Source organism: Rhinopithecus roxellana, chromosome 6 (assembly GCF_007565055.1).
Source record: "Rhinopithecus roxellana isolate Shanxi Qingling chromosome 6, ASM756505v1, whole genome shotgun sequence".
Classification (NCBI taxonomy): Eukaryota; Metazoa; Chordata; class Mammalia; order Primates; family Cercopithecidae; genus Rhinopithecus; species Rhinopithecus roxellana.
Window position 1 is genome coordinate 51374141 of NC_044554.1, and position 288358 is coordinate 51662498.

At 42.2% G+C, this 288358-nt stretch overlaps 3 protein-coding genes and 1 long non-coding RNA gene across 6 annotated transcripts in view; 2 read left to right on the forward strand and 2 right to left on the reverse strand.

Moving 5' to 3' along the window:
- The first annotated feature begins 845 nt into the window (after positions 1–845).
- On the forward strand, positions 846–48610 carry DENND11 (DENN domain containing 11). Of its 2 annotated transcripts, XR_747622.2 has the most exons (11): positions 846–1119; positions 15354–15453; positions 16389–16547; positions 27230–27383; positions 34977–35115; positions 36078–36209; positions 36342–36492; positions 37197–37265; positions 38584–40449; positions 44282–44448; positions 48103–48610. XR_747622.2 is itself a non-coding variant. In XM_010359818.2 (9 exons), exons 1-9 carry the CDS (start codon positions 852–854, stop codon positions 38777–38779), a joined length of 1368 nt encoding a protein of 455 aa, XP_010358120.2. In that variant the 5' UTR covers positions 846–851; the 3' UTR covers positions 38780–44267. The 2 variants fall into 2 exon arrangements, 1 of the variants encoding a protein (XP_010358120.2); XM_010359818.2 differs by lacking the exons at positions 44282–44448; positions 48103–48610 and having other exon boundaries at positions 38584–44267.
- On the reverse strand, positions 45756–149019 carry AGK (acylglycerol kinase). 2 transcript variants are annotated; one of them, XM_010359816.2, is made up of 16 exons: positions 148868–149019; positions 144372–144486; positions 111600–111639; positions 108311–108390; positions 103680–103755; positions 94941–95033; positions 91038–91070; positions 89656–89750; positions 78083–78152; positions 65868–65947; positions 62835–62892; positions 58413–58563; positions 57900–57997; positions 51674–51744; positions 49386–49470; positions 45756–48199 (listed from the first exon to the last, which is right to left on the reverse strand). In XM_010359816.2, exons 2-16 carry the CDS (start codon positions 144470–144472, stop codon positions 48062–48064), a joined length of 1269 nt encoding a protein of 422 aa, XP_010358118.1. In that variant the 5' UTR covers positions 144473–144486; positions 148868–149019; the 3' UTR covers positions 45756–48061. The 2 variants fall into 2 exon arrangements, with proteins under 2 accessions (XP_010358118.1, XP_010358119.1); XM_010359817.2 differs by lacking the exon at positions 148868–149019 and adding an exon at positions 144617–145459 and having other exon boundaries at positions 47011–48199.
- An 84081-nt stretch (positions 149020–233100) lies between these two features.
- TMEM178B (transmembrane protein 178B) overlaps positions 233101–288358 on the reverse strand; it is a 395175-nt gene continuing 339917 nt past the window's right edge. The window contains exons 3-4 of the mRNA XM_010359815.1: positions 266651–266788; positions 233101–233351 (exon numbers count right to left, since the gene is read on the reverse strand). Coding sequence (XP_010358117.1) covers positions 233101–233351; positions 266651–266788 — 389 coding nt within the window. The remainder of the gene's footprint in view (positions 233352–266650; positions 266789–288358) is intronic.
- Positions 286342–288358, forward strand: part of LOC104659703 — a 3462-nt gene continuing 1445 nt past the window's right edge. The window contains exons 1-2 of the long non-coding RNA XR_747621.1: positions 286342–286726; positions 287292–288358. The exon at positions 287292–288358 is cut by the window's right edge and continues 1445 nt beyond it. This is a non-coding gene — a long non-coding RNA (uncharacterized LOC104659703). The remainder of the gene's footprint in view (positions 286727–287291) is intronic.

Below are 288358 nucleotides of genomic sequence, written 5' to 3' on the forward strand. Positions count from 1 at the left end.
CTTTCCATTTTAATAGCTCTTCCTATTTTTATACACAGGTCCTCTTGAAGAGTTGCTTAGCTGCTAGATTTACCTCACGGATTGAGGCATTTAAAATTTATTTTTAAATATAAAATGGGGGTTCATAGAAAACCCCTAATCAATTTCCAAAGCCATCAGCTTTAGAGCTGACTTTCCTCTTTTTCCCCTGAGCAACCTTTTCCTGATCTTCTGAGGGAATATCCCTCGCCCCACAAACGCTCCAGCATCTCCTAATTCCCTCAAGTTGTATATATACCGGGAAATAAACTCACACTCTATCCTAATCAGTTTGCAATATAAAAGGAAGAGCAAAATTCCCAAACCTTAACCCTATGGCCTTTTCAGTGTTGATTGATGGCTATATTGCAAACACCTGGGTAGCCAGGGCGCCTCTGCCTCACTCCGCTGCTTAGAAGCAGATTCTGCCACACATCCAGGATTATGTAATACATATCTGTCACGGTCCACAGGACCAGGGGACTTTAAAAAATAATGATGACATAAAAACTCACAGTGGTAGCTATACCACGGAACCCTAGGTGAGAAGGCACCGCCACCCGCACACAGGTGCATGCACGCAAGGATGAGTGTTCCGGCCGCACGCGTCCCACACACGGACGCGCACACCTGTGCCTCCGAACTGGCTCTCGGTTCCCGAAGCCGGTTCCGCGGATGCCTGCTCCGGCTCCGTGGGAAAGGCGCTTACGCGGCGGGGCCCCGGGCAGCGCCAGACCCGGCGGGCGGCGGCGGCGTTGGCGCGGCCAGGCGAGGGGGGTTCCCGCAGCCAGCCCGCCCCGCCCCTCGCGCCCGCGGCTCCGCCTCGCCTCGCCATGGTGGAGCAGGGAGACGCGGCGCCGCTGCTGCGCTGGGCCGAGGGCCCCGCCGTCTCCCTGCCGCAGGCCCCGGAACCGCAGGCGGGAGGCTGGGGCCGGGGCGGCGGCGGGGGCGCCCGGCCGGCCGCGGAGCCGCCCCGGAGGCGGGAGCCCGAGGAGCCGGCCGCCCCGGAGGTGCTGCTGCAGCCCGGGCGCCTGGAGCTGGGCGATGTGGAGGAGGACCAGGTGGTGGCCGTGTTCGTGGTCACCTTCGACCCCCGCTCGGGTGAGGGCCGCGCCAGGGCCGGGGGCTCGGGGAGGGTCGGGGTGTCCCCGGGCTTTGGGGGCGCGGGGGAGGGGCTCGGTGCGCGCGCACCTGCCCTCCCGGCCCCGCACCCCGCACCAGCGGCGGCCCGGGGCTCGGGGAAGGACGGGGGTCGGAGCGTCCCCAGCTCCCTGCCTCGGGGCGCAGCCGGGTGCTGGCGCGCGGCCTCTCGGAGCGGCCCCGAGGGCTTTGTTTCAGCCCCGCCGACCTCCTCTCCCCTCCCCTCCTCTCTTCTGAGTCCCAGCCCCACAGTGGTGTTCGCGCCTCTCCAGTGACAGGAGATCCGGTTTGTGGCCGCGTTGGATTTTGTTTTCTTTTCTTGCGGGCTAGAAGGTTTTTCACGTTGAGCGGAGGAAACCCCCCCAGGCGAGCAACCTGAGCTCTCCGGCCTCCTCCTCCCCCCGCCCTGCTCGCTCTAGCTCCCGGTAGCTTCCTCCTGGGTAACTTTCCTAGCGGCCAAGTTCACTTTCTCTGACTGCATTATTTTGAGGAATTAACGCCGGGAGCATTAAGGGATGGGGCTGAGGGATTCTGCTGAAGGCTGATTAAAGGAGAAGCCTCCCCGGATAGGCTGTCTTTCGGAGATGCTTGGAGAATTAAAGTCTTATCCTACATAATCTTAGTCTAGCCACCGGGCAGGGAGGTGTGCATTTTCCGGGTGAGAGTCCGCGGGGGATAGAAAGTGGAAGAATGACCCTGCGCGCGCAGGAAGCCTTGGAGGGTCAGCTAGGGACTTCTGACTCTGAGAGCGACTGTGCTGTTCGGTGTTGGGGGAAGGAAGTGTCATCGCAGGAGTTGTGGTGTCAGGGCTTAAGGAAACCCAGGTGTGACTGTCAATGTCTCCAGGGCAGCTGCTGGAGTGTGGAGTGCCTGTTCGTGCAGGAAAATATTGGCTGCTTTCTGGGATGAGGTGGGATGGAGTGGGGAAAAAAGGGGTTAGGATCTGGAGAAGGGGAATCCAGTGTGGCAGCTGAGGATGGGTTCCAGGCCGGTAGCTTTGGGGTTTTCAGCTGTGGGACACAGGAAGAATGTGAGATTCACTGTGGAGCTCCATTTGTAGGGACAGAGTTTGGGGGGAGAATTCAGGCCTTTGTGACTTCTGCTTGTTCCTTTGCCCCATTTCCATGGCTTTCAAACTTTTTTGACTGACCTATCATGTGAAATTAATTTTACATCACAACCAATATGCTCACATACATACGGTATTACGTAACTGAAACAGACATTTCATGAAGTAGTGCTGACTCCTTCTACATGTAATGCATTCTTTTTTTTTTTTTTTTTTTTTTTTTTGAGGCAGTCTCCCTCTGTCGCCCAGGCTGGAATACGCAGTGGCTCTTTTTTCTTAAGTGTTCATCAGACATGCTGATTGACTCGCATTTGAGATTCCTAGATACCAGTAGTTTGAAAAATATTGGTCTTTTTTGACCAAAGTAACCCGTAATACTAGACAAAAACCAATACTTTGTAACTAATCATATTCCTTATGCCATACCCCATCATTTACAGGTGAACAGCTACCAGCATATGACTTACCCTGGGAAGTATTTCAGAGTAGCTAGAAGGAATGGAAAGGGCACATTCACACGGTCTGATTTAATATTGGTAGCTCCAGTGGTAGAGTCTTAGGGAAGGGAAAGAGAAAAGAAAGTCTTACACTAATCACAGAGTGATAGTTGATAATCTGGTAATTGATCAGTTATTGATATTGGCCAATTGATATTTGATATTATTACACCAAAAGGCTAGTACCTGCCCCCATTCCTTGTCAGTCACAGGCAGTGAGCATGGCTTTGTGAATTTGTGTATACGGAATGTGTGTGTGTGTGTGATGGTTTTCAGACTAAGGCTGCTGTGCAAAGAAGGGATTGTAACAGATACTTAGACACTTTGTGCAGGCATTTTACTATATGCTGTTTGATTTATTCTGATCACTGCTCTGTAATTTGAGGATCATTTATGCTCAATTTATAAATGAGGGAACATACCAGGGATGCTTAGGTAATTTGGGAATATTAAGTAGCCAATAAATACTTGACTGTAAGTCCCATTGTCTTTCTAGTATACTATGCTGCCTGAACCCCTGGCATCTGATCCTTATCCAGGGATGGATGAGGAGGGAGGGAGAAAGAGCGCAGCCTCAGAGGGAGCACTTGTAACTTTTTTTTTTTTTTTTTGGTGGGCGGAAAGCAATCCTTTCCTGCCCATAAATGTGTTTGTCTCTTGTCATCTATCCTAGTCCTAAATGGCACTTTGCATCCTGTAAAAATACTCTGATAGACCTTGTACCATATAATTTTATTTTGTATATATCTTAAAAGTAGATGTAGTGAATGAATGCTACGGAGCTTCTGAGAGCCTCAAGGTTAGCACTAGGATAGGGCCCTCAGAGAGTGTGGGATGTACCCCTTGTGTGATGGTTCCGGTGGAGTGAGGCCCATAGTGGCACAGGGAACTGGAGGCATCACTGGCCCAGCATCTTCCCCTCTCTACTGCTGAGGCAGATCTGCTGTTTGTTCCTATTTAATATTGGCCCACCCAGACTTTTGCCCCTCCTTCACCTGTGTGCGCAGTAAAGTGCATATTGACTTCTTTACCAAAATTAGCGTATTGTTGAAGTTCTTACACAGGTGTGATTTGTCTGCCATCTAGTTTCTCTCGCTGACCTGCCTGCTTAGCCACTTCCCCATGTCTCTCCCACCTGTGTCCTCAGTTTCCACTCCTAGGAGATCCTTCCTCCCCCCACCCCACACCCACCTCAGCCCTCCCCACCCCGTCACTTACTGCCCAGGCCATGGTATTTTGTGCATCTTCCCATGTAATGTGGATAACTGTTGGCATGTGTCCAAATCAGTGTGTGTGCATGAGAGAGAGGGAGAGAGTGAAAGAGGGAGAAGAGAATTCATAGCTGTGGTGCATTCATTAGGAAGTAGAGTAAGAAGGAAAAGGAGAGGTGGATCCTTGTTAGAAGGGGTGTGTGTGTGCGTTTGAGCAGGAATATATGCAGTGATTCTCTGACTGAGGTGTGGAAATAAGAGTAATCCTTTTGCACTTTCAGATACAAGTTTTGGAAAGCTGGGCAGGCCATCTGTGGGAAGAATCAGAGAAAGTCTTAAAGCTTATTTCCATCAGATTCATGGATTGAAAATTATGGTTGTTGAGTCTACAAATGACTTAAGAACAGGGGCTTCAGGTTCAAAGCGAGGCTTACACGTACATTCAGTCCTTATCTGGAGCAGGGGGCCTTAGGGTGGTGGTGCTGATCATCTGGGCCACAAAGCGGCTATTGAAACCAGACCCAGATGCTAACTCTGCAAGCTGGGTGGAAGATGTTGGAAGCCAGATATTGCTTTTTCATTTTGTTCAACCCCATGAGTTAGAGCCTTGATTTTAATTTTACTTTTGTTATTTGGGTTTCTAGTAACATTTTCTCAGTCTGCTTGATTAAAGGAAAGGATATTGTCACACTTGGGGAACACCCCTGCCCCCAGATGGTGGCAAGAGCGGTTTCATCGTGTGGCTGAGGACGTGTGTGTGGGCAGGATGGAGGCCGATGAAGCTTTGAACATACAATGTCTGGGCATCTGTGCATCTGCCTCATTAGACTGTTTCTTTATAAGAGATTAACTTTACACTGCTGTGTTTAGAGTTTTATTGTGGGTGTCTGGGAGAAATTCCTGTGCTCTGTGTGTTTGTATTGGGGCAGTTTGCAAGAGGAGGGGTAAGGTGAGAGGCAGATCACCCGCTGAGGTTTTCAAGATGTTTCTCCCTTCTTCTTGGGAATGAATTTCTACCTGTTCCTCCCTCAGCCCCTAGCCAGTGCCCAGATTACATCTAAACACCTATTTAATGTATCTAAGCGCTTCTATGTTTATGTCAGGTGAGTATATTTAAAATCACACACGCTAATTTTAATCTCTATAGATTCCCTGTATAGTCTATGAAACACAAGCATTTTTTTTTTTTTTTTAAACAATGGAGATGATGGAGGCCCAGTGAGATTAGGGCTAGGTCTGGTGTCTGAGGCACGACTTGGAGCGCTGCCCAGGTCATCTGACTCGTGGCAAATAATAAATGGCTCCAGCAATGGGTGGGAAAGTGACAAAGTAGAATGCGAATGGAAAATTTGGAGGACAATTTTAAGATGCAAAGAACAGTCGTAAGCATGAACAGCTCAAATGCAGGCAAAGAAAAAGCCAGTTCTGATACCTGGCCAGAAAGTCTCGCAGGAAGAGAAACTGTCATGTCGCGATTCTTCTCCTGTATTTACACCAGATGCCAGTGGAATACAATTGTGGTTCATTTGCTTAATCCCTCCATGGCAGAATCTTTCCCAGGTGGTTGGTGATTCACCTGCTTGTGGTTTTCAGGGAGAAATCAGTTTGTAGCCATCTGCTGTGAAGTTAGTTTCTTCTCTTGAAAATTGAGGAGGGGAAAATAAAAATGGTAATTGTAATACCCACCACCTCCTGAGTGCCTACTGTGTGCCAAGGACTGTGCCACATGTTTCAACAACCTGCCCCTGATCCTCCCAACGGGCTTCACCATAATCATGAGAAAAACAGGTGCACCGAGCCATTAAGTTGTCTAAAGTTAGGGCCAGAGCCCAAGTCTACCTGCACCCCTTATCCACACCACACTACCACCCAGTGGAGAATGATATGGGATCTGTGAAATGGAAGGTCTTTCTTTGTAAAGTGAATGCATTGGAATTCAGCCATGGATTGGCATATAGCTGACTTTAAATCACTAGGATTAGCTTCTTCCTGACTCAGCATTCTTTATCCTGATGCTTTTCTCTTTGCCTTGTATGTGCTCTCAGCCTAGGTGGTTTAAAGACTGTTTCAAACCATGTAAGACCCAAAGTCAACTCACGTGGGTTATTTACTTTTCTGGTGTTAGGGTCTGAACCAAATACTCTTTGGAGGTTTCCATCTGTGGGATCTGGTGGCCCCTTTAGGTGGTTATGTGAAGGGAATGTGTTGTTGGGACCTGGAATACTCTTGGTTGCATGTCTTTATTCCTGAAACAGGATTTGTTTTGACTTCCTGATTAGAATCTGTATACACAGATGGGAAGATGCCTGTGGAAAGAGTAGAAGCCCAGGCACGTGCTGGGGTGGGAGTTCCACTCCTCAGGTCAGAGGAGCTGGAAGAGGATCTCCAGCTGAGGCAGTCTCTGGCTAGGAAATGCAGAGCTCAGGAGGAAATGCTCGCTTGGGGGGTCATCTAACAGAGGAAAAAGAAATGGACATATTTCCTATTAAAGAGAGATTGTTTTGGTTCAAGATCATTGCTTTCTCTATTTTAAATATTTTGAGGTGAACTTTCTAGCAGACCACAGTTGCTGCAGTTAATGTCCGTTATCCCTAGGAAATAGTGATGAATTTTAAGACATCTGGGGGTTTGGTCATTTCTCATTTAAACAAGTAGTTTTGGAAGTCAGAGGCAATTGTCAACCTAGATAGGACAGCCTACATCTGGCCTAGCCCGTGGACTTATAAAACCCCAGCTCTGGGAGGCCCTGGTGCACAGAGCTGTCAGGCTGACCTTCGGAGCTGTGGAGTGGCAGGGCTCAGACCATCTGTACATCCTCAGCCAGGCGCGACACTGGCCTTCTGTCTTTCCCTGGGTAACTGAGCTGCCAGCCTCATAGTCTGTTAGTCCAAGTTCCTTTAAACACAGACATATTTGCCTTTGTATGAGCTCAGCACCTGGCAGGCACCATGCTGCCAGGTTGTGCCCCACCAATATTTGTTCAGTGACCAGCTGAATGTCCACAATGCATATTGCTCCATTTGTGCCTCCCGTGGTCGTTGTGTGAATCCCTCCTCAGAAGTTGTCTTTGCAGTAGAGGCTAGGAAGTGCCTATAAGTACCTGTAATAGGCCCAAGTCATGGTGCAAGATGAGAAAGGACACGGAGATGGAAGGAGAGCAAGTTAGGGGAGAAAAGGGCACTTGTCAGTGGCGACTCCTCTCTTTGATGGACTAGCCATGAGATGACCTCTTTTGTTGAATCTTCCAGGCCCCAGCTCCCTGGCTGAGTTCTTAATACAGTGAGGATATTTGGAAAACCTAGAAACTTGGAATGTGAAGACTGAGCCTGGCATAAGTAGCAGTCAGGATGAGTTTCTTTCTGGTATTAAAAGACATCCCATAAGGATTGCTAATTATGCAAAATCACTTTACATTAAGCCTCCTCAAATTCCATATGTAAGCTGGTTTTCATTTGTAATGTTTCTGTAGGATAGCCTCAAGCCCTGATAGCTCTTCATTCCCTATTATCTGTGGTACATTGCCTCAATTATTTTTGGCTCTTGCAAAGTCCTTTAGGCTCTCCTTATGTTTTTACACATTGCTATTATTTCAATTATTTTCCCCAGTTTGTAAGTTGAAATGGTTTGAGAAGTTGAAAGAATAGTACAGTGAAAACCTGTATGTCTTTCACTTAGAGTCCCCGTTTATTGACATTTTGCCCCATTTGCTTTATTCTTATCTAGTCACTCCCCGTATAACATGAAATATGTGTTCCAAAAATCACTGTGCGGCAAAAAAAATCATGAACTAAAAATCTTAGGGCTTCTGAGAAAAACTTCGTCAGTGGCACTTTTTTTTTTTTAAAGATAGAAACCTACCAAAAACTATAGGACAGTTTTGCATATGATAAATGGTTAAGAAATACATAAATACTCAGTAAACATGGAACTGAACCTTTAAAAGACCTGGTGTTTGTATCTGGAGGTGAGTGCTGAAAGGATTGAGCCTGTGAATTACTATGTGTGGTGGGAGGAGGGTTGTCTGAAATCAGAGGCAAAACTGTGACGCTAGAGGTGCATGGCATGGCTCAGAACAAGGTGACCTGAGGTAGCAGGTAGATGCTTAAGGTGGATGTGTTTTGTAGATTCCGACACGGCTTGATTCAGCTGGGTGTAGTTTTTTCCACATTCACTTTGTGTTTTTCATGATTGAAATCACGCATAAACAAACGTCAAATTCCCTAATACATCGATTGCTTTGGAACAGATTCAACAAGCATTATAGCAGAACTGGTTGTAGAGATATAAATAGACTTTTATTTTTTTGCTGAACTATTTGAAAGTAAGTTGTGGATGTCATGGCATTCATTTCTAAATTCTTCAGTATGGGCTGGGCATGAATATGTATACCAATGCCTGTAATAACACTTTGGAAGACCGAGGTGGAAGGATTTCTTGAGGCCAGGAGTTCAAGACCACCCTGGGCAACATGGCGAGACCTCGTCTCCACAAAAAATGAAAAAATTAGCCAGGTGTGGTGGCGCATGCCTGTAGTCCCAGCTGTTTGGGAGGTTGAAATGGGAGGATCATTTGAGCCCTGGAGTTAGAGGTTATAGTGAGCTATGATTGGGCCACTGCACTCCAGCCTGGGCAACCCTGTCTCTTAAAAAAAATAAAATACAATACAATACTTCAGTATAAATCTCCTAAGAATGAGGCTGTTTTTCTACATCACCATAGTATCATTGCCACTCTTAGAGTAGTTAATTTAGGTTAATTCATCAATTAGGGTTTTTTCCATAACTAATATATTTTATTTTTTTAGAGCAATTTTAATTTTACAGAAAAATTGAGCAGACAGTACAGAGTTCCCTTATACTATCTCCCCCTCGCTGTTACACAAATAATTTCCCTTTATTAACATCTTGCATTAGTGTGGTGTATTTGTTATAATTGAACTAATATTGATACATTATTGTTTATTTAGATCCACAGTTTGCCTTAAGGTTCACTGTTGTACAGTTCAATGGGTTTTGAAAAATGCACGATGTTACATATCCACCATAACAGTATCATACAGAATAGTTTCACTGCCCTAAAGATCTGTGCTCGACCTATTCATCCCTCCTTTCCTGTTGATCTTTTTATTGTGTCTATAATTTTGCCTCTCCCAGAATGTGACACAGTTGAAATCATACAGTATGTAGCCTTTTCAGACTGGCTTCTTTTACTTAGCGACGTGCATTTAAAGTTCCTCCATGTCTCTTCATGGCTTGATAGCTCATTTTTCTGTATTGCTAAAAAGTATTTCATTGTATGGATGTCTCATGTTTTGTTTATCCTTTCACCTGTGAAGGACATCGTGGTTGTTTTCCAGTTTTGGGCCATTGTGAATAAAGCTGCTGCAAACATCTTTGTGCAGGTTTTGTGTGAATGTAAGTTTTCAGCTCATTTGGATAAATACAAAGGTGCATGGTTGCTGGGTCATATGATAATATGTTAGTTTTGTGAGAAACTGCCAAACTGTCTTTCAAAGTGGTTGTGCCATTTTATATTCCCACCAGCAATGAATTCCTGTTGTCCCACATCCTCATCAGCATTTGGTGTTTTTGGTGTTTTGAATGTTAGCCGTTCTGATATGTGTGTCATGCTATCTCATTGTTATTTTAATTTGCAATTGCCTAATGAGCGTATGAAAAAATATTCAACATCATATGTCATTTGCCATCTGTGTATCTTCTTTGATCAGGTGTCAGTTCAGATCTTTTATCCTTTTAAAAAGTTGGATTGTTTTCTTATTGTTGAGTTTTATGAGTTCTTTGTATAATTTAGATAACAGTCCTTTATCAGATATGTGTTTTGCAAATATCTTCTCTCAGTCTGTGGCTTGTCTTTTCATTCCCTTAATAGTGTCTTTCATAGATCAGAAGTTTTACATTTTAATGAAGTCCAGTGTATCCATTTTTCCTTCATGAATTGTGCTGTTAGTGTTATATCCGGAAACTCATTGCTAAACCCAAAGTCACCTAGATTTTTCTCATGTGTTATCTTTTAGAAGTTTTATAATTCTGCGTTTTACGTTTTGGTTTACTATCCATATTTTTAAAAATTATTATTATTTTAGAGACAGGGTCTCACTCTGTTGCCCGGGCTGGGATGCAGTGGAGTGAGCATAGCTCCTTGCAGCCTTGAACTCCACTTGAGCTCAAGTGATCCTCCCACTCCACTCTCCCAAGTAGCTAGGACTACAGGCTCATACCACCATGCCTGGCTATCTTTTTTAAATTTTTTGTAGATACAGGGTCTCGCTATGTTTCCTAGGCTAGCTGCTTTCCACATTGAATAAATTTTTGTGAAAGAGGTAAAGTAGGTGTCTAGTTTTACATCTTTGCATGTAGATGTCCACTTGTTTCAGCACCATTTATCGTAAAGACTGTCTTTTCTCCATTGTGTTACCTTTGTTCCTTTGGCAAAGATTACGTCATTTATTTGTGTAGGTCTGTTTCAAGCCTCTGTATTCTGTTCCATTAATCTATTTGTCTGATATTTCACCAATACCTACTCTCTTGATTAATTTTATAATAAGTCTTGAAGTTGGGTGCACTGTTTATCTTCTAATTTTATTTTTCTTCAGTATTATGTTGGCTATTTGGGGTCTTTTGCCTTTCCATGTAAGCTTTGGAATTAACTTGTCAATATCCACAGAATAATTTGCTGGGATTTTGATCAGGATTGCATTGAGTCTATAGCATAAGTGAATATGAAATTCCCTTTGCTCAAATTGCTCTCAAGTACATCTGTTGCATTGACACAAATCCAGTAAGTGATAAAAGTAGAACTGACTATATACAGATCTGGATATGCCTTTTTTTCCTGAACCATTTGAAAGTAAGTCACAGATATGATAATATGTGACTCCTAAATGTTTGAGTATAAACCTTCTAAGGATAAGAACATTTTCCTATATAACTACAATATTATTACTATTTCTAGGGTAATTAACACCAATTCATCAGTTTTTTTTTAAACACATGCATGCCCTTAATAAATCTGTTAATATATATATAATATATATAATATAATATATAAATCTGTTAATATATAATAAATGTAAGAAGGGAAGAGTGGATATTGAAGGACAGCTTGCACACTTGATATACCTAGATTTCTTTTTTTAAAAAAATGCCTTCTATAAAATTAGTCTCTTAAGATACTCCTTTAAAAAATTTAAGATACTCTTTTAAAAAGGAGAATTTGGGGAAACATTAAGCACTGTATTGATCTCATGGAGATTCACGATGCAGAGTGGCATATTAAAGGCTCTGAGAAGTTCTGCAATAGAGGAATGTGTCTAGCTTTGTTTAAGCTGAGATAACTTGGCCAAAAAAACACACATTTCACAAAATTTTGTTTTCTTTTTTTGCAGAAGCCCTATTAACATAAGCTTGGGAAATATTACTTTGGGAATCATTGAGAGTGTCTTAGTTTGCAGTTATGCAAACATTCTTAAAGCAATTCTAGTCCTAGGGATGTAGTAGAAATGTGCATATTGTGATAGTCAAAGTTCAATCAAAGAAACAGAAAAACTAGGAGATACATAAAGGAGTTTGTTGCAGGGATTTGGTTTTATGCAACTGTGGGAGCTGTTAGACAATCTATATAAGGCTGTTATTTGTGTCTGCTGTTGGAGTTTGAAGTCTACTGGGCAGACAGTTATGAAGGAAGAGAGTAAATCTGTGAAGAAGAAGAGGAGGAAGAGGAGGAAGAGGAAGAATAAGAAGCTGAAACTCATGAAGATAGATGGGAACTTGGATCAGGCTGTTACTGTATCCAGCTTTGGTGATGTGGGTGTCTCCTAAGGAGAAGCTGATGCCCTTTATTATGGAACTAAACACACACCTGGCTTAGGAGTCGGAGAAGTTGAAGGAAGATCAAGGGATGGTGGCTGCAGCATCATCAGGGCTGGCTGCTGCCCCTCACCACTGTGGTAAGCCTACAGAGAAGCAGCTATGCAGTGCACCTTCTGCACTGACCTTACAGATGCAAACATAACGTGGCTATTGATTCACTTCCAAATCTCAGCTGGAAGCATACAAAGAAGGGAAATTCTGGGGAGGATAGTTCAGCCCAACCAGGTCAATGCATTACAATGCCACTTTACGCTATTTCAGCACATGGCAAATACAGGATTGTTTACAGCAGTGCCTGTTGCTGTAACTTCACATTGGAAGTAACCTGAATGTGCATCACCAGTTAAGCAGGTAAACTGCTACATGCATATGAGAGAAGTAATAAATGAACAAACTATTGCTACACACATCAGCATGGATGACATAAAAGACATAAAAGAATATAAACTATAATTACATTTGTAGAAACTCAGAAGAGGCTAAGCTAATTCATGAGAGAGGGTTAATGACTTGGAGGCTCTATGAGGGAGGGTTCTGATGTACAAATAATGTTCTTTCAGCTTCTTGATCTGGGTGCTACTTACACAAATATGTTTACTTTGGGAAAATCCATTGAGTTGTACTTTGTGCACTTTTCCTTTTTTAAAATTTTAAGTTCCAGGATAAATGTGCAGATGTGCAGGTTTGTTACATAGGTAAATGTGTGCCATGGTGGTTTGCTCCACCTCTCAACCCCTCACCTAGGTATTAAGCCCTTCATGCGTTAGCTATTTATTCTGATGCTTTTTCTTCCCCTTCCCCACCGACAGGCCTTGGTATGTGATGTTCCCCTCCCTGTGTCCATGTGTTCTCACTGTTCAGCTCCCACTTATGAGTGAGAACATGCAGTGTTTGGATTTCTGTTCCCATGTTAGTTTGCTGAGGATAATGGCTTCCAGCTCCATCCATGTCCCTGCAAAGGACGTGATCTCGTTCCGTTTTATGGCTGCATAGTATTCTGTGGTGTGCATACCACGTTTTCTTCATCCAGTCTACCGTCGATGGCTGCATAGTATTCTGTGGTGTGTAACCACGTTTTCTTCATCCAATCTACCGTCGGTGGCTGCATGGTATTCTGTGGTGTGTAACCACGTTTTCTTCATCCAGTCTACTGTCGGTGGGCATTTGGGTTGGTTGCTTGCCTTTGCTATTGTGAATAGTGCTGCAATGAACATCTTGGCACTTTTCTATACTTATGCTATACTTCAATATAACATTTGGGTAAATAAAGTTTTAAGACACTGAGTAGTCATGAGTGGGCTGGGTTAGAGGAAAGAAGCCAAGTTTGAGCTAGCTGAACCCAGTGATGTGTGGCGTGTGGGTAAACAAGGCAGTGAGTATTAGAAGAAGCAGGTTGGTTGACAGAGCCTATCGAGGTTCATTGTAGCTCTGTCCCAGACTGTCCTGTCCCTTTCCTCTGCTGAGCATATCCTGCCACTGTGGAGGGTGAGGAGCATGTACACAGAGGCCCAAGCAGGGGCTGTTATCTCTGCCGTGCATCAGCAGAATCACCCTGTGGCAGGGCAGGGAAGATGGTGATTCTGTAGACCTAGGGTAGCCCCTGGCACCTTTTAAAGCTTGTTAGCTGTCCTGATGCATGCCACAGGGAAAAAATCCACTGGACTGTGGAGGTAATAGACATGGATGGTAGGGGAAAATATAAGAAAGCATGGGGGAACTTGGTGCTTAAAAAACTCATCTTATGCCCAAGGTCACCCCTCTTTCTGAGTGCTTTTTCTTATCTTTGACCCTGACAAACATAACATTTTCAAAGCTTTCTGTTTTATGAACTCTTAATTCCTTTTTCATGCTTTTCACTTTAGTGAATTGACTAAATGATCGGAATCATTCCTCTTGAAAATAAACTATTTGAACGTGCCTTGGGCTGCTGAGTGTGGGATTCGACAGTGCTCTATGATAACTACCATGTCCTGAGACTAGATTGTATATTCCCTGATGCCCTGAACAATTATCTGAAAGCGCTGTTTGACTGGGATTATTGATGGTTTTTCTAATGCCTAGCAAATTAGGATTTGGAGTGTTAATAAGAAGTTTGTTCTGAAATGAAATCTCACAAGTAGCTTAGTGTTTTGCTTTAAACCCTTTTGAATATGCATGAAAACAACAGGGAGTATTCTATAGTATTCTCTCAAGACTCCAGATAACACTGCTATTGTGTAGTTCCCTGATTCCCGCAGCCTGAGGCATGCTTGTACTTTTAAAATCCTACTTTGGCCTGGGGTGGTGGCTCACGCCTGTAATCCCAACACTTTGGGAGGCTGAGGCAGGTGATTCACCTGAGGTCAGGAGTTGGAGACCAGCCTGGGCAACATGGTGAAACCCCGTCTCTACTAAAAATACAAAAATTAGCCAGGCGAGGTGGCAGGCACCTGTAGTCCCAGCTACTGGGGAGGCTGAGGCGGGAGAATGGCGTGAACCCAGGAGACGGAGCTTGCGGTGAGCCGAGATCCTGCCACTGCACTCCAGCCTGGGTGACAGAGCGAGACTCTGTCTCAAACAACAACAACAACAACAACAAAATCAGCTGGGTGTGGTGGTACACGCCTATAGTCTCAGCTACTCGGGAGGCTGAGGCAGGAGAATCGCCTTGAACTTGGGAGGTGGAGCTTGTAGTGACCTGAGATCGCGCCACTGCACTCCAGCCTGGGTGACAAAGTGAGACTCCGTCTCAAAAAAAAAAAGAAAAGAAAAGAAAAAAGAAATCGCACCTTATCCTCTGTCCTAATACTGATCCCCCCGCACTGTAAGTGCTCATCTCCTCTAGATCTCCTCATTTCTCTCCGGAATCTAATCTCACTGAGGTCAGGGACTTTGTATCTCCAGGTTCTGGCTCAGGAGAAACCAAATAATTAATGATGAGTGAATGAGTCCCAGGATTCTGGAAGCAAGTATCATTGGCCCTTGAAGAAGGACCTCACTTAGAGAGGAGAGAGAGAGGGAGGGAAACAGAGTTACATTGGTCAAAGAGGTAGGAAAAGCACTAAAATAGTATTCTATCATGGAAATCTAGGAAAAAGAGGAGAAATGTTTGAGGAATTAGCAAATCCTACCTAGAGGTGAATGAGAATTTAAAACATGTTTTGGGATTTTTCCCAGTCATTAGTGTCTATAGATAGAATCAAGATCTCAAGGGATTAAGCAGAGAACACAAGATAAGGAAATGAGGGCATAAGGTTAAAAAAACATGCAGAGAAGTGAGGCCACGAAAGGCAGATTTGGAAGTGGTGGAGCAGAAGGACAGAATCAAAGGCAGCATCAGTGTTTGAGGGCAGAGATGGGAGGTTCCTTCAGTGTCCATCTCTGGGTCCTCTGGTGTCACCCCTGCCGGTGATGGAGGAGCTGAGCTCTGAGCATCTCACTGGGTTTGTGTCAGGCTGAGTCAGCAGTCGGTTTATTGAGAAGCCATGTGTGCTAAGCCCTGTACTAACCCATTTTCTTTGAATGATGTTGCATCTTCCTTTTCCTACAGGGAACATGGTAGAATGGTGCTTACCTCAAGATATTGACCTCGAAGGTGTTGAGTTCAAATCTATGGCCAGTGGGTCCCATAAAATCCAATCTGATTTCATGTAAGTACTTCTGAACTGGAGTCTTCTTCGTACCATTCTCCCCATCTCCACACTTTCCCCAAAGCAGAAGGGCTCTTATTAGGAGGTCTTCATGTGCTGTGTGTAAATGCCTTGAAAATACATGGATAGTTTTGTGTTGACATCATTTTTCTAGCGAGATGTCTAGCTTTCATCAGGTTCTCAATGGGCTTCATGACCTACAAATCTTAAGAATCCCTACCTGTAGAGGTTCTCTCACTTTCTGAGAAATTACATGGACCTCACCTGAGGTTTGGTTTTAATGAAAGTGCACAGTTTCAGCCCCGTGTGAGTTAACTGAGGACATCTATGTGTTCAACCTTGAAATACCAGCTTTAAGTCAGGCCATTTTTTTAGTCCTGTGTAGTGGCGCATTCAGAGAGTTTTGTGAGAAGGAACAATGGAAAGACCTTAAGGGTAATGAAGTGGCTTTAATCTCCTCATGGGGCTGAATTCATGACTGATACAAGTGTGAGAAAGAGGAGAAAATAAAACGGCAGCTCAATGAAAAATATCAGAGCCTCAGGAAGTAAGGGAAGAATCAACGTGGTTTATGCTACAAAAGAGAGTCCTAGTTCCAGAGGAGCCTGAAGAGGAATGTTGGTTCTGCTTCTCGCGTCCAAGTCATTAGTTGTGGTGCAGGAGAGAAGAGATGTGTCCCGTGATCGCGGGCAGCTGAGCAGCAGACTTGCCAGGGACCAACTCCCGGCTCCAGCCAGGTGACCCTTGGCAAGTTCTGTAATCTCTTCAAGCCTTGCTCGTCTCGTCGGTGAGGTCAAGTGGCTTGGCCTACTCGTTTCTTTGAGGCTGAGCTTTGTCATTGACAGCCTCGGACACAGTTAATTTGTTTTGTTTAGGATCGCATCTCAGAATTCCTCTCTGATCTTGAGCCACGCTACGTATTTGGTCTCTTCTAGCTATTTCCGAAAGGGGCCCTTCTTCGGCCTGGCCTGCTTTGCCAACATGCCAGTGGAGAGCGAGCTGGAACGTGGCGCGCGGATGAAGTCTGTGGGCATCCTCTCTCCCTCCTACACGCTGCTTTACCGCTACATGCACTTCTTGGAGAACCAGGTTCGGTACGTGGCTTCCGTACATGTGCAGGGAGGCAGCAGGATCCACCAGCTGGTGCATATGGCACGAGCCCTCGGAGATAGCACTTGCGTGCCAGAGCAGCAGATGTCTTTCCAAGAACATCCATGGTGATGTTTCACGCCTCGGGTAGTGTCCTTTCATTTCAGCCAACGTCCTGCATGATGAGTCTTCACTCTATAATGAAAGCCGGGGTATATTCTGCCTTCAGTTTGGATTTAATACTGCCATCACTTTTTTAAATTAAGTCATTTGTTGACAGGTACATGATCTTTGTTTATTCAAAGCCACAATAGTTACCTCCTCGCCCCAAGTTGGCAAAGAAATCCTAAACTTTTTAAAAGCCTACTCTTTTTATTATTGGGATTCTTACTATGATTGGGATAATAGGAAGAGAACTTAAAAAAAAATTTTTTTTTTGGTAGAGACAGGCTCTTACTATATTGCCCAGGTTGGTCTTGAACTCCTGGAGTCAAGTGATCCTCCTGCCTCAGCCCGCCAAAGAGCTGGGATTATAGGCGTGAGCCAAGTTGCCTGGGATAGGAAGATAATTTTTAACAGAAGCAGCAAAACTATTAGTTCCTTTACATTTTTTTCATCATGCAAGTAACCTAATTACATTTCAGATTTTGAGGGGAAAATTTATCCCTAATCCCTGAAGCACTGACAAAATGTTACCACTTCTTTTCTGTGTATGTGTGTACGTTTAAAATACATATTTGAGTATATACAATATATATATTCTTTTATAGTCTATACTTTTAAAATTTATCACTATTTAAACATTTTTATGCAACATAATTGTGATCTTCAGCTTTGAAAGTGTGAACTTTGTTGTTTGTGGAAAAAACATGTTTATTATTTAAAAATTTACATGAAAGTACAAAGGAATTTTAAAAATCCTCTCAAATAGTAACACTCACAGATATCCATTGACAATATTCCATGAATGTGATTGTAGAATACAAATGTCTTTACAAAAATAGGATTAATATTTTATAGATTTAATTTTCTCAAATAGACCGTGTTAATGACATATATTAAACATAATTTTACTTATAACTTCAAGTAAATATTTTTTCACAGTAACATATACTAGACATTGAAATATTCCTCCAAAATTAAGAAGAAAGATTATGAAAAATGTGACAATATGTGACAAAATGTAACAATTGTTTACTGAGAAACAATATATAAACATTAAAATTGATCAGGAATGGTGGCTTATGCCTGTAATCCCAGCACTTTAGGAGGACAAGGAGGATCAATTTAGGAGGATCAGTTGAAGCCAGGAATTCAAGACCAGCCTGGGCAACAAAGCAAGATTCCAACTCTACAAAAACAAAAAAATTTAACCAGGCATGGTGGTGTGCACCTGTAGTCCTAGCGACTTAGGAGGCTGAGGTGAGACGATGGCTTGAGCCCAGAAGTTCTGAGCTATGATTGCGCCATTGCACTGCAGCCTGAGTAACAGAGCAAGACCCTGTCTAAAACATACAAGTAAATAAAAAAATAAAATTCTTGAATGGTTGAATTTTACCATCACTTACTTTTCTTTCTTTGAAGGGATCTTGCATGATCAGTACTGTTGGCCTGTTCCCTTTATCCTCAGCTGGTTGTACAGTTCTTGAATGCTTTCTTCTTCCCCTCAGGATGCTATAGATATTGTTCTACTTTTATCTGAAATTAGTCATTTTGGAGAAGTTTCTCCATCCAGATGCTTGTAGAGTTTATCTTTGTCTGTGCTGTTTCTGAAATTGCCAAATGTTTTGTTTTGTTGTTTGTTTTTGTTTTTTGAGACGGAGTCTCGCTCTGTCACCCAGGCTGGATTGCAGTGGTATGATCTTGGCTCACTGCAACCTCTGCCTCCTGGGTGCAAGTGATTCTCCTGCCTCAGCCCCCTGAGTAGCTGGGACTACAGGGGCCCGCCACCATGCCTGGCTAATTTTTTTTTTTTTTTTTTTTAAGTAGAGACGGGATTTCATCATGTTGATCAGGCTGATCTCGAACTCCTGACCTCGTGATCTGCCCGCCTCGGCCTCCCAAAGCTCTGAGATTACAGGTGTGAGCCACCGCGCCCGGCCTGAACTTGCCAAATGTTTATTAGTTCATATCAGAATGTTCTGGGATAGTTTGTCCCCTTTGCTCAATAGATAGGTCTTTTATTTTTAATTTTAGGAACTTTTTCTTCTGTAACAAAATATTTAACTTTTGCGTTCTGGTTTTTCCTTCTCCAGGAATGCCTGTCGTGCATATATTTTCTCCCGCATTGTCTTCTATGTTTGTCATTTCGATGATTCTTTTAATAGCTCTTTATTGCTGGAGATGTCCCATACATTTACTTGGTTATTCTCTGTGGCTGAACATGCAGCATGTTTCTATTAACTGTTTATTTTTTTTTTTTTTAGCTGCTCCTCTACCTTTTGGAGCTGTGGAAAATACATTTGCACATATATCTTTTTCTGTATTCAAAATACTTCCTCAGTTTTTTCTTTTTTGTCTCAGAAGTAATATTATGAAGCTCTAAAAAAGACCATTTTATTGGGGTTTTGACAGTTTTAAAACAATATTATTCCTTTTAAAAAGCTAATTTTCCAAGTAGGCAATACAGTCTCATGGTTCAAAATCCAAAGATTTTAAGGTGTTATTTTATTAGTTAGGGTCCTGGCTAAAAGGCAAGAACAGAGGCCCAAAATTACTATGGCCCGATTAAGATAAAAGATTATTGCTCATGTCATAGCATAGGGGTAGGCAGGTGGTCAAGTTAGGTAGCCTGCTCTGTTCCATACAATTGTTCAGGGACCCATATTCATCTCTTGTTATTCTACCATATCCTAAGAATGGTTTTGTATTGCAAGGTGCTCTTTCCCAAATGTTGAAAGCTGCTCACTGCTATTATGTTTGCATTTCAGCTCATAGGGAAGAGGGAAAGACTAGAATTTACATATCTCACTTCTCATATTCCATTGTCAAGTTCTCAATCACAGAGACACACCCAACAGCAAAGCAGACTGGGAAGCATCACTACTAGGTGGGTGACCCTGTGACCAGTTAGAACTCTGGGGCATTGGTTACAGACAGGAAGAAGGGAAGGCTTGACTTTGAGAAAAAGTCAACAGCTTCTGCCTCAGTTTGCCCCTCTGTCCACTCCGGTATCCATATGTACTCTTCTTCCCACTTGTAAAGGCCATTCCTCCCACCCCAAAGGAGACGTCATAGAGTCTCATTCAGTTCATACTCCCAGTCTAAAATCTAGGATTTCTCTGTGGTGTGCAGTAGTTCTTTACATTATAAAATAATAGACAAGTCCCTCTAGTCCCTACCTCCCAAATGCAATAAAGGAGGTAAGGTAGGAAGCACAATACAAACTCCTGTTTGGAAAAGGAAAGAATGAGAAATATGGATGGTCACTAGTTCATAACAACAGTGAAATTCTGCTGAGCAGGAATTGCAGAGTCAGTATGCTGTTGGTTCAACTTTGGTTCTGTTGTGTAGAATCACCTGTCCATTTTCCTCCATGGTACTTGGCTTTGTCTTCTAGAAGATTCTTTCTTCATTTTCCTCCATAACCACATCTGCAGTGGGCATTGGAGAACATGCCCTTCTTGAGGCTGTATAGCTTTAGAACACCTTTCCTGCTGGTATAGATTTGGAGGTCAAGAAGTCATAGGCTTTTATAAGCCAAGCATGTGACAATACATGTCCCTCAAAAACTAAATTGACTTCTGGTTTGCTTCCAGTCAGTTCCAGGTAAAAGTATCCATGGCCAAAGATCTTCTTTGGGTCATGGATTTTAATTAGCAGACTGAATTATAGTTACTGGCTTTTCTTTTTGGCCCATCCCTTTCTCTCTCATTTTCATAATGACTTCCTTGAGGTGATTCCCTAAATCTGATCTTTGTAAATAAGCGGACTCCCTTGTCTGCCCAAGAATACTAAACTGCAGACGTTCATAGATGCCCTGAGAGAGACTCCTGTCTCCTGCTTTTAGGGTACAGTAGCATTGACTTTTCCAGCCCTATGGGGTCCCAAATTGTTGAAATCTCAATAGATTTATATTGCCAAATTTAGAACACATGACCCTTAGTAGGCTGTATTTTATTCCATTTTTCCTTGCAATCCAGCCAGTTCTTCCTTGTTTTTATCTTACTCTTGCAGTAGCTCGCTAAAAGCATACAAGGGGCAGTCAGCACACACCAGCATTCTATTTCCAACTGCTTCCCCTTGAAGCTACAAATTCAGAGGACACAGGGTCTAAAGTTCTTGAAGTTTTAGCAGATGTTTTGCTACAAGTGTAACAAGGGTTGCCAGCTTTCTAGTCTGCAATATCTATTTTCTCACCACCCTCCCCTTCCAACAACAAAGCCAGTGTCTCCATATGGTTTTTGATACTGTAGTAACTCATTTCCAGGTATCATTTTTGGCTTTTAGAGTATAGGCTACGTTGCTATAATGAAGAAGAGACCCCCAATACCGTGACACAGTAAGATAGAATTATAGCTTTTCCAGCATGGCAGTCATAGTAGTTCATTGTGGGTAGGTGGTTCTGTTCCACTGGTCATTCTTGGACCCGAGTCATTCAGTCTTACCGTATGTCATTTTCTAGAGTGTTGTCTTATCCACATGGTAGAAGCTGTCTGCCCATTACATTGTCATTTTCCAGCCTATAGGAAGAGGGAAAGACCTTGGCTCCATGGAATGTGAGCAGAGGTGGTATGTTCAACTTCCGGGATCTGGAACTTCCGGGATCTGGAACTTCCGGGATCTGGAACTTCCGGGATCTGGAACTTCCGGGATCTGGAACTTCCGGGATCTGGAAGTTGAACACACCACCTCTGCTCACATTCCATTGACCAGTTCTTGGTTACTAGACACACATAAGTAGCAAGGGAATCTGGGAAATGTGGTCTTTAGCTGGGCATCCATGTGTCCATCTAAAATTTGGAAGGTTCTGTTACTAAAAGAAGAGTGTGGCAGACTACCACTCACATAAAGTGAAAAATCTTCACCCAGTTCCCATATCCGTCCAAATCTCGGTAATCATAATTCATTTCTCATGTATTATCTCAAAGTGTGTGTGTGTGTGTATATACAAATACAAACGTATATTCATACTGTCTCCCTTTTCTTGCAAAAGATAGCATGTTATTCGTGTTGTTTTGCACCTAGCCTTTTTCATTCAACAGTATGAAAGATCTCATCAGTACGTTGAGAGTTTCTTCCTTGTTTTCAGCTGTGTCATATGCCTTGTATAGAATAGCATTTATCAAGTTCATTATTGATAGACATTTGGTTGTTTCCAGTCCATTTCCTGCTACAAATGATGCTGCATTGAATATCATGCATTTCACACGTGAGGGGTAGATTTGTATATTAAATTTTCCGAAATGAAATTGATAGCTTAAAGGATATATGTATATATCATCTTAATAGATCCTGTCAAATTGCTTCCCATAGAGGTTGTACCATTTGCATGCCCAGTAGTAATACAAGAGAATGTCTGTTTCATCACAACATTGCCAACACAAAAATGAAAGTTTGGGAGTTTGGACATTCTAACCTGATGGATAAAATAACCGTGCATCAGTATAGTTTTAATTTTTATTTTTCTTATAAGTGAGGTTGAGCACCTTTATATATGTTTGAGTCATTTGTATTTCTTTTTCTGTGAACCATTTCTAGCCTTTGCTACATTTTGTTGTTTAGCTTTTCTTAATTTTTTTTTTTTTTTTTTTTGAGATGGAGTTTGGCTCTCGTTGCCCAGACTGGAGTGCAATGGTGTGATCTCGGCTCACTGCAACCTCCGCCTCCCGGGTTCAAGCGATTCTCCTGCCTCCGCCTCCCGAGTAGCTGGGATTACAGGCATGTGCCACCACGCCTGGCAAATTCTGTATTTTTAGTAGAGATGGGGTTTCTCCATGTTGGTCAGGGTGGTCTCTTAACTCCCAGCCTCATGTGATCTACCCATCTCGGCCTCCCAAAGTGCTGGGATTACAGGCATGAACCACTGCGCCCGGCCTTTTCTTATTAATTTCTAGGAGTTTGTTATGATAGGGAAATTTTTTCTTTGTTATATAAATTGAAAACTTACATAACACTTTATCATTTGTCTTTTAACATTACCTTCTTGTCATATAGGTGTTTTTCTTTGAATTCATTCGTCTTTTTATGGCTTCTAGATTTTGAGTCATAGCTAGAAAGGTTTTACGGCTTGGTGATTAAAGATGGCTATAGGTAACAGAAGAGACTTGTATGACAGTATGAGGAAAAGAAGGAAGCACAGTTAGATAAGCTCAGGTCTAGGTTAGGATAATACTTGAATATGGCAGCCGCTTTTACATGAATTCACTAGTCTTCATTTCTGCAGCACTTAATCTGTGTTTCGTATTTCTTCTGACTTCTGATGTTCCAAACCTATTTTTGCCCTCAGTATCTCTAAAGAGTCTTTTAACGATTATTTCTTGTGAATCAGAAGATATCGGAGAACTATTTCATAATTTTAAAAATTAAATTAGAAAAGGCAAGAGGGACTGTTGTTGAATAAACGGGCCTATGACTCATAACCACATTTTACCTTGCTCAGATCTTGATCCAAATCAACTGTGAAATAGCGTTTGGGGGACAGTGGCTATATTTTGAATGTGGACTGGATATTTATATTAAGGCATTATTATTGTTAGGTGAGATAATGGCATGGCGATTATGTGTTAGTTATTTAAACAGATTTTATCAGTTAGAGATGCCTTACAAATCATTTATCAACAAAATGTTATGAGGTGGGATTTTCTTTAAGACATTCTAGGAAAAAAGTGGTGATGGTAGGGTATAGGGTATAGGTATAACCAGATGGATCAAATATTATTGAAGCTAGATGATAAATACATCCGGAGGTGGAGGTTGCAGTGAGCTGAGATCGCGCCACTGCACTCCAGCCTGGGCAACACAGCGAGACTCCGTCTCCAAAAGGGAAAGGAAAAAAAAAGGATTATTGAGGTCATTATGTAAATTTTGTAACTTGGTAAATTAACCTTTCCAGTGTATCATGAATTATAGTCCTCAATATTATTGTGGTTTCACAGCATTTCAATATATAGATACATCACAATTTATTTAACTGTTTCACTGTTATTGGGGTTTTAGGGTGTTCCTTATTTTTTTCACCACGGTGCACATCAGCATCCTTATGAGTAAATGACTGTTCACATCTAGAAATAGTTCTTTAGGCCACAATCCGAGAAGGGGAATCATTGGATCAGAGGATATATACAATGTACAATTTAATACAAGCTGTAAGTTACGCTTCATAAGGTGGTGCCATTGTATCCCTGCACCAGCAGTAGAAAATGGGGGTGCTTATTTTTCTGCATTTGCAAAGCCAGGAACTAGGAGGCCATTTGTTCAGACAGATACATACATATACACACACACACACATATACACATATATACACATACGTAAATACACACACACACACACACACACACACACATACACATATATATATATTTTGAGACAGTCTTGCTCTGCCACCCAGGCTGGATGCAGTGGTGTGATCTTGGTTCACTGAAACCTTCACCTCCTGGGTTCAAGCAATTCTTGTGCCTCAACTCCCCAGTAGCTGGGATTTTTAATAGAGACAGGTTTCACCATGTTGGCCAGGCTGGTCTGGAACTTCCGGCCCCAAGCGATCCGCCCACCTCACCCTCCCAAAGTGCTGGGATTATAGGCATGAGCCACCACGCCCGGCCTGTTCAGACCAATAATTAACACACCAGAGTGATGAAGTGTAATTGTCGCACGAAGGCATCTCTGATTCTGATTGTGGATGAATTACTGGCGGTGTGGTAGGGACAGGCAGGGTCAGTATCATTGGGCATCTGCATGGCCACATATGGCTGTGTTTTATCAGTGAAGGAGCTGTGGGCTTAAGGAGAATCCCAGTGTCTCTGGCCCAGCAGCCTATGGCTTCAGATTAATAATACATATTGAGGTTGTTCTCTAGTTTTTACAGTGTCACGGCTCTTGGATGGTTTCCATAGGTGGTTTGGCATACATTTCAGTGTGGTGGTTTCTCAATTTCTGCATTCTTGTAGGTAAGTTCACCAGGAGGGGCTCCTTTGACATCATCTTTGAAGACTAACTTTTCCAGCACTCTGAGTCTTGTTTCAGTACTTTTCGGTCTTTCTTGATACTGTGGTTTGACAATCTTGTTTGTTGCAAAATCTGTAGTGTGTTTAAATTTTAAGGCTTTCATACAACAGTTGCTTAACATTCATCCAGGAACTGCCAATTTATGTTTGTGTCTATGTTCAGATTCCATATTATTGCCTTGTTCGGTCCCATCAGTCAGTAATATCTGAGTAAAAGGACAGAATCCTCATATTAGTTCATTGTCTAAAGGACTCTAATTTTTGTACCGAACTTTTCTTTAGAATCGTGATTCAAGTATACAGTTTAATGTAGTCAAACAGAAAAGGCAATTGAGCAGCAAATCAGCAAACAATAAACCTAGAAAATGAAAAAATATTACCTTGACACAGCCCCCTTTAACACAGAAAATGTAGTATTAAAAATATAATGAAATGATTCTCAGTATTTTTAGGGAAATTTGATCCTAATGAAATACCTTTGAATGAAAAAATATAAATTACCCCTGACACAGCCCCCTTTAACACAGAAAAATATAGTATTAAAATATAATAAAATATTCTCAGTGTTCTTTTTAGGGAAATTCCATCCTAATAAAAACACCTTTGAACATAATTGCCTTTGTGTGATTTTTCTGTGAATCAAACTTTGATCAGTTTGACCAACATCCCTAAAAAGTATCTGAAATTGCCATCTTTTCAGAATAGTCAGACACAGCTTAGACCATGGGTTTCCTGTCTAGCTCATGAACATTTGTAAAAGTGAGCTAAATGATTATAAGCACCCTCCTCCCAACTAGTTATTTGTTATAGGAGGACTACCTCCTTGTCAAAACTTAAAATGCATAGAAGCCCTGAAATTGGAGCTATCATCCATCTTATATTAGTAATCATTTTATGAATATAGTGATGATTTTTTTTCCTTTTTAAAATATAAATTTGTCTGAAGGTCTGTTGTCATCACTTTGACATAAGAGCTGTAAGTCACTCTGGAGTGGAGATGGTTGGAGAATGGAAGGCTATAGTTGGTTGATGAAATCTTGACTCTGAACAGTTTGTGTCATAGTTTGGGGTAAGCCACTGTGGCAGTTTGCAGAGGCAGTGTGGCAGCGGGGAATGCCTATTTTTAATCACCGCTGTTCCAGGGCCAACCATAATTAGGGATGTTTCCCTTGCTCAGTGAAGCTGTATTTTGCTTTTTGTTCATTGATTGATGGAAATTGTAGGACACTGAGAAAATAACGATGGGCTAAGAGGGTTTTGGTGCCTTTTATTCCTCCCTCAATTAGGGCTTTTCCGGGCCTGCATAACAAAGTGCCAAAAACTGGGTGGCTTAAAACAGCAGAAACAGCAGAAACATACTGTCTCACAGTTCTAGAGGCTGGAAGTCCAAAGTCAAGGTCTCAGCAGTGTGAGTTCCCTTTGGGGCTATGAGGGGGAATCCGTTCCAGTCCTCTCCCCTAGCTGCTGGTGGACGCTGGCAATCTTTGGGGTTCCTTGGCTTGTAGATGCATCATCCCAGTCTCTTGTCTTCATGTTCACCCGCTGTTTGCTGTGTGTGTGTGTCTCTGTGTCCAAAAGTCCCCTTTCTATAAGGACAGCATTCATACTGGACCAGGGCCGGCTCCAGTAACTTCATTTTAACTCCATTACCTATGTAAAGATGCTATCCAAATAAGTTCCCATTCTGAGTGAGGTGCTGGGGCCCCATCTTTTTTGTGGGGACAAAATTCAACTTATAACACCCCCATTAAACATAGTGACAAACAGTCCTCACAGTGCTCCTGAGCTCCACTGGGGGGCAGGATTCTCCACTGTCCAAATGGCCCAGGGTGCTGCTTTCTGGGGTCTGGGGTCTGGGGTCAGCCAGCAGGGCCAGCCACAACCAGGCTCTGCGACCCGAGCCAGTGGGGCGGGCAGAGAAGAGATTCTGATGCTTTTTATTTCTTTATTATTATACTTAATGCAGAAATTATGAGCCCTGGTGATATCCAGTAATAATTGTTTTCTCTTATTTGAGACATTGGGGGTAAGCTTCTCCGTATTCTTCCATAACAACAAAGCAAGCAGGCAAGCGTGAGTTCTCTAAACAAAGAGCGGCTTTAAGCAGGGAATTTTAGGCTTCCAAGCTGGCCCTTCACACAGGAAGCAGCCATTCTCTGGGAAGTGGCACCCAGTCTCCAGCGTACCTTGCTCAAGAACAATAGACATTAGTCATAGTCTGTTAATTCTGCCTGTTTCCCATGAGAAAAAGAATGTGTTCCATGGTGCTGTCAGGGAGTTTCAGGCCCATGTTTGAACTTTTCCTAAGGATCTTCTGTAGCATCAAAGGAGGTGACCTGAGCAGCCTCCAAATGGGGATCTTTGGAGTATGTCAGGGCCTTTGCCCCTGAGCGTTACAGCCCTTGATGTGGGCGGGGGGTAGGAGTGGTAGCAGAGCTATGACCAGGGCTGTTCTCACTGTCTGTGTGTGTGTGTGTGTGTGTGTGCATGCATGTATGCATGTGTGTGTTTTTCCGCAGGCACCAGCTGGAGATGCCAGGACATTACTCTCATCTGGCCGCCTTCTATGAGGACAAAAAAGGGGTGCTCCATGCTGGTCCCGGCAGAGGCAGCAGCCTGCCCCCTGTCTACTGGCTGCCTTCCATCCACCGATACATGTACCCTGAGATGAAGGTGAGGTTGGCCCTCCTTTTCTTACGTGATACTGGATCTGTATCTGGGAATGGTAGCTGTTGATTAATTTTTAATGAATAAAAAATTTATGTCTTTGGATCATACAAAATACTTTTCATAGAGCAGAGTTGCAACATAAGCATTTGGTTTGTTTAAAACATAAAGCAAGTTATCTTAAACAATATGCTTTCTAGACACTTCTGTAATCATAGTATAAAGGCATGATAGGCCAGTTGTGAAAAGATGGATTTAATTCTGTTGATTGCTTCTGATATTTTAACACCAGACATTTGAACTAGAGATGAAGAGTTCGATGAATATAAGTACGACATTTCTTAGTGAATATACTTTTGATGTTACTTCATTTTGTATTTGTTTCTGAAGTACTTTGGCTTTGGTACTAGAATATGCCTATTTACAGTTAGCAAAGCACCCAGAGAAGCGTTAGGTGTTGGAACGGTGCAAATATGACTAAGAACATGAATCTCCTCTTTCTCTTTCTTCTCTGTCCCCTGTGGTTGGCCGCAGGGTGTTTCCATGGAAACCTAGGGCTCCCCTGGTAAAGAAATTATGCCAAGAGTCCAAGGGAGAACTCTGGGAAGATGCCTTAGGAGAGAGGATGCAGTCCCTGAGTATTTGGCTAGGTGGAAAGTGAGGAATGCTGATTCCAGAACCAGGAAAGGTGTGAGCAGCAGTGAGAACCATGGTCTGTCACTTTCTTAGCACCTTCTGGGAGTTACGCATTGTGCCAGCTATTTATCTATACCTGTTGCAGCATTCTCTAAAATAAAAGTAAATGTTTTTTTAATCCTTGTTTTCCAGCGAAAGCAACTGAAACTTATAAAGGGCTAGTGACTTGCTTTAGGTCTTATAGCTAATAGGAGTTAGAGCCAAGGTTTAAACAGAGGTCTAGTGCCACAGCCAGTGCATGTGTCCTGCCCCACTTTATTGTCTTTGCAGAGATGTGGACACGGAAAAATGCAAGACAAGTTCATGGGACATGAGCAAACTAGTCTGGCTGGGATTAAGTCAACTGGCATGAGGGAAATGATTGGAGAACTAGGCTGAAATTAGATTGTAGAGAGCCTTAAATAGTAGACCTTGGAACTTGAATCCTAATAAGTACCAATTAGGGACTTACCGGGAAAAGAGACCATGCTAGGTATTTCAAACTAATTTAATACAGGAAATCAGTAATATAGGAGTTGGAAGGCTGAAGGAGTAAAAAAGGAATAGGTAACCAATATATTAGTAATCATAGACAATAGCCTAAAGCCCTGTATTAGTCATCTATTGCTGTGGAACAAATTATCCCCAAATTAATGTTTTAAAACAGTACATATTTATTATTTCACAGCTTCTGTAAGTCAGGAATCCCAGCATGGCTTAACCAGATTCTCTATGTCATGATCTCTAATGAGATGGTATCAGCCAGGGTTAGGGGATCATCTGAAAGTTTGATTGGGGAGGTGTCCACCTCTAAGATCATGTGGGTGTTGGCAGGATTGAATTTCTTGAGGACTGTTTTGAACTGAAGGCCTCAGTACCTTGCTAGCTGTTAGCTGGGGGCTCCCTTCAGTTCTTAGCCATGTGGGTCTCTCCACTATGCGAGCTTGCTTTATCTAAGCCAGTAGGAGAGTGTACTAGCAGGATGGAAGTCAGAACCCTTTGTAACCTAATCATGGAAGTGACAGCCCTGCAATGTCACCATATTTTCTTAGAAGCAAATTAAGAGGACGAAGGGATCGCATAAGGCCGTAAATACCAAGAGGTGGGTATCACTGGGGACTGTCTTAGAGGCTGCCTTCCACCCTCCCCTAGGGCTGGGGTAACAAAGCAAGAGAAGCAGAATGATCAAAACCGTGGGAGCCTGCAGGAGGGGTCCCTGCACAGCCAGTACTTAGATCACTGAAGGAGGCACTGCGCATCTATGCTGGGACCTCTCAGGAGGTGTGGCTGCACCTGTGCTGTGCATGCTGAGGAAAGCTGGAGACTGGAGTCATGGGTGTCTTCTGCTGCTGGAGAAATACTAGCTGGAGCAAGAAGCTGAAGAGATTTCCTTCTGCCTTTCAATCTACAATCCTTGTTCTCCATTGAGGAACTCTAACAGGAAGCCAATTGGCGTGTGAGTTTAGGAATTGTCCTTACAGGTTTCCCAAGCCCACGGTATAGGCTGAGAGACAATCATTAAGAAATGGTCAGAGGGCCATTGGAGGTACTCTGGGCTTGCACTGACCTGAGTCCTGTTCTCTTTCTGTCTGCTCATAACTGAGACCCATTTTTTTCCTTCAGAGTCAAATTTCTCTTGGAATTATCTCCAAATCTACAGGGAGGTGACCTGCATGTGACCTAACTGCACTCATATTCCTCCCCATAAGAGTTCAGAGATGAGGGACTAAGGGAGAAAAAAGAAAACTGCCCATGCTTTTGAGGACAGCTCATTAACATAACTGTTAGACCCTAGGAGATACGGGGAAGAGGGTACCGTCATGTTTGCAGATACAAATGTGGAGTGTCTTCTTTTTACAAAACAGTGTGTCAGCACATCAAAATAAAAAACATGGCCAGGCACGGTGGCTCACGCCTGTAATCCCAGCACTTACGGAGGCCAAGGCGGGCAGCTCACTTGAGGTCAAGAGTTCGAGACCAGCCTGGCCAACATGGTGAAATCCTGTCTCTACTAAAAATACAAAAATTAGCCAGGCTTGGTGGTGGGCACCTGTAATCCCACATACTCGGGAGGCTGAGGCAGGAGAATTGCTTGAACCTGGGAGGCAGAAGTTGCAGCGAGCCAACATCGCACCACTGCACTCCAGCCTGGACGACAGAGTGAGACTTCTCTAAATAAATAAACAAATAAAACATACGTGGCTTTTGTTTCAGCACCCTTACTCCTCAGGATCTATATACCAGAATGATGTATGTGTAACAATATTTAATTCAACATTGTTCACAGTGGTAGAAATCTAGAAGGCCTATGTATTGAAAGCTGTGGTGAATAGTGAATTAGAGCATAAGAAGATGACATGGAAGGACCACCAGATCTCATTTGTGTGAGAATAGCAAGGTGCAGAAAACTCATCATCTCTTGGTATCTGCAGGGCCTTGGTTCTAGGCGACCTGCCTCAGATACCCAAATCTGCAGATGCTCAAGTCCCCATATAGTAGGGTGTAGTCTGTGCATATAACTTATGCACATCCTCCCATATACAGATACTCCTCAACTTACTGTGGGTTTACACCCCACTAAGCCCATTGTTAAGTTGAAAACATTGTAAGTCAAAAGTGCATTTAATGCTGGCAACGCAGCTGACAGTCCCTGACTTACAATGGGTCCACTTAATGTATGATTTTTCGACTTTATGATGGTGTGGAAGCAATGCGCATTCAGTAGAAACCATAATCCCATCAAAGTCTTAAGGAGCTTCTTGACTTACCATGGGGCTACCTCCTAATAAACCCATCATACAATTGAAAACTTGGTAAGTTGAATCATGGTAAATCAGGGACCTTCTGTGCTTTAAATCATCTCTAGATTACTTATAATACCTCATACAATGGAAATGCTATGCACATAGTTGTTATGCTATGTTGATTTTTACATATATTTATTATTATTTATTTTTCCAAATATTTTTTATCTGCACGCAGTTGGTTGAATCTGAGGATATGGTATCGGGATACAGAGGGCCGGCTGACTGTACATGTGATACAATTACACTGTTGTTAAACAGTCACAGTCTCTGTCTAGATAGACACACACACACACCCAGACATAAACATGGAAAGTATTGATGGGTGTATACAAGCTTATTAAGATATGTATTCCCTGGGATGAGGTAAAGTATGGGATGGGGTAGGGCAAGGCTTACATGTATAAAAAAGGCAGGGCCAGGAAAAAACAAATGACGACACTTAAATAGCATGTATGTCCCAGCACTTTGGGAGGCCGAGGCAGGCGGATCATAAGGTCAGGAGATCGAGACCATCCTGGCTAACAGTGAAACCCTGTCTCTACTAAAAAAGACACAAATATTAGCCGGGCGTGGTGGTGGGTGCCTGTAGTCCCAGCTACTCGGGAGGCTGAGGCAGGAGAATGGTGTGAACCCTGGAGGCAGAGCTTGCAGTGAGCCGAGATCGCGCCACTGCATTCCAGCCTGGGCAACAGAGCGAGACTCCGTCTCAAAAAAAAAAAAAAAAAAAAAATAGCATGTATGATATAATACTTGTCATGGATGGAAAATAATGTAATATATCTTTCAGTTTTTATTGAAATATAACATTTTATAGGAATAAGTTCAAAAATAGTATATATGATTATCATGTATGGAAAATAATGTATATATATCATTAAGCTTTTTATTGAAATATAAAACTTTATAGAAGTAAGTTCAAAAATCTTATGTATATAATTCAATGAATTTTTACAACATGAACACACGTATAAAGAAAAACTTTGGTCTGGGCACAGTGGCTCATGCCTATAATCCCAGCACTTTGGGAGACCAAGGCGGGTGGATCGTGAGATCAGGAATTCGAAACCAGCCTAGCCAACATGGTGAAACCCCGTCTCTACTAAAAATGCAAAAATTAGCTAGGCATGGTGGCGCACGCCTGTAATTCCAGCTACTTGGGAGGATGAGGCAGGATAATTGCTTGAACCCGGGAGGCAGAGGTTGCAGTGAGCCGAGATAGCGCCACTGCACTCCAGCCTGGGCCACAGGGCAAGACTCCCTCTCAAAAAAAAAAAAAAAAAGCTTTAAAGAAGTAGACTTTTAACGTAGGAGTCAGATATAGGACTGTTTCAGAGGGAAAGAAAATAAACTGGAAAGGAAGCAGAGGGAAGAGGAAGACCTCTCTGAGAGATCCAGATGTGCCTGCTAAATGCTCCCCTTAGGAACGTGGGGGAGTGGGAGAGGGATATAGGGGAGGAGGGTTGGGCCCCAGGAGTGGAGGGCTTCCCTAGTGGCAGGCATGGGTCTTATCAGAGCCTGCTATGGAGACTGAGCTGACAGAGGTTAGGGAGTAAAAAGAAATTAGAGTGAAAAGAGGATGGAGTATGGACTTGAAAGGTTGGAGGGAAAACATGAAGGTACACACTGGAGACATCAAGGAAAGAGATCTCTGTAAAAGCTACAGAGAAACAAGGCTGGAAAAAGGGAAAGAGATGTCAATGAAAGCAGGAGAAATTTCTGTTGCATGTGCAGTGAGCCTGGTAAAGTGAGGAGGGGTGAGAAGTCTCTAGAGCTGACTCTTTTAGAAGAGAAGAGGTGGTCCTATGGGCAGTGCTTCCTGGCATGGGCCTGGGCACAGGACCTGAACTACTTGCAGGTCCCAAGAAGGGCCATGTTCCCTCTTACCTGCAGGCCTTTGTATGTAAACACCTTCCCTCAGATTCATGTGTTTGTTTAGTTTGTTTTGTTTGTTTTGAGACGGAGTCTTGCATTGTCGCCCAGGCTGGAGTGCAGTGGCACAATCTCAACTGACTGCAACCTCTGCCTCCCAGGTTCCAGCGATTCTTCTGCCTCAGCCTCCCAAGTAGCTGGGATTACAGGCACGTGACACCACACCTAGCTAATTTTTTGTATTTTTAGTAGAGATGGGGTTTCACCATGTTAACCAGGCTGGTCTTGAACTCCTGACCTTGTGATCTGCCCACCTCGGCCTCCCAAAGTGCTGGGATTCAGGCGTGAGCCACAGCGCCCAGCCTCAGATATCATCTTTATGTCAAAGCTTCAACATCACTTCCTCCAGGAAGTCTTTTCTGTCTCTCCTAGAGTGGGGTGAGGCACCCTCTGGTTTGCTCCGCCAACTCCCATTCTTCTCCTATCACGGCTCCCATCAGGCTATATTTTAAATGCTTGTTTACCTGTTTCTCCCACTAACCTATAAAATATACGCTGGGCGAGCCCTGCCTGGCCTCCATGTGGTGGAAGAACAAGTTGGACGCTTGAAGATAACCAGTGGGAAAGCTGGGAGGAACCGGGGCGTGCTTTGGCGCCCTTTCCTATCTGGTTGCTGTTAAGACTTTGATGAGAGATAGTGATTGGAGGGATGCAACCAGCCTTGGTCACTTGGTGCCTCTCCTCCTCATGATTTGGGATGTGGTGGCAGAGGAGTAGGCAATGGTGGCAAATGGCATGCTCAGCACAGGGTTGCCTTTATCCTGGCATGGGGTAGGGGATGGCATCAGTGCAGGAGCGATGCCTTGTAAAGGGATACCCTCTCCGGGTACTGCAGATGCAGCTTTGGAGGGCCCAAGACAGCCCTGACCTGGACAGGCAGAGTGCAGAGGCCGCCCTGAGGCTCGGGTGTAGGTGCCCCCGAAGGCTGGTGGTTGTTAAACCCTAGCAGGCAGCCTGGGAGTCGGTGCCTCTCTCAGAAGTGCTCTTGCCTGCCTCCCTGATGGGTGATGAGCTCTTACTTCTGGCACTTTGGCTTGGAAGTGACCTTTCACAAAGCTTACAAGGCCTGGGGTTTGAAGCCTTTCTGTTCTAAAAATAGCCTTGGTTGTTTTTATGTGCTATTTCATGTTTTGTCTCAGGTGGTCCTTATAACCCTACAAGGTAGGTGATGATTCCGTAGTTCATAGTTAAAGATAGTGAACTGAAAACATTAGCTAACTTTCCCCAGATCTCCCTGTTAGTAAATGGCAAGGGTCAGGATTGGAATTCAGCTCTTCCTGGGATCAGAGCTTATGCTCTTAACCCCTATGATACTCCTTGGCTCAGGGTTCCCAGAAGGCAATTCAGGGGTTGCCAGTTAGTGTCAGGAGGAAGAGTGGGGCTAGTCGTGGTGGCTCACGCCTGTAATCTCAGCACTTTGGGAGGCCAAGGTGGGTGAATCACTTGAGGTCAGGAGTTCAAAGCCAGCTTGGCCAATGTGGTGAAACCCTGTTTGTACTAAAAATACAAAAATTAGCCAGGCTTGGCGGTGCATGCCTGTAATCCCAGCTACTTGGGAGGCTAAGGTAGAAAAATCAAATCCAGGAGGGTGGAGGTTGCAGTGAGCCAAGATCATGCCACAGCACTCCAACCTGGGTGACAGAGTAAGTGAGACTCCATCTCAAAAAAAGAAGGAAGAGTGGTCAGAGGTGAAGTGTAGCAGGGATTATGCCAGGGGCTCCTTCCTACCTGTGACTTCTGCAGACACCTCACTTTGCACAGTAGTAGTCCTGTAGATTTGGGATCTGACTGGGGACTGTTTGCTCACTGTGTTATTACTTACAGTGCTTAGTAATGTTTTTGAGTTGAGTTTTCTTATTGAAGCAGAATGTGTCTTCAGAGATGCTTTTATTCTAATTTTTTAAAATTTAAATTTAGCTTTGTTTTCTTTGCATTGTTCTCCTGAGTAAAAGAATGATCTCTAAACTCAAACATCAGTGTATCAGGGACCTGTTGTATTATAGAAATCCAGTTTAAAAGTAAGACTTTTAAAGTGAAAAACAACATTTTGTGTGGAAATAAGCATCCTTTAATGTATCTGTTTGGATGGACTTCAGAATTTCGGAGGCAAGGATTAGATACCTTTTGCTATATTTCTAACAAGCTGTTCCTCACACTTTCTCCTCCCTATTCCCCTCAATTTTTTCAGATCACACACCCAGCTGGCTGCATGTCTCAGTTTATAAAGTTCTTTGGAGAACAGATCCTCATCCTCTGGAAATTTGCCTTACTTCGAAAGCGCATTTTGATATTTTCTCCCCCGCCTGTGGGCGTGGTGTGCTATAGAGGTAACCAGAAGCCAGAGTGAGGGGTGCTGCTTAAATCCCTGGAGCAGAAACTGCTTGAGTCTTTCTGTCACTGATCAAGTTTGGAAGAGTTTGGGCCACTTCAAGGGGATGGGGTTTTAAGCCCAGGAGTGACCTGATTGGCTGTGAACGCTGGTGACAATGTAGAAGATGGGTTGGAGGACACATCAGTGGCCTGGCCAAAGATTAGGGTCTGGATTAAAGCAGAGAAGATGCATTCTAGATGTATTTTAGAGAAACTAGACCAAACTTGTCAGATTGGATTGTAAAGGTTCTGATGTGTGTGAGGCTACAATGGAAGAGTCTAGGATAACAAGGATGGTGGGGCCACCAGATGGGGGACTGAGGAGCAGCCGGGGGCTGGCTTGAAAAGGTTAGTGTGGGATGTGATGAGGGTGTGCTGCCTTGACACCTTCACAGCAGGGGTGTCTGCCCACCCTGCATAGCTGGGTCAGGACCTGTGGGCATTTGAGCTGGAGATAAAGATTTGAGGGAGATAGATTATTTCTGCACTCATATCTGAGAGGGACAGCATTACCTGGGGAAAGTACAAGTGTGGAGGGGTGTTCCAGACACAGGAGGTGGACCAGAAAGGTGGAAGGACAGAAAGTACTGGCGAGGGACAGGCAGAAGGGGGAACCAGAAGACACAAGGGTTATAGAGGCCGGAGTTCTGGCAAGGTCCAATTCTAAGCAACACCAGCTAGACAGAGACTGAGAAATGTTTATTGGGTTTGGGAAGCATGTTGCTGACGTCACCTTGAGGGATCAGTTTCTCCTGTGGGACCTAAAGAGGCTTGCTACCTTCAGTCTCCTCAGAATGCCAGGACCACCTGGCTCCTGAGGCACCAGATAGCCTAGAGCAGAGGTGTTGAGCTGCAGGCTCCAAGGGAGGAAGGGGGTGGAGGGGCAGACTCTCCCCGCTCACCTCCTCTGTCCCCACAGTGTACTGCTGCTGCTGCTTGGCCAACGTTTCACTGCCTGGCATCGGGGGCACCATTCCTGAGTCCAAGCCTTTCTTCTACGTGAACGTGGCCGACATCGAGAGCCTGGAGGTAGAGGTGTCCTATGTGGCCTGTGAGTACGGGGCCTTCCCCTCATCTTGCCCTCAGGTCCCAGCCCTGCTCCTCCCAGACACGGGGCTCCTGGGCGCCTTGCTTCCCAGTGGGGTCGGGTGGGTTCCCACCTCTCTAACCCCGGGTTCCACAGGCACCACAGAGAAGATATTTGAGGAGAAGCGGGAGCTGTATGATGTCTACGTGGATAACCAGAATGTGAAGACACACCACGACCACCTGCAGCCGCTGCTGAAGATCAACAGCGCTGACAGGGAGAAGTACCGCCGGCTCAATGAGCAGAGGTAGCGGCAGCCAAGGGAACAACCAGGGGCTCCACCCTCCTCAGGGCAGCTCCAGCGTGGGGGTCTCTGCAAAACCTGTCTTCTGCCCCTTCCCTTGACACATTTCTGCCAGTCTCCCTGCTGCCTGGGATGGAGATGGAAACGAAGGGAAGCCCTGCAGTGGAAGAGGCCAGGCTCTCTGTATGCTGCCCTGATAGGAGGGGAGTAGATCCACGGTGCTGGTTTCTTTCTTCTCATGGACTTTGGAACCCGTGGACATTACCTTAGCTGCCAGATGCTCTCCACGTGACCTTTAGATGTACCTGTGTGTGCGGCTTAGAAGCACCTTGACTGAGCACCTTCATTGTGTTGGTCGCTGTATTAGAAGCTTGCTTATATGTATCTGATGTCATTCTCAATAATCAGGTGATCCTATGAAATAATGGGGTGATCATTCTCAATAATCAGGTGATCCTATGAAATAATGTTATCATCATCCCCCACTGATAGACAACTAGGAAAGATTGTTACTTGCCTAAGATGACCAGGGGCAGAACTGGCCCTGGACCCCAGGGATTTTGAGTCCAAACCCTGTTGATCCCTTTCCTGGCTGGTGCTGCTTCCTGGGAGCTGGTGGCCCATTGAAGATGCCTGACTGAGGCCTCACCTGTGACTGGGGTCCTGGCACCTGCACCAGAGTCTCATGGTTATCTCCTTCCCAACAGGCAGATGCTGTTGTACTCCCAGGAAGTAGAAGAAGACTACAACCCTTGTGAAGAGGACCTCTTCGTGCTGTGAGTCCTGGGGCCATAGGCGTGGGGTCTCCCTGAGGATCCCTTCAGCACTAACTGAGGGACCTGCATCCCTCCCATGTCACTCACTGCAGACCAGGGATGCCCTTCATTGCTGCCAAGGGCACTTAGAGCCAGGCTCCTTACAGAGGCAAACCTGAGCCCTGAAATGCCATTGGGGGAACTTCTTTCCAGAGGACTTACGGAAAGAAGCAGGGCCCTTAAGAGAAAACAGGAGTCTTAAGTGTTTCTTTTCTTGTTGGGCTTTTACATCAAGGATGTCCACTGCATAGAAGTTGTTTGTCCCTCAGGATTCAGGGACTTCTCATTTCCATTGCCTCCTTTGAATAGAGTAGTTCCTTGCACTGAGTATTATGGGATAATCTGAAATTTTAATTCTTGAATCAAATGAAATCTCTTTGCCCCGTAGGTGTAGGAACCAGGGCCTTTCCACCTCACAGCACTGATTGCATTCCTAGACAGCTGGGTGAAGTAGCCTTCTGTGGTGTGAACTGAATTCTCCCAGCTTCCTGTTTGGTCTTCCAGGGGTGAGGTTGTGGTTTGATGTTGAAAACTTAATGTGGGCATTTCTACAAAGGTGCAGCACCGTGATTCTAATAGTGGACTTCCTAAAACCTACATCCTGTTTCGGTGGAAAGTATCTGAGACTTGAGCACAGCCACTGTCTCATCCAGTATGACCTGTGCCACTGTGTCTGAAATTCCTGAGCACCCAGGGCCACTTCAGGCACCGGACACTTTGCAGACCTGAGAGCTATATGGGGCTGGAGTGTCTAGTCTAACTAGACAGTGAGCACTGTCCTGAACAGGGCTTGTTTGTTCATAAAGCACTCTAAAGCAGTGACTTTTAAATCTTGATCTGTGCATCTCACTCCTCCCAAAGAGTCATCAAGGGAGAGCAAACACCCAAGGGTAATGTTGGCTCATGTTCATTTTGTTGTTGTTGTTGAATTTTTGCTTCCTCCTATGACTAAGCAGAAAGAGAAAAGCAGTGTGTGGGGGGCTCTTCTCAGGCTGTGTTTAAACCCCGGTCACTTCCCTCAACAGGAAAATGGATTTTGACAGGCCATCTTGTTTAGAGATTTCCCTAATCACACCATAATTAATGCCAAATGGTTTCTTTGCTAACTTTAATAGCACTTGAATAATTGTTTAACTTTTACTCTTTTCTTGTTTTAAGATACCTGCGAATCCACTGAAAAGTACATTAAACAACAGTATAGTTTTGGTTCCCCATATGTGGATTATCTAGTGAGTTTTTTTTACCCCTTCCTTTCCTGTGTCTTGTCTTCTAAATGCAGATTTTTCCTAGAACAAAACAACCGGATATTTCAGACTTTGTTGGAGGTGTCTGCCAGTCAAGATAAAACTCTGACAGCAGAGCATGCCCGGGGCATGGGCCTAGACCCCCAAGGAGACCGGAGCTTTCTCCTGGACCTGCTGGAGGCCTATGGCATTGATGTCATGCTAGTCATCGACAACCCCTGTTGCCCGTAGGAGGAGCCAACAGGACCGGGAGCCGCTTCATGTGGGATGTCAGCAGCCTGGAGTTCACCCCAGGACCCCAGAGGGCCTCATTTTTTATTAAGTTGACACGAAGGAATACTGTTTATACTTTCCAACAAACATAATTTTTGCAATTTCCTTTCTGCCCTTTTCCCTAGAGATAAGGTGAGATCGCCTTGGTTTAGTGTCCTGCCATGTTAGGATATTGAAATCCGCCACTTTCTCCCAGAGCTGCTGGTCCTTTGGGCTTGGTCATAGGAGTTGTATCACTAGGAGTGGGCTGAGCTCTGGAAATATTGGGATGGACTGTTCAGAAAGTTTGTGCGGTCTTTGTCCCTTGATGTATTTGAGAATAAGACAACCATCTGTTCCCTGTGGCCTTAAGATGTTCATCTGCCTAAAGGCAGAAACTAGACCGGATGATCTTTTAAAGTTTTTAGTAGCTCTAGGAGTCTTGGGATCAAATCCCTTTTCTTGTTCATTGGGGCAACTTTATGTCTTCTCTGTTTACTTGAGTAGGGACCACAAAGAAGGAAAAAAGGATGTTTCTGACACCAAATGTGAGCTTATCTTATGGTCAGAATGACAGAAGTTGCTTATCAGTGAGCTTAAAACTAAAATTGTAGATTGAAGCCTTGAAACCTTCCTCAAAGTAACTTCATGGTGGCCATGCAATGTAATGTTCCTCTTTCTCCAAACCCCTCCTCTTGGGATGAATTGGTGAACTGTTAAGGGCCAGTGCTGGCCTTGGAGCTTGCAAGCAAATTAATTTTCCAATTTAGTCTCTTAAGGGTTCAATATGCTCTTGGAGTAAGGGGTATTTTTAAAGGCTGAAGTTTGGGCTACTGGAGGATAGAGCAGTTGAAGTTCGAACAGGATGGAGAAGTCACTCTAAGTCTCTTCATCTGGACACGAGTTCTCTGGAGGCATTAGCAGCAGCAACTCTGGATCAACACAGATTTACTGGATTCCGAAATCTAGCAAGGATCTGAGCTGGTTAACTCAGAGGGTGAAGCATGATGCTAACAAGACCGCTCATCATTTTGGACCCCTCACAAACACACTTCTCTTTAGCAGAGGTGACATTCCTTAGGCTAAATCATTGGATCCAGGGACATAACAGATTTGCTGAGAGAAAACGTGGCAGTGCCTTCACCCAGGACAGTGGTCAGGAAGCCCCGAGCATCACTGATGGATTTATTCATTCTCTTCTGAAGTGCTCTGCTCTAGGCTGGGTCCCATTTTCACCTGCCTGTCCTCTGATTGGCTTTTGCAGGAGGGCAGCTTACGTGTTTGTCAACCAGTTAGAAAGCCAGTTCCTGTGGGTTGAGTTTAGGCCTTCTTGGCCATTATTGAGAATTTTGACTTGGGATACTGGGTTGCTGGTGACAAATAATGTCTTCCTCTTCCCCCTTCCCGCCTGGCTCGATTATGGGAATAGCCGTCAGTGCATCTATGTCTGTGACCAAGACCCAGCCAGACTAACGTACACAGCAGAGAGAAATAAGATTCAAATGGTGGGTCACACATCTCATCTCAAGATAAGGTTCTTAGGGTTCACTGCTTTATTCAAAAGTATTTTCACTGTAGCTCCTTCATATGGAATATCAAAACTGAAGAAATTCACACGTGGACATGCAAACAGACATTGATTAATCAAGGTAACATCTTTATGTAAATATATAAATAAGTTTGGGCATTGAAATGTAAACTGTACAGCTAATACACTTCTCCTCTGCAGTACTGGTTGCTGTCATTTCAGTAATGTGGATGTTTACAAAAGAAAAAACATCTGTGTTTCGAGGTTGAAGACTCACCTTTTTTTCTCCTTTACACACAACCTCTCCTCTTGCCTCTCAAGGGTTGAGGCATCCTTTCTAACTTAAGGCTAATGGTTACTTTTCGTGGTATCCTGAGGTTCAGGGTGTTTTAAGCTGGGCGTAGGTGGTTAGAGGCAGGAGCAGGAGTGAAAGGAAAGGTCTGATTCTCCTAGAGGACACAGGAAGACCTTTTTCTGGAATTACGGAATCTGCCAGGAGGAGCTGTTTTAGGCATTTCTGCTCCGAGCCTTCTATATGCAAACACTCTGCGGGTTTAACTGCAAGCTCAGAAGTGCTGGTGTAAACGTAGCAGGGTGAGAATGAAGTTCCTGTATTTTCCTTTGAATGGTGAGTCAGGGCTTCTGGGTTCCCTTAACTTTGTGCTTTTCTTGGTACCTTTCTGTCTCAGTCCACCCTCCCGCTCATGCAGAGGGCCAGGGTATGGGTGGCCACAAAGGAGAATGTGCCAGTGAGGCAGTGAAATATTTTCTGAGAAACCATCTGCTTTTGTTTAGAAGAAAGTGCTGAACATCATTCACAGACTTCTAGGTCTGTAAGCTCTTTAGGGGTGGGCATTATGATTACCATTGGCCTCCTGGAGGAGGGTTGGAAACTTGTGGTGTGATATCTTCTGCCACTATCTCCTGCTGGGCCTCAGCCCTCGCCTGCCTGAGCAGGCCTAGTTCTCCTGTGACGCTTTCAGCCTGATCTCATGCCATACTGTGAAACGAAACATGCCAGTTTAGAAATAATTGCTGACCTGAGACGCTGGCTGGGCTGCCCTGTTGTTCCTGAGTAAGTCAGAAGAAATTCCAGGTGGGAGGAGAATTCAGGTTTGGGGCTTGTTGGTGTCCATGTAAAATATGACAAAGGCCTGTTCAAGGGGGTGTTTTCAATTCTGTGGGCTCAGCAGATACTACTACTCAGCCTTTGGGAAAATGTCCAGTTGACTCCTGGCTTAGGACTCTCCACAAGGAGTTCCAAATGGTAGGGCTTATCCCCTACCAGAATAAAAGTATGGCCCAAATTATGTGTTTAGAATGTGCTTGGGCTTTAAACATGAAACATTCCCTATGCCTGGTAGAGACAATTCCAGTGTCAGTGTCCCACCTGGGACCTTTACAGTCCTCAGTAAATTATGATTGCAATGAATTAGAAGGCTTTTGTCTTCCATATCCATCATCCATTATAGCATCTGTGCCTCCATCTGATTAGGGGGAGGGAAGCTGAAATCATTGATGTATCAATAGAAGTAGTTTAGTTTAGGAACTTGCATCTATAACTTACCTTGTTTTCTTCCACTTTAAAGTCAAGACAGGAAAGTTAAGCTAGCACACAGGTGCACATGCTTCCAGATGCCACATGTGAACATTTGTTGATCATGTAACTACCGATGATACTTTAGCTAGAAGATAAATTAAATCTTGGCTAAATCATTGTTTTTCATTCTGGTGGCTATAAGGATGAATTTGCTCTCAGTCTTGATACATTGAAAGCCCTTCAAACACAATAAAAGATGAAATCACTCACCTTTAAACTGAGGCCTTCAGGGAAGCTTTTGTAAAGGGCAGTAATGAATTAGGCTTTCAGTTGTAGGACATCAACCCTCTGAGAAGAGGCAGAGACCCGAGGGACCATTTATTTCCCTTTGAAACTGCACAGCCCGGGGAATGGATGGAGATGCTTTCTCTAGTCCCTGTATAGGTCATCCTTGCAGAGGTAGAGGAGGAGTGGGCAGGTGGATGAATAAAACAGGATAATGCTCAGCTTGGCAGTGAACTTGCCTTAGTGTGATGACAGTTCTAACATGGGCAAGAAAATTAGATTGGGGACCAATATGCCAGGCATAGGTTTTTATCTCCCTAATAGATCCCAAGCTAGTGGGCTCGGATTCTGCCAAATGGCCATCCCTCCTGTCTTCTCCCCTGTACCTTGTAGTTATACGGAGGTGAGAATCCTGCTGACCCCAGTCCCGTCCCCCCTCATTTCAGGAAAACCCTTTTCTGATTCAGGTAGGGGGAGAGGAGGAGTTAAGGGCTCCGTTTACTCCCAAGTCATGGATTTTTAATATTCCATTTTTATTACTAATATACCTCTGTTCCTAGAAGCTACTGGAGTCTTGAGTGTTGTGGGAAAAGGCTAACTGTGAATTAAGTTAATGTTTTTCTTATAAGAAATGGAAGTTTATTTTTTTATTGATATTACTATGTGATGAACTGAGTATGCATATACTGAAATGGAAGGAAATTTTAAAACTATTATTCTAGAAGAAATGGGCAGTTTTGTAATCTGGTGGTGGCTGAGACCCCATAGAAGTTTTACTTTGTAAATAATTTGGAGAGTGAATAAGGAGATTGTGCTATGAAATCTTGACATGCTCTTTAGGAGGTAGACTTGACAGTCCTAGGAAGGTTGACATAAAAATACCAACCTTAAGTAAAGCTCTAGTACAAAAAAGGGTAAATGTCATCATTCTTATTTTTAGGCCTCTTGAGAGAGGTGGGAGTGGGAGGTAGTGTTATAACTGGCACTTTAATTCGTTTTTGGAACTAGAATTTAGGGGCAGTTGGATGAAATTGCAAATTTTGAAGGGGAATAAGAATTTTCTAGTGCTCTATAAAGAAATGATGGAGAAAAAAGCCTTGCTTTCATCTTTTTAGAATTTATTCTTGATTTTTAGCATACTGTGGGGCTTTTAGAGCTAATATGATCTAAATTCAGAAAATTTAATTTTCATAGCAGGCCAGGTGTGAATTACTTATGTTTGCTGTAGAATGCTTATTTAGACTAATAAATTTACTTGGCTGTCTAAGGCCAGTCAGAGAATGTGGGGATGAGGCAGGATGTTTTAAATTAGCCAGAGATGATCCACAAAGTGAACAGTCCACGCAGAGGTCATTGAGTTGGATGGTTGCAAATATATTGACATTAGAGTGAAAACTCCTTCCTTTGGGTAAACTAAAGAAAGATACAGTATGTTGAAAAATTTTAAGATGGTGTTATACAAAAAAAAAAATTTGGGTCTAACGTGTCCATGAAGGCTGTCAAGTGAAGAATGGTGGAGATTCTTGGCGTTTGAGCAGCCAACCTGGATGAGTGACTTCAGGGACAGAGAGCAGAGGAAAGCAAAATGAATTTCCTTTATTTACCCAAAGCTTGTTGACTGAATTTTTGTATAGGTCTGGGAAAATAAGCCTAAACAAATAGTTGTAGCCTTAGAAAAACTGTTTTCTCATTTCTTTCTGAGTTAGAATCAGCATAGCCTCCCTGTCGCCTTAAATGTAAAAATCCTATTTTGATTAATACCCCAGCCTAAGAGTTATAGCAATACAAGAGACTGAATCTATTTTTGTTTCGGGTCTTTACCTCATATTATGAAATTAGTAAGACACTTCATAAATTTTGCCCTGAATACTGGTGTGCCCAGGTATGCCGTGCTCTCTGTTTCCAGTGGTGGTAATTTTAAGGCCTAAAGAAAGCTGGGGTTAATCCTGAAGCTAAGAGTAAATGTTTCTTGCATTGATTTTGTTCTGTGGTACAAATAACATCTATGAATATCATATCTGTATATATATGAACCAAGTTGTGTGCAGAGAGGTTGATATAACTATATTTACAGAAAATGATTTTTACAATTAAAGTTCACATTTTAACATGAACGTGTGTGCTGCAGTCCCTTCTCCAGTCCGAGAAAAGTGGTTTGTGGTAGGAAGGAATGGTGGCCCACCCCATGAGCAGAGCCCATGGGGGCTGAACCTGACTTCACTCACAGTGACGATGGAGGAGACTGGGGAGCTGCTACCTGTCCTGGAAGCCACGGTCTGGACAGACTTTCTCCAGGTAATGGGAAACAAAGTTGGGAATAACTATGCCACCCAGAAGAGACAGGGCTGTGTACCCTTAATTACATCAGGAAACTTCTGGAATCCCACAGAGACCACCACCCTTTTACTTTACAAACTCTCTTATCAAAGTTCAGTTTAAAATTTTGTGTGTGTGTATATATATATAATGTTTGGTGTATGTATATTCTAAACTTTTGTTTCATTTTTAACCTTTTGGGGAGTTAGAGTATATATTTAGAACCAGTATAGGGTACGTTGCTATCACTGACTCTGTAAATCAAATGGCCTGGATTCAAAGCCAGGTTCCTATTTTCTGAGCTATGTAACCATATATTATTACAGGCTGAGTATCCCTTATTTGAAATGCTTGGGACTTAGAAGTATTTTCAGATTTCAGATGTTTTAGGATTTTAGAATCTTTGCATTATAAATCCAAACCCCAAAATGTTCCACTGGGCACTTCCTTTAAGCATCATGGTGGCAGTCAAAAAGTTTTGGATTTTGGAGGATTTCAGATTTCACCTTTTCAGATTAGGGATGCTCAACCTGTACCTACTTCCTAGGGTGGTTGTGAGAACCGATGCATCAGTTACATATGTGAAGCACTGGCACTTAGGAAATATAACTGCATCCAAATACGTGCAAAGCAGCTGTGAGGGAAAGGAAAAAAGCTTTATCAACTTTATCTTAAACTCTATCTTACAGAAAGCAACTATGGTATTTTTTTTTTTTTTTTTTTTTTTTTTTTGAGATGGAGTCTTGCTCTGTCACTCAGGCTGGAGTGCAGTGGTGTGATCCGGCTCACTGCAACCTCTGCCTCCCGGGTTCAAGTGATTCTCCTGCCTCAGCCTCCAGAGTAGCTGGGACTATAGGCGGCTGCCACCACACCCAGCTAATTTTTGCATTTTTAGTAGAGATGGGATTTCACCATGTTGGCGAGGCTGGTCTCGAACTCCTGACCTCAGGTGATCCACCCGCCTTGGCCTCCTAAAGTGCTGGGATTAATCTTTGCATCTGAGTGAAATTAATCTGTCAAAAAGTTTGTACTAAATGGAATCACCTGGGAAGGGTGGCCGACTTCCCGATGCAGATTCCTGGGCTCCATCCCCAAATTGGGTTATTAGGTTCTCCTCTAGATAGCTCAGCATTCCAGCTTTGGCTGACAAGCCTCACTCAGGTCACTCTCTTTTAGTTGCACTGTTAAATGTCTTCCATGCAGGCTTTATAGGGAAGGACAAGGCAAAGAACAAAGCAGTCAACAATAAGGAAGCCAGGCCCTCACAGGAAAGAGCCTGAATCAAGGAAACAAGGCATATTTATATTTAAAACTGAATAAGATTCTAAAGTGGCTTCCATACCCTTCCTTAATTATATGTACCATTATGATTAGAACCATAAAATGAACACACACACACACACACACACACTGGTAGCCTATCAATTAGAGAAGAAAGCCAGATTCTGCACTGGTCCTTGAAACTGTTACAGAACCATGATATGCTAAACGCTCTCGGCTCAGGTGACAACTTTTATTTTCATATACCACAGTATCCTTCCTTCTTACCTGTGGGTGGTATGGGATGAGTGATCTTTATGCTGATGTTTGGAACCATCTGTTATGTTTTTGCTAAAAGCAGAACTTTTACCACCCTAAAGAATACAGTGTGAAATAAGAAAGCCTTCCTTTTTGTGATCTTCATTCATGGACTTTTCATAGCTATTCTATAATCTACTAAAGCATTGGTCTCTCTCCTATCTATCTCCATGGGATGTGGGGGCATGGTGTATGTCCTCTATCTTAAAAGGGATCTGCCTGAGAGTGAGCCTGCAGCTAAGGCCTGCCAGCTCTGCTTCCTCCCCTTCCCCCTCACAATCCTCCCTCATTGATCTTCCTGTGGTGCACTGCCCCCTAGAGTGTGAGAACCTCAGGGGCACTGAACAAAGGAAAATGTCTGCGGTAGTAAAAATGGTGCTAATGACTGGCTGGCAAAGCCCTGGCAAATCAGGTGGATTTTAGTTCTCTGCTTTCAACAGACTAAAGGAGAATCTAATCAAGTTGTTAGTTGACAGATCATCATTAATAATTCTTGATGATAGAGCACTGTGATCTTTGTCGAAATTCCAAAGGAATTCCAAGAACGGTACAACATTGCTAACAATTCTGTTCCACAGATTTTATGTGCTTACATCTATAAAGAAATGAAACAAGGACTACAGCTGAGGTTTAACCCCATCTCAGCTGTAAACCACATTCATGTATTCTTGGATAAATGAACTAATTAGGATCAAGAACATTCTAATGAAACAACTTTTAATCATCAAAGAATTATATTAATACCGTTTTCATTATATACCAATAATTATGATAACATTTAATTATGATAACATTTGTTCTGGACTGAGATAAAGCAAGAACTAAAAAAACTTATTTCCATTTATATTTTTTGTTGACAAGATAATGGGGTGAATGATTAAAAGATGGCAGGCATAATAGATTACATTCTGATAGGATTCTTGGCTGAAAAGTAGTATAGAAATACAGAAGGAGAAAAGCCAATTTGAAATGTTCAACTACTAAAGAACTAGCTCATTTATTTTTATAAATGAATGAAGGGTGTCAAATTGTTATGATATTTAAATTGTACTGGATATGTTTAAAATAGTGATGTAACAGTTTTTATTTTAGAATACCAATATTTACACGACACCAGCAAATACATACTTTGTCAACTATTTAACTTCCCATGAAAAATTTTAGATGTCAGCTTAGATGGATGAGGGGATACATGATTTTTCAAAATACTTCTGGGGGGCACGTGAGCAGAATACTTTGTGGACCACTGCTTTAAAACACTTTCTCCAAGTACGGTTGAGGGACAACCTACAGAATCACCTGGGAAGGGTTGCTGACTTTTTAAAAATGCATATTCCTGGACCCCATTCCCAAATTGGGTTATTAGGTTTGGGGTGGACCCCAAATAAATCAATTTTCAGCATGTACCCCAGGTGGCTCTCATGCAAACCATTTAGGAAGCACTACTTAAAAAAATAAAAACTAGCAATTTACAGTATTGTAGCCATGGCTGGAGAGGGAAACAACCTCGCCTACATTTCTGGACTGAGGATAGAAATGAAATAAAAGCTAAACAGGAGCCGGAGCTCACAAAACAGCAGCACCCGTGAAGGAGCCTAGAAATAGGAAAAGGTCGCCAGGGAAGGAATGTACTTTCCTGGAATTCCTAGCACGGTCAAAGAACAGAAATGGAGGGGCGCAGGCAGGCTCAGCCCACTGTGGGCTCTCCACCGTGGTTGCACTTTGGAAGAAAACAGAAGAAAGTCCTTTTCCATCTTGAGCCAGCCTGAGGAAAGTCCGTGTTTAGGAGCGCCGACCATCACACCGAAATAAAACATGCACTAATGGAAGCTGATCGCAAAGCAGGTGACAGAGCACACTTTGGGAAGCACTGTTGGAGTGGGGGCAGAGGGGTACTTGCCATGAAAATGCCCTGGGGACCCTCTGACGACACTGTTGGGATGGTTGAGGCACCTGTTCTTTTGGTCCCACCGGTGGCCTAAAGTGTGGTCTCAGAGCGCTTGTCTTCTGCTGCTCACTGGGTGGGGCTTGCGAGCATCTGTTCTCTCTTCCTAGGATCACAGAAGAACTGCAGCTTCCTGGGGAGCAGTTTCACCTCCACAGGCATCGCTTCATACTCCTCACTGTCAATGCTAAAAGAGCCCCCTGCTCCCTGGGGAGAAGAGAATATTCAGAACAGCTCAAACCCACATCAGTGGCCTACTGGCGTTGGGGTCTCACAACAGCACCAGAACAAGTTCATTACGGAAAACAACATCCTCTCTTGAGGAGTTCCCCTGACGTTCTTTTACAAAAAACATTCAGTGCCTACTCTATGATGGCACAGTGCTGGTTCTAGAGACATCCTAATTCTACCATCCATGAAAAAGGATTTCTTTTCTTTTTTTAGCCCCATCTCCTCCCAGAGTATTCTGGGATTTGAACAACATGGTTATAATTTTGAAATATGTATTAAAAGGCAAGGGTCCTGCAACGTCTTTAAGGAACTCATAAACATAGTCCTTCTATATTATGCTAATCCTTCTCAAATAAAAATAGAGAAAGACAGCTAATTCTCTTATGACAAGCTATTATATCTGCTGGATCATTTTCATTATTCTCTAAGACTTGCTTAGCTTGATATACCTAAGGTATACGAACATTAATATCATTACAGAGTTTATGAAACCCTTCCATAACTCATGCATTTAATTCAATATTTATATCGAAACTGTGATGCCAGTCACTATGGAGATACCTTCTCTTTACCTATAGTCTTGTCTGAATACAGTAATATAATGGCCACATGTCTTCAAAGGCTATCTGAAGAGCCTCCTTTTTTCCGTGTTGCCAGTTGAATAACCTCCCAATTCCAGATTCTATTTCCATTTTTTTCACACTTAATATGGGTTGTTCTAAGCATGGCATTTCATAATACAGAACAATTCAGTGTTGAACTGAAAACTGCTTCCAGATCCTTTATATAAAATGTTAAAGTAAAAGCAACTGTTAACATTTGCCAGCTAGACAATTCTCTGTCTTAATGTAGTCACCTTCTGCGTTATTTACGTATGGAAAAATAAAAGGAGACCTAAAAACCACTTTAGGGAAGAACCTTGGCTTGAAAACGATGGGAGTCTTCAAGAGTCCAACTCTAAATCCATGACTCCGAAGGGGATTCTGCCATCCTTTTCAGCTCCCCACTAATATGACCCAGAGCCTGGCAAAATGCTTGGCACACAATACGTGCCTAAGTGTGTGGGGTAGCTAACAGAGAGGAAGGATGGGACACAGCAGAGGGGCAGGCCGACGACGAACGAATCAAATGCTGTGGGTCTACCGACCCCTTCCCCACTCACCTCGGGGACAAGCAAGGTGCACCGGCTGGCTTGGAGACACTCCGTGCCCTCGGCGTGCAGCTTGGGGTTTCTCACCTTTCGACTTCTGTGGGCACAGGAAAAAGCAAGCTTAAGACCAGTGATGGCAACTGCATTAGGTGGCAACAATGTAGCAACTTCTTTCCCCCTTTTTATGAGGTTACATAAGTAGACAGATGGTCTATTAAGCCATAGAGTTCTGTAAATAATTTTTCCACAGTGATTCTTTCTTAGCATTGTGATACATTCTAGACTGAATGTAGAGAACTGTGCATGAAGTTATGACTTTCTCCGAAATGCTCTTAATTTGATTTAAAAATTGATTTAAAAATAATCATTCCACATGTAACTAATTCTTAGATTGTTAGTCTCAAATTTAAAAATTAGAATGAAATTCAATTCTTTAGGAAAAGTACTAAACTTCTGGCATTGGGTACTTCTTGTGATTTATTACTTGAAGGAGAAAATATTTTTACTTTAATGTAGATATTTTTATGTATATGAACAACTAGTCTTAGAAGTTCTCTGATAACCCTTCCTATCTGTGGGTCCCACTCCTGTGGATTCAAGCAACCGAGGATAGAAAATACCTATTTTTGCAACTGTACTGAATATGTACAGACTCTTATCCCCTAGAGAATACAGTACAGCAACTATCCACATAGCATTTACATTGTATTGGGTATTATAAGTAATCTAGAGATGATTTAATGTACATAGGGAGGATGTGCATACGTCTATGCAAATACCATGCCACTATATAGAAGGGACTTGAGAATCTGGATTTTGGTATCTGAGGGAGGTCCTGGAACCAATCCCCCAAGGATACTGTGGGATGACTCTATTTATAACACAGTCTATTTGGCATACAATATCTACCTTGACTAAGTGACTATGGAGTAAAATTTCCAGCGCATATTCAGACACACACTCCACCTCATGCAGATATGTCCTTTAGGCAGTGGAAATACAGTAAAAGCTAATCCAGGTAAACTAGTCCATTATTTATCATTCATTAACAACAGTAATTCTACGAAATGGTATCAGAGTTTTCTAATGCAACTTCACAGTGTTCTCTTCAGATGTCCAGAGGAAACAGACATTCCTTGATTTCACTTCCTGTAGAGAACAGAAGGACACTGTGGCTGCCACTGGTGCTAACAGTGCAGAACATAGTGGCTTCGCCTAACCTTAGCAATAGAATTGGGGTCTCTATTTCTGGATCCCTGTATCATAAAGGAAATTTGAATATTGCTGGTCTCGCTGGCCAAACTGTCAATGAAGATTGTGTGATTTCTGGACATTCTGTAGAAGGAACAGGATTTTCCCTTTTCCTATAGATACAGCAAGAAAATCAAAGGCTGCAGAATCAGCTATTCAGTCTCTGAAGAATTTATGCCAAAGGCAAGAACAACAAACTTATGTGCCTGTGTAGATAATGAAGTAGCCATGGAGACCAGGCCGCTGCAACAGAAATGTGTGATCCCTAAGTGGGCACGAGAGGGAGCTCTGAGACAAAGCACAGAAAAGCAGAGCTGAGCAAATTACCAGTTGGCATGGGAACACACCAGCTCCTCAGATGCTCTGAAGGAGGATTGATTTATAGTGTTCTTAACCAATACAATTCTGGCAGAGGTAGGACTTAACAAATCACAGGACTTGGAAGGGTATTCTGTGTTGGAAAGGGAAAAAGGCCTGGGAAATGCCCAAAGTACTCAATACCTTTTCCAGTTTTCCATGAAGGCCCTGGGAATAGGAGGACATGGTGAACTGACATAAACAGTAATGGATACTGTGAAGTGCTTCACAATATAAAAAGACTTGACACACATTCTCTTACTCAAGGTTGAACGCCGGTCCTGAGATCGGCAGAGACGATTGTGTTATTTCATTCTGTAGACGGGGAAAGGATTCAGATGCTAAATGATCCGAGTCATGACGTCGGGTAAGTGGCAGAATCAAAATTTGCATTCAGCTCTTTGACCCTGAAACCAAAGTTCTTGACGCTGTGTCATGCTCCATTGAATTCTTTGGTTTCAATTGAAAAACAAAGACTGCTCTTACATTCTGATCCCCACAAAATGAACAGTGACAGCCAGCACAGGAGAGGGGCACTATACATGTCAGCCCCTAGGAAAGAACGAACATCGAAATTCCCAAACAAGACAAGGCTTTGGCTGGATCTCTGTCTTAGACTTCATGGGGCACTGTGAATAGTAAAATCTGAGAAAACCACAAGCCTCATTTCTTACGAACCCCAGTCCACTTACCCTATAGTTATAAAGTCTCCTTTGCTGATGGTGTCAGGTTCAATGCAGATATTCAGAAAATCTTCTTTGCTCTAAAAAGGTTAAGAACACTAACGTCATTACTCTTAAAATTTGGCTAATGCAGCCTGTTGTCATCCTCAGCTTTGATAGTTCATAGTTTGAAGCTATGTACAGATAGGGGACTCTACTTGTAGTGATTTAATTCTGAACCTATTCTCAGTCTTTTTCTTTTTTTCCACTAAGAGCTTTACTGAGGTATAATTTACAGAAAATTCATCTCCATTGCTTGGCTTTTTTTTACTACATAAGCAAACAGAAAACTCAGAGTGGGAGGTTCTGGACATTCTGTCACTCACTAGTAATTATTAACTGTTGTAGTCTCTAGGATTACTTCCCTTGCAGGCCAAGCTTTCAGCCCATCCCAGCAATCTCAGTGTTCACTGTACATCAGCTTCACATCACAGCATGGAATCAGCTGCTTGGTGTGGAGAGCCCAGGTGCCTGTGCTGCTTTAAATGCTCTACATACAAATTTGATATGCAACCAGAGTTGAAAAACAGCAATCCTTCTGGCTTCATTTCAATAGGATCACTCTGGCTGCCGTGTTGAGAATTAAGACAGGAGTAGTACTGGAGAGGGAGACAGTGGGCTAGGAATTAATATTATAGATAAATGTGTAAGAATGGCCCAGGGTTCAGGAGCTCCCAGGAGCAATGATCTGCTCTGACAATAAGACACTGAGAGATGGGGCTGGGGGGAGAGTTAGAGAGGAGAAGGAAGAATGGGTTAAAGCAGTGACGAGACAGGAGGACAACCACCAGTCACCAGGCCCAGCATACAAGGGGAGGAAAAGAAAGAAAACACAGCTACTGCTTAAAGGCTGTGGGAAAGGCAGAGCCCAGGGGAGAGCCACGCTTCAGCTAGAACAGGGTCAGGAAACATTTTCGGTAAAGAGCCAGAGAGTGAACACTGAAGCCTTGCAGACCATGAGGTCTCTCTCAGCTATTCAACCCAGCCATGGTGGCTGAAAGCAGCCAGAGACTGCACTCAAATGAATTAGCGTGCTTGTGTTCCAGTAAAATTTGACTTACAGACACTGAAATTTGAAGACAATTTCCACACGTAACAGAAAAATACTCTTGATTTTTTTCAATGATTTAAAAATGTAAAAAATATTGTTAGCTTCAAGGCTGTATAAATACAGGCAGCAGGATATTCGGGCCTGTGGGCTGTCCTTTGCTGACCCCTGTTCTAAAGCTTTGTTCTGGAAGCACAATTAAGTTACCTATAAAGAAACTGTGGTTCTTTGGAGGTGAGCCTTTAGCTTTGTTTTTTTTTTGTTTTGTTTTGTTTTTTGTTTTTGAGACGGAGTCTCGCTCTGTCCCCAGGCTGGAGTGCAGTGGTCAGATCTCAGCTCACTGCAACCTCCGCCTCCCAGGTTCACGCCATTCTCCTGCCTCAGCCTCCCGAGTAGCTGGGGCTATAGGCGCCCGCCACCTCGCCCGGCTAGTATTTTGTATTTTTTAGTAGAGACGGGGTTTCACCGTGTTAGCCAGGATAGTCTCGATCTCCTGACCCAGTGATCCGTCCGTCTCGGCCTCCCAAAGTGCTGGGATTACAGGCTTGAACCACCGCGCCCAGCCAACCTTTAGCTTTGTTAACCGGGAACAGGGCAGCCTTTAGTCTAGAATTAATTTTGACTCACTAGTGAGGCGATACCTTTCTGAGGACATTACCCAATGCCCCATGTCTGAAGAGGATTTTCTACTTGGTTCGAACACGAGCTATTCCTGGCTTTGTGAAAGGACTGACGCTCCCGAGACTGTCCCGCCTGCTCATTGCTAACTCAACTTCCATCTCAGGTGGTAGTTTCTCACATGCATGCACCTGTCAGTACTCAGCTGAAGATTCCAGAGGAAACCTCCATAAACTTCTAGCTTGGTTCTGGGTGCGGCTCTCCTCTCCATGTGGCTTTCTTGTATCCTTCCTTGCAATTCTAGCTGCCTTGATTTCTCAGAATTCTCAAAGGCCCCTCAACTGAGGGGGGCCATGGGCTGTGTGGGCTCCCTCTCCACAGGCAGTGGCCTCTCTCCAGCAGTCAGCTGGGGCAAGCGTCAGGCTCACTGTGTTCGATTCCCTGCTCTCTCTCCCTGTCCTATGCTGCTTGTCTCATACCAATGTCTCATACAGTTGTTTCATAGATTTTGTCTACTGTTTAAGGTGTTTAAGATATAAAGCTGGTGCTTTTTGCTCCATCTTGGCCAAAAGTCTCACATTAGCATTCAAAAATCAATTCATTTTATTGCTTTGACAGATTAAATGAGGAAACTTTATTATCTCAATAGATGCTGGGAGAGTACTTGATAAAATTAAATATCTAAGATATTTAACATGAAAGATAAAAATGGTTAGCAAACTGGGAATAGAAAGGAACTTCCTTAATCTGATAAAGGGTATCTATAAAAAAAGAAAACACATTAAATACAAGAATGAAGCAATGAAGACTTTCTCTCTAAATCAGAAATAAGAAAGACGATGGGGACTCCTGTTACTGCTACTTCTACTCAACCATGTACTGAGGTCCTAGCCAGTGATCTAAGTAAAATGAAGGATTGTAAGGATAAATATTTGAAGAGAGAAAACAAAACTTGCACTATTTGCATTGGCCATGACTAAATCTATAGAAAATTTGAAAGAATTCACTGAAAGAAAGTTAGAATAATTAATAATAATTTAATTAGGTTGCTGATTCAGCACTGATGTAAAAAGTCAATTATATGTCCATCTACTAAATCAGAAAATGAAATTTTAAGATTATTTAGAATAGCATAAAAATTAAGATAACTGGGAATATATCCAGCAAAAGACAGGATATTCTAGAGAAAACTATAAAACTTCATTGAAAGACATTGAAGACCTAAACAAATGAAGAGATACACCCCGTTCATATGCGAGAGGAGTCAATATTGTAGAAATGTCATTTCTCTCCAAATTGATCTATGGGTACAATGCAGTGAGATCAATATTATAACATTTCTATGTGGAATTTAATAAACATTCTAAAATATTCATAGAACTCAAATGAGCTAAGAATAGCCAGGAGACTGTTTAAAAAAAAAGAAAAACATGGAACTTATTATAAAACTGTAATAATTAAGAGAAGCAGAGTATTAATATAAGTATGAGAAAATGGAACAATAGAAGAAAGAGACTAGAAACATTTACATGTATATAGACATGATGTATGGCAGAGATCTATTGAAGATTAGTGGGGGAAAATGGAGATTTCAATAAATGGTGCTTGGACAACTGGCACCAACTTTCTATTTGGAAAGAACATAAAATTGGAGCTTTACCACCATCATTCACAAAACTCACTTATAAGTGGGGGTATTTCCTTTTGAAAGAAAAATGGAACTATGTTGCAAATCTTTTCACCTTTTTCCCATGTCAATAGATAGAAAATAATACATATATAAAATAGACATGATTTTTAATAAATGTACCAAAATTTATTCAGTCTGATTAGTTCATTACAAATATTTTACTATTATAAATACAGTGAGCATAGTTGTATAAGAGATCCTAATTTTCACACATTCTACACTCCTACAGCTTCTTTCATACACTGAATGTACTGGTTTTAATAAGTGAACATTTTGAGCTATTACATGGCAGCTACATTGCCTTTATTGTATTGTATTTGCTTTTATTTTTATAAAGAATTGTGCAAAAAAGAAATGAATTTGCCACTACTAGTGATAAGCAGCACAGTATCGTATACTTTTATAATAGGCACAAAGATAAAAAGCACTTGGCACTGTGAGTGTGGCTAATCTTGATCGCCATCACATACTCACTGAACTCAATCCATTCACTGGTACTCAGTCATCAGAGAAAAGAACAATGGTAAAGAACATGAACAAAATACTCGGAATACATATTATTAAAGACTTGGTATAAAGGAAATGTATAATTAGAAATTTTATCTTTCTCTTTTAAATTCCTCTGGAACAGAATTTTTTTTTGTTTTGTTTTGTTTGTAGCATTCATATATCCACTTTCACCAGTGTTTTTCAGATTTCCATTATGTAAAAAAGGACTGCTTACATTATATATTCATCAGATTATTTTCAGTAGGATAAATTCCTAGAAATACAGTTAATAGGGCCAAAGGTATGCATATATTTTAGACACTTCATAGATACTATACCCAGTTTCTGAGATAGGATGTTCCAATTTATATTCCCATCACAAAAACACACCACCAAGCTTTTAATCTATAACATGCTTTTTAGTCATGACAATTCAATGTTACTGTTTTAATTTGCATTTCTTTGCCGAAATCACTCTGTTTCCTTACCTATAAAATGCAGATAAAGATAATCTACCTATAAGGATTGCATACTATGTAAAATTCTTAGGACAGTGCCTAGCATGTAGTAAATAGTCAGCAAATCTAAGCTATTTTTTCAAATGCTTATTTCTTTTATGAATTTTCTATTCTTACCCCTTGCTCACTTTTTATATTAGTCCTTTGCCCATTTCGTATTGCTTTATCCTAAGAGCTTGTTATAAGAAAAGTGAATTCCTGGTCTATCACATGATAATACTTTTCCCAATATGTCATTTAAAAGTTTAGAATGTCTTTTTAAATAAAAAGACAAATGCATCAGTATGATTTTTGCCTTAAATGTCATGCTTAGAAAGGCTTTGTCTTCCTTAAGTTTATACTGATAATCACTTAGATTTTACCCTAATACTTTTTTTAACTTCAAACTTCTATTTTAAGTTCAGGGGTACATACACAGGATGTGCAGCCTTGTTACATAGGTATAAACATGTGCCATTTACCCTAATACTTTAATCATTTTATTATTTTACATTTAGTTCTTTAATCAAACTAGAATTTTTTTATAGGATGAAGGGAGCTATGTTTTCCAAATGTTTTGCAATGGACATGTATTATTTTCATAATTAGAAAACAACTCAATACTCTGAATATTAATATTAGAATCAAACTTATCACTCTATTAATATTGGAATCAAACTTTTCACGACATTCCAACTCCATCTGCTAATTTTCAGACTGGCCTAGACAACTGTGAACAGACTAATTCGCATAAAAGCTGAATGTAATTAGTCCACAGTTAACAATTACTTTCCTATTGGTATTCTCATTAATATAAATTACCAAGGTTTTCTCTATAACAGGGTCAGTAAACTTTTTCTGTAAGTGACCAGATAATAAACATTTTAGGCTTTGGGCCATACAATCTGTCACAACTACTCAGCTCTCCCCTGTAGCACAAAGGCAGCCACAGACAATATATTTGTGAACGAATGTGGCTGTGCTCCAATAAAACTTTATTTATGGATACTGAAACTTGAATTTTACATATTTTTCTGTTCACAAAAATTATTCTTCTTTTGATTTTCTTTGCATCATTTAAAATTAGAAGATTCTTGGCTTCTGGGCTATACAAAACAGGTGGCAGACCAGTTTGCCAATGCCTGCTTTATTTCAATACTTTTGGGTGTATTTTCTATAGCAGGACCACCCAACAGAACCTTCTGCACTGACAGACAGGCTGGCTGTATACCTGTGATTTCCAATATGGTGGCTACTAGCCACATATGGCTGTTGGGCACTTGAAATGTGGTGAGTGTGACTTAGGAACTAAGTTTTACATTTTATTTAATTCTAATTAATTTAAATTTAACTAACCACATGTGGCTAATAGCTGACATATGGGATAGTGCATACCTATAGATTGGGCCTAAATAAATCATATGTAGATATAGATACAGATGTATGTGTGTGGGTATTTTTCTCCTGAGGATCTAATTTGACATATTTAGTACTGTCACAAAAATCGTGGATATTTACTCAAGTAAAAATTCCACAATTTTTTTCCAGTGACAAATGGGAATAGTTAATTTGCATTTCTAAAGCCCTCTTGCCCTAAGTTCTCTGAATGCCAATTAAGCAATGAGCAGAACATGTGATCAGAGCCCCAGAAGCATTTATGCCACTCCTGCAGGTGGCAGCTTCTCCTCATTGCTGTTATTCCTTAAAGGCACACCGTATCCTCTTTCCCCTGACCCTGCCCTCTCTATCTCCACAGGGTAAAAATAAAAATAACTGAATTAGTGGGAGCATTCTATAGCTGTTGTCACTTTTCTTAGGTACCAAATGCTTTTCTAATAAAAAAAGCACACTTACCGTCGGGTCAAGCTGATTGTTCCGTGTTGTGATGGACAGTTCAATGGTGGACAGCTGCACATCTTTCCAGACCTCTGGGCTCACCTCTTGGGAAAGGGCTGTGGGAATCCATTAGATACAGGTCAGTTTCTTCCATTAACATTTACCCACCCACCACGGACGGCCAGCTGCTAGCTGCTCAGCTCAGTTTCTCAAGCCTTTCTGCTGACTCTTTGCCTTCATTTTATTTATTTCATGCTTCTTCTACATAGAGGTAAAAATGGCATCTCTGTGCCTAAAACATCACTACCAAAAGCAGTCACATTAACAGAAAGATTGTGCACAGAGACTGCTATGCCCATTGATGGCACGTTGCTTGGGCATGCTCTGGTGGCACACAGAAGGATCAATTCAGTGATTCCTGAAAGGCTTCTCCTGCTCTAGTTAAGTCTCTAAAACTGATTTTGGAGGTCTACTTTAGGGCACTCCTAAACTGACCAGGGCCCTCCAATCTTCAGTCGCCACATTGCTCACCATCCTGTGGTTGTGCCCAGTAGGATGCAAGCCTTCGTAATATTCTCCTGTACAAAGAAGGTCTTTGTACAGGGGTCTCCTCTGGTTCACTGGGAGGTCTCTCTGTAGGTCCCGTGTATGAGATAGAGGCTTGATGAGTCTGAGGCCACTCCTTTTAATGTAGAGAGAGAAAATTTTCTTATGCATATACAATTCCACTCTGGGAGTTTCTCTCAGTAAAGGTTATTTATTTGTCTCTTTATACCTGCTAACAAGTGAATTAATAATCTCCTCTCACTGGATGGAATGCTAATTTGGAGCATGGAATCCTCAAGCTTTCTTTTCCTCTTAAAGCTAGATCTTAAAAACCATGAATTCAGCAAGTACTGCCTCCACTGCTCCCCCTAAAATGGACTAACCATCACCATTTACACTTGTCCAAAGAGAGGGTGAATGAACATAGGGTCATCTGTAATAAATTCATCTTTGGCTTACAGATGGTGATGCAAAATGAAACTGAGGAAATCCAGTTGCATCAAGTACCTACCTCACTTCTGGAATCTTATTCCACACACAGGACAGAATGGTTTAGCCCAGGCTCACAATCCAGCCCAAGGCTTCTCACTTTGCTTCAAAGCCCATCACCCTCACACTCTAATTTTTTTTTTTTTTTTTTGTCCTCTGCGTCCTGGCATCCCAAGTCCAGTGTCATCCTGGATCACATCCTGACCGCATGAATAATTAAAACCATACCCTAGCCTCTCAGCCCTTGACATCACCTCCAGTTCACCACATCCACCCATTTCCATGGCCACATCCTGCCCCCTAATGTCACCCAGAACTATTTCACTTTGGAAATCTAAAACTCTGAGATCCTACCCTCTAATCATATCCCATATTCTTCTGGTTGATTCTTTTGTGCCCATTGTGTCTCTTAGGGTGAAATGCTTCCCTGTTCTCAAGTTTCCAGGTGGTGAATTACAAAACAGTAGCAACACTGGCTTCTCTCACTCCACCACTTATTCCTCCCCAAGTCTAGAAGGACCAATGCATGGATCCAGCCCCTTCCTTTCTCTCTGACAGCAGCTGTCCTTGTCTCAAACGTTCACTGCTTCTTCTAATTTTCATGTGGTGAAAATTAGCTTCTTGTGGTGGTCTCTGCCCTGAAGGAGCTGTTTCAATGGATACCTTCAGCTCACAGTATTAGGAGATCAGATAGAGACCACGTATCGGTGCTCTGTCCTCCACTCCTGCTGACATTTATAAAGATGATGTTTTGATCTTCATCTGCCTAGTTCCTGCATTTGTTTTCACACCTTGGTTCAAACTAAAAAGAGGAAGAGAGGGGTTTTACTGTGGGCCTCTGAAGACCTAACTGCCCCAAGTTTTCAATCACATTGAGGATTCTACTCCCTGACCACTCATTTTCCCTCAGTGCCAAACTGATAGTCAATTACTTTCAATCGCTTTCTTTTTCCACTTACTCCAGGCCCTCCTGTGTCTTTATTCTTCTACAATATGTCCTAGAAAGCCCCAATTCTGGATCAGCCTTGTCACTAAGTTCCTGCACTCGTACATCATGGCTCAGTATTACTAGAGGAGAAAATGATATTCCTGCTGAGTATTAATATAGGGAAAAGCAGTCACCCAAAAGAGCATTCGTGTCTACAAATCGTTAGCCTCAGGTCTTCAATGCTACTTGATAATCCTAAGCCTCCTCCTCCATTCATCTTTCTTCAGAATCCCCCATACCACTACCCACCGCCTTTCTGACAGGATGACTGCTTCCTATATTTCAGTGAGAATATCAGGGACGTCAGTGAGAATACCTTAACTTTCTCTAATCTCATTTTCATCTGGACCTACCCTTTACTCCTCTCCTGTATCAATGAAAAAAGGTGTCCCTTCTCCTGTCCAGGGACAATCCAGGACTCTGGATCCCACACCCTTCTATCTGCTCTTGGATTTTGCCAATTCAGTCATGCTTTCTGTCTCCCTTCTCTTCACCTCCTCACATTCTTTTCTTTTTCTTCAGTCTAGAAACACATGAATATTCTCCACTTTTAAAAACTCCATATTGATCCCATGTTTCTCTCAGCTTTTGCCTTCCCTATCTCCTTCTCTTCAAAGTCAGGTTTCTTGAAGGAGTAGCCTGTCCTTGCCATTTCTTTACATCACTTTTATGTCTTGACTTTCTTCAACCTGGCTTCAGCCACCACAGTTTGGAGGCTGTCCAGCTTTTGGAGGCTGCCAAATTCGTTGGATACTCTCTTGTCTGTATATTTAAAGTCTTTGCTTTTGCTTCTTGAAACTCTTACTTTTCTCTTGAAATTCTCTCTTCTATTGGCTTCTATGTTAGTATTCTCTCCTGCATTTTCTCTTAGCACTTCTTAGTCATTTTTGGTAGTTCTTTAAATGTTTATGTCCCTTAGGGATATTCCTGGCCCTCTGTACTGAATGGTAATTTCACCCAACCCATGGTTTCAACACCGCTCACACACTTATGACATTTGAATCTGTTTCTGTAATCCAGACCTCTCTGCTGAATTCCAGACCTAAATCACAATTGTATCTTTGCTTGTCTGTACCACAGGTATGTTAACTCTACATAGATTAAACTGAAAATTTCATCTCTCTTCACAAACTTGATTTACTCTTTAATATTATCAACATCAGTGGAAAACTCCAATTACCAAACTCTAGTCCCTCATACCAGAAATCTGATAATCCTATATTCTTCTGACTTTTGAGGTTCTAACTTAACAGTTCTTTAATCCGTCTTCTACTGTCAATACTCACTGTTACCTCCTTAGTCTATACGTTACTTCCCACCTGACTACTTTAACAATCTTCTATCTAATGTCCTTGACTTGAGCTACCTACATCCTATCTGTTCTTCTGTTTAGAAAAAAACAATTTTTCTAAAATGCAAATCTGCTCATGTCATGCCTCTGCTTAAGACTCAATAACTCCCCATTGCTTTAAGGATAAAAGTCAAATTGCACATCAAAACCCGCCATAACCTGCCCTTACCTAACCCACTGGCTTCACTTCCTGCCATTTTACTGCATTAATCATAATTAAGGGCCATGTCACACCACTGTGACTTCACACAGCCTTTAAATGTTTCAAAATTTAGTGTAAGTGTCACCTCCCCTGGGAAAATTTCCTGACCCTCATTAGATTTAGATGCCCCTCCTCTCTGCTCCCGTCTTAGTCTTTCTGTCTGTCTCTCACAGCACTGGCCTAACTGCTGATTTACTTACACTTCCCTCCCAGCATATGAATACTTCTACTGAGGGCAGGAAACCTGTCTCATTTGACTTTGTATCCCAAGCATATATCAACAGCTGTTTGCTGAATAAATGGTGGAAACAGTTTATATTCCATTTAAATATGTAGCTACTCTGTTTCCTCCTAAATGCACTCAGAACTCCACCAATGAAATTATTCCCTCGAGGAATAACCGATTTTACTAATCCAGTTTGCCCTTGGTATATAAAGACCTTGCCCTGCCAAGTTCATTTTTAAAATTATATACATTTACTTCTAGTAGTCTAGTGATTTTAGGGTTTTACATTTAATTTTTTAATCCAGTCAGAATTTTTTTAAAAGGTAAAGGAAGCTATGTTTTCCAAAAGTTTAAAAGGTAAAGGAAGCTATGTTTCCACATGTATTACTTTTATAATTAGAAAAACACTCAATAACTGAATATTAACATTAGAACCAAACTTCTCACTACATTCCAACCCCATCTGGCAATTTTCAGACTGGCCAGCCAAACTGTGAATATACCATTTTGATTTGCATAAAAGCTGAATATAGTCTGTAGTCCACAGTTAAAGATAACTTTTCTATTAGCATTTTCACTAATAAAAGTTGTTAGGCTTTTCTCTATGCCAGTATTTTCTATTGTATCATATAGAGTAGCACTGCCCAACAAAAATTTTTCTGATAATGGAAATGTTCCATACCTATACTCTCCAATACAGTCACTATCACCCATACTTAGCTAGTATAGTTTGAAACCTACTGATATAAACACAAACCTGTACAATTAGATATTACATATTCAGATGCAAATCTTCAATTCATTTCCAGGTACTAACATAGACAAGCATACAAATAATCAGCGGGACATATGGCATTATGTTCAAGGTCTGTCTGGCAAGAGAGTGAATTAATAGCAAAGGTAATTAGAATGCTAACGAGAAATTAAATATAGGTTTGGAAGTAGAGGGAATGAGTTGGTAGATGAGGGGTGATTGCTTATCAAAACAGGAATGCTTTCTGTATTTACATTTAATCAAACATGCCCTGTTTTAGAGTTGAAGCATGCCACATTCATCTGTAGCAAGGAATTAAAAAAATATACCAAATATCTGCATTACAGAGAAACAACAAAATAACACAGCAAATATCTACATTGTAAATCACATTTACCTTAAGAGTGCTGAAAAAGTGGGCTGCTTTGATTTTTAGAGGCCCAAGATACCAGTACCTGTGAAAAGACCAAGATAAAAATCTGATAAGAATATCAAAAGAACTATCATGTGATAGATACCATTCATGGCAGACAATACATTAGAATTACATCTCTGCTATGAGTGGCTATTCTGGTAGCTAGGAGGTTATGGCTTAGTATAAAAGAGTATTACATCCAATTTTAAATCCACATTTCGATGCCTTGTCAAGTTACATGTAATTAGTTAGTTATACAGTAAAGATCCTTGCAATTTATGAGAGATATATAACCAGGCTCCCTGAGTCACTAAATTCACAACATCCTTGAAACACATCCTTTAAGCCATAGAATACAGTTCGGTATACAGTTGTCCCTCAGTCCAAAGTCTGCAGATGTTCAAGTCCCTGATAGAAAATGCCATGTTTGCACATAATCTATGTACATTCTCTTGTATATTTTAAATCATCTCTACATTGCTTATAACACTTAATACGATGCCTACACATCACTTTATTTGCACGGATTCAACACAGTACTCAGTGTGCAGCCAATTCCAGTTTTGCTTTTTGGAATTTTGTGGAATATTTTTTTCCCTAAATATTTTCTATCTGCATTTGTTTATATCTATGGATACAACGGGTCAAGTGTACATTCAAAAGGGCTATGAGTAAAGGATGATACAGCCACACGAAGATGCAAACACTGCATGCTCTGATGTGCTGATCCCAAGCTAAATGACTAGATCCTGTACACCATGTCCTCTCCCACAAACAAATGCACATATGCACACTCAATTAAAAAGTGTAAACCAGCATAATTTCACATTACTCATGTTATACAGCTTTAAAATGGCAAATGTTAAATCTGGGAATAACGAGAATCTATTGCTTATTGCTAAATACATAAAAGCTACTGGAGAGAGGAAGACACCTAATCGGAATTAGAAAATGGCATAAAGTAGATTCTTCTCTTAAAACTTATCTCTGTTAACAAATCACTCAACATTAACTGCTCTCTATTGATTCTGATCATATACATTTATTTAGCATCCACTATGAATGTGGAGGAAACAGAAGAAATATAAAGTATAAATTTCCCACTTTGGGAGCTTATGATTTGAGAAAATAAGACCCAAATAAGTAAAAGCAAACAATGAATGACTATATAGAAAAGCATAAACTGATCAGTGCTTATTGGTAAGGGGAATCAAAAAGAGACAAAAAATCATTAAGGGCCTAAAATTATTGGAGCAGCCATGCTTATAAAATGAATGGCACAGAATAAAGTCAGGGTACAAAACTTAGAGTATGGGAAACAGGATAACAGCCAGAGAAAGAGGGAAAAGCTTAGAAGTAAAGATGCATAATTTCATAATTAGGGGTGATGACAGAGTAAGTTGGGCCTGGAATAACAAAGAGCTTAGATATAATCCAAGAGGGAATGCAGAAACATTCTAAATGATTATTTAGGTTGATATTGTGCTACTACTAATGAGGCCCTGATCATCTGATTTTTTTTTGTTTTTTTTTAAATTTACTTTATAGTTTGCTTCTTTCCCTAGTTAGTCAAGTAGAAGGTTATCTCAACTCAGGCAGTTACCTTCTACATATTCCTCAGTTTCCTTCATCTCTACCAATAGTACATTTTGCCACTGTCTTTGTAGTCTTCTGTAGCCAGCTAGGAAATGATTTCTCCTATCTCTACCATTTCTTTCTTAATACAAAGAGCAACTCAGTGGATGGGCCTAGCCAAGGCAGCACGTAATGACAATCAGAATTTTAAAATTCTTTGTTCAGAAACCAATCAAGATATGGGGCAAGTATATAAAGTAGCCCTAAAAGTGTTGACCTGTACTATGCTTTACTGTTGCTTAACACATTTTGGAAAGCAATTTGTCCTAACCAGACTTTTTTAGGGAAAGCTAAGCAGTTTCTCTTGGTGAGCTGCTGGATTTGAGATTTCAGATCAAACACAAGGTAATTTGTGGAACCCTATAATCATGGCACACTTGCAAATAAAAAGATGTGAAATACTTCAGAATGCAAAGTGTAATATAATATGGTAATGTCTCTTTTTTGACATTGCACTGTCAGGAATCTCATTAGCAAGAATAATAAAAGTGAAACAAGTGAGAGAAATTTCTGTAAAAAAAAAAAAAAGCCTGGCAGGCTGGCCTATCAAGTGAAAGAGCAATTTCTTGAGAGCTATGTGTGAGATCAGCCACAATTCATTTAAACTTACTCAAACTGTAAGCCCTCGATTTTAAGAAAAGGTAAAGAGAAAATACCACCCACCAGGTATGAAGCAAATCTCACACGGTGTCCCCTTTAGTCCTGCTCAGCAAGCCCTTGCCTAACTTTACCTCTCCACAGCAGATGGAACACGACACACCCTCTCTCCAAGCCAAGAGTTTCTTTGCACACAATGGATTCTCCAAAAAGAAGTCAATTCCCACGAAAAGCCAGTGCTGGCCCTCTCATCAGCTCCTCAACAGGCCTGTTTCTCCCACCTCACGGCACAGCCAGGCGCCGCCTTTCTTCCTCCTCTAAGAGCAGCAGCCTGTGGTCTCCCAATCTGTGAGGTCTTCACAAAAATACCTCTCAGGAAAAGTCGTCCAACTGCAACAGCTCCGTAAGGCTGTAGCCCAGGCAGTCCCTTCCACTTGGTAGCCCGCTAAGCAGCTGCAGAATGACAGGCAATCCAGTTCTCCCTACAGCCTAGCTTGAGCCTAACCTATGCTCAAATATTGTACCTAAAAATAGAGACACACCCTTCTCCTCTTCAGCTACTGCCCAGCTAGTGTTGAGGAAGCTGCAACCTTCCCCAGCCTTTCTGCATACAGGACATAAACCTCTACCTGATTGTTCCTACCTCCATTATTCACACACAATTCAACCTCAAGGCCCACCAAATTTATTCCCAGAAGATCTCTGTGAGTTAAAACCTGAAAGGCAGGGACAGAATAAGATTTTTTAAAAAAAACATCACACATCAATATAGTAATCCTTTACTTGCTAACTTTGACGCCAGCATCTCTGAAAGATCCCCATCGAAGGCCGGTCATTGCAAACACAGGCTGTTCCTTTTCACCCTGGAAGTTAAACACATTTCATTTAAATTCATGATTACAATCAGTCACTTGGAACTCTTTACATGTAAGTACTCAGCAAATGTTCATGGCCTACTTTTCATCAAACCAAAATTCTAAAAAGCCTGCTCAAACATTAAAGACATTAACCCTGTGAGTGCTCAGTAAAAATACTTGAATAAGCCACACTGTAAATGAAGGGAAGTTTTACACATCAGGTCTCATGAATCTGCTGGCAGGGGAACATACTGTCATACTTTGGACTGTAAATTTGGGAGTACTATGTTACTTCTTGAACCAATCAGTAGTCAGGTCAGCTAGAATTTCTTTCCTGTACTTGTCCAAGGCAAAGATAACTTAAGCCTGCATTTTCCTTATAGGGTCAAGAGCTCTCAAGTCAGATCAGAATCCTGGTACTCTAGAATGTTTCACCTGAATATCTGAAAATACAGTCAAATATGTGTTAGAAAAAGTCAAAATAAAAAGTGATTTGGAGTTAGTCCAATGTTTTATGGCCAAATACTGCATATTATAATCAGTGAATTTCTAATAAATCAGTGAATTAAGCAACATATAGGAAAAATACACAATACAGCCAAATGTCTCTAAGAGTTTATACTCCACCCTGAATCTTCCTTAAAAAATTATCAATAATCTAGGTACCAGGATTCTAAATGGAATTTTTCCTGTAGCTCAGAATTTCATCTAAAGTCTAAGAGCTGAAAATTGACAGGCACCCAGTGCCCCCACACTCTAAAGAGAGCCACCAAATGCTACAGAAGAGTCCACAGAAGTTGCTAAAAGCGGGCAGAACCAGCTTGATTCCCATCACAGCCAGTGCAAGCAGAAGAGTAGCAACTGGAGGTAAATCCTTGGCAGTGCAAGTCACTGCCTAGAGAAAGCATGCCGTCTTCTCCGCAAGGGAAAGAGTGCTTCCCCCAACACCACTTTCACTCCCGTTTCCACTATGCCAAAAGCAAATCATTTGCTTTGGAATGACTAGGAGAATCAAAGAGATTTCTAGGAGAATCAAACACAATAAAAGAAGCCTGCAAGGGAAGGACGCTGGCCTCTCATCCCTTTGTCGAGGATCTGCAGGTGCAGTAGACTTGCATTTTCACTCTCTGTACGTGCTTTAGCAAGGCACAAGGGAACCAGAGAGAAATGGCAGAGAAAAAAGGAGAACGTGCAGCAACTCACTGGCTGGTACAGCAAGGACATATTAGTTTTCTGGGTGCCTAGTGGATACTGTGGAAGGTAACAGGCCTTTGAGTCATCTTGACAGTATCCCATCTAAGAGCCTAGCCCAGGGATGATAGTATCCAAGCAGTCAGAAGCTGTGGAGAGAGCGAAGCCTGGATGCTCTCTGCAGGAAGTTGAAAAAGGTGGAGCTAGAACAGATCTCTAACATCAGAAAACTATGTATGCCATGGGGAGGAATCCCAAAGAATTCACACATGAACCCGTAAGACAGCCAGCACAGGGGCATCAGCAACCAAGAAGGAATGGTAAGGAAAAAGATTTTTCTCTAATCATTCCTTTATGTACCAACAATAAAGTAGCTAGAAACAGTAGGAAGCAGAGAGAGTGCGATGAAAAAACAGCCCAAAGACACTGAGGGGAAGGAGGACTTTTTTTATTTTGCCTTTTTTTTTTTTTTTTTAAGACAGTCTCTCACTCTGTTCCCCAGGCTGGAGTACAGTGGGGTGATCTCAGCTCACTGCAACCTCCGCCTCCCAGGTTCAAGTGATTCTCCTGCCTCAGCCTCCTGAGTAGCTGGGATTACAGGTGCACGCCACCACGCCTGGCTAATTTTTGTATTCTTTTAGTAGAGACGGGGTTTCACCCTGTTGACCAGGATGATCTCCAACTTCTGACCTCTGATGATCCACCTGCCTCAGCCTCCCAAAGTGCTGGGCTTACAGGTGTGAACCACTATGCCCAGGATTGCTTACTAATATGAGGAGGTGATGGAGGATATCAATGATACAGTAACATTTGAACAGAGACCTGAAGTACATGAGAAATCCAAATGAGGCCAGAGAGGTCACAGGGACTGGACTGTGTTTGGCCTTGAAGGACTTTGAATGACTTCGGTGTTATTCAGAGATGGAAAGCTGTTGATGGGCTCTGGGCAGAGAAGCGACATGCTCTAACTCCTGACCACACACTGGCTGTTGTGCTGACAACAGATCGTAGGGAGGCGAGGGGAGAGGGAATGACAAGAGTTAGAGGACTCCTGGAATGATCCAGACAAAAGATGAAGGCAGCTAGGACCAGAGTGGTAAGAACAGAGGCAAGAAGAAATGCTTGATTTTGGATATATTTTGAAGATAGAACCAACATGACTTCCTGCCTGAATGGGGGAGTCAAAGATGACTCCAGAATTTTGGGGTGTAATAAGTGATGATTTTATCAAAGTATAAGTGATCATTTAAAGACTGTATTATTTCTTAGGAATGTTACATGCTGACCATTAAAGATTTATAAAATGGTATAATAACGTAAACCAATTGTTTTGAAGTGAGAATCCTCACAGAATACCTAAGTGATCCTAGGCAAGTCACTTAACTTTTGAACATGGGCTTCTACCTCTGAAAACAAGGTCATCTTTTGCTTAATACTAAAACAACCTTCTCTACATTATCTTCTATGAGTGTATAAAGGGGCTATCACCACTGTATCCTCACCTGCTAGCAGTGAGTGGCCAACAGTAAGTAAAATTTATGATAAATACATAAAATTTTAAAATTACTATATTTAATCATAAAATGAGGTGACAGAATAACCTCATAAAGCTTTTACGTGAGCCAAAAATATCCCTACCCTCACTGGAATTTCACAAACGTCACCTCTCATGTATCTGAAGACAGATATGTTTTCACTCATCCATTCGGTATTGACAGAACCCCTACTCAGCCAAGCATGGTGCTGGAAACTGCAGACACACAGGTGAACACACTAACACACTCCCTGCCTCGAAGTGCTCACATTTCCTCGCTAGCTTTATGCTCTCCAAGCTACATGTCTAGTCTTTCCGTTGTTCCGCCATGATTTTACAGCCTCATTATCTTGTTTACCCAGCTCCCTCTGTTGTTTGTCAGTGTCTCTCTTAATTCTGTCATCTAGAACTGAATCTAAATATTGTCTGAATTAAATCCCACTTAACGCCTTCACCTTAACAAAATTGCTAAGTAAGTATAATAGTGTGGTAAGTTTCCATATACCAGGCTTCTGATTTATATTGAGATACCTACTGAGTATCATGGAAGTAGGTACAACTGCGCAGAGGGTGGGGGGAGCTAAGGAGATGGATGGTCAAGGAAAATATAAATTTTAAAACAAAACAAATTATTATTTTTAATTGATAAATCACACTTGTATATGTTTATGGGGTACAATGTGATTGACATGTGTATGCAATGTGGGATGATTAAATCAAGCTAATTAAATATTCATCACCTCATTTACTTACCCTTTTTTGTGGTGAGACATTTGAAGTTTATTCTCTTAGTTATGTTTAAATGTACATTATTATCAACTATAGTCACCCTGCTGTGCTATAGATCTCAAAACTTATTCCTCCTATCTAACTGCAAATTTTGCACTATTTGGCCAGCAATTAAAAAACAAGGTACCTAGATTAGGGGAGGTTGGAAAGAACTGGAAAGAAGACAAAGGAGAGAAGAAAGTGATTCTAGTCTAAGGGAGAGAAATAACAGTATATATGTATAGCATCATTTCCCCAAATGTTTCATAACATGTTAACAAGTGTTATGTCTGAGGAGGATGATGCTGCTGCTGCTGATGACAGAAGATTCCATGGTGAAATAAATTGGAAAATACCAAACTTATTTGGTTTGAAGCAAGTTACGTTTACTGCAGTTCTTCTTTGAGTCTTTACTATGTTAATGTACATTACACATTTCCAAAGGAGGAAGCACAATATACAGCTTTCCTAAGTTGTCAACTGTGCAACCCTTCTGTGGGAGGACATTTTTGTATAATTAATATTTCTTGGTAAATGCTGTCCTAAAGCATGCAGTGTAGGGAAGAAGTGCTAAGTACTGAGAGTTGCTGACTGATCCTCTAACCCTGTTTTCTCTTTCTTCATCTCGGGGGAAGAATTTTTTAGGAACATTCCGTTAGAATTAAATAAAAAGCCTTGTGACCCCAAAGTTCCACTGATGTGGAGTGCTGTGTCCTAGCAAAAGGTGAGAATGGCTCTGGGTAACAGGAAATGGGCAAGCAAGGCAGAATATGTGTGAGCAGATCTAGAGAATAATTAGTATTCCAGATGGGCACTGGACTGTCAAGATTCAGAAGAGGCCTGAGGACCAGCCATGGAGAGACTAGTCCCTGTTGGGGTACACATGAACACAGAAAAAGTAAGGAAGGTCAGATGGACAAAGTAGAAGCCAACAATAGACAAAGTCCCACTATATCTTAACCCACTAAAGATCTGGGTAGGCAGTCAAATTTTGAGATGGTTGGGTCAGTAAACAAAAACAAAAACAAAAACAAGCACACAGGCAGATCTTCACAGCAAAGGAGATGTGCTGCCCCAATTCACAGACTTCTCTAGAAAGACTTCTTCTAAATCCCTGGGAGAAAATGGCCTAGGGTTTCTGGAAGAAAATAATGGAGTGAGCAGGTTGGAATAAATGCTTAAGGAACACCGAAAAGAAAGCAAGTCCCATAAACTAGATAGATGCCTAATCTGGAAATTTCAGGGATCCTAGATAAAGAAAGTAGAAGGTGTTCTAAAGGAGTTCTGAAGCAGCTTCAAGCATCATCTTAAGAGAATGACAAGGCCAGGGTCTAAAAAGAAGGAGTCCATGTAATTAGCCAGGAATGGCGAACAGGGAAAAGGGAAAGGTTCTAACTCCCCACGAACTCCCCTCTGTGCCTCAATTGGTTCTGGGTTGGGAGGGTCTTAAGAATCTAGTTGAAAAAACAAAAAGAAAAAGCTAGAAAGAATTCTATAAACCTTCCCAGTAACTACTTTAAAGTCAAGTATCAGGCATTATAGATGTCTATATGGGGAAAACTGCCCTTCAAAAATCATGGAATGGTGCCAAGTATGACGCCACCTGGACAAAGCAGTTAAGTGGAAAAACCAATGGACTATGAGAAAGGAAATCTCAATTCTAGTTACATCTCCAGCACAACTCATCATAATCAAAGGATTCTTTTTTCCTAACCTGTCAAAGGAGGATACGAATCTCACCCTCAACTTCCTCACTGAGCGGGAGATTCAAGTGAAATGTGAACACAGATTGAACAATCTAAAAGCTAAATAGAAGGCATTATTGTTTTCAAGAACTATTTATCTTTGGAGAATCGTCAGACATATGATTGATAAGGTTGGATTGTTCTTTGAAAGAAGAAAAATGTGGTATCAGGCTTTAGCTGTCATGCTTATAGTACAAGGCTTTTTCTATGATCTTTTTCCCCATATTCTGAAATTAATTTTCAGAAAATAAGGAAAAAAGAGAAAATGTATCCAACTTAGTTGGGTTCCTCAGAAACCAGAGTAGAGACTGTTGTACCACGTTTTCTACGAACTGATTTTCAGAGTTTTCTTTCTGGATTGTGTCATCAATACACAGAGCCTGTGGTAAATTTGATACTGGTTTCATCAATTCACAAAATCAGTATATTTCAAAGAAAAACATAAAGGAGATAAGAGACATTTAAATATAAGCACAGGCCGGGCTCAGGGCTCACGCCTGTAATCCCAGCACTTTGGGAGGCTGAGGTGGGTGTATCACGAGGCCAGGAGTTCAAGACAAGCCTGATCAATATGGTGAAACCCTGTCTCTACTAAAAATACAAAAATTAGCTGGGTGTGGTGGCACGCACCTGTAGTCCCAGTTACTCAGGAGGCTGAGGCAGGAGAATGGCTTGAACCTGGGAGGTGGAGGTTGCAGTGAGCCAAGACTGCACCACTGCACTTTAGCCTGAGTTACAGAGTGAGACTCCATCTCAATCAATCAATCAATCAATCAATCAATCAATCAAAGCACAGCAAGAATTTCCAGTTAAATCTCAGATACTCTGGGATGGATTACTTCTAACACATATGTAAGAAAGAATAAATCACTCAGTTATTAAGAGATGTATCCTGATCCACCTCCTTTGGTAATAACAGTATTTTAAATAATATCTCCATAGATAACAATCTCTAGTACCTTTCCTAGACTGAAATTTCAGCATAGCCATCCCATGTTGTGAAAACAAGTTAGCTTTATTATATGCTAAAAGATCAACTGCAATTTAAATCACTTTTATCATGATCAATGAGGTCATGGTGATGAGTCCAGACATCAGTGCACGAGAAGAAAAGAAAATAAAAGGCAAGCTCATGGGTTCGCCAATTGTAAATATACTTACAGCAAGCTCTATGTAACTAACAGCAACTTTTTAGGATTGAAGTTTGGAATCATGACACAGTGAGGACCCTTCATTCATAAATATCAGGGAACCTGAATGAATATAAGATGTTCATCCTGAATGTAGCTGGTACATTCTCAGGCCAAATCTAAGAACACGGGGCTCACCGTTTATAGGGTTATTTAACTTCGCAGCTCTGCCCTCCTAGAAATATGCCCTTTCCAGAAAAAAAATAAAAGTTTAGATGAAAAAGGAGTCACTACGTAACTACTATCCAAGTGAGAATACTTGTCCTGTTTTCTAAGATTTAAATTATTTTTTTAATAGAGAACGCTGATCAAGAATTGACAATAGCTACTGGACCTTCTTACCCTCAAAGTTATTTTGGAAAAGTGTCAAACCAAAACAATTTTTAAACAGTACAATGAACACCATTTATACCTTTCACCTAGATTCACCAACTGCCAACATTTCCTCCATATTAGCTTTATCTGTGTGTATATGTTCTCCAGTGATGTTAAATTTGCTAATAAATTGCAGACCCATGACCCTTTACCACTACATATTTCATCATGCAGCTCCTAAGAACAAGAACACACACAGACATAACCATAACACCACTGTCCCTCTCAAGAAATCTAACATCGATATATAATATTTAAGATACAGTTTATACTAAAATGTCTCTAATTGTTCCAATAATGCCTTTTATGGATTGCCATTATTTCTCATTTTTCCAATTCAGGCTCTTGTACTGCAGTTAGTTATTTCTTTAGTATTCCTTAATCCAGAACAGACTGTCTACCTTCTTTTGGATTTCATGACATTGCCATTTTTTGATGAGTCCAATTTTTGTTTTTAGAATTTGGATTTGTCTAATTATTCATGATTATATTCAGTTAGTTAATACTTTGCGCAGCAAAATACACAGGTGATGTTATATCCTTCTCAATATATCACATCGGGAGGCAGACGACGTCAGTGTATCCATTATTCGCGATGTTAAGTTTGATCACTCGGTTAAAGTAACATATGCTAGATTTCTCCACTATCAAAGTATATTTTCCCTTTTAAATTATTAAGTAACCTGATATACTCTTGAGACTGTGGACTTTGTTTACCAACAATCTTTTATCCAATGGTTTTAGTATTCACTGATGATCTCTACCTCAATCATTACACAGGTGATTTTAAAAATGGAGATTTTCTATCATTCTTTCTGCGTTTACAAACTGGCAATCCTGAAATATCACTGGAAACTCATGGACTCTTCATTTTTAAGGCATTATGATTCATCAGCATTATTGTTCTTTGTAATATTCAAAGAGTCCCAAAATTGGCGAGTAGGACACCTGAAGGCTACATCTTTTGTGATATCTCCATCAGCTTTTGAGTACTTTCTTGCCTTGTTATTGCCCTGCGAAAGCCATCCCTTCACAGAGCCTTGGTTATTTTTATTGAGAATGGTATTTAAAGCCACCTTCTGGGTGCCAAATATGATCACTGCTATTAGGTATCATTGCTTCTAAGTCTTTTTAAAAAATATATGTCTAATACAATTCATCAGTTCATGTATAAATCAGTAAGAAAACATTACACAATTAATAAGAAAAATGGAAAATTCTATTCCCACCTAGCATGTAGGAAAGTACAAAGAACACTGTCCCACCCTAAAAATGAGAAAAAGCCAGATAATCTACAAAATCATAACTTTAAAAAAGCTTATCAGAGAGCTAAGATTCAAGATGACCAACTAACATGAATTCAAAAAAAGACAAGCTACTCTAATAGGGTGATGAGATATGAGAACAGTTTCACCTTTGGGAGGGCATGAGAGGAAGAGGTGGCCACCATACACACAGGTAAAAATCACTATCCTAAGTATTTTATATTTGTTTATATTTATTAACTCTTTTAATATTCAAGACAACCATAGGAGGTAGATGAACTACTTGTGGACCAAAGGTCATCAATAGATGAACTACATACAGCCTGGGCAACAAAGTGAGACCCCATCTATACAAAAAAATCTTTGTAAAAAATTAGACAGGCATGGTGGTGTGGGTCTGTAGTCCTAGCTACTTAGGAGGCTGAAGCAGGAAGATCCCTTGAGCCCAGGAGTTGGAGGTTGCAATGAGCTATGATCGAGCCACTGCACTCCAGCCTCGGTGACAGAGTGAGATCCTGTCTCAAAAAAATAAATAAATAAAATAAAGGAACTAAAAATAGCAATACAACTATATTGCGAGTAGATAGAGAGCAATTCTTACATATCTCACAGATGTTGCAGGTTCGGTTCCAGACCACTGCAATAAACTGAGTATCGCAATAAAATGAGTCACAGGAACTTCTTGGTTTGCCAGTGCATATTAAAGGTATGTTTATATTATACTAGTCTATTGAGTGTGCAACAGCATTACGTCAAAAAAAGCATGTACCTTAACTTAAAAATATGCTAACATTAAATGCTGAATTTAAAAATGCTAACAATTATCTGAGCTTTCAGCAAGTCCTAATCTCTTTGCTGTGGAGGGTCTTGCCTCTATGTTGATGGCTGCTGACTGACCAGGGTGGTGGTTGCTGAAGGTTGGGGTGGATGGGACAATTTCTTAAAGTAAGACAGCAATGAAGTTTGCAATATCGGACTCATCCTTTCATGAAAGATTTATCTGCAGGATATATGCAGTTTGATAGCATGTGACTTACAGCAGAAATTCTCCCAAAGTTGGAGTCAGTCTTCTCAATCCCTGCCAATGCTTTGTCAACTAAGTTTATGTAATATTTTAAATCCTTTTTGTCATTTCAACAAGGTTCACGGCATCCTCATCAGAAGTATATTCCATCTCAAGAAATCACTTTCTTTGCCCATCCATAAGAAACAACTCTTCATTCAAATTTTACAAGATTTCAGCATTTCAATCACATCTTCAGGTTCCACTTCTAATTCCAGTTCTCTTGTTATTTCTACGACATCTGCAGTTCCTTCCTCCACTGAAATCTTGAACCCCTTAAAGTCATCCATGAAGGTTGGAATCAACTTCTTTCAAACTTCTGTTAACACTGTTATTTTGACCTCCTCCCATGAATCATCAATGTTTGTAATGGCATCTAGAATGGTGAATCGTTTCCAGAAGGTTTTCAATTTATTTTGCCCAGATACATCAGATGAGTCACTATCTATGACAGCTGGGATTATCGGCCCACACCACCATGCCTGTCTAATTTTTTACAAAGTTTTTTTTGTAGCTGGGGTCTCACTTTGTTGCCAAAACTGTAGTTCATCTATTGATGACCTTTGGTCCACAATTTATTTCTTAAATAATAAAACTTGAAAGTTGAAATTATTCCTTGATCCGTGAGATGCAGGATGAATGTCTGTTAGCAGGCAAGAAAACATTAATCTCCTTGTACATATCCATCAGGGCTCTCGGGTGGTCAGGTGCTTGTTAATAAGCAGTAATATTTTGATATGAATTGTTTTTTCTGAGCAGTGGGTCTCAACAGTGGGCCTAAAATATTCAGTGAACTATGCTGTAAACAGATGTGCTATCACCCAGGATTTGTTCTTCCAGTTACACAGCACAAGCAGAGTAGATGCAGCATAATTTTTAAAGGCCCTAGGACTTTTGGAATGGTAAATGAGCACTGGCTTGAACTTAAAAGTCACCAGCTGCAGTAGTTTTTAACAAGAGAGTCAGCCTGTCCCAAACTTTGAAGCCAGCCATTGACTTCCCGTCTCTAGCTATGAAAGTCTGAGATGGCACATTCTTCCAATAAAAGGCTGTTTTGTCTACACAGAAAATCTGTTGTTTAGTACGGGTACCTCTGTCAATCATCTTAGCTAGATCTTCTGGATAACTTGCAGCACCTTCTCCATCAGCTAATTGCTGCTCCACCTTGCACTTTATGTTAGGAGAAGGGCTTCTTTCCTTAAACCTCATGAACCAACCTCTGTTAGGTTTAAACGTTTCTTCTGCAGCCTCTTCACTTAACTTAGCCTTCATAAAATTGAAGAGAGTTAGGGCCTTGCCCTGGATTAGGCTGTGGCTTAAGGGAATGTTGTGGCTGATTTGGTCTTCTATCCAGACCACTAAAACTTTCTCCACATCAGCAATATGGCTACTTCAATTTCTTTCTTTCTTTCTTTCTTTCTTTTTTTAGACGGAGTTTCGCTCTTATTGCCCAGGCTGGAGTGCAATGGCGCGATCTTGGCTCACCGCAACCTCTGCCTCCCGGGTTCAAGCAATTCTCCTGCCTCAGCCTCCCAAATACCTGAGATTACAGGCATGTGCCACCACACCCAACTAATTTTGTATTTTTAGTAGAGATGGGGTTTCTCCATGTTGATCAGGCTGGTCTCTAACTCCCAATGTCAGGTGATCCACCCATCTCAGCCTCCCAAAGTGCTGGGATTACAGGTGTGAGCCACTGTACCGGGCCACACTTTCTTATCATTCATATGCTCAGTGTAGTAGCACTATAAGTTCCTTCAAGAACTTTTCCTTTGCATTCACAACTTGGCTATTTGGCATGAGGCCTAGTTTTCAGCCTATCTCAACTTTTAACATGCCTTTCTTACTAAGCATAACTATTCCTAGCTTTTTTTTTTTTTTAATGCCCAGCTAATTTTTGTATTTTTAGTAGAGATGGGGTTTCACCATGTTGGCCAGGCTGGTCTTTAACTCCTGACCTCAAGTGATCCGCCTGCCACGACCTCCCAAAGTGCTGGAATTACAGGTGTGAGCCACCGTGCCTGGACTCATCTATAGCTTTTGATTTAAAGTGAGAGACAGGTGTCTCTTCTTTATGTGAACACTTAGAGGCTAAGTAGGGTTATTAATTCGCCTAATTTCAATATTGTTGTGTCAGAGGGAACAGAGATAGGTAGGGAAATGGCTGTTTGGTGGAGCAGTCAACGCACATATTTAATTAAGTTTGCTATTATATGTGGGCACAATTCATGGTGCCCCAAACAATTACAATAGTAACATCAAAGATCACTGATCACAGATCACCATAACAATATAGTAATGATGAAAAAGTTTGAGGTATCATGAGGATTACCAAAATGTGACACAGAGTCATGACGTGAGCACGTGCTGTTGGAAAAATGACACTGGTAGACTTGCTTGGGGCAGGCAGGGTTGCCACAGACGTTCAATTCGTAAAAAGCACAATATCTGTGAAATGCAATAAGGTGAAGTGTAATAAAATGAGGTATGCCTGTAAAACAAAGAGGTCAAAGATAAGGTCTAAAACTGATAAATCAAAAAGTAGTTAAAATTAACCAGGTGTGGAGGTGGGTGCCTGTAATTTCAGCTACTTGGGACGCTGAGACAGGAGAATTGCTTAAACTCGGGAGGCAGAGGTTGCAGTGATCTGAGATTGTGCCACTGCACTCCAGCCTGGGCGACAGACCAAGACTCCGTCTCAAAAAAAAAAAAAAAAAAAAAGTAGTTAAGTATACTTAACACTACTGAACTGTATACTTAAAAATGACTACAATGGTAAATATTATGTTTTTAGCCACATTTTAAAAATAGGAGCGACAGCATATTAGTAATAACAACTAGAATTAACAGGTAAAATTAATTTTCTCTGGGGACTAATACTTGGGGTAGGAATGGAAGAGCAACTATTGTTTTCATGATGACCTCATTTGAACTGCTACAGTTTATTTTCTTTAAAATGTAAGTGAGTATTACTTTCACAGTTTTTTCAATATGTGATGAAAAGATTTACCTTGATCTGCAAGACATCAAGTGGAACTGTCTCTCCTTTCACAATGGCAAGTGTGGCATCAGTAATATGTCTAAAAGAGAGAAGGAAATGATCATATTGTGAAAAAGAGGCAACATCTCCCCCGCCACACTGCCACATGCACTCATGCACAAACACACACACACATCTCTCTCTCTCTCTCTCTCCCCCTCTCTCTCTCTTCCTCTTGCCCAAAGTACTAGTAGTTTATAGGGACTCAAAGAGAAAGCTTTGGCAAGGAGAAGTTCATACAAGACACCGATCATTTATTCATTTAACATTTACTGAATCTCTACATTGTGTCTGACTCCTATTTACCATTGGAGAATATGATACTTAAATAATAACAACATTTTTTATTCATTGTAAAAAATTCAGGCATTTCCAAAAACAGTATTTATTCTTGCTCTAACAGCCAGAAGGGTAACTAAAGAGCAGGACTTGTTATAGTTATCTTAGCAAAATATAATCCAGAACCTGAGACATATTTCTGTTATTTTCCAGGACTACTAGGATGCACTTCATTTTAATTGCTGATTCTTTTGAACACAGACTGTTCTTATCCACATTCTAAGAGTCATTTGGAAAGCCTATAGGTTAAAAAAATTATTCATCAAAAGGCATGTACTATTGACATCCATGTAGCACATGTGAAACTATGCCAGGCTGAGAAGCAGTTCTAGAGTTTGTCATTTATTAGATCTAAGGTTAGACACACATAAACATACAATAGTGCACAAAAGAAATTTTGAATCAACAAGTGGCTACACAGTAAGATATTGCTGTCTCTCAGAGCAAACGAGTGCACCCACACCAAGTGCTTCCTTGCCCAGCGTGCCCGCCCCTCCTGGAAACAGTCTGCAGTCTCTGCGCATGGCTGGCTATTCTCTTCCTTCAGATCTGAGCTGAACTATCACCACCTCAGAGAGGCCTATCCCAGCCAGCCTAGACGGATGTCCTTCCCTAACCTCCATCACTGAACTGCACTCATAACTCTCCACAGTAGACAGATCACAATTTAGGATATGTATTTCTTTATTTACTTTACCATCTGTCTCCTCTGGAGATCGAAAGTTCTACAAGGTTAGTGATACGTTACACCCATTTATTGACCAATATAAAACCTACACCTAGCACAGTGCATGGCACATAATAGGCATTTAACATTTGCTGAATGTATCATTTTATTCTGTAAAATTTCCAGCAAATACAAGAGTACAAATGATTATACCATGAACCCATACATTCCTCATCCAGCCTTAACAATGACCAACTCATGGCCAATCTTATTTCCTTCTATATCCCCCACTCATTGCCAGCTACTCTGTATCAATTAAAGCAATCCTAGATATTTTAACACTTCATCGATAAATTATTATGTACTCCAAAAGACAAAAACTTTTTTTAAAAAATGTGAATTATTTTCATACCTAAAACATTAAACAATTCATTTATATAAAAATAAACTTAGTCAACATTCAAATTTCCCCAATTAATTCATAAGTATTTTAGTTTCTTTGTTCAAATCAGGATCCAAATAAGATGTATTACTTGCAATTGGGTTATAGATTTCAGGTCTCTTCAAGAAATTTATTGAGTCCCTCTCCTCTTCTCTTCTCTACTTCAGGAAACAGGTTGTTATCTTACTGAGTTTCTAAAGTTTGGATTTTACTGATTGAATCCCTATGGTATTAACATGCATCTCCATTCCCTGTATTTTCTGAAAACCTTGTCTAGGAGAGAAAATCTGTAACATATTTGGCTTTAAGCTTTTGGCAAAAATAGTCCATATGGTGGTATGTACTTCCACCACGAAGTACATGGTATCTGCTTGACTCTCCTTTTGTGATGGTGATCAGTAATCATTGCCTAGAGTAATTAAGACTTGCAAACTGGTAATCTTTTAATTCTATTATTCCTTCTAGTTTATTATCTGGTCTGCAAAGAGAAACTTTCCCTCATTCATAATTTGGATATCCTGAAATGTTGGTCATATAAGAAAGTCAGAATACTTTTTAAACTTTTTAAAAATCAGTTTTCAAAATAAGTTGATTTCCTAGTATCCTCCAAAAGTGACCAGTTTTTCATTTTTATTTACCTAGTATCACTATGACCTCATTTGGTGATTTAAATATATTTGATATATCTTAATACATTAGAGTTATCTGCCTTATTGATATTCAGATTGTCCCAAGTCAATGCATTTTAATGGTGGGATACAAGCATCAATATACAATTAGAACGAATGATGAGAAAGAATAACCACACAAAGTCCATATCAATATTATCCAAACTAAGGAGAAACTAACAGCTTTTCCTTAATGCTTACTTAAGCAAGTTGAATTATCTAAGTTTGAAAGAACTTCTGTGATTTTTTAAAAACTATTTTTTAAGACTTTGTTTTCTTAGAGCAGTCTTAGGTTCATAGCAAAATTGGGGAAGGTACAGGGATTTCCCATATACTGCTCCCCAACATATGCACAGCCTTCCCTAGTATCAACATCTCCACCAACATGGTACATTTGTTACAATTAATGAACCTACATTGACACATCATTACTACCCAAAGTCCACTGTTTGTAACACAGGAACAGAAAACCAAACACTGCATGTTCTCACTGGTAAGTAGAGCTGAACAATGAGAACACACGGACACAGGGCGGGGAACAACACACACCAGGGCCTGTTTTGGGGGTGAGGCGGAGGGAGGAAGAGCATCAGGACAAATAGCTAATGCATGTGGGGCTTAATACCCAGATGACGGGTTGATGGGTGCAGCAAACCACCATGACACATGTTTAGCTATGTAACAAACCTGCACGTTCTGCACATGTATCTCAGAACTTAAAATAAAATTTAAAAAGTCCACAGTTTGCACTAGGGTTCACTGTTAGTGTTGTACATTCTGTAGGTCCGGATAAATGTACAATGACATGTATATACCATTAGAGTATCACACAGAGCATTTCCACTGCCTTAAAAATCCTCTGTGCTCCAGCTTTTTATACCCAAACCTTAACCCCTGGCACCCACTGATCTTTTTATTGTCTCCATAGTTTTGTGTTTTCCAAATGTCATATAATTAAAATCATACAATATGTAGTTTTTTCAGACTGACTTATTTCACTTAATAACTGCATTTGAGGTGTTTTCATATTATTTCATGGCTTGATACCTCAATTCTTTTTATTGTTGGATAATATTCCATTATCTGAATGTACCACACTTTATTAATCCATTCACCTACAGGTTATTTTTTCCTGTGTGAGTTTTGGCAAATTGTGTCTTTCAAAGAATTGGTTCATTTCATCTAAGTTATCAAATTTTTGGGTATGGAGTTGTTCACACTATTGCTTTATTATCTTTATAGTGTCCATAGTATTACAAGCGATAGCCTCTGCAGTGATGTCCTCTCTTTCATTTCTAGTATTAGTAATTTGTATCCTTTTTTCTTAGCCTGACTAGAAACTTCCTGATTTTATTGATCTTTTCCAAGAACCAGCTTTTGGATTGATTTCTTTTATTGATTTCCTGTTTTCAATTTCATTGATTTCTGCTCTAATTTGTATTACAGTCAGCCCTCCACATCCATGAGTTCTGCATTCATGGATTCAACCAACTGGATGAAAGTTATTTTTTTGAACATTGTATCTATACGGAATACTAGACATTTTCTTGTAATGATTCCCTAAACAATACGGTATAACAATTATTTGCGTAGCATTTATATCATATTAGGTATTATAAGTAATTTAGAGGTGATTTAAAGTATATGGGAGGATGTGCATAGGTCATATGCAAATGGTACTTCATTTTATATTGGAGACTTGAACATCTGTGGATTTTGGTCTCTTTGGAAGGTCCTGGGACCATCCCCCATGGATACTGAGGGACAACTGTATTCTGCTCTTCTGTTTACTTTGGATTTAATTTGCTCTTTTTTCTTGTTTCCAAAGGGGGAAGCTTAAATTATTGATCTTTCTTCTTTTCTAATATATACAATTAATGCTACACATTTCAAAGCCATGCTTTTGCTGCATCCCACAACTTTTGATAAGTTCTGTTTTCATTTTCTCTCAGTTCAAAATATTTTTAAATTTCTCTTGAGACTTCTTCTTTGATCCATGTGTTATTTTGAGGCATGTTTTATAATCTCCATGGATTTAGGAATTTTCTAGTTATCTTTCTGTTACTGATTTCTAGTTTAATTCCATGTGGCCTAAGAGCAGACAGTGTGTGATTTCCATTTTTAAAAATTTGTTAGGGTGTGTTTTATGGCCCAGAATGCGGTCTATCTTAGTGAATGGTCCATGTGAGCTTGTGAAGAATGTGTATTCTGTTGTTGTTAGAAGAAGGAGTCTAGGTGTCAACTGTAACTTTTTGACTGATAGTGTTGTTGAGTTCAACTATGTCCTCACTGATCTTCTGCCTGCTGGATCTGTCCATTTCTGATAGAGGGATCTCGAAGTCTCCAACTATGGTAGTGAATTCATCTTGCAGTTCCACTAGTTTTTGCCTCATGTAGTTTGACATTGTGTTGTTAGGCACATACACTTAAAGGACTGGTTCATCTTCTTGAATAACTGATCCCCTTATCATCATGTAATGCTCTTCTTTATCCCTGATAACTTCCCTTGCTTTGAAGTCTGCTCTGTCTGAAATTAATATAGATAACCTTATTTTCTCTTTATTAATGTTAACATGGTACTTTTTTCTTCAGCCATTTACTTTTAATCTGCAAGTGTCTTTATATTTAGTTAGTTTCTTATAGACAACATACAAACTGGGTCTCGTTTTTTATGCACTCTGACAATCACTATCTTTTAATTGTACATTTATACCACAGATATTCAAAGAGATTATTGAAACAGTTGCACTAATATCTACCATATTTGCTTTTTCTAGTTGTTACCCTTTTCTTTCCTATTTTTGTCTTTTTTTTTTTGCCTTTTGTGATTCTAACTGAACATTTTATACAGTTCCATTTTCTCTCCTGTCTTAGCATATCAGTTACACTCCTTTTTAACTTTTGTTAGTGGTTGGAATATACATATACAACGAATCCAAGTCTTTTCAAGTAACACTATATCACTCCATTGGTAGTGTGAGTATATTTATTTGATATAATAAAATAATTCTAATTTCTCTCTTGTATCATTGCTGTCATTTCACTTATATTTAAAAACATATATGACATATACATAAGCATGCACAAGTGAATACATTGTTGTTACTGTTGTTTTGAACAAACTGTTACCTGTTAGATCAATTAAGAAAAATGAAAGATTTTATTTTACCTTACTTTTTTCTTCAGTGGCCTTCCATTCTTTACATAGAGCCAAATTTTTTACCTTTACCATTTTTCTTCCCTCCAAAGAACTTCTTTTAACATTTCTTGCAAGATAGATAAATTCCCTCTATTTTTGTTTGTCTCAGAAAATCTATTCTCCTTTTCTTTTGAAGGATAATGTTGCAGGGTACAGAATTCTAGGATGGTAGCCTTTTCCTCTCAATACTTTACATTTTCCACTCTACTCTCCTTTACTTGCATGATTTCTGAGGAGAAGTTGGATATAATTCTTATCTTTTTTCTTCTAAAAGTCAAGTCCTTTTGTCCTCTGGCTTCTTTTGGGATTTTTTTCCTTTATCTGATTTTCTGTAATTTGGAAATGATATGCTTCAGTGTGATTTCCTTGGTATTCATTCTGTGTGGTGTTCTCAGAGCTTGCTGAATCTGTGGTTTGGTGTCTGACATTAATCTGGAGAAATTATCAGTTATTAAACTGTTTCAAATATTTCTTCTCTCTCTTTCTTTTCTTTCTGATATTCCCATTATAAGTACATCTTCTGTAGTTGTCCCAGAGCCCGGGGATATTCTGTTTTTTTCCTTTTTCTCTTTGCTTTTTGCTTTTCAAAGTTTCTATTGAGATATCATCCAGCTCAAAGGTTCTTTCCTCAGCTACGTCCAGTCTACTAGTAAGCCCATCAAAGGCATTCGTCATTCCTGTTAGTATCTTTGATCTCTAGCACTTCTTTTTGATTCTTTCTTAGGGCTTCCATTTCTCTGCTTATAGTACCCATCTGTTCTTGTATGCTGTCTGCTTTATCCATTCGACTCCTTAGTATATTAATCATCATTGTTTTAATTCCCAGTCAGCTAATTCAAACATCTTTACCACATCCGGCTCTGATGCTTGCTCTGTGTTTTTGAATTGTATTTTTTGCCTTTTAATATGCCTTATAATTGGTAATCTGATATGACATACCAGGTATAATGAACTGCTAGTAAATAGGCCTTTAGTACTGTAGGGGTAATGTGTGAAGGGAGGGGAAGCAATGATTAGGTCTCAGGCTTTAATGAGCCTATGTCTCTGGACTTTGAACTTTATAAAGTGTTTCTCAGTTTTTTCTCTTCCCTTAGGTGGGACAGAATGGCTAGAGTGGGCTGGAATTGGCTTTTTCCCTTCTCCCACATGCAAGGCTGCAGCTGAGTAGAATTAAGTATTTCCCTTCCCCAGTAAGTTAAACCTTCATAATGCTCCAGCAGGTTGGGCTCTGGTTAACTTGTTTCTCCTGAGGACAGGCCTTGTTAAGAAGAACAGAATACTGTGGCACATTTCAAAATGGTTCCTTTTCCCCACCAGTGCCAGAAGTATAAGGCGATTTTTCTCTGATATTTATTTTGAGCTCCTGGAGGTATAGCTCACAATATTGTGGGGGACTCCTTAAGACTGGATCCCAGGAGACTGGGAATCCTCTCAGAGCTAATCACACTGAGCTTCAGCAATTTATCAGTTACAGTTCAGATTTTCCTACCCTGGCACTGGTTTCCAAAGTGGTTTCCAGTATGTGTCTTCGTTAAGTCAAAATCCCCTGTATTCACCCGTCTCTCCAATCTTGGGGGCAGCAGTTTGCCCTATGTCCTCCCTTCTCCTTCAGATACAAGAAGAGTTGCTGAGTTTTCAGGTTGTTCAGCTTTTTATTTATTGTTAGGACAGAGTGACAACTTCCAAGCTCCTTACATGTGGAACTGGAAACTGGAAGTGTAACTTCTTTTTTAAAGTTAGATTTATTAGGGTATGATATATACACAGTAAAATTCATACTTTTAGGTACACTGTTTTACACATTTTGACAAATGCTGCAGTCATATAACTACCACCATAACAAATATATATAACATTTTCAACATCCCAAAAAGTTCCTTCATAACCCTCCGTAGCCAACCCACTCCCCGCACCTTCAGCTCCTGACAATTACTGTTTTCTATTTCTAGAGTTTTGCCTTTCCCAGAATGTCATAAAATAGAATCGAAAAGTATGGAGCCTTTCCAGTTCAGCTTTTTTCCTTAGCATGAGCTTGAGATTCATTTACACTATTGTTTGTGAATGGATGTATCAATAGACTATCAATATTCCATTGTACGGATGTACTAGAATTTGTTTACCATTCACTAGTTGATGGACATTGGCATTGTTCCCAGTTTTTGGCAGTTAGGAATAAAGCTACTATAAATATTCATGTATGGGTTTTTGTACGGACAAATGTCTTCATTTCTTTTGAATAAATACCTATAAGTGTGATTGCTGCTCCTATGGTAAGTATATGTTTGTTTAATTTTATAAGAAACTGCCAAACCATTTTCTAAAGTGGCTACCACTTCATATTTGCACAAATGATATCCAAGAGTTTCAGTTGCTGCATTTGATGGGTTTTTGTTTGCTTTTTTTTCTCTTGTTTATGCTGTCCTAATAGATGCATAGTGGCATCTCACGGTAGATTTAATTTGCATTTCCCTAATGACTAAAGATTTTCTTTTAGAATTTTTATAGTTTTAGGTTTTATATATAGGTTTGCAATCCATTTTATGCTAATTTTTATATATAGTGTGAGGTATGGATTGAAGTTTACTTTCTGTATATGTTCAACTGTTCCAATACTGTTTGTTGAAAAAAACTGTCTTTTCTATTATACAGTGAATGGCTTTGATGCCCTTGTTAAAAAATCAATTGTCCATATGTGTGTGGGTCTAATTCTGGACTCTTTCTTCTGCTGATTTATATCTCTTGTTTTGCCAACACCACACTGTTTTGATCACTGTAGCTTTAGAGTAAGTACTGGAAATAGATAGGGTAAATCCTTAAACTTTGTTGTTTTTCAAAATTATTTTGGTTATTTTACTTCCTTTTTCTATATAAATTTTAGAATCAATTTGTCAATTTCTACAAAAAGCCTTATGAAACACTGATTGGGATTGTATTGAATGTATAGATCAGTTTCGGAGAGAATGACATCTCAGTACTGAGCCTTGCAATCCATGAACACAGAAGTATCTCTGTTTACTTGGGTCTTCTTGAGTTCTCTCTTTGGTGACTTGTAGTTTCCATCATATAAATCTTACACATATTTGGTTAGATTTATCCATAAGTATTTCATGTTTTCTGTAAAGGTATATCAGTGTTAGTGTCCTATTGCCTCTATTGTTACACAGCTATATTTTGGAAAAATAAATATGGTAACTATTATTAATAAAGTAAAATTATTATTTTGTCTGGAGTTTAAGTACAACTACAAGTAGAAGTCATTTAGAAAGTACTTTAATTTCCATTTTAAAAAGGGCAGTTCCTAAACAAACAAGGCCCCTCCTAATCTATTCTGCTATGTACAGAACTGGTTGATACTGTTAATTTCATAGAAATTGTTGCTGTCCCATGGTAACTGATTTGAATGACTACAAAACATTCTTTCCTTTAGAAAAAAAAAAAAAACTTTTCCAGGTGAAGCAGTTAGCAGTAGAATAGAGGCTTATCTGTTTTGATTTATATTTGTTTTAATTATAGCATCTAGAATCAGTAATTGTAGTCAACTTGTTATTTACTGTTTGTCCCCCCAAATGAATTTTTAATAAATATGAATAAAGTCTACTAGGCATAATTACACTTACCTAACTAGACCTATTCTAGCTTTTTAACAATCTTCTGAAGTACTACTAGTGTGCATTTGGTAAACACAGGTAAGAGAAACTGAGGTTCAGAGAGATTGAATGAAATTACCAAGAGGACAAAGCCAGCATGTCACAAAATGAAATTTGTCTCCAAAGATGTGCTAACTTAACCTGTAAGGCTGCTTTGGAGGTATCAAATGGATATTAATGGATTCCCAAAGAAAAAATCCACATCTAAAATCTGGGTGCTCTACAGGCCTCCCCATCAATGTGCTCAGGACTAAATGTAAACACCTAAGGAATCAAATCCACCTAAACCAGAGTTTCTAACAAAGTTAGGTACAACTTAAGATACTTTAAAATCCCAAGATACACACGTTAACTCAAATGCTTGGGTTAAACTCTAGCTGAAACTATTATACTTTCTCATGTTTCTCTATCAACTCATTTTTACACCATTTTTTCTCTCCAATACAGATGCTACTTGGGAAGTAGTAGGTAGCAGTTTGGAATATGAGTTTCAGTTTAGGAGAAAGTAAGTAGCACGCTCACAAGTTTAAGTTAATTTGATATGAATATATTAACTCTGAAGAAAGCTATTAGAAAGGATCCTAAAGCACTGTACTTACTCTGAACAGTATTTAACACACTGATTTAGTAAATGCCTTGAGAGGCTGACCTTAAAAAAAAAAATTGTTGTAACTCAAAAAGTCTTTTTATATTAAATTTTTTTCCTAAATTGCTTGGCAGAAGACAGCTAAAATCACAACCTATAATTTATCATTCTCCTGCCAATAACTAAAAGTTCTAAATAAAGCAGCACTGTAGCATGGAATAGCACTTTTCGGATTATCTACTTGCAACATTCCTAATTCAAAATTCTTTTTTTTCCTCTGTAGTAACTATGGTACAACAAATCTTGACAGCATTGCAAAAAGCAAAGGCTTGTTCTTTTTAAACAGCCTTAGGCTCCTGCCATTTTGTTACGCTTACAGAATTCGGAACTCAGGAAAGACCTACTTGATTACCTAAGAGCCCTGGGGCATGCTTATAAATTAAGTTTTATAAATTTTTAAATTATAAATAGCAGCAGCAACAACAGCAGTTTAACTACAAGGGAAAAATCAGTTCCCCCAAACTGAAGACTCTCTCAGACCCTGGGGGTTGCCACGCTCTATAAATTAGCTTTCGGACAGGCAAGGGCTCTCCCAGGAAAATGGTCTACCCTTGGATCAATGACATAGGCTATTTGGAATATTGACTAAAGCAATTCAAAAAATCTACACTGACACAGGGGAAGATAAGCTCTCTAATTTAACCAACACCTGAATCAGACAGGATTTATCTTGGAGAAGCAAAAAATATGAGCAATTAACTGTCATTATCTACTGCCCCCTCAGAAATTCTAAACTGGGAAAAAAAAGTATGGCCAACTGAAATGGCCTCTCCTATAGTTAGGCCTCAGGATGGCTAATGAATAACAGAATAATCCCCATTATATTAAGGTTTGAAACATGAAAGAAGTTTGAATGAAGGTCTGACATATATCTATGTGTGTATGCCTAGTATTTTGAAAACTGGACCAAGGTGCTTATTAAAAGAAAATATAGAATTGTTAAAAGATATATAGTTGACTCCTAAAATTACAATAGCAAAAATAAATTCACAAAAGCCAGCCTAATCAAAGAATTCCAAAGCAGAAAAAAAAATTCCTTAACCAAAACAGAAAATCACTTGAGTATTATTATTTTTATTCTAGAAGATTATAACCAGAAAAATCATGAGAAAATTTTCATTAAATCATGCAATAAATATTTATTTATTGACTTCCTCCAATGTGTCACAAAGCTTACATTAACCATCAGGCAACCGATCTCTCAGCTCTCTCTCCATTTATTTGAGTCTTCTTGACAACTGTTTGCTCAAAGTGATGTTATTAATCACTGTCAAAGCTCAAATTCAAGATTCCTAACTTCTTGAAAGAGCAGAGCTTTGTTTACATAATGCCTTCAAGCAAAAAAGAAGAGTGATACCAACAATTTGCTTGACTCCCGAAAACACTGTGAGACTCACAATTAAATTTAATTTGGATTTAATTTAGATGTCAGAGTTACACTGCTTTCCCTGTCTACTTTGTCTACACTGCCTACCACTTTAGGTATTCCGAAAAGGATGTGGCTATATTTACTTGTTTTATCTATTTTAAATATCAAGATAATGAAGCCAGGCTACTAGTTTAATCTTCACAAGGGACTTGCTATTTGTCATTGTGTATACTTAAAGCAAACAAATGATCAGCACAAATCTCTCTTCACTAAAGAATCTTACAATGCACAAGCACAAAAACGGTTTGGGTCAGGGATATTACCTTCACAACTGACAAAAGGACATCAAGTATTCACCTCCACCTGACCTGGAGACTTACCATAAGAGTCCCACAACCAAGTTGGGAAACTTCCCAATGAACTGAAAGGTTGAACTCTGATCTAGGTCCTCCTCTTATTTGAAGTTTCAGGCTATCAAAACTCAAAACAGTTACAGTATATACACAAATTTTTCATTCCCAGGCTCGCTCACCCACAAATGCTAATTCCCCACATTGACAACCTACTGGACTTTGTTTCCACTTTCAGCAAAGAGGGTATGACTCAAACTACTGGTCTCTCCCAGTGGGATAAATCCAATGGGAATCTTACTGAAGGTAGCCTACGGGGAAAAAAGAAGAAGAAAGTTTTATTGTTATGATCAGAAAATCAGGCTTAGTGGAGAAGCACAGGTGTGTCTACTATGACAAATAACTGACCCTGTATCTGCCTCCCCATCTCCTTTCCCACATCCCTAGACCAGTAATCAAAGAAAGCTAGGTGGGTAATTTCTAAAACAAGGCAGTCAATGACAACAAAATGACTCAGAATTTGGAAGAAATATTTAGTACTCATTAATGACAACTGTTTGAAAGAAATTTGGTTAAGATAATGAGGGTTTTGAAGATATTAGATCAATGCACTAGTGCAACAGAGACTGTATTACGTTGTCACATTATTTGATAAAGTTGCAGATAAAATTCAACTAAAAATGTCTACCATTTATACAGTGACCAATGATAGGTGAAAGTGCTTTATAAACTATCTTAAGTACAAATAAGGCAAAGAGAATAAACAAGTTCAAGTAATAGATGGTACTGGCATAGTAGCTAACTTAATTAAATGCCACACATACAATAGATACTATAAGGTTCAAAACAATTCTGAGCACAATGTATTATTACCAAAGGGACTGAGAAGGATCTTCTAGCTATTGTAGAAAAGTGCATAAAATAATGTCACAAAAACATCCATGTGCCCACAATCTAGATTTAACAAATGTTAACATTTACCTTTTTGCTTCATATGTTTTAAGAAATAAAACGATAGAAAAATGAAAGTCCCTTCTAAACCTATTCTCCTTTCTCCCCTCCCAGAGGAGACCATTATCCTGCATTTGGTGTGATTCCTTTCCATCCACATTATTATTCTTTTGCCACATATCTAGGCATCCATTAACAATACATAGTATTGTTTTCTGAATCTTAAAACATTGTAGAAATGCATAACATACCTGGGCAACCTGCTGTTTTTTAATTCAATACTTTTGAGATTTAGCCATGTAGATATTTATACATTTAGTTCATTCATTTTAACTGGTAGATGATTCCCACTATATGAATATGCCACAATTTCTTGACGAAACAGTTCTTTGAAAAAAATATTCCATAACAAAATTTTAAATAACCATTGTCAAAGTTATTGGATGCCATCAATTACCAAACCAGAAAAGTCCCCATGTGTTAATATATGTGTTCTACGACATGGGTAGCAGCATTTTCTTTTCTAAAATTCAAGAAAGCAAAATGTGTACCCGTTTTAAAATATAAAATGGGAAAAAAGTAAAAGAAAGAGCAATAAAGAACAGAAAAATAAAAGTTAAACTTCAATGACTTTCTTAAACGCTCACCTCATCTGTTCGTCGAAGAACTCCAGTAACAACCTACAAATGTAATAATAAAACATTATTATAAACAATATGTATTTCCTATATAATAAAAGAATTGGATTCAGTTTTCATAGACCATAAACTTATTCCTGTTTTCTTCTGAGAAGCTCTGTTAAAAGATGCATTGGGCCGGGCGCGGTGGCTCAAGCCTGTAATCCCAGCACTTTGGGAGGCCGAGACGGGCGGATCACGAGGTCAGGAGATCGAGACCATCCTGGCTAACACGGTGAAACCCCGTCTCTACTAAAAAAAATACATAAAACTAGCCGGGCGAGGTGGCGGGCGCCTGTAGTCCCAGCTACTCGGGAGGCTGAGGCAGGAGAATGGCGTAAACCCGGGAGGCGGAGCTTGCAGTGAGCTGAGATCCGGCCACTGCACTCCAGCCTGGGCGACAGAGCGAGACTCCGTCTCAAAAAAAACAAAACAAAACAAAAGATGCATTGGATCTTAAAACATATAGTATTCTCCAATACAATTAGCGCTAAATTAGATTTTAGTTTTGACCTAGGATCTACAATACAATAAAGGCTAAGATAAAATGATTATAAAAACTCCAAGTCGTATTAGTAAAAACATGTTTTAAGTTCTATAAAATGGGTATAAATATGATGTATACATCAATTATACAGAAAACCCTAGTTTACTGCTATAAAGTACATTTACAGGAAGAAAGCACTTTGCTACACTCAGAGTGTGCACTTAACAAATCGTTCTTATTGACAAATATGAAGGACAATATTCTGTACAAACTGAAAAATACCTAAATAAAAAAATTTCTCATAATTCCACCATACCAGATAACCAATTATTATTATTATTATTATTATTATCATCATCATCATTATTATATTATTCTTTTGCAACAGAGTCTCGCTCTGTCACCCAGGTTGGAGTGCAATGGCATGATCTAGGATCACTGCAACGTCCGCTTCCCAGGTTCAAGCGATTCTCCTGTCTCAACCTCCCGAGTAGCTGGAATTACAGGCGCCCACCACCATGCCCAGCTAACTTTTTTTTTTTTGAGACGGAGTCTTGTAGTCATGCTCTGTTGCTCAGGCTAGAGTGCAGTGGCGCGATCTCGGCTCATGGCAAGCTCCGCCTCCTGGGTTCACGCCATTCTCCTGCCTCAGCCTTCTGAGTAGCTGGGACTACAGGCGCCCGCTACCACACCCGGCTAATTTTTTTTGTATTTTTAGTAGAGACGGGGTTTCATTGTGTTAGCCAGGATGGTCTCGATCTCCTGATCTCGTGATCCGCCCGCCTCAGCCTCCCAAAGTGCTGGGATTACAGGCGTGAGCCACTGCGCCCGGTGAAACCCCGTCTCTACTAAAAATACAAAAATTAGGTCAGGAGATCGAGACCATCCTGGCTAACACAATGAAACCCCGTCTCCCAGCACTTTGGGAGGCCAAGGTGGGCGAATCACCTGAGGTCCACAGTTTTTTTAGTAGAGACAGGGTTTCGCCATGTTGGTCAAACTCTGGACCTCAGGTGATCCGCCCACCTTGGCCTCCTAAAGTGCTGGGATCACAGGCATGAGCCACCGTACCCGGCCCCAGATAACCAATTATTAATTACTTGTTTATATTTGATATATTTCTCTTCAATCCTTTTTCTTTTTTTTTTTTTTTTTTTTTTTGAGGCGGAGTCTTGCTCTGTCGCCCGGACTGGAGTGCAGTGGCCAGATCTCAGCTCACTGCAAGCTCCGCCTCCCGGGTTTAAGCCATTCTCCTGCCTCAGCCTCCCGAGTAGCTGGGACTACAGGCGCCCGCCACCTCGCCCGGCTAGTTTTATGTATTTTTTTTAGTAGAGACGGGGTTTCACCGTGTTAGCCAGGATGGTCTTGATCTCCTGACCTCGTGATCCGCCCATCTCGGCCTCCAATCCTTTTTCTAATCAGCACATATTTTTATATGACTGTAATTATACCAAATACACAATTTCTTTAAAAACATTTTGTAAAGTAAAACCTGACCCAGGTCTCCTCCCTTCATCTTCTCCTGCCTCACTGAATTTCAGGAATAAACGGGGCTGTTGAGAGGTCTACTTCCTTCTTTGTAGGCATGCTATCAATATTCTTCACACTTCATTAAAAAGCCATAAAAACAATTACAACATCATTAGCACAGCCTTTTTAAAAGAAGCTTACTAAATTAAGTCAAGCCTAGGACAGTACTCTGCTGTTAGCTTCTGATCCCTGAACACTGGTAAAACCAACAAATGGGGACAACGGGCAATCAGAAATGAGGTATGAATGTAAATGATAGTATACAGGATTGAATAATTAAGCAGTGAGTGGGATCACCTGCACTGGGCTCTTCAGGGGTTCCCAAAATATACTGAATACACTACTCTGCTGCTAGAAAAGAAGAGTACTTGCAGGGTAACATACTTATTGTCCTTAATGGACCAAAGTAAGCATTAAGGGTATCTTTATTAATAAATTTTATGTTTTAAAAGTAGTTTTAGGTTCACAGCAAAATTGAGAGAAATACAGAGATTTCCCATGTCCCCCTGGCCTCCTATACGTGAACCTTCCGCCCATTATCAACATCCTTCACCAGAGTGGCACGTTTGTTACAATTGATGGACCTACACTGACACATTATTATCATCACCCAAAGTCCATAGCTTACATTAGGGTTCACTCTTGGTGTTGTACATCTATGGGGTTTCCACAAATGTATAACAGTTATACATTTGTATATAACAAATACACAAAATTTGTGTTAAACAAATGTGTATATAACCCAAATGTATTCACCCTTACAGTATCATAATGAATCGTTTCACTGCCCTACCAATCCTCTGTGCTCTGCCTATTCATCCCTCTCTTCAACGTCTGGTAACCTCTGACGTTTTCACTGCCTCCATAGTTTTGCCTTCTCCAGATATCAAATTGTTGGAATCACACAGTACGTAGTCTTTTCAGACTATCCTCTTTCACTTAGTAACATACATTTAGGTTTCCTCCATGTCTTTTCATGGCTTGATAGCTCACTTCCTTTTAGTGCTGAATAATACCTATTGTCGGAATATACCTCACTTTACTTATTCATTCACCTACTAAAGGACATCTTGGTTGCTTCCAAGATTTAGCAATTAAGAATAATGCCGCTACATGTGCAATTGTGTGGACACAGGATTTCAACTCCTTTGGTAAATACCAAGGAGCATGACTGCTGGACTGTATATTAACAGTGTGTTCAGTTTTGTAAGAAAACACCCAACTGTTCCAAAGTGGCTGTACCATTTTGCATTCCTACCAATAGTGAGAGTTCCTGTTGCTCCACATCCTTGCCAGCATTTGATATCATCAGTGTTCTGAAATTTTGGCCATTCTAATAGGTACATAGTGGTATCTCATTGAGAATATGCAATATTAAAACAAAAGCAGATGCATACATCTTAACATGTATACCTCTTCCCATTAATGTGGTATAATATTATATGTAATGGAAATGACATGAGAGTGGATAGGTGAATCTCTATTTGTTTATTTTATAAGAAACATACCTGATGATGGAAACTAATGATTCCATTACAAACAGGACTATTTCATAAGAGTCTTCAAAATATAACAAGATTATCCCATCCACCACCATTTTTTCTTCTATTATATTAATATTATCAAACTTAAATATGATAATACAAAAATCCTTCTATGTGCTGGGTAGAGGGTTTACAAAAAGCAATGAAATGGAAGTGCATGAGAAAAATTTAAAGCCATCCTAGCTTTAGAGAGCAACAATCCGAAAAGAATGAATTAAATAATTACTTTAAATTACAACATACCATTGTTCTAGGATTTAATTTCCATTTTTCTCACCTTCAAAATAGCTTCAAAGAGAAAAACAGTCATACCTCCTGCAGTGTCCCATCTCCTCCTGCAACAATGATCACATCTGTGTTTTCCATCAGTTCCAGGAGTTTCTTGGCTTGTCCCTCATAATCTGTCTGAAATACCAAGGAAGTCTTTGATAAGTTTATCAACCTAGAGCCACAAGGTTAAAGGTTTAAAAATGTGGGATATCTTCTTTAAAGTTTTACATTGACTCTCTTCATAAATTTTACATAATTGATAGACATGAAAAAAATAGCTATCAAAGCAATTACGTATAGTTGTTACAGTTTTACACTTTTAGAGCCAGAGGGACCTCAGAAACCATCTAGTCAGCTCCTTACTTTGAAAATAAAATTCGAACCCAATAATTTGTCTGTTACACAGCTAGCTAGTCAAAGGCATCATTTCCAGTTCAGTGCCGATTCTATTACATCCTTTATAGGAAGTCAACTGTACATACAAATAGGGAGAAGCAGATGTAATGACAAGAGCACAGATGTCAGAGCCCAAGAGACCTAGATTAAATCTCAACCCTTCTACTTTTTACTGAGTGACCTTAAATTCTATGGATCTTAATTTCCTCATCACTGAAATTATGTATGTTGAGGGAGGGAATAATGATAGCTTCTCTGTAAAACAGTTGTAAAGCAGTCTGTAAAGCAACTAGTAAGGTAACTGTTCATAACTGGTATTGCACTAAATAAAAGGAGGTTATTATTGTTTTGTTATGACCATATATAAAGAAATACAGGTATGATTCAAAGTAGTGACAAAACAATGCCTAAGACTTACCATTTTTATTGACACCATTTGATCTCAGACACATACACAGACTTAAATGAACCATTTAATCCACCAATAATATGTATACCTCTAAAACCAAACACTAAATTTCAATAGACATAATGCAACTAATATTAAAATAGGAAACACTCCCTCCAATTGGTATCACACTATACATACTAATAGATAAAAACTAAATGCCTGGATTTCAGATGGGCTCAAGCACCTGTGGCATTATATATAGATATATGTGTATATATATATATATTATATATTTATATATCTGGGCCGGAGTGGTGGCTCACGCCTGTAATCCCAGCACTTTGGGAGGCCAAGGCAGGCAGATCACAAGGTCAGGAGTTTGAGATTAGCCTGGCCAACATGGCGAAACCCCATCTCTACTAAAAATACAAAAATTAGCCAGGCGTGGTGATGCACACCTGTAATCCAAGCTACTCAGGAGGCTGAGGCACGAGAATTGCTTGAACCTGGGAGGTGGAGGTTGCAGTGAACTCAGATTGCACCACTGCACTCCAGGCGGGGCGACAGAACAAGACTCTGTCTCAGGAGAAAAAAAAAAAAAAAAAAAAAAAAAAAAATATATATATATATATATATCTGGTCTCTCTCCTTGGTTCCTGGCACAGAGCTCCTAAAACCCCTGGAATTTCCTGAGTGATAAAAATGTCTTTTGTTATTCATGGCAAGCCCCTCTCAATCTTGCCAGTTTGTGCTAATGAGGTGATTGGTGGGCCCCTGAATAGCTTCAAGATGGGAGCTGATCACCAGAAGGACGAGCAGGGAATTTATTTTGTTAAGACTATATCCCCAATACCTAGAACAAGGCTTAGCTCATAGTGGGCACTAAATAAATATTTGTAAAAACAAATTAATAAATGTGAAAAGGTATATGAATAAAAGAATAAAAATTTTAAAAGATTTTGACAGATTTGACAGACCATAGTTTCGAAGACAATATAAAGATAATATTAATATATTTGAGGCTCCAATCTTAAAAAAAAAATCCCAAATGCACTAAAAGAGGAAGGATTAAAAAAGTGGCCTAACAGTTGTCCCCTCCCAGAAAAAGAATCTAGACACTGACCTTACACTTTTCAAAAAACTAACTCAAAATGGATCACAGACCTAAAGGTAAAATAACATAGGAGATAATTTAAGTGATCTTGGGGTTGGTGATGAGTTTTTAGATACATCACCAAAAGCAAGATCCATGCAAGAAAAAACAAATTGATAAATTAAAATTCAGTAAAATTGAAAACTTCTGCTCTATGAAAAACATGATTATAAGGATAAAAAGACAAGCCACAGCCTGAGAGAGAATATATGCAAAATGCATAGCAAACAACTTGCATCTAAAATATATAAATAACTCTTAAAACTCAACAACAAAAAAAGCCAGCCCAATTAAAAGGGCAGAGATCTGAATAGACACCTCACCAGAGATCTACAGATGGATAATAAGCATATGGAAATACGCTCAACATTATATGTCATTAGGGAATTGCAAATTAAAACAATGAGATTTCATTATACATTTGTTTCAGTGGCTAAAATCCAAAACACTGACAATAGCAAAGACTGACGAGGATATGGAACAACAGGAACTCTAGTTCACGGGTGGTAATAATACAAAATGGTACAGCCACTTTGAATGGCAGTTTCCAATAAAACCAAACATAGTCTTACCATATTATCCAGCAAAAGCACTCCTAGACATTTACCCAAATATATGGAAAACTTATTTATGTCCACCCAAGAATCTGCACGTTAGTGTTTATAGCAATTTTATTCATAGTTGCTAAAATGGAAGTGACCAAGACATACTTCAGTAGGTGAATGGATAAACTGTAGCACATTCAGACAATAGACTATTGCTTAGCAAAGAAATGAGCTAATGAGCCATGAAAACACAATGGAGAAATCTAAAATGCATATTGTTCAGTGAAAGAAGCCAATCTGAAAAGACTACATACCGTATGATTCCAACTATATGACATTTTAAAAATAGCAAAAGTGTGGTGACAGTAAAAACATCAGCTGTGCAGGGAAGGATGAATAGGTAGAGCAGAAGAACACAGAGGATTTTTAGGGCAGTGAAATTAATCTGTCTGATAATATAATGGTGAACACAATGCATTATGCATTTGTCAAAACCCATAGAACTGTGCAACACAAAGAGCAAATGCAAATGAAAACTATGGACTTGAGTTAATGATAATGCATCAATAATGGCTCATCGATTGTAGGAAATGTATAACACTAATGCAAGATGTTAATAATACAGGAAATTGTGGGCGGGGGAGAAAAGGAATACAGGTATTCTGTGATTTCTCTTGAATTCTTCCTTAAACCTAAAACTGCTCAAAGTGGCCTGATCGTACATAGCAAACAAGATCATGAGTCCAGTATGACTCAAAAGTATGATATATCAAGAGCAACAAAAGAGTCTGAGCTTGAGCTGTTTGAAAGAATAGTATATGGAACAGGAGACTTGATGGTCTTGCTTTACTCTTCCTTAGATAGCCCATACCTCATTTCTGGGCACTTCTGGAGAATATCTAAGAGAACAATCGGGAATGTGACAGATTTGAAACCATCACCCCTGTGAAGAAACTGGGAATGTTTAAACCACAGAAGGCTCAAGGGAGCATTAGGATAACATTCTTTATTATTCCAAAGACTATTTTGCAGAGGAAAGATTAGGCTTGTTTCACATGAACCCATGGGATAGAACCAAGTCTGAAGTCAATGATTCTCAATCCAACTACACATTATAATCACCTGGGAATGAATAAACAAATGAACAAGTGAATGAATGAATGAAATTATTTTGTAAATACAGACAGACTCCACTCCACATTAGTTATATCTAGGGAGTGTGACCTGGGTATAAGTTGTATTTTTAAACATTTCCAGGTAATTTGATATTCAGCCAGAGATGAAAACCACTGACCTATGTGTAAAAACTTTTGGGAAACAGATTTCTTCTCAAAATTAAGAAGAATATTCTAATAGTGCTATCCTAAGATGAAAAAAGTTGTCTTGGAGGTTTCATGTCAAATGGGAGACAAAGCCTACTGGTAGAAAGCACATGCCTTAGAGTCGACAGACCTGGGTTTAAATGAGCTCTGTCACTACTAATTGTATAACTGAGCAGGTTTCTAGATGTTTGTATCTTCGATTTCCTCATTCACAAAATAAAGATAACATTCAACTTCACTGAGCTTTATGTGATTTAAATAAAACCAGTTATGCGAAGTGCTGCAATCCCATTTCTAAAAGAATGGTAGGCTAGGTACCCTGCCATTGAAAATTAAAGCTACTGAGTAAAATAATAAAACATCTTTGATGCATCAATAAATGAGAATAAAGTAATGAACATTAAATATAAAACTAGCACCTACACAGTAAATGTTTTGAGTGCATCTAGTAAACCAGGTAGATCTGAATGTTGGTTTTCAAAGTTTCACCAGGTTCTAGGAAAAGCAAACAAAAATCCCAGGACCTGCTCAAGATTAGTGAATCTAGTACAGAACCACACCCCACTATAAACCAGGACCCAAAAGACTGCATGTGCAGTTTACAGAGAATAAAAACAAGGTTGACTCACTCATACTCCTAGCCGATTCCCAGGGCGCTGCAAAGAAACCTTCGTGTTCTGCACTTTGGTGCTAAATGAAGGGATAAACATCTTCCCTGAGAATCCACAACTTTAGGCCAGTCCTTATATAAGTAACCCAAATGCGTGCTACCTGGATAATCTGAAAAATCTCAAGCTAAAAATTTAATTTAAAGAGTTCACAGGACTTTCTTACATGTATTATGCATTGAGGAAGACATAACATTCTGTGGTACTTCTGATAAACTACATAATCTGAATCTAATTATAACAAAACAGTAGATAAACCCAAACTGAAGGACGTTCTTAAAAAAAAATTTAGGAATTTTTTAAAGTTGCCTAAACAAATATCACAACTAAATACAACATGTGACCCCAGATTGGATGCAGAACAAGAAAAAGTGTTTTCTCTTTTGTTATAAATGACATTCATGGAACAATTGGAGGTCGAGGCAGGCAGATCACGAGGTCAAGAGATCAAGACCATCCTGGCCAACATGGTGAAACCTAGTCTCTATTAAAAATACAAAAATTAGCTGGGTGTGGTGGTGCACACCTATAATCCCAGCTACTCAGGAGGCTGAAGTAGGAGAATCGCTTGAACCCAGGAGGCAGAGGGTACAGTGAGCTGAGACTGTGCCACTGCACTGCAGCCTGGTGACAGAGGGAGACTCTGTCTCAAAAAAAAATTTTTTAATTCTACAAGATAATAGTACACGAGTGCTAATTTCTTGATTTTGATAACTGTTCTTGCAGTTATATAACAGAGTGCCCTTGTTTTTAGGATATAGATATTTAGAGACAAAAGAACATTATTTCTGCAGAACATTATTTCTGCAACTTACTCTCAAACAAGCCAGAAAATAATGTGTGTGAATATATATTTTTATATAGATACACATATATATTTATATATATACACACACACATTCATACATATACACACACATACATGTAAAGACAGAGCATGCGTAAACATGGTAAAATGTTAATACAGTATTTGAGGAGTTTGGGTGAAGTGATATGGGAATTTGTATTATTTCTGTGCTTTTGTAAGTTTGAGATTATTTCAAAGTAAAAACTAATTCAAAAGAAAGAAAACAAACCCTGTAAAGAGCAGTAGTTTCTACTGAGGCATAAAAAGTAAACATCAGTATTTCTATTTATTTTTTTTTATTTATTTTTTATTTTTATTATTATTTTTTTTTTGAGACGGAGTCTCGCTCTGTCGCCCGGGCTGGAGTGCAGTGGCCGGATCTCAGCTCACTGCAAGCTCCGCCTCCCGGGTTTACGCCATTCTCCTGCCTCAGCCTCCCGAGTAGCTGGGACTACAGGCGCCCGCCACCTTGCCCAGCTAGTTTTTTGTATTTTTTAATGGAGACAGGGTTTCACCGTGTTAGCCAGGATGGTCTCAATCTCCTGACCTTGTGATCCGCCCATCTCGGCCTCCCAAAGTGCTGGGATTACAGGCTTGAGCCACTGCGCCCGGCCTCTATTTATTTTTTAATCTCATCCTTTTAAATGTCTATTTTCTGTATATGTAATGTACATATTAGTACTTGCATATGATTGATAAATATCTTAAATTGGAAAAAATTACAAATACATGAGTCACAGGACATTTGATAGTATAAGATGGGATTCGATATTGTAAGATGATAAAAGAATCGTTACTTTTGCTAAGTATGAAAATGGCACTGTAGATAAATATAAAAGTATTCTTATTTGTTTAAAAATACATATAAAAGTACTAAGGGATAAAATTAGAGGATATCTGTAACTGACTTCAGGCAACCGAGCTACCATGTGAAGATACCTAGTGGAGACTACACGAGCCAGAGGACAGCCAGCATCAACTTGGAGACATGTGAGTAAAGTCATCAAAGACCACCCTTCCTTAGTCATGCCACTAGGAGCCCAGGCGAGACTGCTGACCAATGGAATCATAAGCAGAAAAACAGTGATGCCGTTTGTTCTGTAGCAATAAATAACTGGTATAGAATGTTGGAATGAATTAAACAGTCAAGTCAAAAGATGAGAAAATGGCCTTTACAATATCCTGCTTTCATGCTTTTATCAACAATACATCTAAAATCTCAGGAGAGAAAAAAGATGAAAATAAAAGGGATATAAAATTATACCAGGCAAAAACTAAAAATAAGCAAGCAAGTATAAATTGCCAGTAATACTAGATAAGATAGACTATCACAAAAGGCAGTATTTGTGCTAAAAATAGTCATTCTATGACTGGGTCAAAATGTAAGAAAAATGAAATAATCTGAAACGTTAGTGCATCTAATAACAGTCTCAAAAAACAAAATGCAAAAATGGACAAATCTATGTAGTGAAATAGACAAATCGACAATTATAGTGGGAGATTTCTAATACCCCCTCTTGATAATTTATATAGTTAAAACAGAAGAAAAAATCAGTAAGGACATAGAGGATTTGAATTTACACAATTAACAGACTTGACTTAATGAACATATAAAGAACATAATGCCCAATAACTGATATATACTATTTTTAGACATAGATACAATATTTATGAAAACAGAGCACATGTTAGACCATAAAACAAATCTCAACAAACTTTAAAATACTAGAATTTTATAGACTTCATTTTTTTGGCCAAAATACAATTAAGTCTGAAATCACTAACAAAGACAATCAGAAAAACTTTAGATTTGGAAATTCAAAAACACGTAGATCAAGAAAAGTCACAAGGAAAATCTGAAAATATTTAAAAATAAATAATAAAAATATTATGCATCAAAAAGTATAGGATGCAGCTGAAGCAGTAGAGTAGATCTGTAGCTTAAATACATACACTAAGAAAGAAAGGTAAAAATGAAATAAGCCACGAAGTTAAAACGTCAGAAAAAGCACAGCAGAAAATTTTTTTAAAAAAGTAGAATGAAGGAAACAATTAAAAAAAAAAAGATCAGAAATGAATGAAACATATAAATGAGAGGATCAGTAAGCCAAAAAACGGTTCATGGCAAGGGTTAATTGACAAATCTCTCACAAGATTACTGAGGGGAAAAAGAGAGGGTACAAATAAACAATACTGAGAATGAAAATGAGACATTACACATGCTCTAGAAATTTAAGTTAAATAGAAGACATTATGAACAACCTGATGTCAATTAATTTGAAAATTTAGATGAAACAAATTCCTTGAAGAATTTATCTTACAAAAATTAAGTCAAGAATAAAATCTGAATGCTTCTAGAAGTGTTAAAGAAATTTAATGTATAAAGAAAATTTTAAAAAGGCTGGGCATGGTAGCTTACACCTATAATCCCAATACTTTGGGAGGCCAAGGTGGGGGGATCACTTGAGTCCAGGAGTTCGAGACCAGCCTTGGCAACATAGTGAGATCCTGTCTCTACATACACACACACACACACACACACACACACACACACACACAAGAGAAAATCTCCCCTCAAGGAAAGCTCCAGATCCAGATGGTTTTACCAGTGAGTTTCACCAATCACTGAAGAAACAAACATCAGTCTCACATAACCATACTAAGGTTTCTCCTACCTGCCGCATTACAGGTACTCAAATATATGTTAGTTTTCTTCCCCCTTCTCCCATCCCCAGAGACAAACAACTGGAAAATCATGCCAGAAAAGTTGGAAAACAGGGTTCAACATTGCATGGTAAACGAGACTAAACGATCCTTTTTAACTTCTATGATTTCCTGGAAGTGTACAATATTAGAAATTGGTCAACCACAGACTTATAACCACAGTAAGAGAGGTTTTCACTATATACACATGTGTATACTTACCCACATATATCTCATTTAAAATTCAACAGGTAGAGTCCTGCATCTCCGAAACAGTACAATTGCCTGTAATTTATGCTTGCCTCCTTTTCTTCTTAACGAAATCTCATAAATTCTAAAGCTTTACCATTTAAAACTCTTCACCAGAGATAATTCTTTATCAGAGAAAAAATGGTTTACCTGTTTGTGGAACTACTAAGAAATTAAATTAATTACTCAAACTTGAAGGTTGTGTATTTTCAGGAAAAGAATTCTTACAGCTATAACAACTTTCATCTTCCAAGAGATGTAATTCCACATCCTATCTCTTAGACGAAAGGTATCAAGTTCTCCAAGCCTCCATCCAATCCTATTCTGAAAATGAAAAGCTGATACTATTTGGAAAAAGACAAAACTATGTTTATTAATTGTCAGAACAGGATACGACATTAATTTCTTAGATCTTGTGACAAGCAATTTTTGCTAAGAAGCCAAGAGAAGAGGTTGTTATAAGACGCAGTTGTTTGGGTGAAATAAATATTCAGGAGCCATTCTTACCTTAACAATAGTCACATCCATGCCGGATAAATGTAAAATCGGGGCAGCATTTTTTTCAAATAGAGTCCTGGCTTTTCTGTAAACAAAGCAAAAAATACAAACATTTTAACACAGGTTATCAAGAGAAGAACAAAAAGTCTTACAATCTTCTTCAGGGCAGAATAAGAAAGACTATGAAATACGGGTTTCCTCTATTTGTTCAAGTACAGAAAGTTTAACAACAAGTAATGAGTTAATATGCATGGAAAAATAGAACCTTTCACTCTGGGGCCTCTGAGAATTTGTCGTTTATCTAATGCAATAAGCTCTTATCCATTTGGGAGGCTTATAGTTCACAGAGTAGTTCCTCTAGGGGAAGAATGAACACTAGATACAGTTCCATTCGGGCAACAATGCTTGATTCACTCAAGTATTCATTGAGTACCTACTGTGATAGACACAGGTGGAGGAGCTAGGAACACAACATGACAAAGCAGACAAAACTACTAATTCACCAGAAGCTTGTCTGAAACTCCCAGGCACAGTCATGCCCTCTCTGTGCTCCCCTAGTACCTTATACACATCTCTATTAGTGACCTTCACACTGTATGGTGATTACAGACTTCCAAGACTGTTGTCAGGACTAGACTGGAAGCTTTCCAAAAATAAATACCAAATCTTATTAATCCTTGAATCCCCTGACCTCTAGGATTATGTATGGCACACTTAGAAAGTACTTACTAAGTATCTGATGAATTAATGCACAAATCAATGAATAAACCTGCCCCAAACGTAGAGATGTAAATTCTAAGGAAAAGGAAACAACATGGATGTCTTATAATAAGAGAAAAAACAGCCTCCAAAGAGTTTGCATATTTCAAAATATTATGCATATCATTCTGACAGTGAACTCTTGTCCAATTCAGGTCAGAATTCAAAAACACAGTCTGTAGGAATCTAGGGATGCAGAAGTTGCAAAACAGTCTCTCCCACCAATGGCATAGTCTCAAAGTCAAACTAATGTTAAAACATACCAATTAGTTGACCTGTCTTTTACTCAAATATTTCAACTATTACATAAGGGGAAAAAAATACAGTACTTTCAGTCAATGTCAAACACCTAACTTTTATATCCACATTTACTTAGATGTCTTTCTAAAAAGACATTATTTTTAAACTAAGGATGTATGCTTTGACCTTAAGGATACTCTATACAATAAGTTAAGCATATTTTAGAGAAGAGACATTTTATATTTAGCTACAAAGGCAGCTAATGAGGGACATGTATAGTTATGCACAAGCCAAACTCAATATTCTTTAAACTAAAAAGAACCACCAAATGGCATATAGAACACAAAGCATTTCTTATTATGAATTAAAATAGAAATTGAGAGGCTTGCACAAATTTTCACAAGAACCATCCAAAAGAATATCTCAAACCAAAGGCCTGAGTTTATAATAAGCAAATTAAATATATTCTACCTTTCTACTGTTCTGAATGATTATTCAAATGAACATAAAAGGGTAAATGATAATTTCTCCTTTCCAGCTCACCATTTCTGGGGGCTTAACCCAACATTAAAGCACTGAGCTAGTGATACTACAAACAATTTTCCTTCCAGGGTTGCTTTCATTGTTGGATTGATAGGAAAGGATCAGTTGGAAGTGGATCAGATCTACTTCCTAAAAGCAAAATTCTGAAGAAGTCTCAATCTGCCATATCAATCACAACAAATCTGTAACCTCCTCTGAGTTAGTTTAAGAAACCAGGTTAGAACATCTGGGTCTTTATTCGTATCTTTATATGATGTTATAAGTTCAGAAAACCTCTAAAATGAAGGTGAAGACTTTTTTCCTTCTAATGTTCTAATATAAAAGATTGAAAAACAAGTGTTACTAGTAAGAAATACATTCTTTATCACATAATTAAGGGCGAGATAGCACCGAGGCTAAATAAAAACCTTAGGTACTTACAGCAATTTCCAGACTCAGGCACACACAAAATAATTACTCTTTTATGTATTATTTATTAATGCTAAACACACAGTTATCTTATTTCTTAAAGCTCTTATGTAGTTTTAAACCAGTACTACATAATGAAATAGCTACATGATAAATTATAAATAACGTGTCAGGACAGAGCCATGATGACAAAAATAGTGCAATTAAATAGTGAAAGCTTTAAAAAAAAAAAAAAAAAAAGGATGCTGGAGAGTTTCAGACTTTCCTAGAAGCACACAGGGGTTCACCTTGTTAAAGGAGACAACGCCTTTAGAAAAGACTTTCCTTCAGTGGCAGTATTTTAGCTTACCTTTAGATAAAGATGTCATAGTTTTAAACAAGAATCTATCTTTAAAAATGCAAATACATTTACATGTAAAAAGAACCTAAAATTGCTCTGAAAAATTTGCTTATTAATTTTAAAAATGTGGATACTTCTTAGAAGCAGGAACTCAAAATAACTGGTTATTGCTTAAACAAATTGCCATAAGCTTCATCAGAAATTAGCCAATTGTTAATTTATTAGGTCTCTAAAGGAATAGAACAGTTACACTGAAGTAGGCCGAAGGAGAGGTACAAGAGCTTCTGGGAAGGATGGGAGAGCGAAGTGAAGGCTGTTCTGAACCAAACCCATGGTCGAGAGTAACAATTTCAGCAGCTTATACTTCTTACATTGTGTGCTTATTATGAAATGGAAATAGTGCCCAATAAGCATCATCTCATTTAATACCAAAGGTCCCTATTCCACATAATAATTTTTAAAGTATGTACTATTGCCTTTCTGGTTTTACAGATGAGTAAGCTGGGGATTTAAGAAGTGAATTAACTCCCACAATATCACAGAGCTAGTAAGCAGCAAAACAGTCAACAGACCAGGTTCCTCAAACTCCCAGACCCAGGCTGAGTTCTCCGTTATCTTCAGCCACGGGCCACCACTGACAATCTACTTATCCTGGGTATTTTGACTGTGTTATATTAGCACTTGCTCATTTGTTGGTATGATTTAGTATTGATATTAAACAAAAATGATCAATAGGCATTATGACTGGTGTGTTTATGGGGGAGGGAAGCAGCTCTAACAAAGCCCAGCAGATATGATTCAGTTAGGCAGAATAATTAGTCTGTTTAGACAATCTGAATTAAACAGCTGAATTACAAAGAAATAAAGCAGGATGTGTCCTCCTGTCTGTGAAGTCACACTCACTGCCTCTCAAGAAATGACTAGAAAAACTGACTAGAGATCCTGTGTTTTACTCCAGACAACATTATGCCTACCACTTACAATTCAGCCCAAACTATCTTTCTTGTTGTTGTTCTTATTACCTTAATGTCATTTGACTTAGATCTTATAGAATCCAATTTAATACATATTTACTAATTTTTTCTTTTTCTTTTCTTTTTTTTTTTTTTTCGAGACAGGGTCTCACTCTATCACCCAGGCTGGACTGCAGTTGCACGATCATGGTTCACTGCAGCCTTGACCTCCCTGGCTTAGATGATCCTCCCACCCAAGTAGCTGCAACTACAGGTAAATGCTGCCACGTGTCTAATTTTTGTATATTTTCCAGCTAAGTTTTGTATTTTTGTAGAGACAGAGTTTCACCATGCTACCCAGGCTGGTCTCAAACTCCTGGGTGATCTGCCCATCTCAGGCTCTCAAAGTGCTGCGATTACAGGCGTAAACCACTGCACCGAGCCTACTAATTTTCTGATTCCCAAAAAGCCAAAAAGAACTGTCTTGGACATGAGGGACATAAGAGATACCACTTTTTAACACTCAACCCTTTAATTCTGACTATTTTTTTCAAAAAAAAAGTTAATTATTTATTCTAAAGCCATCTAGGTCTTTGTATTCACCTTTCCAATTGAATAACAGTTGCATCTAATATTGTAAAAAAAAAAAAAAGTTTTGCCCATTTATTTTTCCTTAACAGACTTTGAATCTCCACACACCCACTCCCCACCCCCACATACAGCCTCCCCACCTTTTAGTGTGGTTCATTTGTATAATCAATGAACTGCCATGATCAAATCATTATATACCCAAGTCTCAATTATTCTTCACACCTTAATTCCCGCAAATCCCACATGACCTTTCCAGGCCAGCCAGACCAGTTACAGGCTGTCCTGTGTCTTGGCAAAGCAATAACTAGGTCACTCCTGTCTCCAGGCCCCTGCCCCATAAGCCATTTCCTCAGCTGAGAAGAGTAAGTAGTCTTCTCCTGTCTGCTTCCTCCCAGGCCTAGTTCAAGGATCATCCCTTTTGGAAAGAACACTGCTGATCTCCCAAGCCCACAGTATTCTTGGCCATCTCTGAACATCCTGTGGACAGAGATGGCCTAAGGATTTACGCCCTAGCAGTAGAGCAGTTGCTCCCGAGGGGACTATTTCCAAGCAAACAAGACATCTTTGTAGGTGTTAATCCTGGAATGATTATTAAACTTCAATTAGACAAGTTTGCTAAGCATCCATTAGTTTTATAGTTATTTCTCATTTAACTGTTATTTCTACATTACAAATGAATCTTATTGCTAGAAGAGTATTAAACCTAGTTCTTCCAATTTCACAGAATCTCACTAGCTGCCTGATAGTCTGTGATTTCTTTCCCCCTTAGAAAAACCAAGTATATAACAAGTCACAAACGGCACTACCCCTTGCAAGCTGCCGGATTGAGAAAAACAGTGGCCTTCTTCACTTGTGCATTGGGAGGAATGAGTTGATTGCCAAACACCTAAAAAAGAAAAGAGCAAAGTTTTCAGTAAAAGTCTATTTATTTGGTAAATGTCACATGCATTCTTCCATTCCAAAAAAAAATTCACTTGCAGCACATATGGTATCTAACATTGGGGGAAAATGTTCTCTCATGATCTCATATTAACAAAAATGCCATCAACAACAACAAAAAGTAACATTATTTAATGACAATAAGCTCTATTTTATATTGGAATAAAAATTCCTGTTTTATCTACTAGAGGCAAATAACATTTATTTTCTCTATAAGACATGGCTAGGTTTATTATAAACATATAATTAGTAAGGCCATAGTCTGTCAGGAGAGAAGTTTAATCTATGTCTTTAGTTTGCAGAGTACAATATTCTCTCCAGCTCATCACTAAAACTTGTTCATGAAGAATCTTTGTGTTACCAGTTAATCTTCATATCTTTATACACATACAAAATAAACCTAATAGTCTATTTGCCTTCTCTTCTTTGCAACCCTGTATGATAACTAAATAGCAGCAACTGGCAGGAGAAAAGAAACGTAACTAATATATACCAAGCACCTTCTATTTGGCATTTTTACACACATCATTCTCAGTTCTCAGAAACCAAGGAGGTATAAAATAATCTCAGTTTTCCAGATTAGAAAGTCCAGAATCAGGAAGACTAAGCTCCTGAAAGTTACAGAGTTGATAAATTACAAGCCTGGAATATACATCTTCTAATTCCAAAGCCTCTCTAAGCTCTAAAGAGAGGATCAAGGATGAGGTAGAATTAAAAGGCAGAGGACTAGATGTGAGGAGTCCAAATGAGAAACGAATGGGAACTCTTGCTGTTATGTCTGAATTGGAAATGATGGTCAACAAAAAGAATAAGAATAGGAAAGTGCCAAAATGAGCAAAAATTGGGGTCTTGAATGGTGGGAGTAGGCCTGAACCAAGAAAGCAGAATTCTAGTATGGAAGTACAAAGTAAACATGGGAGGAGGAAAAAAAGTTATGCAAATATTTTTTATTGAATAACTTACTCTAAATCTGCCATCTCCCTGACAGTTCATTTTGGAGCCTTTCTTATTATTGTCTATTTCTTGCTTTAAAAACAAAACAAAAACAAAAATACTTTTTTTCTGAAGTAGAGAAAAAGACTATTTCTTTGTAAGAAGTTTCTGGAACATTATAATTTCTATTCTGTTTTCATTCTTAGACATTCACAGTGAGCTAAGGAGTTTATGTGAGACTACATTAAGTTTATGTGAGATTTGTTTTTAAATATCATATTTTCAAGAATTTAGACTGTAAAAGGAAGTACACAGATAGGAAAATTAGCCAGCAGAGGCTATAAGGACAAATCCACTTCCATTTGTGAGATGGAAGGAACTAAACATGCAGGGGAAGTGGAGAATTAGAATAGTAGAAAGAAATAAGGCCAGCGCAGTGGCTCACACCTGTAATTGCAGCACTTTGGGAGGCCAAGGCAGATGGATCCCAAGGTCAGGAGTTCGAGACCAGCCTGACCAACATGGTGAAACCCCGTCTCTACTAAAAATACAAAAATTAGCTAGGCATGGTGGGATGTGCCTGTAATCCCAGCTACTCAGGAGGCTGAGGTAGGAGAATTGCTTGAACCCGCGAGGCAGAGGTTGCAGTGAGCTGAGATTGTGCCATTGCACTCCAGCCTGGGCAACAGAATGAGACTCCATCAAAAGAAAGAGAAAAGAAAGAAAGAGAGAGAGAGAGAGAGAGAGAGAGAGAGAGAAAGAAAAGAAAGGAAGAAAGAAATACATGAGAAGGAGAAAATAACTAAAGGAACATCATCCCTGAAAAAGTATGAGGAGAGAGGATTTAGAATAGAGGTGGAGGCATTTACCTTCAACAAGAAAGGGAGGGTCCTACATTCACACAGGTCTACTCTTCCTTAAAGAATGAAAGAAAGGGGTCAGGCACAGTGGCTCACGCCTGTAATCCCAGCACTTTGGGAGACCAAGGCGGGTGAATCACGAGGTTGAGATCGAGACCATCCTGGCCAACACGGTGAAACCCCATCTCTACTAAAAATACAAAAATTAGCTGGGCGTGGTGGTGTGCACCTGTAGTCCCAGCTACTTGAGAGGCTGAGGCAGGAGAATCGCTTGAACCCGGGAGGCAGAGGCTGCAGTAAGCCAACATCACACCACTGTACTCCAGGAGGATTTTCCAGTTGCTAATGATTGGCTTGGGACGGGGATCACCTTTAATTTAATATTAAAGTTTATTTGAATTGATTTCTAAAACAACTTAGAGCCATATGAAAGATAATAAATTTAAACAAAGAAGTAATCAAATTCTTAAAACACTGATTTAGAACAGCTAGATAACAATCGCTAAGAAGGGGAATTATAGTATCTACTGTAACAACTGCTAAAGAGAGGATTTAATTTATAGTATCTATTGTAACAATCAAAGAGAGGAATTAATTTATAGTATCTATAGTCACTGTCATCCATTAAAACATTTCAGAAACACACATGAGGTCTGCCACCTACTTCTACTACTAAATGCTTCATACATTTGCCACTTTTGATTTTCATGTTTCTATTTTGGTATTTCTGACATCAAATGATACAAAACAAAAAGGCAACTCAGTCACAGAATTTCATCTGCAAAGTATAATGTACATTTTTGTAGTGGGGAACAAAAAAGTGGTCTTAAATTTGAAAGGATTTATAATCCAGCTATAATTAATTAGCCATATAAATGAATATTTAAATAACATCTCATGGAACATAACAGTGTACATGATATGGACCAGTTGAGCTTGAAGATGGGCTTTAAAAATATGAATCAACAATTTTAAGAAGATTTGACTTTTAGAGGTAACACTTGTTCTGAACTGATATCCTTGCGGGTTATTCGGAACAGGGATGATTCAGGGGTTAGCCAGATCTACAAAGACAACTGCAGACACAAACAAATTCCCAGAGCTTCTACCAGTCCAGCTTTGTGTTCCTGGGACCAATCCAGAAACAAACAGTCTACAGGGGTGGGCGTCAGAACTGCTTTTCACCAGATGGTTAACTTCCTGGAGTTCTACTCAGAGTTGGCTCCCAGTGTGAATCATCCTGATAGTGCTAAAAAATAGCCAAACTGCATAGATGCAAGACACTGTGCAAGTCCCCTGAAAGAGCTTCAGTTTTCTGCACAATGAAGGAGGGGTTTAATTTTATCACATTAAATAGTATTACCTGAGCTTCTTGACAGGCTGCTCTCCTTAGTAGGTTATCACTATCAAAGTAAGCAAAAGATAATAATCATTAGTTTTAACAACAGATTATGATCCAAACAAAATTTGTGAGTTTTTTATTTTTTAATGTATGCACCGCTTCTCTAAAAACACCCTAGTGAAAGTGGGTGGGCAGATCACCTGAGGTCAAGAGTTCAAGACCAGCCCTGGCCAACATGGTGAAACCTCCTCTCTACTAAAAATACAAAAATTAGCCAGGCGTGGTGGTGGGCACCTATAATCCCAGCTACTTGGAAGGCTGAGGAAGGAGAATCGCTTGAACCTGGGAGGCAGAGGCTGCAGTGAGCTGAGATCATGCCATTGCACTCCAGCCTGGGCGACAGAGTGAGACTCTGTCTGAAAAAACAATCAAAATAACCTGATAACAAGTTATTGGCACATTTGAAAAATACATCCTCTGAATAAAAGTTTGTGTTAAATATTTCCATATTACGGCAACCAGAATCATGCCGCATCCCCCCAAAATTTCCACATCCAAATCCTCACAACTTGAGGGTATGTTACTTTACATGGCAAGAGGGATTTTACAGACCTGATTAAACTTAGGACCCTGACATGGGAGATTGTCCTGGATCATCCAGATGGGCCCAATCTAATCACAAAGGTCTCAAAACAGAAAGTTTCCCGGTTCTGATCAGAGGCAGATGCGATCATGGAAGAATGGTCAGAAAAATGCAACCTTGCCAGCTGTGATGCAAGAAGGCTCTGAAGAGAGTCAAGGAATGTGGTGGCCTCTAGAAGCTGGAAAAGCAAAAGGATTCTCCCCTAGGGCCTCCACAAGGAACACAGACCTTGCCACACTTTGTCTTAGCCCAGTGAGAGCTGCTTTGGGCTTCTAATTCACAGAATGCAAGACAAGAAATTTGTGGTGTGTTGAACCACTAAGTTTGTGGCAATTTGTTAAGGTAACAATAGAAAACTAATATACATCTCCTCCATTTTTCTTACCCAGTGGAAATTAGGTCATTTGCACAAGTAAATTTGATGTTTAGTTTCTTCTGCCACTGTTTTATCTAAATCACTTATTTTTTATGTCACCATCAGACACTAAAAGAGATCATAAATGGAGAATTTTGTCATGAGGCAAAATTTTGGCTTCCAAAAATGAAAGCATTCTGTCAGAATATGATCACCTATTTAACATAAAGGTCTCTAAAATATGTTTCTACCATAAAAGCATTTTAAATGGCTCCAGTCACCTATGGGGCTCCAGAATCTTCATCTAAGAGCTTGTGCTAATGCTAATGCACATTGCTGGCACTGCTAAGATAGTAACTTCAAATTGGTTAACAACAGTTAAGAAATCAAATACCCAGAGAAGATGAACAATAACCAATTTATAGGAAACCTTGAAAAAAAATTATTTTGCTTATATCCTCTTTCTAGACCTTTTAAAATAACATTGAAAACTTTAAATGTTGCATTTTCACTGTAATTCAAATGGGATTGTGACATTTACAGTGAATGAAAAGGAATAAGCAAGCTTTACTTTTTGCCATAGTTGCTGTCAAAGGCTTCTGCTCCGTGATTCCATAACCAGGCTGCAGAACAACCCCTGAACTTCATAAAGCAGGCGGCTTCACTAAGGGAACACCATCCACAGGGAAGTATGGATGCTGTGGATCTGAAATCTCAAACCTAAGAAACTGAGCAGTGGCTCAGGCCTGTAATCTTAGCACTTTGGGAGGCCAAGGTGGGCTCATCACTTGAGGTCAGGCGTTCGTGACCAGCCTGGCCAACATGGTGAGATCCCATCTCTACTAAAAATACAAAAATTAGACAGGCGTGCTGGTGCAGGCCTGTAATCCCAAGCTACTCGGGAGCCTGAGGCAGGAGAATCGCTTGAACCTGGGAGGCCGAGGCTGCAGTGAGTGGAGATCGCACCATTGCACTCCAGCCTGGGCTACAGAGAGAGATTCTGTCTCAAAAAACAAAACAAACAAAAACCTAAGAACCATGTTTTACTGAAATGATAAATGACATCTGTACCCCCAAAAGCTGATGTTGTTCAATAACAAAGATTTTGAGGAGCCTCACCCCTTGTGAAATCCAGCACAAGTCAGCCCAGTCCCCACTGGCTTAAGTGACTCTGCTCCCCTGTGCCAGGTGGCAAAGGGCGTTGTGCAACCTTCTCTCCCTCCGCACCCAGTATTCACAAATATTCATGTTTTTTTTAATGACTCCCCACAGGAAATAACACATATTCATGTTTCCCTTTCTTCTTGTGTCCCTCCCCATCAAATGCTCTCACTGAATCATTCTAACATCAGTAACAACAACAAAAATACACAACAAGATGAGGTAAATTCAGGGTACAAACTAGCAAAATTCTTGAAAATAATTAACATGTCACTAACTCCTTACAGCTTACTGGATATTTTGCATTTATAACCTTATATACAATGAAGAGGTAAAACACTGAACCCACAGTAACCTCTGGATAACAAGATAATACCAGGTTCCTCACAGTAACCTGGGCATTGTCACTGACCCTCCCCCTGGACTGTGCTGACCCCTAGTTCAACTTGCACAGGGCCCTAGGAAGGCAGCGTCCAGCCTCTCCGGACTGTGCTCCCCCCGGCCACTGCTTTCAATGCTTTCCTTTAGTAGACTAATTACCTTGTACCTCCAATCTCTCCTACAAACTCAGCCTGTGGATTTTTCTGCACAAGCCCTCTATGCTTCTATAAAAGCTGCAATCCCATCTCTATATCCTGCCCATTTCCAGGCTCCTCCTCTACCACGAAGGACAGGTCTCCAAAAGGCAACAGGCTCCTCTGGGTCATTAGTAAGGAACACCACCCTTGCCACAGCTCAGCCACACTGATTTCCATGGACCTACCTGAAAAGACAATGGCCCCAAATATGCACAAGAATATGGGGTAGCACCTTAGATCATTTTTTTCCCTAAGTTCTTTGTTGCCAGAAGTAAAATTCTGATTACTAGCTTGTGATTAAATATATTATTAAAGATTTCAGCTCTTCTGAGTTTAATTCTGATTATCAGAATGCTATTCAAAATCAAAAGATTTTGTGATTGTTAATTCCCTGAATTTAATGTGCCAAATGGAATATCCTGTCAATGCCACCTGTGAGAGAGCCAGAATATGTACCAATTTTGATATTACAAAAAAAAATCTCATTATAATCACACTTAACTTTGGGCCGGGCACGGTGGCTCACGCCTGTAATCCCAGCACTGTGGGATGCCGAGGTGGGTGGATCACCTGAGGTCAGGAGTTCGAGACCAGCTTGACCAACATGGTGATACCCCGTCTCTACTAAAAATACAAAATTATCCAGGCATGGTGGCACATGCCTATAATTCCAGCTACTTGGGAGGCTGAGGCAGGAGAATCGCTTGAAGCCAGGAGGCAGAGGTTGCAATGAGCCGAGATCGTGCCATTGAACTCCAGCCTGGGCAACAAGAGTGAAACTGTCTCAAAAAACAATTCATACTTAACTTTGTTTAATATCAAGAACAGTGTTAACCATCTTGATCTTGCTATCTGAACCTGACTATTCCTAAAAATCAAACACAACCTCAAAGAAAGATTTCTCCCATTGAGATAGTCTGATGATCTATAGGAAGCTCTGAAAACTATCTCAACAAAGAAATTCCAAAAATGTTTCAGTAATGTCAGCATTGTCAGAATAAAAGACAAAACTTAAAATTCATAGAGCAACTACCTTGTACCAAATACTATGGCAGTTGTTTTCATAAACCTTTAATCTTTGTAACAACCTTGCAAAGTAGACATTATTAGGTAACAAAATATTCTCATTTTACAGATCAGGAAGCCAAGACTCAGAGAAGGAAAGTGACGTGCCCAAAAACACAGAGTTACTAAGTGGTAGTGTCAGAGGCGTTTGAACCAGAGTGACTCCATCTTGAGTAGGGGCTGTGTAAAAAGAGGCTGAGACCTACTGGGCTGCATTCCTAGGAGTTTGGGCATTCTAGTTACAGGATGAGATAGGAGGGTGGCATACAATACAGCTCACAAAGACCTTGTTGATAAAACAGCCTGCAGTAAAGACAAGGACCAAAATCCACCAAAACCAAGATGGTGATGAGAGTGACCTCTGGTGTCCTCACTGCTCATTATATGTTAATTAGAATGCATTAGCATGCTAAGAGACACTCCTACCAGCACCATGATAGTTTACAAATGCCATGGCAACATCTGGAAGTTACGCTATATGGTCTAAAAAGGGGAGGAACCCTCAGTTCTGGGAATTGCCCATCCTTTTCTGAAAAAACTCATAAATAATCCACCCCCTGTATAGCATATAAGCAAGAAGTAACAAGTATAAGCACCTGAGTGGTCCATGCTGCTGCTCTGCCTATGGAGTAGTCATCCTTTTACTATTTTACTTTCTTTTTTTTTTTTCGAGGCAAAGTATCGCTCTGTCCCCCAGGCTGGAGTGCAGTGGTGCTGTCTCGGCTCACTGAAACCTCCGCCTCTCAGGTTCAAGTGATTCTCCTGCATTAGCCTCCCGAGTAGCTGGGATTACAGGTGCATGCCACCACACCCAGCTAATTTTTATATTGGTTTCACCATGTTGGCCAGGCCAGTCTTGAACTGAACTCCTGCCCTCGTGATCCACCTGCCTTGGCCTCCCAAAATGCTGGGATTCCAGGTGTGAGTCACTGTGCCTGGCCTACTATCTTAATAAACTTGCTTTCACTTTACTCTGTGGAGTTGCCATGAATTCTTTCTTGTGCAAGATCTAAGAACCCTCTCTTAGGGTCTGGATCAGGACCCCTTTCTGCTAACAGTAGAGTCGGAATTCAGACCCATGCCAGGCTGTCCCTAAGCAGATGCTTTTTCTTCTAAACTTCAGACAATACTCAATGGGCAATTACTCATTTAGTTGTATGTTTTATAGCACATTTTTTAAATTGCATAGTCTCATCTAATATAAATTTTTCAATTTATATTCACATAATATTTTTTAAAAGGTCAGGTGCAATAATGCTTCTGAAGGTAGTTGTTGAAACAAACTCATTTAACACAAAGTGCTGCCCATGGCACACAAATAGATTTGGTCCTGCCCTGAAGAAGCTTAGGATCAAGTGGCAAAGAAGAACAGCTCTTGGTAAATATTGGTGGCATAGTAAAACGTGTTTCTTGATAAATAATATGCCAGGCACTGTGCTGGGTGTCTTGGACACGCTTGTGAATAAGCCCAACATTCCCTGTCCTAGTGAAGTTTATAGTTTAGTAGGGAACAATGACAATTCACTAGGCAATCATGATGCAATTTCACTTTTAGGTAATCCATAAAAGGGGCACATAATGGGGGCATCTAACCTAGTTTTGACAGAATTAAAGGCTTTTTACAGGATATGACATTGAAGCCGCGATCTAGGGGAAAAATAAAAAGTAGCCAAGCAAAAATAGGGAGTAGAATCTAGGCAAGAGAAATAGAATGTCAAAGCCTGCAAGTGCTATAATGTGGCCAATTTAGGAAAGAGAAAGTAGTTCGGGACAGCTGGAGGCCACACGCCATGGGAGAAGCCAGGTAAAGGCCAGGTCACCATGGACATTTTCAGCTATTTAAGTAATTTGGATTTCTCCTAAGGGCCATAAGGAGTCATTAATGGGTTTTAAGAGAATTGATGTGACCAGGTTTACATTTTGGAGGGATTACTTCTGGCTGCAGTGTGTGAAGAAGGCATTGGTCAGAGGTAAGACTGAATCTAGTGAAAACTCAGAGGCTCCCTCAGTGACAGTCGGTGATGATGACTGGAACTAGGATTGTGGCAGAGGGGACACAGAGAAGAGGACAGATTCAGCAGATATTCAGGAGGTAAACTTGAGGGATGACTGGCGGGAATTAAAGAAAAGATGAGGGTTCAAAGATAGCGCCCACATCCTGCACTAAGCAATTGGTAGAAGGCAGTACCATTCACAGAGATGGAATGAAGTAGAAAAGTGCAGGTGAGAGGGAGAAAACTTAGCTTAGTTCTGGGTCTGTCTATCCGAGATGGGGTGAGAACCCAGGTGGAGGTGTCTAGGTGACAGTTGGAAATGCAGGTCTTAAGTTCTGTATAGCAATCTTAGCTACATGCTAATAAAAGGAATGAGACTGGACATGATGATCTATACGAGTAGGGTGAAAAGTAGGAGGAAGAGATACCCTGATCGTGGACAGTTGACAGAGAACACCAAATGAATCCCAAAATCACCCTGTACTTCATTTGAAAGTCAAAGGAAAAATCTGGTAGATAACTAAGGAAAAAGTTTTCCTTATCTTCCACCATTCCCCCTTGATGCTGCTTCTGCTCTTGGCAAACTGCATGTTTTGCTGTTCTTAAGAGACACAACAAACTACATCTTCAAGGATTTCATCATTTTATCCCTTCCTTTTCAAAAAAAGCCAAGCACAATACAACCCACCACACAAAAACTGCTTTACTTATCTTCCTTCCTAGATTATAAACTTCTTGAAATCATGGATAATTCACCATTTTCTCATCCACAGCCCACAGCACACTCTCATAGATACAGGGTACTTGGTAAATACTTGTTTAATAAATAAGTGGCAAATGTTTGAACAGGAGAGATTGATTCACTGTGCTCAGACAGGCATGCTTTGTCCTGCAGGAGAAACTGAAGGTTATTCTTCGTATGAGGATTTGGCATTCTGAAAGCACAGATGAGTGGGGATGGTTCTCCAGTGTGATGATCACCAAAGGGCAAGGGTAAGAGTCATTATGGTGTAGTACAGGATGAAAAACCAAAAAATTCCAAATGCACAAAAACGTTACCAGATCAAGAAGCTCCCAGGGTGTGTGGGTGTGCAGAGTGTAATGGAAGGAGTACCCTCTAAAGAAGCTAAGTGGGGAGTTCCTTTTGACACACCAAGAAGCACCCCAAGAACTGGCCCTGTAGCTAGAAGAACTCTGAGTGTGGTCATCAGAAAATTCCAGATTACTAATGAGTCAAGAATCTGAATGTGAACCGAAGACCTCATTTCCAAGCCAACCAAGACACTATATAAATGCTAAGCTCATGTTTTTTCCACTATACCACGCTGTCTTCTGAGAACTGAAGTTAAATACAATTTAAAAGAGGTGCTACAAAACGTAGTCATACCAAAAAGGGTCCCTGCAGATCTGCGAAGTATTAAAATGCAGGTTCTTTGACAGAAATTAGAAGGCTCCGGATTAGAAAATGAAAAAAAAATCTGCTGATGTCACTCTGCCTGAGGCTTGAAAAGAATAAGAACATGCCTGCTACTATAGGTAATGGGATGCTCTCAACTTATTCCAAGCCATAAATATTTTATTACTTTAGGACTGCAATATACGATAAGTTGTTATTCCAATAGCAACTTCACATGGAGAGAAAAACCACATCGATCCATCCTATTTCCCAAAAAGAATATTTCCCACTACAGTCTAGAGGCAAATTGTACAGCAATTTCTACCACCAGCTTTTCCCTTGGTGCATGCAAACACAGTCTTTGCTTTAAACAAAATAGATTTCAAGTTTTGATGTTTATAACAATCACTTCAAGTTATCCAGGCTTCCTAGAATAATTAATCATGATATTGCCAGTGGCTGTGCCCATGGTTGCCCATGGAGCAATAGAAATGAAAGAAATGGAAGCAAAGACGAAAATGAATCTTAAAAGTGTGTGCAGAAGGAGACAGCTTTTCTAAACTATACATGGCATAGCCCTCCCCATATCCCGGACTCCCTACCCAAACAGATAATGGCTGCACTGAACCTTTGTCATATATGGGAAAATAGTGACCAGCTCTGCCTTTCTGACAGAAAGACAGCTGATCAAGCAGGAGCAAATGTATTTTGCTAAGGCAGAATGCTTGATCTTTTGGGCCGACAGAATCTCCATTTGAATAGAAGGTACTCAGTGTAACAGGTCAGAAAACCAAGGGAACAATGAAAATGTTAATGATTTTTAAAAGGATTTTAGGGCCTACCGGTCTGGTCTTCTCCATTTAACCAAAGAAGGTTATGTCTTCTTGTTCTCCAAACCGCACTATCATGTACTACCTGCTACCAAAGAAACTTGTATCTTCTCATCTCTCCCAAGCCCAATGCAACAAAGAAGTTTTCTAATGTAACGAAAGCATAAAGGAAGAAATCCTATTGATAACCATATATTAAGTGGTGACTGTCTTCATTTCAATGCCCCTTAGAGTGCTTAGAAGATGTGAGTGAAAATAAGGGCCACAGAGGCAATCACATTGAAGTTTCTTTCTTTTTTTTTTTTTTGAGACGGAGTCTTGCTCTGTCGCCCGGGCTGGAGTGCAGTGGCCGGATCTCAGCTCACTGCAACCTCCGCCTCCCGGGTTTATGCCATTCTCCTGCCTCGGCCTCCGGAGTAGCTGGGACTACAGGCGCCGCCACCTCGCCCGGCTAGTTTTTTGTATTTTTTTTTAGTAGAGACGGGGTTTCACCGTGTTAGCCAGGATGGTCTCGATCTCCTGACCTCGTGATCCGCCCGTCTCGGCCTCCCAAAGTGCTGGGATTACAGGCTTGAGCCACCGAGCCCGGCCAATCACATTAAAATTTCAACATCTGCATTGCTGATGGTGAAGTTTAGCGAAAGAAAAACAGCTAAAAATTCTACTATCCAATGCAAAGCACAAATGTACAGCACTGCCTCCTATAATAGTAAAAAGTATACCAACTTGCGTTCAGGAATTTTTAGGTCAAATGTGTGAACCCAAAATATCTGAGACAGGTCTCAGTCAATTTGTTTATTTTGCCAAGGTTAAGGACACAGCCATGACACAGCTTCAAGAGGTCCTGAGGACTTATGCCCCAAATGGTCGGGGTACAGCTTGCCTTTATACATTTTAGGGAGACATAACAGCAATCAATACATTTAAGATTTACACTGAGTGTCAGGTCTCTGAGCCCAAGCTAAGCCATTGTATCCCCTGTGACCTGCACGTATATATACATCCAGATGGCCGGAAGCAAGTGAAGAATCACAAAAGAAGTGAAAATGGCCGGTCCCTGCCTTAAATGACGACATTCCAACACAAAAGAAGTGAAAATAGCTGGCCCCTGACTTAACTGATGACATTACCTTGTGAAATTCCTTCTCCTGGCTCAAAAGCTCCCCCACTGAGCACCTTGCAACTCCCCACCCCTGCCCACCAGAGAACCCCCTTTGACTGTAATTTTCCACTACCCACCCCTATCTCCCTTCGCTGACTCTCTTTTCAGACTCAGCCCACCTCCACCCAGGTGATTAAAAAGCTTTATTGCTCACACAAAGCCTGTTTGGTAGTCTCTTCACACGGACACGCGTGAAATTTGATGCCGTAATTCAGATGGGGGACCTCCCTTGGGAGATCCCGTCCTCCTGCTCTTTGCTCCGTGAGAAAAATCCACTTCCTCAGACCAACCAGCCCAAGGAACATCTCACCAATTTTAAATCAGGTAAGCAGCCTCTTTTTATTCTCTTCTCCAACTTCTCTCACTGTCCCTCAACCTCTTTCTCCTTTCAATCTTGGCGCCATCTTTCAATCTCTCCCTTCTCTTAATTTCATTTCCTTTCCTTTTCTGGCAGAGACAGGAGACGTGTTTTATCCGTGAACCCAAAACTCCGTCGCCGGTCACGGACTTGGGAAGACAGTCTTCCCTTGGTTTTTAATCATATGGGGACACCTGCTTGATTCTTCACCCATGTTTCAGAGGTGTCTGATCACGCAGGGACGCCTGCCTTTGTCCTTTTCTGGGGGGCAAGCACCCCCCATCCCTTCTCTCCATGTCTCCACCCTCTTTTCTCTGGTTGCCTCCTTCACTATGGGCAACCTTCCACCCTCCATTCCTCCTTCTTCTCCCTTAGCCTGTGTTCTCAAGAACTTAACACGTCTTCAACTCACACCTGACCTAAAACCTAAACGCCTTATTTTCTTCTGCAACAGCGCCTGACCCCAATACAAACTCGACAATTGTTCCAAATAGCCAGAAAATGGCACTTTCAATTTCTCCATCCCACAAGATCTAGATAATTCTTGTTGTTAAAACAGGCAAACGATCTGAGTTGCCTGATGTCCCGGCATTCTTTTACACATCGGTCCCTCCCTAGTCTCTGTTCCCAATGCAATTAGTCCCAAATCTTGCTTCTTTCCCTCCCACCTGTCCCCTCAGTCCCAACCCCAAGTATCGCTGAGCCTTTCCAATCTTCCTTTCTTATGGACCCATCTGACCTCTCCCCTCCTCCCCAGGCTGCTCCTCACCAGGCCGAGTCAGGTCCCAATTCTTCCTCAGCGTCCGCTCCCCCGCCCTGTAATCTTTCTATCACCTCCCCTCCTCACACCTGGTCTGGCTTACAGTTTCGTTCCACGACTAGCCCTCCCTCACCCGCCCAGCAATTTCCTCTTAAAAAGGTGGCTGGAGCCAAAGGCATAGTCAAGGTTAATGCTCCTTTTTATTTATCCAACCTCTCCCAAATCAGTTAGCGTTTAGACTCTTTTTCATCAAATATAAAAAACCCAGCCCAGTTAATGGCCCATTTGGCAACAACCCTTAGACGCTTTACAGCCCTAGACCCTGAAAGGTCAGAAGGCCGTCTTATTCTCAATACACATTTTATTACCCAATCCGCTCCCGACATTAAATAAAACTCCAAAAATTAAATTTCAGCCCTCAAAACCCACAACAGGACTTAATTAACCTCACCTTCAAGGTGTACAATAATAGAGTAGAGGCAGCCAAGTAGCAACATATTTCTGAATTGCAATTCCTTGCCTCCACTATGAGAGAAACCCCAGTCACATCTCCAGCACACAAGAACTTCCAAACGCCTAAACCGCAGCAACCAGACGTTCCTTCGGGACCGCCTCCCCCAGGAACTTGCTTCAAGTGTGGAAATCTGGCCAGTGGGCCAAGGAATGCCAGCAGCCCAGGATTCCTCCTAAGCCATGTCCCATCTGTGTAGGACACCACTGGAAATTGGACTGTCCAACTGGCCCAAGGCTCTGAATGACTCCTTCCCAGATCTTCTCAACTTAGTGGCTGAAGACTGACATTGCCCAATAGCCTTGGAAGCCTCCTAGACCATCACAGACGCTTTGGATAACTCTTATAGTGGAGGGTAAGTCTGTCTCCTTCTTAATCAATACAGAGGCTAACCACTTCACATTACTCTCTTTTCAAGGGCCTGTTTCCCTTGCCCCCATAACTGTTGTGAGTACTGAAGCTTCAAAACCCCTTAAAACTCCCCAACTCTGGTGCCAACTTGGACATCATTCTTTTATGCACTCTTTTTAGTTATCCCCACCTGCCCAGTTCCCTTATTAGGGGTAGGCATTTTAACTAAATTATCTGCCTCCCTGACTATTCCTAGGCTACAGCCACACCTCATTGCCACCCTTTTCCCCAGTTCAAAGCCTCCTTCACATCCTCCTCTTGTATCTCCCCACCTTAATCCACAAGTATAGGACACCTCCACTCCCTCCCTGGCGACTGATCATGCACCCCTTACCATCCCATTAAAACCTAATCATCCTTGCCCTGCTCAATGCCAATATCCCATCTCACAGCACGCTTTAAAAGGATTCAAGCCTGTTATCACTTGCCTGTTACAGCATGGCCTTTTAAAGCCTATAAACTCATCCTGAGTCACCTGTTCTGTAACTGCCCTTCCCGCCAAACTACTCACCCACCACTCTGGCTGGTACCCCTGGTCTCTTTAAAATAGCAGGTCGAAATTAGCTTAGACGGTGCGGTCCAACCCTAGACAACAGGGGAACAACACAGCAGTAGGGGCTATCTGTGTCAGGAATAAGAACCCCTTCTCCTCCATTGTTCAGGTGTGCTCTCACCATTGCTCCATCCGCGAATCACACCCTTTTATAGAAGTAAAAATTGCCTTGCTGAGAAAATTAAATTTATATTCCAATGCTATTTCTTTGGTGGCACCGAAATTTTATTTATAACATTTTTGGTTTACAAATGGCTCCTCTGAATGAATTTCTTTAGTTAGTGGTATATTTAACAAGGCAAGGATAAACATTTAATATAAATACAAAGCAAGCCAAGAGCATTTTTGTTCCAAGAAGTGGGGAGGCATTAAGGAAAGAAGGGAGAAGTCAAGTTCACAGTTAGCAAGTTCATTGTTCAATTCAGCATTTAAATTGACAAAATACCTATTCCAAGGAATGAGGAACGAACCAACACAAACAGGGCTGCAGCATCTTGGGTCTCAATAAAGTCAATCATCCCAGCAGCCTTTTGCCAAAACATGTTTTACCTCATTACATGAGATTGTAATTCACCCCAGAGATATGAATTTGCCCACTGTTTAACCATGGCTTCCAAATATTTACAGCAATTTTCAGGTCTAAAATCCCTGTTTTGACTATTGTTATTTTTATTTTTTGTGAAAGTTTGAAAGCCCTACAAGCAGCCAGGCCAAAAAAAAAAAAAAAAAAATGTCTTTGTAAAAGGCATCTAAGCCCAATTTCCATTGCTTGGAAATCTAAATTTTTCAGATTGGAAGAGTCCTTAGAAATTATCTAGTCCAATGCTTGTCAACCTCTCTGCACACCCTGAAACCCCTGAAACAAATATATGACAATATCCCATTAGTAACAAAGTTCAATACAGCAATGATTCTCATCTGGGCACACACACAGAGCACATGTAATTCTATAAGCTCAGGTCTCTAAGTGTCAAGTGATTCAGGTATGTTCACTTCAGCAGGATACTGTCATTTCCTTAGAGCTCCCAGAAAATAACTAATTGACCTAGTCTGTAAAAGCATCTGGCCTGGTGATTTTCCCACTTAGACAGAAGTTACTAAAAGGCTTAGCCCTAGAACTGAAGTCTCCTCCTTCTCAACATGGCATTTTCCCCAATACTCTGCTTTTCTTCTGTTCTCTACAGACATTTTCAAATGACAAAAATGCAATCAAGAAACCTCTGTCCACTGTTTCGCCATAGGTACTGGCAAATGCCACATTTACGGTCACCTCAATTTATGATTTATCACTATAGTGATTACTACTATTATTCTTTCCTTCTAGTGGGTTTAGGAAAAAGCCCAGCTAAACCTAACCCCACTTGAATTCATTAATTCAAGAACACTTAGTAGCCAAAGACTCCACTTCTGCCCTGCATGGGAAGGCCTCACCTAAAATAACCTAAAGAACCTAGTAAGTTCACCTAAAATAACAGCTAAAGGCTGCAGTGAAGCTCCAGTTTGGTACCTATTCTTTCTCACTCCCTGAAATACAGTATAGAAATCCCAAAACCACATCTTCCCTTCTTATCAAATCCCAACCACTGTACTCTACACTTCTATGCGCTCAGGTGGAACAAGCTACTACTTGTGAATACTTCAAGTACCTTCTAATTTCTCGGATTTTCTCCACACAATTTGTTCCCTCTCCAGTTCAGGATGGGAAACGACTTAATGAAAAATGGCATCGCCTGGAGGCTTCTCTCACATAACTACGCTAATCATTTTGATCTGTTGTGTAGAATTTTTCATTAACCAGAGAATAGTTCTGCAGTTTATCCCCTCATTCTATTGACCAAGAGAAATGGAAGTGGAGGAAGCCTGTCTTCATAGCTCACTTTTTCTCCTGTTAGAACATGAAATTTTTCTATTTTCACTCTCTTATCCTAGCCTTGGGTCTCCATAAGATATCAATTTCTGTTCCTAATATTCACAGGAGCCCACGTTAGTCAGCTGAGTTCCGTGGGCACTGGGGAGAAAGTTCTGCCTCTGACTGGCTGCTATGTTTATGCTGAAGTCCAGACTGTACCACCATTAGGCAAAGCTCTGGCTACCACTAATGGAAATCCTTTTCTGAGCTTCTACCACCAGCCTAATTCTCATAAGCACTGACATTCTTTCATGGTCCAGTCACTTCTTCCATTTTTCTGCTCTTTTTTTCATTTATTTGCTTCCATCCAACACTTCAATTTAAATACTTTATGCCATATACTGTTCTTCCGTATACTGCATAACATTATCTTTACTAGGCAACCAAATTACTAGTTCTTTCTGTGCCATCAGCCATTATATATCTGCATATACAATGATAAACAAATATATATATTGATACTCAATTTCATACAAGGTACTCAAATCTATTTACATTTAAAAAAAAAAGAGAGAAAACAGATTGCATAGAGATCTTGACAGCTACTTCAGAAGAATAGGATGAGAGAGTCCCTGTGTCCCTATGTCCCTCTGCCTCACAAGTTGTTCTCTATAAATAGCGTGCATGAAATGATATTTACTTTGGGTTCCGGGATACATGACAGATCTGGACAACGTCCGGCCTATAAACACATAAAGTTAGCAGCTACTACTGTCAGTCTTTTTGCTGTTCTGGGATATGAAATGTTTGAGATGTCAGTTACTACCTATAGAGGGGCTAGTTTTAGCATCAGCTGGATTATTCTCTCTGTAACGCTTGGAACATCTAAAACCACTGATATAAAACTCCCTTAAAATTATGTGATATCAACAAAACAGAATATAAATTACATATACTAGCTGCCCATCTCAGCTCACCACTCCCAAGACAGAGGGGAGGAAGCAAAATAAATACATAGATTTTTTTTTTTTAAAGAAGAAATCTGTTTTCTGGATAATCTAACAAGAGTTGAAAGAAAGGAAATATAATTAAACTTCATTGTACTTAAAATAAAAATTTTAAAAGGTTCCCCTATTCCCTATCAAATCTGGGCTGACAGGCATGTTATTTAATTGCCCATAAATGAGCTTCCTTAAATAGCACCCATTAATACCCCAATTTCAGCATCAGCCTGTGCACAGAGAGAAAAAGATAAACTTTGAAATGGCTAAAAAGCAAAACAAACTGCTTTCTTAAAATGTCAGCAGAATCTGAAATGATGAAAAGCCATGAGGGGGAACAAAACCTTCCTACCTTCAGCTGTGGATGAAGCAGCCAGGCCCCAGACCACTGACTGCAAAGTCAGAGTCTAATCTGAACTGATGTCAAGGTAAGACATCTGCTTTGTCAGAAACACCAGAGATACTGAAAAATGGAGCACAAACCATTATTGAAACCATAATCTGCACCAAAAGCAAATCTATGAGTCTAGTCAAGGGTGGCTCATGCATAATTTACCCCTGGCATCCAACACATTTCCCCCCCCCCCCCCCCGGATAGCCTGCCAGGGTCTCAAACTCAATGTATCTAAAACAGAATATAATATCTCCTCCTTAAACCAATTCTCTGGCAACTTTCTTATTTCTATATCACCAATTATCCTAGTCTTGAAGCCAAAAAAAATCATTTCTACTGCCTTCCTCTCCTTCAATCACATGCCCAGTCAACTACCTAGTAATAATAACAACTAGCATCTTTTTAGGGCTAACTGTAAGCTGAGCACAGTACCAGGCACTATTTACTCCTTGCAACTAACCTGCCAAACAGGTGTAATTATTCCCATTACGCTTATAAGGAAACTGAGGTTCAGGTGGTTAAGTAACTTGATAAAGGTCCCATAGCTAGTAAGCAGCAAAACCCAAACCAGAGACACACCCTGTCTTTGGCACCCATGCTCATGTATTATTCACACTATCACAATCTCATATCCACCCATAAGTTAGTTCTTCCATCCCTAATGCCATCACTCTGGGTTAGGCCTTTATTACTTTTTGTGTAAACCTTCAGACTTTTTTCCTCCAACTGTATCCTGCACAGGTGTGCGGCATTAAACTTCTTGACTGCTACCTTGTTCATGACATTCTCTTCCCCTTAAAAATGTTCACTGTTCCCCAAATAGTACAGACTTCCTCCATCCAAAGCCTTCCATCAACTGGATTTTCCCCCATCCTCCTGAAAACATGCAACTTTACAGTCAAGTCTAATTCTTTGCCACTCTCCAAAAATATGGCGTGAATTCCCATTTTCTGCTTATAATTAAGTAATTAATATCACCTAGAACACTGTCCAACTCATTCTGCAGGGCTCAACTCAAATGGTATCTTTGTAAAGATGCTTTCTCTGAAAGGAGGGAAATGACTAAAGAAGAAGAAAAGAAGTGTTATTTCTGTTTGAGAGCTTTCTGTCAGGCATTGTTCTAAAAAAATTCTGCATGACCAATGAAATGGGTACAACTATTATCTCCAGTTTACAGATAGAGAATTGAAGCATAGAGCAGTTAAGTAACTAGCCAGGGTCGCTTTGCTGTGTAAAGTCAAGATTCAAATCCATATTATTGGGCTCTAGAGGCCCCTTTCTTAACCATTTTACTCTAGTGAACTCTAAGAAGTGATCCTTCTTAACTTTCATGGATGGGTCAAGCTGATCACATCGGAATCTACTGATCAATCTTAGTATCACCAAAAACAGGACACCTAGACAATACATGCCTCTTAAAGTTATACAAGTAAGCAATTCACCACAGGCCTATAAGCATCCTTGCCAAATAAACTGCACTGGAATCTAATTATGGCTCCCCTCAGTGCTTCTCAAACTTTAATGAGCAAACACATCATCTAGGGATCTGGTTAAAAAGCAGATTCTGACTCAGTGGGTTAGGATGGGGCCTAAGAGTCTGTATTTCTAAGAAGCTCCCAGGAGACGCTTATGCTGCGGGACCACACTGTGAATAGCAAAGCTCCAGAATGTGGATCTAATCACCAGCTGACAAGACACAGGAGGGATAGAGGAACAAATTAAGCAACTCATGGCTGGGGCTAGAACACAGTGATGAGGCACTTGCCTCAAGGGCAAAATTTAAGGGTGTGCCAAAAAATACAGTAATGGAGATAAATACTTTAATATGTATTTTCCAAAATCAAAATGAATGCAAAAAAATTATAATGAATATAATAACAATTTTAAATAAAGTCAGGGCCAATATCACTGGTTTTTCTTCTTGCCTCAGGCTCCCATATGGCTCTGCACAGCTACGCAGAAGCTATCTGCCCAGTTGAGGGTATGAAATATTCTACAGGGCAAATGTAGACCTAGTTTCTAAAACATGTAAATATTATCAAAAGAAGGGGAATTGTAGTTTAAGAGACTTAAGAGACAGAAACTCATTTTGATATTCATTTGAACAAAAAGCACTGTAAAACAGACAACGTGGAGACAATAAGAAAAACAGAAACACAGACTGAATATTAGATAATATAAAAAAATTATTTTTGTTTTTTCAAGTTCATGATAATAATGACACTGTGATTTTTTTTAAGTCCTTACCTACTGGAGTAAGGTATTGCAGTATTTATGGGTAAAATGATATAATATCTGGGTTTACTTTAAACTACTCCAGTAAAAAAAAAAAAAAAAAGTAGAGGACATAGATGAAACAAAATTAGTGAAATGTTGATATCTGCTATAGCTGAGTAATGTTACTTAGAGATTCATTATACTATTCTCTAATTTTTATATGCTTAAGATTTTCATAATAAAAAGTTTTTTAAATTAATCTTTTTTTTCTTTAGGCACCCTTAACATTTACTTTGTACCCCTCAAACAGAACATAGCACATAGTTGTGCCTTATATATCTCTAACAAAAATAGGTACTTTTTTTATTTTTTTGAGATAGGGTCTCACTCTGTCGCCCAGGCTGGAGTGCAATGGTGCGATCTTGGCTCACTGCAACCTCCAATTCCTGGGTTCAAGTGATTCTGCTGCCTCAGCCTCCCAAGTAGCTGAAATTACAGGTGCCCACCACCATGCCCAGCTAATTTGTTATATTTTTTGTAAAGACATGGCTTCATTATGTTGGCCAGACTGGTCTCGAACTCCTGACCTCGTGATCCGCCTGCCTCAGCCTCCCAAAGTGTTGGGATTACAGGCATGAGCCACCACTCCTAGCCTAAAATAGGTACTATTTTTAATATGTGCCAGGAGCAGTGATTAGTGTCACAATAACATTGTGACATATTGCACAGGTAAATAAAAGTGAAGTTTAACAGGCTAAATAACTTGCCCAACGTCACACATCCAGAAAGTGGCAAAGGCAAGACTTAAACCCAGACCCCACTGGCTCAGAAGCTCACACTCTGAAGCACTATGGTATAACAATTTCTCTTACACCAAATGGATTGTATGATAGAAGGTAATCTCAGTTTACAGTTCTTCATCTCTCTCACAGTCCTAAGACACAGTGGCCATTTTGAGAGGTTAGGATCAGGACTATCTGGCTTTGTATGATGGCTCTGATACCAGCTGTGTGACCTTCAGCAAATTACTTCATCTTGCTGCCCCTAACTTTCTTCATCTATATAGGGCTATTAATCTCACATGAGTCTGAGATTAATAACCATCTCATAGAGTTATAGGAAGATGAAATGAGTTAATAAATGTAAAGTGCTCAGAATTGTGCCTGGCACATGGCAATCACTGATTAAGTATTAGCTATTATTATCATTATTATTATTATTATATTTTATTTTTGAGACGGAGTCCTGCTCTGTTGCCCAGGCTGGAGTGCAGTGGCATGATCTCGGCTTACTGCAGCCTCCACCTCCCGGGTTCAAGCAATTCTCCTGCCTCAACCTCCTGAGTAGCTGGGACTACAGGTGCACACCACTACACCCAGCTAATTTTTGTATTCTCAGTAGAGACAGGGTTTCACCATGTTGGCCAGGATGGTCTTGATCTCCTGACCTCGTGATCTGCCTGCCTTGGCCTCCCAAAGTGCTGGGATTACAGGTGTGAGCCACCATTATTAGTAGTACGTTCTCAATAAAATAGAATGACACTGAACACACCCCTCAGGCAAACTCATAATCATTTATTTTTACTACTTCTAAGAAACTGTTTTTGACCATAGAACTTGAAAGGTGGCTTGTACCAATGCTTAGAAAAGCCAATATACAGTAATCAAAATTAATGTTCCTATGTTTGGAGAAAGAAAGCTCCAATATTAATTAAAACCTTTAAACACAAGGACCAGGACCATTGCTACAGTAACACACTTGCTTTGCAAGCTTAATGTCAAGGAATTTATGGTGTCTGTGGGATTTTAAAATCTCCAGGAAGGTACCAGGATCCTAAGCTGAGAAGCTAGATGCTCCACAGAAATAAATAGGAGGTGCCAGGCATGGTGGCTCACGCCTGTAATCCCAGCACTTTGGGAGGCAGAGGAGGGTGGATCACTTGAGGTTAGGAGTTCAAGACCAGCCTGGCCAACATGGTGAAACCCCATCTCTACTAAAAATACAAAAAAAATTTAGCCCGACATGGTGGCACGCACATGTAGTCCCAGCTATTAGGGAGACTAAAGCAGAAGAACTGCTTGAACCTGGGAGGTGGAGGCTGCAGTGAGCCAAGATCATGCCAAGATCACACCACTGCACTCTAGCCTGGAAGACCGAGTGAGACTCTGTCTCAAAAAACAAAAACAAAGAAAAAAAACAAACAAAAAAGAAATAAATGGGATGCCCCTGGGTCACAGGCCAAGGTGGGTAGCAGAACTGGTGTCAGAAGCACTAAGCCAAAGGAATAAACTGAGAACCATGTGCCAGAACTAAGCAGGAGCTAAGCTAGCGTTAACTGCTCAGCCATGGGAGTTAGTTGGGGAGTTGTGCCAAAGCTCACCAGCCAAAATGATGGGGAGACAGACCAGAGCTGGCAAGAGCGAGGACAAGGTCCGCAGTGATACAGGAACAATCTGAGCCCAAATCAGATGGAAAAGGCTTCTGACATGGCTTGCTGCTTTTAACCACGTATGGCAGGCCTCTTTTGTAGTTATGTTGGGTCAGTCTTAAAACTATACTTTTCCAAGCTGTCTTATTACATATGAAAGGTGAAATAAATAAAAGGCTCAGACCTTAGACCGCCTGGCAGATCCACATCTCCCTTCCCACTGGCGGTCTCTGAAGTCCCTCACAACCCAGTCACCAGCAGCACCTGGTTTTAACTTCCACAGAGCTGAGTATGTATTATATCAAGTTTACTCACAATTACTAGCATTTATTGAACCCTTAAATCTAGCAGATAGGATGCTAACAGCTTTCCAGTTATATCAGTTAATCAATCCTTCAGTGACCCAATGACATATTGTTATTATCCCCATTGTACAGATGAAGAACCTAAGACACAGGGTCACGTTGCTAGGAAGCGTCAGTTCAGTCTGACTCCAGAGACAACTTTTTTACTCCACTGCCTCCTTTCTTATGCTACCTTTTATTTGCAGACTCTTTGCTGCTAAAAGGACCAGAAATGAGAGACTATTGCAGGTAAACTGCTGACATGATAAACCGAACAACCTGGAACATAATCTTCCCCAGGGAAGCTGGAAAGCTTGGTAAAAGCAGTTGAAGAGGAATGAGCAATCCTTAAACTGTCTTTACTTTCAGCAAACAGGGTCATTTTCTCCTCTGCAATCGCTCTTCTGGAGTTGAGAGGAGTCCCTGCTGCTCTTGTCAACTGCTGCAACCTGCTGTGGGGAAATTATGCAGAGGGGAAAAATATCACAGACTTCTTTTTCTTTGAAACTTGGGGGAAGGGAGAAAAAGAAGGGGGTGGAATTCTCAATGGAGAAAAAAATTATAAATACAGTAAAAATGGAATAGACCCTCCAAATAAATATCTGATATCAAAAGACAAACTAAGAGCAGTTATCAAAAGGGGTCAGATAAAAAGAAATTAAAATACGCAATTTTTCACAAATCTGTTACCAAAAAATATTTGTTTGCTATTCATACAAAATGTCAAGAGAAGCAGTATCTGGGCTAGAAAAAGATGATGACTCCAAAATCCATATATCATCCCTGAAAACAACTGTGTGGTTGTGATCCCTTACAGAGTGTGCAGAATGAGAATGGAACATGAGGGACACCAACATTCAAAGCAGGAAGATATCTAAAGGTACCTAAAAGGATATGGGCCAAGAAAATCAAATGTGGCATGAAAAGTATCCCTTTCATTTAACGACTAAGAGGCCATTAATGACCTCATCAAGAGCAGGTTCAATCAAATGACAAGCCATTTTACTAAGCTTATTCTCCAATGGAGGTAGGACTGCAAGTGTGAGATACACTTCTGAGGATGGTGTCAACGGAAGATGAGAGCAGGTCACCAAACACATGGGAATGCAGACTTGAGTGAAGATGCGTGAGCTAGGAAAGATTCTGACAAACAGAGGAGAGAGAAAGCGAAAGTCTGAGACTAAAGATGTAAGTGAGGAAATGGACAACCAATGAGAGGTGAAAGAACGGGAAGCGTCAGAGGGGCTGACCAGGAGGATGGCTGCCTCAGCCACTGAGACAGAGAGAAAGGATGTCAATATGCACTCTGGGATAACTGCCCATGTTTTTCATATTCTCTTTGAACTAGGAATTAGGTTGCCTAAGAATAAGTATAGAGAAGATAGAGTGGGTAAGGCAATTCATGAGTATTTCAAAATAAATTTTTGTAGAAATTGAAAGAGTAACCTATGAATTTAGGGTATAATTTCCTTCAGAAGGACTCAACAGCCTAGGTTTGTGAATTCCGAGTGGTCAGTCAATAAGGTTGATATTTGCCCTCTGCACACTCATCCTTTCATTCTCATTTGTTCCATCTTCCAAAAGTAAAATGTGTGTCAAGTGTCTTCTATGTACTGGGCCTACAGGACAACACTGAGCAAGACAAACAGCACCCCTGCCTGTAGAGTCTTATGATATAACAGAAGAAACAAACAACAGAAAATCACTAATAGCAATGAATAATATATAGGAAGAGTTCATAGAACTATGGAGAAAATGTAAGAGGATTGTCTAAGCCTGACTAGAGGGGACAAGGAAGGCTTGCTTAAAGAAATAACATTTGAGACTTGGAGGAATGATAGTTGCCTAAGGAAGAAGAGAAAGTCAGAGTGTTCCATGGAGAACAACATGTGCAAGGACATTCCAAGAAATCCTGAAACAGAAAGAACATGTCACTCTGGAAGATAGGAAAGGTCCATGTGTTAAAGTATAAAATGGTGCAAGTCCAGAGATGTATGCAGGGGCCAAGCACATGTAGAGCTGGCAAGAATATTGTGCTTCCAGTCTCAAAGCAATGGCAATCTGTACTTAAAAAGGATTACTCTAGCAACAGTGTCCAAAATAGATTAGAAACCGGCAAAGTAGGTGCCAGAACAGTGAGGAGGCCATTATTAAGGACCCAGGCAAGAGATGATAGTAGCATGAACAAAAGCCATGACAGTGAGGACAGGAAAAAGAAACTCAATACATTAAGAGATGTAGAGGGAGCAAAATCCTTTATAATGTATGACCTGGATGCGGGGAATGAAGGAGGATAAAGGATGATGCATAAATTCCTAGTTTGGGAATTTTTTTTTTTTTTTTTTTTGAGACAGAGTCTCTCTCTCTCTGTTACCCAGGTAGAGTGTGGAGTGCAATGATATGATCTCGGCTCACTGCAGCCTCTGCCTCCTGGGTTCACGCAATTCTCCTGTCTCAGCCTCCCGAGTAGCTGGGATTACAGGCATGTGCCACCACATCCAGCTAATTTTATATTTTTAGTAGAGATAGGGTTTTGCCATGTTGGCCAGGCTGGTCTCGAACTCCTGACCTTAGTTGATCTGCCTGCCTTGGACTCCCAAAGTGCTGGGATTACAGGCGTGAGCCACCACGCCTGGCCTAGTTTGGGAAATTGGATGGTGAGTGGTACCAATTACTGGGAAGGAACAGGTTTGGCAGGAAAGCTTTTTACTTTATTTTTCATCTGTTAAGTTTGAGGCAGCTGTGAAGCATCCAAATAGACAAATAAGTAGCTGACTGTATATACAGGTCTGGAATTCAAAAGAGGTCTTTATAGGGACAAAAATCTGGGAGATGGCTTCATATTGCTGGTAACTGAAGACATCATGAGTGATGAGATCATGCAGGAAGAGGATATAAAGTGAGAAGAAGGCCTAGGGCAGAGTTCTAGAGAGCTACTCCTCTAATGCTTGAGTAGAAGGGAAGAGAAGAGTAACAAAGGAGGTTGAGCACAGTGGCTCACGCCTGTAATCCCAGCACTTTGGGAGGCAGAGGCAGGAGGATCACCTGAGGTCCGGAGTTCAAGACCAGCCTGACCAACATGGAGAAACCCTGTCTCTACTAAATACAAAATTAGCCAGGTGTGGTGGCGCATGCCTGTAATCCCAGCTACTCAGGAGGCTGAGGCAGAGGTTGCGGAGAGCTGAGATCATGCCATTGCACTCCAGCCTGGGCAACAAGAGCGAAACTCCGTCTCAAAAAAAAAAAAAAAAGAAAAAAAAAGTAACAAAGGAGAAGAAGAAGAAACAGCCAGAGACAGAGGAGGAAAAACAGGATTTGGGGAGTCAAAAGACAAAAAAATGAAGCATTTCAAGGAGAGTCAACAGTGTCTAAAGCTGAGTGGCTGATATGGTTTGGCTGTGTCCCCACCAAATCTCATCCTGAACTATAGTTTCCGTAATCCCCATGTGTCATGGGAGGGGCCCAACAGGAGGTAATTGAATCATGGGGGTGGTTACCTCCATGCTGTGCTCATGAAAGTGAGTGAGTTCTCACAAGATCGGATGATTTTATAAAGGGGCTTTGCCCCTTTTGTTCAGCACTTCTCCTTGCTATCATCATGTGAAGGAGGATGTGTTTGCTTCCCCTTTTGCCATGACTGTAAGTTTCCTGAGGCCGCCCCAGCATGTGGAACTGTGGGTCAATTAAACCTCTTTCCTTTATAAATTACCCAGTCTCAGGTATCTTTATTAGCAGCGTGAGAACAGACTAATACAGTGGTCAAGAGGAATGCAACATAAAACTGGTGAAAATGATTACAATGAAAATTGGAGAGGATGTGGCATGAGTGGGAGATAGGAAAGCAGAGAGAACCTATTCAAAAAGTTTTATCAGCAGAATGTGCTGTCATGCACCTATAGTCTCAGCTTCTCAGGAGGCTGAAGTGGGAAGATCACTTAAGCTCAGGATTTTGAGGCTGCAGTGAGTTATGATCGCATCACTGCGCTCCGGCCTGGCTGACAGAGCGAGATCCCATCTCTAAACACAACAAAAACGAAAACAAACCTTTAGTTGTGAAAACGAGAGGAAATGAGAGATTAAAAGGCCCAGGAATGACGTGAAAAATGGAGTTGAGGAACATATGATGTGTTGGATCAAGGAATCTATGATATGAAAAAGATGAAAAGCAAGGAAAAGTGATCGATTGGGAAGAAAACAGAGGAGCCAAGGGACAAGAAATCCTAGTAACACTGAAGAGCAGAAGTAATGGAATGAAAAAAACTGGAATAATAGAAGGCCGTAATGACAGAACGGGATACTGAAGTTCCATATTTCAGAAGTGGAACAGGGGCAAGTGATAAAGTTTAGCATTCAACCAATGAGAAGGGGGTGAAGTTGGAAGAAGGTGGAGTAGTGGGTCAAAGTTGCAGATACAGGAGAAGTCAAGGAAAGTGGGGGTAGATTGTTAGGTAGGTCATCCACACAGACACTCGGGGTGTCCAGGAAGATAACAGGACTTAGAAAGAAAGTGACATTGATAAGCCAGGCACCAAAGCCTAAGCTGAATGTAACCGAGATCCCAGAAGGCTGGAATATTTATGGTTTTATTAGATAGCCAGATATAAGGCTTGAAGGATGGATGATGTATAAGATGGAAGATAAATGGTTTGGAACAGCTACTGAAGGGCCAGGAGAATCCCAACATCCTTACGCCCCGATCCCATTTGAAAGGACAGAGATGGGAGCAAAATGACGGATAAAACGCAGGGATAATGTGCATTGCATCTCCCACCTGGACAGACAGAACAGTGTGTGGAGAATCACACTGTGATCTTTTGTTCCAAGAACCACCACAGTAATGTACCAGGAAAACTGAAAGAATTCACAGATCCTTTGAAAGACGCGACACGCTGTTGCAAATGCTGCAAGACAGACGAAAAACTGTGATTCCCCAAAGTGTGAGGGGGGAAAACCTGCCTCTGAACACACATCCCTTCCAGGGAATTTGAAAATCCAGATCATGGGAGAAGGATTTAACCTTACACAGAGCTGGAACAAATGTAGGGAACTGTGTGAAATAAAAAAGTAGAAGCAGCAGCAGGAAGAACCCTGTAGGCACACCCAGTCTCCAGCTTAAGCCCACAGATGCCATCCCCGACTATATCTTGCAGAAGCCACCAACGTTGTGGGCAGACAAGTGTGGAGAGTGTGGCCTGAAAGCCTTGCCTGCTTTCTCAGCGGGGAAGCTTATGACCTGGGGCAGGTCTGAGTTCTGCGCACAGGCTGCCTGGATCTAAACTTGGCACTGTTAGCAGAGCACTCTGGAAGTGAGAACAGCCTCACTAAATGCGTGGGAGCTGGATGAGGCCTTTCACTACCAGCTATCCCCTACTTCCCTGGTGAACCATACGGCACAACAGAAGCAGCCATAATACCCTCTGGAACATAACCCCACTGGCCTGAGAACCACCTCCCCATACCCCACAGTAGCCACAGCAAGCCCTCCCCAAGGACAGTCTTAGCTCAGACCCACCTAACCCTGCCCGCACCTGAAGGTATTTCTCTATGAGCCCTGGTAGCTGAACACAAAATATAGAAACTCTTGGGAGTTTTATGGCCCCACCCATCACCTGAGAAACCAGAATATTTGCCCCAACTTAGGGCAAGTTCAAATCCCACTATTACTACCGCAGTTGGTGTTCTCTTGCAAGTGCCACCTCCTGGCTGAAGGTCAACCAACTCAGGCCATTACCACAACTCATGACAGAGTAACACTGCTACCAGGAAGGAGAAAACAACAGCTAACACCACTGCCTGCAACATCCTGGCTAACCAAAGGTCCTGAGTCTATCCATGTGACAACTTCACTACTTGCATAACCAGCATTCAAGAAAGCCAGCACACTAAACCTATCTACAGCCAAGGATCCTCACAGAGTCTATATCATTCACCTGCCACTTCCACCAGAGCAGGTGCTGGTACCCATGGCTGACAGACCTGAAGATGGATTACATCACAGGACTCTTTGCAGACATTCCCCAGCACTGGCTCAGAGCCCGCTATCCCTGCTGGGTGGCTAGAAGATCCAGAAGACCAGTAACAATCACTGCACTTTGGTTCTCAGGAAGCCCCATCCCTAGGAGGAGCAAGAGAGCACGACATCAAGGAATCACTTCATGGGACAAAAGAATCTGAAGAGCAGGCCTTGAGTTCCAGATCCTTCTGCTTGTGAGTAGTTTCTCACAGCACAGACAAAATTGCAGCACTGGACGCAGTAGGGAAAGTTTGCACCTAAACCCCAACAGGCAGGCAGCCTCTGATCACATAGGGCCTTGGAGAAGAGGTCCTTGTTCCCTACTGGCACTCCACTGCAGAGGAACTCAAACAAATCAGCAAGAAAAAAGCAAATAATTCCATCAAAAAGTGGCCTAAGGACATGAATAGACAATTCTCAAAAGATATACAGATGGCCAACAAGTATATGAAAAAATGCTCAATATCACTAATTATCAGGGAAATGCAAATTTTTTTAAAAAATGAGATACCACCATACTCCTGCAAGAATGGCCGTAATTAAAAAATTAAAAAATAACAGATGTTGGCATGGATGTGGTGAAAGGGGAACACTTACGCTGCTAGTGGGAATGTAAATTAGTACAACCACTATGGAAAACAGTATGGAGATTCCTTAAATAACTAAAAGCAGAACTACCATTAAATCCAGCAATCCCACTACTGGATATCTACCCAAAGGAAAAGAAGTCATTATATGAAAAAGACACTTGCATATGCATGTTTACAGCAGCAAAATTTGCAACTGCAGAAATATGGAACCAACTTAAATGCCCATCAACGAGAGGCTAAAGAAAAGGTGGTATATATACACCATGGAATACTACTCAGCCATAAAATAAAATGGAATAATGGCACTTGCAGCAAACTGGATGGAGTTGGAGACCATTACTCTAAGTGAAGTAACTCAGGAATGGAAAGCCAAACACCATATATTCTCATTTATAAGTGAGAGCTAAGCTATGAGGACACAAAGGCATGAGAATGATATAAGGGACTCTGGGGACTCAGGGGAAAGGTGGGAGTTGGGTGAGGAATAAAAAACTACACACTGGGTACAGTGTACACTGCTCCGGTAACAGGTACACCAATATCTCAGAAATCACCACTAAAGAACTTATCTACGTAACCAAAAACCACCACCTGTTGCCCAAAAACTATTAAAATAAAATGTGTAAAAACCACAATAATAAAATGACCTGATTGGGGGAAAAAGAAGAAGAAGAAGAAGAAGAAGAAAGGACAAGGCAGCTTCCACTCAAGAAGACGACAGGGTAAGACTTTCTCATGGTAAAACAAGTTTGGTATAAAGAATGTGAGCACTGTTCTGTGAAAAGGTTGGGGATATATAGGCAAAAAAAATGGGGGGAGGGCAACAAAAGGAAAAGTATCACAGCATAATAAAGGCCATATATCATGAGCCCACAGCTAACATCATACCCAATTTTGAAACACTGGAAGTTTTTCTTTTTTTCTTTTTTTTTTTTTTTGAGACGGAGTCTCGCTGTGTCGCCCAGGCTGGAGTGCAGTGGCGCGATCTCGGCTCACTGCAAGCTCCGCTTCCCAGGTTCACGCCATTCTCCCGCCTCAGCCTCCGAGTAGCTGGGACTACAGGCGCCCGCCACCGCGCCCGGCTAGTTTTTTGTATTTTTAGTAGAGACGGGGTTTCACCATGTTAGCCAGGATGGTCTCGATCTCCTGACCTCGTGATCCACCCGCCTCGGCCTCCCAAAGTGCTGGGATTACAGGCTTGAGCCACCGCGCCCGGCCTGGAAGTTTTTCTTCTAAGATCAGGAATAAGACAAAGATGTTACTCACCACTTCTACTCAGCATAGCACAGGAAGTTCTAGCCAGAGCAATGAGGCAAGAAAAAGAAATAAAGGTATCCAAATTGGAAAGGAAGAAGTAAAATTATCCCTATTCACAGATGACATAATCTTATCTACAGAAACCCTAAAGATTCTACACCAAAAAAAAAAAAAAAAAAAAAAAAAAATCTGTTAGAACTAATAAATTCAGCAAAGTCGCAGGATACACACCACACAAAAATCAGTTATATTTCTATATCCTAAGAATGAACAATCTGAAAAGGAAATTAAGAACACAATCCCATTAACAATTGTGTCAAAAGAATAAAATACTTAGGAATAAACATAAGCAAGTAGGTAAAAGACTTACATGCTAAAAACTACAAAACACTGCTGAAAGAAATTAAAGAGGACAATTAAATAAAAAGACATCCTATGTTCATAAATTAGAAGACTTAATATTGTTAAAATGTCTATTCTACAAAGCAATGTACAGATTCAATGCAATCCCAATGACATTTTTTGCAAAAATAGAAAAAACTATCCCAAAATTCATATGGAATCTCAAGAAACCCCCAAATATCCAAAACAATCTTGAAAAAGAACAAGGATGGAAGCCTCATACTTAATGAATTTTAAAATATATTACAAAGCAACAGTCCAGTATGGTATTGGCATAAATACAGATATATAGACTAATGAACAACAGAGAGCCCAGAAATAAATCCTCATCTATATAGTCAAATGATCTTCAACAGGGATGCCAAGACCACACAATGGGGAAAGGACAGTCTCTTCAAGAAATGGTATTGGGAAAACTAGATATCGATATGGAAAATAATGAAGCTAAACCCCTATCTTGTATCATATAAAAAAATTAACTCAAAATCTGTTAAAGACCTAAATGTAAGACCCAATATAAAACTCCTGGAAGAACACACAGGGAAAAGCTTCATGACACCGGATTTAGCAATGGTTTCTTGAATATAACACCAAAAGCAGAGGCAAACAAAAGCAAAAGTAGACAAATGGGCCTTAACCAAACTAAAAACAACGTATATCAAAGGACACGATCAATCGTGTAAAAAGGCCAGCTACAGAATAGGAAACAATATATTCCAAATTCTATAATCTCACAAGGGGTTAGTATCTGGAATTCATAAAGAACTCTTACAAGTCAACAACAACAACAACAAAAAACTCAATTAAAAATGGAAAAAGGACTTGAACAGACATTTCTCCAAAGATTTTTAAATGGCCAACATGCATGTGAAAAGATGCTCAACTTCCTTAATCATTAGAGAAATGCAAACCAAAACCACAATGACATATCATCTCATACCCATAAGGATAGCCCATATCAAACAAACAGAAAATAATGAGTGTTGATGAGGGTGTGGAGAAACTGAAAACTTTGTACACTGTGGTGGGATTGTAAAATTATGAGCTACAATGGAAAAACAGTATGAAGGCTCTTCAAAAAATTAAAAATAGACTACCATATGATCTAGCAATCCCACTTCTGGGCATATATCCAAAATAATTAAAAACAGGATCTCCAAGAGGTATCTGTACACTCAAGTTAATTGTAGCATGTTTCACAATAGTCAAGAGGTAAAAGTAACCAAAATGTCCATTGACAGATGTAAAGGCCATACCTCTTTAAACGTAAAGAATGTATCTTTACATTTAGAGATAATATAGACCGGGCACGGTGGCTCACACCTGTAATCCCAGCACTTTGGTAGGCCAAGGAGGGCAGATCACCTGAGGTCAGGAGTTCGAGACCAGCCTGGCCAACATGGTAAAACCCTGTCTCTACTAAAAATGGAAAAATTAGCCAGGCATGGTGCACGCGCCTGTAGTCGCAGCTGCTTGCGGGGCTGAAGCAGGAGAATCACTTGAACCTGGGAGGCAGAGGTTGCAGTGAGCCAAGATCACACCACTGCACTCCAGTCTGGGTGACAGAGCAGGATTCCATTTCAAAAAAAAAAAAAAAGAAAAGGTAAAGATAAACATTATGGACATTGTAAGTGAAATAAGCCAACCACAAAAAAATAAATACTATATGACTCACTGACACAAAGTATAAAGTGGTCAAATTCCTAGAAACAGAAAGTAGAATAGTGGTTGTCAAGGGCAGCTGGGGTGGGGCAGAAATGGGCAGTTGTTCAACGGGTACAGAGTTTCAGTTTTGCAAGATGAAAAAGTTCTAGTGGCCGGGCGCGGTGGCTCAAGCCTGTAGTCCCAGCACTTTGGGAGGCCGAGACGGGCGGATCACGAGGTCAGGAGATCGAGACCATCCTGGCTAACACGGTGAAACCCCGTCTCTACTAAAAAATACAAAAAACTAGCCGGGCGTGGTGGCGGGCGCCTGTAGTCCCAGCTACTCGGAGGCTGAGGCAGGAGAATGGCGTAAACCCCGGAGGCGGAGCTTGCAGTGAGCTGAGATCCGGCCACTGCACTCCAGCCTGGGCCACAGAGCGAGACTCCGTCTCAAAATAAATAAATAAAAATAAAAAAATAAAAATAAAAAGTTCTAGAGATTTGTTGAACAACAATGTGAAAATACTTAACACCATCAAACTGTAGATTTACAAATGGTTAAGGTGAAAATGTTTATGTCCCGTGTTTTTTCACAATTTTTTAAAAAGGCTAAATAGTACCAAATCATGCAAGAGAACAGTCTGAGAAAAAGAAGAGCAATAGAACAACAGGAGTTTGCATTTGCGGCAGTAACACTGAATGTCAATGGTGGAGAAAGAGCAAAATGAGGCCTCCAGGCTGCCACCACTCTTCTGGCTCAAGCTGTTTCAGATCCAATTTAGAACAAGGCCTCCATTAGTCCTGAAGACTTAATGGTCCTTTTTTAAAGTCTCAAGGTTACATGGGCAAGAACTTATCATGGTTCCTCTAAAGACATCCTGAACAGAGTACACAGTTCCTCGAATCTTCACCTAGTCATAGAAACAGCAGGAATCCTCAGTAGGTGGGAATTTCCCCCGACTGACCTAGTCATGACCTAGATTGGATGCACCTGCAAAGGGGCCTTGAGGACTCAAGTGTAGTTAGAAAAAGGAGAAGCCAAACACTCCATGCTCTATTTGTTAAAATATCTGCTCCACCCTTTTCTTAATTACAAATTTTAAACTTCTTACGTTTGCTCTTTTCCTTAGATGCTGGCTAATGGAATTCGAGCGTCTGGCCTTGACAATACTTAGAAAGAAAAGAAGGGGAATATATTCCAATTTTCCCACAGCTGCAAAAAAAGCAGACATCATGTTGTATCATAAAGTTATTCTCACAGTGGTGAACTGAGAGTGTTCACAAAATATCAATATGAATCTCTTTTCCAATGTGGAGACTTCTAGTTCAAAGAGTAATTGTTCTGTTTTCTGTTCAACAAAGCAGTCATTTAAGACATCTGGATTTTAGTATTGCTACATACTTAAAATGTAGTCCTTAATCTCCAAAAGACTGCAATTTGATTGGCTGCCATCATAATTTGTATAATTTTTATACAAAAACTTATCTGTTTATTTAAATCTTATTACCATGTTAAACTAAAAGAGGAGCTTTGGCACTTTCTTCTCCCTCCATGCATGAAGACTAATAAAATCCATGACTCCTCTGAATTCTTTATTTAAACAAAAGGTTTGAAAGCCTACTTCTCATTTAAGTCAATGTAGGCTAATGGGATAGATGAGGATAGTCACAGGGGATAGAGGAACAAATTCAGTAAGTGTCCCTTGATGACAGATCAAGAGACTATAGTAAGAAACGGAAGGAATAAAATGCCAGGGAGACATGAGTTCCAGTCCTTGCTTACTACTGTGAAAGGAAAATAAATCTTGGGGCCCCAAAATCACTAAGCTAAAGAAAAAAAGTCAAGCTGGGAACTGCTTGGGGCAAAAGTGCTTCCCATTCTTTTTTTTTGTTTTTTGAGACAGGGTCTCACTCTCCCACCCAGGCCGGAGTGCAGTGGCCTGATTTCAGCTCATCACCCAGGCTCAAGCGACTCTCTTGCCTCAGCCTCCCGAGCAGCTGGGACTACAGGTGTGCACCACTACTGTCTGGCTAATTTTTGTATTTTTGGTAGAGATGGGGTTTCACCATGTTGGCCAGGCTGGTCTTAACTCCTGACCTCAAAGGATCCACCTGCCTCGGCCTCCCAAAGTGCAGGGATTACAGGCGTGAGCCACCGCGCCCTGCCGCCTCCCATTCTATTCAAAGTCATCCCTCTGCTTACTGAGATAAATACATATTTGATTGTCTACTTGGGAGAGACCAATCAGAAACTCAAAAGAATGCAACCATTTGTCTCTTATCTACCTACGACCTGGAAGCTCCCTCCCTACTTTCAGCTGTCTCGCTTTTGTTTCAAGTTGTCCCACAATGACAAAAACATTGGTTTTTGTCCCAAGACCAAAACCAATGTTCATCTTACATATATTGATGTGTCATATCTCCCTAAAATGTATGAAACCAAGCTGTGCTCAGGCCACCCTGGGCACATGTCATCAGGACCTCGTGAGGCTGTGTCACAGGCGCACGTCCTTAACCGTGGTAAAATAAACTTACTAAATTGACTAAGCCCCGTCTCAGATTTTTGGTGTTTACACTAACTTGGGAAAGGACTTGTCTTTCTCTAGGATGTCTTAATTTCTTCAACCATAAAAGTAATGAATAAAAATAGCTTCCTTTCTGATCCCTCTACTTTATTCTCTATCCACTGGATATGAGTATATATGTAGTTCCAGCTCTGGTTACAAGAAGTCTTTGTTTTTGCTTTGAATCGCATTTGTTTTTCTTTTACACCACATTTTATAGAGATAAGCACAGCTGAACAAGATTTTAACCCGAAGCTCTTTGGGGCTGTTTCGCTGTGGGTGCAAAGGTGGGGTGGGGCTGTCAGATAATTACCAGTGTTTTCCATAGAGCCAATGGCCTCCCCAGGTCAGCAGGCAGAGCCCAGCTGTAGTTTTCTTCCAATGGTTTCGAAGCGTTTTAAAGAACACCGTCATCTTCTAGAGATTTGCTAGGTTAGTAGAGGCAGAAAAAGAAAAAAAAAATTTATCCATGATCTTCATGTAATGTCCCTATTACTCTATCTTCCACTCTTTTATCCTCTCCCACTCTTTTTCCCACTCATTCCTCTTCCTCCTTACCATTTTTCTGGCCTCAGCTCATCTTCTCCCTTCTATTCCCATCATCTTCATCTTCTCAGCCACCCACACATCCACCTTTCTTTCTTCCTATTTCCACCTAACCTATACTTCTTCCCTCTCTGATCACTTTTTCCTCATTGTAATAGAAGGAAGAGGGATGGGGCAGAAAGAGAGGAAGGGAATTCCAGGCTTCCTCTGGTTTTTCTGACTCCTTACAGCCTCACTGTACCACTGTTTAAGAGTATACATTTGTCTATCCATCATAAGTGTCCCAAAAACACAATAATAATACGAAGGGCGAGTTCAAAATAGAAGAAAATACCAGGTCCTCAACAGGAAAAGAAACAGAAAACATGTATAGAAAACTCAATGAAGAGGCAATGCACATGGCTATCTAAAAATGTTCAACTTCCTGAATAAAGACATGCAAATTACAGAGATCATTATTGACCAAAATAATTTTTTAAATGATCGTATTCACTGATGACATAATAAAATGATAGACACTCATACACTCCTTTAAAGAAGGCAAATTAGGAAGACTTTACTAAAAAACAGAGTGACACAACAGAATATCTTTATTCTTCATGACACTTATTATTTGATGATGCTTATATTCACTTGCTTGTTTATTAGCCTAATCCTACTGGAATGTAAACTCCATGAGAGTAAGGACATTGTTCTGGTCACTGCTGTATCCCATGCCTAAAGTAAGATCCGGCATACAATAGCTGTTTCAGAAATATTTGTTCAAGGGGCACCAGGGTAAGGAGGTGTCTCTCAGCACAGACAAGAACACTGCAGATATTTGAATATGAGCAGAACATGATACAAGTGATGGTTGACAAAGGTCTGAGTGAAATTGGTTATAAGGAATTTTAGAAAGTTGCCAAGAATCCTTAGAGAAAAATAAGTTTTAGTTAAATAAACAAACCTTTAAATAGTTAAAAAAAAAAAAAAGAAAGAAATATTTGTTCAATGAATAAGTTAAATAGCAATTAAATATTTTTTTACCCCAAATTTGTACTGATGTGGAAAAAACCCAAAACATAATGTTGAGTAAAATTAGCAGGATAAAAAGCCATATATAATTGGCATTATCCCAATTATGTTCAAACATGAGTATAAATAAAAAAAAAAACCAAGACAATTAAACAAAAACAAATTTTTTTTTTTTAGACAGGGTCTCACTCTGTCATCCAGGATGGAGTCCAGTGGCACAATCGTAGCTCACTATAACTTCTGGGCCCAAAAAAATCTCCTGCCTCAGCCTCCCGAGTAGCTGGAACCACAGGCATGTACCACTACACTTGGCTAATTTTTTGTTAGAGACAAGGTCTCACTATGTTGCCCAGGCTGGTCTCAAACTCCTGGCCTCAAGCAATCATCCCACCTTGGCCATCCAAATTGCTGGGATTATAGACGTAAGCCACTGCACCTGGCTCAAAAACAAAATTTTAAAGTAGATCCCTCTAGGTTGTGGAATGGTGGGTGATGTTTATTTTATTTTTAAAATTGCAATGTACTTTCTAAGTTTTTGAAAATGAACTTAATTATTTTCTAGATAAACAAAAATTTAAGAAAAAAATTTTTATAACTGTTAGTAAGGTATATAGACCAAGAAAAAAAAAACTGTTTCCACTTAAAAGTCCAGTTCTTTTATGACTCCCTTTAAATCCCATTGGTTAAAATTCCTCTCAAGGGAAGAAACATCCTTATTGAAAGCAGCAGTGAAGGCAGTGCCAGGGAGACCATCTTCCTGTGAATCCCATACACCATCAGGCTGACACATGATTCCAAAGGCCCAACTAATTATTGAACTCCTCTCCATCTGACCCTAAATCACTCCTTCATTCAAGAGCCCTTTAATAAACACCTATGTGGTAGGCTCTGTGCTGAGTGTGAGGGCAGAGAAGAACCGGTCTCATTTGTTCTCAAGTAATCACAACTGTCAAACCCACAATGCTAACACAATTATACAATTACAATTGCAGTACAGTGAGATAAATGAGTCAGCACAAGGTTTTGTGAGAGTCTGCAAGAATGAACCTAACCTGGTCGAGGGCTGAGGGGGTGACGCACAGTCAATGAAGTCTTCCCTGAGCCCTGAAGAATGAAGAGGAGTCACTAAAGTTACGAAGGAGCTTTGTGGATGCTATTGTCTGAATGCTGTGTTCCCCAAAAATGCTGATATGGAAGCCCTATCCCCAGTGAGATGGTTTTAGGAGACAGAGCCTTCGGGAGATAATTAGGTCATGAGAGTGGCTCCCATGAAAGGGATTAGTGTCCTTATAAGACTAGACTCTACAGAGATGGTCTCTCTGCATTGTGAGGATACAGCAAGAAGAGAGATATCTACAAACCAAGGAAGAGGGCTATCACCAAGCACTCAACCATGCTGGCACCCTGACTTTGGACTTCCAGCCTCCAGAACTGTGAGAATTAAATTTCTGTTGTTTAAGCCACCCAGTTTTTGGTAATTTTTTTTTTTTTACAGTAGCCCAAACTGAGAGTGTACAAAGGCATAAAAGACAGTAAAGTGTTGAGAGAAACATACGTAGGTAGTGAGGGGAGAACTAGGTTCATGGCTGAGACCCCTATAACAAGAGAGAGATTAACAAGAGAAAAACATACATATTTATTTAAGGTAAGTTTTAGGTGACACAGGAATCTTCATAAGAAAATGAATACCCAGAAACAGGTAAATTCACGTATTTTTATGCTAGGTTTGATGCAGAGTGGACGGCCATGGAGAAATATGACTGGAAAAAGGGGGTATGATCTAACGGTAATATGCTAGGGAGAACTTAGCAAGGCCTGTTTGTTCAGATTCTTCTCTGTGTACCTGTGTCTTCAAAGATAAGGGCATTCCTTTCCTCGATCCTATACTCATAGGATGAGCACCTCTCACAGGAGGGTCTTATACAGAAGAAGGTCAAAGAATTATTTCATGGCCTGCTTCAGGGGAGAAGAGTGGAAAGCCACAAAGTGACTTTCCTGCTTCAGTTGTTTCCTCTAATGCCAACGAGTCATATTTTGGGGCAGTGCGTCCTGTACCCCATCAACAGCAGAGTAAAAATTGGAGTGTCTAGAACAGGGGTTCTCAACCTTTAGTGCAGAACTTGTTAAAAACACAGAATCCTGGAAACTGCCCCCTCCCCAAAGAGTCTCATTTGTTTTGGAATTAAGCTGTCATCTTCACTTTTAACAAGTACTCCCATGTTGGTTGTAATGGAGGTCACCACTATACCAGACTTTGAGAAACAGTGGTTTAGAGATAAAGGATTGAGGACTGGGGGGGGGGGGGGGGGGGGGGGGAATTAGAAAAGACCTTGAACCCACACTAAGGACTTTGGCTATTATTTTGAAGACAATGAAAAACCTTTAATGAGCTCTAAGCAGGTGGGTGATATAATCATATTTGAACTGTTAAAAGACCACGTTGTAGCAGAATGAAAAATGAACTGGAAGAAGCTAAAATTAAAGCTAAAGAGAACCATTAGGAAGTTATTGCCATAATCTCTAGGCACCTAAAAGAACAAACCAAGATAAAGGATGGATTTGGAAAGCTTTAGAAAGTAGAAATTGGCAGCACTTGGTGGTTCATTGACTGTAGGAAGTGAGAGAGGAAGAACCAAGCCAGGTTTTTGTGCTTGGGTGACTGATTGAATAGTGATTTCAATCATTTAGATTTGAGTGGTAGGTTTGTGGAGAAGAGTAGTGCGGTTTAAGAGATACTGAATTTGACATGCCTGTGGAGCATCCAGGTGGAAATGTTTTTCTCACTAGACAGTGAACCCCTCGTGGGCAAGTTCTGTCTATCCATCTTCAGCACCAGAACCTAGTAAAGCGCCAGAATGAATGAACCAACCATCCCATCAATGGATCGGATACTATTGGCCCCATTTTGCAAAGGACTATGCTGAAGTCCAAGGGACGGAGTGAGGGAGGGTTCACAAGTTAGCGACAGCTCTGGGACTCGAACCTAGGACAGCTGACTCCCGCAGTGACCACGAGATAAGTGCGAGGCCCTCCTCCGCCGCGCCGGCCAGGCCCGCACCCCCTACCCTCAAGCCGCGCAGCCGCCTGCACCCACGACGCCTGATGCTCGGGTACCCGAGGCTCTCGGCCCAGCGCGACTCCAGAGGCTCCGCCCAGCGCCCCGGGCCCCCATCCCGACTCCCACCCCGCTCGCGCGCCCGTTCCCAGCGCCCCGCACTCCGCTCCCCGCCCGGACGCCGCTGCACTCACCACGGCTGGTCCAGCTCGCGGCTTTGCCTTTCCTGTGTGCTCCCTCCAGATTCCCCGGCTCGTTCAAGGGAAACCGCTGCCGCCGCCCTCGGGTTCCGCCGCGGGTCTGCGAGCGCGCGCGGGCCGGGCCGGGGGCGGGAACCGGCTCGGATGCCCAGGGACTGTGGGGGTGGCAGGGCCTGCCGCCCTGAGGCTGCCTTTCCCCGCGTTCCCTCGTTGATTGACTCACTCTTCCTTTCATCCATCCATCCTTTGCGCAATAATATTTGATGGGAAGTCTGCCAAGGTGACAGTGCTTTAGCACCTGGAACTAAGTCGGAAAATAAATTAACTAAATGAACAAGGCCATTGGAGATGGTGCTCCGTGCCACGAAGAAAATGAAACGGGTGACGGAAGGCAGGGCGGGTTGGGGGAGAACTGCGTGAAATTAGGCGGCCTGTGCTAGGCCTTCTGAGAACGGGGCCATTGGTCTGAGACCTGAATGTCAAGAAGGAGCAGCCGAAGCAAAGACCCAGGGGAGAGAGCCTGGAGAGGGAAGGGCCTGTGCAAAAGCTCAGAAACCTGGGGCAATCTGGCGAGTTGCAGGCCGGTGTGGGTGAGGCAGAGAGAGCTAAGGAGAAGGGCCACGCCAAGCGAGGAAGCTGGAGAGGTGGAGACAGGCCACCGCGGCCAGGAGTTTGGACATGATATTAAACAGGGCGAGAAGGCATTGAAGGGGTGCAGTCAGGGGCTGGTGGGACTGGTTTCCATTTTACACATCTCTCTGGCCACAGGTGCTTGATTGGATTCTAGAGAACAAGAGAGCAACGGAGAAGCTAGGCCAATGCCAACCTCCAGACAGTTGACACTCTGTACTCGCCCCCCAGATTGGTGTGGGGACCAAGCCAGGTCCTTCTTCCTTCCAGCATTCAGTCAGCCAACTTTTTTTTAAGACAGGGTCTCACTCTGTCTCTCAGGCTCTAGTGCAGTGGCACAATCTCAGCTCACTGCAACCTCTGCTTCCTGGGTTCAAGCAATTCTCATGCCTCAGCCTCCCGAGTAACTGGGATTACAGGTGCGTGCCACCAAGCCCAGCTAAATTTTTTTGTATTTTTAGTAGAGATGGGGGTTTTGCCATGTTGGCCAGGCTGGTCTCAAACTCCGGACCTCAAGTGATCCGCCGGCCTCGGCCTCCCAAAGTGCTAGGATTATACGCATAAGCCACAGCACCTGGCCTGTCAACCAACATTTGAAGGTGTGCTAGGCCCTGCAACAGGCACTGGGGGTATGCTCAGGTACAACGCCCTTCATGGTTCCTGCCCCATGGAGCTTGAGTCTGCGCATTTCCTACGTGTAGACATGCATCTTACCTATGTCCCTCTAGGTGAATGCTTCAAAACAAAAAACAGGAAAAAAAAGGCGGTGGGGGTAAACATTCAATGAGGTTATGGTGCAGTAAACCTATTCCTTTGCCAGGGTGCACCAGTCCTCATTGGGTCACAGTATTTAGTAGCAAGAACTTTCTAGCCCTCTCTCCTGAGTCTCCACCTGTAAACTAGGGGACTGAGAACATTACCATTTTAAAAAACGCTTCTAGCTTTAAAATGTTGTCATAGAGTATGGAAGACCATTATTTTCAGTTCTTCTTTTCCAACTATCTAAAGCGTTTGTGTGTGGAAATAAGCTGCTGAACTTCTCACCTGCACACTAGAAAAATCTGAGACTTGATGCTGATGTTCCAAGGTTCAGACTCAGCATACGCTTTAGGGCTTCAGCATGAAAGTGGTTCCCCAAATAAGAAAATGTCAGCTTTAATGAACTTTCCGTAATTGTCCAATCAGAACAATCTAGAAAGAATTTTTTTTTAACTTCACACATATGTATGCTTTTTGGTGGTGTTGTTTTGGGGCTGATTTTATTTTGTTTTGGATTATATGAATAGGGAGTTCTGTACTCATTTCCCTTCTTCAGGGCCCCTAAAGACCAGATCCATCATTGCTGGGACATCTGCATCACATGTGGATGTGAGTTTGACCACATGGAATGTGCTCGTGCTTGTATGTTTGCCTGTGGATTTTCCCCTAGAGCCAGAAGGAATGCAACCCTGAGGACCATTTTAGACTTCTGACCTCCAGAATTATAAGATAATAAAAGTTTGTTGTTTTATGCTGCTAAGTATGTAGTAACTTATTACAGCAGCTACAAGAAACGAATTAGTACACACTGTCTTAGAATATGCTTCCTGGAGAATTTGACCTGGGTGACAGGTTGATATTTCGATACTTTTAGTGAATCAGTATTTAAATTATTTCTGTCCACCATTTATGAAGTCCCACACAAACCTCCAGTGTCCCCATTCCTCCTCTCTGCCCATCCTAATCACATCCTTCCTGCATAGCTTACCTTCACGCAGCCTTTCCTGATAGCCACATCCTTGTTGACCTGCCCCTTTTTTGAATGATGGTAATATTTTTAGTCTGCATCACTTATTTCTGCTATGCATCATGTATTTTTATAAGAAGGATGGAAATATAGGAGATTAAGGGAATCTGAATACACACCTGCAGGCGGATGTGTAGGTTGGAGTGTTGGAGACCTATACCAATTCTGCTCTCTTCCAAATCCCATTTTACGAGGATGCATTCAGATTCCAGCATAATCAGGCTCAAGCTCTAGCCAGCCCTTAATGGGTTCCTGCAGCCCAACAGAAACCTGACAGTCTGACTTAGGCAGCCCCAAGAGCTTCTGTTAGGCTGGGCGTGGTGGCTCAAGCCTGTAATCCCAGCACTTGGGGAGGCCGAGATGGGTGGATTGCCTGAGGTCAGGAGTTCGAGACCAGCCTGGCCAACATGGTGAAACCCTGACTCTACTAAAATTTCAAAAATTAGCCAAGCGTGGTGGCAGGCGTCTGTAATCCCAGCTACGTGGGAGGCTAAGACAGGAGAATCGCTTGAACCTGGGAGGCAGAGGTTGCAGTGAGCTGATATCACGCCAAAGCATTCCAGCCTGGGCAAGAGCAAAACTACTTCTCAAAAAAAAAAACCTCTTAGTCAAGGACTAACACAAGTTCCCTCTCATAGTCAGAGAGTCCTGGAGAGCTTCCTCTGCTGATCCATGTTAAGGATCTACAATGCCAGAGAAGACTCAGGTCTGACACTCTGGCTCTTAGATGCCTGGAACAGTGCCTCAGGCACAGTCCCTGAGGTTCAATGGCACATTCCTGCCACAGAGAGGACCAAAGATAGATCCAAATGCACACAGCCAGAGAGAAGGGTTTGGCTTATGTACTTCCTTTTCCATGTGCCTTGTTCACTATCGCTGACAGCTGAGTGAGGTTCCCAAGGAGCAGAAAAGTCATCCCAAGCAGCTATTTGGAATTTGCCTTGGTCTTCAGCTTTACCTGGGATCTTCAGAGAAGAACATTTTTCACTGTCAAGGATAGGGACTTGTGTCTCTTTTCACATCTAACACATTGCCACATATAATACTATACTTTTTGCATATTGAAATAAGTGACACGTTGAAAGTATGGGCCCCAGTTGCTTACAAAATGAATTTATGTTCCCTTGAGGGTAAATGTACTGACTGACACCCAGTAGATCCCAAGAATAGAAGAGTCTTACTTACATCTCAAGATCTCTAGCATTTTCCAAATATGGTGGCTGACCATCCCAGTAGCTTCTCATTAGTCCAGAACCAATCCTGAGGTAACTAACATTCTCTTGGCTCAGAACCTGTTTTGTTTTGTTTGTCTGTTTTTTGAGATGCAGTTTTGCTCTTCTCACCCAGGCCGGAATGCAGTGGTGTGATCTCAGCTCACTGCAACCTCCACCTCCTGGGTTCAAGCAATTTTCCTGTCTCACCCTCCCAAGTAGCTGGGATTACAGGAGCCCACCACCACGCCTAGCTAATTTTTGTATTTTTAGTAGATATGGGGTTTCACCATGTTGGCCAGGCTGGTGTCCAACTCCTGACCTCAGGTGATACACCTGTCTTAGACTCCCAAAGTGCTGGGATTATAGGCATGAGCCACCGTGCCTGGTCTTGGCTCAGAATCTGTTATTAAGGATGTTAGAGGAAATGACCTTGGCCTAGAAATAGGGTGAGAAGAGACTAAGACAGGAGTGCCATGGTCATTCAACAGGAAAGAGTATTTCACTCTCCAGTCAGATTGCCCCCTCCTGTGGAAGAGTGTTCAAGAACATGAGACAAGAGAGAAAGAATCGAGGTTTAAGGTAGTCCCACATTTCAATTTTTTGCTCATTGACAAGATGTATAGAGATATATAATTTTTTATATATGTATAAAAAAATCTACTTGCAACCTCCCTCTCATTTGCATACATCAACTACATACAGCTACAACAGCAATGATGGCATGCTGAATTGCTGGCGATTGATTACCTAGAAAGTGGGTACTGTGTGGCTCTCACTTCTCAGTTACCCCTTCCCTGCCTTTGCCTCCTCCCTGAAGCCCCTGAAGTTGGTCAGCTTCACTCAACCCGGTGGTATAATAAAATCCATTGCAGGGGTAGGATTTGGAGTGGTTGGTGAACCCACCACTCTAGAGTCTGAAGCTTACAGGTGTAAAACAAAAAGGAAGGAAGACTGGTGGAATAAATAAACCAAAGGTAAGTGGAGCCCCCTTCACCATTCTTATCTTCTTTCATAACTGTTATGTTGTATCGTTAAAGTGTAGTGTACATTTTATCTCCTTACCTAACATCCATTGCCCCTTTCTTCTTTCCTAACAGGAACTAAATTTTGTTCAGACATCCACTCTTCACCTTCCCAGCCCCTGTTTGCCTGTAACTACAAAGCAGGTGACTAGATAACCCCATCCCCTTTGCCAAGGGTTAGTTTACACTCACTTGAGGTAATCACAGTCATTCCTCTTCCATCTCCAATGATTAGATTAGGAATAGATCATGTCACTCAATTTAGAACAGTCTTAAAAGGAAGTCTGCTGAGACATCTCTAGGAAAGGTTTCCTCTTAAAAGGGAGAATTCAAGAAAGAAATGGCAATCAATGTTAAAAACATTAGGCTAGGCAGGCCAGGTACTGTGGCTCACACCTGTTACCCCAGCACTTTGGGAGGCCGAGGTGGGAGGATTACCTGAGGCCAGGAGTTTGAGGCCAGCCTGGCCAACATGGTGAAACCCCATTTCTACTGAAAATACAAAACTTAGCTGGGCACAGTGGTGCATGCCTGTAATCCCAGCCACCTGGAGGCTAAGGCAGAAGAATCACTGGAACCCGGGAGGCGGAAGCTGCAGCAAGCCAAGGTCACACCACTGCACTCCAGCCCGGGTGACAGAGTGAGACTCCATCTCAAAAAAAAAAAAAAAAAAAAAAAAAAAAAAAAAAAAAAAATTAGCCTAGGCAAAATAGGTCAGTCACAAAAGACCACATAGGATATGACTCCACTTACATGAAACCACCAGAAGTGGCAGATGCATGAAAATGGAACATGGATTAGAGGCTGTCTAGGACTACAGTTGGGGGGAGCTTGGGGAGAAGTAGGAAATGATTGCTAATGGGTATGGGATTTATTTTTAGATGAAAGTGTTCTAAAATTGATGGTGGTAGTTGTAGGACAACCCTATGAATCTACTAAAAATCAGTGAAACATAAAGTTTAAGTGGGAAAATTGTATGGTATGTGAATTATATCTCAATAAAGCTGTTTTTTAAAAAAGAGAAAGAGATGGTCGCCCTTTTCTCCTATAGGATCATCTACGTGTATGTAATGCCTGAAACTGCTATAGTCATTCTTCATCCATGAAGGGAGCCAGCCCCGGGGCAAAGCCAACTCACAGACAATGTCCCAGGGAAAAGATAAAGGGCCCAGGTCCTCAATGACATCACAGAACCAAATGGTTGTACTGTGTCTGGAGTTTGCCCAAACTCTGGGACATCCTATTATGTGAAATAATAAATTATCTTATTGTTTAGGCTAGAGTCCGGGTTTTCTGTTCCCTGGAGCCATAAGCACCAACTTGATAAACTGCAAGCCATAGGCTATATTGATGGATAGGAAACATGATGAGGACAGTGATAAAAAAAAAAAAAAAAGATGGCAAGGTTTTTTTGTGTGATTTTTGTTGTTGTTGTTGTTTTTAACGGAATCTTGCTCTGTCGCCCAAGCTGGAATGCAGTGGCGTGATCTCTGCTCACTACAACTTCTACCTCCCGGGTTCAAGTGATTCTCCTGCCTCAGCCTCCTGAGCAGCTGGGACTACAGGCGTGGGCCACCAAGTCCAGCTAATTTTTGTATTTTAGTAGAGACTGGTTTCACCATATTGGCCAGGCTGGTCTTGAACTCCTGATCTCATGATCCACCTGCCTTGGCCTCCCAAAGTGCTGGGATTACAGGTGTGAGCCACTGCACTGGCCTATGGCAAGGTTTTAAGGGTGAAAATCAATGACAGAAGAAAGCAAGTTGACATCAATGGGATGCTTAACCTTCGGTTTTTCCTAAAATCATCCTCCAGTCATTTCCCTGGACCTTGGACTTGTGCTATGCTCTTAACACTAAAATAGAGAAACTGTGCTATGATTCATTAACGCTAAAATAGAGTTAAAAGTTCAAAAAAAAAATGATATAGTGTTCTTATCACCATTAGTAACCTTAGTATGTAGCATCACCAATGAAACCTGCTTGTGAGAATAGGTGCTCCCCAGGGTCGGTACTTTCATCACGGACAATTGTGTACAAATTCTTTTAACACTTATCTTGGTTTATTTGCTCGTTTTTTGCATACAGATACTTCTTTAGACTACTTTGTTTCCCCTAAGGAAAAAAATATGAAATGGTGTTCTTGTGGTATTTGTGCTTAAAATCCTTTCCTTATTATGACCTTTAATATCCACTGGATCTACTGCTACCAGATTGGAAACATGTAAATGAGGCCTTTCAAGAAACCAACAGGTTCCTAGGATGGAGAATATTTTTTCACATTATTGCATGAGATTTTATGAGAACCCTCTATGCTGCCCATTGTCACCCATGACCTATATGGGCCCTGCCTTTTCCTGAATGTGACTTCTCTTGTTAATGTATCTTCTTGTCATCCTTTGCCACTTATTCCTCCTGACTCCAGCTAGGCCCTGGTCAGCACTTTCCAGCTGCCTGTTTAATATGACAGTGAGTAGGAACAAATGTAGGGCCCACATTGATTGTATCAAGCCAGGTCTCCAACATTGTTTTGCAAATTTTAGTTTTCAGGAGTAAACCAAATTCTAAGTACCCTGGAACAAGAAAAGGGAACTTCTACCTGGAATGAATTTTAAGTTTTTTACTTTGGTAATTCATTTTTTTATTTCCAGCGGCATAGAGTCCAGCAGTTTTTTGTTTTTGTTTCTGTTTTTAGGAAACCAAATTTCAAACAAAGCAGTAATTATGGTATTGTCATCCTAATACATTACCATATAATAAAAACTCTGAATTTTCTTATTTTTTTAACTATGAATTGCTCTAAGAATAGGGCACTGGAGAACAACAGGTACTCACCATCACTATAAGACTTTTTTGGAATTTTGGTTCTGGCAAGGTACTAGACCTGCAAAGTCTCCCTGTTTCCAATACCTAGAAATTCTGGTTAAAACATAACAAGAGGATTCACAGTGCATAACTGAACTTGCTGTAAAGGAAGCTTCATCCCATGGGGCCAGAAAATAAGCGGGACCTGAAAGCTAAAATGGAAATACATGAGCCGATGATATGATTGCCTGGCTTGAGGGTTCCAGCTCAACAATCTAGGAGCTATGTCTCGGCACAAGACATGAGAACTTGGGTCCTCCAAAGTTAGGGAGCTGGAAGCAAAACCTCTGACTACATCACTAGGGAAAAAAATGTTTTAAAAATCTACTCACCAATGTGAACGATGACAAGGAAGCAGTGTGTCCCAGCCGGAGCTCTAGGTGGAAAAAGAATCCCCAAATAAGTGATAACACCAAATCTGTGCCTAGGGTGGGTTTTCTGATTTGCATACACATTATCTCAGTGGTACAGAAGTCTCAAAACTGGGAAAGTTAATATAAAAATTGGTCCCAGACTGATAATAGCTTTGAGTGTCTGACAGAAGCAAGCACAAAGGCCCCTGGGGGAGCGCTCCCATACCAGGCCAAAAAGGATTTTCCTATTTTTTGAAAAACCTTTCTAAAGATGTCACAATTTTTAAAAATCACAAAACACATGAAAAAAATGATTTACTTTGAGTAAGTGAGGAAAAAAAACCCAAAGGAGAATTAGAGCCCCACAAACTTAAAATAATTGAATTATAGTTTGAAATAAAGTAGTTCAAAATTATCAAAATCATTACTAAAGATAAAAATTTAAATCTTAAGAAGAATACGAGGCACAAAGAAAAACAAAATAGCAAATTTTTAAAGAACTCAGTATAACACCTAGAAATTTTTAAAATGCATAGTTACTAAAATTAAAAATTCAGTGATAAGTTAAACAGGAGGTTAAACACAGCTGCTGAGAAAATTGTTGAACTAGAAGACAGATGTGAGGATATTAACCAAATACAGCAAGAAGACGAAAAAGAGAGGCAAAATATAAATAAGAGTTAAGATGCTGGAAAACAGAATGAAATCCAATAGATGTCTAATAGGAGCTCCAGAATGAGAGAGTAGAGAGGTGGGAAGAGGCAGTTTTCAAAATATAACAGCAGGCCCGGTGCAGTGGCTCATGACTGTAATCCCAGCACTTTGGAAAGCTGAGGTGGGCAGATCACTCAAGGTCAGGAGTTCGAGACCAGCCTGGCCAAACATGGTGAAACACCATCACTACTAAAAAAATACAAAAATTAACTGGGCGTGGTGGCAGGTGCCTGTAATCCCAGATACTTGGGAGGCTGAGGCAGGAGAATCCCTTGAACCAGGGAGGCAGAGGTTGCAGTGAGCTGAGATCAGGCCTCTGCACTCCAGCCTGGGTGACAGAGCAAGACTCTGTCTCAGAACAAACAAACAAACCCAGCAGATACATCAGACTGAAAGTGCAGAACGTTAAAGGCAAATCTTACAGGGAAGCAAAGGAAATCAAATGAAAACATATAAATGCCTGTGACCTTACAAAAGGGAAACACAAGTGGAGGTTGCAGTTCTTGGTTCTGCCACTTGCTGCTGGGCTGTGGCTGTGATTCTGACTTGCCCCTCTGTCATTCATTTCATACCTCCTCACCTCAGGTCAGCCCTCAGCTGGCTAGGCTTTTTGTTTTGTTTGTTTGTTTGTTTGTTTGTTATGTTTGTTTGTTTAATAGAGACGGGGTTTCACCATGTTGGCCACACCAGTCTCGAACTCCTGGCCTCAAGTGATCTGCCTCCTCAGCCTCCCTCAAGTGATTCCCCTGCCTTGGCCTCCCAAAGTGCTGGGATTACAAGTGTGAGCCACTGCACCTGGTCTCGAGCTAGGCTTTTTGTTTTGGTTTGTTTTTGCAGAGGGCAAGGGGGATCCGATCTTCATTCCTGGAGGATTGAGTTCTGGGCCTGCCTGGTTGGAAATGTGGTCGTCTTTCATTAACACTCGCACTGGATATGGCAATATAAAGAGGTGCCCAGGGTGTTCTTCTGGCTTTCATGCATTCACCTTCCTGCCCTCATTGTACAGCAGCAACTTTATTTCCCCTTGAAAATTGTGGTGAATTGTCCCTGATGAGAAAAAATCTTTTGCTTAGGGCCTCTGGTAACTTGCTTCCCTTCCAACTTTAGCAGGCTTAACTGTAAGCTGAGTTGGTAGGACTGAGCCAGGTCAACAAAGAATGCAGAATCTCTGGCTTGGTGTGCAGACTCCCCTAGCTAAGTTCCAGATCCCAGTCATTTCCTCGGTGTGGATGCTCCCAGCATCACATGGTAGACCAGGTGTTTCTGTCTGTCTCTCAACTTACCTAGAAATATAAAAAGCAGAAGGGACAGGATTCCATTCCTGGAGGACTTTCCACAGTATGACCAGCTGTGTCCAATCCAAGAACATCTCAATATGAAATAACAAGAATTTAAGGGATCATGTCATATGCACTCTATTCCTCCTCCTCCCTTTGCTGCCGCTACTGTAAGTTTTTCTCAACAAACCTTCCTTTACATTTCAATAGTATTTGTATGATATGGGGTATGTATGTGTGTGTGCATATGTCTGCAGGCTCACCCATGCCTGTTGCACATTGCTAGCTGTCTCAGCCTGGGTTCCTCAGTAAGTAGAGTTTGTGGATTAGGGCTCACGTGTTGTTACTTTATTAAGACATGCAATTCCAAGGAGGAGGATGAGAAACAAGGGGAGTGCAAATGCATGACAGCCCAAATGAGGATGTGGTACTGCGCTGACCACTGTTAAATGTGACCAATTGCTTCATTCAAAGGGGCAGTCCTCCAAAAATCCATATAAACTGAGTCTCAGGAACCATCCCATCTAGAGGAGAGGTAGGTGGAAGGATTTATCCACCAGCTCTTGCCTCCCACTGGTCAAAGGTTTGCCCCACAGTGTGTTAACTAGAACTGCATCATATATTGAGCTGGTTCAAAGAATATTCTTAATCTTACAGGTAGCACTTTATATTGAAAGCTTTTATTTAACTGAGGCCATCAGTGAAGTATAATAGGTCATTCCACTATTCTATAAGGCCAACTGCTTCTGGGTGTTGGGTATCACATAAGACCAGTGATTCTCATCTGCTATAACCCATTATTTAACATGGGGTCCTTGGTTAGAAGCAATGGTGTCCAAGAAACTACAATCATTTACAAAGCCTCCAGTAAGTCCCCACACAGTGACTCTGGCAAAGCATGACCCCTTCATGGGGTCTTATTGTACGCTGATCTGTCCGTAGACACTGGAAGCATGATTAGATCTAAAGGTCAAAATCAGATCATACCGGATCAGCAGAGGAGCCTTTTCATGCTCTGAGCTCACTGAAACCTGGTAGCTTTTCATTCACCTCTCAAGTGGGTACTGGAGCACACACAAATCTTATACTTGTTGCCTTGAAAACACGTGCCTTCTTTTGGTAGAAGGTGCAGTGCACAGCGTTGATGCATTGGACTAGCCAATGTGATGTCTTTTGGGTTGGCATGGTAGTAAAAGTCCCTTGTCCTTAGGGCCACATTGTTCCAGTGACCATAGATCATGATATTTTCAATATTGAATATATCACTGTTTATTCCTACACAGTTTTGTTTTTGTTTTGGAATTGGAGTCTTGCTCTGCTGCCCAGGCTGGAGTACAGTGGCCCCGGCATGATCTCAGCTTGCTGCAACCTCTGCCTCCCAGGTTCAAGCGATTCTCCTGCCTCAGCCTCCCTAATAGCTAGGATTACAGGGGCATGCCACCACGTCCGGCTAATTTTTGTCTTTTTTTTTAGTAGAGACAGCGTTTCACCATTTTGGCCAGGCTGGTCTCAAACTCCTGCCCTCAAGTGATCTGCCCGCCTCAGCCTCCCAAAATGCTGGGATTACAGGAGCAAGTTCATCGTGCGCAGCTTATTCCTTTACTGTTGAATGATTAGCCATTAAGATTTTAACTTAAAAATTTTAAATAATTGATGTCATTTATTTTAACCTTAGGGTTAGTTTTTACAACTAGAATTAATGAATCAGAGGAAATATATTTGAGGTTCCAGATACATGTTTCCAAATTTTTTAATGAAAAGCTTATAACCAATTTATGTTCCCATTATCTTCATAGGATAGTGCCTCTCATGGCACCCTTGCCATCAATAAGTATTGTTTTCCCCAATGTCTACTTATTTAGTAGCTAGGAAAATAGTATTTCATTTTTTCAGTTTAAATTTCTTTGATTATTAGTAAAGCTATTTTTTCATCTATCCAGCCATGTTTATTTCCTCTTCCACAGAAATTTACATGTCTTTTACTTGTATTTTTATTCTATTTTCCAAACTTGCTTTTTATGTTTATTTTTATTTTTAAAATTCTATAAACTTACCTAAATGACCAAAGGATCAATCAGTTTAGAAGGATGATCTACTAACTGGATTCTGTTGATGTTTTAATATTTTCTTGTCAGTTTGATACATGCTCTTTATGTCATAAGGATGGTAATCCTTTTACTTATTTGTTGCAAACATTGAGCACTTGGTTTACAATATGTTTTGAAATAAAAATAAAGAAAAAAACATTTTGAATTTTCTATTTTTAAATCTCAGGCATATTCTTGGAGAGTCATCTATCTAGTGATTGAAATTTACTTATATTTCCTTGGAGTTTTCTATGGTTTCATTTTTTAAATTAATCTTTTTTTTTTTTTTTTTGAGACAAAGTTTCGCTCTTGTTGTCCAGGCTAGAGCGCAATGGCACGATCTCGGCTCACTGCAACCCCCGCCTCCTGGGTTCAAGCAATTCTCCTGCCTCAGCCTCCTGAGTAGCTGGGATTACAGGCAACTGCCACTGTGCCCAGATAATTTTTGTATATTTAGTAGAGATGGGGTTTCACCATGTTGACCAGGCTGGTCTTGAACTTCTGACTTCAAGTGATCTGCCCACCTCGGCCTCCCAAAGTGCTGGGATTACAGGCGTAAGCCACCACACCTGCCCCTAAATTAATCTCTTAAAATTCACATATAATTATTGTTCTGTATCAAAATGCACCCAAATCTGTCCAATATTAAGGTCTTCACTGAAGTCATTCCATTCACTTATCACCTAACTCCTTCTCATCTTCCTCCTCTCAGCTGACAGGTGGCTTCATCAAAGAGACCTTCCCTGAGCCATCTGTCTAAATTAGGTTCCTTCTGTTGTACTCTTTAATAGATTCCTTATCCTGTATGGCATTCATAATAATCTGTAATTATATATTTAGTTCTTTAATTGTTTAATGCCCCCCATCTACTGTATTCTAAATTCTATGAGAGCAGAGACAGTATTATTCTTTCTTATAGAATATCCATATCTTTATTAATACAGCGTTTGGCATAAAATAAATAAAGGTTGAATGATTGAATGAACCATGAACTTCCTCTACTTTCTGCCCTCCCACAGACAAAATGACATATTTCTTTGTTCAAACTTAATAGTACAACCACTTTCCTCCACTGCAGACTCAGGGAGCTTGCGTTCACTCCTCCCATCCACCGCTCATCCATCCACCCGTGCTCCGGATGGCAACCCCATCTTCCTGTCCCTGAGAAATCTGCCTCATCAGTCCTTTCCTCCCTCTGGTATTTTCTCCCTCCATCTCCACTGTCTTTTCCTCTTAGCATATAAACCTACTCAAAATCTGCCCACTCTCACATAGAATTATACCTAAATTACCCCCTTTCTTCTCCTTGCATTTCCACTACAATTTTTAAAATAAATCTTATTGGCATAACATTTACATACAATGAAATGCACCCATTTTTAGTGTGCAGATTGATGACTTTTGATAAAGGCACATGTTCTTATACTGGCCACAGTGAAGATATAGAACATTTCCATTGCCAGCCAAGTGTTCTCTTACCCTTTTCCAGTCAATTCCCACATTCCCTCAGTCCACCCCAGCACCAGTCAATCACTAATCTACTTTCTACCACTATTTGTTAATTTGTATCTTTTAGAGTTTTACATAATTGGAAGTGTACAGTATGCAGCCTTTTGTTTCTGGCTTTTCTCTCAACAGTTAAAAAAAAAAACACAAAACGATTTATTCATTGTGTGCATTAGTAGTTTGCTCTTATTGATGAATAGTAGCCCATTGCATGGGTTTACTGCAATTTTTTTCATTCATTCACCTGTTGACAGACATTTAGGTGTTTCTGCTTTTTGCCATTATGAACAAAGGTGCATTCAACATTTGTATACAAGTCTTTGTGTGACATATGTTTATGTTTTTATTTCTTTTGGGTAAATACATAGGAAAGTGATGGCTGGGTTTTACGGTGTGTTTAATTTCTTAAGAAACTGTCAAACTAGTTTCCAAACTGGTTGCACTCCTTTACATTCCTAGAGCATTCCAATGGCTCCACTTCCTCGCCAGCACTTGGTATGTTAGTTTTAAAACTGAAGACATCCTAATATATCTAATCATCTGTAGAAGATATTGATGAAGCATCTGTTGAAATGTTTTGCCCATTTAAAAAATTACGTGATCTTTCTTCTTATTAAATTTTTAAAGTTCTTTATGTATTTTAGATACAAATCCTTTTCAGATATATTTTGCAAAGATTTTATTCCAGTCTATGTTGTGCTTTATTTTTATAACAGTGCTTTTTGAAAAGCAAAAGCTTTCCATTTTGGTGAAGTACAATTTATTGTCTTTTTCTTTTATAGTTCATATTTATAGGGCCCATTTAAGAGTTTTTTGCTTAATGCAGGACCATTCCAACTTCTCTGATGTTTTCTTGCAGCAGTTTTATAATTTTTATGTTTATTTTTTGGTTAGGTCTATTACCTATTTTAAGTTAATATTTGTGAACCGTGTGAGGTAGGGGTTGAGGTTCTTTTTCTCATATGCCTCTCTTCAGTTGTTCCAATACTATTTCTTTTCTTTTCTTTCTTTTCCTTTTTCTTTTTTTTTTTTTTGAGATGGAGTTTCTCTCTTGTTGCCCAGGCTAGAGTGCAATGATGCGATCTTGGCTCACCACAATCTCTGCCTCCAGTATTTAAATAATTCTCCTGCCTCAGCCTCCCGAGTAACTGGGATTACAGGCACGTGCCACCATGCCCAGTTAATTTTGTATTTTTAGTAGAGATGGGGTTTTACTACGTTGGCCAGGCTGGTCAACTCCCAACCCCAGGAGATCTACCGCCTAGGCCTCCCAAAGTGCTGGGATTACAGGCGTGAGCCACAGTGCCTGGCCCACCATTATTTCTTAAAATGCTATCCTTTCTTCCACTGATTTACCTTGGCAAGTCATTGAACCATATATGTATGGACTATTTCTGGATTATTTACTCTGTTCTATTGGTCTATATGTATATCTTTATGCCAATACCATGCTATTGTGATTAATAAGGCTCTTTAGTAAGTTTTGAAATTGGCTAGCTTAAGTCCTCCAATTTTGTTCTCTTTTCTCAAAATATTTTGACTATTCTAAGTCCTTTGAATTTCTATATAGAGTTTAGAGTTTATAGAGTTTATAGAGTCTAAAACTCTATATAGAGTTTTAGAGTTATATAACCTTGTCAATTTGTTTTTTGACTGTGCTTGTGATCCAGATTATGTTGAATTTATAGACCAATTAAAGAAGACTTAATCATTTTACAATATTGAGTCTTCCAATTCATAAATATGGTATTTATCTCCATTTATTTGGGTATTATTTCATTTATCTCAGTAATTTTTTTAAGTTTAAGTGTACATGTCTTGCACCGTATTTTGTTAAATATATCCCAGTGTTTTCCACTGTTTAGTACTGTTATACATGGTATAGTTTAAATTTCCATTTCCAGTTGTTGATTACTAGAATATAGATATACTTTTTTTTTTTTTTGAGATGAGTTTCACTTTTGTTGCCCAGGCTGGAGTACAATGGCGCGATCTCAGCTCACTGCAACGTATACCTCCTGGATTCAAGTGATTCTCCTGCCTCAGCTTCCCGAGTAGCTGAGGTTACAGGCGCCCGCCACTACACCCGACTAAGTTTTTGTAAATTTAGTAGAGACAGGGTTTCACCATGTTGGCCAGGCTGGTCTCAAACTCCTGACCTCAGGTGATCTACCCACCTTGGCCTCCCAGAGTGCTGGGATTACAGGCATGAGCCACCGCGACCGGCCTAGATTACCGTTTTTTTCTTGAGACGGACTTTCGCTCTTGTTGCTCACGCTGGAGTGCAATGGCCCAATCTCGGCTCACCACAACCTCCACCTCCCAGGTTCAAATGATTCTCCTGCCTCAGCCTCCCGAGTAGCTGGGATTACAGGCACGCGTCAACATACCCGGCTAATTTTGTATTTTTAGTAGAGACAGGATTTCTTCATGTTGGTGAGGCTTGTCTCGAACTCCCGACCTCAGGTGATCCACCCGCCTAGGCCTCTCAAAGTGCTGGGATTATAGGCATGAGCCACTGCGCCCGACCTAGATAGACTTTTTTTTTTCATCCACTTTGGATACTGCAACTTTACTAAATACATGTCTTTGGTATAGTACGTTTTGTAGTTGTTAGAATTTTCCATGTATGCAATCGTGTCAACTGCAAATAAGGGCAGTTTTACTTTTTGCTTTTCAATCTCAATATTTTTCATCTCTTTCATTTCTCTATATTATCCATTAGTATTTAAGGGGACTGTTAAATATAATTGATGAGAGTAGATATTCTTGTCTAGTTCCTGATTTGGGGAGAAAAGCATTCCGAATCTCACTGTTAAGAGTTATCTTAGCTGTAAATTTTTCATAGGTGCTCTTCATCAGGTTAAGGAAGTTCCTTGCATTTCTAGTTTTCTGGGAGTTTTTATCATGAATGGTTGCTGTATTTTTTCTGCATCTATCTGTCTGCTCCTATGCTAGATTTAGGACTGGGATGAGGGTCCCAGTATAAATAGCACTGAATCCACTGGCAGCGGCTATGTGACACAGGAAAATGGAACAGACAAGCTTGGGGTTACAAATTCAGACAGTCACTGACACTCTTTCTTCCAAACCTCCCTGAAGCTATTTCAAATTTTCCAGTTAGAGGAGGCTTAATTATTCCCGTCACAAATACTCCTGAAGCACAAAGGACTGATAATATAATGAATATTAATTCGGTCAGATTGTTTTCCTAACATCAAACTGACAAGCACTGAGGAACTCGGAAGAGGCGTGAGAGGTAACGTTGAAACCCAGTAAGCCCTGGGAGGGGCAGGTTAAGATAAGCCACCAGAGCGGGAAGCAATCCAAGAAGAGGAGAGAGATGTCAAAGAAAGGAAGTGAGAGGAGGAAGTAAGAGGAGGCCGTAGATACGTTTTACATTCTCATTGAGAGCCCTGGTGATAACCACTATGCCATTGAAAACCTGTTCTCCTACATTAATTCTTTCTTCAATAAGGAAGGTTACAAACAAGTATTTTAAAACACAATTATGCTCTGAGCAGTTTTTGGCAAGTGTGCCCAAGGACTATTTTGGAAGACTGAATCCTCGTTCAGTTCACAGCTATCTCTCTAGTCCAGATCACTCCAATCAGGCTCTCCAGCATATTATCTTCCAGACCAGCATTCCTCACTGTGTGCTTTATAGAGCACTATTTCAGAGGAGAGTTAATAGATATATATACACACTCAAAAAAAAAACCAAAAAAGAATAATTCCATGAGTGTTGCTAAACATGTATGTTTATATTAGAATTCAATAAGACTGTGGATATACAAATAAGCATAGTGAATTTTCAAAAGGATGTTCTAGTATACAGCATTGTATGTGGTATTTCAGTTGGCAATAAAACTTAGACTTCTGAACTTTGAGTCTAATGGATTCAAGAGGTCTGGTAGAAATACTACTTGACCTCAAGACAGAAAGTCCACTTTCAATTTCCAGCTCTTCTGTTTAGAGTCTATCTAGGGGTGGTTATTTACAATTTCTTTCTTTCTTCATCAATATAAAGATAATTATTTGACTTACCTCATAGGGTTAATCATAAAGATTAAATTAGTGTACGTAAAATCACCCAGTCAATATCTGATGCTGAATAAATGTAAGTTCTCCTTTTAATTCCAAACCACATTCTCTTAAAGAAAAGGCAGACTTTAAAAATTCATCATGAATTGTATAACACAATTACCATGAATTATCAGTGAATTAACTGCAATCTAATTAATATTTACAATATTACCTATAGAAACTGACCTAATTTAAGGTCAGTTAACAAGTAAAAGGAATATGAGTTAACATTATACATAAGATATTCAATGTATATATAACACATGAACTGCCATTCACATTATGAACATTCTAGGGAAGTCTAGTTCCTGCATGAGAAACAGAATGATCCAAGCCTTTAGGGGAACACTGTAGTTTGTGAGTTTAGAATAGAAATAAAGCTTATTGACCCATTGGTAGGAGAATATCAGTGCAATTGTAGCGAAACAAAGCAAATATTGAAAGAAAAGGCGCACTCTGAAGCAGCATAGCAAAAGAAAAGGCACAACTGAAGTCCTTGCCTCATATATTGGACATTTGACCTTGGACATTTCATAGGGCTTTAGTTGCTTTAAATGTGAAATGGAAATAACACTTCCCCCGCCTGGGGGCAGAGGCTGGATCAGATTCTCTTTTTCCCTTCTCAGTTCTGCATTTCCTTTGCACAGCTTTAACTTTTGATCTTGGCCTCATTGTCCAAAACTATTCAATGTCCAAAACTATTCAAAGTCCAAAATTGCAAAACGGCATGGGCAAATACAAAATCCTACTACCAATTGTGTATGTAATTGCTGAGATTAAGTTTTGTGACTTAAAATTCTCTGACGTGAATCCTAAAGCTCTCAATTTGTTCATTATGCCCACATAGTCTCTTATCTTAGAACTGAAGAGGGAAGCTTTAATCCTTGCAGCTTTAAACCAAGGCATTTGAGTCTTAGTCGGTAGCTTTGGTAGTGCAGCCAGCCTGAAGAGTACACCACTAGGTGGCGCTGAAGATATGGCTGTAGAAGGAGAATTGTCCATAAACACCACAAGCGTTTTTCCCTCTGGGTTCCTCTATTAGCCAGCGCCAGCCTACTGTTTGCTTTATTGTCAGGGATACTGGGGATGTCTTGGCTTGAGTCTGATGCAAACAGTCCCTCTGCAGTGCTCAGCAGTTTGTAAAGGAGGTCTGGGGCCTGGCAATAGTGTCTCCAAGGCCTTATGAAAAGATCATTAATGAGCCTTTCTTTCTGTCTCCTGCCTCCACCTTCCATCAGTCCCCAAGTCTGGCGGCCTATCCTGTGTTTCTTCAACCATTCATTCAAACATCTACTGCGTGCTTTTTTTTTTTTTTTTTTTTTTTTTTTTTTTTTTTTTTGAGACGGAGTTTCGCTCTTGTCACCCAGGCTGGAGTGCAATGGCGTGATCTCGGTGCAACCTCCACCTCCCAGGTTCACTGCATCCTCTGCCTCCCAGGCTCACTGCCTCAGCCTCCTGAGTAGCTGGGATTACAGGCACGTGCCACCATGCCCAGCTAATTTTGGATTTTTAGTAGAGACAGGGTTTCACCATGTTGGCCAGGCTGGTCTCGAACTCCTGACCTCAGGTGATCTGCCTGCCTCAGCCTCCCAAAGTGTGAGGATTACAGGCGTGAGCCACCACTCCCAGCCTATTGCATGCTCTTATGGATCAGGCATACAGCTAAGAGTACTGTGGTTTGAGAGACACATAACTCTAGCATTTCTTTCTTGATCTGCCATTAGTACCGAACCCAGGTACCGTGCATTAGGGTGACTGCTCAGGCTCTGCACTTAGGGGATCAGGCTGCTGGCAGATAAGCTGTATTTCAAGGAGGGGATAGAGTGGATATATTGTGGTTCTTATATTTACAACCAGCCCAGAATCCCTCCCTTCTCCAAAACACAACATCTGCATGTGGGCCTATAGCCTCCGTCCATCCTCCCATATCCATCTTCCATTCTTCACCTTTTTTTTTTCTTTCACATAGCTCTTGATACTTATTTTAATTGAACTCTAAGGCAATGTAGTCTTTGGCCATTTTTTTTTTTAAGTAAAAAGTCTGTTGGGAATATACTTATAAACTGGAATATTACTCAGCAATGAAAAAAAATGAGCTATCAAGCTATCAATTAAAAGACATGGAAGTGACTGGGTGCGGTGGCTCATGCCTGTAATCCCAGCACTTTGGGAGGCTGAGACATGCAGATCACTTGAGGCCAGGAGTCCAAGACCAGCCCGGCCAACATGGTGAAACCTCCGTTTCTACTAAAAATACAAAAATTAGCCAGGTATGGTGGTGTGCACCTGTAATCCCAGCTACTCGGGAGGCTAAGGCAGGAGAATTGCTTGAAACCAGGAAGCACAGGTTGCAGCCTGGGTGACAGAGTGAGACTCCATCTCAAAAAAAAAAAAAAAAAAAAAAAAAAAGACAAGACATGGAGGAAACTTAAATGCATATTGCCAGGTAAAGGAAGCCAATCTGAAAAGGCTACATATCGTGATTCCAACTATATGATGTTCTGGGAAAGACAAGGCTATGGAGACAGTAAAACGATCAGAGGTTGCCAGAGGTTCAGGGGGAGGGAGGAGGCGATAAATAGGCGGAACACAGGAGATTTGGGGGGCAGTGAAACTATTCTGTGTAATACCATAATGGTGGATACGTGTCATACATTTGCCAAAACCTACAGAATGTACAACACAAAGAATAAACCCTAATATAGACTATGGTCGTTAGTTAATAATGATACAGCAATATTGGCTCTTCAATTGTAACAAATAGTTGCAAGGAGTTAATAACAGGGGAAACAGAGGATGAGGGTAGAGAGTATATGGGGACTCTACTTTCTGTTTAATTTTTCTGTAAACCAGAAAAGTCTATTAATTTTTAGAAATGCCTGAGAGGGGCCGGGCGTCGTGGCTCACACCTGTAATCCCAACATTTTGGGAGGCCGAGGCGGGTGGATCACCTGAAGTCAGGAGTTTGAGACCAGCCTGATCAACATGGTGAAACCCGTCTCTACTGAAAATACAAAAAATTACCTGGGCATGGTGGTGGGAGGCTGTAATCCCAGCTACTTGGGAGGCTGAGGCAGGAGAATCGCTTGAACCTGGAGGTGGAGGTTACAGTGAGCTGAGATGGCACCACTGCACTCCAGCCCAGGTGACAGTGCGAGACTCTTTCTCAAAAAAAAGAAAAGAAAAAAAAGAAAAGCCTGAGAGGAAAGGTCTCATTTTACATGGTGCTTTACAGTTTTCACATTACTGCATTTGATTCTCACATGAACACCACAAGATGGAAAAGACTAGAACTGCCCTAAGTTCATGGTGCTTTACAGTTTTCACATTACTGCATTTGATTCTCACATGAACACCACAAGATGGAAAAGACTAGAACTGCCCTAAGTTCACAGATTTGTCACTGAGGTCAAAGAAATCAAGTGACTTCTGGAGGCCTCACAGCTAATAAACAGCAAGGCAACGACTTGAACCCAGGTCTTCTGGTTCCAGGTCCAGAGCTCTTTGCTCTACATTCTAAACACTTGCAAGCAGGGGAAATGTTATCAGTCCCCTACACTCGCCAGTGACTATTCTGTGTCTTTCCTAGGGTTTTAGGGGAGCTCAATGTGATAGAGGTATACAACATAAAGTGTAACTCAAGACTTCACACTAAGGCTGACATGATTTAATGCAAGGATCTCATGCAGAAAACAGCATCTTCAATGTACTTTCTTCTCCCAACACTACCACCCATTCTTTCCTCCAGTGTCTTTTGGTATTTTAGCTTCCTCTACACTTTTAGAATAATCCATTACAGCAAGAATGAAAGCAGAGAGACCAGCTAGAAGAGGCTGGGGACACTTTTATATAGCCTCATACTGAGAATGTGGGATTGTTCTCTTAAGAGAACCACAGTGGCTTGTGATGGGATCTGGGCCTTCCAGAAGGCATCATCCTAGGGCAAATCATTGTTAGCTCTGAGACTGCATAGAACAAGTTTTCAACAGTGACACCTCGTGATACTGAGAATCAATAGCAGTAGAAGCCTGAAGCCCCTAATTTTCTCTTTTGGGGGGTTATGGAGACCATCCTGACTCCTCTGGAGGCTGCATAAACCTCCAGAATTCCTCAACATGGTGGCCGAGGGGAATGAAAGTTCCCAAGACAGCCATCTGCTTTCAGTAAATTAGCCATTTGGCCCCTTGTGCAATTGAATAGAAAAATAAAAAAAGATTGTGATCATGTTTGCACCTTGAGGTTGGGGAGAAGTTCACAAAAACTACAGCAGGGAATGTGAAATCTGGAAAGACACGTTTTGGAAAGGACTGAAGTAGATTGGGAATGTCCATATAATGACCAGGGCAAAGTGGATGCAATGGAAGCATCGTCTGACTGTGATTCTTATGTGATGGCTGTCTCTATTGCAGTATGTTCTCGCCAGCCTCAGAAAGGTAGGTGAAACTGAAGTAGAGATGTGGTCTGAAAAGGGAAGATCAATCTAGAAAGTGAAGAGATTACTGGTGAAATGTCTGTGGAAAGCAGAGCTTTTCCTATGAGAAATAGACTGTGGTTTAGAGAGTCATGGCAAAGGTAACTTTTAATTTATTTATTTATTTATTTATTTATGAGATGGAGTCTTGTTCTGTTGCCCAGGCTGGAGTTCAGTGGCATGATCTCAGCTCACTGCAGTCTCTGCCTCGCAGGTTCAAGTGATTCTCCTGTCTCAGGATCCTGAGTAGCTGGGATTACAGGCACCCACCACAATGGACCTGGCTACTTTTTGTATTTTTAGTAGAGATCAGGTTTCACCATGTTAGCCAGGCTGGTCTCAAACTCCTGACCTCAAGTGATCCACCTGCCTCAGCTTCCCAAAGTGCTAGTATTACAGGTGTGAGCCACTGCACCTGGCCTATCAAAGGTAACTTATTTTCACGTTTGTTACCCGCAATTTTGAGGAACAGTGGGGAACAGGAGAGGTGCAGCCTCTGTTTCCATGGAGTCTACCACATTCTGAGGGGGAAGGCAGACGTTCTAATGGGGAGCACAGCTCAGATGAAAACGACAGCCCAGATGAGCTGCTATTTCTTTCACCTTGCCCAGTCCACCAGACTTCTACCATTGCTATTGCTGAGATAGAGCCCTGCACCCTTGTTACGCATTGAGTTGTGTTCCCCACAAAGACACATTGAAGTCCTAACCCCCTAGTGCCTTGTTTATTTGGAAATAGGGTCTCTGTAGCTACAATTATTTAAGATGAGGTCATATGGGGAGCAAGATGAGCTCTTAATCTGATCTGACTGGTGTTTTTTTAAGAGGCGGGGCGAAAGACACATGGGCAAGAGAATACCATGTGGAGACACAGATACACGAGGGGAGGATGCCTGGTGACCATGGAGGTGGAAATGGGACGACGCATCAATCAACCGAGGGACGCCATGCACTGCCAGCAAACACTAGACGCTTGATGGGCCCGAGGATTCTCCTGTGCAGGTTTCAGAGGGAGCCTGGCCTTGCAGACACCTTGATTCCCGACTTCCGGCCTCCAGAATGGTGAGAAAATGAACTTCTGTTGTTTTAAGCCTCCCGGGTTTGCTACTTCGTTATGATGGCCCTGGGAAACTAGCAGAGCCCTCATCTCTTGCCCTAAGTGAACTTACCCATCTCCGTAACTTAAAAACCATCTGTTTGCTGATGACTCCCAAGTAAGACAGTAAAGCTTCATTAGATGAACAGTGACCCTACTTTTTTCATATTTCCATTTCTACAAACCAGACTTTACTGGAGAAGATACTGTTGGAGAGGAGGGGAGATGAGAGGAGTTGTGGCCACACATCGGGGAGAAAAACAAGTTAACTCCTGGCTTTTGAGCTTCCAAAGACTCAGGTCCACAGCTCTAAGGGTTTTTGAAGGATGATTTTTAATGTTTGTGCTTTGGCCTCACATGCTGACTTTACAAATTAATCCTGAGGTTAGATGAGATTCTATTACATCTCTAGCCAACACCCCATCTTTCACTCCAGCTTCTATAACTGGCTGCTGAACACATCTAGTTGAGTGTCTCACACACATCTCAAACCAGCATGTTCAAAACTAAGTTCTAGATTTGCCTCCCTAACCAGTTTATCCCCTATTTCCATCACCACCATGCTAGTCCAAGGCATTACACTTCCCTCCTGGAAGTTTTTGGAAATAGCCCAGTTGCAATCCCCGCCTTCACATTTGCCTCCAACAGTCTATTCTCCACTTAAGAGAGTTGCATCACAGCTACCCTGCTTAAAATCTTTAAAAAATATTCCCAATGCCCTTACAATAGTCTCCTAAATCCTTCCCATAGCCACAAGCTCCTGTGCAATCTAACCCCTTCCTACTCTCCAACTTTGCCATGGGTTACTCTCCCTGTCACTTACTGCATTCCAATCATCCTGGCTTCTTTCCTTCTTTTCAAACATGCCAAACTCTTTCCCACCTAATTCCCTGTCCCAGGAGAGGGAACAGCTCATGTGAAGGCATTTCCATGGCTGGCTCCTTCTCTGCCTTGGGTCTTAACTTAAAACTCATCTCCACGGAGAGAGTTTTCCTAACTCCTTAGTCTATAGTAGAGGCTCCTGCATTTGTCTCTCATGGCAGTCTGTTCTTTCCTTTAAGTACTTACTATAATTTGCAATATATATTTATGTATTAGTATCAGCCGCTCCCCCCACCCACCCATGCTCCATCCTGCCCAGACTATAAGCTCTTTGGGGACAGGTCTGTCTTGTTCATCAGTATATATTTGGTGTTGGGCACATATTAAGTGCTCAAGAAAGTTGAAGGAATGAATGAATTATACAGTTAAAATTTCACTGTGATAAGTCCTGGAAAGGACAAATAAGGGTTGTTTGCTCTGAGAACAAACTTTAACACAACTCGACCGAGGCTGGGATTATTGGAGGGCTGGTCTGGGGAAGTGATGCTTAAGTTGAGACCCAACGGACTGGTATCACATAGAAGGCCTTTGCGACTCAGGGGAGCAGTGTGTGCAAAGGCCCTGAGGTGGAAAGGAGCACAGTATGTTCTAGGATCTGAAAGGTAGAACTCAAAGCAAGAAGGAGAAATATTCTAGAAGAGGCAGGTGAGGCAGGCTGGAGGCTGACCAGGCAAGACCTTCAGGAGATGTGGAAGAGTTTGGAGTAATGAGAAGCCATTTAAGTACAGGAATGATTCCATCAAATTTGTGTAAGATCAGTCTGGCTGCTGGGTGGAGGCTTTCTAAGATGGGGTTGAAGAGGGATGGGGCGAGAGTAAGGACGGCTGTAGAATGACCAGGAGTCCACAGGAGGCAATGTGAGAAACTGTGGCTTGAACTAGGCTGAGGGAAGCAGAACTGAACAGACAATTTCCAAAGATACTTAGAAAGATATGCAAAGAAGACTAGGTCCTTGTCTTCAAGACTTACTTTTTCTGAGCATGGAAAGACACATAGAGGAATTGTAGGCCGGGTGCGGTGGCTCACACCTGTAATCCCAGCACTTTGGGAGGCTGAGGCAAGTGGATCATGAGGTCAGGAATTTGAGACCAGCTTGGCCAACATGGTGAAACCCCGTCCCTACTAAAAATACAAAAAAAAAATTAGCCAGGTATGGTGGTGCACACCTGTAGTCCCAGCTACTCGGGAGGGGGAGGCAGGAGAATTGCTTGAATCTGGGAGGTGGAGGTTGCAGTGAGCCAAGATTGCATCACTACACTCTAGCCTGGGCGATAGAGCAAGACTCAATCTCAAGAAAAAAAACAAACAAACACAAAAACAGAGGAATGGTAAAGGGGAGAAACAAAGAGGAAAAGAGAAAGAGGAAAGGATTAGGACCTGGTATAATAAATCCTGAAAGTATTAAAAAGGGAATTCTGGGAAGGGATAGTCTAAGAATTGTGTCCTACCAAATGCTGACGCGGTGATTCTCTTACAAAATCCCCCATGTAACACAGGAGCGCAACACATATTGGTTTACCACTGGAAATAATCACATTTGCATTAATAGTTTTGGCCTTCAGCCCATCTTCATGCAGTTTCAGATCTGATTTTTTTTTTTTTTGCTACTCGACAGATTGCATTCTTGGTTGCCTTTTAATTGTTGAATTGCTGTTCTTTATCTGCAGTCTCTGACTGGTAACCTTGTTATAGCAATTGCCCAAGACTTAAAAGTAAACAGTGAACAATAAAAATCTACAATAATGAAAATGCTTAAATTAAATAAAAATCTCCTAACATGTAGCTGAGCATACTGAAATGGATTGTATGAGTCACCAACTGTATGAATGATTTATTTTAGAAGTTATATCAGCTGGGAAGAAAATAATAAATATATCAATCTCATCATTCAATACCCAGGCCAGCCCAAATACACTCATCACAGAGCCTCTGAATGAAATAGTCTCATGCAGAGATTATTAATCTATAAATAATATCCTAATGGTCTGTTAGTGTTTAAGACTACTGTTTTAAAATATTTATTAGTGGCCTTAAGAGCTGTTTCATATTTCTTTCCACTGTCCTATATATGTTTGCAACTCTGTGTGAGTGTGTGTGTGTGTGTGTGTATGTGTGTGGGTTTATGTTGTAGCCCACTAAAATAGCCATGCTGTGATAGCCAGACGAAGAATCTGCTCCTGTTTGCAATACTATTTTAAAGACAAGTAAGAAAAGAAAAAAATCTCATAAAATATTAAAGAAGATCCTAATTTTGTTACTTGAGAACACAGAATGGCTTTATGAATAAATAGAGAGCTATCTTCTAAAGTCTATTCCTCTTTTATCACAACAGCAAACAGGTATAGCATGGTACTAAGAAAAAGCTGTTTTTCCTTCTATAGTCAATACTTCTGACACCAAATGTGTGGGTTTCCTATACCAAGCAATTCTGATACTGCCTACCTGGAGTTGGTGCAGGCCCCTCACGTTGAGGGATCAGCCCACAAGACTGCCCTCCACTCAGACGCCAATCACAAGTGGGTCCCCAGGTTACCCACACTTCTGTCCGACTTGGCTACACATCAGGGGTTCTCACAACTCCCCTCAGGTTTGACAATTTGCTAAAACCGCTCATAGAACTCAGGGAAACACTGATGTTTGCTGGTTTACCATATAATAAAAGAGACAGAGGAGCAGCAAGATGAAGAGGTGTATAGGGTGAGGTGGAGAAGGGTCCTGTGTGCAGGGGCTGCTGTCCCGTTACAGTTTGGGTACACCGCCCTCCCAGCATGTGGATGTATTCACCAACCCAGAAGCTCTCCGAACCCCATATGTCAGGGATTTTTATCGAGGTTTCATGACATAGGCATAACCAATTATTAACTCAATCTCCAGGCCCTCTTCCTGGAGGATAGGGGGTAGGGCTGAAAGTTCCAAGCGTCTAACCATAGCAGTATCATACATTTCTGGTGAGCAGCCCCCATCCAGGGGCCCATCAACAGTCATCTCATCTGGCAAAAGACACTACTGTCACCTAGAACATTTCAAGGAATTTAGGACCTCTGTGTCAGGAACTGGGGTTAAAGACCAAATATTAGAAGAAAAGATGCTCCCTACGAGAATAAAAGATATCAAAGAAGATCAGTTAATTAAACATTTTACCAAAAGGAAATTATAAAAGTTTCAGGAACTCTGTGGCAGCAACTGGGGATGAAGGCCAAATATATCTTCTTATATCCCAATATCACACATGGTGAGAGATTTGATCAGCACTTCACAAAAAAGGAAACCCAAATGTTCAATAATCATAAGAAAAGTTACCCCACTGTCTTCGTAATTAGAGGAACACATATTGAAATAGAAATGAGATATCATAACAGAATGGCTACAGTTAAAAAGACTGATGACACCAAGCATTGATGAGGGTGTGGAGCAATGGGCACACTGCTACATTCCTGGTGGGAGTATAATTGATGCAACCACAATCGAAAACTGTGTGACAATCTCCATAAGAGATGAACATGTACATACTCAGTTATTCTACTTATAAGAATACAGTTGTATTAATTTTCGATCACTGCCATAACAGATGACCACAAACTTAGTGGCTTAAAAGAATACCAGTTTATTATCCTACAGTTCTGCAGCTCAGAAGTGGGAAATGGATCTCCTGACTTAAAATCAAGGTGTCAGCAAAGGTGTGTTCCTTCTGGAAACCCTATGAAAGAATCCATTTCCTTAACCATTTCAGCTCCTGGAGGCCCAGGCACAGTCCTTGTCTGATGGTCCCAAAGCTAGCAAAGGAGAGTTTTCACATTACGCCACTGTGACGTCCTCTTCTGTCTCCCTCTTCCACATTTAAGGATGCTTGTGCTATCCTGAGCCTGCCTAGATAATCCAGAATAATCTTCCTACTTTAAGGTTGGCTATTAACAAATTTACTTCCATCTTCTACCTTCATTCCCTCTGCCATGAAATGTAGCATATTCACAGGTTCTAGGGATTAGGACACAGGCATCTTTGGGGGATCATTACTTCACCTCCCATGATAGCCAACAGAAATACACACACATGTGCTTCCAAAGACACCTCTAAGGTTGCTTAGCACAGTATAATCTTTGTTGGCCAAAAGGTAGAAAAAGCCCAAATGTACATCAGGGGTAGAGTAGATTTTTATATATTGTATATTGTGGTATGTTCATAAAACATAATTCTTTACAGCAGTGAAATAAATGAGTCACAGCTTCAAGCTCCAGCTTGAATGGATCTCACAAACATAACGTTAAGCAAGAAGCCAGACACAAAAAGAATACATATGGTAGTACTCCGCTTACATAAAGTTTAAAAACATGCAAGCCTGCTGCTGGAAGTCAAGGTAGCGGCTTCATGTGGGGAGGAAGAAGAAAAGTGATTAGGAAGAGAGTGAGGTCTTTGGGATGCTTCTGGGTCATGTTCTGCTTCTCGACCTGGGTGGTTACATGACACACATGTTCACTTCATGAGCATTCGCTGAGCCATACAAGCAAATGTGCATACTTTTTGTATCTTTGTAATGCTCCAATAAGATTTTTTTTAAAAACATGGTTGTGGCACTGTTTCTCATCAAATGTTTCTTTCCTATTGGTCTCATCCCTATAAGATAAGCCCTTGAGGACAAGGGTCATGTCTTATCTGTGGATCTCCAGAGCAGATGCTCAATACATGTCAAAAAGATTCAGTCCCGGTGGCTCACATCTGTAATCCCAACACTTTGGGAGGCCGAGGCGGGTGGATCACGAGGTCAGGAGATTGAGACTATCCTGGCTAACACTGTCAAACCCTGTCTCTACTAAAAATGCAAAAAAAAAAAAAAAGAAAAGAAAATTAGCTGGGCGTGGTGGTGGGCGCCTGTAGTCCCAGCTACTTAGGAGGCTGATGAGGCAGGAGAATAGCGTGAACCCGGGGGGCGGGGCTTGCAGTGAGCAGAGATCTCCCCACTGCACTCCAGCCTGGGCAACAGACCCAGACTCCATCTCAGAAAAAAAAAAAAAAGATTTAGTCCTTAACAACCATTTCCAAGATAACCGGGACTGCCACATATGGTTTCTCAGGATGTGTACTGCACCACTCCAGAGCTTGTTATCCACACTGTCTCTGGCTCCACATAAGTAAAGCAATTGTTATCACCTTGTCCAGTGTCATGGATGAGGAAACCCAGGCTGAGAGCCTAAGAGACACATTACAAAGTGAGGGAATGGATCACAAAATTGCCCTGACTCTGACACTAACTGCAAGTTCAGGGGTTCTCCAAACCACTTTCAGATTTGATATTTACTAGAAGGACTCATAGCTTCGCTAAAAGTTGTTCTACTCAGAGTTATGGTTTATTACAGTGAAAGAAAACAGAATAAAAACAGCTAAGGGAAGAAATGCATGGGGTAGAATCCAGGAAAGTTTCAAACACACAGAGCTTCCAGTTGTGTTCTCCCAGGGAGATATACCCAGCATCACTTTCTCAGTAATGATGTGTGACAATACACATGGAATACTGCCAACCAGGGAAGTTCCCCACACCTTAGTGTCCAGAGACTGTGCTGGGCTTCATCACATAGACATGGTCACTGCCCATGTGGCTGGCCTAAGTCCCCAGCCGCTCTAGAAGTTAAGCTGATACCACATGACTCAAAGGCCCCACCATACATCACAATGTTAGACTTTCTGGTGTGGCCCAAAGCCCTCAGGAAAACTTTTATCAGGCAGGACATTCCAAGGGCTTAGAGATTGCCTCTCAAGAGCTGAGCACAAAGTCCAGGCCTCTCTTTAGGCAATGTGAAATTATTTACTGCACACATATCGAAGGTCACACCTGAGGATGGAGACACATCTGGAAATGGAAGTTTTTGGAAAGGTGGCTTAATGTAATGGGCTCTAGAATTAGAAAAACTTAGATCCATATCTTGACTCTGCTCCTTAGCTATTTGAACTTGGCCAAGGCTCTGTTTTTATGGGTAAAACAGAGATAATAAGAGACAGAGGTCATAGGGTTATTGTGAGCATTAAATAAAATAACTCAGGCAAAGCACTGAGATAAGTACCTTCAATAAATGGTGGCTATTTTTAAAAATACCTGTTGATTGATAGATCTTTTATTGCTGTGAGCACCCATGCATTTATTGACCTGACCATGTTTGTGGTATACCACCTGATGTCACCACATGGTCTTAGACTCCCCTGATGGCAGGGCATAGTCCTCCTTAGGGCATGAGTGCTAAGAGATGGTTTCTTTATGGGAAAATAAGTAAAACAGGAATCTCTCAGCCAGGCAGTAATAACTTGTGGGAATGTGTGAAGGGCAGAACAAGCAGGTTTCAAAGGGTGAAAAGGTAGCACAGCTTACCCTCTTGAAGACTGGCACCCATGGTGGGTCAGGATTCATAGACATCTCAAGGCCCGTATCATTTCATTGCCTCCCCAGCAGCAGGAATTCACGTTCTCGTGCTCTGCTGTTGATAGGGTTCAGTGACACTGTTCCCACCTGCTGTACCTTCAGATCAAATTGAACATAGAGAAGGTAATTGGTTGGACTTTATTATCTTCACCTTTATTGGGCTTAACTCTCATACCAACACACATCTAGCCAGCTTGCGGGATGGATGTGCCTGAGTCAGAAGCCTGCTCCTGGTCCAATCAGCTGTGTCTCAGGAAGCAGCATTCATGTGGTAGCAGGAAGGAAATTTGGGATTAAGAAATTGTGGTAGGCAGCCTCTACAATGGCCCCAGTGAACCCCACCTCCTAGTATTCACACCCTTATATAATCCCTTCCCTTGAGTGTGGACTGAACTTTTTGACTGGCTTCAGTGATGGTATGTCACTTCCAAGATATTAGGTTATAAAATGCCTCTGGCTTACAACTTGATTACTTTCTCTTGCTCTCTCTCTCTCTCTCTCTCTCTCTCTCTCTTTTTTTAAGATGGAGTCTCACTCTGTCACCCAGCCTGAATGGAGTGCAGTGGCGTGATGTCAGCTCACTGCAACCCCCACCTCCTGGGTTCAAGTGATTCTTGTGCCTCAGCCTCCCAAGTAACTGGGACTACAGGGCTATACCACCATATCCTGCTGATTTTTTTTCTTTTTCTTTTTTTGTATTTTTAGTAGAGATGGGGTTTGGCCATGTTGGCCAGGCTGGTCTCGAATTCCTGGCCTCAAGTGATCTGCCTGCCTCAGCCCCCCAAAGTGCTGGGATTACAGGCATGAACCACCAAGACTGGCCTCTTGCTCCTTTTCTGATTACTCTTTCTGGGGATTCCAGCTGTCATGTCATGGAGGTAGCCCACATGAATGAGTTTGGAAGCAGATCTTTGGAGGCCTGCAAACAGCCACATGAGTGGGCTGTGAAGCAGCTCTTCTCCCTTTGAGCTTTCAGATAAGACTGCAGCCCTGGCCAGAGACCTTGAGCCAGAAGCACCAGCTAAAGCAACTCAGATTCTTAACCCATAGGAACTGCGAGGTAATTGATACTTTCGGTTTTAAATGGCTAGGTCTGGGATAGTCTGTGAGTCAGTCACAGATCAATACTACAGGAATCACATAGTACTGCTGCCGTCAGCAAGGATTTGTGGGAGAGGTTTGGCCTGTGCAGTTCACACATCCATGTGAAAGCATTAAGGGTAGCTCAGATTTAAAACATTGACTCCCTGAATGAAGGCAGTGTCCTGCCATGGAGAACAGGGACAGGCTTGGTGTGCAATCCACATTTGTTGGTTGAAGAGCAGTGCCTTCACCGTAGAAGAAGACAGGTAACAGTGGCAATGTGTCAGAATAGTCACATCTAGACATTCCTCTCACAAATGCTAGGTAGCAGAAATAAAGCTCTCGTTGGCTGAGATCCCTACATACTCCATGTATGCAAATCAGGACATGGATTCCTTGCCAGCAAGACTTCAGATGGACCCTTCTTTCCCTTTGAGTATAGCAACCAGTGGTTTCTTGATCCTTTTCAATCCATAGGATGGTTTCTCAAGTCTTTCTTGGAGCAGTTGTTCTGAGAAATGGTTTCCAAAGGATGGAAACAAGTGAGTTCTGAGAAGTTACATCTCCTTTTGTTTGTTAGGGGGCTGTCTAGACATGACTGTTCTGACACCCAGCTCTAAGCCTGGCCCAGTGTCAGGTAATAGAGACCTGACACTGCTGTGTCCACTCAGCTGTCCCTCCTACCCAGTTTGGAGGAGCATGCATTCTTCCTAATATTTTCACACCAGGACAACTTTGTTAAAAGATTTTGTGGTTTTGCGGTTGTATAATCGAATCTGGCCACTTGCTTTCATGAGGATGCCTCCAACTCTACAATATGTATCATAGCACCCCAGCTAGCTGGCATTTTGAAGACAGAGATTTGGTCTCATGCATCCTCTGTCATATTGCACACAAAGGCAGGTGATCACATGTGCTCCTTGGACTCATGCAAGGAGCCACGCAGATTCACATGTACAGAAATAGGTTTGTTGCCACCGTTCACTCAGATGTGCCAAGAAAATGTAGCTTTTTAATTTCTCATAACTGATCTGCTCTTCATCAGCAGCCTCCATCCCACTGGGTAACTACTAAGAGAAAGAAAAGTAATACTTGCTCAGCGTATGGTTTCATAGCTTATTTGGCCACAGGTAGTCTTGCTTCTAGATCACTCAGGCTCTTTCTGGTTTCAAGTTGTTCAGATTTCCTCCACAGCTGGTTCCTTTCTAGGATGGTGCATGGGAAGGTAGAGAGTCTTTAGGAGTTGGTGGTGGCAGAGATGGGGGACCCGGAACCTTTGTTCAATCATCTCACTCACAATATGGATTGAACCCCTACTATGTACCAGGTGTGTTCTGGGTGCTGAATATATAGCAGTGAACAAAACAAAGTCCTCACCCTCTGGCTTCATGGATCTTATATTCTTCTGGATGTGCAATGGATAATAAATAGACAAATAATTTGCAATGTGTCAGGGAGATGAGCAATACAGGGGGTGGAGAGGCTGGCTGAGGGAAATAGGGCGTGCAGGGTGAGACCATCATTATCCAGGTAGTGTGGGCAGGGAAGTCCCCATTAATACGAAGCCATCTGAAGCTAAGTCCCGAAGAAAGTGAAGGTCTGAATATGGGAAAGGGCCTTCCAGGCATAGAGACTATCAAGTGCAAAAAGCCTAAGGCAAGAGCATGTGTGATGTCAGAGGAAGAACAAGGAGGTCCAGCTGGCTGGACTGGAGCAGGTGAACGGGAGAGGCAGTGGACAGACTGACTGTGGTGGGCCTGGGGGACCATGGGAAGGAGTTTTGCTTTTACTCTAAATGAGATGAGAAGACATTGGAAGATTCTGCACCAGGTAGATTTTAGAGGTCTCACTATAGCTGCTGTGTGGAGAATAGACTGTAGAGAGCAAGGGTAGGAGAAGAAAGGTGAGTTAGGAGGCAACTGCAAAATCCTGGGGTAGATGACAAGGGCACAGGCCAGGGTAGCAGCGCCGGGGGCGGAGTAGGCAAGGTTTACTAATGGCAGGGGAGAAAAAGGGATCACACATGTTTTGTGGGATTTCGTTGAGCAACTAGAAGACTGGTGTTTCCATATGGAAAAAGGGAAGACTGAGAGGGGGCAGTTTTCTAGGGACAGAAGAGGTCAAGGAGTTCAGTTTTGGAGATACATATATATATTTTTTCAAGATGGAGTTTCACTGTGTTGCCCAGGTTGGAATGCAGTGGTGCGATCTCGGCTCACTACAACCTCCGCCTCCCAGGTTCAAGCAATTCTCTTGCCTCAGCCTCCCAAGTAGCTGGGACTACAGGCATGCACCACCATGCCTGGCTACTTTTTTTTTTACTTTAAATAGAGATGGGTTTTCACCACGTTAGCCAAGCTGGTCTCGAACTCCTGACCTCAGGGGATTCATCAGTCTCAGCCTTCCAAAGTTCTGGGATTACAGGTGTGAGCCACCACACCCAGCTCAGTTTTGGATACTTTTATTTACCTATTTATTTTATTTATTTTTTTGAGACGGAGTCTCACTCTGTTGCCCAGGCTGGAGTGCAGTGGCATGATCTTGGCTCACTGCAACCTCTGCTTCCCGGGTTCAAGCAATTCTCCTGCCTCAGCTTCCTGAGTAGCTGAGACTACAGGTGCACACCACCACACCTGGCTAATTTTTGCATTTTTAGTAGAGAGGGAGTTTCACCATGTTGGTCAGGCTGGTCTCGAACTCCTGACCTTAGGTGATCCACCCACCTTGGCTTCCCAAAGTGCTGGGATTACAGGCGTGAGCCACCATGCCCAGCCGATACTTTTATTTTGTAAGTGGAAATGGTGAGGAAGGAACTGCCTTTAACAATCTGGTGTTCAAGGAAGAGCTAGGACTAGAGACATGCATGTGTTTAAAGCTGTGACATTGGATTATATCACTAAGAGAGGAAGTTAGGAAGTCCAGAGTTTAGATACCAAGAAGAATAAAGGATATAAAGGAATAAAGGATTATCTGCAAAAAGGACTGAGAAGTGTGGCAGGGCCCAGCCATTGGCCCTCGTCTCAAAGTCTGTGCCCTTAACAGTCCGTTTTTCCTGACCACAAACCTCTGTGGGTCCCCAGCCCTCTCAGCATCCTCTCTGGGCCTGGTAAGATCATCTGAGTCCTCTGCTCTTCCTGAGCCAGCAGTGGAGAGCTGGGAGTGCTGCCCCAGGCTCCCTCATCCAGCCACTTCCTCAGCGGATGCCTTATGACTGCTTCTTGCCACCCTGAAGAAGTGGGACTTTAGTTGGGAGCTGGGAGCCTCCTCTAAGGCATGCCTAGGTATGTGTGACACAAGCCCACCTTTCACTTTAACATTCGCAGGTTCCCTACTTCTCTCCCCTGCTCTTCACCTGCAGGCACGCATGTGCCCTCGCACATGAGCGTGCATGTGCACACATACACCTACCTGAGTGTCTGTCCCTAGGAATGTGAACCGATGTGATCTCTTGTCCCTGCTCTGTCTCTTTGTATGCCTCATTTGCTTCTTCCTAGCACCCATTGAGATGGGTCTTCTCTCTGACATGGACCATCCTTTCCTAAAAGTTATCCATCTAGCCAGCCAGGCAGGGCTTTCAAGGCATTAAAGGAAGAGTTCTAAAATTTAGAAATCCCTGCTCTTTTCCCACAAAGCCTAGCTTTCAAGAGAAAGCTCCTGATTAAGTGGTCAAGTGAGTGAGATTTGACACCAAAAGGTGCTTGGTTGCCTCTTAGTTCTCCATGGCCCTCACCTTCTCCTTCCCTGGGGCAGTAGACTCCTTGGCTCAGACTTGGAGGGGAAGAGCTGAAAAGAATATGAGTTAAGGGAAAAATGGGCCAGGTGGGGTGGCTCACGTCTGTCATTGCAGCACTTTGGGAGGCCAAGGCAGGTGGACTGCTTGAGGCCAGGAGTTCAAGACCATCCTGGGCAAGATTGCAAAACACCCTCTACTAAAAATACAAAAAATCAGCCAGGTGGGGTGGCGCACACCTGTAATCCCAACTACTTGGGAGGCTGAGGCATGAGAATTGTTTGAACCAGGGAGGCGGAGGTTGCAGTGAGCCAAGATCATGTCACTGTACTTCAGCCTGGGCAATGGAGCGAGACTCTGTCTCAAAAAAAAAAAAAAAAAAAAAAAAAAAAAGGCGGAGGAAGGGTGGGCGGTGGTGGTGGTGTGGAAAAGAAACTTTATCATTTTAATATTTTAATAATCAAAATACAATTCTCTTCCCAACTCAACCCTCTGTACCCAGATAACAATCTCCTTTTCCCTTTCACTTTCTACACATCTAAAAGAGAAGGTAAAGAGGGAAATTCTGAATGGAAAACTTTAGAGGCCACACTGGCTGGGTAAGTAGGGCAGAGACCGAGTGAGGTCTGAGAAGAAAGGGAGCAGAGGGTGGACAGCAGGAGAGGGTAGATGAAGTCATTGGACAGATCATCTGAGCTGCAAATGGAAGGCAAGGGGGAGAATCTCAGAAGCTTCCTTCTTGGTCTTCACCAGGTTGGGAATGGGTTGCCGAATGGGAGAGGGCATATTTTTAGCATGTAAGTTCCCCAACCCTGGAGTCAAGCTCAGAGAGAGTGCTGGAGAGCTCAGTTCCATGGCATGAAGAGGGAAGCTGCAGGGAGTTGCTACTGAGCCCAACTGAGATTTAGCACATTGATTTTTGCCTTTATTTTTTTCTAGGTGCTGCGGTTTGTGATTGAGTGGGGAGGTTGGGGAGGACAGCCAAGGCTTTTACAGATGCCAATACTCTAGCAAGAAATAAGGAAGAGTGGCTGCTAAAAGAGCTGAGATTTTCCATTCTACCCTCCTGTGCCTCATTTTTCTTTTCCTCTTTCCACTTTCTTGGCTGAGTCTGCCTGTCAGTAAGATGATCAACAGCTGTGGGAAGCACAGAGCAGGACTGGGAGGAAGCCTCCAAGCAGGAGTCAGGACGTTTGTCCTGAGTGGGGCTGATGGTCTAAACTTGACCTTGGCCACCCAGCTCCTTGGCCCAGGCCCACCTTCCTTCATTCACTGTTTCACTCTTGTATCCACCGAATACCTATGCAGTGTCTTCTATGGAGTATCCACTTAAGTCAAGCACTAGGCATCCCATTATGGCAAAATAGACATGGTCTTGACCTCAAGGGGCTCACACTCTGGTAAGATAGGTAACAATGAATAAATGGCAAGAGATCAATATGTGATTACAGATCACTGATAAGTGCCACAAAGGAAAACAAGAGGACTCTATGAAGGAGAATTACCAGGTAGAGGCTGCCTACTTTAGATGGTGGTCAAGGATGGTTTCTCTGAGAAGAGACATTTAAGCTAGAACCTGAAGGATGACATAAAGCAGAGGTGAGACCTGAATCACTACCCACAGGGATGGTGTGCCAAGGAAAACAAGAGACAATGAGGAAATGAGCTCAGGGAGACTCCTCAAATCCAATAGAACAGATTTACAGTGATGTTCCATATTTTTGGTTATGCTTATTCATTAAAATCCACCTGCAAGGTTGCATCTATCAAAGGAAATACAGTATCTGAGTATACAATGCCCTTGACATATGCACATTAAGCTACATAGTGGTACATGTCTTCTACTTTTTAATATAACTTTCTAAATTAAAAGAATTTATGAATGATGCTATAAATGAGGATTTAAAATACTTTTTATAAGGCCAGGCATGGTGACTCATGCCTATAATCCCAGCACTTTGGGAGGCCAAGGCTGGTGGATCACCTGAGGTCAGGAGTTTGAGATCAGCCTGGCCAACATGGTGAAACCCCGTCTCTACTAAAAATACAAAAAATTAGCCAGGTGTGGTGGTGTGTGCCTGTAGTCCAAGCTACTCAGGAGGCTGAGACATGAGAATTGCTTGAAACCAGGAGGCAGAGGTTGCAGTGAGCTGAGATCACGCGACTGCACTCCAGCCTGGGCCACAGAGTAAGACTCTGTCTCCAAAAAATAAAAATAAAAGAATACTTTAGATAAAAAGTCAAGAATCCAAGATGCTTGTGGAATTAACTGTCTTCCTCATTTCCATTGGAGAAAGCCTCATATTTTTCATAAAAAATAGGAAACTGAGTACGTTCCAAGATCTTCCTTATACAGTGGTGACATTCTCATGTTGTAGCATTTGAGCTATCACCACCAAAGGTCATTAAATCCATGCCATGTATGCTTGTGACTATGGTCTCAAATATTCTTTCCTTTTTTTTTTCCCTCCTAGTCTCTACCTCTATATCCATCATTCAATAAATACTTGGTAAATACCTAATGTGTGTCAGACAACATTTTTGCTGGGAACACAGCAGTAAACAAAACAGAACAAAACAGACTAAGTTTCTCTTCTCATGAAGCAGAGGCACAGATCATGGATACCACAATCAGAACTTGGGATTTCATTTTTGGTAAGATGGCAATCATTTGGAGAGTTTGATTAATGTAATCTGATTTCCATTTTAAAATAAAAATGTTGTGACTGCAAATAGATAGTAGGGAAGCAAGGCTGGAAGCAGGGAGGGCAATTAGGAGACCTTTGCACCACCATAGGGAAGATAAGTTTGTAACTTGGAACAAGGTGGCACAGCCTGATGGTAGAGGTAGCTGATTTCTGGACATATTTTGAAGGTAGGGCATACAGAATTTGCTAATGGACTTAACATGGCATGAGAAAAAGAGATGAGTTAAGACAAGCTTTATGGTTTCTGGCCCAAGAAATTAGAAAAATAGAATAAATGTTTATTGAGATGGGAGGGGCTTTGGGAGGAAGTTTTGGACTTGCTAGATTTGGAAGGCCTGTATTAAATTAAATAAGCAGGAGGCCATTTGTCTGAGGCTGTTTCTCTACTTTGACTCACTATGTAGCAAACTGCAAGCTAACTCAGTAAGTAAACAAACTGAAAACCTAATTTAGGAGTATATATTTTGTAACAGATAGCCCAATCTTAGCCAATACAAGCAGCTAAGCTTTAATCATGGGCAGCCAACTGATCAGACCATGTCCAAATAATGCAAACACCTAGCTATAACCAATCAAGCTATTTCTGTACTTCACTTCCGTTTTCTGTCTATGAGTACTCACTACCCACTTTGCAGGGCAGTCTCCAAACCTCTTCTAGTTCTGAGTGCTGCCCAACTCATGAATCATTCTTTGCTCAAATAAACTCTGTTAAATTTAATTTGTCAAAAGTTTTTCTGTTAACACTGATTAGGCATTCACATGGAGATGTTGATGAGATGGCAAACCATATGTGTGCCTGGAACTTAACTAACACTTACCTCACTCATAATTTTGTCCAATTCCTTCTTGGCCAGCCCAAAGACTTTTCTATCTTGTCATGACACTTCATGATGCCTTTGAATCTGGGCACTTCCATCCTCACTCCACACTTCTGAGTAGGTACAATTTCCTCTGGGTTCTCATGCTCCTCTTTCCTCCTAAATCAAAAGATGAACAGGTAGTTAGATGGTACCCCACGTTTCAAAAGTGACCATTTAAATGCCCCCTCACCTTACTTGCATCATCAATTTTTTCCCAGTATTCTACGCTAAAGCAAAAACTCTTGCTTAAGTTGAATTGCAGTTAAATAAACTAACTCTCAGGGCTTTGTTCTATTTCAAGCTCACCAAGCAAGCCTCTGACAACAAGGTTTTTTATCTACCTTGGTATGGGAAATGGGTATTTGGAAAAGTGGAAACAAGTTATTTTTCCCCTGTAAAAATATACTAATGCTAACTTATAAACAATCTCTAAAGCTCAGTGTCTTAACACAATAACATTTTATTTCTTGTCCACATGATAATCTAGAGTGAGTCAGGCATCTCTCCTGGTGGCTCTCTTCCATGTGGTGACTCATGGATCCAGGATTCTTCTATTGTGTTTCTCCTCCATTGCAAAGTCCTTTACTTCCAGCACTTGAGACATTTTTTGGCTATATCTACAAGTGGCATATATCACTTCTGCCCACATTCACTTGGGTAGAACTCAATCACATTGCTTCACCTAACTGCAAGTGAGGCTGAGGAGTATAGTCTCCCTATGTGCCCAGGCAGAAGAAACAGGATTGGTGAGCATCTTGCCCATCTCTACCACTAACAGTTTATCCCCCCTAATAAATCAATACACTGACACTCTAGTTTTGTCTTTGTTCTCTTGCGAATGTTATAGTGTGACTCTACAATGTGTGATTGCTCCTGGTGAATCAAAAGGATAAAGCTGCTGATTCTGCAATTTGAGAACCCAACCATGCTGACCTCAAAGTGTAGTCAATCCATGAAGTTCCTCCCACCACAGTTCATCCTGAACACTGTCCACCTGAGTCATCAAGAAAGGTTTAAGTACATTACCTGTGCTCTGTTTAATATGTCCGCGAAGCATGTCCTAAATTTAGTTATTTCGAGGATCTCTTTCTAGTTCCGAAGTAAGCCAGGTTCTACCGCTGTCAAGTGTTACTCATGGCTAGCTGAGGAAAAGGGTTCAAAAACATTGAGAAGAAGAAAAGGAGGGAAAAGGCTGGGTTAATGGGGACAGGGGTAAGGGGTGAGACCCCAGCTAAACAGTGAAGATAAAAACAGACATGTGAGAGGAAAGAAGAGAAGGTAACGGTGAAAGTCAGTACAGGAAGGAAAGGGGTTGTAGGGGACAAACACTGAGAGCGCAGGAACTTGGAAAAGGTGAAACTAAGGTGAGCCAGGAGGCTGAAGAGAGGTCAGCTGCAGCGGGAAAGAGGGAAGGGCCCTTTAAGAAACACATCAAGCCGCAGGTGTGGGCCACGAGGCTGGCGCAGCGCTGTCGCTTCACGTGCCGCAGACTCATCCGGGAGCGCCTTGGGAGCTGCGGAGCCCTAGAGCCTCCATCCGGGCAGCAAACCAGCTCACGTGTCCCACCCGGGAAGGACAGGGGTGGGCGGGGAATGGTGGAGGGAAAGGAGGGAAAGCGGAGAAAAAGGAGGGAGGTGAAAGCTGCCGCTGCAGAAAAGAAACGAGTAAACCCCTTTGTGCTTGGCATGCAAGTTGTTTCCTTCCCGATCAGACTCGAAGCTGTCATCTCTCAATCTAGGTTTGGAATAAATACACTCGCCCACTGAGAGATGAGGCGGCGCCTGGCCGCACCTAGGAGGTACCTGGTCGCACCTGGAAGTGCCTGGTCGCACCTGGCAGGTACCTGGCCACTCCTTTTCTGGAGCCACGGGCAAGGGGCCCTCCCGGACTTTCTACTGCTCTGTAGGAGGATCCGATGACTATGACCTCCCCTCCTCCCTCCCTTCCCCTCCTCCTCCCACCCCTCCCCCTCCCCCTCCCTTCCACCTCCCACCCCTCCCCCTCCCTTCCACCTCCCACCCCTCCCCCTCCCTTCCACCTCCCTTCCCTCCTCCCTTCCCCTTCCCCTTCCCCTCCCCTTCCCCTTCCCCTCCCCTTCTCTCTGTCTGCTTCTGTCTTCTCTCTTTCTCTCTTCTTCCTCTTCTTTCTGGGCCGTATCTGAGACTTCTCTAGGGTCCATAGATGTTACCCAGTATACAGAGCAATTAATATAAAGGGCATCACTAAAGCCACCTCAATTGAAGGTTTCTTTCCTCAGGCACCTTGGGTGACTTTCTTCTGTTACACTAAGTCTCCTCACTGCCAAACTCCACCCCAAGCCTGTGGGTTAAAAATAAACAATTTACAACTGTTTAGAGCAGCTTTTTTGTTGGAACAGCTGATAATACATTGCACAGTTCTAAAGTAATGGAGCTGACGTTTCAAGCTCCCTAGAAAAACTACTTCATCACTTCAGCTACACATCAATGCTGGCAGTAGTGGTCTAACCTTGTTTCACTCAAATATTTAAGCATGGACTGAATGCCCTTTCCATGTATCCCCAGTTGTCACCCTTCTTTGTGGCTCTTTGGGTCAGGTTCCCTGGAACTGGAGGAAGGCATGGACAGTTGGTGTCGTCCGTGCTTCTACCTCTGTCTGCCTCTTGGAAGCTTTGGAAACCAAGGCTCTTGGGTTGCCTGAATTGCCTGAGTCCACCAAGTGCTTTCTGAGCTCCATTCTTTTTTTTTTTTTGAGACAGAGTTTTGCTCTTGTTGCCCAGGCTGGAGTGCAATGGCATGATCTCGGCTCACGACAACCTCTTTTTCTGGGGTTCAAGGGATTCTCCTGCCTCAGCCTCCCGAGTAGCTGGGATTACAGGCATGCACCACCACACTTGGCTAATTTAGTATTTTTAGTAGAGATGAGGTTTCTCCAGTTGATCAGGCTGGTCTCAAACTCCCGACCTCAGGTGATCTGCCCACCTCGGCCTCCCAAAGTGCTGGGATTACAGGCATGAGCCACCATTCTTATAGACCTCTTCTTCCTTTTAGTTCTTGCTCTGTTTCCTTCTTGCTCATAGGGTCTCCTGGCCCTTCCTTTACTCTAATTCCACTTATTTTAGCAACTCTGTAGCCTGCTTTCTGGAACAACTACACAAGGGAGTTCCCTTATCTTCTCACAGCTCCAGTCCCTGGCCTTGGCAATACTGGGCTTACCTGGATGCTCCAGGGCCCAACCCTGTCACTGCATTACCTTGACCTACAGTGAGGCTCCAGGAAGCTAGCATCCTCTGTTGCCAAGTCCCAGCTGAGTTCTGCTTATAAATGAACATTCTTTTTTTTTGAGACGGAGTTTCGCTCTGTCGCCCAGACTGGAGTGCAGTGGCACAATCTCGGCTCACTGCAAGCTCGGCCTCCCGGGTTCACGCCATTCTCCTGCCTCAGCCTCCCGAGTAGCTGAGACTACAGGCGCCCGCCACCATGGCCGGCTAATTTTTTGTATTTTTAGTGGAGACGGGGTTTCACTGTGTTAGCCAGGATAGTCTTGATCTCCTGACCTCGTGATCCGCCCTCCTCGGCCTCCCAAAGTGCTGGGATTACAGGCGTGAGCCACCGCGCCCGGCCTAAATGAACATTCTTAAGAAGTTGAGTCTATTTGCTATTCCAGAGACACAGCCTAATTTCCACCTTAGTCTCAGTTTCTACGCAGGATACTGCCAGTCTGAAGGAAGACTGTAGAGCTGAGCTCCCAAAATGACTGTCTTTAGATAATAGAGTGCCTTATAGACTCCCAGAGCTTGACTCGACCTTAGACATCCTGTAGTCCAGTGGTTCCCAAAGGAGATGCAGAGGATTAATAGAGCTGAAACATGACAGCGAGAGGAAACCAACAGTGTTTCCAAGCATCTGTAACATTCAGGCAAGGTAGACTAGGAAAGTGGTTCCAAGCCCGGATGATCATCAGGGTCACGGGGGAGCTGGGTTGCCAAGTTTCTGCTCAGTGTACCTTTCCCTTGTCTACTGAGATTCTCTGAAATGTTTTTTTTTTTTTTTTTTTTTGTTTTGTTTTGTTTTTAATTGAGACGGAATCTTCCTCTTGTCACCCAGGCTGGAGTGCAGTGGCACAATCTCGACTCACCACAACCTCCGCCTCCCAGGTTCAAGCGATTCTCCTGCCTCAGCCTCCTGAGTAGCTGGGATTACAGGCATCCGCCACCAGGCCCAGCTAATTTTTGTACTTTTAGTAGAGATGGGGTTTCACGATGTTGGCCAGGCTAGCCTCAAACTCCTGACCTCAGGTGATCCTCCTGCCTTGGCCCCCCAAAGAGCTGGGATTACAGGCATGAACCACCGCACCTGGCCTCTAAAATGTTAACTATTTCTTCAGATTCTTTGTCCACTTGTTCTTCTGAAATTTTCTATCCTCCCTACTAATTTTTTTGGTGGCTTTCTCCTTCCTCTTCACTTACTCTATTTCCTAAAATTCTCTGCTTTTCCACCCACCAATTGAGTCCCACACAAATAGCATAGGATAGCATAGAAATCATCATCACTTTATATTTACGATGTGTCTTCATATTTATTCTCATTCATGCTATCTTCTAAAGAACATACCATCTAGATAAGTTCTCCCTCTCTCCCATGCTCAGCTGGCACACAATGGCATGTCTACGAATGTACACATATAATAGGATGTGTAGACCTCTTTCTGAGGTCTACTGTTTCCACCAAATCCCTAAAGATAGAGAACAATGTAATAGATGTCACGTCCCCCATATACTAGAAGGTGTTGAACCACATGCAAAACACCTCATGAGCTTAAGAAACCAGTGTTGCTGCAGTTAGTCCATCACTTGCCATTGTCCCATGGAAGGAGTCATCCACATGCTTATAGAGTTTTGATGCTGATATGGTTTGACTGTGTCCCCACCAAATCTCAACTTGAATTGTGTCTCCCAGAATTCCCATGTGTTGTGGGAGAGACCCAGGGGGAGGTAATTAAATCATGGGACCAGTCTTTCCTGTGCTGTTCTCATGATAGTGTCTCACGAGATATGATGGGTTTATCAGGGGTTTCCACTTTTGCTTCTTCCTCATTTTCTCTTGCTGCCACCATGTAAGAAGTGCCTTTCATCTCCCGCCATGATTCTGAGGCCTCCCCAGCCATGTGGAATTGTAAGTCCAATTAAATCTTTTTGTTACCAGTTTTGGGTGCGTCTTTATTAGCAGGGTTTGAAAACGGACTAATACAGTAAATTGGTACCAGTAGGGTGGGACACTGCTGAAAAGATACCCAAAAATGTGGAAGTGACTTTGGAACTGGGTAACAGGCAAAGATTGGAACAGTCTGGAGGGCTCAGAGGAAGACAGGAAAATGTGGGAAAGTTTGGGAATTTCCTAGAGACTTGCTGAATGGCTTTGCCCAAAATGCTGATAGTGATATGGACAATAAGTTCCAGGTTGAGGTGGTCTCAGATGGAGTGAGGAACTAGTTGGTAACTGGAGTAAAGGTGACTCTTGTTATATTTTAGCAAAGAGACTGCTAAAGCTAGAGCATTTTGCCCCTGCCCTAGAGATTTGTGGAACTTTGAACTTGAGAAAGATGATTTAGGGTATCTGGCAGAAGAAATTTCTAAGCAGCAAAGCATTCAAGAGGTGACTTGGGTACTGTTAAAGGCATTCAGTTTTGTAAGGGAGCAGAGCATAAAAGTTCAGAAAATTTGCAGCCTGACTACGTGATAAAAAAGAAAAACCCATTTTCTGGGGAGAAATTCAAGTGGGCTGCAGAAATTTGTATAAGTAGCAAGGACCCTCATGTTAATCCCCAAGACCATGGGGAAAATGTCTCTAGGCCATGTCAGAACTTCACAGAAGCCCTTCCCATCATAGGCCCAGAGGCCCAGGAGCAAAAAATGGTTTCATGGGTCAGACCAAGGGTGCCTGTGCTGTGCACAGCCTAGGGACTTGGTCCCCTGTGTCCCAGCTGCTTCAGCCGTGGCTGAAAGGGGCCAACATACAACTTGGGCTGTGGCCTCAGAGGGTGGAAGCCCCAGGCCTTGGCAGCTTCCATGTGGTGTTGAGCCTGTGGGTGCACAGAAGTCAATAATTGAGATTTGGGCCCGGCGCGGTGGTTCATGCCTGTAATCGCAGCACTTTGGGAGGCTGAGGTGGGCAGATCACCTGAGGTCAGGAATTCAAGAACAGCCTGGCAAACATGGCAAAAACCCATCTCTACTAAAAACATACAATTAGCTGGGCATGGTGGTGCACGTCTGTAATCCCAGTTACTCGGGAGGCTGAGGCAGGAGAATCACTTGTACCTGGGTGGCAGAGGTTGCAGTGAGCTGAGATCACGCCACTGCCCACCAGCCTGAGTGACAAGAGTGAAACTCCATTTAAAAAAAAAAAACAGTTGAGGTTTGGGAATCTAGATTTCAGAAGATGTATGGAAATGCCTGGATGCCCAAGCGAAAATTTGCAGGGGCAGAGCCCTCATAGAGAACCTTTGCTAGGACAGTGCAGAAGGGAAATGTGGGGTTGGAGCCCCAACACAGAGTCGCTACTGGGGTACCACCTAGTGCAGCTGTGAGAAAAGGGCCACTGTTTTCCAGACCCCAGAATAATAGATGCACTGACAGCTTGCACAGTGCACCTGGAAAAGCTATAGACACTCAATGCCAGCCCATGAAAGCAGCTGGGAGGGAGGCTGTACCCTGCAAAGCCAAAGGGGCAAAGTTGCCCAAGACCATGGGAACCTACCTCTTGCATCAGTGTTGCCTGGATGTGAGACGTGGAGTCAAAGGAGATCATTTTGGAGCTTTAAAATTTGATTGCCCCACTGGATTTCAGACTTGCATGGGCCCTGTAACCCCTTTGTTTTGGCCAATTTCTCCCATTTGGAACGGCTGTATTTACCCAATACCCGTACCCCATTGTATCTAGGAAGTAACTAGCTTAATTTTGATTTTACAGGCTCATAGGCGGAAGGGACTTGCCTTGTCTCAGATGAGACTTTGGACTGTGGACTTTTGGGTTAATGCTGACATGAGTTGAGACTTTGGGGAACTGTTGGGAAGGCATGATTGGTTTTGAAATGTGAGGATATAAGATTTGGGAGGGGCCAAGTGCGGAATGCTATGGTTTGGCTGTGTCCCCATCCAAATTTCAACTTGAATTGTATCTCCCAGAATTTCCGTGTGCTGTAGGGAGAATCCAGAGGGAGGTAATTAAATCATGGGGGCTGGTCTTTCCTGTGCTATTTTCATGATAGTGAGTAAGTCTCACAAGATCTGATGGTTTATCAAGGGTTTCTGCTTTTGCTTCTTTCTCATTTTCTCTTGCCGTCACCATGTAAGAAGTGCCTTTCGCCTCCCGCCGTGATTCTGAGGCCTCCCTAGCCATGTGCAACTGTAAGTCCAATTAAACTTATTTTGTTATATCTTTTGGGTATATCTTTATCAGCAGTGTGAAAACAAACTAATACAGATGCTTTGCTCTCCTCTCAAATCAGCAGGCATTGCTGGGATCACTCAGAAAGACTGGTATGTCTCTTAGGGAATATTAGGAACTAATATCTAATACTTGCTTGAAAATATAAAGGAAAAAGGCTTGAAGTGGCAGAGCAAAGAGAGAGAGAGGCAGAGACAGAGACACAGAGAATGGCCCTGGGAGCAATGTACACTTGCACGTGTACCTGTAGAGCAATGATGTTTCCTGGTGAACCGTATGTGTGATATGCTGGATGGAGATGACCCAGAGTCACCTGCAAAGGGACCTGGCCCACAAACTCTGCTTGGCGGGATGAACTGAACCAGCAGAGGGGTATACCCTTGCCGTGGAGAGCCTCATTGTTGGTAGCTGACACAACCATTGTGGGGAGTCAGCACCTGGTCTACGACAACACCATTGGGAGGCTCTTGAGGGCCATCTCAGAGAAACCACAGAGATAAAGCTTGAGTGAAGAGTACACTTGGAAATTGTGCAAGGCCACAGGCCACCAATTGCACAGCAGCCAAAAACTGTACCCTTTCCTGAATCCCTTTCTCCATCTTCATGAGGGCCAGAAATAGCAGCTAGCAAGTAGTTAAGAAGACAGTGGAGAAAGAAAAGCAGCCATCTGCCCCAGTCCTGTGCGGCAGGCAGTACAGAGTTGAGGAAGCAGCAAAGCTTCAGATGGGATTAAGTATTATCTGGGACTGGGCATATTCACTATGAGAAGAAACTTACTCTCATGTGTAACAGGATGAGACAAATCTTAAGACCTGCCCAGGACTTGCCAGGCCCAGGACAAAAACTAGCCTTCAGAGCAGAATCAAAGGGACACAAGGGGAGTTGAGTTCGGTGTAGCAAGGACTTGTAATGGCACACAGACAGTAATGAGCAGGGGAGCAGATAAGGACCTATAAAAACATTCACTGACCTACAATTAAAATAAATGGGAAGGATGTGGACTTTCTATTTTGACTTGGTCATTCTCACGGCAGTCTTTACTGTGACCAGAGGTTGGGCTTACAACCCGGAAATGGTGGATGTTTTTTAGCTTCCAGGTACTTGATTGCCATTAGGTACCCTGCCACTAATGAAATGGCAGGTGACTTGGTTATGGATTTATAATCCAAACCACTAGGCTTTCTATAGAGTGTTGAATAGCATGCTTTTCTACTCAGTTACAGTTTTGCATAAAAATACGAATCTTTAATAAAACCAGATCAGCATAAACTAGTAGAGCAGAATATAAACTATTGTTTTAAATCATGAATTCTCTATTTCTGTAAGGAAATAGGAATATCTAGATATTTTCTTTCTAGTCCAGAGGTTCATGTATGCATAAAAAAATGTTAGGACCTTGTTAAAATACAGGCCTAGGCCCTGTCCACAGCGATTCTGGGTTAATAGTCTTGGGACAGGACTGAGGAATCTGCATTTTGATGAGCACTCAAAGTGACTCTAATGTCTTTTGCAATTTAAGAAAGATTGTTTTATTGGGTACAATGTACACTGCCCAGGTGATGGGAAATAAAAAAGATTGTTGTAATTATTAGTGATGATATTACCACTCTTTGTTCAGTCTAACCCTTTGCTTTTACCTTGTACTTAAGTGGGACTAGTTTACCTTGAATTTTTTAGGTTAACATGAGAACATTTTGAGGAGCATTCAGCTTTAGCAACTTTATTAGACATCAAACCTATTAACACTTCTCTCATGTAGGAAACTAATAAATTTGTTCTATTTACCTGACTTCAAGTTTATTAGAATACATATTTGCCTATTTTTTTGTGGCTCCTTTTCTGCAGGTGACAGAAATAAATAAAATGACCAGTTAAATTGTAGCTTCACAGTGGTTTCCCTACCAGAACTACCGTACCAATTAATAACAAACAAAACTGAAGTGTATTCACTAAACACTTTCCAAAGTACAGATCACACACATGGGATTAAATACAAGTCTGCCTCTGATATATGTGCCTTAAAAGCTTGGGGCTTAAAAATCTAAGCTATCCCAGTTCATTTAATTGGAATTTAACAAGATTTTTAAACAGATAAGGTAATTTCTTCACACACTCAGAGATCGTCAGAAACAGGTGTGATTAGAATAGTAAAAATCAGGAGGGAGGAAATCTATCTAGTTCAAGGATTTAATCAGAGGCTCCAGTCAATGACCTATAAAGTCCTTTTTTTCTAAAATTCTGCCATTTGTTTTTCTCTATTAAATTTCTTCCTGGCTCTTGCTCATCATTCCAGCCTGTTGAGAACAGTTGAAATCTTGGTTTTGTCTTCTATCATATTAGCTATTCCCCCAACTTCCAGTTTGATACACATACATATGAAGAGGTTCTTTCAAGCTGGTGATAAAAAACCCAGACCAGGACAGATCCGTAACTTTACCACAGACCTATTCTACAAGCAACACATACATACATTGCCCCAACTTGCACCTGAAACCTCAATATACAGCTATAATCACACAGAAAAAGCAGAAAGGTAGCAAATATATTATTCCCTATAGTTGGTCAGAGACACATAGTAGGTGTGAGTTAGGGTTTATTAGAATACAAATTTGCCTATTTTTTGTGGCTCCTTTTCTTCAGGTGACAGAAATGTGCCCCTACACTGAGGGTGGGGGCATCAGGATGGGACTAGAAGAAGAGTCTACGAAGGACCTCAGGGCATTCATAATAATCATGAACAAGTACATTGAGTTGACTTTATTTAACAGTGGCCACGCTTCCTTCACTGTGCTAACATTGTGTATGCATTATCTCATTCAGCCCCACAACTCCTTATAGGAAAGAACTAGTGGCTACCAGCACAGGCTTTGGCGCCAAATGGCTTGGATTTGAATCTTGACTCTGGTACTTACTCGTTGAGGCCTTGGGAAAGCTACTCTCTGCTTGAAAAGCCTCATTTGAAAATGACAATAGTAATAGTACTACTTGTGGGCTTGTGCAATTAGGTAGGGACTCTAGCTGCCTTAACAGATGAGCCCCTAAGTCTTACTGGCTTAATATAATAAAGGCTGACTGCACGTGTAAAGTTGTTCAAATGAGTGTTCAATGGGCAACCTTCCACATGGAAATTCAGTTCACATTCCTTCCATTTTGTGATTCTGCTAACTGCCAGATAGAGGAAGATCGTGTGGAGAAGAGCTAGGTGGATGAGGGGAGGGGTTATGGATCAGACCTAAAGGCAATACACTTTCCACAATACCTGGGAGCCACTCATGGCAAGGCAGGCTGAAAAACGAAGTCTCTGTGTCTATTCAATTCAAAAAAGAAATGAATTTGGTCTCTTCCATACTTATTGGGAGATTAAACATTAAATTCCTTGGAACAGTGCCTAGCACCCAGTAAGTGCTCAATAAATGATAGTGATTATTACCATTTATGTTGTGCCAGTAATGGCTTTTTTTTTTTTTTTTTTTGAGCCAGAGTTTCACTCTTTTCGCTCTTGTTGCCCAGGCTGGAGTGCAATGGGGTGCTCTTGGCTCACTGCAGCCTCCGCCTCCCAGGTTCAAGTGATTTTCCTGCCTCAGCCTCCCGAGTAGCTGGGATTACAGGCATGTGCCACCACCATGCCCGGCTAATTTTGTATCTTTAGTAGATACAGGGTTTCTTCATATTGGTCAGGCTGGTCTTGAACTCCTGACCTCAGGTGATCTGCTGCCTCGGCCTCCCAAAGTGCTGGGATTACAAGTATGAGCCACTGCACCCGGCCAGCTGTATTTCTTACATGTCTTCCTGATGCCTATGACCAGCTGTCTTAACCTTTCACTTTAGAGTTCCCTTGGATTTAGCCTGTTGGACTGGTGATGCCTGGGGTGTTCTCTTCATAATTATTGGAAACTTCCAGGCATTAAAGCTGGCTCTGTTCTATGGACACCAACCCCGGCCTCTTTTCTGAACCTTAGTAGTCACTGGAACACTAGCAGGATATGAGAGCGGGGACAAAACTGGGAGAGGCGGTGTGGGTCTGGACTGCCCCCTGAAGATCCCTGCAGCCTTGGCATGGCTAAGCCCCTCCTGCATTCCCAACATGTGGGAGGCTTTCACAAAAACCTTTCATGAAAGTCCACGATTTAAAGTTTGTCTCTGTGCCATCATTTAATCAATAATGGGGCAAGCGACTTAATCTATATCCCCCTAACCCCCCCTCGTAAACATAGTCTGACTGAAATGTTTCCAAGTAGGTGGGGTACAGGACCTTTGAATATGATAGTGTAGGTATTTTTTTTTTTTTTTCTGTCTTGGGTAAAATATTTGCAATGCATGGAACAAATTGAACTGTGACTTTTGTTTTCCAGTTACTATAGTAGATATAAATCAACTTTGAAAAATTGATAATGCTTTTGTTAGCATAACAAAATGGTTAGCATCTGCACTTGAATTCCAACTCCATATCTTACTAGCCTTGGAACTATGGGCAAGTTATTTAATTACTCCAAATCTCAGTATCTTTATCTGGTAAATGAGGATAGTAACAGATCATAGAGTGGTTTTGTACAGTACCTGGAAATAGTAAACTCCAGAAAGGGTAGTTTTTATTTTTGTTATAATGATGACCAAAGACACACACAATCCCACACTCCTTCCCTGTAATGGTGAGGGACAGATACATGTGTTCCTCATGGCTCCATCAAGGCCCTGAATACTCTAACTGGGGTTTTGAAGAATATTTTGAAAGAGTTGCCTGTGGCATTCTAACTCTGCATTTTTCCCTTCATAGAAGCATCTATCTTCCCTCATTATCTTCTTTACACATCTAAGAGGGAGATACCCCAAACAGCTAAAGTCATTATCTAAGCAGTGTGCTAATACATAGAGGCTGAGGACTTCAGAAGGTCGGTGTTTGTGGGGTGAGCAATGCAGATGTGAGGGAAGTTCCCAAAGCAAAGCCTGGTTGAGGCTAGGGCTAGAGAATCCTAAGTGCAACCCACGTCTCATTCTGTCTCCTTGTTAATCTTCATGACGGTTCTGTTTGTTGAGAAAGGGCTCCTCACTTAGCCTCAAAAGTCTTTCTGAGGATCTGGAAAGTCATGGGCTCTTATCCTAGAGAAATGCATTCATGGCCGCTCACATAAAGGTTTGCAATCAATTTCAAGACTCCCATGGGGCCCATCTGTGGATCTCAGATCTAGACACACTCTTCATATGGCCCATTTGTTTCTGTATGTGGGGAAAAACAATGCCCTGAAAGCTTAGCAGAGGAGGCACATGGTGAACCCTTCCAAGAGATAATGAGACTACCTTAAGGCAGCAGCACAGAGGAGAGAAAATAGAGGACTCACTTCAGTGCGTAAAGACTCGGGCACTCCATATATTAGGAGGTGGTGAGGTAGAGGGAGGTTCCAAGGATGACTCCAAGTTTCTCAGTTTAGTTGACAGGCTGGTGCCATTCACTGAGACAGGGAATGCAGGGAGGGAAGGAGGACAACGATTTGACACACCTGTGGGATATCTCATGGGGATATCCCAGAGGTGGTTAAATCTGTATTGACAGTTCAGGAGAGAGCTACACATAGAGATTTGGAGGTCAACATTTTATCAGAGGTTATTGAATTTATGGGACAAGATGAGAAATCGCAGGAAGATTGTATGGCGTGAGAGGGGGCCAAGGTCAGAGTCCTAAGAGACACTGACAGAGAAGGCCATATTTCCCAAACCTCAGGCATTTGCAAACCCCAGGCTCATGTCACCTGTGTGATGATTTTCTTGGGATTTTTTTCTTCATTTAGCTCTCTTTGTTTTCTAAGTTTTGAAAGGGAACATGTTATGCCTGTAATAAATGAGAAAGTAGTATCAATTGTAATAGATAGTAATCTTAAAATATCTACCAATGGAAATGGAAAACCAAAACCTCTTTTTCTGTATTCCTGCTGGTGACTATCGGCCAGAGAAGGCTCTATGTTTGAGACTGCTCTCTCTCTCTGTTTTTAGAAGAGGAAGATGAGCAAGTGTTAGAGAGGCGTTAAAGACATACTAATATGAAACTGAGATTTTCTCTTTGTTTAAATCAGAAGACTTAGAAGAGAATTTAAAAAGCATCAACGTTCTCACTATAAAACTTGTGCTTTATTAGTGTTGAAGGCTCAGATATAGAAGGTACAATTTCACGCAGCATACGCAGCTCTAGTTGAGACCTTGTACCATCTAAGATGATCTCTTCTGCCACCACAGTATGAATCTCTCACTTGGAAAAACCAGGAGAGATGGAGTCATAGTATCCGGGAGTGGAGAGGTCCAAGAGGGAGTGGTCAGTGTCCGAGGCTGCAGAGAGGCTAGGCAAAGTCAGGACTGAAAAGCAACCCCTGGATTTGGCAACCAAGGATCACCAGTGCCTTTGGCAGAGTGAATTTAATAGCATGGTGAGGGGTGAAAGGTAGAATGTAGCAGGTTGAAGAGTGAATGGGAGATGACAGTGGGAAAAATGAGCATGAGGAGCTTAGCTGTGAAGTAGAGAGATAAGGCATTCAAAGAGATGGTGTTTTGCTTATTTTTGTAAAACATGGGAGATATTCCAGCATGCTTTTAAGTATTAGGGAGGGTAGTGGATGCACAGCTGTAAGTACTGGAAAGGGGATAACAGATGAAGCAAAGTCTCAGTTTGGGGGAAGATGGGAAGGGTTCAGATCAAGAGCACGGGTGGACAGACCAACTCAGAATAGAAAATGGGTCATTTTCTCCCAGCTTTGAAGGTACAAGGTGAGGACACATGCAAGCCCAGGTGATTGCTTGAGTATAGGAGTGGAAAGTGCAAGGAGTTTACATCTGGAGCCTAGTTTTCCTCTGCTAAGTAGCAGGTGAGATTACATCTGGGGGCAGAGAGAGAGAGAGAGAGCACGTGAGAGACTAATTATAAGGAATTGGCTCACGTAATTGTGGAGGCTGAGACAAGTCCAAACACCTGCAGGGTAACCTGGCAGGCTGGAGACCCATAGAAGGGTTGATATTGCAACTTGAGTCCAAAGGCAATCTAAGGCAGAATTCCCTTCTCCTTCTGGGGACTTCACTCACTTTTCAAGTAAGGATTTCTTCAACTGATTAAATGAGGCCCACCCATATTCAGAGGGTAATTTGCTTTACTCAAAGTCTACTGATTTAAATATTAATCTCATCTTTAAAAAATATTTTTACAGCAACAGTCAGACTGGTGTTTGACCAAGTATCCGGGCACCATGACTTAGCCAAGTTGACACGTAAAATTAGACCATCACAGAGTATTAATCATCCCATTTATATCAATAGTGAAAATATGGGATCATGTAGATAAGGAGAAGACTATAAAATGTGGAGAGAATGTGGATTCTAGGAGGTTCTGGCTGGTAGTAGGTGCTCTGTTGACCAGATTTTCACTCTCCTTTTTTTCTCCTAATAAATTTAAGATTTTACCTGATTCTTGGCCACAGGGTTTCAAGGGAGCCAGAGCTAAGGAAGACAGCATGGAAGGCCACAGCTGAGACCTTCCTGCGGGAGTCCACCTCACCTACAAGAAGAGCTACCATTTTAACACAGGTGGATAAACCCCATGAAAGTGAACCTCCTAAATGCAAATTCTGATCTTGAAGCCCCAGTTGGCAAATCTACTGGAGACCCTCCCTAGCAACAAGATGTAGATGCTTTAGAGATAACAAACTATACAAGTTGTCTTCCATTCTTTCTCCTTCCTCTATTTTCAATACGGATAAAATACATATACATTTATCTTGTTGAGCTCAGTAGGATTATTTAGCTTTATTTTCATGGCTGCCTTTTCTTAATGTAATAGAATTTCCAATCAAGCTTATTACTTCCTCCTGAGGCCCTCTCACATCCATCCTGTCCTTGGCAAAGATCTTTGGAAACTAGCCTGGGACATACCTAGTGGTAGGCCACCTGCTCTGGGTTGAGGGTGGATCTATTCTAGTCAGAGGCTTTGTGATCTGGACAAAGGAATTGAGAATGTGGCTGTCAAATTGTCAGGCAATACTAAATTTGGCTGGCCAGCTGAATTCTAGCAGAAAATCATGCAAAATAAGGTTTAGCAATTGGGGAAAAACGGCCCGCAGGAAAAACAATAGGATGAAATTCTGTAGGACTACACGGCCATAGAATTCTAACTTAAGGGCTGCAACCAGCTATGTGACCTTGTAGTACAAGGACCAGTCTTCAGATACAAAATAGTTTGGAGTTAAAGGGATCTTTGAGAAGAAGCCATTATCCACCCCCTCCTCCCAATTTTATATGCCCTAAGAAAAAGATTTCTTTCAACTTAGAAAGGTATGATTCTTGAAGCTCACTTCCTCCAAGTTTTCCTGAGCCTCTCAATCAAAATGACTTGCACCTGCCCATCCATTCCCATTTGTTCATGCTCCTACCCTGCAGTACTGGCTTCATTATGCCTCACCTTGTACACCTGTCTGATTCCTCTTCTAGATTATCAGTACCTTGACAATAGGATCATATCTTGTGTATCCCTGAATTTCCAGAGACAATGATAGTGCCTGCCACATAATTGTTGGTCAATAAATTTTGGTTAAATAATAACAAGAAACTCCCATTTAAAAAATGTGTTATGGTTATCATTCTTTCTCAATCCGGATGCTCTCCTCTTATACACAGTTTTATTCAGTAACTCTCTTAAAATGGTAAAGGTGAGAAATTGAACACAGTTCCCCAGGTCATTGAGCAGCACGAGATACAGGGAGAAAAAAAATGCTTTGTGCCTGAATACTTTACTTCTGGTTGGAGAAAATAAACACTGCACTGGATTATTCTTTTTTTTTTTTTTTTTTTTTTTTTTTTTTTTTTTTTTGAGACGGAGTGCTCGGTCCCCGGTGGAGAGTGCAATCTAGCTAATGCACTGACGCACAGGAGTAGTGGATACAGGCGCCGCCACCTCGCCGGCTAGTTTTTTTGTATTTTTTTAGTAGAGACGGGGTTTCACCGGGTTAGCCAGGATGGTCTTGATCTCCTGACCTCGTGATCCGCCCGTCTCGGCCTCCCAAAGTGCTGGGATTACAGGCTTGAGCCACCGCGCCCGGCCAATGCACTGGATTATTCTTAAAGATACATCACATTACGTTTGTGATCAACTGAAATGCTATGATATTTGCATGCAGATTTCTGCAAAGCTGCTTTTCTCCCATTCTTCATGTGTGTGATTGATCTTTAACTCAAATAGTAGGACTATATATTTATTTGTTTTAACTCAAGGTAAAGTCCAACAAAAATCACGTTAAATTTGATGCTGTCAGTGAAGACATTAGCAATCCTTCCTGGCTTAAGGTCACTGGCACATTTGATACACATATCTTTTGTGGTTTTTGTTGTTGTTTTTGTTTTTTTTTTGAGACAGGGTCTCACTCTGTCACCCAAGCTAGAGTGCAGTGGCTTGAAAATGGCTCACTGAAGCCTTGACCTCCCAGGCTTAAGCAATCCTCCCACCTCAGCCTCCTGAGTAGCTGGGACTACAGGCATGCACCACAATGTCTGGCTGATTTTTTTTTTTCTTTTCTTTTCCTGTAGAGATGTGGTCTTCCTATGGTGCCCAGGCTGGTCTTAACTCCTGGGCTCAAGCAATCCGCCACCTTGGCCTCCCAAAGTGCTGAGATTACAGGCATGGGCCACCATCCTCAGCCCTCTTTTCTGTTTTTATCCCACTCTTTGACAATGTTGGAAGGATTCAGACTAGCTCTAATAAAAGTCACCCCCTTCCACGTTGGGTAATCAACCAACAGCTAGAAATGCACACTGAAATACTACCAGACATCCCTTATTTTACCGTCTTATCCACAAAGATCTTACAGATGACGTTTTAAAAACATTTTCTAAAGCACAAAAATACTTTTAAGTACGGTAGCCCCTGAAGCTTGCCAGCCAAATAATCATTAAAACAGAAATGAAACAAGGCAAGTATGGTGCGTGCGTATGGTGGCCATGGTACCAGTGGCGTTCTTTTTAAATACTAGTCTCCTCCCACCACCCTCTGCTTCTTAAGTAAGTCTAATTTAGCATATGCCTTGGCATTGATATTAGGCTGACTTTCCACGACTGGCATCCCATCCGATGGCTATCTCCAATCTTATTTATCTCTTTCATGATTCCTCAAAAGTTAATAACTGACTTTGAGACTATACTACAAGTTCTTTAAACATCCACAGATAAGGTTATTTAGACTTGAAAATAAACTTTTTGAGGTTGGCCTTAATAAGGGTAGGAGAGCGCTCCTGGATTCCTCACTTAAGTGGCAAGGGTCTGCTGTCAGAGACTGATTACTAGTCTTCTTCTGATTTTTGCCCAATGCTTCAGGATGGGGCAATGGAACAGGCTTTGACACCCTAAACATCTTTAACTATCAAACACAGCCACCTGATGAGAAGCTGCTTATCTTCATCTCAGGAAGCTTTAAACCTTTTCCCTGGTTGACTTGAAGATTCTGTACATCTTGGTATTCTTCTGCTCTTCTGAGGCTGAACATATTAAGGCCGTGAATGATTCCCATGGTATAAAGAGGCCAAGCTAGTTGTCACAAGATGCCAGAGACTTAGAAGAAGGAGACCTTCCAGGTCAAACATGCCAGAATTAGAGGTGAAGGTCACAGGGCAGACTCACTCCTTCCCTGATCATAACTCAAGCTACTATCCTGAGAAGACGGTGCCAAACCAGGAGGCAACTGGAAAATATCCTGACGGGGGAAGGAGTTTTCCTCTTGCTCCTATAGTCCTTGTTCAGAATGTAAGTCTTGGAATTGGTAGAAGATATTCATGTTCTTGTTTCCATGAGGCGTCAAACCTAATGAGATCAATAAAATATCCTAAGATTTAGAAAACCAGGTCAGGCTTTGTCTCTTCCATCTGACTCTGAAACTCCAAAAATCCATAAGCTTTCCAAAAGGGGACTCATTGCAGGGTGGGGTATTAATGCTTGAGTCTTTAAAAGTTAGCTTAGAGATAAAGTAGTGAAATGGCCTCCTTTCACAAGTAAGAAAACTGAAGCCCAAGGAGGCTTGATGACTTGCCCAAGGTCACACAGTTATGAAAAAAACGGAGCTTGCCCTTGAACCCAGGGTTTTGCAACTTCAGGCTCCATTCTTTTTAAGGGGCTGTTGCTGCTTTTGTCCATGAGTTGCAGTTGCTCCGTCAGCCTTTATTTCTGCTCCTTCCAGTTTGAAGATGTTTTTTATTTCTAGACAATAGTGAAAGAGGAGGATTTGAATAACTCTGGCTTCTGCTAATATCATGCCGCATTTTCTAAGAGTGGAAATATAGAAAGTGGTAAATTTAGAGACAGAGAAGCCAGTCATGGAAAATCAGGGTTGAGGAGGAGAGATTTGGCACAGGTGTAACACAAAGAGACGAGAGAGGTCACGCTTGACCACAGACGGAGAGATGCAGCAGTGGACTGCTATTGCTGAAAAGCCAAAATGATACCAGGCTGTATTTATAGAAGGATGACATGCAAAGCCCACGAAGCAATCACTAGGCTACAGTCTATATTAGATCTCTATTCAATATGATGCTCAGTTTGTCACACTTTGAAAAGAGAGAGCCCAAAGAGGGTAACAAAGTAACAGAAAATCACAACTTAAAGTTAAGGAATTTGGGTTGCTAAAGGCAACCATTTTCTTGGATTCCATCCATTGTCTGATTGCTTCAACAGGCAGGAGGAAAGAGAGGAGAAAAGGGAAGGAGAGTTGTCTCAGCCAGAAATTTCTCTCCAACCTTCTGGCCTCTCAGCACAGAATTTTAGAAGCATGTTCTGCCCCCTCACCTTCCAGTCAAGGTTAAGATCCCCTGCCTCATCTCTCTGAAAACTTGCAGCCTCTCATAATCAGATCTGAGGGATGGCTTCTCTACCTATGCAGGGCTCTTACTGTATAAGTCACCACCTCCACTGCTGGCTCCAGGGACTTCAAGAGCAAAACTGGTTGAGCAGCCTCAGGCTCATGCCTGCAGCCCCACACTGACTACAGCAATCTCGTAGCCTCTGTCTGATTTTTGAACTTGTTTTCAGCCTGTACGTGAAAGATTTTCTCCCTGTCTTCACCAAATCTCTGCGGGAGTCTGAACCACTACCACCTTCCCCCCATGCTGAGATGCTTTCTTTATGTATCAGCACACTGAATACAATGGGGAAATATGTAGGTCAAACACAGAGACTCAACATTGACTTCCAGAAGTGAAAAACTAGGATTCTTTTGATTTTAGACAATTTTTTTGCAGTATTTCCATATTTTGGAGAAAGGTAGTGATGATTTTAAGACGATTCCTCTGTCATGTCTTCTTTTCCCTTCTACAGAGGTTTTAAGCTTCTTTATCTCTCCTGAAGAAAGCAAAGGAAAGAAAGCCAAAAGAAAGACATGCCAAGGAGAAAGAGCCTTAGACGGATCACATACCAGGTTCTCACAGGCCACTGACAGCAAGGGGAAAAATTCGAGCGCTGGTTTTCTCCATCTTGCCCCAGGAGAAATTCCTGGGAAAAATACAAGGATGCTGTGTCCCAACTATGAGGGGAAAACTTGAAGAGGCCACATCTCCAGTGACTGATACTGGGGGCCAGGTCTTCACAGGAGCATGGGCTTAGCTTGCTCCACCTGGCCCCAGAGCTTAGGAGCTCTTTCTGAGAGAGATCTGGGGCCCACAGGTCCAAGGAAGTGCTGGGCACTGCAGAGAATGGCCAAGTTCCCAAGTTCACGCCACCAGAATTGCAAAAGATCAAGTACGTAAACATGAAGAGTCTATGAATGGTCAGGAACACAGGCTTTGTGGCCAAACACACCTGGATTGAATATTGGCTCTATCAATTTTCTTCCCCTAGTCCAGGGCGACTCCCAACTCTGTCCAAGGACAAACTCACATACCTTCTGGAAACTGCTAGTCTCCTCTAAGATCAAACATACATGTCTGGTGTCTTTTGCTTAACGGTTTATCTTGTACATCTTTCTATAACCAACACACAGAACTTGACCTTGATTGTTTTAATGACTATATGGTATTCCACTATATGACCAGATTTATGTTTGCCATTTTCCAAGAATTAATGCTAAGTTGTTAATGATGTTTGCTGTAGCAAACAATGCTGCAATGAATATCTTTGCATAAGTATCTGTATATAAATATAACAAAATTTCCAGAAAGAGAATTTCTGCAAGTGCCTTTCCAATCTTGATATTGTCAAGTTGTCCTCTAAAGCACCTCCACCAATTTACCACCCACTAATGGTGCCCAAGAAGGCTTCTCTTTGATAAGGCACTAAGAAAGAAGAACGAAAGTCATATTGAGGAAACTAAAAATGTCTTTTGCTATTCTTTAACGCACCAGCAAGGCATTGTTGGTGCTATTTTAGGGGTCCTTGGGTGCTGACTCCACTGAAGATGAGAGCACAGTTGTGCTTTCCTCAGAGGAGACATCTGTCAGAATCTGGACTTATTTTTGGCAACCTAGTGACATGCTTCCTGCATTTCTAGTGGACTCTTGGCTTCCCTCAGCAATGACCCATTTGTGGCTGAATATTTAGCTGGTCTCTTAATCCCCATGTCTGCTATGAAATCTATTTTGGGATTTGACATGTTGGTCCCCTGTAACAACGGTGAGAATGCAAATCCCAAAATCAGAATCTTATAGTCTTTGTTATTTGGAAAGATGTATGAGGAAAACATGGTTTTTATTTTTATTATTTAATAAACTGTAATTATGGGAACTTACAAACATATATAAAAGTATAGAAAATCATGTGATGGTGCTCCCACCACCCGGCTTCAATAATTGTCAACTTATCATCTATCTTGTTTTCCTGTACCTCGACCAATTCCTCACCTCCTATATTTACCGTGAAGCAAATCTCAGACATTACTTAACCCACGACTATCTCAGTGTCTACATTCAAAATATAAAGTCTCTTTAAAAAGATATACTATCATTAACACTCCTAAAATAATTAACAATAATTTTTTGTTTGTTTGTCTTAAAGACGAGGTTTTACTACATTGCCCAGGCTGGTCTCCAACTCCTGAGCTCAAGCGAGCCTCCCACCTTGGCCTCTCAGAGTGCTAGGATGACAGGCATGAACCACTGTGCTGGGCTCAGCAATGATTTTTAATATACTAAGTGCAGTTGGTGTTCAAATTTCCAATTGCCTCATAACAATTTTAATATGATCTTTTAAAATTATCCAAGCAAATGTTCAGAGTTGGGAGAACTGAGTTCAAGTCTCAGATTTGTCTCTCTCCTTGGGTGACTGTAGATGACTCCTCTGACTTTCATGGCCTCTATTTCTTAGAATGTGAGGGCTAAAAAGGACATATACGTCTAAAAATGTTCGGATAGTGTTGAGGATGAGAAGAAAGGAATAGGAAAAGGCCTGTTGCAATAACTGAAATCAGAGTCAACTTTTATATAACTTGTATATAATAGTTATAAAGTCATTGTGTCCACCAAATTCAATCGAAGTCACAAAATCTGTCTACTCTTATCTCTACAAAAGAGAAATGGTAGAGTCAGGGGATCCTTATCTTCTCCTCTTGGTAGATAAGTAGTTTTCAAAATGAAGTAGAGATAGAAGCTGCTTTCATTTTAAGGCACATAATCTTAATATAGTATTTGTTTAAATCTCACAGATACTCCTTTAAAATAATCGTGTTAGTTAGAAAACTGGGAAATGGGGAGGGGAGAAAGGAAGGAAGAAAGAACTAAGATTTGCCAGTGATTCTGGAAGTGAAACAAGGCCATTGGTGGCTCTAATGTCACATGAGATAATGGATGCATGCATATGTTATCAAGAGCCATAAAATTTTTATGAGAGAAATGAGGCTCACCAGATGGTTCTAAATCACACCCAGTATTTTCCCTACTGAATTTGTATTGGCAATAGTTGTATTTCTGGAGAAAAATGTATTTTCTATCAAAATCTAGAAGACCAGGTGAAGGAAGGTAAAATAGCTAAGTGAAGATACGCATTGACAGGAAAGCAAAATATTACTAAAAACTCTTGAAGATCGAAAAAAGAGACCATTACCCATCCATTTTCCTTGCTTCATGTTCATGTCAGGGCAGCGGAAGGTGATGGAGCTGGTGGTGTAATAAGATGGAGGAGAAAATGAACAAAAAATTACCTGCAGTTCTCCTTGTGGTTTGGTGAAGACAGAATTGAGAAGATCTTCCCAGACTGCAGCCGCAGGTGGGCTCCAGCTGCTAGGGATGCCGCGCGTCTCTATTTTCTCCATGAGCTGGATGCCAAAGCATCCAGCTTTAGCTTTAGTTTTCTGCTAAAGTAGAAAAACAGTTGGGGAAGGCTGAGGGGTGGGTACTTTCTCTCTCTTGTGAAGTCAACAGTCCTCAAGGTTTGAAGAGGTTGCATTCTGCTATTCCAATGTCTGTAGGGTTTCGTCTCTGTCCTTCATCTGAACACAAGTGCCCACACATCTAGACTCAATATTTTCTCACTTAAACACAGCAAGGGCTCTAACAACCACCTGTCTCTGTTCAAATATCACAGGCCAAGAGTCTGCTTCTTCCTGAGGGTCGTGAGGAGGGAAGAGACTGCAGAGGGGAGCTGGGGTTGGGGAGACATCACACAGACAACCTGGAGAGGACTCTGGATTCTGGGGAGACATGCACCACCAGTGTCCTCGGCTGCCCATGGCTGGTCAAGAGCAAGACGGAGATTCACAATTACCTTGGCAACCAGGTAACAGGCAGAACCATTACTTGGCAATTTCCATTAAATTTCCCTCTTTTCCCTACAAGCCCTTTTCCCCCACAAGCCCTTTTTCCCCAACTGCAACACACACATCAACATTCTTCCCCCTTTAATAATCCTCTAAGATCACCAGACTCTTTGCTGTAAGGAAATGAGGCAAAATGAGGAAAACAGTGAGATCTAAGATGTGGGGAAGGAAAATACATTTTTGAAGCACAGGTGGGAGGTGGTGGTTTGAATGGCCACCTCTCACTGGGGACAAGAGAGAGAGGAGTCAAGAATGGGGTTTGTGAGAACAGGAAAAGGGGTGGTTAGCAGCACAGTTATAATATCAGGCAGTTGATTTGCTCATTGTTTCTAGAAACCACAAAAATGGAACAAAGGTTGAAGGCACAAGCAGAATTTATTCCCATTTTCATTTCTGTCCCTCTGACCTCTTTTCAGAGAACTCGCCTTTAGCAGTCCGTTTCTGTGTGGTTCCTAGCAGGTGCTGACCTCCTTCTTTTTATTTATTGATTCCACACACATTTCACAGGCCAGTATGTGCCAGGCATTGTGCTAGGCTCGGGGGCTGCAGAGTTAAAGACAGAGTCCCTGCCCTCATGGAACGTAAGTTTTTAGTGGGAAAGGCTGACAAAAACAAGCGAACAGACAAACATGGTAATTGCAGTTTAGAATAAAAGTGCTTTGCAAAGCCAGGGTCTGAGATTAAGACTAAGAGAGAAGGACTTACTTTTGTTTGGGGGATCAGGGAAGGCCTTTGAAGAAGTGTCATTTAAGCCAAGATCTGAAGCATGATTAGGAACTAGGGAAAGATGGGGAGACTGTGCTCAGCAGAGGGACCACTTGGAGAGACTGAGAGGCCAGGACATGCTGGCATTGCTAGAGGAACAGGAATTAGACCAAGGTGGTGTCAGATTCGTGCATAAGGTGAGGTAGGCAGATGAGGATCAATAATAGGGAAGGTCAGAAGAAATAGGGCCTTGAAGGCCTCAGAAGGCATGTAGATTTTCTTCTTAGTATGACAGCAGGCTGTTGAATGGTTTTCAGCCTAGGAGTGCTGTGATCAGATGTGTATTTCATTTCAATATGGCTACTGGGCACAGACTGAATGGGAGGGTGTGGAGAGGGAGGATGCAGATTGCTGATGACTGTGGTGGTCCTGGAGAGAGACGAAAAGGCAAGTGAAAGGGTACATGATGGCATTCCTGCAACAGAGCCCAGGCTCTAAGTGCTTTTATGTTTTGCTTGTTTATTCTCTTTAGTAGGAAAAAACCGACATACAATAAAACAAAGCAGTTAAGATGCAGGCTCTACAGTCAAAATTTGACACGACCCCACTTCCTATGTGACCTTGGCAAGTTACCTAAACTCATGTCTGAAAAATGAGACTTGGTATAGAGATTGAGAGAGACAATTAATGTAAAGTGATTAGTATGATGCTGGGTATATAGTAAATGCTCAAAAAATAGGAAGCTTATGTTATCAGTCACTGAAAACTTCAAACTGCCCAATTTCAGGTCAAGTAAAATTATAACAGGGTGAACATAGGGAGTGTTTTCCCTCAATAAAAATACATCTTTAACAAAATAAGAAGTTTGGATATATGAAAAGAATCTAGAGAGAGCAAATAAAAGGTAAATTTAAAGATATTTAAGGATTTTGAAAATATAAACTACATGGTAGCAAGGGAAATACATTATAATCATTAAGAATATGAGTTTTGGCTGGGCTCAGTGACTCACATCTGTAATCCCAGCACTTTGGGAGGCCAAGGCAGGAGGATCACTTGAGCCCAGGAGTTTGAGTCCAGCCTGGAAAACCTAGGAAGACTCCATCTCTACTAAAAATTGAAAACAAAAATGATTCAGGCATGGTAGCATGCTCCTGTAGTCCCAGCTACTCAGGAGGCTGAGGTGGGAGGATTGCTTGATTTGGGGAGGTCAAGGCCGCAGTGAGCCATAATTGCACCACTGCACTCCAGCCTGGGCAACAGATCAAGACCCAGCCTAAAAAAAAAAAAAAAAAAAAAAAAAGGAGTATGAGTTTTGGAGCCAGACGGATCTGGATTTTGAATCCTAGGTTTGTTCCATACCAGCTTTGTAAACCTCAGGAATGTCACCTAACCTCTGTGGGCACATTTTCTCATCTGCAAAGAGAGCTAATAGCCATGCTTTCTGCATAGAGGCACGGCGAGGAGTGAGTTACAAAACACATTAAAGGGCTTTCTTGGCATGAGGCCTAGGACCTAGCAAGGGTTCAGTAAACGGGAAGTTGCTGAAGAAAGGGAGAAACATTATGCTGATGTGTTAGGGGTTAGGGGACCCATCTCCATAAAAGGTAAAGCTTCTTTGAAATGACAAAGGCATCGCTGGAGAAGGAGATACCACACGGTGCTTCTCTTCACACTCAGTAGGTATACGATCTTGCTCAGGCTGTTGTGACAAAGTACCACAAAGCAGTTGGCTGAAACAACAGAAACGTATTGTCTCACTGTTCTGGAGATGTTGGGCAGAGTTGGCTCCCCCTGAGGCTGTGAGGGAGAATCTGTTCCATGCCTCTCCCCAAGCTGCTGGTGGTTACTGGCAATCATTGGGGTTCTTTGGCTTGTAGATGTGTCACCTGGCCGTCGCCTTTATGCTCATCTTAGCATTCTCCCTATTTGCGTGTCTCTGTGTCCAAATTTCCTCCTTTTACAAAGATACTGTTCATACTGAATTAGGGGTCAAGTCTAATTACTTCATCTTAACTTAATCATCTGCACAGACCATATTTCCAAATAAGGTCACATTCTCAGTTACTGAGGCTTAAGGTTTCAACATCTTTTTGGAGGGACACGATTCATAGTAATAGCAGCACTGTTTTCATATCAGAGTATGAAGTTAGTCCAGGCTTCCACAGCTAGTGTGGAGGTTGGGGAGGGAGCGGAAGACCACGGCTGATTCTTCACAGATGGACTCTGCAAATCATCTCTCCTAGGATCCCCTCCTCACTAAGTCAAATGCTCCCAAATAGGTGACAGCAGCTTGCTTGCAGGCAACCAGACCACCACATCCATGTGTCCACTCTAACACTTGTAGCAGCCCCTATACAAATGAGCAAGCATCAAACTCTGCTTCCTGTGTGCTCTGTTTTCACCTTCATTGGGATTCAGCCTTGAGATTGCACCACTGGGCCACTGTGAATATTGTCCAGGTTGTGTAGTGCACAAATCTAGAGGATGCTATTTACATTATAGTCTATTTTGTACAAAAGCATGCAAAATTCTTGAGCCCTCATCTAATCCCTACACCTCAGTTTTTCTCATCAACTGCTTTCCCACAAGTTTCCCAACTGAGTATTCAGGTTTACTTCTGTTCTGCTGGTAGAACACAGGAAAGTGTGTGTGCCTGTGGCAGGGGGGAGGGGAGAGAGAGAGAGAAAGAGAGAGAGACACACACATGAAGGGAGCAGGGAGAGAAGGAGGGAGGGAGATTGAGACGAAGGAAAGAGAAATGAGGGAAGTAAGAGGTCACAATAGAATAACCTGTATATAATCCTTCAAAATCGCTAATGACAGGAAAAGCAACACTTTAATAAGGGCTCTGATAAGGAAATGCATTAAATGATGGAAAAGATGCCAACCGGCAGCTTAGGTATTGGCAGAACCATTGTACTAATTATTAAGGGATAAAAGGGGGGTAAAATGAAAAGTGGAGCTTCACTGTTATGCACTTGAAGGTAATATGCAGGTTTTAAAACTGAGATGGATTTCCAGATCAAGGCTGGAGCTGGTGCTCAAAGTCTGGCCTCTTTTTGGGCTGAAGTATTTTGATGTTGAAGCAGGAAGATGATAAGAGATGGAAGGATGAAGTATTCAGTGCAAAGAAGAGAATGCCCCTGATTTTTACAAGCCAGTATGTAAAAACACTTACGCTGTGTATTCAACATGATTACAAATATTTTAACAAATAACCAGAAAAAAGTATGTCAAAATGTTAATGGTGGTTATCTTTAGGTGGTAGGATACTGTGGATGCCCCTACTTCTTTCTTCTTTTCCTCCTCCTCCTCCTCTTCCTCCTCTTCCTCCTTCCCTCCTCCTCCTCCTCCTCCTTCTCTTCTTCCTCCTCTCCCTCATTCCCCCCCCACCTCCTCCTTCTCCTCCTTCTCCTCCTTCCTTTGCCTTTTCCTTATTTTCTACAATGGGGAAAAAAAATTAACATTAAGAATCCTTTGGTTTTTTTAAATTGCAGTTTTTAGTGTTGATAAACTGACAACTTTTTTTTTCTAAAATGACTTAAAAGTCATTGCATATTTTAGTTTCAGAAAAGTCTTCAGTATCAGAGGAACTGGGTTATTCTAGAAGAAAATGCAGACCAGGTACGGTGGCTCATGCCTGTAATCCCAGCACTTTGGGAGGCCGAGGCAGGCAGATCCCGAGCTCAGGAGATCAAGACCATCCTGGCCAACATGGGGAAACCCCGTCTCTACTAAAAATACAAAAATTAGCTGGCCATGGTAGCCTGTGCCTGTAGTCCCAGGTACTCGGGAGGCTGAGGCAGGAGAATCACTTGAATCTGGGAGGCAGAGGTTACAGTGAGCCGAGATCGCGCCATTGCACTCCAGCCTGGAGACAGAGAGAGACTCTGTCTCAAAAAAAGAGAAAAAGAAAAAAAAAGAAAAAAGAAAATGCATATTCCAGGACATGCAATATCCAATAGGATGAATCCACACTTGGCCTCCAAAATAGCTAAGGATAGATTTTATTTTTGCTTAGTCCTAATTTTAGTGTAGATGAAGCTCAATCCTTCAGCGTTTGAAAGTTATATTAAAAGGCAGACCTCTGGGGGCTAGAAACCAAATTCTCAAGCTTGGATAGCTGGAGTACTTTCTGAAGGCCATTTTGTTTTTATGACCATTTGGTTCAGAATTAATGAGAACTGCTTTGCATAAGCATCATTTTACCTTCTAAAGCAGTGCCTTATGGGGATTCTTCCCACTCACCTTACAGATACAGATTATCAAAGTTTTTTGTTTTTTTTTTTTTAGGTCTCAACCCTTCACTGTTCTAGTATATGAACCTCAGAGATAATTATCTTTTAAGGTCTACAATTTTAGAGCATTTATCAGGTTATTAAAACCACCAATGACGGTGGTAAACATCCAAGGAATTTGGATACTGCTGAAAAGATTAAGAAAACCAACTCCAAAGATGCCACTGCAGGGAAGGAGCACACAGAACAAGAAAAGTTTGTCTTAATTGAATGTTTATATTTTTACATTTTTTGAAATGTTTCCTTTTTCTTCTCAAGCGGAGATAATCCTCATGAGCAAGGAAGGTCGTGAAGTTCTCAAAGTTTTTTTTTTTTTTTCCTGAGATGGAGTCTTACTCCAATTGCCCAGGCTGGAGTTCAGTGGCGCGATCTCAGCTCACTGCAACCTCTGCCTCCCAGGTTCAAGCTATTCTCCTGCCTCAGCCTCCTGAGTAGCTGGGACTACACACATGCACCACCACAGCAGGCTAATTTTTGTATTTTTTAGTGGAGACGGGGGTTTCCCTATGTTGGCCAGGCTGGTCTTGAACTCCTGACCTCAAGTTGATCCGCCTGCCTCAGCCTCCCAAAGTGCTGAGATTACAGGTGTGAGCCACTGCGCCTGGCTCAAAGTCTTTTAAGCCACTAAAATGATTCGTGATTCCTGAAGTACACAACAATGGAATTCCATTGTCGCAGATGGAGAACATGTGTTAATACAGAGGGCAGCAGACCTTTAGTGGACTGGGATTTACTGTGCCAGACAAGCTAATTCCATTCGAAAATACACTTGAATACCAGTCTCAGTGGTTCATTTTCAGGGCTGAAAGGAGCCAAAGGAATCTGCATGTCCCTTGGTAGGTCCATCCCTTACTAAGAAGCTGAGCTACGAGGAAGAAAAGAGTAAATAATGGCTCAGCAGCATCACAGTGTGGTGAAAACCCCAATTTGAGTCCCACAGTTCGTGTAAACAGCATGTTGGAATGAAGTTGCAGCGAACATTTGACTTGGAATGGGCTCTGTTGCTCCCTTCCCCATTCTTCCTCCCTCTGCTTGTGTTCCTAAAGTCTAACCCAGGAACCACAGCATCTGTGTCCCTAGAATGCAAATTTTTCCCCATACCCTCATCTCCTCCTGGTTGTTTTCAGAATGTCATCTTCTGTCCCTATATAAAACCACACCTTTAGCACCTCCATTCCTTTTCCCTGATTTGTCTTTTTTTCAGATAACTTATTATGATATTGACTACTACTTATTTCATTACCGGTTTCTCCCTACACCACACGACACTGTCAGAAACTTCAGGGTGAAAATTTGTCTGTTTTGGTCAATGCTCCATCCCCATAACCCAGGACTGTGCCTGACACAAAATATGTCCTCAAAAAAACAATTCTACTTATGAGTAGTATTGGTTCTTTGTGCATTTTTTTCTAGTAGATTAAAAGCCATGGAGGGGGAGAATTATTTATTTAGTCTTAACCCTGTATAGCACATTGCCAAAACTTAAAGAGTAGTGTAGGGAACCGAGGGAGGAAAAGCTAAGGAGATCCCTGCCCTGGGTAACCCCTTGTTCCAAACCTGTGACAACATGAGACGGACTCTGAAGATACATGTAAAACTCATTTCACAGTCATTGCCACCTCACTGGGGGCAGACAGGGTCCTGAAGCAGGGCTCTTTTAAAAAATTTGTGCAAATTTGTGGGGTACAAGTGTAATATTGTTACATGCATCGATTAGCGATGAACTCAGGGCTTTTAGGGTATCCATCACCCAAATAATGTACACTGAACCCATTAAGTAATTTCTCATCATCCACTCCCCTCCCACCCATTCACCTTTCTGGGTCTCCATTGTCTATCATTCCACACTCTATGTGCATGTGTACACATTATTTAGCTCCCACTTACAGGTGAGAACATGTGGTGTTTGTCTTTCTGCATCTGACTTGTTTCACTTAAGATGACGACCTCCAGTTCCATCCATGTTGTCACAAGAGGTATGATTTCATTCTTTTTACGGCTGAATAGTATTCCGTTGGGTATATGCACCACCATATTTTCTTTATCTAATCATCCATTGATGGACACGTAGGTTGCTTCCATATCTTTGCTACTGTGAATAGGGCTGCAATGAACATACAAGCTAAAGCAGGGTTCTTTATTGGTCCCCTAACACAACTGAGAGATTGAAATACATTGTGAATGTAGAGAGAGTCCAACTGCAGTCCCAGCCACCGGACAGGGGATAGAGCTGTGGATATTGTCACCATAGGGGCTGCAGCCCAATCGGTGGCATCACACCCTGACATGGGAAGCGCCAGGCCCAGCCAGTGCTGCCACCAGACATGGAGAAAGGCCTTCCCCACTATCTCCAGATAACTGGCACCACCATTGACTTCAAAGTGCTATTCCACAGAAAATCCTTTCCCACTGGTATTCTTTATGAAGGATTTGCTTTAAGATGCAGCCGCAGAGTCACTTCACCTCATTAGCCAGTGGGGCTTTGCACAGGCCATTGACATTTTTAATTACTTAATAATAAATACTTATATGGTATCTACTAATGTGCCAAGCACAGTTTTAAGCATGTAGCAGAGATTAACTCATTGTATCCTCACAACAATGCTGTAACGCAGGTATTATTTCATTATCCCCACTTGTTGAGGAGGAAAGTGAGGCACACAGAGGCTAAATATCTTGCCCAAAGTTACAACACTAGCAGGTGGTGCCAAGTTTGAACTCAAGTGGTCTGACTCCCGAGTCCTTGCGTGTAACCATGAGTTAAACTGTCATGAATGAAATCTTTGCAATCTAGCTTACAAAGAACACAAAAGAGGTGACGATGAGGATGATGGCTTCCGGTTCCCTCATCCTTCAGATCTACTTGGTCACATGGTCCGGGCTTTCTCAGGAACAGGCAAAAGCAAGCTCCTCTCCTGGGACTACCCAAGCCTGCTCTCCCGTGGTGATTGAAACCGGTGTGGTCTGACGCACACCTGCTCTGAGGCTACTATAGGGTTAATGCTTCCCTGACACCTGCTGCTCACTGGGCCTTGTTCCCCTGGTACTTAACCTAAAAACCAGAGTTAGATTCAGCAGGAAGGGTTTTTCTATGGACATTAGTTTAAATTGATACTTTTTCTGATGTGGCTTTGAAACCTCAGACTGATTATTATTTTTTCGTTGTCTTTTGAAGTCCTATATGATCATTATTCTAGATAAAATATACTAGCAGCTGAACCTGGCTCATGTCTGTAATCCCAGCACTTTGGGAGGCCGAGGCGGGCGGATCACCTGAAGTCAGGAGTTTGAGACCAGCCTGGCCAACATGGTGAAACCCTGTCTCTACTAAAAATACAAAAATTAGCCAGGCGTAGTGGTGTGCGCCTGTAGTCCCAGCTACGCGGGAGGTTGAGGCAGGAGAATCACTTGAACCCTGGAGGCCAAGGTTGCAGTGAGCCAAGATCAAGCTATAGCACTCCAGCCTGAGCAACAGAGCAAGGCTCTGTCTCAAAAACAAACAAACAAACAAAAACAAAAAAACTAGCAGAAGTGTTGAAGCAATCTTTCAAACCACACCTAGGTAAATGAATGTTCCAGACCAGTGTACACAAATCCTCAGGGGATCATTTTAAAATGAAGATTTTGATTCAGTAGATCTGAGGTTGGACCTAAGATTTTGCATTTTTGGCAAGATCCCAAGTGATGCTGATGCTCCTGGTCCAAGAACCACCTGTGGAGGAGTAGCAAGGTTCCAGAACATTTCTATCACTCCTAGCAAAGGAAAGTTCTGCAGAGGGAATGAGTACTTTCAATCCCAGATTTTCTCCTCTCCTGAATTAAAAATATTTCAAAGCATGATTTTATTACACATAACTGTATACCTGTACAGGATAGTTGCAAAGACTAAACAGTGATTGAATACAATAAATGTGTTTTCACTTAAAATATTGATGTATCCACTGCACGTTTGCTGTCAGCTTTGGGTGTGGTGAGTGAGTGGGGTACCTGTGGGACACTAAACACTGGACAGGTTTCAGGTCAAGAATACTTCTCAGGCTGGGCGTGGTGGCTCATGCCTATAATCCCAGCACTTTAGGAGGCCGAAGCGGGTGGATCATCTGAGATCGGGAGTTTGAGACCAGCCTGGCCAACATGGTAAAACCCCATCTCTACTAAGAATACAAAAATTAGCCAGGCCTGATGGTGGGCACCTGGAATCCCAGCTACTCGGGAGGCTGAGACAGGAGAATCACTTGAACCTGGGAGGCGGAGCTTGCAGTGAACTGAGAGCGTGCTACTGCACTCCAGCCTGAGAGACAGAGTGAGACTCCACCTCAAAAAAAAAAAAAAAAAAAAAAAAAAGAAGGCAAGATGTAGAATCTGCTTAATAAAGGAAAAGGACAAAACTCTGCATAGGAGGTGAAGGGAGGCTAACAGTTATTGAATAATGATTCTGGGCCAGGCACTCTTATATTTACTAACCCTTCCATTTTCTAAGGTGGTTTGGGACAGAGGTGTTGGAATACCTATTTTCATAAGACAGGTTGAGGGGGCCAAGTGGCACAATTGATATAGGGAAGAACTTGAATCTAGACCTGCTTAAAGAATCAAGTACTGTGCTCTTTCCACTCTCATTCCCCTGTCCCCAGCCTCTTATGAAGGGCGCATCGAGCTGCCTGAGAAGAACCAGAGAGAAAGGAGACCGCTAGACATAATGGTCTTCCCGGGGAAAGAGGGCCATGGCTGGATTTGTCTGTAGAGGGTCAAAGGGAAAGAGAAGGAATCTAGGATACCTGGGAGGAACTCTCATGTGGACAGGAAGTGTGTTTTGTTTGCCCTGACTCATCACATAGCTCAGTGTGTAGTATAGGATTGACTCAGTTCTGGGCTTGGGTTACCCCAACTCTACCCATCCCAAGGGAGCTCTGGCCTTTGGCTCCTGGAGATAGATCACTTCTAAATTACCTCCATAGATCATTTAGAATACCTTGCCTAATGAGAATGGCTTTGTTCACCTGTTGTACCTTGGGTCATGCTAGACAGTTGATGCTAACAATGTGACTTACGGTGGAGACCTTGGCCATGGGTTATCAGTTTGACCTCTGACAGGGCTGGAGACTGAGTAACTAAGGTTAGCCACATAGGTACTTCATGCCTAGGTGACTAACACCCACCCCTCCCGGCCCCCCAAAAATCCCTGGACACCAAGCCTAGGTGAGCTTCCCAATCGCCAGTGCTTCTGCTTCTTCCATGTTGTCTCAAGGTATTGCTGGGAGAATTAAGTGCTGTCTGTTGAAATCCACTGGAGGTGACAACTGGATGCTTGCATCTGGTCTCCCCTGAACCCTGCCCTATGTGTCTTCTACCTTTGCTAATTGTAATCTGTATCTTTCCTGTGTAATAAACCATAAGCCTGAGTATAGTAGCTCTTCTGAGTTCTGTCAGTCCTTCAGACAAATCACCGAATCCGAGGGTGGTCTTGGGGATCTCTAAAGAAGAATTTAATACCAGCCATTAAGAATCAACTTGCAGAGGTGGATTGGAGAAGGCTTTAGTTTGGTTCAGACCAGTTAGCACCTGTTGAGCACTCACTGCTCACCAGATGCTGCTAATTGTTGGGATACCAAGATGAGTAAGTTAGAATCCCTGCTCTTCAAGACAGCTTAGTGCCTGCAAGGATCCCAAGGAAAGCACTACTTTCATCCAGAGGTGCTAAGCACCAGGAGAGACACAGCATGCTGCCACAGGGCTAGGGAAAGAGCCCTCCGCCCAGGTGGGTGTTCAGGAAGGAAGGCTTCCTGGAGGAGACTGCCCTCTGTGAACCACCCTGGGTATTTTGAGGGCCTGGTTACTGCTCTTGGAACAGACTCTCTGCAATTATTTAACAGCTCTCACTAGGAACATTTGCGCCCAGAGGCTCTGAAGCTAAGGTGAGGAGGAGTAGGTGTGTTTCCCACAAACCCAGGTCTCTGCTAAACTCTGTGGACTGCATAATTCATTTCAGACACAGAAATCAAAGTGGTGCTGCATTGGAAAAAGGAGAACAGAATGTCTCCTGTGGCTTACCTGAGGCTGTCCACAGAGCATCGGGGCCTTCTGCCTCAAAGTGTTGCTGGCAACTGCGTCCACCCCTCAGGTCACAATGCTGCAGCATAGAAGTCCCAGGATCTGGTGAGAATGTCTTCCCCATCCTACTCACCCCTGCCCAGGCTGGGGCAGACACTCTTTAATTCCACCTGCTTTCCCTGGGAGGTGCAAGGGTGGAAAGTCTTGCTCACTACTTAAGATCAGTGGTATTTCCATTCTTTCTTTCTTCTAAGGGACACTGCTACCAAGGTGGGGTGGGGCTTTCCCATTTCTTCAAGTTCTTTTCCACTTGTAAAACCCTCCCCTCATCTATTCTATAAGGCACCTGCCCTCACCTGCGCTTACTTTTGAACTGCTTTACTGTTTCTGTTATCTCCAGGATGCCCCTTTTTAAAAAGTTCCACAGCTGATATTACTCTGTATCAGAGTAAATCCACGCAGGTCTTCTTGTGCAAGGTTCAACACTGTGCCCATCTTTCCACAGAGGCTACTAGCCATGACACTAATCACTGTCATGGTTTATGTCACACCCACTTGGCCACCCTTGAGATCCACCACAGGGAGATGCAGCAATGTACTTCTCATTCAGGTATCCTTCCTCTCCCTCAGCCATCCCACCTCTAATGGACATTTCTTCTTTTGGGCTGCCCAGATCTAGGTTTGGGGAATTGTCTATTCCACGCATCTTGGTGGGAGGCAGAGTTCACCACTCAAGAGAGAAGATTAAAAGGCTCTAAACCTGTCTTCTCAGTCTCCTTAGATGGTGCACCCATGTGGGTTTCTGACACCGGCGCTACTGCCTGAGATAAGAAGGGCCCTGGGGATTCATCCTGGTGGAGATGGCGGCAGAAGCAGCGCCATACAGCCTCAGGGCAGTAGCAGCAGCCAGGCGAGCTGTGGGGCCCATGGTCCAGAAGCAGTGACTGCAGGGTCCAGATCAGCATGAGATGCGATTCTGGCTGCTCAGCGGCACGTTTCTTCCTGCCTTCCTTCCTACAGGCTTCCAGCTACCCATGTCTCGTCAGTAAATTACTTCCCCACTTATGTCAGACACAGCCAGTTTCTTTCACTGTAAACTAGAGATGCTGGCTGAGACACACCACTCTTTACAGAGCACTTGCCTCTAAAGTCCATTTCCCTCCTACCTTAGCCTCCCACCCAGGTGTGAGCCCGAACCTTTGAAGAGGTAGACAGGTGGAAAGGAACTGTGACTCAAAGTTAGGGACAAAGCTGATGAACACTGGGAGAGAAATTTCTCTCTTCACTGGAAACTGGGAAACAGGTTGAGGGGTTAGAATGTAATTAGTCATTCCAGCATCTCATAAAGTCTTTTTTAAAAAGTTGTTAATACCAGTAATTGTAAAAAAAGAACAAGTTTCCCTTTTTCTCTTCTGAATCCCTCTCCATTTTTTCTTCTTTCACCCAACGCTCAAAGCATGTACCTTTGGCCTTCACATGATTGAAATGTTTGCTATCTATTTTCTTCTGGATTCAAGTTTTCAGCTGGTTATCTACATAATAATCGTACTTTTTTTTCTATACAGAACCTGAGGGAAAAATACCCTTCACCATCAAATACTGCAGCCTCCACCCACCCCCATTTTGCTCCCTACCCCAAGCAGACACAATCCTTTAAAACACACAACATAATCTTCTTTATTTAATTGTTTAATCAGTTTACATTCCACAACTGACAGATTATTTATTTTTATTTTTTCCATGAACAAGTCATTTAATTAATTACCAGACACTTGTTTTTCTTCAATCGATGGAAATACAATATTTCTGCCAATTCGAAAAAGAAAATTGCAAGATGCAGTCAGTTTCAGTGAAGTCCCCAAATGCTCTCTGCTTCCTCAGTCCTTTCAAAGTCACAGGAACCTGGCAATTTCCCTTTTCATCCCCCCTCCCACTTCCCTGTTAAATTTACCGCTCAGAATATCACAATAGTTTCAAGATCTGGTTTGGATCACCTTTCCTGTAATTAATTAATTATGAGAAGGAACAGACAGTACAATAGATCTGATAAGATGTAGCATTCTTGTTAAGATTAAACAACACATTTATTCACATCATATCAGAACAAATTAACATAATATTTAATCTTATTTTAGCACCAATAACCACAGGAATTGCTACCTCCAAGGGCAGAGGCGTTGTTAGAATCCTGCAGTACACACCACTCCTTGTCTGACCAATCAGAAAGCACTATGCAAATTAAAGGTAAATAAATTTATATTGACTGAGCAATAATCTGGTGGGCCATAAACACTCCAGGCGTTTGAGAGTTTTGTCGGTTATGGTCCCTGTCTAATGACCATATATAAAACATACTCACCAAATCAGCTCATTTTTGCTCAGTAACACAGGGCTCAGAATGTTATATTTTAAATCAATCAAACCTTGTCATACTGACTTGTTGAAATGCTTTGAGAATACCCAGGGGTTGCTCCTTGCCTTTTATTCTGTTCTCTCCATTAAGATCTCGATACTTATCTTTTTCGCAAACAAAGGAGATTTCTTCAATCCTAAGGAAGGTCTCCAGGCAGGGAGGAGAGGTAGGCAATGGTGGGTTGAGTCCCAGTGCAAGGGTAGAACTTGTCACCATCACTGCCACCTCCTAGGAGACGCAGTGTGCCTGTAGCCACTGCCCTTCCCAGGGTATCTCCTTTTCAGCATTTGACTTTAAGATAAATATTTAAGAAAATTAAGGGATTGAGAAAACAGTTCCAAACATTGGTGAGATGATCTTAGCAGGTGACTGGACCAGATTGACAGAGAGAAGGCCTGCCTGCCCCTTCCCCACTATATGATAAAGGGATCAGGATAAGGGGTGAGGGGCAGTAGCTGACATTCCTGCAGCTGAAGAATATGACCTGCTTTGGCCTCTAGTACTTTGACAGGTCATCAGGGACATGCCTGGGGCAGCACCGACAGCCTCTGGGGGCAGATGAGACATGGAGTCCACAGGAGTGGTCATCTCCTCTTACTAAGCAGGTGAAGCAGAACTTCCAGAGGCCAAGACAGCAGCCTCGACATAGCTCTATGCTTTCTACTCTAGGCCAACACAACAAGACTCAATCCTGCCTTCATCAGCTATGACAAGAGCTGTGACAGTGAGTGACCCACCAGGGAGGACCACCCCATCAGTCTTCTAATGAAGAACCTAAGTCAATGCTGTCCTATACAGCAACCAGTAGTCAGGTGTGGCTTTTGAACACTGCAAATGGAGCTGGGCCAAATTGAGATGTTTTCTAAGGGGACAATCACATTGGATTTTGAAGACTTCATTTGGAAAAAAAGAATGTAAAATATCCCAGTAATTTTTATATCGATTCCATGCTGAAGTGATACTATTTTTGAAATGTTAGGTTAAAATGTAGTCTGAAAATTAATTTCACTGATTTTAGCTCTTTCTTTGGACTTTAAAAAACGTGGCTACTAGAATATTTAAAATTGCATATGTGACTTGGATCATGGTTCCATTGGATGATGCTGGTCTATACTACCTTCCTGAAGCTGGTCCCATCACTGTGAACCAGCAGAGGGGAGGAAAGTTGGGATTGAAGGTGCCCCTAATCATGGGTTGGGTCACTGGCCAAGCTCGATGTGTCTCCGGGGCAGCTGGTCTTCTCAGTCCTGCAGGGTCACAGTTGTTTATGCAGCAGATTTACCTAATCCCTGCTCCTCTTTCCTACTTCCTATTACTTCAGGGTTACTGCTTTGAGGATCCTTCTCTACTGCCTTGCTGAGGATTTTCTGGTGATTCTGCCATCTCTCCTTCCCAAAGCTCCCTTCATCTTACCTCTGCTCCCAACCCACATCTTCTGCCTACTGCCTCCATGCCACCATTGCCCCTGCCATCTTCATTCTTATTTGGTAGCATCCCTTAGCCAGACTCCCTGCTTCTGACACTGCAACCCACATTTATATGGTGAGTCATAAATTACAAAGCAATTCACGCATCATCTCCTTGGATGCTCTTTCTCCTACCCCAGCCCAGTGCAGCAAAGCTCAGTCAGTAGAGATAGACAGTAAAATGAGATCGTCAAAGCAAGTGAGAAAAGGAATCTGAGAATGAAAAGGTAGATAGAAGGCTCTGGACTCTGAGTGCAAACTGGATGTTAGCTCGAGGTCACTTTCTGAGGGGCGAAAGCAGGGGCCAGGAGGAGCAGAGAGAAAACGTCTCCTAATTTACCTCCACGCAGTAAGCACACACTGGCAAGGGCTCAAAGTCTCTCTAAAAATAGCAGCAAAATACACAAGGGGACTGGGCACCCCAGGAGCCCTAGAAGCCCCTGATCCCCATTTGGCTGAGAAGATGTGGAGACAGAGTGAGGTAACGAGACTCCCCCAAGCCCCGAGTGAGCCAGTGACAGGGCCACTCATGCCACCCCAGAGTCAGGTCTTTGTCATGACCCTTGCCATGACCCTTCAAACATTGCTGATTTACTTTTATTTTGGGGGAAGTACATTTTACTTTACAGGGAAAAACCTGTGGAACAGAGAGTTCTAAGCAGACACTGGTGACTGTGGGAGAAACAACCAGAAAAAGCCTCCTGTGTCAATGGTATCCCTCCCTTCAAATCCCACCCCAAGTCAGGATTTTAGGGCCGCCCACATAAGTCCTCAGAAAACTAAGGGCTACATCATTGCATTTGTTTAATTTCAATCTCCCGCCCCTTTATTTTCAGTTTACACTTTTATTTGTACATTTTTACAGATAGTCTTGAATAGCAAAACAGTCACACCATGGGTGGAAATGGGGAAGGAGTATGAGAATGAGTTCGTGAAAGCTCTTCACAGGAAAGGCTTGGTCACGCTCACAACACAGACGCACTGGTACAGATGGATTGGAGAGGGTCTATGGGTGACCCGGAAAGGAAAGGAAAAGCTCAGCCAGTGGGAAGCATGGGGTTCTGGAGAGGAGAGAGGGATACAGAGTTCCTTAAGGAGCAACACCTGGTCCTTGGGAATGACGTGTGGGAGTTGCATTTGCTGAGATTGGTGTTTGCCAAAGAGATGCCAGCTTCTTCGAGCTACTGCTGTGCAACTCTTCATGTTCAGACCCAGTTTTCTGTTTTTCACACCTGAACACACACCCCCTGCAGTTGGGTGGCTCCCCCGTTACCGGCTGGGCTCTATTTATAGAGAGAGCAATGGCTTCCCTTCCCTTGGAGGAAGTCTCACCCTCACATGGACACTTGATCGGCTGCAAAGCAGAGAATGTGCAGACCCTTTGGGAAGGGCATTCTTTTCTTGTTTAGAACCTAGGATTCTGTTTTTCCCAAACAGGATCACACCCAGACATGTCTTAGTGAATGTACCATCTAAAGGGCTTCCTTATATGAATTCATATGTTTTTGATGAAGCTACTGGCTTCAGCAACTGACAAGAGAAAGAAGATCCTAGCTCCTTGAGACTTGGTCTCACCCTAAACTTGAAAGATCATTGAAACCTTTCAGAATCTGATTTGCTTCCACCCATTCCATTTGGGAAGGTACAGCTGGAAATAACGTTAGGAGAATTAAAAAAAAAAAAATACTAAGGCATTGACCATGTGCCTTGGTTAATAGTTATCTGGTTTAGCTCCTATATGCTATTTGCCTGTATGGTTTACTCATTCTGTCACCACTGCGAATAATTGAGATGGATAAAAGTGCCCTTTGCAAAACTGGCTCTGGACAAAAGGAAGTCTAGGAATAGGTAAAGTAAAATAAGGAACTAATTTCTCTGGGGGACCTGAATTTAAGTGTGCTGAAGTGGGACAGGTCCAGCCCTGTTCAGCAACAAAGATGACCTTGCACTCTGGGTTATCCTTCAGCAGCGAGGCACAGACACTTGATGTGAGAATTCCATTCCAGCGGGGGGTCTTCTGAGGGAATTAGAGGATACATAACTCATATGACACTTCATGTTTGCAAATCACTTTGCAATTTCTTTGTCACCCTTAATATACCATGAGGTAAGGTGTTATCACTATCCTCATTTTGTAGATGAGGAAGTTCAAGTATGGAGAAGACACAGTGCCCAGAGTCACAAATCATTTCAATGCAGAGCTGTAGTGAAATTTACAGTAACTGTTAAACAAGTGTAGCTTAATGAGTGAGTTACTCTGGCTTCAGCATTCTTACCTCTATGATTATATTGAGATGGCATCTGACCAAAAAAAAAAAAAAAGGAGAGAGAAAATGAAAGAAAAGGAAGGAAAGAAGGAAGGAAGAAAGGAAGAAAGGCAGGCAGACATGCCCGAATAGAAATCTTTTAGCCCTGCTCTATCCTGCCCCTAAGGTCTGGCATTAAACTTTTAGGCCTCTTTGCTATCTGTGGGGGCTCAGGGCCCTGCATTCTTGCTGCCAGGAACACAGGGTCAACTTGACGCAGACCAATGTGGTTCTGTGGCTGTGCACTGCTCACGTGGACCCACCTGCCAACCCAGAGACAAGCACTCATTGGGGAAGTTTTGAAGTCATGACCATTTGGATTGGGCCCATGGTAGATGCCTCAGAGTGACCTGATTATGAACAACCTTGTAGTCTTTTTTGTATTTTATTTTTGTCATATTCTACAATGAGCAGGTATTATTCAGGAAAGAAATCCAATACTCAGTAATCACATATTCTAAGAACTAGGAATAACGTTTAAGAAACATTTTGCATCATGGCAGCATCAATGAAAAGAGGGCAAACACAGCCCCAGACATTGAGAGCTTTGAGAGACAGACACCAGAATCACATGTGTATGTCAACTCTGGTGGGGTTCTTACAAATCTGCCCCCTTACTCTATCCCACACCAGCTGGAAGATGGCATGGAAGGCAACCCCGCTGCTGTGCACCAGCTCTTTCTATTTGCACTGAAATCACCTCTCACTTGGAAGCATCGTATTTCCCTGGAAAGGGCTGGGTGTGTCCCCTGGGATGGATGAGTCCCCTGAAGAGAGGGAACATTTTCAGAAAAGCAGCTTCACTTTAACTACAAGAATCAACCAAGTATCCCTCACAAACCACACCAAAGGATGACCACAGTGTATCTCTTCCTACTCCTTCCACCAGATATTTGAAAAATCAGTTACCACTCAGCGCATAATCCAGGTGAAGAGAGAGTCCATTCTAAATGCCTCTGGGTGATGTACCTGAGTTCATTATTCTGAATTTGACCCAGGTGGGCATCTTTGGAGACCTAAGCAGCACATCCTCCCACCAAATCAAGACAGCTACACATAGTGCATTTGTTTCCAGCATCTTATCATGAGTGTGGATGAATATTGAGATATAGGGCTTAGTCTCAGAGTCTTGGGATATCCTTCCCTCTTGTCACAGGATAGGCAAACATTGCTAGGTAGGACCACCCATCCCTGATGGGAAGATATGCACCTGGGCTCGGGGTGCTTAAGGAAGTCTTTGTCTAGATTTGGAGGAGTTGTCCAGTCTCTGTGACTCCATGATCCCTGAAGTTGAAATGGTAGGGTTGTTGAAAAGCTAAGGCTTGGAGGAGGATTGAAGCTGGAACAGGCACAGATTTTATTTTTCATATTTTGATGCCAGAGAGCCACAGACCTCCTTATAAAACCTACAGCCACAATGAACAAGGAAGGGGGCTGCTTGAAGTCTAGGAGCCTCTCTACAGATGAATCACTTATCTATCTTAATTGACCCAAGTTGATGCATGAGGAAAGTAGGAGTGAGTGGAGAGAGAGGAAACGGAAACAGAAGAAGAAACCCTAACTCCCAAAATAAGGAGAAAAAGATATGGGACCTCTCTCTAGGTAGAATACCTCACTTTCCTGAATCCCAATGTAGTAGAGTAGTGAAGGAAATAAAAGTTGCAATGGGCCCCAGGCTCAAGGTTGACTTGCATGGAGCTCAAAGCACATACATGTTCATATGCCAGTAAGAAGTTTGAACTTGACCTGGGGTTGGGGCTGGTGACTTTAGTGAGGTCATTGACCCTAAATGCCCTCATAAGGTTGGGTTCTACTTTGATTCAGAGTTAGCGGAGTCTGACTGACAGAGCCTCACAAGTCAAGGCTCTTCTCTTCCTCCTCCTCATCTCCCTCAGCTACCTCACAGACAGAAAGCTTCTGTAACTGGTTTGAGTCACATGTTTTAATCTGTGATCAAGCCCTTATGCTAGAGGGATCAAGGTCACCTGAGAAGTCCTCCCACTGGCCAGGACTTGCCCTCTGAATGGGGCCTCTATCCTGGTCATGTGGCTGGGCGTGTATTGCTTCCCAGCAGGATCAGATCCCAAAGTGTGTTTGTACTTATCTGGCCCCACTATCAAAGAAGTCACTCAAAGCCCCTGCTCTGGGCTGGTGAGTTGAGCCCAGGTTGTTTACATCTTTCCTGGGAGCTTTCTAAGATTTCAGGAACTCTCAGGGTTTCAAAGGGATGCAGTTAGCTTTGCTAAATGTCTGTCACAAAGATAGTAATTGGATAGAGCAGATAATCTATTCATTGAAAGTATGGGATTTTTTTCTTAAAAGAGGATATAAATAATGACAGGTCTGTGAGCCAGCATCCTCAAACATGGTTACTTACAAAAAGTTTAAATGGTTCATAGCAAATTTCCCCATTTAGAATTTTTCCCCTCTTTCCTGCAACTGGAAAAAAGCTGGAATTTCAGTGTGGTCATAGACAAGCCCTCTTCCCCAAATGGATGCTCATGAACACCTGTCTGTCCCTTCCTTGGCAGAGCCCATTCAGGACACTTGGAAGGAAGACACAAGGCCTCTCAATCTGAGATACTTTTCTTCACTTTTCCTTAAGCCCAAGTATGCCCTTCCCCTTAAGGGAGAAATCTCTTTTCAAAGAAAATTAGAAATAAAATGCCCAATTAAAAAACTGGGTTTTCCTGAAAATTATTTCCCTTCTCACAGAATAAATCATTTGTTTTAAAAATAATCCTTAGAACCCCAACTGGAAGCTAACAACTTTTCCCATTATACACCTTACCCTATCGCCCAGTACACCCACACACAGGGAACTCACACATGAGACCTTTTGCAGATGCTGACCAGCGTCCCCAGTAAGGAAGTCTTGAGTAGTGCACCCACACCTGTGTGCAGGTGTGTACTGACACAAACGTACACAAAATGCACCAGAGAGATACACATACAGAGAGACCCACACTCAACCCCATTCATGCACATCAGATGTCATATCATATCCAGATATGAATTACACACACACAGTTCAAAGGAGCAGATGAGGGTGGAAGACAGAGAGAAGGTAAGTGGTTAGTAGGTGAGAAAAGGAGGAGGATGGTAGGAAGATGGGTTGGAAGACAGGTAAATGAAACAGATCACACAGCAGTGGAAGGAAGGCTGCTGAGTGCTTGGCAAAGCTCCCAAAGCATATTTGTTTATGAAACAATGGGATTCTCTGCTATACAGCTGACCACGGCTACACCAGCTCAGGGATTCTCACCTGGCCTCCCCAGAGCTATTGGGCACCAGCAGGGTCACTGAGATGACTGTGAGTGGCTCCAGCCCACTCCAGCAGACTCCCACCCCTACAGTGTTCGCAACTCTCTGGCTGACTTTGCTTGCCAGCACCTGCAGTGCTAATTTGCTCAAATGAGCCCAAGATACTGGGGTGGATTTATTCCACCTCTGTTTGGGTGCTAGCCACTAAGACTGTTATTTTGGGATTCATAGCCTTGAATATCAGGAGGGAAAGGAAGAGGATGGAAAGAGTCAAGAGTTCTGCATTAATTTACACAATATCATACAAACTTGAGCCCATGGGAAATGGACGTGCTCTCTCTGCATGTGACCTACTTCCTTTCACTTGTACAGAGGTCACCCCTAGGGAAAGGGGAGATGTCCAGTGACAAAGGACAGCTTCTATAATGGGGAGTGAAGGTCTTGTTGGTTTATGTTCTTGTACAACAGCAACCAGAGCAACATTCCTTCTCCCTCCCAAACCGTGTGTTCCCCCTCTTCTCTCATGGCCTATGTGCCCAGCTGTGTCTTGAACTTCCAAAATTAGAGGACTAAATCATGCAGAGTCCCAGAGCTGTAATGTGGAGAACCACAGGGGTCCTCTGGCCCAGTGGCTTTGTTCTTGGTTCTGCCCTCTGGAAATTTCAGCTATACCAAAAACAATAATTTAAAAAAACGTAACACAAACAATAAGACCCCACACTCAAGAAACATCCACCGCACAGACACACACACACACACACACACACACACGCACGCACGCACACACCGCTCCAGGGATCTGTAGCTGCAGAATTGGCACCCTTATAGGCCTGTCCCTCATGACAATTTCTAGGTCTCTGGGCCTCTATCTGGGGCCATGAAACCACTACAGTGATAGAGAGACAACAGTCATAATGCAGTATTTCCATTTAAAAGGTAGAAAAGAAAAAAAGGAAACTGCCCAAAGTACACATGCACGCACACCCGCACACACACATCACAGCATGACTCCAAGGCTCCAGTCTGCCCAGGGAGTGCAGGTGCGGCTGGGGACAGGGTGGCCTCTTGTTTCACTGGGTGTAAGGCAGCTGGAAGGTAAGACTGGGTTGTCTGAGCATCCACCGAAGCGTCCTTTCATTGATGCAGATCTTGCCTCTCAGCATGTTCTCTTCCCTTCCCACCTATGAAACATTGTCCAAAGGTTTAGCAGCAAAGAGAAAACGTCCTTCTCAGTTTGTTTTCTCTTCCACTCCTTGTGTGTTGCTGGTGGGCTGGGAAGGAAGTCCGAACAGGAAGAGCAGGAGAAGAAGTGATTCTGAAAATGGCCTCAATGATTTGGTTACATTCTAGGAACTAAGGGCTTTGTTACCCTGTGATATGACTGGTTAGGGGTGGCGTCCTCTCCTGTTGGCCCAGTGGGTGGCACTTCCTTCTCTACATCTGTGCTGCCTCAGACCCCTGCCATGTCCCTTCACCACCCCGTCCTCGCCAATGATGGGGATCAAGATGCGGTCGCAAGTGGTGGTGTTTGCTCTGTCTTCAAGAGACCATGAAGCCAAAAGTCAAGAACCGATGGAAGAGCCACAGGATGGAAACACTTTCCCCATCTCAGAGATGAGGCAACACAAAGTCCGGCGAGATGCAGGTGCCTGAGCCAACTCAACTCTACCTTGGCACTGGCATCGTCTTGATTTAGTTTAGTTTTGTTTTATATATGTATATTATATATATATATATATTTATATATATATATGTATGTATGGGTTTGTTTTTTAGCACACTGTCCCATTCTCGGGTCTGGATTTAGGGCAGTTGGTCCTCGGGACAGGTTGAACAGAAGGGGCCAAGGTACAGAAGAATCCCGAGATGAGTGTGAGGCCCAGGCCCCCCCATGCACAGAACATGGACCAGCCATAGCCATGGCTGATATCATCAGGGAGTCCGTACAAGTAGCGTGGGTAACGTGACAGCTCAAAGTTGATCCCGGCCACACAGGTGCACAGTGAAATGATGCAGAAGGTTCCTGGAGGATAAGGGAAAAGACACGGGGTGGGAAAATGAAGAAGGAAAGGGGAGAGGAGAGGGAGAGAGAAAGAGAAAAGTTAAGATTATTACATTTTCAATTTTTTTAAGGAGGAAAAATGGAAAGTCTAGGTAAGAGCAGGTTATCACCAAGGTCAATATCTGGAAATATTCATAGAGAGGAGAATAACATTAAAGGATCACCAGTTCATGACTCTCCAATAATGGCCCACTCTTGGACACACTCGGGAAGTCTCTCCTTTGGGAAGATACTAAATAGATATCTCGTGAGCATTTTGTGTGGGGTAGAGTGAGCAGAAGCGCATTCAGTTCATTTTCCTAAAGCATTTTAAATTCATTGTATTTCTTTGGAGACAGGGAAAACACCTCCTGTTTGCTACTTCTTTAAAGAGAAAAAAAAATCTTTTTCTTATACATAATGACTTACTCATACAGTATTAGGTTTTCCTTTAACCTGTTCACCAACAATTCTTCCAAAACCTGGAAATATTTTCCTTTTTCCTATAAGACATTTCCCAAAATGTTCTCTCTGGAATGCTAATGCTATGAGATCCTTTACAAAGTGGGAAGGAGGTAGAGTCAAAAGACGGGGAATCCTGCTCATGACTTCTCACCCATGAACACGCATCATCCACATTAATATTAAGGTAACTCATCTACCCTACTTTATGAGGAATTTCACAAACTTATTGATGATGGGATGTCCTCTTAAAAATAGTACTCATATCAGTCTCTGATAAGAAAACTGCTATAAGAGGTAGAATGATATAAAATGGTTTAGAATTATAAACCCATTTTAAACGAATACAACAAGTTTTTGGTGTGCCTAAAATGAATTCAATAACTTTCCTCTGGATTTGCTGTATTTTCTGTTCTTTGTGTAACCACTGATATGAGAGGAATGAGCAGAAGAAGGATGTAGAGTTTGGGAAGGCTGGGCTGGATCAATGGAAGGAAAAAAAAAGGAAAAGCATTTTTACAGGGAAGGAACAAAAGGAGGTGCATTTCATTTTATATTTATTATTAAAACTCTTGCTTTCTAACAGCCAAGTTTCTTTAAGATTGAGCCTTGTTTCTTTAAGAGCTAGCCTAATTTTTTTCCAGAAGCTTCCTGGAAGACAAGGAAGAAAATATAGAGTGGAAGAATGAGGTTCACAAGCTCATGAGAATTTAAATGGCCACAGTTGACCCTAAAATAAGTATTAAGTGCTATGTGCTAGGAACTGTGCTAATGATATAGTGGCTAAAAATGAATTATTTAGGCAGATAGTGAGGGTAAAGAAGTCCTCGGTAAGGTTTTCCTTTTAATAAAAAGCAGCCCCAAAATCATTTCTTTGAGCAAACGAGCAGCCTGTAAAATTGAGCTGCAGACATGGATAAGCATGCTGGAAGCTTGCACGGGTGCATACCAGCAGCTGTGCCAATAGGAAAAGGCTACCTGGGAGTTAGGCATGTTCAACATGGTGGCTGCATCTTCCCTTTTCTTTGTCAACCACATGAACAGTAAGGAGTAAACAAGATGGTACCCACCAGGTAGAAAATCCGTTTGCATAATGAAAAGATTAGGATGGGGTGGCCAGCTTTATCATGCCCTATGTAAATGTCACACCTGGTTCAACCAATCTTTGAGCCCTATGTAAATCAGATGCCGTCGCCTCAAGCTAGTCTATAAAACCCTATGCACTTCGCCACAGACTGGAAGTCCCACTTGGGCGCCCTTCTCTCTCTGCGAGAGAGAAAGCTATTCTTTCTCTTTCTTTTGCCTATTAAACCTCCGCTCCTAAACCCACTTCTGTGTGTCTGCGTCCTGGTGTGAGATGACAGATGTTGGATAATTACCCCAGACAACGACGCTGCCTCACTGAGTATGTGGCGTGTATTGAAACCTTAATTCATAAAACAACTCTTAAGATGTGGGTTATATTATCCCCATTTTACTGATGAGGACATTGATGCCCAGAGAGCTTAAGTCTAAGATCACACAGTTAGTAACTGGCAGAGTCAGGTTACAAACTCAGGCAAGCTAGTTCCAGAGCGTGCAGTCTCATCCACTGTACTATTTACAACTGGTGCCAGACAAGGTGGATCATTTCACAGGTTTCCCTTGTTGCACTAGACCTAGGTTCCAGATGCCTTCTCCCTCATTTGGCATGGGTTAGGGCAGTTTATCGTTTTGGAGGACTCAAAGCAGATCGCTGAGCCCCACACCCACAGTTTCTGGTTCAGGAGGTCTGGGGTAGGGACCTGAGAATTTGCATCCTGAAGAAGTTCTTGGGACATGCTGATGCTGCTGGCTCAATGACCACACTTTGGAGCTATAGGATTTGAAACAAGTTTTTACTGGAGAAAGATAAAACTTAATCGGCCAAAGCCCAGATCACAGAGGAAGAAATAAAAACGGATAGTACATGTGAAAAATGGTCAATTTTACCAATAACCAAAGAATTGAAAATTAAAAGCATAATGATAATCTATCAAATCAGCAACATTGTGTTTTATTTTGTTGTTGCTTTGCTTTTTTTGTTTGTTTGTTTTTTAAAGATCATCTCCAAAACTAGTAAGGGGGCAGTAAAATAGATCGTCCCATAGACTCCAGCGGGGAGTGTAAGCTAGTATTTCCTTGCAGAAAAGTGATTTTTAAAATACTCATACCTTCATCCTAGTAATTTCATTTTAAGTTAAGAAAATACTCCCACCTGGGGACAAATATTTAGGCATGGACATGTGTAAGATTTAGATATGAAGATGTCTATGGTGAGGGTACACTGAGGAGTGGCTGTCGGAGGGCAGACCAAATGAAGCCCCAGATACTGGGCAAGCACTGTTTTCAGAGCTGAGAAGTTTGAGCTTTATGTAGGGTCTCGGCACTTTGGTGACTTCAATCCGCATTTCCAAAGACCACTAAGTCAGAAGTGTAGAGGGCAGCCCAGAGGTAGGGAGACCAGTTAGGAGGTTGCCGCGGTCATCAGGGAGACGGTGGAAGGGTCTGGCAAGGTGGGAGCAGAGCTGGGAGCTCCGAATGGCTTAGTGGATGATTGTTTACTCAATGATTATTTGTAGAAACAACTGAAGGTGACCTGGGCACAGTGACAGTATGACTAAAATGTATTTGTGTCACACATGTATGCATTTGTATTTGTGCATGTGTGTGGATGCATTTGTGCATGTGTGTGATGCGCGTGCGTAGTGCCATCAGTGCTTGTGAGAACAGTACTCCAAACTTGTGGGAGTTACAGAACATCATAGTTTTTTTCATGTTGTGCACTAGGGCTCAGACTGAATTCTCTGATGGTCCCCAGGTTGGATTAAGTCTCAGCCTAGACTCCCTGAATCAGAGGGTGGGAATCTATAGTTTTTACAAGTTCCTCAAGATGACTCCTGTTGGTCAGCCTGCTTGAATCCTTGTGTGGGGCAAAGGTGCTTTGTATGGCCTGGAGAAGTGATTCCAGGTGGGTAGAAGCAGGGGCAGGAGAGGAGAATGAGGCAGCCTGCAGGACACAGCCAAGGCAAGAGCAATTGCCTGGGGTGAGAGAGCAAGAGGAAGCTGTGTCTTGGCGTTACTTTCAAATAAACCAAATTCCAGCAGACCAAAGCCAGCCTACCTGTGCCTCACCTGCTGTGGATGCTTCCAATTGCTGGTTTGTGAACCTATAATTGGATGTGTAATGCTATAATTTACTAAAATTTAGATTTAGGACAGAAATGGGGGACAGTGAGGTGAGATCAAGTTCAAGCGACCCTTGGGATGTTCAAGGCATTTGGAAACATGGATCTGGAGCCTGAGAGAAAGTTCTCAGCCAGAAATGTGGAATGAGTCATCATCTCATAAACTGAAGCTGTGGATGGGATTGAGGTCACCGAAGGACTTTATATAAGCTGTTTCTACAGAGGATACTTAAAGAAATGGAGAAATTTCTTCTTATCAAAAGCCATTCTATGCTGGTGAAGTCTAGTCATTTGTTCTGAGACAGGAGATCGACCTCAAGGAAACTGTGGTCTTCCCAAGCTGACAGTAGCTGATGAAGCTGAATATACATGATTATCATGCCATATTAAACAACAGGGCAGGCAAGACACAAAGGATGTGGCTGATGAATGGGGAGTGAAGGGATAAGGTCCAGGTGGACCTAAGTACCAGTAGAAAATGACTCGACTTCTTCATAACTTTCATCTTGCTGTTCTGCTATACTAACGGAGTTGATGAGGAATCTTCCTGCCTTTACTTCCTGTTGGTTGCTCTGTAACTGTGGAACCTTTTGAAATTCCTTCTGTTAGCTCTTGTCAATATCCCCAAAGATGGGAAAACACTTTTATGGCTCCCACTTGAGATGGCCCTTAACGTAGACCATTGATACAACTTGCTCGGAAATTCCATGTGTCAAAGAGGGAAGAGTTGGAAGAGGTTTGATTAATTTCCATACATGCTACTGTTTTCTGTTATGAGTAAGGGTTTATATGTTTTTAATATATACATTTTTTGAGACAGGTTCTCATTCTATTTCCCAGACTAGAATGCAGTGGTGCAATCATAGCTCACTGCAACCTCTGCCTCCAGGGCTCAAGTGATCGTCCCACCTCAGCCTCCCTAGTAGCTGGGACTACAGGTGCATGCCACCATGCCCAGCTAATTTTTAATTTTTTTGTAGAGACAGAGTTTCACCATGTTGTCCAGGCTGGTCTCGAATTCCTGGGCTCAAGCAATTCACCCACCTTGGCCTCCTAAATTTCTGGGCTTATAAGGATTATAAGTGTGAGCTACCACACCTAGCCAATAATTTATATTTTTATGTGCCTCTTCACATAGAAGTTCAAATTTGAACATGTGTACTAGTAATTAGAAATAGATAAATGTAGGTGCATAGTAGATCCTCGATAAAGGGACTGAATGAATAATGTGGTGCCATTCCTACTCAGCACCATATTCTGACAGTTTAAGGAATGATATGCTTTGACCAACATTGATTGAATCCCATAGAGAGGGGGATAAAGGGGAGACATATGGGCAAGGACCCTGACTGACACAGATTTCTGTCTAGTGTGATGAACGCAACTCTCTGCCTATGGTTTGGTGGCAAACTGGGGAGTGTGGGGTTCAAAACTCCTCCCCATTGACTAGCTGAGGTTAGGGGGCAGGTCGTCTAGGAAAATATTTTAAATGGCTCTGCTGGAAAAGATGTCTCAATTAAAGGACAGTAATAGATATTACAACATGGGGAACTGCAACCTCCTCCATTTACCCAAAGTGCAGCAGTCCCTTGTGCAAGTGGCACAGGCCTGGGGAGAGCTACTGATGCAGATGAGGGGGCTTCTGCTCAGAAAAGAGTCCGTATGCATCCCCTCTATGGGAAAGATAAAGTCCTGCTCTCCCCAGCAGGAACAGACCATGGCCTCTGGGGCTAAGTCTTCGGGATCTGTCACTGTATTTCACATGAGCATTTATTGATATATAAGTGAGGATCGAAGAACTAGAATCAATAGTAATAATGCATAGTCATATCTTCTTAGGAAAGCCCACTATGAACTGGGGTTTGGGCCCCATCCCAATCAGACTCCAACACTAACTGTAGTCATGGTGTAACAACAACAAGAAAAGAACTCTGCCCCCAACCCTTCCTTTGGGAGCTGGGCTCTGCTGTGTGCTGCACACACTGGCTGTAAGCAGTGCCAGGCATAACACTGGCCAGGGCCGTCATGACAGTAGGAGTGGTGGCTGGTGGTAAGCAAGGTCAGGTCTTGGGGAGGGGCCATTGGTGGCATTGGTGGCACTGGTGGCGTAGTAACTGTGATGATGGGGAAGGAGGGAGACATTCCTGTGGCTGTGGGTACCTTAGTATGCAGAACAGCAAATCAGCAAATATTTGTTGAACTTCTATGTTTGGATCAAGCTTTATGATACATGCTAGGGACATAAAAGAAAGAATAAGACATGATCCCTGCCCTTAAGAATCTTTAATTAATCTAAAATGAGTATTAATCTTTAATCTAAAATAAAAAGCTTTTTTAAAAAGCTTATGCTCTAGGCAGGGATATGAGACATGCATAAATGAAAAGTTGACGATGAAGCGAAAATAGTATCAGACTGAGGCTGACGAGACCTGAGTTTGTTATCAGCCCTGAATGGTGGGTCCCTCATCTGTAAAATCAGGAGCTGGAGGAGAGGACTTCCCTCCCAAGTCTAGTAGTCTCTAGGAAAAGCATAAGTCATAAATACCCAGTAGCAACTGGTAAGTTATACTCAAATACTGATGATAATGCTGGGTCGGGGAGGGTTTCCCACAGGAATAGGGTCTTGAAGGAGGCACAGGGTTTCTGCAGACCATAAACAGAAAAGGGTCCCCGCTAGGTCTGGAAAGCATCCCTCCTTTCACCTCAGTGCCCCATTGTCCTAGGGCTCTGTGCCTGCGATACGACGGCACGCTCACAGACAACCCTTACTACGCTTCTAACCTCTGAAAGGCTTGCTGCTACCCTCTGGCTCATGCTTCTGGCATTTCTCACACAGACCGCTGTAACAGATCACTGGAGTCCTGCCTTTTAGTTTTGCCCTCAAAGAGTACCCAGTGGTATTTTAAAAAATTAATCAGATTATGATTCTCTGTTGCTTAAAACCCTCCAATAGCTTCCTATCACACTCAGAACACAATCCAAATGCCCGTATTCCTGTATCCTGCACATCTGGCCGTACCTGAGTGCATCCCGCCTACCTAGCCAGCCTCATTTATCACCCTGGACTCCCACCCTCCCTACACTCTGGCCACACTAGAGAGCATTCTGTGTCTCAAGCCAGTGAAGGTTGCCCTACCTCAGGCCTTTTGCACTGGCTGTTCCTAGGCCCAGAATGGCCATCCTCCAGCTCTGCTCAGATCTCAGCTCAAATGTCATTCTCTCAGACACTCCCTGGCCTTCTTTGGAAGTAGCACCTCCCCCAGTGGTTTTCAAACCCTGATCCATGGGGGCACCTCAGGAGCTGCCACTGGGAAGGAGGGCAGGAAGTAGAAGAGACTCCTAACCCTCTCTTTTCTTTGGCCAGAATAGCTTTGGTTTGATCTGTTTCCATGTGAAATTGCATTGGAAGACAGAATTCTAGTGACATAAACATTTTTGAAAATCATCAGCTTTGTCCATCTGCGAGGGGAGCTAAGGTAGGTCATTGGAGGAACTGTCCTTTGGATGGCAAAGTCCAGTGGCTACTCTGTGGGTGGCAAGGCTGTGCCTTTGGCAGAAACAGCAAATTGTTCTCAACCCTCTTCCTGCTGGTTTTGGAAGGGACCTCAGACTCCTACTCAACCCAGCCCTCCAGGCAGCTAGCTGCAGCCAACCAGTCGCAGCTGGTTGGAATGAGAAATGAAAACTAATTACCCTTTCTGTGCCAGAACTCTCACTGGCATTGGCTCAGAGTTCAGGAGTCCACTTAGAAGAAGGGATGGTACCACCCCAAGTAGCTGCAGGCTGAGAGCTGTGCTGTTAAGACCTGCTGACATATAAGCAGCAGCACCCTGCAGACCCCTGAGCTCCGGTGTCCCCGTCTGTAAACACCTGTGAGTAGGAAGGCATAGCTGAGGTGGGGAACGGGCTATGTAAACACACATTCTTCCTTGTGTTGGCTCAGAGGCACCACCTGCTTCCTTTGATGACTGTCCTCTCCTGAAGCTGTTTCAGGAATCACATCTACAACGTCACCTTACAACTCCCATCTCTGAGCCCTTGTCAACACCTGGCTGAAGAGGGGAGGATAGTCTCAGTGCTCTGGACCTGCTACTCCCCCAGGACCCCTCCACACTGTGAGGGTGAAAGCCAGTTTCATGCCCAGATTGCTCACTCCTTGTCACAGCACCAAACATAGCTTCCTCCTCCGTCTCCTTCACGTTCACATTGCTGCTATCCCCCATTCGTATTTCCCTGGTTGCCAAATATTAGCTTCTAGTTTTCTTGCTAATTTTAGTTTTTTGACTATCTGACAACTTCCTCGTGCTTGGATATCTCTTCCCTCAGTTTCCAAGCTGCCCTGGCTCCAGGCTTCCCCCTCACTCCTTCCCACCCTCCACTGGTCTTTCCAGTCCTGCAGTTCCCAGCTTTCCTCTCTCCCCACATCACACATCCTTGCTGGCAACATCCTGCTCTCCTCTGACTTGAACTCGCACGACTGGTTCATGTGATTATTTCCTTCTCTCTATACCCCATCCCCAGGGACATGTTCAAGGTGTTCCCTTGCCACACACAAATTTTTAGTGCTACCTCCATAAGCCCAAATTTCCGTAAGTTCCTTACTTGTTTTATTCCTCCAAAGTCTTGCTTCCCTAGTAGGGTGACCAACCATTCTAGTTTGCCTGCAACTTGAGGGAGGATGGCGCCTGGAACGTGGGACTTTCAGTCCTAAAATTACAAAGTCCTGGGCTAAGAAAGTCCAATCAGCCACGCTCTCTGCTGTTTCCTCACAGTCCCGCTTTCTGCTCTGGGGCCAATAGGTAGTGTTGTAATGATGACATCAGTGAATCCCTGCTTGAAAGTTAGAAAGCACCACCGGGTAGCCAGAGAAAACAGAAACTTGGATCCCTGGAATGTGTCGCTAATGTTAGGCAGTGCCAGGCAGGGATAGCATTCTTGGGGAGCAGCTAATTCTTTTGTCACCCTGAAATGTCACCAGGGAACTATTAGTCAGCCAGCCCAACAATGGCTCTTTCCCAGTACCACCTTAAAGGTTAATAACCAAAATATTTCTGAGTTAATATGCAGAGTTACGGAGCTAACTCCCTGCTCAGCTCACTCTGAGTGCTAATTGCAAGTGTATAAGGTGGACAAGGCGGTGCTTCCTGTCTGCTTGTTGCTGGGTTAGCCTACACAGAAAGGGGAGGCTAGAACATGTGTTTCCACTCCACTTGGGGATTCTCAGAGAAGCCACGGCAGTCATGACACAGCGATGGACCCTGTGGAGAAACAGCATCAAAATTGAGGCCTCAGGCTAGGCAGCAGAAATGCTCTTACTAATTCAAGAAGCCGTCTCCTAGGAAACCGAGGCCCTCACGAGGCTTCTCATGGAGATTCAGGACAGTTACACATTGTGTGCACAGGCATTTGCCCAAATATCTATTCCTTATGTGACCAAGTTGTGCCCACAACTTCACTGGTGGACAACTTCTACAGGTTTCTAGAGCCAGATATCCATCTGTGTGACAGTTTCTGCTCCTGGGAATGAGAAATGGTGTCTGCAGATCCCCAATCCTGGCTTCCTCCCTTGTTGCTATGTGGTGACAGGGCCTCTGTTCTGACTGGAGCCCTACAGGTCACTGCAAGGCAGGCTCTGCAGAAACACCCACGTGGGTGTGCATGTCAGGGAGGTCAGAGAAGCAGCAGCCAAGTCCTCCATGAGACACCTCCCTCTATCCGCTCTCCAATCTTTAAAACCAACAAGAAGCAAATCAGCAAACAGAAGGAGAGCGCCTCCTCCTTCCACAGTGGCACATCCATCCTGGGAAGTGGATGATACAAAACCCTGCCTTTGCTTAGATTAAATGCTTCAGCCGCATTTAGCTCTCGAGAGCACTTTATAGCTTTGTTCAGACCTGCACGGAATATAAATTACTGTTGAATTATACACGATTGCATCATCAGCGCTCAACAGGCAGGTCACAGGGTTTTACATCAAAGGCGCCTTAGGGATTTGTCGGGATAAGGCAGGGGAGGGTGGATGTGTTCAGAAAGAGAACATGCTGAGAGGGATGGGGTTGGGGCAAAAATCACTGATGATTCTGCAAGCTGTGCAAAGGCTCTAGGCAGACACTGCCAGGAGTAGAATTCGGGAGTCAAGCCTCTGGGGCAAGCAGGGTTTGTGTTCCTGAGGCTGTGTCTATACACGACACGGCTGCTCTGCACCCAGGTGTGAGCATTCTATAGCAACGCAGCATCCCAACTGAAGCCACTACGGGGACTGGTCCATCCATAGAGGCTGGTCTCAGTTCCAAAGAGAGTATGTCCAGATTCCTATCATAGAACCCGGAGTCTTCTCCCTTGGTTTTTACGTATCTACGGATGGCCATGGAAACACAGGAATTTTGCCCTTGAAAAATTCATATGTTGAAACCCTAACCCCTAGTATTTCATATGTGACTATATTTGGAGATTGGGCTCTTAAAGAGATAATTAAAATGAGGCCATTAGGGTGGGCCCTAATCCAATTCGACGGGTGTCCTTATAAGAGGAGGAGGTTGGGACATACAAAGAGACACCAGGTACGTGCACACGCAGAGGGACGGCCTTGTGCAGAGGCAGAAGAGGGAGGCCGTCTGCAAGTCAAAGGAGAGAGGCTTCAGAGAAGACAACCCTGCTGACACCTTAAGATTGGACTTCTGGATTCCAGAATTGTAAGAAAATTAATTTTTAATGTTCTAGCCACCCGATCTGTGATATTTTGTCGTAGCACCCCTGACAAAGTAATACAACAGGTGAATATACAGTAATTGGTGTATTAATATTACTTTGCAACACAGGATGAAATAAGAATATCTGTGTGGCCAGACCTTGTGGCCATCCTGTAGCCAGAACATGTATCTAACATAGCCATAGAAAATAATAGCTGTTAGGCATCTTGTGTTCTTTTTTTTTTTTTTTTTTCTCTCCATCTAATCTCCCTCACCCAGGTAATTATGCTCACTTCCACTCAGCTCCCATCAATCCACTTGTTCTTTTGGGTGTATGTTTAGATTGGGTCACAAGATCAGTGGCCCTGGTAGCCTCTACACTGAAGCTAGAGCGTTTATAAACTTCTGAAGCCATCCCAAGGGCTGAGCAAATAGAAGGGGACATTGGCAGGGTGTTCAAACGGTTTCATTACAATGGGAATTGATTAAGGTCTAAGTGCCATTGTCCTGTCTCCTGGACTGGAGTCTGAAATTCTCATCCTCCCTGTGGTCTATACGGAGTCTTTGAAATTACCCATTATGGTCTAATCCTAGTCCTGAATCTCCCAAGATATCTTCCCCAAGTATGCCTAGCACGAGATTATCCACACTTTTACGGAAATTTTAAAACTTTTATGGTCCGAAACAGCAACCTACCAATGAATTGCACCTCCTATTCTTTGTTTTAGTTTGTGTTCAGCTAGCCTGTGAATTTCTCAAGAACTGGTGTGGTGGTGGTGTCTCCTTTAGTATCACACACAGCACTGAGCATTCAATCCCATCACTTGGACAAATGGGATTTCTAGGCTGTGCAGCTTATAACTAAAAATATGAACATTGGCCAGGCATGGTGGCTCATGCCTGTAATCCCAGCACTTTGGGAGGCCGAGGCGGCGGATCACCTGAAGTCAGGAGTGAGTTCAAGACCAGCCTGACCAACATGAAGAAACACCATCTCTACTAAAAATGCAAAAGTAGCCAGGAGAGGCGGTCATGCCTGTAATCCAAGCTACTTGGGAGGCTAAGGCAGGAGAATTGCTTGAATCCGGGAGGCAAAGGTTGCGGTGAGTCGAGATTGTGCCATTGCACTCCAGCCTGGGTGACAAGAGTGAAACGCTGTCTAAAAAAAAAAAAAAAAAAAAAAATAGAAACCTAAAGGAGAATGAAGTAAACACACTATACCTTGTCCCCTCATTCCCCTTTCTTAAATTGTTATGTAATTGCTGAGGTGTTTGTGTATTACATTGTTGTGTTTGTGTATTACATTGTTGTGTTTGTGTGTGTGCGTGTGCACGCGCACAGGTGCATGCACCCTTGCACGTACACACCTTCCTTGTGTTTCAATGGACACCTTGGATTTCAGAAAGCAGTTTTCTTTTTTTTGCAGGAATTCAGCATCAGAACAATACCCTCTCTGCAGGATTATTTTGAAGAGCCATGATAATGAATGTGAAGAGTTAAAATTGCTTTCTACATGTAAGGTATAATATTAGAAATGGAAAGCTTTAAGTGAGATTGAAGAAAAATTGTTCTCAAGGACAAAAAAAGTTTGCTGTTTTCATTTCCATCACCCACTCCATTCTCCTTCAATCCCACCCCAGGTTTGTAAATGCTACCCCGGGAGCAATTGCTCTCAAAGGAGAACAGAGGAAGTGCTTACTCATGACCCTTCATTCTGTGGACTTTGTCAGAACCAGAAGCATGGAACTTGGAAGGATCTCAAGATACACTTCTGAGACAGACCCTCCTTGGTAATGGAACTTATTTCCTAGATCCAAGAGTTTACAGCCTCCAGTGGGGGTACATGATGACATTGGTGGGTCTGTGAAGAAGCTGGTTAGGCTCATATCTCAAATAGGATGTGAAAAAGGAACTAGCCATAAGAGAAGTGCTGGAAATAGCTGTAGAATGTGAATTGGGGACCTTTTAAGAAATGTTTGCTCTCTTACTTTTAATTCATTATTTTTCTCGATTGTAACAGTAATAGGCCGGGTGCGGTGGCTCACGCCTGTAATGCCAGCATTTTGGGAGGCTGAGGTGGGCAGATCACGAGGTCTAGAGATTGAGACCAGCCTGACCAACATGGTGAAACCCCGTCTCTACTAAAAATACAAAAATTAGCTGGGTGTGATGGCACACACCTGTAATCCCAGCTACTCAGGAGGCTGAGGCAGGCTAATCACTTGAACCCAGGAGGCGAAGGTTGCAGTGAGCCAAGATCGCACCACTGCACTCCAGCCTGGGCTACAGAGCAAGATTTCATCTCAAAAAACAAACAACAAACAAACAAAAAGTAATAAAAAGTTGAGAGAAAAGGTCGCCATCTATCTAGAAAGGCATACATGACTTGAATAGATGCTGTCCTTCTTCCTACTTGACTTTCAACCAACACTGCCAACAGTTTGGTGTGTACTCTTTCCATTTTTCTTTGTTTGTATATATTCTTGTAAGTTTTATACCTATAAAATCATACCTACTCTTCTGTATCTAGCTTTGACCACTTAATGTTCTTTTGATAGCATTCCATGCCTATACATCAACTCTTAACCACGAAATACGTTACACTGTAGGCATGTACCAAATTTACCATTCCTCCACACTGACGGATGTCTGCACAGTTGCACATTTTTCAGTATTACAAAGAATCCTGCAGTAAATATCCAAGTTGGGGACCTTTTTTAAGCGCTACAGAGGTTCTGACCCTGGCTTCTCTGGAATACAGAGCTGTCATTGATGGTGACATCACACTTTCTTATTAAATGACTGTGAGAGTGGCATTTTTATTAGTTTTAATCTACATAGCATACGCTCCTTCTTTCTTCCTTTGGTTAAAACACCAACACTATTCTTTCTTATGAGGAAGCCATTCTGTAGTCACAGTGATTAATTCAGGCACAGGCTGAATTAAGTTCAGCCTCAGTTTCTGTATCTTCTGTATCTCTTGGGGTTGCTGTGAGATTATATAGATCTACACATGTACACACATACATACATATATATGCCCATGAAAATTATACATATACACATCTTTATACGAGTATATGTATTAGGATACATACAGCAAATAAATTATGTAATTGACATAGTCATCCCAAGCTAAATAATTTGCTGAAGGTCTCAAAGCATGTGACAGTGCAAACATTTGATTTTGCTGTAAAGCCTCAAATTATTTGGCTGCAGAAATATCTGAGAACCATCCATTCCACTTGCTTCCACTGCTTTCATTGAAAAAACAATCCTCCAGGGGAAGTAACCTCTAGCCCACTCCACTTGGCCCACCTGGCCTTGGATATTTCACGTTCTGTGAAATGAAAAGTTGTGAAGATCTGCTCTGAGCTTTCTATGTAGGATGGGAAGGAGAGTTCTGGAAAGGAAATGAATTAAGAGTGTACCATCCCATATTTTTTCCAAGTGAATCTTTGCAGCTTCTTATCTATCTGGGCCTTGGTTCAGAGCTGAGAGTTAGTGGGATCCAACTGGCTTCTTAACTAAACTGAGAGTGGCACCTACAGCTGTGCAGGAAGGAGCATCCTCAAGCTGTGATTAGTGTGCTTCCAAGAGTGAAGCCACTTAGAGCGTGCCATCTTCCTGCCCCTGCTTTTCTTCTCTCGCCTTGTTCTAGCCAACTCTTTCTGGTGAATGACAATGGTCCATGGAGCAAACTTGGAGAATCCGTAGGGCAGAGGGAAACCTTGCCCTGGGTTTCTTGCTGGGGAATGAGACTTACAGTAATACAGAACTTCCTGCAGACCTTTTCTGGCACTGCATCTTCCTGGTTGCTCCGGCCATTCATCTTCTAGTACCATGCAAGGCTTTTGCAAAGAAAGCTGCATCACCCCCCCAGGGCTGGCATGAGGCCCAGGACACATAGATCTATCATTGCATTTGAATTCCTGTTTTGGTAGTCGTAAGGTTCTCTTGACCAGGGGTACATCAGGGCAGCCTATACCAGCTTCCTGGTAGGGGGGCTACAACATACAGGGGTATGGTTTTGTGGAAAGTGTACACTACTGAGAATCAAAAAACCTGGGTTCTGGTCCCATCCTTGCCCACAAGTAGACAAATAACTTCATCTCTCTGGATCATGATCCCTTTAACCATAAAATACAGGGGTAAGACCAGATCTCCATGGTCCTTCTTTTTCATCTAAATGATCCTGCGACTCTAGGTATTGGGGTAAGAAGGTGCTCTTCTCTCTGACTTGCTCTAGGACTAGCTGTCACTTATTTTGTCAAACATGAACTATCTGGAGAGAGGACACTGCTTCTCACCTCCTGACATGCACAGAAGGGCTGGTGGATGAGACCATTAGGTGTCATTATTTGACATCAATGTGCATATGAGGCTCAGCTCTAAACTGCCTTGATTCTAAGCATGGAAGGATTGGGCCCCAGCTGTTTAAGTGTCTGGAATAAATTGTCTCCTGAATGAAATCTCTCTGGTTTCTGCCCTATCTGATTCAAGCCAATGCCATGTTAATTAGTAGAGGGAGAAGCTTGGGGTGGTAGCCAAAAGATCAGGCAAGCCTGCCACCTGGTTTGGCTATGTTTCCATATGCCCAGCACATTTGTCAGCTTGGCCCTGGCTTTTCTCTGAGATGAAAACCTAAACCCAAGTGAATTTTGCATGCTGTCACCCCACCACTGGGTCACTAAATGCATACATAGCTTTATATGGATAAATCATTTGCATGTAGTATTTATAATATGATAGACATTGTTCCAAGAGCTTTACAAATGTTAACTCTTTAATCCTCGAAGCAACATTATAAGGTTTAGATGAGGAAAATGAGGCACAGAGAGGTGAAGTAATTTGCCTGAAGCCACACAGTAAATACTACAGCCAGGATTCAAACCCACACTTTAGCCACTTTTTAGGTTGCCTCTCATCACAGCAATTTCATGTACATCTGTACTGATTGCCTCTCCAGTTACACTGAAATTAATACAAGCAGAGAAGCTCTCTTCTTCTCCAGTAGGACCCTAACATGATGGTGTTTAAATAAGATTCATCAACTAGCTGGTGAGATTGGAAGAAGAGGGCTTATCATTATCAAATGTGGTCCCAAGGAGGTTCTGAGGGCCCTACAGTCTCAAGCCTAGTTGGTAAAATCTGACCACTTCATAGAACTAGGGAAACCTATCACAACCTGTGTACAACTTCACACATTATTAGCGTCAGGTAGAAGGGTGACTCCTTCTGAAGGGACATGAGTTTTCCATGAGGATTAGGACAGAGAGGTCAACAAAGGAAATGAATCAAGATCAGAGCACTAAATCCCTTTCAATGAGAATCCCTGTAGCTTCTCAACAGGTCAGGGACTAAACCAGTGGACAGGGGAAGCTGGTAGTCAGACCCAAAGGAGCTCAGCGTGGATTTCAGCCCATCAGAAATGTCCTCTTCTCCCTTCAGGCCCTCCCCCCAACTCTCTGCCTTGGGAATGGGTCTCTACCTGGCAGCCCTTTTAGTTCTATTTTCCTCTCGGGGATTTATTTGAGGAATGAGAATTATTCATTCATCTTCCATACCCCCTTCTGAATTCAAACTCTAATGAGAAAAGAACCACAGAAAGGAGGCAGATGAGGAGAAATATACCAGCTCTGTTACTGACAAGGCTACAGTGGCAACTGTGGCTTGTTCCATTGTCCCATGGCCACAGTCAAGCTCCCCAATACTTTCTCTCCAGGCTTACATTTTAGGAGGGAATATTTGAGTCTGTAGAGCAAATACACTCGCCCAGAAGTGTTGACTCTTATTGGTGGGTGGAAGAAAGGAAAGGAAAGGAAGGAGAGGAGAGGAGAGGAGAGGAAAGGAGAGGAAAGGTCCCCAAAGTGGCCTCCTGAAACTGGCCTGGGTCTTGGGCCCTGACCCCAGGAAGGCTGACCACATGGAGAAGTGAGCAAGGGCAGGGGACCCAAAGGGTGCTGGGCCCCACGAGCTTGGCCTCCTCTCCCACCAATCTCACCATTGGAGAAGGCAGTCACTTCTCCTTTGGCAAGTAAGGCCTTAAAAGGTGGAGTCTGTATCCTCCTAAAGAGAGGAGAGAAGTTTCCTACTTTATAGCATAAGGCCTAGGTGGAAGGCCAAGATGAGAAGAGAATGGCTGCCCCACTTCCCTTAGCCATGCTAACTCAGGGACTATAAAAAGCTGTGAGCCAGAGGCTTTTGGGAAATGTGATTTTGATGGAACTTATCTGAAAATGTTAAGAGCTGAGCCCGAGGGGTCACTACATTAATTATTATCTTAAATAAATTGTGCCTGGGATTGCAGCAGACACTTCAAGAAGAGATTCTTAGGTTTTGCTAGGGTGGCAATGGGAAGGACACAGCTCTTGACATTCCCTATTACCCAGGGTCCAAATTGGAGGGTCAAATATCATACTAGATTTACATGTTAACTTTGTATAAAGCTGCTTAAGCTTTTTTCTTTTTAGATAAAGGATTTTTTGCTTCATTCACAACAGAGTTTAGTTACATAGGGATATATAAAAATGGAAATCTATTAATGACATGTGAAATCCTAAACTAAAATGAATAAATAAAGACTTGGCATACTGCTTCTGAAAAGTTGCCAGTTCTATGTCTAGGAGCAGTTTCCTTTGATAGATGGACATTAAAAGCCCTTCGAGTGGCAATGAGAAGAATGGGGTATTCCTGCTTCAGCCTCAATCATTAGCTCCCCTGCAAGGCCTCTTGACTCCCCAGCAGAGGGAGGCACCCTTTGTCCATATTCCCACAATGTGCCCTGCTACAGCACTTGTCATGGGCTGCTCTGAGCACTTTTGTGACTCTACCACTTGACTGGGCAGTCTTTAAGGACAGGGACCATGTAAGTTACTATTTGCGTGTCCTAGGTATTAACACAATGTTTAGGACACTGTAGGTATCCAATCAATGTTTATTGAGCTGAACTTAGTTTGTAAAGCAGACACTTAAGAGTGTGATAGAGTTGTTTCCAAATATTTGAAAGACTTGGAGGAAAAAGGCACTGGCTGTAATTTATGTCACTTTAGCAGACAGGATCCAAGCCCAATAAGTAAAAGTTACCAGAAGCCTTAAAATAAAGATGAGCAAAATAACAACTGGAGTCACCCACAAGGAAGGGAGCCCCTGCCACTCAGGAGGTTTTGACTCAGAGGAAAGCTAGGAAATGACTAGATCACTACTGTCCAAGACACTCACAATGAGGCAAGTACCATCAAAATGGAACAAAGTGAGGTCTGAGTTCAGAGGAGGAGTCTGGGTCTAGGTAAGATCACTCAAAAAGATTTCTAGAAGATGCTGACTGTAAGTTAAGCCTTGACAACAGCTTCAGACTTCAACAGGCAGAAAAGGGTGTCACGGAGGCAGTGACAGTCAGTGGCTGGGGTGACTGGAACACCTGTGGCTCATGGGCCTGTGGCCAAGGCACATGAGACAAGATTATGGCTGACATTCAACTCCAGCCTAGGGACATTGGCCTTTATTCTCTTAACAACAGGGGGCCACAAAACATTTTTTCATCAGAGTAATGACGTAAGTATATTTTAGAAAAACAGTATGCTGTAAAGGATGAATTTAGTGGAAAGCAGGGAAATGAACATTTATAGAGTGCCTACTCTCTGCTAGATTTTTAAAAAATATATTAACTTGTTTTAGCTACACAACAACCCTACAGGGTAAGCAGCACTATCTCAATTTTACAGATGAGAAAATGTAGGCTCAGAGGTTGGCAACTAAGTGGTGGGACAGAGATTTCTACCAACGGCTAAATGACTCCCAAACTACTGCAATAGTACTAAGGGCCCAGATGGCACTCAGGGAATGGAAACAAATGAATGAGCTGCAAAGAATATTGCAAAGGAAATATTAGCAGATACTGGCAATTGATGGAAAGGTAAGGGTGAAAACTGAAAAGTGGAAGATGACTCAGGTAATAGACTGATCTTGAAGGAAGTGAAGAAAACAAGTTCATTTGCTGGAGGAAGGGAAAGGTAAGAGCAGACATGTGTTGGGTGCCTACAGTCAGTCAGGCCCTTAGCATGTACTCAGTAAACATAAAGCACATGCACAACATATATAGAGAAAGGGCAAATCTGGGTCAAAGTATGTCTGAGGTTCCAGAAAGGTGGAGATGTCTAGAAAACATTTTTAAAACATGAGGCCAGAGCTCAGGAAAGACTGTTCCATAGACATGTTCCAGATTCATTTGTGCAGAGATAATCATCACCGTGATGGTGTGTGTTGTTGACAAGGCGACATGTTTTCAGGTAAAAAGCAGAGAGAGTCAAAAGCCTATATTTATAGGTAGAAAAGGGCAAAGAAAACAGAAAAGGCAAAGGAAAAAGGAAAAATCAAAAGTGTATTGTTATAGAAGAAAAGGGATGAGAGTTTCACGAAAGATGGAGCTAGGTCAACCCTAGTGAGGTCAGGAACAGGAGGGTCAAGGACAGGTGACAGGTGAAACAGCCAGGAGTAAGCACATCTCCAAGAAACCAGCTTCCAAGACAGGGCAGGAACAGAGACTCCAAGAGATAAAGTGGGTTGGTAGTGAAGCTCTAGAAGTAATAAGTAAGGATTATCCTTTCTGCCTCATGAGCCCCAAGCTTTGCCGTTTATCTTAAAACACATAAAAATGTTCATATATCCAGTCAAAGAGACTCATTTTCCTATTTCTCTAAGAAATATTTTTATGAACAGAACCAGCTTCCTCTTTCCTGCCAGCCCAAGAACACTGCCCTTCGTGTACCATGCATGATGAGATGGCCATGTGGAGTCGTCTCTTACCCTACCAGGTCATGAGCTGTTTGAGGATCACAGCTGTGTCAGTAAGTTACTGGTTATTTGGAAGACAGCGCTGCATAATTAAAAGCCCCAGCTTCAGAATCAAACAGATTTGAGTTTGAATCCTGGCTTTGGGAATGAGGTGGCCGAGTACCTTGTCCAAGGTACTTAAACTCTAAGCGAGTGCTAGGAACTGCAGAGAAAGTAGGAGTCAGTGCTAAACTGAGCACACATTATTAAAAATGAACTAAGTGCTCCCTAGAGCCAGGCAGGGTTTGAGCATTTTGCACATCAACTCATTTAATTCTCATAACCACCCTACAAGGGAGGTATGATTTTACAGGTGGTGATACAGAGGTGTATAAAGGAGAAATCTGCCCAGGGTTGTAGAACTTTTGAGTCTGACTCCAGATAACATTCATTCCATCTGGCCTTGAGGCCTTTGTCAACACTTCGGTAACAAAAGTGGCTCTATTTTGCCTTCCTGACCTGTCTTCCTCCTTCGTACCCCAAACAACATCTGCCTGCCCCTTGCTGGTGGGAGTGGAGGAGGACCCTCTGGCTTATGGCTATGAATGAACGCATGTGAGTAAGCCTGTGTTTTGGGGGCCTGTCCCTTTACTCCAAGTGGCATTCCCAGTAACATTCTATTTTCTCCCACTGTCACAGGAACACAAAAGTAAGAATGGGTACCAGTCTGAAGACCTTAGATTAAGACTCCACCATTTACTTAACTGCATGACTCCAAACTTGGGTTTGGAGCCAAACATGGCTCTCTGGGTCTAGTTTATTATCTACAAAATTCGGATGGTAATGCCAACCTTAAAGGGCTGCTGGGAAGATGAAAGGGAGATAATGTTGGAATAGTGTCTACTATTGACCTGCTGTCAATAGTAGATGAGGTTGTCTGCTCATCTTCTTCCCTCTCCACCTCTTCCACCTGCCTCCTATGGGGGTTTTCAGGTCAAATGAGACCTTATCCTCCCTTTAAAATTCTGTGAATTCTAAGGTGTTACCCAAAACATAAATGGCCCCCTTTCCTCCCTTTTTGGGTGACCACAAACTTCCTGCCCCAAGAATGGTAGATGGATGGATTGGCAATGCCCTCTTTTCTGCTGAAACAACACAAAATTCTTTTGCACTTAAGGGTTTCAGTCCTGAAAAAGAAAACAGCTAATTTATCTCTTATTGATCCAGGTGTCTGGCTCCTCTCTACAATTGTGAGCAACCCTGAGGCAGAGATGGGTTTGATTTTATTTTCTCTTCCACAGCACCCAGGACATAGTAGGTACTTAACAACTGGCTGTCCATTTCAGGAATAACAAGCATTGGGCATGTTCAAATGGTTCACTAAAGTGGGGATGGGCTTGCCTCCTTCAGAGCTACATCTCAGAAGTCCTTGACCTTTTGATAACATCCATTGATAGGGTGAGTGCATTTTCCAAACCCCAAATCAAGACACAAGGTATAAGAAATGATCTAATCATAGGAAAGTATGTTTGAAATCAGGACTCCAGAAAGTCAGGGAGGTACAGTGGCTTTGCAAAGGCCATCATTCCCCAATTATTTCAGATGTGGTAAGGAAACACAAGCCATTTCCCACCTAACAGTAGCCCAGGCTCTGTTAGGATGAGTAGGTACATCCACGAGAGCAGAATTCATTTACAGCTCAGGGACTGTGTTCATAGATCCTCTCCAGTGTAATGCTCTGAGACCTTCCCAGAGTCCCTCTCCCCTAGGTCTTAAAGGCCCCTGTGTTGTACAGACTGCTGAATCGTTCAGGCTTGCCAGGCTTCACCCACCTCCTCTGCAGGTTGCATAATCCCCAGTGAGGTTCAGAGAGGCTGCCTGGGCCAAGGTGTGCCTGGCGGCTCACGGTGGGGGCTGCTGCTGAGTCCTTGCTCCCTGGCTCTCAATCTGGGCCAGTTCTCCGAGTCTCTGGTACCCAGAGGGAGCCAGGCACCCTCCCTCCTGTCTGCACATTCTGACTTATTCACTGAGAATGTGCTCTCAGCCTATCTCAGGGGGATCCTGTGTCTGGTCTGGTCTGGTCCGGTTTTCCCTGGTGCCTGGTGGCTTCAATTCCATCCTCCAGGCTCTAGACCCTGTAGTACATCTCAGCTATCAAGGAGTGGAGGTGACAAGGAGCCTCAGGAGGGCAGACAGTGCCCCCGTTCCTTGGGTCAGGCTATTTTTGGTCACTTCTTACCTGTCTTTAACCCCTCTACTCTCAACCTCCCCCCACCCCTGCAATCAATGACCCGATTCTCAGATGACAGGAGAGAGAAAATTCCTCTTCGCTTTGACCTGCTTCTCCCTCTTGTTTCCTGGGAACAGCTTTTAAGCCTAATAGGAGGAGTCTCTCCATTTACTTCAAAAACCAGCATTTTTCTTTGATTTGTGACTTGTTTCAAGGGTCAGAAGCTTGCCTGACAAGTTCCCTTTCTCTGAAGCTTACAAACCTCTGTAAGAGCATCCCAGAAGAGCCACGGGGAGGAGACTTCTGAAATTACCTTAGAAATGACCTAAGTTTCCATAGCAATCCAGCACTGTGGAGCCATCATCACATTCCAGGGGCTTTCTGTTTTCACTGAAAGGGCTGTTGGAGGAATTGGCCCCTTCTGGACAACCACTCCAGAGGTAGGGATGGTCTTCATCTACCCTGTCCCTCTTCTCTCTTCCTGCCCACCCTCCTTCTGGCCCACCTTGCTTGTCTGTCCATGGTGTAGAAAAAACAGACCCCAACTCAGCACAGTTTAGTGATTCCTACCCCAGAGAAGACAGGGTCTTGTTAATGCTGAGAGGAGGAGACCTCAGGGTGTCAGGGTCCCAGACTGAGCCTGGACTGTATTCACTCAGTCATTTGGACATGTCCAGCACAGCTGTGGTGGTAGAGGCAGGCCAGTCAGGAGGGCACTGGGCTGGGGGGAAATGACTCATCCTAAGTGAGAACCCAAATTGTCTACCCCACCCTCAGTCTGGACAGTGAACCAAAACGTGACCTTACTGTCTACAGGAACATGCCTTTGCTATTCTGCCATCTCCTTTACATTTCTGGGACTGTCCTGTGCAAGTAAATGATTTGTTTCATTACAGGAATTTTCCAAAAGATCCACCAACACTTTCATCAACAGCATCAACTGACAGCGTGTGCCCCAAGATTCTCTGAATCCCTGGCCTCAAAATCTTCACCTTGCGGTTCCCACCAGTCCAGGACATTATCGTTATTCTTACCCAATCATTATCGATTTATTCATACCCAGCGTTAATCACATGTCCACATTGAAATAATGGCTTTAAATCAAACTTCCGATTCTCAATAAATTCTGATCTTGCTCCCTCCCCTGGAGGCCCTGCCAAAGTTTTGCAAGGTGCATTCTCTCTTACCGCAGAAAGCAATTGTCTTATTAACAGCTTTACCTGATTAACAGGTTGTGTTCTCAATATCTGGGGAGTAGCTTCTGACATAAGGAAAGAGGCACACATGCTTTTTGTGATTATTCAATCATCAAAGACAAGCAGTGGTCTTAAGCACAGCAGACTGGTTAGGAAGAAGGGGGTTTACAAGCAGAATAGAGACTAGTTCTGGTTTCTTAAGATCTCTGCGAGCCCTTGCAGCAAAAGGCTTTGGAGTTCCGGGTTCAGGGCATTTAAGTATGGGACAATGCTAGAGGCAGAACTGGCTTCATGGGCATATGATCTATGCAGTGGCCCACTTGCATGGATCCTCTACTGTTGCTGTCTTGAAATTCTTAATCATGTTTGAACAAGGGGTCCTGAGTTTTCATCCTGGACTGGGCCCCACAAACTGTATAGCTGGTACTGGCTAGATGGTGCGGCTGCCCCTGCAACACCTTCAGGGGGCACATACCAGCCCCCCAACCCTGCTCAGGCTTCCCCTGATATGAACAGACACAGCACCCCACTCAGTGGAACTGGGAGTGGTAGGTGGAAGAGAGGCTGACGTAGCCAGAGAGGCTGATAAAAGTCACACAGTATCAAACAATTGCCCCGGAAAGAAGCCCAGGACAAGCCGTGAAACAGATAGAGGGCAGGGCAAGCAGAATGGGGATGGATGCCCCTCAGTCCATCAGCCCCTGCCCACACCTCTGAGGCGCTTCATGATCTGCTCTTGGCAGAGTCATCTCCCTTCCACTATGCTCCCATCACGGTCATCCTCTCGCTCAACTTCTTCAGACCTAACAAACTCAGTCCCCTCCCAGGCCCCTTCTTGCTGCTCATTTTACCTGGCATGATCCTGCCCCAAGTCTTCTTATGGCTTCCTGCCTCCTACATTCAAGCTCTGTTCAAACATCACCACCACTGAGAGGCCCTCCACGCCCTCTCTAACAACAGCCATGCCCCCCCTCCCCCATCACCTTCCCAGCTTTATTTTTCTCCATAGCTCTTATCACCTAACATCGCACTATATATTTATGGCACTTGCTTTCGGTCTGTCTCTCCAACTTAAACGCAAGCCTCATGAGGACTTTATGCTGCTCTTCCTAGTATCCTAGGTGCCTCGACAGTGTCTGGCACATAATAGGCAATCAGTATTTATTGAGCAAACAAATAAATGAATGAGTAGGGGTGATCAGTCAGAGAGACATTATCTGTCTAAAGATTTCTTCTTTTTCATCTTGATGGCATGTAGTGCATTTGTGTGGCATTGGTAGTGATGGGATGACACTGCTCAGGGCACTGTCACTAAAGGTGGTTATTTAAAAAAGAAGCATTTCAGTAGCTAAATAATAATAATACCTAAAAAGGTATTGAGCACAATGCCTGGCACTGTTGTGAGCCCTTCACATGTATTAACTCTGCAAGTCTCACAGCTGTGCCTAAAGTGGGTCCTGTTACTGGACCTCTTTTATAGCTGAGAAAATTGAAGCAAGGCATGAAAAGTGGATAAGAAACTTTCCTAGGGCCACGTGGCTAGTCCAAGACTCTTTTGGTCCTGGACTGGTTCTCCACGACAAAACCATAATTCCCTCTTCAATTGGGTGATTCTACTTAACTAGGACCCTCACCTCCAATCAAGAGGCAGAGAATGGAAGGCAGCTCATGTGCAAGTGTAGGCAAGGGTTGGCTCTTCCCAAAGAAACTCTCTGAGAGACCTTCACCAACCATCCTCCTTTGCATCTCCTTCCAGGGGCTGCTCTGTCTGAGCATTTCCATCCAGAAAGCCAATGACAAAGAATCCTCCTGCCCTGGTGAACATGTGGCACGTGGTTTTCCTGAAGGCTTGGCAGGCGAGTGATGGGGCACTCTGACGTGGCTTTTAATCGCTGACCAGATTTGGATTCACAGGGCTAAGGCTGCTGCTCCCTGTTCTCTTCTGAACCCCATATCTGTAGGAGGGGCAGGTCCCATTGGGTGGCAAAGGCGAAACTCCTTTGGGTCTGCCCCAGCTTCAGTGTGAAAATGAGGCCCGCCTGCTGCCTGGATTACCAAATTGGTGCATCCTGGCCACTCATTCTACACGAGGTACGTTAGGTAAGCCTGGATGTTATGTCCTAGTCTTCCCGACGATCTATCTTCTCCCCCAAATGTCTTTTAGTGACATGATTTACCCCCTCCCCGATTTGTTTTAATTGTAATAATCAAATGCTAATAAATATTGAAAACTGCACTTTTCAAGAAGCAAGATATGCTCCAGGGTATGAAGTAGTCTGTGAGTCTCTAATCAGGATTTTGAAAGAAAGATTATAAGACAAAAAGTCAAGAGATGAGTTGTGATGTTCTAGTGAAATCTCACATAAAACTATAAAAGCAGATTGGCAGGGTAAGGAGATAGGTTTTATGCCAGAGTTGCCCTTGATTCACCATGATGGATCACAGATACTTCTCTGCCTATTAAAATGGACTTCACTTAGGCTATACATGTAACAGTAACAGCTACCATTTATCAAGGGTTTATTGTAAGCCTGTTTCATAGCAAGTCATTAGCTTACTGAATGTATTCTCCCTCTCCAAAATATCTAACTTATATGGTCCTTTTACTCCATGTCTCCCCTCTCTGACCTAAGAGTCATGAAGTTTGAGACATAACACCTCCTGAACTTATATTAGTTGGTGCAAAAGTAACTGCCATTTTTGTCATTGCTTTTAATTACTTTGAAACATCGTCCTACCCATGTTTTTAAGTAAAGCAAGCTAGGAATAACAGTGGGGAAAGGCTGGTGGGGACACCTGAATGTTGTTCTATAGGATCCCTTAAATCATTTTACTGTCTAAAAGAAACAGTCGTCCAGGCAAGATGGCCATTGCCTTGGACTTTTCCTTTTAGGCTTGTATATTTTCAGAATGCCCAGGCCTCCATCAAGGTCTTTGTCTAGCAGCAGAGGGGTGTTATGCTGAGTGTCTGGGGGTTCATCACACAGCTGAACTGCTCTCTGGTGAGCTTGGTGGAGTGGGTATAGATGCCAGACATGTGGCATCATTGGTTTGCAAATCACTGCAATCACTCCAACATAATAGCCTGAGCTTCTTTAGGGCATTCTCCTCGTTCCCCCTGACTGACTGGGAAGGTATAAAAGGTCACACTGATCACAGGTGGCAGGAAAAGAAACTTTAATGATTTCCTTTTCTCATTACCACCCGTGCCCTTGGTTCTGGCCACAGTCTCCTCCATATGCCCCTTTGTGCTTTGCAAAAGGAGGGAAGGGAGAGAGGGAGACACAGAGTGAATGACACATACCTGGCACCCACCTAGAAGCCCAGAACCAGAGTTGTGCTAGTGTGGGAAGAAGCAGGGGCTATGGGGCCACAGAGATCTTCAACATGGAGTGCCAAAAGCAGGGGCAGAGCTGGGGAATGCAGGAATGCAGGCTGGGTCCCAGGCTGGGCTCCAGCTCTCATCTGCCACTCACTGGCCAGGTGACCTAGGACAATTTGACATGACTACTTTTACCTGGTGACACAAGGAAGTGGAACTGGTTGGTCTCTAAAGTCCCTTTTATTTTAATAGTCTGTGAGTCCAAGCTCGAGACAGAAAGCTCTTCATGAATTCATGTGTAATTCATACTCCACCTCCAAAAAGAATTTGAGATAGTTTATAACAGAAGTAGATAGACCCCTTGGACTGTTCAAATAAAGACAAATCACTGCAATTTCTTGTCCTTACAAGAGGACAAGAAATCTCGTGAAAGGGGAGAGGATTAGAATAGGAACAGAAGAAAAGATGGAGTATTTTATTGAAGAATTGCTGCTCTATTGAGACAAAACCAAAATATTTTGTTACGCACAATTCACTTTTCCAATATATTTGTTCCACGAATATTTATTAAGAGCGCAGACACTGTTCCTGACATTAGCGATACCTTGGGGAAGGTATCCCTTCACTAAAGCAGACAAAGTTCTGGAGATCATGCAGCATATATCTAAGTTCAGGGAGAGAGACAGTGAACAAATCCAGAATGTTAAAAACATTTCGGACACCTAGCACCCAAGCACCCATATCTTGGTTTCTAATACCTTTCTCTAATAAAAGGAAACAGAGATCGTTGGAGAAATGGCTGATTCCAGGACTGGGCAGGAAATATATAAGATGAGCCTGGAGCACCTGGCAGTTTCAAAAACTACGTGCTCAAACAAGCAAGTAAACAAAACATCATCATCAAAACCAAAACCCACATTGATGGAGATATCTCAAAGGGGCAAAGGAGCCAACAGAAAGCTCTCCCAATGGCCAAAGCTGTAACAATGAGAGCAACAAAGGAAGGTAGTATTGGATTAAACCCAAAGTGTAAGATAAATGGTCATCAGTCCACACTGGTATAAATGACTGAATAAAAAATGGGGGAGCAGAGACAGATCTCTCCCACGTGGAAGAATTCCAAATTACATAGCTACTGCATACTCAAGGATCTCCATCCTAGCACTCCATCTTCACGTCCCATTCCTCAAGCGTGGGCTGCACGTGGTGACTTCCTTCCAAGGAAGTCATGGGAATGGGGGAAAAATACTTTTACAGTGTGGAAAGATGAGAAACACATGGTCAGGGCAACTTCAACAGTCATAAATCATGTTGAAATAATGTGTTGAAAATGGCATTTTACCTCTTTCTCCCCAAAACCCCTAACCCAGTCTAATCATGAGAAAAACATCAGACAAGTTTCAACAGAAGAGCACTGTACAATATGCCTGACTAGTTCTCTTTCAAACCGCTAAGGTCATCAAAAACAAGGAAAGTCTGAGAAACAGCTACACCAAGAGGAGCCTATGCAGACTCGAGAATGAAGTGCATGCAGTGTGGTGTCCTGAATGGGATCCTAGAACAGGAAAGGGCATCAGGTAAAAACTGAGGGACTTCGAGTCAACTGTGGCCTTTGGCTAATAATAATGTACATATTTACTCATTAATAATAACAAATGTATCATATTCACGCAACATGTTAATTATAGAGGGAACTGGGTACAGTGGCAGAGGATACTATGGGAAGTCTACAATCTGCTCAATTTTTCTGTAAATCTAAAACTGTTCTAAAATATAAGTCCTATTAAAAATCAAACAAACAAACAGAGGGTCTAGAGGTCAGAGATGGAGGAAGTCAGAAATTCTCTCTCTTGCTGGCCTTGAATAAGCAAACTTCTCTGAGTTCTACAGCTGCAAGGAAAAGAATTCTGTCAACATTGTGATCTTGGAAGAGGACCTCAAACATCAGATGAGAACTCAGCCCCAGATGACGCCTTGATCACAGTTTTATGGGACTTTCCACAGAAAGTCAGTTAAGCTGTACCTGGGATTCTGAAAAATGTAACCTATGAAATAGTAAGTGTTTGTTGTTTTAAGCTCCTAAGAAATCAGCCAAAATGAAAACACAACCACAAACATTTTGGAAAATAAAGGGGGTGCTACAGAAAATTAAATAAAGTGTAGAGCGTACCTAGATGACTGCAGGAAACTGGGTGGTCAAGAAAGCCCTCTCTAAGAGGGTGGAACCTGAATTGGAAAATTGAGCCATCCACAAGGGATTACAAGGAAACACTATGGGCAAAGAGGTCAGCTTGCTCCAGGGCCTTGAAGTAAAACTTCGGGTGTTCCAGGGTAGAAAGGCAGCCAGTGTGGTGGGAGTGACCCGACTTTAGGGAAAGAAACAGGAAAGGAGGTGAGAGGCAGCATGAGCCCAATTACAAACAGCTTCTGAGGAGGGGTAAGGAGTTCAGATTTTAAGTTCAACTGGAAGCTATTTGACCACTGACGGTAGATGACTGACATATCTGATTTATGGTTTTAAATAAAATTATGCTAACTGCTCTGTGAAGGACTGATTGCAGGGTGGCCAGAGTGGAGTCAGGGTGTCTAGAGAGGAGGCTCCAGCATTAGCCTAGACAAAAGATCATGGAGCCTTAGACCTGAATTGGGGAGGAGGTGACGGATGTCTTCCAGGGAGTGTGAGAGGGTGTGTGAGAGGGGTCTTGATGGCGTGGGGCATACATTGATGCTTACACTCATCTTGGGGATCCGTATCCACGAAGCGGTACTGAGGTGCACCCAGCAAGGGAATCACAGGAACTCATAGCAGTCACGTGCTCCCTGGCCTGCAGTCTTTCCCTGGTGGCATCCTGTTCCTGAGTTTCTGAATGTCACTGGTGAATCATCAGGTACACAAATGGTGTTGTGCCAGTCTGGGTGAGATTCTCCCCTGAAGGCCCTGCCAAAGGGAAAACTGGATCCCACTTGCCACCCCCGGCCTCCTGGTTCAGCAAAGTTGCCCTACTTAATTAATCATCTCCTCCGGGCTGAGCGTTCATTAAACAATTCGTAGCTAATTCTTTCCCAGGGTGCAGGGTGCCCCCACTTTGACGAGGAAATAGTTAAATCTGGAACAGAAAAGTGCCCAGCGCAGGCCATCTTCCTTCATATCGGAAGAGAGAAGAGGTTGGGAATAGAATTCTTCCATTTTCATGTTGGCTTTGGCAGTTTCCTCTGAAGTCACCTGCAATTTCATCTCTGAACTCTTGCCTCCAAATTTACCTTCTTCATTCTTGCTGCCTCTTCCTGTTGTGCCTGCTCCACATCCATGCCTGGACAGCTCCAGGCACTGTCGATGTTGTCTCCCCACCCTTCTCACTTGTAGCCCCATTTTACCCCTCGGGCTCCTGCTCGGTTATAGATGCCTGCAACCTGAGCCTGGGTGAAAGCTAAGGCCACGGGGCCTTTCTGTCCTGCTTTGTGATAACGCTCTATAGTTCAAGTGGCTGATTGTTCTGCTGTATCCATGAGGTGGCTGTCACAGGTGGCTTACTCTCCAAGTTCTTCATCAGGACAACCCCTAAAGATTAACTCCTAGAGAGCAGGGACTGGCCAGGTTCTGAGAGGGGTGGTGCTGACATGTCTCTTTGACATACAGGGTTCTAGAGGTCAAGGCATCATTTTTGGGTTGATGCCCCAGGCTCTGTTTGCTGTATCTGCTAAGCAAGGAAGGGGGAAGTGCAGCTTCTGTTCTAGTCTGCTCCTTCCCTAGTCCCGAGCTCACAGTCAGCAGATGGCAGCTGCCTGGGACTTCTGGACTCCCATAGCTGTGTCTAACCCAGTTGGAAAGAACCCTAACTAGAGAAGAAAGGAAGTGCCCTCCCACCCCTGAGACAGTCATCTTTAAGAAAGACCACCCTTCAAGGGACCAGCTCTTAGTAGCATTGTTCTCCAGCTCCTTCTGTTGGTGCCTAATGGTACCCACAAGGTATGTGGACATCCCTTTCTTCCCCAGACTCTTTCAGGAAGACATGGCTTTACCTATGGACACAGGTAACAATGTACTGGGACAAATAAGAAGGCAACCTGATCTGTGGATGAGATGGGTTTACTCCAACCTGGACGGTGCTGCAGTCAGCAAAAGGCAGCTTTTAGAACAGCAGCTTCCCCAAATCTTTCTGTGATGCTAACACTGTATCTTAAAGGATGGTTTTGCCACTTAAAAAATAGATTGCGTGTCCCCAAGAAAGCAGATTTACCTGGGACCCTCAGTAGGAAAAGATTGGATGAGCTTTACCCAGTAATAATTGAGGCCCCATCTCAGCCGTGCCCTACCTCTTACAGCATAAAGTATGCAGAAATAGTCCTTAAAGGCTAGAGTTTAAAAAAAAATCATGAAAGGTCTTGGCCAACAGGTTCATTCCTAGTATCATAAAATATTAGCGCTAGAAAGAACTGGGAAGTTCATATCTTCCACTAGTTCCCAACTCTGGCTGTACATTAAGATCACCCCCAGAAGTTCCACTTGGATGGGTCTGGAGTGGGGTTCCAGCATCAGTAATTTTTTAAAAGCTCTCCATGTGATTAAATGTGCAGTGGTTGAGAACCACTGCCTGGACAAAGGTAAGCAAGGCTCTTACTCATTCACCCTATAGTAAGGGGCCTCTGACTCCTAATTGAGCCCAGGGGCATTCAGAGGTCTTCCCCAGAGCCCTGGGCTTTTGGGAGGTGCCTCACCACAATCCAAGGGCAGGGCTCCGGGCACACTCATATCCTTCACTGCCCCCACCCTCCATCCTGCGAAGGTGCTCACCAAGGTCTCAGCTAAGTGGGATACAGCCCAGTGACCCTACCACAGTCACATCTATTGGTCAACCACTGTCACTCAATTCTGTCCCTTTATTGTTTGACCAGTGATGTGTTCCCTGTCTGGAAAAGATAAACCAGCGAATTACGCAATCTTTTTCTCTGGAAGCTGACTTCAGCAGGCCGGAGGGCAGTTGTCAAAGAGTTGGAAAGTCCTGGAGACTTAGCACCTGGGCAGGATCTGAACCTTGTGCCTGGCATGAAGAGAGGGGAGAATGGAAAACCATGCAGGAGCCTCAAATGCCACCAAAGAGGTGGAGATGAAGGAGAGCTGGCCCCCGGGGCTCACTGGATTCCTTATGTGCCCCAGGCCTGTTTGCTCAGCTTTTCTTAGATTCCTGGGAGGCCTCCCTGGAGCCTTAGGAAAGCCTTGTTTCACCAGAGCCTGCCTTTATATATCCAAAAGAGTCTTAGAGAGAACACTCACTGCAAACAGAGCTGCTCCACTTTTATCTTTGCACATCTTGGGGGGCTACGTGAGATTTGGATGGCAAAGGGAAAACCAAAAAAAGGTTCCATTGCTAAAATACGGTGTGGAAATCATCAAGCTAGTCTGACTCCTTGTTTCACCGAAGGGGTTGCGAGGCACAGAGCAGGGAATATGCCTGGTTTTGTCAGCCTCTGTCTCTGTGGGAGACCAGAAGGAGAGTGGAAACTATTAGACGGAGCCAGCACAACCCCCTCCTCCTCCCCCAGCCTCTGCCATAACCACAGGTGTGAGACTTACCGAGGAGGCAGCTGTGGCATGGGGCATCCTGACTCTAATAGCAGAGGGTTTTTTAGCCCTGAGTGATTTTTCCTTGGAAAGACCCTGCTTGTCTTTGGCACAGAATGGCTGTGTTTCAAGGGAATGAGGGTAGACCTTCAATAAATTCAGAACTCAAGCCAAATCCCACAGCTCACTAGGCCCCGAGATCTCTCCATACATCTACAGCAATGAACTTCTCCTGTCCCCAGCTGGACCTGCAGACAAAGAGCCATCATGGCCTTCTCCTTCACCCTCTGCCCCGTTCAGAAACCCAGAGCCTGGTGGCTCACCGAAGCGACCTGAGTTGGGTGTTTGCTCCAGGTGCCTAAAGTGTAACACACTTGTTTCTAAATGCAGGACTCACTTTTATACTTTTATTTCTTTCCATAAATCTTTTTTTTTTTTTTTTTTTTGAGATGGAGTGTTGCTCTATTAAGGTTGGAGTGCAGTGGCACGATCTTGGCTCACTGCAACCTCCACCTGTCAGGTTCAAGCAATTCTCCTGCCTCAGCCTCCCGAGTAGCTGGGACTATAGGCAAGCACGCTATCATGCCTGGCTAATTTTTTGTGTATTTTTAGCAGAGACGAGGTTTTACCAAGCTGGCAAGGCTGGTCTCGAACTCCTGACCTTGTGATCCTCCTGCCTTGGCCTCCCAAAGTGCTGGGATTATAGGCGTGAGCTACAGTATTTCTTTTTTTTTTTTTTTTTGAGACGGAGTCTCGCTGTGTTACCCAGGTTGGAGTGCAGTGGCGCGATCTTGGCTCACTGCAAGCTCCGCCTCCCAGGTTCACGGCATTCTCCTGCCTCAGCCTCCAAGTAGCTGGGACTACAGGCGCGCACCACCACGCCCGGCTAATTTTTTGTATTTTTAGTAGAGACGGGGTTTCACCGTGTTAGCCAGGATGGTCTCGATCTCCTGACCTCGTGATCCGCCCGCCTCGGCCTCCCAAAGTGCTGGGATTACAGGCTTGAGCCACCGCGCCCGGCCAAGCTACAGTATTTCTAATTCCCTCTGTCCAGGCCCAACCCTCCCTCTACGGAGCCCCACACAAACCATCCATCTACCTTTGTCTGAGGGGTAGATGGTGATGGACATACCCAGTGGTCAACTTCAGCTTGGGACTGAGACTCAAGCCAGGAGACCAAAAAGCACAGTTTAGCTCTTACAGGAAAAGAAGAGGCACTTACTTTCCATGGACTGGACCCCTATTCCCACATAGCTGTGCAGTTCTCCTTATGTAGAATCCCTTTAGAAGGACACTGGAGTGGTCCTACGCACATGACAGTATAATAATACAGTAAGAGAGACAGATATAAGAGAGGGTCTAGTCCTGCCCCACCCCCACCTTACTCAAAAGGGGAGCAGCTTCAGGACCCGTAAGTCATAGGCTTTTGGACGGAAAGTCCCCAGATAGCACCTGCTTCCGGCTTCTCACACCAATGCCCGGGGCCTGCATATAATGAAATGCCCAAGCACTTCCTGGGCTCACGCTTGCTCCAGGTGTGATATCTCCGTCTGCTGTAACCACCCATCTCATGATCATCTCCGTCAGTGGCTTTCTTCCACACAGGCAGTCAGATCTGAGCAGAAGGTGAGGACCGTGTCTTATTTTCCTTTGTATCCCCAATAGCTGGTGCAGTGGTGAGGAGCTAAAAGCAACTCAAGAAGTGCTTGTGAACCAATGGATGAGTGAATGAGAACCCCAGTCACGTCATGGTCCCCTCTGCTGTGCCCTCTGGCCATTCTCCCCAAATTGTGGTAAATAGGACCTTGTCCACCACCACCCCCAAGACGAGCCTGTAGCCTTACCTCCCATGAGGAAGAGCAGCCCTGCCACGTACTGCATAAGGCCTCGGTCCCAGCAGCAGCCCAGCACGCCGATGATCCAGCCAAAGAGGATGATGGCCACCGCCATGCCCATAAAGCCAGCCGTCATTCTGCGCAGGTCTGTGGGGAAGCAGGCGAGCAACAGTCAGCAGCAGAGCCTGGGACTGAGGGCCAGGGTACACCCCAGCCCTGGGGCGGGTGCGGGGAGGGAGGAGCCCTCCAGGAGCAGGAAGGCAACCTGCCCTTCTCAGATAGAAGCACACAATCTTTGTAGAGGGAGAAGCCCCTGTGGTGACTATCCTTGTGTGCACAAACAGGCCACAGCAGTTTGGCTCCTAAGCACAGGGACAGATCATCACAATATCGTGGCCGTTTCTTCTATGCCTCATTTGTGCCAGGCATAGCCTGCCTATCTATGTATCTATCTCAACCTTCTGAGACAGGTACTATCTTTATTCCTATTTGCAAAATGCAGCAACTTGCTGAATGGCACACAGCAAGTAAGTGGTAGATCAGAGACTGGAACCCAGACCTGTCCAGCACTCTTAGCTTCCAAACACAGCATCTCAGCCTCTCCAAGCAGGTGAGAACCAGAGCAATGGGCTGCTGGATCTGGGCAGTCAGGCTGCACCTGCCAAGCTCTCCTGGTATGGCTAGGAGGTTGCATGTAAGGGGAAGCTATCAGCATGGGGGGTCTGGTGTTCTGTTCTCTCCCCTCCAAGCTGGCTCCCGGGCTTAGCTTTCCCTGCATGCAGGGCTGCAGGAGGAGAGCCACACTTTCTGCTCTTCTCTAAGCTCCAGAGCAGATCCATTCCTTGCAATTGCTTCAGTTCCTCCACCCCCGGGTCAGTCCCGCTTTCTGAGTCAGGCCCTTCTCTGTTCCACGCCTGGCTGACCCATCAGCTCCAAGAGGAAGAGGGTTGTCTGGAAAGGCAGTATTTTTAGCAGAAGGGAGAGGGCAGAGCTGTTGCCGTGGCTCAGTTGGCCACTCAGCATCTGGCTTGGCTTCCTCCCCAGCTCCCACCTCTGCCCTCCTGCACCCAGAGGCAGCCGGAGATGCTCTCAACCCCCCTACCTACGCTTCCACGTGCCCACCGCACCCCAACCCCCACCAGCTCCGGGCACACTTTCCTCATCCATCACCCCTTCTCTGGAGCTTGACCTTCTGACCCTCTAGTCATGCCACCCACTCCTCTACCCTTCATCAACACCCACCACAGCTCCCTGGGCCCTCTCTCCACCCACCCACATCTGAGCCTGTGCCCTAGCCCCACCAATGGGGCTCCACACAGGAGCAAAGCTATTTACCCTGTCTCGGCCCCAGGGTCTGTGCTCCCCAGTGGCTTGCAGAGCAGCCTGGAGGACGCTTGGGTGTCCCTGTCTGTCCAAGGGAAGTGCCTGAAGCAAACCACATCAACACCCCATGCAAGCACACCAGCTGCTGCCTGGACAATCTTTTCTCAACCCTGAGAAACAAACACCCCACAGGTCTCTTTGGAGAACACATACCTCAAAAGGTGTCCAGGTCCCACCCCCTCCATTCCTCTCTCTCACTCCAGCCACCCCATGTGGAACCCCAGTGGAGCAAACAAAAGGATCTATGGTGCAGTTTGGCTTAAGACCCCTCTATAGAGGGATCCAGGCCACCGTTCTTGTCCTGACATTGACCATCAGACACTTGACAGCCCCCGGCCAGGGAGGAAGTTGGTTGGGGAGTGGGGAGGGATGGGGCACAGGAGGGGAACAGCAGCAGACCCTTCCCTCTGGTGAGGAGAGGCCTGCAGAGGAAGGAGGACAGGGCTCCAGTGACAGAGGCAGAGATCTTTGAGAGCCACAGGGCAGGTTCCTGCTCTGCTAGGGCCACCCTTGTCTGCCTTGGCTGACCTGGGATGCCTGCCCCAGCCAGGTAGAAGTGATGCTCACAGTCACTTATGGGAACTGCCCAGGGTGCCTTATTATCATGCAGCACTGTACCCCATGCTCATATCACCCTATGTGTCAGAGGGAACCATGGAAAGCATGGTTTGATCACAATAGGAGCTTGTGAGCCCAGCGGCCTGTGTGGGCAGCCACAGCCAGTCAGAGAAGGGAAGGAGCACTTCTGCCCCTTTTTATTGAACCACCTGTGCCGTCCCCTCCCTCCATCTCCCCAAATGTTGTCTCCATGGCCACCAGCCCTATACCTTAATCCCTGCCTTCCCCACCACCACAAGAGACTCTAGAGTGACCGAGGCCTGAGCTGCCTTCTCAGTAGAGAAAGGTCCCCACTTGACATGTGATCCCATCTGGATCATCTCCTGGAAATGGGATACTTTTTACTACCAATGCTTCTACTCCCCACCATCTTCAAGGGCAAAAAGGTGGTGGGAAGAGGAAAAGAGAGAACAGCTTATTTTCAATGAAAAGAAGGTTTCCCTTTAAGGGGCTTATACTTCCTTAAACAGGACGTATAATTTTGGATTTTGCATTTAAGTATTTAATCCATTTTGAGTTTAATTTTGTACATGGTGAGAGACGGGGGCCTAGTTTCACTCTTCTGCATGTGAGTATCCAGTCTTTCCATTTACTGAAGCACCATTTACTGAAGAGGGTATCCTTCCCCCAGTGTATGTTGCTGCCTTTGTTGAAAATCAGTTGGCTATAAATATGTGGATTTCTGGGTTCTCTATTCTGTTTTATTGATTCATGTGTTTTTACACCAAAATCATGCTAAGTGTCTTTCAGTGAATGAATAAAGAAAATGTGTTATATATACACAATGGAATACTATTCTGCCATCAAAGGGATGAAATGTTGTCATCTGCAGCAACACAGATGGAACTGGGGGTCACTATGTCAAGTGCAATAAGCCAGGCCACAGAAAGACAAATGTTGCGTGTTCTGACTCACATGTGGGAGCTAAAAATGCTGATCTAATCAAAGTAGAGAGCAGAATCACGGTTACCAGAGGCGGGGATGGGTGTGGACGAAGAAAGATTGGTTAATGGGCACAAACATACAGTTAGAAGAAATAAGTTCTAATGCTTGATAGCAGAGTAGGGTAACTACAGTTACCAACAATGTATTGTATACTTTAAAATAGCTGCAAAAGAGGGTTTGGAATGTTTCCAACACCAAGAAATGATAAATGCTCAAGGTTATGGATATTCTAAATACCCTGACTTGATCATTATACATTTTATGCATTCATCAGAATATCACATGTATTCCTCCAAAATATACAAATATCATATATCGATAAAAACAAACAAACAAACAAACAGGAGGTATAAGGGTCAGCACATTCATCTTCTGGGCCCTTCCCTTTTTGGTGTATGGAGGCTTCTTTCTAGGAGAAATCCTATCCCATTTGGCAGCACTAGACAGGACAATTTTGCAGAGCCCCACCTTGCTGGAGGCCCAGCTGTCACCTGGCCTTGCTCATTGGAAGGCCTGTACTGTTCCCCAGGCTCTGCAGATGCCAGGAAGCAAAGGTTCTGCCTGGGGGAATGAAGTGGAAAATGGGTCAATAAGAGGTGTCCACCTTGGCCACGGATGGGAAAGTGGGCTGGGCAGAAAAACAAAATGGAAATGCAAATCAGAAAAAGAGGGAAGGTGAGAATTGTTGGAGGATGAGAACAAAGTATTTTACTTAGAAGAAAATGGAGGAAAAGGCAAAATAGCAGCAAAATGAAGACAATAATTCCTCTTCCAAAAGTCTGTGTTCCAGGTTGGGGAGGGGCTGTTGCCCTCTAACACAGATTAGGTACTCTTTGCCTCTTCCCAAAGGGCTTTGTCAGCAGAAGCTAAGGGTTGTGCTAAGTTGTTGATCTGGAAACAAGAATGAAAACCAGAGGCCCGGCCTCTGTATTTCCACTGACCTGGAAAGATTTTCATGTCACCCTGAAAACCTTATTTTGCCAGAGCCGTGCATGAACAGCTGGTGACTTTGTCCTTAGACCTATGTGGTAACTCAGGGAAGCTGCAACAACAATTTGTAAGGTAGATAGGACAAGAAATATTCCAATTTTACAGATGAGGAGAGCAAGATCCAAAGTAGTTACATAATTTATTGACAAATAATCTCAAAACCAGTGTACTACAAGAAGAGTGAGTTGCATTCTTGAGTTACATGAGAAAATAATGCAACTAAAGATGTATTGGGTTATAACGGTAGATTGAAAAAAAATGTTTCTAGCATTTCTTCCTCCTAAACCAAGCCAGACTACAGTTAAGAGATTTCTTAGAAAGACAGAAGTCTTCAAGGATGGGGAAAATAGAAAAGGAGACAGGGATGACAACAACAAAAGTCTGCAGGGCTGACGGACGCTGTCCTAAAGAGTCAAAATTGGACCTAAAGAGTCAAATCTAAAGTCAGCATCAGAGAAGCTGAAAACCAACTTGTGGAATCCCCAAAAGGCTCATAAACTGGCACCAACAGGTCCATCTGGATCTGGTCATGAAGCAGAAGAAAGCGAGATAAAACAGGGATTTGGTGGAAGTTATTTCAGATGGATCTAGATTCCTACATCCCCTTGGCCACTCATCGCTGAGGGATTCCTCTCTTCCTTGACTCCTGGGATCAGGGTGCGAGGGGGTCATAAAACACAGTCTTCAGGTTTGGAGATCAACAAGTGAGGGTCGGCCAGCACAGCTGAGGGTCAGGGTATTGTACTGAAGTTCACTACAGCACCCTGATGGAGTTACGGACTGTGTGCATATGGATGTTGAGTTTTAGCACTGATTCCAGCTCTCTTCTACTAGGCTCTCAGACCTGGCTTCCAGGGCTCTGCCCTCCAGCCTAGAGACTGGGAGAGGACTTTCTGGGAATGACCAGCACAGAGGAAAGACCTACAGACACCAGCAGTGCCCCAGAAGCCTCCCCTCAGGCGCCTGTTGAAGTGAAGCCCCAGTTGAACTGGGGTTCATTCTGTGCTCTAGGCACTTTTCAATATGAGCAGACAAGTAACCATCTCCATATAGCTGAGAAAAGCCCAGGAATGGGGAGGAAAACAACTTATGGAAACAAGTTACAGGGAGAAGAAAAAATTTTCAAAATTATTTTTGATATCCCCAGAGAGACAAGAGAAGAAAGCTATTGCTTCTGTGAAACAAAAACAGAATACTATTTAAAAAGAACTAGGTGGGGAACAAAAAGAATACCTGCAATAAAATAATGGGATCAAAATCTATGAAATTGATATACTCAATTCTAACTTATGTATTAATAGTCCTGCCATGTTCCAAAAAAGACTTAAGGAGGCTTACAAAATGCACACAGTAGAGTGGGATAAAAATAGTGATGCAGGGCCGGGTGCGGTGGCTCGTGCCTGTAATCCCAGCATGTTGGGAGGCCGAGGCGGGCGATCACCTGAAGTCAAGCGTTCAAGACCAGCCTGGCCAACATGGTGAAACCCCGTCTCTACTAAAACTACAAAATTAGCCGGGCATGGTGGCATGCCCCTGTAATCCTAGCTACTCGGGAGGCTAAGGCAGGGAGAATCACTTGAACCCAGGAGGTGGAGGTTGCAGTGAGCCGATATCGTGCCACTGCACTCCAGCCTGGTGACAGAGCAAGACTCTGTCTCTCAAAAAAAAAAAAAAAAAAAAGAAAAAAAAAAAAAGATGCAATGAAGGAGAGAAAAAGAAAGAAAAGGAAGATGAAGCCAGATATCACAACAAAACTTGGCCCATGAGGTCCTCAGGAAGGTTATTCTATCCCATATTTGCACTTAAAGGCATTAGACGTTATTTCCATTGATTAAAAACTCTTTGTTGCTTTTTATTTGCACTTGAGTAGGTCCCGACTGCCTCTCTGCCCGAGGAAAGGCCTGTACATGTATTCCTGCCCATCCTCGTTAACCTATGTGTCAATCTCCTCTCTTTAGGGGTAAGAAACTCCCTTTTTATTTCTTTGTGATTGCTAACTGTGCCCACAGCAGCATTTGTACTCAGGAACATATATATAGCTTGTATTTCTTTCCCCATCTCTTCCTGCCTTTTTAGAAAAGAAAAAGACAAGAAGGAGGAGGAAACCCTAACTCTGAGGCCTTGGAAAAATATGATGTGGAGCTGGCCTAAGAATAATCCCCTTGGAAAGAGCCCAGAATGGTGAGTTTGACTCTGCAGGCAAAGGCCAAGCTAGAGAAAAATTTCCTCACGAATCATGTCGGGCTTGAGTCCATTATCTGTATTCCGTGACCCTAACGTTTAACATTCTAATTTTTGAAATGAGAAAGGTGCATTTATGCTTTGTTGAACTGAGCTCAGGGTGGTGGAAAGGAGTGGGCAGAGGGAGGTTGATAATGAGGGAAGGTGGAGGAGGAAAGGCGAGGAGAACCATTAAATAGAACCAGAAAAAGCTGTTCTCCCTCATGGAAAAATTTTGATTTTGAAGTTTACACTCCTATTAACATTTAAATGGATAGGTATTGCTTGCAACTGTACACAGGGAACCAGGATATCTGCATTTAAATAAACACTACTTAGAGAAAGAAAATATATGGGCTGAATGTCTTTCTATTTGTTCTTTAAGGACCTTGCACAAATAATGATGATGATTGGAATTCTTTTTTCATGAAAAGAAACAGAAATGGTGAGGATAAGTATGCGTTAGACCTTGTTGCGATGGTAATGACTGAGGCTAGAGAAAGAAGCACAGCAATGCTATTGGATTCATGGCCCCAGCAGCCAGTGCCTGTAGTGCTGCACTGCATCTGGAGGCCAGCAGGGCCATGGTCCTCTGATGGGCACACAGGCACCTCTTGGGGAGGTTTGCTGGAAACTCTCCCTTCTGCATGATGGGAGCACACAGTCTGGGTTACAAGGCAGGAGGGTGTTAGCTGCCCTGAGAGCTGGACATTCATTCACAAATTAATCAAGCCCTTAAAAATCAAGGTCACAGGAATTGAAGGACACAGCAAAATGGTGAGGGCAGAACTCAAGTGTTTTTGCCCCAAAGGATCAGTCGGTCTGGGAAGTAAGAAGTGGAAAGAGAGAGAGAGAGAATCTGCAATGAACCTGCTAGCCACGGGATCAACCAGGACAAGCTAATTCAAAGGAGAGGGAAGATTCCGGGGCCTAATTACTGCACAGCAACCACCTCTGAAGGAAGTGGGGGTTTTAATTCTGGGGAGCCACATAGAGATGCCACTGGCAGGATTAGGAGAAATCAGGCTGTTCCCATTCAAATCCTGGCTCTTCCACAGCCAGGGCGGTGGGAACTCAAGCAAATTAGTCCCCCTCTCTGGATCTGTTTCCACATCTGTAAATGAAGGTTATGACAATACCTACTTCAAAGAGCTGTTAAGAGGATTAAATAAGTAAATACGTGTAAACTGCTTAGAATAGTACCTGGCACAATGCTAGAGCTATATAAGTGTAAATAGAAATAGAAGTCACCTAAATTAAAGCAATTCTCATTTTTTCATGCACTACGACATCCCTTGAGTTTGCCATACATGAGCACATAAGGCGCCGAGTAACACGTTGGGATATGCCCCTAATTAAGGATTTGGGACCCAGAGAAAGCAGAGTTCTGGAAGCTGTTCTTATGCTTTTCAGGCACCTGGAGAGGCCAAGGTGAAGGTATTACTTCTTAATTTATTGATACTGAGTTGCATCCACCCCAGGGGGCTGGTGCTGCCTATCCTCCGAGGACCAAAACAGCTGGAGGCTAAAGCAGTTAATAGCAGAGGCGCCTGTGGCTATAGAGGCTGTTGAACCCTGGGCTCTGACAGTAAGCACTGCACTGATCTGGAAGGAAAAGACATGGGACAGGACTGAGACTCTGCTGGGAAAGCATCAATGATTTAGTTAAGAAGAACTAAAACAGCGAATTCCATAATGGGAGGTTTTGCCTATGACTTTCTTCTAGGGTGCAAGATGGTTCAGCATCATAATGTAGTCATATATTTTTCATTTTTTTAATTGAAAGATAACATTTTATGTTTTTATCATGTACAACATGGTGTTCTAAAGTACATATACACAATGGAATGGTTAAATCTAGCTCATTAACAAATGAACTCACACAGTTATCACTTTTATGGGAGGAGCACATAACATCTACTCTTTACATATTTTTCAAGAATACAATATATCACCATTAACAATAGTCACCTTATTGTACAACAGATCTCTTGAAATTTACTTCACCTATCTAACTGTAATTACGTATCCTTTGACCAACATCTCCCCATACCCTCCTAACCTCTAATCACACCAGCCTCTGGTAACCACTGTTCTACTCACTACTTCTATGTGATCAACTTTTTAGATTCCACATATGAGTGAGATCACGCGGTACTTGTGTTTCTGTGCCCTGGCTTAACATAGTGTCCTCCAGGTTCATCTGTGTTGTTGCAAATGGCAGGATTTCATTCTTTTTTATGGCTGAATAACATTCTTGTGTGTGTGTGTGTGTGTGTGTGTGTGTGTGTGTGTGTATACATAACATTTTCTTTATCCATTCATCCATTGATGGACACTCAGGTGATATGACTCCATGTCTTAGCTATTGTGAATAATCTGAATGAGCATGAAAGTGCAGATATCTCATTAACATACTGATTTCAATTTATTTGGGTATATAGTCAGTAGTGGAATTGCTGGATTGTATGGCAGTTCTATTTTTAATTTTTTGAGGAACCTCCATACGGTTTTCCATAATGGCTGTACTAATTTCAATCCCACCAAGAGTGTATAAGGGTTCCCTTTCTCCATTTTCAGTACTTGTTATCCTTTGTCTTTTTTATAGGAGCCATTCTAACTGAGGTGAGATGGTATCTCATTGTGGTTTTGTTACCAGTAGTGAATCCAATGGGTCTACAGCAAACTCAATCCTTGCCTCCTTGGAAGAAAGAATTCAGCTGAGGGGCAGAAGTAGGTTTAAGGCAGAGGAAGAGACCAAGGCAAGTTTTAGAACAGGAGTGAGAGTTTAGTGAAAAGTTTTATAGCAGGGGTGAAAGAAAGCAAAGTACATTTGGAAGAGGGCCTAGCGGGCAACTTGAGAGATCCAAGTGCCCTGCTTGGCGCTTGACATGGGGTTTTATACATTGGCATGGTTCCAGAGTTTCCATTTCTCCCCGGTCTTGATTTTTCTCTTGGACCAGCTGTTCACACACGTGGTGGCCTGCCAGCACTTGGGAGGGGCTGCACACACAGTGTGTTTACTAAAGTTGTGCATATCTTCACTTGAGGTATTCTTCCCTTACCCAGTCTAGCATTTTTAGAGGAAGGTCATACACCAGTTAAATGCCGCCATTTTGCATTATGAATGCTTGAATCTGCTCACCCAACTCCTGAGATCTTATTGGGAAGCTGCTGTTCACCAGCTTCAGCTGTTTTCTTTTTCTTTTTCTTTTTCTTTTTTTTTTTTTTTGAGGTAGAGTCTTGCTTTTGTTGCCCAGGCTGGAGTGCAATGGCGCAATCTCGGCTCATCACAACCTCCACCTCCCGGGTTCAAGCAATTCTCCTGCCTCAGCTTCCCAAGTAGTTGGGATAACAGGCATGTGCCACCACACCCGGCTACTTTTTTTTTTTTTTTTTTTTTTTTTTTTTTTTTTTGTATTTTAGTAGAGACAGGGTCTCTCCATGCTGGTCAGGCTAGGTATTTCTTGTCTATTGGGAGACTATCTTTCCCTGGCACCAGCTATGACCAATTATTATTTAACAACTGACCATCACCTGATGGTCACCTAGCATTCATAGGGAGCCCTCTTCTGTCCTGGTCATGTCTGCCTAACTGCCTATTCTAACAGTTTTAATTTGCATTTCCCTGATAATTAGTGATACTGAGCATTTTTGTATATACCTGTTGGCCATCTGTATGTCTTCTTTTGAGAAATGTCTATTCAAAGCTTTTGCCCATTTTTAAATCGAATTATTTGTTCGTTTTATTATTGGGTTGAGTTTCTTATATATTTTGGATATTAATCCCTTGTCAGATGTATAGTTTGTAGCTATTTTCTCCTATTCTGTAGATTGTTACTTCACTCTGTTAATGGTTTCCTTTGCTGTACAGAAGCTTTTTAGTTTGATCCCATTTGTCTATTTTTGCTTTTGTTGCCTGTGCTTTTGAGGTCTTACATTAAAAAAAAAAAATCCTTGCCCAGACCAATGTCATGAAACATTTCCCCTGTTTTCTTCCAGTAGTTTCACAGTTTCAAGGCCTATGTTTAAATCTTTAATCCATTTTGAGTTAGTTTTTGAATATAGTGAGAGATAAGGTTCTAATTTAATTCTGCTGCATATAGATATTCAGTTTCCCCAACACCATTTACTGAAGAGACTATCTTTTCCCCATTGTGTGTTCTTGACACCTTTGTTGAAAATCACTTGGCTGTAAATGTGTAGATTTATTTCTGGACTCTTTATTCTGTTCCATTGGTCTATTTTAATGCCAGTACCATGCTGTTTTGATTACTATAGTTTTGTAGTATATTTTGAATTCAGGAAGTATGACATCTCCAACTTGCCTCTATTTGCTCAGGATTGTTTTGACTATTTGGGGTCTTCTGTCATTCCATACAAATTTTTGAATTGTTTTTTGTATTTCTGTGAAGAATGTCTTTGGTATTTTGATAGAGGATTGAATTATATAGATTGCTTTGGGTAGGTATGAACATTTTAACAATATAAATTATTCCAATCCATGAACATGGAATATCTTTCCATTATTAGTGTCTTCTTCAATTTATTTTATCAGTGTTTTACCATTTTCATTATAGAGATCTTTCACCCGTTTGGGTAAAGTACTCTTACGTGTTTAAATTTTTTGTAGCTACTGTACTGTAATTGATTTTTTTTCAAATAGTTTACTATTAGTGAATAGAAATGCTACTGATTTTTCTATGTTGATTTTGTAACTTGCAACTTCATTAGTTATAATAAACATAGTATTAGTTTATTAGTTGTAATAAATATAGCTTGTTAATGGAATGTTTAGGGTTTTCTCTATATATAACTACATGATGTAGTTATACTTAAGAATTATTCTGTCAAAAGATAGTTTTTGTTTCCATGAGAAAGTACATGAGTTGGTGCTTTGATCCCTAAAAGGCCCTTCAGAACTGTCCTCTGCCTCTCCCTGCATCACCATCTTTCTCTAAGCCCCCCATGCTTCAGTCACAACAGCTGCCATTCCCCTCCCTCTTTCCATGATGACACTGTGCTCTCTGCCAACATGGGTCCCCACTGGCTCCATCTGTCAAATTTCTCATCATTCATGCAGAGTTCCCTAAAAAGTAAATGTCTCTGGGAAACTTCCATGGTACTTTAATAGACACTTGCATCCAGTCCTTGGGGTTCCTGGAACAGTTGGTTAATATCACTACCACATCTTTTCACAATTATTTATGTCTCCCTCTCACCAGTAAATTTAAGCTTGTTGAGGGTTGCATTCATGTTTGGTTTGTTTTGTCTTTCTAGTCTCCAGAGCACTGCCTGACATAAGCAGGTGCTCACTAAATATTTATTTGCTAAGGGAGATCACCATTCCACTCTGCAACAATTACTAAAACTGTATGCACCGTGGCATAGTGCAGGGTCAGGACAGCAGATCCACTTCAGTGACTCAAATATCGTTGCAACTTAAAGCCAGTTTTTCTCTTCTCCAATCTCATTTTTTAAAGCCAGCATTAACTATCACTTAATAATTCAACATAGCTTTTATTGTATACAATGAAAACATCAACACGGGGCCACATTCCAGATGACACAGCAATAAAGTTTAATGAGCACATATGATAGCCCACAGATTAGGAACCCAACAGACATTTCTGCACTGTCCCTCCCCCAAGTCAGGAAGACATAGTGGGGGAAGGAAGTTTCTGTGCAAACAAGAAGTGGTTTCTGGGTCAGAAGACAGGGTTGACACTTCCTCCTCCTCAGTCCTACCTCTGGATCAGAGAGCTGCTCTAAATAGGGATATTATGTGAGGCTGACATATACAAATCAAATCCATTGTCAAAACAATGAAAGAAAAATTGCAAAATTTGTACTTGGCTGATGAAAGCTAGGTCAGCTGGTAACACAAGTGGCTGGAGGGAAGAAAGAAGGGGGTAAAACGCAGGACCAAGAGACAGAGTCGCAACCCCAAAACTCACAAGAATGGCTCCTTTCTCGCTGCTGCTACACTGCTACGCCAACAGCAGAAAATGCAGAAGGGAAGGATGAAAGGAAACTGCAGCTCAGCCAACCAGGTGTGCTTAGGTAGACCCAGCTTGGAGTCTGGTTCACTGTCCTCTGGCTGTCTTTACTGATCAAGACAAGCTAGGTTGGTACAATCTGCTACCCCACCCAAAAGAAGCTTCCATTCCTCCTTCCCTATATCACACATCACTGGGAGCTGTGCTGAGTGCAAAGTGCAGGAATTTGGGGTCGCTTGGCAAGAATGTTTCCCCAGAGGGTTACTACAAGACAATTAGAATATGGGAGCTTTAAAACACATGGGTACCCTCCAGGGTGTTAGCCAACCCAGAAAAATGTTGCAGGTGCCTGAGATTTGGCTGATGGCACAGGATTTGAAAAGCCTAGGAAAGGGGAAGATAAATAGGAATTAACACTGATTATGCATTTACTAAGTGCAGGCATGTGTTGAGCAATTTACATAGCACATGTCAATTCATCCTCCCAACGACTATATAAGGTAGGCGCTATCATTCTCATTTTGTAGGTTTGGAAATTGAGACAAAGGGATTCTAGTTGGCCAAGGTCACACAGCCAGTAACAGGCAGCTCTGGGAAGGTGTCTTGGTCTGTCCACGCCCTTTCTATTCCTCAGTGCTTTTCATGATCCATGCCACTCCAAACCCCAGAAGGATACTGGACATTCAATCAAATGGAATGAAGTATTATTCAGCTATTAAAAGTATTCTTTGGAAGAATATCAAGGACATGAGGAAAATTCATAAGAGAATATTAAATGAAAAATAATGCACAAGCCTACATTTATGACCCCCATCTGAGTACTGCGGTGTATCTCTGTGCTGCCATGCATGTCTACCCACGTGGGATAAGCAAAGGAAAAGTACACCAAATGTTAACCGGGAGGCTTTTTTGGGTTGTGATATTTTGGGTTTTGTTTGTTCTTTTCTACAATAAGGATGTGTTACTTTAACAATCAGCTTTTGAGTTATTTGAGAGATGTGAGCTTTATTGTTTTTAAAAAATTCCAAGCACAGATCCTGAGGCAAGCTGCACTAACTGGAGCTCTGGATGGAAGAGGGGCCTGGACACCAATTTCGTCTCCTAAGTATTGTCTTTTAAAAGACATACTGCCACTAAATATTTTCTTTTTACAGTGAAAGCTACAGACCTGCCATGCTCCTCTCTGGCCAACAGTGAGCACGTACTGTCGAGATGTTCACCTTTGGAGGCCTGAGTTTCCTTTACTTTGCAGCTCCAGTGCAGGCCAACACTGGCTGATTGCCAGGAATGAGGAACAGGGCTCTAAGGTGTCATGGCCACCATTACCTTTTTTGCATGTGATGCTTTCAGTGCATCTGTTCTAAAGAGAGGTGTGAGACCTTGTGTAGAGCTTGCTACAAAGTGCCCCAACCTAGTTCTGCAACTCATAGTGCATTCCTCACCTTCAGTTTACATGGGAGATTGAGGCAGAAGGTTGGTAACAGTTTCTTACATTTCTATTCTCTCCCCATGGGAGCTTCCCCACTCCAACCACCAGCACCTCTCAAGTTGGTGGTAGCTGGCTCAAGGACAGAAAAAGGTCCTCAAGAGAACCACACAGAGAGCTGTGTGCAGGTACTCTAGAGTTTAGAGGACATAGGGGAGGGTGCCTAGCTGTGGCCTGAAACAATGAGGCCAGAGGCTGTTTCATGCACCGGTGGCAACAGAGCCAAGACAGGCTGTGTGTGGGGAAGGATCCAGTGGTTTCTCCATGTGCCAAGTGGATGCCAATGAAGACTAAAGTGCCTCGAAAAGACTCCGTCCTACAGTTTTGTCCATTAGTGTACGATCACGCCAACAAAAAATGTCTCCATGGTGGGGCAGCACCAGAAATGAGAGGTGAAGAGGGGGCAGAACCAACTCAGCTGGAAGGTGTCCTCCCCACGTCAGGAGACAATCAATGGTACAACACCAATTCCTGCAAAGCTTTCCCAAAGGAATCCCAAAAGTCCCATACAAGAGAAGGAGAGCCAGCCTTTGGGCCCTACCACATGGAGAGCCCAGAGAGCAATATCACCAGGCAGGCCAGAGCCTTGGCCTTTTACCTGTCCTCCTTTCACCAACCCCAGCCCTGGAGGAGCCAGAAGTAACAGGGTTCACAGGGAGCAGGTAGGATTGTAAAAATAAAGAAGATGAACAGATCTCTTTCCATATTGCAAGTTTCTAAGAAAGTGGCAAGCCCAAGCTGGGAAAGGGAGAAGATGTACACTAAATATTAATATAAGACTGAGGTTCTGATATTAGATCTGAATCCAATTTTAATACCTACAAATAAAAGTTTATGAATATGTGACAATTTACCCCCAAATCTATGGCGTCTCCCATAGATATCACGTAGGAATGGATATGGCAGCTCAGAAAGGATGGGCTTAAAAGGTTGTAGTGAGAAAAAAAAAGTTGTAGGTACAATCTTTTAAATAAATTGTTTACAGATGGCCTTATACAAGTCATATCCGAGACAAGAATGATATAATGATGATGATGGTGATGGTGATAGTGATGATGATAAAGCTAGCATTTCTGATGTGCTGGTCATGTTCTCAGTATTTTCTGTACATCATCACATTTAAGTCCTCCCCCATAATTGATGAGCTTATCATTTCCCTTTTACCCATGAAATCATGAGGAACTTGCCCCATGCAGGCAGCTTAGAAGCAGCAGAACTAGAGTGAGAATCCTGGTCCGACTCCAAGGCCCATGCTTTTAATCACTGTGCTCCATGGCCTCCTAGAGTCATTGATCAGATGAGATCTGTGAAAGCCCTTTGTAAACTGTAAAGTGCTAACACAAATGCCAGTGATCATTTATGTTCACTGCCATGCTACGAGGCAGAAGAACAAATACAAGGCCCAGTGGGTATGACTGCTGTCATCCAATGTGCATTTTACAGGTGCAGGATATACCAGTCTTTACAAACAACATGGAAATGTAAGAGTAGCAACTTATTTCCCCCCCCCCAAAAAAACCTGTAAATTCTAAAATTCTAGCAAATTCTGTTTTCTAATTTAGAAGTATGATGGGGAAGGGGCCTAAAGAGTATGTTCTTACCTCCATCCACATATAAGCATGGATGTTTTCCAAAGCCCATTGCATAGGAGAGCAGGATCAAGCAGTATGGCAGGAAAAATGAGGGTTTAGGGGTAGTGAGGACTAAAGGATACTGGTGGCTGCTGTCCTGGGAACAGGAGATAGCCTCTGACTCCTTCTTCTAGTTCTTACTTTATAGAAGATGCTTAATTTCTGGGTTCACCTGTCGACTTTCTGACATAGGAATAACATTCCTTGCTACCTGGAAAATGGGGGGTAGACCAGATGACTCTGCCCCAGTAGTTGTGATTCTCAATGCCATGTATGTATGCAATATGCCAGCCTGTCTTTATCTCAAGAGATGGAGCAAAATGTGCAAACTAAGAATGTTATTTAAACAATAATAATACATCATGGAGCCATTTTTGAGGAAGGCTGAAGAACCATAAATCAAACCAATGATAACAGGTTTGTGTACCTCCCACAAAGCTGGGAGTCATTGTACATGAGGTAACAGAGCCTTCTCCCTTCCCTCCTTCAAAGGCAGTGCTTCCTTCTCTCCACTCGTTCCCTCTCCTGTTAAGGAGATGCTTGTTAGTAACCTGTAAAGAGTGAGTGGGCTCGGTCGACCTCTCCTTTCCCCTGTGCCTTTCTCTGCAGCTCTATTGACTTATTTTTGAAGGCTATGTTGACCCAGGCTTTTTTAGCAGATGGTTAAAACTCATTCAAATAAAGATCTTGCCAAGAAAAGAAACTCCGTAGAAGGAAACTAAAGTCGATATCTTATCCCTCACTTGAAAAAAAGTTCCAGCAACAGAAATTCCCTCTTCGGGTTCATCCTACATTCATTTATTTATTCATTCAATGCGTGTTTCTCAAGCAGCTGCTGTGTGCAAGAGGTAAAGCAGTGGACCAAACCGAATTACTGGCTCCATTAAACATACTTTCCAGAGAAAGACACAAACTACATGCATATTTATATATACGTGTGTGTGGAGGGGGAAGTGATAAATGCTATGGAGAAAAAATTAAGTAGGTTGGGGGATGAGCTGTAATGAAGCAGATGTAGGAGAGTTGCTATTTAACATACAGAGGTCAAGAAAGCACCCACAATAAGGTGACATTTAAGGAGACACCTGAGGAAGGGAGGGAATGGATATGTGAATGTCTGGGGGAAGAGTATTCCAGGTAGAGGGAACAGCAGATGCAAAGGCACTGAGGCAGGAGTCTGCTTATCATATTTGATGAATAGGAGAAAGAGGAGATGTTCTATATACTCCTGTGTAATAGGTTTTTTTTTTTTTTTGGCCTCATAATTATTATAACATGCTGACTTAGAGCCACATAATCAATCGTAGTGATCTGTTAAAAACAAAGATATACTTGCTATAACCAGCTAAGTTCTCTTTCTGGGAATAAATATATGTTCCAATTTTCCATCCTGATGACTAGAGAAGGGGATAGAGATTTTTGCTCAATTAAACTGCTTTTAATGAGGAATTCACTTGGTCAATCACTCACCAGGGACTCCATATGCTATGCTTCGAGCTTGGATTTCATCCAGAAGGCCACGGCAAGCCACTGAAGGAGTCTAAGCTGGGGAGAAGCTGGTTAGGTTTTTGTTTTCTCTAGAAAGATGACCATGGGTGCAGAGTGGAGTTCTGACTGGGAGAAAGAAAGTCTTAGAGACAAGGCAATCCCTTAAATGATGAAGACCTGCACTATAGCAGAGAACAGGGTTGAGAGGCTGAATTCAGGGGATAGTAAGACAATACAAAAAATTGTTGGACATGGTGGCTCATGCCTGTAATCCCAGCTATTCGGTAGCCTGAGGCAGGATAATCACTTGGACCTGGGAGACGGAGGATGCAGTGAGGCGAGATTGCACTACTGCACTCCAGCCTAGGCAACAGAGACTTTGTCTAAAATAAAGAAATAAATAAAAATAGCACGGGAGGACAAATCTCATAAGAGAAGAGAAATTTGTCAAGTTCAATTCGGTAAGTGCCTAATACACACCTAACTGGAAATGCCCTTTATGGTCCTGGCTGTACAAGTCTAGCACATAGGGGAGCAATTACTACTTGAGATACTGACTTGAAAATCATGTAGTTAAAGCTGTAGGATTGAATGCCTGCTTTCCCAGAGATGGAACACAAAATGAGAGATGGAACACAAAATGAGAAGAAAAGAAGGGTAAGGACAGAATTTGAATACCGACATTTAAGGGATAAGAAGAAGAGGAGGAGGAGAATGAACACAGATGACCTAAAAGGGTAGGGCAAATCTAGCATAAGGGACACCACGGAAGTGAAGAAACGAACACGTTTTACTGATGGCTAATGTTACTGAGATCAAATAAGACATAAGATCATAAAACCTTCAACAGCAATTTGCTGAGTACCGATTGTGTGCCAGGCATTGTGCTAATGATAGGAAGCACGGTTTCTACTACAGCATGTTTTTTTTTTCCTGCGTGACACCTACTAGATTTACAAATAGAAAAGGTCCCTTGTGACCTTGTCAAGGGCTCTTTTAGTGGAAGTCAATTTCACTGGGTTTCTGGGGATGAGTGGGAGGAAGGAAGTGAAAGTCACTCCTAACTAGTATGCTTTCAAGTAGCCTGGCTGGAGAGAAGAGGAGGGAAATGGAGCAGCAGTGAGGGTGAGTGGAATACAGAGTCAGGGAGGACTTTTCTTTTTTATAAATGACGTAAGACTTAAGTATATTTCTACGAAGAAGAGAAAGACATAGCAGAGAGGATGAACCTAATACCTGGGACTTAACCTTTCCCATGCTCTGAATCTTGTCCACGTCAATATAGCAGACCACAGGCAAACTGACGGAAGCTCTTCCTGGTTCTACTTGATAAATGTGGACAGCAGAGTTCAGTGGTAAAAGACACTGCTTTGGGGTCAGACTGTCTGGGCTTGAGCTCTGGATCTACCTCTTACTAGTCATGTGACCTTAATATCATTGGGCCTCAGTTTCCTCAGCTCTGAGAAGGTCTAATAATAGTACCTACCTCATGACATCGTTATGAAAATTATATTTGCATATTACTTAGAGGCTGGCACAAAGTAACTGCTATGGAAGTGCTTGAAAAGGCTTAGAAACAGACACGCAATGTACAGGTACACCCACACAGGCACATTCAGTGGAAGGCGCTAGTGGAGAGTGAAACAAGAGAGAACACAGCTTGCTAGGTAGGGGGTAGGGAGAAAAGTGGATGACTTTACAGGTGAGAGGCACCTTTCCTCTTCCCAAGTCACTCACAGCTCTGCTAGAATCACCCATTCTGTAAGTGCCGATCATGCAGCATCATTGTGGGCAGGACCTCTCACTTAGTGCCCATTCATTCATTCATTCATTCACTGACTCATTCATTTGTTCATTCACTGAGGTCTATCTCTCAGCCAGGTGTTATTCTAAGCACTGAAGAGACAAAGATGGGTAAGACACTGGCCCTTCTATCTCGAGAAGGCTGCTGGTCCAGAAAGCCGTGGGGTTCTCTTGTTGTGTTCTTTCCTACTGTCCTCCCACATCTTAGGCAGTCATCCAATTGTTTGGAGAACAGAGGCTGCATTTTTTCTCCTTTGTGTTTCTCTCAGCATCTAAGACATAGCAGAAGCTCTAAGTCTCTACGGAATGAAGGAATCAGTCTATGCCATTTGGTAGGAGCGTGAATGACTAGCAGTCCACAGTGTCTCTCCTGGACAATGAGCTAGCAAGGGAGGAAGAAGCTGACATTTATTCAGCACTTACTATGTGCCGGGAACCGTCGACAGTACACTGTGCACAGTTCACTTAGAGGCAGATGATGAGAAAGCCTTTTCTATTTGTTTTGTTCAAAAGTGATGCCTAATGGCTTTGCTTTCATGTTTTCAAACGTTTTCCATTTTGCATGGTTTGCTTTCTATGCTTGAAGCGTCTCACGTGACTGGAAACATTTTTCATGCTTCACGTGTAGTCAGTCACTTTTGAATTTTGCCGGCGTTTTGCTGTTGGGTCTTTTGTTAAGTAAATGCTCGTTATGTACTTTGTGTCTGGTTCTACAAGAGACAAGCATCCCCACCCCATTATCCCCATGTGTGCCAATCTCTCCCTCTGCCCTCGATGTTGTCTTTGTTCTGTGGCAGGCTATCGAAGCCTGCTTGAATAAGGTGCTCGCTAATGAGGCCAAGGTCATTGGCAGATACGTGAAAATCCAGAACAAAATGAGAAACATTTGGGCAAAACCTTTTTTTTCAGTTCTCCCAAAGGAAACGGTGTGTTTGATTTACCTCTAAGTTGGAATAAAACTAAATGGATCGTGGATTTTTTTAAAGTATGATGGGTAAAATATTTAAGGCAAGATGTTTATATATTGATAGCCAGCCTGTTCTGCTCCCCAGATGATTCCGAAAGGAGCAAGAGGCAAGATATTTCTCTGAAACTACCTCATGGAGTCTTTACACTTCCTGTGTCCTCCTACCCAGTAGCACAAAATAATTCCCAAGTTCAAGATTTATTTTTGCCTTCTGAAGACATGGTCTGTGTCACTGGAAAAGAAAAAAGGGTCAGGAACTTCCGTGCTTGTAGGATTTGGATGTAGAGGTGGGGGGAATGTCTCCGGACTCGGGACCGCACCTCCAATGTCTGTGAATAGGACGGACTCACTGGTGTGTCCTCCACATGTTCTTGAGGAAGTTAACAAGGCTAAACAAGGAACTCACTGTCCTGCCTCTCAGAAGACTCAGCACAAGAGAACACACAGCAAGACTCAAGGTTTTGGAACTGGGAGGAAGCAGAAAACTGGCTTCTTCTGGCTCTCAGATCTTGTGACTCAACAAAGAATTTAAAAAGAATATTCTCCCATTGAAAGGTCACAGTTTACATTCATATAAGCTTATAATATTACATTGTGCTTTAGCCTCATTCATATATATTTGTAACTTACATGAGTCAGAAGCGCATTTCTATGAATCTTATGTGTATCACATCTCCATCAGTGGTGCTGATCTTTCTCCTGGGTTTCTGATCCATATCTCTCACAGCTGATTGGACATGTTGACTTGAGTGGTCTTTCTGTGCCTCTAATTCAGATCTTCTAAAACCCAGTTTCTCATTGTCACTGTCAAAGGGCACCTTCCCTATTGATTCCAATGGCATCACCATCCTCACAATCTGTCTGTCCCCCAAATCTCAGGGACATTTTGAGTCTCACTCCTTTCATCCCTGGATTTCTGATCGGTTGCCGAGTTCACCTGTTGCCTCCACAGTAACTAGTGTATGCAGCTCCTCCTCTCGGCCCCTGGAGATGCTGCCTCTGCTCTGACTCTGCCCTTCTTCCCTTGAACCCAGGCAGCTCGGTGTAGTCAAGTGAGCCTGAGCTTCAGTTTTCAGTTTAACACTGTCTCTGTCACTTTCTGCCCTGTGACTTTCAACAGGCCTCAATTTTCCCAGCTGTATGGACAGGTGGCAAAATGAGATAGTTTACATGAAATGCTGTCTGGCCCTCAGCAGGAGTCAGTGAGCACTGATCTTCTTTCCTCTTGCAGATCCGCTCCCCAGAATCTGTCTTTCCAGGGTTTCTCTGCTCCAATTCGTTTTGTGTCCTATTGCCAGATGACTTCTCCTAAAGCCAACCTCATTCTCTCTCGCCCGTGCTCAAGCCTTGTGGCTTCCCACTGTCTGTCAGAGTGAAGTGCACACCAAAGGCCTAGGTTTTAGGCCCTTCCCGTGTGACCCTCCTCACCAGCACAATCTCCTTTCTCTCTTCCCTCCTTCACAAACTCAGTGCCATGGCCAACTAGACAGCTGGCTCGCCCTTCTCTATGACCTGCTGTCCCCAGCCTTTGCTGACGCTGGAGAGAAGGCCGTTCCTCTCCAGCCTTGCAGCCTCCTAGCTCAGCATGACCCTTAGCTCTCAGAAAGATACACTCATCTTCTAATGACATGAAAATGATCAACTGAGCTTGATTTGTAGCAAATAATAGAATAAATAATAACGCATATAATTGACCCAACTTTTGGAACTCTGCAGGGATCATTTAATTTCTCAAAGTTAGATAATGTTATGTGAAGCAGATGCTACTGCTAAATATATAAATACACATTTATAATAACTTAGTGTATTTGTGGTTACGTGAGTATAGACAGGGAGAGAGATGCTTAGAGAAGATGGAGATAGATGTAAGCTAGACACTAGCTTTCTATATAAACATTTACATCTTTCTATCTAGCAAATTAGTTTGAGAAGGAAAAGTCATTTGCAGATACTTTCTAGTAAAGTATTAATTTCCAAGTGTTATGGGCTGAACAACTACATCCTTTTATCTAAGAAGCATATTGCAGACATTAAATACTCTATTGTGAAGACTGAAAACGACCTAAACTATTCCAACAATTGGGATATGGTTATAGAAATTACGGTATACTCACATTATGAGCTCTTATACAGCCATAAAAATGATGTTTTTGGAGAAATTAAGTGATGTTGGAAAAAACTAGACAT

Bases quoted from the DNA above. Each gene is read 5' to 3' on its own strand.
- DENND11 (XM_010359818.2), top strand. From the start codon at position 852: ATGGTGGAGCAGGGAGACGCGGCGCCGCTGCTGCGCTGGGCCGAGGGC. The intron at 16,548-27,229 runs GTACGTGGCTTC...GTTTTTCCGCAG, and splicing joins TTCTTGGAGAACCAGGTTCG to GCACCAGCTGGAGATGCCAG. The intron at 36,210-36,341 runs GTGAGTACGGGG...CGGGTTCCACAG, and splicing joins AGAGGTGTCCTATGTGGCCT to GCACCACAGAGAAGATATTT.
- AGK (XM_010359816.2), bottom strand. From the start codon at position 144,472: ATGACGGTGTTCTTTAAAACGCTTCGAAACCATTGGAAGAAAACTACA. The intron at 78,153-89,655 runs GTAGGTTGTCAA...TCTCTCTTTTAG, and splicing joins GAAAGTGGAAACAAAGTCCA to ACATATTACTGATGCCACAC. The intron at 51,745-57,899 runs GTAAGTGTGCTT...TAACCTTTTTAG, and splicing joins ACAATCAGCTTGACCCGACG to AGCAAAGAAGATTTTCTGAA.